At 57.7% G+C, this 206,611-nt stretch overlaps 15 protein-coding genes across 30 annotated transcripts; 7 read left to right on the forward strand and 8 right to left on the reverse strand.

The window, feature by feature from the left end:
* Positions 1–1,342: 1,342 nt before the first annotated feature.
* LOC123346359 (probable low-specificity L-threonine aldolase 2) lies at positions 1,343–9,023 on the forward strand. 5 transcript variants are annotated; one of them, XM_044983715.1, is made up of 9 exons: positions 1,343–1,506; positions 2,458–2,621; positions 3,334–3,417; positions 4,427–4,515; positions 5,483–5,668; positions 6,059–6,196; positions 6,380–6,572; positions 7,048–7,347; positions 7,770–9,023. In XM_044983715.1, exons 1-9 carry the CDS (start codon positions 1,346–1,348, stop codon positions 7,835–7,837), a joined length of 1,383 nt encoding a protein of 460 aa, XP_044839650.1. In that variant the 5' UTR covers positions 1,343–1,345; the 3' UTR covers positions 7,838–9,023. The 5 variants fall into 5 exon arrangements, with proteins under 5 accessions (XP_044839650.1, XP_044839651.1, XP_044839654.1 ...); XM_044983716.1 differs by having other exon boundaries at positions 1,343–1,487; positions 2,481–2,621; XM_044983719.1 differs by having other exon boundaries at positions 1,345–1,506; positions 2,481–2,621.
* On the reverse strand, positions 9,023–16,318 carry TMEM235 (transmembrane protein 235). The gene is made up of 4 exons (XM_044983720.1): positions 16,127–16,318; positions 13,632–13,712; positions 13,175–13,312; positions 9,023–9,835 (listed from the first exon to the last, which is right to left on the reverse strand). Exons 1-4 carry the CDS (start codon positions 16,305–16,307, stop codon positions 9,603–9,605), a joined length of 633 nt encoding a protein of 210 aa, XP_044839655.1. The 5' UTR covers positions 16,308–16,318; the 3' UTR covers positions 9,023–9,602.
* A 2,712-nt stretch (positions 16,319–19,030) lies between these two features.
* AFMID (arylformamidase) lies at positions 19,031–26,918 on the reverse strand. 3 transcript variants are annotated; one of them, XM_044981568.1, is made up of 11 exons: positions 26,823–26,918; positions 25,091–25,181; positions 23,791–23,895; positions 23,625–23,673; positions 23,296–23,381; positions 23,145–23,217; positions 22,657–22,754; positions 21,911–21,989; positions 21,277–21,412; positions 19,888–19,992; positions 19,031–19,519 (listed from the first exon to the last, which is right to left on the reverse strand). In XM_044981568.1, the coding sequence occupies exons 2-11, from the start codon at positions 25,137–25,139 to the stop codon at positions 19,490–19,492; spliced, it is 810 nt and encodes a 269-aa protein (XP_044837503.1). In that variant the 5' UTR covers positions 25,140–25,181; positions 26,823–26,918; the 3' UTR covers positions 19,031–19,489. The 3 variants fall into 3 exon arrangements, with proteins under 3 accessions (XP_044837503.1, XP_044837502.1, XP_044837501.1); XM_044981567.1 differs by lacking the exon at positions 26,823–26,918 and adding an exon at positions 25,906–26,335; XM_044981566.1 differs by lacking the exon at positions 26,823–26,918 and adding an exon at positions 25,707–25,796.
* Positions 26,919–27,001: 83 nt separating this feature from the next.
* TK1 (thymidine kinase 1) lies at positions 27,002–31,359 on the forward strand. 3 transcript variants are annotated; one of them, XM_044982986.1, is made up of 7 exons: positions 27,002–27,122; positions 27,203–27,234; positions 27,826–27,939; positions 28,350–28,443; positions 28,874–28,963; positions 29,045–29,164; positions 29,294–31,359. In XM_044982986.1, the coding sequence occupies exons 1-7, from the start codon at positions 27,057–27,059 to the stop codon at positions 29,477–29,479; spliced, it is 702 nt and encodes a 233-aa protein (XP_044838921.1). In that variant the 5' UTR covers positions 27,002–27,056; the 3' UTR covers positions 29,480–31,359. The 3 variants fall into 3 exon arrangements, with proteins under 3 accessions (XP_044838921.1, XP_044838920.1, XP_044838922.1); XM_044982985.1 differs by lacking the exon at positions 27,203–27,234 and having other exon boundaries at positions 27,057–27,202; XM_044982987.1 differs by lacking the exon at positions 27,203–27,234 and having other exon boundaries at positions 27,076–27,122; positions 29,294–31,358.
* A 617-nt stretch (positions 31,360–31,976) lies between these two features.
* On the reverse strand, positions 31,977–35,665 carry SYNGR2 (synaptogyrin 2). The gene is made up of 4 exons (XM_044982989.1): positions 35,511–35,665; positions 34,533–34,770; positions 33,734–33,873; positions 31,977–33,507 (listed from the first exon to the last, which is right to left on the reverse strand). The coding sequence occupies exons 1-4, from the start codon at positions 35,610–35,612 to the stop codon at positions 33,310–33,312; spliced, it is 678 nt and encodes a 225-aa protein (XP_044838924.1). The 5' UTR covers positions 35,613–35,665; the 3' UTR covers positions 31,977–33,309.
* Positions 35,666–41,467: 5,802 nt separating this feature from the next.
* On the forward strand, positions 41,468–65,580 carry TMC6 (transmembrane channel like 6). The gene is given in 24 exon segments (XM_044982950.1): positions 41,468–41,624; positions 42,331–42,501; positions 46,247–46,341; positions 48,613–48,790; positions 49,560–49,687; positions 50,912–51,028; positions 51,715–51,873; positions 52,215–52,346; positions 52,567–52,593; positions 52,596–52,630; positions 53,613–53,867; positions 54,810–54,994; positions 55,246–55,390; positions 56,339–56,494; positions 56,719–56,894; positions 57,287–57,371; positions 59,583–59,680; positions 59,865–59,960; positions 61,238–61,313; positions 61,670–61,803; positions 62,309–62,485; positions 63,191–63,269; positions 64,145–64,223; positions 64,999–65,580. Coding segments are annotated over 20 exon segments (2,388 nt in total). The 5' UTR covers positions 41,468–41,624; positions 42,331–42,501; positions 46,247–46,341; positions 48,613–48,734; the 3' UTR covers positions 64,217–64,223; positions 64,999–65,580.
* Positions 65,581–80,908: 15,328 nt separating this feature from the next.
* Positions 80,909–85,638, reverse strand: ARL16 (ADP ribosylation factor like GTPase 16). Of its 4 annotated transcripts, none has more exons than XM_044983487.1 (5): positions 85,492–85,638; positions 84,846–84,904; positions 83,970–84,083; positions 82,676–82,791; positions 80,909–81,676 (listed from the first exon to the last, which is right to left on the reverse strand). In XM_044983487.1, exons 1-5 carry the CDS (start codon positions 85,550–85,552, stop codon positions 81,505–81,507), a joined length of 522 nt encoding a protein of 173 aa, XP_044839422.1. In that variant the 5' UTR covers positions 85,553–85,638; the 3' UTR covers positions 80,909–81,504. The 4 variants fall into 4 exon arrangements, with proteins under 4 accessions (XP_044839422.1, XP_044839423.1, XP_044839425.1 ...); XM_044983488.1 differs by having other exon boundaries at positions 84,846–84,914; positions 85,508–85,583; XM_044983490.1 differs by having other exon boundaries at positions 84,846–84,915; positions 85,441–85,574.
* A 66-nt stretch (positions 85,639–85,704) lies between these two features.
* HGS (hepatocyte growth factor-regulated tyrosine kinase substrate) lies at positions 85,705–100,155 on the forward strand. 2 transcript variants are annotated; one of them, XM_044983483.1, is made up of 21 exons: positions 85,705–85,836; positions 88,837–88,921; positions 89,319–89,394; positions 90,056–90,148; positions 92,369–92,492; positions 93,374–93,426; positions 94,017–94,085; positions 94,320–94,444; positions 94,888–94,966; positions 95,092–95,190; positions 95,626–95,721; positions 96,114–96,152; positions 96,242–96,385; positions 96,588–96,801; positions 97,047–97,219; positions 97,457–97,597; positions 97,677–97,854; positions 97,933–98,066; positions 98,342–98,458; positions 98,796–98,891; positions 99,183–100,155. In XM_044983483.1, exons 1-21 carry the CDS (start codon positions 85,800–85,802, stop codon positions 99,294–99,296), a joined length of 2,286 nt encoding a protein of 761 aa, XP_044839418.1. In that variant the 5' UTR covers positions 85,705–85,799; the 3' UTR covers positions 99,297–100,155. The 2 variants fall into 2 exon arrangements, with proteins under 2 accessions (XP_044839418.1, XP_044839419.1); XM_044983484.1 differs by having other exon boundaries at positions 96,591–96,801.
* Positions 100,156–100,558: 403 nt separating this feature from the next.
* LOC123346217 (methyltransferase-like 26 B) lies at positions 100,559–104,489 on the reverse strand. The gene is given in 6 exon segments (XM_044983491.1): positions 100,559–100,621; positions 100,933–101,011; positions 101,453–101,520; positions 102,002–102,061; positions 102,329–102,488; positions 103,539–104,489. Coding segments are annotated over 6 exon segments (624 nt in total). The 5' UTR covers positions 103,733–104,489.
* MRPL12 (mitochondrial ribosomal protein L12) lies at positions 104,380–110,441 on the forward strand. Its single transcript, XM_044983486.1, has 5 exons — positions 104,380–104,607; positions 104,982–105,168; positions 105,682–105,762; positions 106,200–106,337; positions 110,085–110,441. The coding sequence occupies exons 1-5, from the start codon at positions 104,534–104,536 to the stop codon at positions 110,199–110,201; spliced, it is 597 nt and encodes a 198-aa protein (XP_044839421.1). The 5' UTR covers positions 104,380–104,533; the 3' UTR covers positions 110,202–110,441.
* Positions 110,442–112,534: 2,093 nt separating this feature from the next.
* On the forward strand, positions 112,535–120,902 carry SLC25A10 (solute carrier family 25 member 10). Its single transcript, XM_044983485.1, has 11 exons — positions 112,535–112,699; positions 114,848–114,967; positions 115,445–115,559; positions 115,643–115,691; positions 116,134–116,175; positions 116,559–116,602; positions 117,473–117,543; positions 117,702–117,794; positions 118,312–118,389; positions 118,636–118,692; positions 119,260–120,902. The coding sequence occupies exons 1-11, from the start codon at positions 112,610–112,612 to the stop codon at positions 119,359–119,361; spliced, it is 861 nt and encodes a 286-aa protein (XP_044839420.1). The 5' UTR covers positions 112,535–112,609; the 3' UTR covers positions 119,362–120,902.
* A 6,816-nt stretch (positions 120,903–127,718) lies between these two features.
* On the forward strand, positions 127,719–152,366 carry GCGR (glucagon receptor). Of its 2 annotated transcripts, none has more exons than XM_044983358.1 (14): positions 127,719–127,868; positions 142,233–142,398; positions 142,619–142,715; positions 143,428–143,535; positions 144,077–144,198; positions 144,422–144,528; positions 144,734–144,887; positions 144,976–145,135; positions 146,585–146,645; positions 148,050–148,119; positions 150,622–150,710; positions 150,986–151,124; positions 151,276–151,317; positions 151,510–152,366. In XM_044983358.1, exons 2-14 carry the CDS (start codon positions 142,345–142,347, stop codon positions 151,783–151,785), a joined length of 1,479 nt encoding a protein of 492 aa, XP_044839293.1. In that variant the 5' UTR covers positions 127,719–127,868; positions 142,233–142,344; the 3' UTR covers positions 151,786–152,366. The 2 variants fall into 2 exon arrangements, with proteins under 2 accessions (XP_044839293.1, XP_044839294.1); XM_044983359.1 differs by lacking the exon at positions 127,719–127,868 and adding an exon at positions 139,769–140,105.
* Positions 152,367–168,609: 16,243 nt separating this feature from the next.
* On the reverse strand, positions 168,610–180,069 carry MCRIP1 (MAPK regulated corepressor interacting protein 1). Of its 3 annotated transcripts, none has more exons than XM_044983372.1 (5): positions 179,939–180,069; positions 177,634–177,713; positions 177,209–177,327; positions 170,765–170,866; positions 168,610–170,338 (listed from the first exon to the last, which is right to left on the reverse strand). In XM_044983372.1, exons 2-5 carry the CDS (start codon positions 177,639–177,641, stop codon positions 170,274–170,276), a joined length of 294 nt encoding a protein of 97 aa, XP_044839307.1. In that variant the 5' UTR covers positions 177,642–177,713; positions 179,939–180,069; the 3' UTR covers positions 168,610–170,273. The 3 variants fall into 3 exon arrangements, with proteins under 3 accessions (XP_044839307.1, XP_044839308.1, XP_044839309.1); XM_044983373.1 differs by lacking the exon at positions 179,939–180,069 and adding an exon at positions 178,687–179,101; XM_044983374.1 differs by lacking the exon at positions 179,939–180,069 and adding an exon at positions 178,228–178,599.
* Positions 180,070–184,067: 3,998 nt separating this feature from the next.
* Positions 184,068–187,684, reverse strand: PPP1R27 (protein phosphatase 1 regulatory subunit 27). Its single transcript, XM_044983527.1, has 3 exons — positions 186,977–187,684; positions 185,624–185,774; positions 184,068–184,826 (listed from the first exon to the last, which is right to left on the reverse strand). Exons 1-3 carry the CDS (start codon positions 187,161–187,163, stop codon positions 184,703–184,705), a joined length of 462 nt encoding a protein of 153 aa, XP_044839462.1. The 5' UTR covers positions 187,164–187,684; the 3' UTR covers positions 184,068–184,702.
* A 2,381-nt stretch (positions 187,685–190,065) lies between these two features.
* On the reverse strand, positions 190,066–202,783 carry P4HB (prolyl 4-hydroxylase subunit beta). Its single transcript, XM_044983185.1, has 11 exons — positions 202,524–202,783; positions 202,173–202,379; positions 200,437–200,570; positions 199,409–199,546; positions 195,748–195,852; positions 195,349–195,474; positions 194,716–194,916; positions 193,849–193,969; positions 192,722–192,903; positions 192,165–192,251; positions 190,066–191,149 (listed from the first exon to the last, which is right to left on the reverse strand). The coding sequence occupies exons 1-11, from the start codon at positions 202,711–202,713 to the stop codon at positions 191,069–191,071; spliced, it is 1,572 nt and encodes a 523-aa protein (XP_044839120.1). The 5' UTR covers positions 202,714–202,783; the 3' UTR covers positions 190,066–191,068.
* Positions 202,784–206,611: the final 3,828 nt, after the last annotated feature.

The following is a 206,611-nucleotide window of genomic DNA, read 5'->3' on the forward strand; positions in this document are numbered from 1 at the left end:
AGCTTCCCAGAGACAGGGGTGGGTTCACTGGGGTCAGGACAGGATAACAGGGAGGGCACCTGGGAATGAGGGCCCTTACCCGATTTCTTTAGCCACGTGCATAGGGCAGCACTCCCTCCCCTCCCAGCCCTGAGCCAGGGCCCCCAGCACCAAACACACATGCTGAACGGGGGCTATACTGATGGTCTGCAGCCAAGGGGGCCAGAGGAGTCCCCCTCCCTGCTGGCCATGGATCAGGGTGATGGTACCAGGCACACGAGTCAGACCCTGCCTCTGTCCCTGCACAGGAACTGTCACACCTGGCCAGAGACGCCTGCAGAGCAATTGTCTTTGGGTGTCAGCAAATGGCATCAAGTAGTAAGTAACATCAGAACATGTCCCTTGGGGACAGTAACCCACACATAAGCCCCACCCCTTGCAGGGTTCATCCACCTCCTCCCACCCTTGCCACCGGCAACCCTCACGTGGACAAAGAATCCCAAGAAAATGAGCAGCCCATGCTGCACTTGGAACTGGGCTGCAGATTCCTGCATCCCCTCGCCCTCACCCATGCTTTGCCCTAGGAGGGCATTGGCTTGCCAAGGGATCAGAGTTAGCACAGCTCATATCCCTGCCCTTGATTAGCCAGGCATCCCCACTGCTCCAAGAAACCTGCAGCCAAAGAAACAAAGGCAGCCCAACACGTCAGGGGAATCGTCCTCCTGGCATCGGCTCAGCGACACACAGCCTCCAAGTGCGAGCTCTTTGGGGCAGAGACCGCTCTCCCTCTGCGTCTGCACCACCGCCCCGGGACACCATCGGCAGCGTGCAGGGAACCGTATGGCCCCGGCCTTCTCCAAGGCAGACTCGGGCGGCAGCATTCGGGGCCTGCAGTCAGAGCCGAGTCAAAATCTCACCTGGCCCCATCTGCATCCCCAGGCGCCTTTGAAAACCTGGCCCTTACCAGCCAGCGGGCACAGGCCTGGCGCAGCGACCCGGGTGGGACGGGCAGAGCTGCCAAGGGCCCTGCCGCTGCCCCAGATGGTCCAGGCCAGTTATTTCATGAGCCAATTTGCATATTTACATATAATTTGCACATAACCATGGACATTAGCTTGTTCCGTGCCTCGAGCCACGGTGCCACCCCCGAGCTACAAGCCGGGACACCTGGGCTGGGCCGAGCCAGCCCCACAGGCAGCCCCACAGAACAGAGCTGCTGGGAGCCCCGCCCCCGACCAGAAGACCCCGCCCACGGCCACGCCCCCTGTGGGCTGGGTTCCATGTCGCGGGACTGCGGTTCCCGGGATGCTTTGCGGTGCCGCAAGGCATGCTGGGCCCTGTAGTCCAGCTGGGTGCGGGGAGGGCGATGCTGCGGCTGCGGCTGCCCCGCGTGGGTCGGACCGCCGGGCGGGGCGGGGCCCTGGCAATGCAAGCCCCCCGCCGCCCCACTGCGCACCGGGGCCCCGCCCCGTGCCAGCCCCGAGGCGACCGGGCCTCCCTGCACCGGGGTAGGCCCCGGCCCGGCCGGTGGGTGCGTGGGGCGGGAGGGGCCCAGGCGGGGAGCAAGGCAGAGGGGTGCGGGGAGGGGGGAGAGGCGAGGAGGAGGGGCCCGGGGGAGCAGGGGGTGCAGGAGGAGGGGCCCGTGCGGGGTGTGGGAGAGAGACCGGGGAAGAGGGGTGCGGGGGGATGGGAGGAGAGGAGGGGCCGGTGGGGGGGGGCAGAGGGGTGCGGGGAGAGGCGAGGAGGAGGGGCCCGGGGGAGCAGGGGGTGCGGGAGGAGGGGCCCGTGCGGGGTGTGGGAGAGAGACCGGGGAAGAGGGGTGGGGGGGATGGGAGGAGAGGAGGGGCCGGTGAGGGGGGGCAGAGGGGTGCGGGGCGTGGGGGGAGAGACCAGGGAGAGGGGTGCGGGGGGGCAGAGGGGTGCGGGGAGGGGGAGAGACCGGGGAGAGGGGTGCGGGGGGGCAGAGGGGTGCGGGGGGTGAGAGACCAGGGAGAGGGGTGCGGGGGGGCAGAGGGGTGCGGGGAGGGGGAGAGACCGGGCAGAGGGGTGCGGGGGGCGAGAGACCGGGGAGAGGGGTGCGGGGGGGCAGAGGGGTGCGGGGAGGGGGAGAGACCGGGGAGAGGGGTGCGGGGGGGCAGAGGGGTGCGGGGAGGGGGAGAGACCAGGGAGAGGGGGGGGGGGGGAAGGTAGGAGAGGAGGGGCCGGTGAGGGGGGGCAGAGGGGTGCGGGGCGTGGGGGGAGAGACCAGGGGGCAGAGGGGTGCGGGGGGGAAGAGACCGGGGAGAGGGGTGCAGGGGGGCAGAGGGGTGCGGGGAGGGGGAGAGACCGAGGGGTGCAGGGGGCGAGAGACTGGGGAGAGGGGTGCGGGGGGGCAGAGGGGTGCGGGGAGGGGGAGAGACCGGGGAGAGGGGTGCGGGGAGTTGCTGGCCCAGCCAGGCCATCACAGACATTGCCTGTGCCTGTCCGTTCTTCTCCAAGCTGGTTGTGCTCTCCCGCCCCAGCCTCAAGCAGCTGGGGGGCCCAGCCCCACGTGGTGGATCTGCGCAGCGACACGGTGACCAGGCCCAGCGTGGCGATGAGACAGGCTATGGCCCAGGCCGAGGTGGGGGATGACGACTATGGGGAGGACCCAACGGTCAATGGTGAGGCCCGGGGGCAGCATTGTGGTGACTGTGCCCCTTGGCTGGGCTCTGATGGGCCCCTCTGCCCTGTGGCTGGGACACCCCCCCACTCAGAGCCAGAGAGTGGAGCAGACCCCCTCTCCCACAGACATGCCCAGCCCCGGGGTGGGGCAAGCCCTCCCCTCTGCAGGTAGCCATTGAGCGGGTCACAAGCAGGGCAAGAAAGAGGCAGCAGCTGTGGGGAGCCCAGAGCGGAACCGCACGGCGAGGAGGGGCCGGGGGAGGGCAAGGGGGCTGAGCATCAGCTTCCAGGAACAGATCCCCGTGGGGCTGTGAACTCGGGCTCCCTCTCCCCCACACATCAGCTGGCGGATGCTGCCTCTGCAGGGGCTTCCGGGTCACTTCGAAGTCTGGTTGTGACCAGAACAAGTGCCCAGCCCCTCCCTTCTCCTGCCAGGGCTGGGGCAGGGACCCACTGAACCCCGAGCAAATCACTTGCATGGGCAGCAGGGGTCAATCCCCTGGGTCTTGGCCAAGCGGGAGGGCTCCAGTGTAGCAGGAACCCCCTGCTCCGTGCCCACCCCCGAAAGGCACACGGATTCTGTGAGCTGCCCCACTTGCTGCAGTGAGGGGCACACTGCTGCCCATCCTGCTCTTGTTCCCATGCCACCCCAAGTGCTAATGAAACCCCCTCCTTCCCCCTTCCCCTGCACACCTGTGACTTTCCATGCAGAGCTCCAGCGCTTGGCCGCCCAGCTCCTGGGAATGGAGGAGGCTTTGTTTGTGCCAACGTCGACCATGGCAAACCTCATTGCTGGTGAGTGCCGCGAGGTGGGCAGACCAGCGCAGCGCAGGCTGGCTACGAGCCACCTGCAGGGCTCGGCAAGTGGCTATTGACTGCCACTGGGCTGGGAAGTGTGTGTGTGTCTGCCGAATTAGAGCTGAAGCCCCAGCCTCTCCCAGCAGGGGGTGCTGTGGGGAACAGGGAGCTCCAACTGTGCGGGGAGCCCCCAGCTACTCCTGCCCCAGCCTGCCCAGCAGGGGGTGCTGAGGGGAGCAGGGCAGGAGCACTGATGGGTGGGGTGGGGGGACCTCCCAGCTATTTCTGTCCCAGCGGGGGGCGCTGTGGGGAGCTGGCAGGAGCACTGATGGGTGGGGTGGGGGGGAGCTCCCAGGCTCCCAGCTATTTCTGTCCCAGCAGGGGGCGCTGTGGGGAGCTGGGCAGGAGCACTGATGGGTGGGGTGGGGGGGGGAGCTCCCAGATATGGGGTGCTGAGGGGAGCAGGGCAGGAGCACTGATTAGGGGGGAGCACCCAGCTATTTCTGTCACAGCAGGGGGTGCTGAGGGGAGCTGGCAGGAGCACTGGTGAGTGAGGTTGGGGGAGCTCCCAGATCCTCCAGCCCCAGCCTACCCCATCTGGGGGTGCTGAGGGGAGCAGGGCAGGAGCACTGATTAGGGGGGAGCACCCAGCTATTTCTGTCCCAGCCTGACCCAGCAGGGGGCGCTGTGAGGGGCAAGGCGCACCAGTTGTTCAGGGCAGCCTGGACTGTTTCCAGTGCCCCTGTGGCCGAGGGAGGGGGTAGCCAGTCCCTGGTGTGGCAGCTGCTCCCCAGAAGACAGGGAGGCATGTGGCCCGTCTTGGTGAGGGGGAATGCCAAAGCAGCCCCTGCTTGGCCCACAATCTGCTCTTTCTATGGGGCCAGAGCCCTGCTGCTTTGTGCCCCACACAGCTCTGCCACCCAGAACTGCTCCTGACGTGTTCCCCCCAGTCTGTCTGCCAAGGCCCCCTCCGGTCCCGCCTCACTGCCGCCCTCTCTTGTCCCAGTGATGTGCCACTGCCAGCGCCGGGGGGCTCAGCTGCTCGTCGGGAGGGAGGCCCATCTGCACGTCTTCGAACAGGGAGGGGTTGCGCAGGTATGTGGTGCACTCCGGCCTGGCTTGGGCACCCTCCCCCGGCTAAGGAAACCCCGGGGCACTACCCTGGCGCCCCAGGGCAGCTTTGGATCCAGTTCTGATCCTGTCCTGGCATGCAGGGGAGGGCCAAGGGATGTATGAGGAGCATCCCCGTCTCTGCGTGGCCCCGGAGGGGCGGGGGTGTCTCCATGCTCACCACCTGGGCAGGGCCGTGCACACACAGGGTCCGGATCTCAGAAACGAATCCCCATGAGGCTGCTGCCCTGGGGGCTGCATGTGCACGGATGGCCTGGTGTGGAGCCAGAGGCCTTGCCCCTGCCCCATCGCTCTAACATGGAGGGGGGCAGGTCTCTCTAGTGGAGGGAGTGTGGGACGGGGCCACAGGGGGGCAGCACTGGCCCAAGTTCTCGGGCCGGTCACAGCAGGCTTGTGAATCCTGGCCGGCTGCTGCCCCCTGTGGCCACTCGCAGCAGCAACCGTGGGGGAAAGAATTCCCTGCCAGGCTTTGCCCAAGGAACTCTGTGTTCCCCCGCCCCGGGGTGCTCAGCTGCCCCCTGCCCCACTCCCTCGGCCTCTGATGCTTCAGGCCTTTACCGAGGCTCGGGCTTTTCTTGGCTTGTTATTAAATGAGCTGTCACGGGGCTGGTTCTGTGCAAACCCAGGGCTCAGTTTCTCCCTGGGGTGACGCGCTCGATAGAGCTGGGCAGGAGGGCCCGGGCCACATTGCTGGTAGCAGCAGGGTCCAGGTGCTGCGCCCAGGAGTCCCGGGAACACCCTGGGCTGGGACAGATGGGGGGAGGTGTGTGGGGGGGTGACGGGTGGGGCAGGGACACCTTGGTGTTCTGTTGGGAAGTGAGCAATGGTCAAATGTTTCTTTCCCACGCCGGTGAACATGGCTCGCTGGGGCAGAGCATGGCTTTGGGTGCCCTCGGGCCTGCCCACACTCACCATGCTGTCCTGGGCACAGGTAGCTGGGGTCCATTCCCAGGTGCTACAGGATCTGCCAGATGGCACCTTGGACCTCGACGAGCTGGAGTCGACAGTCCGTGCGGGCTATGGCAGCCGGTACCACCCTCGCTCAGTGCTCATCTGCCTGGAGAACACCCACAGCTCTGCAGGGGGCCGGGTGCTCCCCCTTGCCTACCTCAGGGAGGTGCGTCTCGCAGGCCAGTGACACGAGTGTGCTGTTCTCAGCTGCCTGCCTCCTGGAGCTGATGTGAGAGGGTTCCTGGGGGGTGGCACCACCGCCCCAGGCCTCAGCCCCAAAGTGCCGTCTGGGGTCCTGGCCTAGCGGTTCAAGAGCCAACTCCTGGCCCATCTGCTAACCCTGAGCAGCTGGGCCAACTGCCCTCTGTGCCCCATATCGCAGGCGAACTCGGCCCCACGGGCAGGGCCCCATCTGAGACCGAGGGGCTGGGCTGGGTGATGAGGGCGGGGCGAGGCAGCAGGTTCCACAGACCCCCCAGCCTTGCCGTGGGCCCCTGAATCCAGCCTCTGGCGGCTCTCTGGGGCTCCCCAGCCTCACCATGTTCCTCCACTCCAGGTGCGCCTGCTTGCTGACCGCTACAAGCTGCGCATCCACATGGACGGGGCGCGGCTGATGAACGCGGCTGTGGCCCAAGGCGTCGCCCCGGCTCAGATCACCCAGCACTGTGACTCCATCTCCCTCTGCTTCTCCAAGGTGTGTCCGGAGATGGGGTGCAGGGAAGGTGACAGCACCAGGGGCCAGGTTCCCCTAGGGCCAGCTGGGAGGGGCATGAGGCAGCTCCTGGCAGAGCCCACTCTGGGCAGGCAGCAGATACCCAGGAGTGGGGGTGGGAGGCCCCTTGGGGGCCGTCTCTGACTCCCTCTCTTGGCAGTGCAGGGGCTGGGTGCCCCGGCTGGGGCGCTGGTTGCTGGGTGCAGAGAGTTCGTGGCAGAGGCCTGGCGCATACGGAAGCTGCTTGGTGGAGGGATGCGCCAGGCTGGAGTGCTGGCGGCAGCTGCCCGCGTAGGGCTGGAGCGCATGGAGGAGACACTGCAGAGAGACCACAGCAACGCCCACCGCTTCGCCCAAGGTGCCTGCAGGTGCCCTGCTCCAGAAGCGAGGCTGAGGTGTGGGAGGGGGTGTCAGTGCAGCAGGGCCAGGAGGCAATGGGCTGGACCCTGCCAGCAGGACCCCAGGACACATTGTCCCTGGCTCAGGGGAGCTGAGGTTGGCCCAGTTCAGTCAGGGATAACCCTGGTGTCCTGGCCCCATTCTCCTCTGTGCCCCTCGGTCGCGAGAGCTCAGACTGGGCGCACAGAGGCTGTGGCGTTTGCCTGCTCTGGGGGTGCGGGGGGGGAGGGTGATTCAGCTAGGGGCTCCCAGGAGGGTCAAAAGGGGAACCTGGTGCCTTCCCCACAGCTCCCCTGGCCCCATCTCCTGTGAGGAGAGGGGGGATGGGCCCCTCGCTGTTTTACCCCGGGGGCTGCAGATTCCCTCTGCGCTGCTGGGGGCGAGCCTGGCGCTGGTACAGACACAGCCTAACAGCATGTGTCCTTCACCCCTAGGCGTCTGGGAGCTTGGCTCGCCCATCTGCTCCGTCAACCCCTCGGCTGTGGAGACCAACATGGTGCTGGTGAGGGTGGCTGTGCCCTGGCTGTCCCCTGAGAAGCTGTGCGAGCACATGCAGGCGGTGAGCGAGGAGGAGGTGGCTGAGACGGGGCAGGCTGTCAGCGTGCGGCTGTTCCCATGGACCGCGCGCTCCCTGCGGGCCGTCTGGCACTGTGACGTCTCCGCACAGGACACCCAGCTGGCAGCCAACAAGCTGAAATTTGTGGCCGAGCAGTGCTGGCGGGAGCGAGGTGCTGCACCCTAGGGCCGGTGGAGTGTAGACAGGCGAGCAGCAGGAGGGGTGCGCCCAGGGCAGACAGGAGAGCGCTCCTGCCTCTGCTGCTGGCTTCCCTTTGGAGCCCAGGGCTACCAAACCAGGAGCGAACATACCAGCGCCAGCCGGGGCCCACCCTGCCCAGCCCTCTGCATGCCAGCACAGCAGGATGCCGCTGGCTGGCCCAGGCCATGCAGACATAAACCACACTGGCACCTGGCCGGCTCCAGCCACAGTGCAGCAGAGGCGGGCCCAGCCCTGCCTGGGGAAGCACAGGGGTTCCCACCCCCTCTCCAGGATGGAGCCAGCCGGGGCCATGGCAGTGGGAGTTACATGGGCGTGGCCCAATGACTGAGCCATGCCGGGCTGCACTGCCCCGAGCCTGCTGCTCGCCTGTCTACACTCCACCGGCCCGGCCAGACGCTGCTCACGGCTCCAAACACCCCTGTGGATGCAGTGCTGCTGCCAGCTGAATCAGGGCCTTGGCCCCTCTCCCCACAGTGCCTCTGGAGTTACCCCACAATCGAGTGTGACAACTTGCCAGGGTGCAGCGGGCCTGGGGGCAGGGCTGGGAGCAGCGGGACTCCTGCCCACAGGGATGTGCGCTATGGTCCATGCACACAGGGCACCGTGACCCAACTGCTCTAGGGTTCAAGGGACTGTGGGAGGATCTACACCCTGCAGCCTGTTGTGAGGATGCAGGGCTGGACGTGCTGGTGCAGCCTGCTGAGCTCCGTGCCATTGCTGGCCCAGCAGGTTTGCACCTATTGGTTGCTGGAGCTGGCAGCTTCCTTCAGGCACTGAATCCCATTGTGCCTCCTCGGCCCATGTGACCCCATGCCCCCAGATCGGCGCGGGCTGCCCATGGGCTCCGGGCGGTTAGTTATGACCCACAAAGCCCTAAGTGGCCTGCCTGAGGGATTGACCCTGCCCATGCTGTGCTAGGCGAGGGGGTGGCTGGCAGGGCATTCCCCAGGCGGGTACAGAGCCCTTGGCACTTGCTTTGGAGTAGCCCACCTTGGAGGCATGTGGGGGAGGCTGAAGGGGGCCGGGCTGGGGCAGCCCATGATGGAGTCTCTGCAGTTCCTGGTTGAAAGCTCCTGTTCCTGCTGCTGGGCTGCCTGGAGCCTTGCAGAGGCTGCTCTGCTTCCCTACGGCTAAATAAAGAACAAGCTCCTGGCCTGGCTCAGGGTATATTGGCACAGGGCCCCAGCTGTTCTGTGGGGAGATCCAGCCCCAGAGCGGTCCAGCCACTGGCCTGGGAGCTCTTGGTGACAAGCATCCAACCTGAGGCAGGGGCCACCGGAGCCCCAGGGCTTCAGGAGCAGCAGTGCAGCGTGGCTGCAGACATTCAGCTCCTCAGCAGGAGACAGCCCTGCTCCTGGCCTGGCTCCCAGCCTGCACTGCAGAGGAGGGGTCTGGGTGATGCTCAGCCCGGCTCCTTCCCAGGCAGGGAGAGCCAGCACGTGGGGACACGCAGGGAGGGCAGAGAAGGCAGGACTGCAGCAGCCCCTGGTGCAGAGGGATGGTTGCCAGGCTGTGCCAGGCGGCGGCCGGGCCTCCAGCTCTTTCGGCCCCCAGGGGTTGTGGTAGCCTGGGAGGGGTGGGAGGCGCCAGCAACAGACAGATGCTGGCTATGGAATCAGAGGAGCCTTTTATTGGGGCAGAGGCAGGCCAGACAGGAGGCCAGATGCGCTGGCGATGGGAGGGCAGCAGTAGCAGCAGGGGGCTGTGGCAGGCTGCAAGCGGCAAAGCCTCAGGCTGGGGCTGACTGCCCCTTGGCGCTGCTTCCTTCACCCCAGGCTTAGCACCGCTCTGATGCTATGGCTGCTCTGCTCCTCTCCAGCTCTGAGCATGGTGCAGCAGCATCTGCCCTTTGCTCTCCCCTGGTCCCCATCCTCCTCCCTGCAGCCGGCTGGCTCTGTGTGGGGAGGGGCAGGCCCTCTCGAACAGGCTGGCCTCCACCATTGGATTGAGGGGAGCTGGCCGCCAGGCCCAGCCCCAGGAACTCAGGGAATCCAAGCTGCAGCCAGCAGCACCAGGGGGTGGAGGGTCAGTCTGGACCTGATGCTGTGGGGCTTTAGCCTCTGCCCCCTACCCGCTTCCCTCCCAGCAGCAGGGGCTGCAATGCAGGGGGCCTGCAGCTGGGTGCGTGGGGCATGGGGTGGCAGAAAGGTCCGTCCCAAAGAGGCTGCAGGTGGTGGAGCGCTGGGGTGTCTCTGCCCATCTCCCTGTGGCTCAGATGGCCACAGAGCGTGTGGCTTGCTGCAGGCTTAGGAGCCGGGCAGCGAGGAGGAGGAGGGAGCCAGCCAGCACCTCCGAGCTGAAGGAGAGCCAGGCCAGTGCCATGGACCAGCCAAAGCTGACGTGGACGTGGTCAAAGTGCTGTTGGTTGTACATGCGGACGGTCTCAGCGAAGGCCGCCTCCGAGTAGCTGATGTAGATGCTGATCCCGGTCAAAGTCAGCAGGCCTGCGAGAGGCAGAGATGGCAGGGCTCGGTGCTGGCCTGGGGCACCGGCCAGGTCCACCACTGCAGCTGTTGGGCCAGTCTGGGGCCATGGCAGCCGCACAACGGGTGTAGCTGTGCCCAGGTGCTTGGTCCCGGGGGAACGGTCTTGGTGGCCTCACAGTGCAGCCCCCAACTCTTGCTGGTGGCCGCTCTGAGCATTTGCCCGAGCCCCAGGAAGGTGGGTTGGGAACTCACCACCTGCTGCGGAGTTCCAGGTTCCTTCGGCACCATGCACACCAGCCCCACGTCTGCCCAGAGCTCCCAGGGAGGCTGTGTGGTGCAGGGTACTGATCCCTGCTGGCAGTGCCAGCAAACACCAAGGCGGCGTATCCAGGAGCAACAGTGGGGGCTGCTACTTTGCCCCCATCTCTGCCCAGGAGACTCGTGGCTGCATTTGAGAAATGCTGGCTTAGCCGCCCACAGCATGCCCTGCAGCCCCCCTGGGATTGCAGCCTGCCGAGAGGCTGCAGCTACCCCACTCCAGCCCCTTTGCATGGGTCCCCGTGTGCCCAGAAGCACTGACAGGTCTCCCCCAATGCACTGGGAGGAACCCCAGAGCAGCTCAGCTTTCTGCAGCACAGTGAGCTCTGGGATACGTTCTGGGGACCCCATGGGCGGCATGGCACCAGCAACGCCGCAGCGCCTTGCGTGTGGCTTCGCAGACCAGCTGCTGCCAGCCAGGCTAAGCGAACCTGGGGCTTGGCTGAGGTGACTGCATGACAGAGCCTCTGTTCCTGTCTGCACTGGGGGGAGCCCTGCCCTGCTGCAGGGGGGAGCAGCCTCCCATAACAGACTGTGGTTCAGCTGCCCCAGCATTGGGGGCAGACACGTCCTGGTGAATGAGAGGCTTCATCGCCGTGCGTCGATGTGTGGAGCCAGCGCTGGGGGTGAGGGGCCAACAGACCACGCTGCAGAACTGCTGGCTGCTTGGCCTCCGTCCCCAGTGCCATGTGACTGGCTTGCCCACTGTGCAGTCACACCCGAGGGGTGGGGGTGCCTGGGACACCCACAAGGCCTGCCCTCTGAACACAAGCTCCAGAGAAGAGCCCGGGACCGGGGAAGAGCTGAGGTGGGATTCAAAGGGCACCGTGAGGGAATGCAGCTGACGCTCCCCATGGCACAGAATGGGGCCATGGAGCAAATCTCGAATAATGCTCAAAGTGGCACCTAAGTTGCTCCTCTCTGGCCACTTGGCAGCTGCTGCCTGGCAGCAAATCAGTCACAGCTGAGCTGGTGACAAATGGAAGTGATTCTCTGGCCATCCCCAGTCACCCCCGGCCCCAGCTGGGTTTCAGGGTCAGGCAGGAATTGCTATGTGCTTCATATCCATAGTGAGCGACAGGGAGCTCAGCAAACAGAAGTGGGAGGTGTCCAGCCTCCACGGGTTCCAGTAAGACCCTGCACTCTGCACCTACAGTAAAGAGTCACCCCCAGCTCTAGCATGGCCCAGAGGGGCAGCTCCCCCCCACACCTCGCCAGCACACAGCAGTCCTGGCTGCTCCAGGCACAGTACCACCAACGGAGAAGACAGAAGGGGCTGGGGAGGAGATTTCCCAGCAGAGGCACTGGCAGCTTTACAGAGCTTCCTGCACTGGGATCCTGATGGGGTCTGGTCCCTAGAGAGCACAGAGCAGCCAGGCCCAGGGAGAGCTGCCCCCACACAGGTCACGGGGCAGGGAGCAGCCACAGAGGGGGGCTCAGCACCCTGCCTCTGGTACCAAGCGTGCAATCTAGTGCTCAGCCGCGACCCCACTGCTCTCACGTGATGCCGCTCACTGCGCGGCCCTGGGTTGTAGACCTGGCACATTGCAGCCCTCACAGCAAAAAGCCTCTCGGTTATTTACTCGCCTTTGGCCGCAGAGGGGCCCGGACCAGTGCAGAATAAAATCCTGCCTCCCCTGCATCCAGCCGGCAACACTGAAACGCAGCCAGTGAGGAGCAGACCCAGCCAGCCTGGAGCGAGAGGGCTCTGGGCACTGGCAGGGGGGCTGGAGGAGAGCCCAGGGATAGGCAGGGAGGCACAGACATCCCAGGCCAGGGACAAAGAGAGCCACTACTGGTGAGGGAAGAGGCCAGCCCTGCCCCAAGGGGCTGAGACAGGCAGTGCCAGGCTCTCGGCCTGCATCCGGCTCCCTTGGTCTCTGTCCCCCCAGTGCCGGGGCACACAGCACCACAGGCCCACACTGGTCTGTCTCTGCATGTCCCCCCAAGGAGGCTGTTCCTTCCCCTCAGCAAGGAAAGGGGGGTCCCAGCCCCAAACCCCCACCTTCCCCTCAGCCAGCAGGTGCCCCCCTCGCCTGCCATGACTCAGATTCGAGGATGGGGCCGAGGGCCAATTCAAATCACAGTAAGAAAAAATGTGCTTAATGTAGAGGCTGGGCAGCTGCTCCCTGGGGGAGGCGGGGGCAGGACTGGGCAGCTGAGAACTCAGCCCCAACCACTGGCAGAGAACCAGGCAGCTGGCCCTGATCCCACGCCGACCCCACTGGTGTAGTTTAGCCCTGATAGGCATGAGTGCGGCCAGGAGGGGTCACAGCCCATAAACATTCAGACAGAGCCAATCCTGCTAGACCCACAAACCAGCCCCTCCCCCTCCAAGGGGCCGCATGCCTCTCTCCTGCTCAAGCTGAAAACCTGAACTCCCACCAGCAGGAGCCAGTCAGTGCTCAGGACTCTGGTTCTATTTGTACAGCACCTAGCGCAAAGGGGGCGCTGCTGATCCACAACGGGGTAAAGAGCAACATGCCACCACCTCTCGCAGAGCCCTCCTCCACCCAGGACTGCAGGGGTGCTGCCTGTTACCCAGGGGCTGGGAACAGAGCTCCCCGTGAGCTCAGGGTCACTTTGCGGCCATTTCCTTGGGGCAGTGTGGCTCCATGGTGACCTGTCTTGGGCAGGGGTCTGTAGCTCTCTGCTCAGGGAGCCCCCCACCCCCAGCACTGCAACTCTCTCCCCAGCCCCACATCGCTAGCAGCAGCAAGGAAAGAACCCAGGGCCGGAGGCGCACTATCAAATCGGCTTCAGCTGTGCCAGTGAAACCAGGACCTCTGCCAGCACGGGGCAGCAGGGCTTGGAGCTGGGCAGGACCCCAGGGGTGGAACCCCCTGAGCAGCGAGTGCGACAATGGGAGATGGCTGAAAACCCAGGGCAGCCTCAGCAGCTCAACAGCCCGTCCCCAATAGCTGTGGCTACCTCAGCCCCTGGGCCCCTGGCTGCTCTCTGCAGGGACCGAGCCCCCGAGAGAGAGCGTGGCCTGCACATTCCCCCCATTGCCCACACCCGCCGGCCGCAGCCACTCACCTCCCAGCAGGAAGTAGCAGCCTGTGAAGAGCAGCAGCTGGCAGCTTTGTGCCAAGGAGCTGAGGACGCCACAGATCCAGCCGAAGACGAGGAGGATGAGGCTGAGCGGCAGCATGACCACCAAGGCCCGGTGCATGCCTGCCAAGGACACAGTGAGATGGCCTCCGGCTGCAGGCTGCTGAGACGGGAGCAGCAGCAACACAGGTCCTGGCCCTGCTCTGTGCCCACCAGGAAGGATGAGCCTCAACTGTTCCAGACCTGGCACTGGGCACTGGCCCCCGGCACAGCCCAGTCCCTCTCCCCTCCCCCCAGCCAATGCAGGGACCCAGCACAGACACACCTGAGTGTGGGTGTCCTGAGCAGAGGCCCCCAGCAGCGCAGCACATTGGGCACCCCTCCCCTCCCCTCTGTGAGCAAGCCAGGGACAACGCCCCTCCTGGGCTACAAGGCGACTCACAGATAAGATGCTGCAGTGACTTGGGCACCTCTTGGGTTTCGCTCCCAAATGGGTCGATCAGTGGGACGCAGACGTTCCTGCCTGGAAAGGAGAGGAGAAAATAAACCAGCCCCCAGCCAGGACGTAAGGGGGGGTCCTCCGGCCTGTGTTATACAGGCGGCCAGATGAGACCATCCTAATGGTTTTATTTGCCTTGAATCTATGACTCTGGGAAGTGCGGGGCAGGGGCCTCTATGGAGGATTTACAGCCCCCGGGCAGGAATCCCAACATCCACGGGGATCTGCTGGGGGACAAGCCAGGGATGGGCGTTGGGGCTAAGGGGACAATTTCACTAGTGAGTAGAAAGCTCCCCATGCGGGTGGCATTGCTCAGCTCAGTGAGAGCTCTCAACAGGGAGCTCAGGGCTGGGGTACAGAGGTGGGAGCTGGGGCCTCCTGCATCTGTCTGGGATAGGGGGGGACCTGCAGCTGTTAGTTCTGTGTTGGCCAGCGGCCCTTCTCTCTGGATGAAATGCAGAGAGACCCATGCACCCACCCAACCCTCAGAAGCCTTTATGGAGCCTTCCTGCCCCTGTGACAGCAGGAAACCCCCTCTCCTGGCATTCTCTCCGGGTTCCCCATGGACACCTCTGCCCAGCAGGGCTGGGAACTCCCCAGGGCAGTGCTGTACATGCCAGTAATGCCTTCACCTCCTCCTCCTGCCCCAAAGCAGGGCTCACTCCCACGGCAGGTACTGAATTCCCTCCCTTCCTGTCTGCCCCATGCCTGGCCCCTGAGAGCAGCTGCAGGCCTGGGTTCTGGAGTTCTGGTCCCGAAGCCGCAGGCCCTCTCTGAGGCTGAGCCAGGGCTCTGTGCTCGGCCACAGGAGGCGCTAACAGGAAGATGGGGACCCCATGCAGCCAATCCCTGGGTGTCACACTCCCCTGGGCAGGCGGGCACAGCTCCCAGGCAAGGCATGGGAGTGTCTCGGATGGCTCCTGCAGGAGAGCTCAGTGCAAACCCAGCACCTGCAAGTGTGTCTGTGGAGAATTTAGGGTCAGGCTCCAGCCTCCCATGCACGCTGAAGTGGCACGTTGAGAAGCAGAAACTCCAGCCGCCAGGACCCCGCAGAGCAGCAATGACTGGGAGTGGAAAACGCAGCACCACATGGGCCAGTCGTTAATGAACCTCTCAGCCCCCCACCCCCACCCCCAGAGAAGCAGCTCCCAGGCACAGGGCCAATTCCCACAGGCCCTCGGCTCTGCAGGGAGGTCTGGCCTGTGGCCCAGTGGAATGAAAGGCAGCATGAAGGGGCCCTCTGACCTGCCTGGCTGGGGGCACAGTGCCCTGCAAACTGACAGGAGCCCTGGAGAACAGGGAAAGGATCCAGTTAGCAGCAGCCCCTGTGCCAGCGCCTGCTCCGAGGACAGCAATGAGACACCAAGTAATTGCAAGGCAAGATCTGCGAACCAGCAGCCCTGATCCAGAGTGCAGCCAAGTGCTGGCTCAGCTGGGCTGTTCTAACCAGCCACCCTCACCAGTGGGGGCTGCTCCTGCCAGCCCACCCCCCCAGTCCTGGCAAGCAGTGGGAGAGACATCTTCCCCTGGGCACAGCCCCCCCCCATCCCCTGCCAGGCTCCAGGCCCCCAGGACAGAGCCACCAAGACAGGGACATTACAACTGGAGAGGCCCCAGCTGCTGGTCACTTCCCTTCCTGGGGCCCAAAAGAGAACAGTCTCGCAGGACAGTGCTCAGCCCCTCACCTCTAGCCAAGTGCTTAGCTGCCGCCATCGCCACAGGGCAGCAGGACAGTGCTGCGGTGCTCCGGGTGCAGGACAGAGTGACGGGCCCAGGGTCCCCAGGGCGGTGGTGGGGGCAGAGAATCCAGGCTCCAGTCCCAGGCTGGCAGTGACTAGCCCAGATAATTATCAGCAATTAAACCAGGTGCTGCTGCCTCCTCGGCCGGGCTCAGGGCAGGAGCTGCTGGGCACGGGGAGACCGGCTGAGCGCTGCCCCTCTCCGCACCCCCAGCTCGCTCTCAGCCGCCCTCCCGCTCCGTGCTGCCCCCGGAACCAGGCGCCCCGGACCGGTTAGCTCCTCACCTCTCCCCGCAGGGCCCCGGACCCCAGGCGCGCATGGAAACCGGGGGGCGAGCCGCGTTCTGCGGCCCTGGGCAGGGGGCTTCCCGGACAGGGATGGCGGGAGCGCAGCAGGGAGCCCCCCGCGTGTCTGCTCAGCAGCTGCTCACATCCCCCGGGGGGGCGGGAAGAAGCCGAGGCCCCCGCCCAGCCGGCACCGAAGGGCCCGAGGCAGGTTCGCTCCCGGGGCCGGAACGCCGCGGGGTGCCGGGAGCGCAGGGGTTCAGGGTCACTGCTCCCAGGGAAGTGCACGGCAGCGCCGGCCCTCGGCTGCCTCGACGCCCGGAGGCGGCTGATGTAGCGCCGATGAAAGGGGGGGAACCCGGGCTGGCAGGACGGGGGTGCCCGACCCGACGGCGCGGTCCCGGCGCCCGTTACCTTCGCAGACCCGCCAGAGCCCGGAGTGGGAGCTGAGCGACTCCGGGTCCCGAGCCGGTTCCACCCGCACCAGGTACCAATAGTCCGACCCGATGGCCACGGCCAGGAGCCCGAAGCTGAGGATGCCGCTGAGCGCAGCGCCCAGGCACAGGGCGCCCGCGGGCACCGCGCCTCGCCCCATCCCCGCCCGACCTCCGCTGCTGCCGCCTGCGCCGCCCCTCGCCCGGCCGCACAGCCCGGGTGCTTTGGGGAGCAGGGGTCCGTGCGCCCCCTTCCGGCGTCCGGGAGCCCGGCACCGCGGCTCCCCCGGCAGGGGGCCTGTGCCCGGCCGCCCCGGGCGGGGGCTCGCACTGGGGCAGGGCCGGGCCGAGCGGGGGGCGCCTGGCCTGGGCAGCCTGAGCCGAGCACTTCGCACCCCCGAAGCCGATGCCCGCTCGGAGGCTGGGACCCCCGCGGGAAAGGGCCCCTCGCCTCGGCTCCCCGGGCTGCGGCCCCTTGGCCCCGGTTCACGGGACCCCGCGCAAGGCGCACGGGCTGTGGACACGGGAGCCCCCCGCCGTACGGCATAGAGCGCCCGGACTGCGGGCTCCCCTCCAGCGTGTGCCCATCGCTGCGCATCGGGCCTGGGCGCGGCGCCGCCGGCTGCTCTCCCCGGGCGGAAGCTGGGCGCGAGCAGGGGAGAGGCCGGGCCGGGCCGGGCCTGGGGGAGCCGCAGAAAATGGCCTTGGCGCCCCTCTCCCCGCGGGCCGGAGCTATGCCGCTGGGGGGGTGGAGCAGAGCCTGGCCAGCCGCTTCCCCTGCCAGGGCCTGGGGCTGGATCGGCTGCCAGCGCTCTGCTGCTTCGGGTTACAGCCAGTCAGACGGGCAGCCCCACTGCAGGGACAAAAGGGGCTGTGACCCTGGGGGAACCCGGGCTCCCTGCAGAGGAGGGTAGCGCTGGAATGGACCTCAGAGCCCAGGTCATCTAGTGCCTGCACTCCAGGCGGGACCAAATATTATCTAGGTCTGGCCCATGCTGGCTGGGGCAGAAACAAACCCAGCTGGGCCCCTCTGGAGCAGAGTCCCGAACCCTTCCCCAATCCCTCCAGCCAGACTCCTGGGGATGGGGGGTGCACAGAGGGGTTCCCAGGAGAGGGGTGCCAGAGGCAGGGTTGGCAACTCCAAGTGTTCAGAAATCAGGAGTCAACCCCTCACCCTCCAGATCACAAGCTTGGCTCATTTTCTCCATCTCCTGGCTCTCAGGATACTCATGGGTCACGTTTTAAAACTGTTCCCCATCCCCCCAGATCCCTCCCCCGGAATGGACACTTGCATTTCTTTCTAATGGAAGCTGAGATCCTCACCCAATCCCAGGACTCCAGGAGCTGGGGCTTAGGAAAAACATCAAACATCTTAAGAGTTGATGACAGTACAGGAGCCTCCTGGATACGATCCCCTGCAGCCCTATCTCATCTGCCCTGGGGGCACCCAGAGATGCTGCCCCAGTCTTCTCTGGGGACAGCTCCATGGGGTTGGGGATCCCTATTATCACCTGTTCCAGGGTGAGTGGTGTAAGAGGCTGGGGGTCCCCACAAGCGGGTAGGATCTCACACGGGGGTGGGCCCAGTCTCTCCTGCCCCATGACAAGAACAGGAGGGGAGGAGCTAAGGGGACAGACAAAGCAGCAGGCGGTGCTCTCAGGCCAGGTGCTGTCATGGCAGCAGGAGGGACAGGGCACTTCCTGGGGTGGCCGGGAGCGGCTGTGCACAGCAGCCTGGGGGATGTTGTCTCTGGTCTTTGGCAAGGCCACATTTGCTCCTCCCCTTTGGGGCTGTTCCAGGGGATAGAATACATTATAGAGAAACTAGCCATGGGCTGCTGGGGCAGGCTCTGTGGGGTGTTGGACCCACAGGGGTGGGCAGTCAAGGGCTCGGTGTGGAGGGTGTGTTGGTGCACAGGGGGCAGTAACCCAAGGAGGAGATGGGCTGACACATTCTGGCCTGGGCACTCCTAATTTCAGGGGGAGCGCTGGATGTAGCCAGTGCTGACATGGGCGGTAGTACAAGGCCCTGTGGGGACAGCAGCGTGGAGGGGGCAGGGTCCTAGCCACCAAACTCCCTGCTACTGCCACGGCCCCCTCTCATCAGGGACTCAAACAGTCCTCATGGTGAAACTGCCAGTGAGTGTCAGGAAAGTGGTGGCACGAGGCTCCCCGGCCAGCAGAAGCACTGCACCCAGCTGGAGCCTCACGCTGGCGGGGCGTAAACCAAACAAAAGAGCCCGATCCAGGGCCGCGGGGCACCAGTACCCCCCCGCTGACCAGAGCAGGCTCTAATATACTGTGAACTAGGGTCCTACATGCATCGAGGCTTCACTCGGCTCACCTGAGAAGAGGGGGCAAAGGTAACATTATTCACCTTTCCACCAGGAAGCAACAGGAGCTGGTTAGAGCAGCCCCATGGTTGCCTATACCAGGTGAAATAATCCCCTCTGGCCAGATCACCGGAGCATGGCACATGCCAACCACACCCCTCCCATAGCCTATGCGGGGAGGGGGAGGGGAGAAGCAGGTGACAGAGTCCGCTAGACCAACCTTGTACCGCTGAGGCCTTGCCATATGCTAAGGAAATCCCCAGTGGCCACTTTAGTGCAGCTTTAAGCCCCCTTTGCTGTGCTGCAGCAGCAGAGAGGAGGCTTGACCTGGTGCTCTGTGGGCAGTTTCCTAAGGGCCAGGCCTCCTGCAGAGTACGGCATAAGGGTTCTGCTACTCTGCCAGGATGGGAAATCTTTTAGCTCAGCTGATAGAGCTCTGTGGTTTTGGAGATGGAGCAGTTGATTTATACAGTAATAGTGTCTTGCCTGCACTCGTGGATTTATGACAAGGCCATTTCCCCAGGAGAGAGGTTTATAGGAAAGCAGCAGCTGTTATTTATGTTCGGATTTTATTTAATATTCACAAGAACCAGTTCCAGGGAAACTGTGAGGGGGCAAACCCACAGTGGAGCCAGACAGCCAGGGAGAGCCCCACTGGACTGTCTGGCCAGTACGCTGCAGCCAGGTGTCAGCCTGTGTGACAAGGGTGATGTGCCCAGCAACCCTGGCACAAAAACCTCTGGTACCACTGAGAATATTCTAATAGGCCCCGCTGGCCCTTCCCTGTTCCAGCCAGCATCAGGGATTGCACAGAACTGGAACTAGATAGACAGGGAGGGGCCGAAAAGGCAAATGTCTGTCCCAAGCAGCTGGGGCACGTCTGACGGGGCTGCACAAGGGAGATGCTAGTCTTGCCCCAGGAACAGGAAGGGTCACGTGGGGACCAGGCAGTGACTGACTGTCAGTGGCACTGTGGTTTGCAGCCTCCATTTTGCTCCCATCACTTTCAAATCAAGCTCTTGAAATCATGTTCAAAATCACCTGAAATGTTAAGGAATAAGACTCCTGTAAACAACAGGCGGCTGGGCCTTGCTCGCTGCAGCGCGGGGTCTGTGAGCAGGACAGAGGAATGAGTCGCTCAGCTTCCCCCCACACTGATCCATCCCTTGCTCTTTGCCGAGTGGTGACCACACTCTGGCCAGCTTCGCTAATGAGCAGAGCCCTGCCCCAGCACCAGGCCCCGACACAGCTGAGCCACAGACCAGTATCGGAATCGCCAGGCGGCACTAACTCTAGGAGGCAGCCTCCCCCTGGCCAAGCTGATCTTGGCTGGTGCTCTCCAACCCTGAGCCAAGCCCACAAGAGCTCTGGTGCCCTAGTGCCCACAGGGAGCCCACCCACCCCCTTACCTGAGTCAGGATATAGCCCCCCTGGGATAACTTCTCAATGACGTCAAAGTGATCCGTGTCAGCAATGTCCAGCAAAGAGACGCTCCAGCCAGCTGAGCGCAAGGCCTGGAGGGAAGAGACAGCAGCACCGAGGTCAAGAACAAGACCAGGCACTTCAGAGAGGAGGTGGCTGCTCCTCCATGCAGGAGCCAGGCAACAGGGTGAGGGAGATGGAAGCAGCAGCCCCGCCCCAAGAGCTCCCACCTGGAGCAAGTGCCACCTAGCAGGGAGTGGGGCATCCTCTCCCTGAGCAAACAGGCCCATCACAGAAACTAGCCCCACATCCCCCTGGGAAGATCTCCTCTGTGCTGGATCCCTCACTGCGGTGGGAGTCTCCTGTTATGCCTCCATCCCCCGTGAGCCCCACTAAGTTATCACTTGGATGGGAGGCTGAGTGGGGCCAGGCAGCACTAAGCAATGGGTCCCCCTGCTGCGTGAGAGTCATTCTGGGCCGTTCTCCCACGAGGCAAATGACAGCCCAGAGCATCCCACCACCCTTCGGGATCTGGTTCCTTGTTCTTTGCTGTCTGGTCCAGCTCTTGTAGTCTCCCATCCAAGCTCTGGCCCCACCAGAGCTTATAAACGGGAAGGAAAGCCAGGCCTGAAGTGGGGCAGCCTGCAAAGTGCACCTTTTTCAGGCAGTCACTGCCCACTGAAGGAAGGGGTGGAAAGCAAATGCCCCTGGGGCACAGACTAGCTCTCTGAGCTGAGCAAATCCTCTCCTGCTCTGGCTGCCCCTAGGCAGCTCTGCCTAGGCTACCTCCAGCCCTGGCTAGAGGCCTTCTCCCTGTATCTGGGAACCCCTGGCTTGAACCTGCCGCCAGTTAGGGGTTACCCCAAGGACTCCAGCTCAGGCAGAGCCAGTCCAACTACTTGTGTCCACGGTAGCTTGCTAAATCCATCCTGCCCTAGCCAGCCGGCGCATCTCCACCCCATCGCCCAGACCTTTAGGGCAAATCTAGGGGTGCAGAAAGTGACCAGCCAGGGCACAAAGCCCCAGCTGCTTACGGACAAGAGACCCCAGAGAGGTTTCCAGCTGGGTGCCATGTAGCAAGGGTGTGAAGAGAAACAAGGTGGGTGAGGTAAAATCGTTTATGGGACCACCTCCTGCTGGGGAGAGACAAGCATCTGAGCTGCACAGAGCTCTTCTTCAGGTCTGGTCTACTGCACCAACAGAAGCTGGTCCCATAAAAGAGATTCTCTCACTCCCTGTGTCTCTAATATCCTGGGACCCCTGCAAGCAAGGGTGGAAAGAGTCTAATGAGTTGGGCTGGGGTCCTGCCGCTGACTTCCCCTCACACACCCGCGGCCATGAAACAGTAAAGACGATGGGGCTGCTGGGAGCAGCACCTGGAAATACTCTTGGGATTGTCTGTGGAACTCTGGCGAGTCGTGTTGGGCCACAGCGATCAGCACCTCACAGGCCTTCCTGGCAGGCGTCGCTGCTGTCACGCACAGGACGGGGCTGTTCCTCCGGGCAACCTCCCTGGGTAGAGACAGTGTCACTGCAGAGCAGTCAGACCTGCAGGGGAGGAGCAGGGCTGGGGCAGCAAGCACAGCCTGTCACCCCGCTATGGGGGGGAGGAACTTTCCTCTGGGCACAGGGGAAGCCAGTCCTCATGTTCACACTGCACACCACATACCTGTACTGCCTGTGTGTGCCCGGGGAGGGGCTGAGTATGCACACCCAGGATGTGTAGGCAGGAGCAGGGTGTGCACAGCCTTTGCATACAAGGGGTGCGCACGTACCCAGGTTTGTGTCCACGGACTGCAGTGTACTGCCCAGGTGTTAGAAGGGGGCGGGTGCAGGCTGTATTGGCAGAGTGTGTGCGTGTGGGCTGGAGCAGGGGAATGCATGATATGGTGCATGCCCATGGGCAGGGGGTACAGGGACAAGGGGCCATGCAGGCAGGGGCAAGCTGCCTGTGTGTTTCTGATCGTGAGTTCCATGGCTGTCTCACTGGAGGGCGTGCAGGGCGCTCACCGGCTCACATGAAGCAGGTTGTTCACGGAGGTGTGCGTGATGGGTTCGAGGTCATAGACTCCACTCACCAGAAAAGCTCCTGGAAAATAAAAACACCCTAATCTGTGTGAGGGCCTCGCCTGGCTTGTGGGACCCTACGGCTCACAGCAGCCTGCCCCATTCCCCAGCGTAGGGGAAATTTCCTCTCCATCCTGTACCTCACCACAGTTTTCCCAGGTCACTGCTCAGGGCAGGGTGAGACACCTACCCCTGAAGGCCATAGCAGGGCCACGCCAGTAAGCATGCTCTGGAGGACACTGCATGCTCAGGCCTGGAGGGAGAGATGGCACCTGGGAGCTTGGAGAAAGAGACACAATGTGGTTCCCTGGTGCTCCCACTGTCTGTTTGTTGTATCCCCATGGGGTCTCCAGTCTCACAAATCAACAGAAAGATTCTTGGGGCAGAGATGATCGATTACATGTTCGTACAGTGCCTGGTACTATGGGGCCCTGGCTGCTCGTTGCTACCACACTACAGACGTGGGCAAAGGAAGCTGTCAGGCAGAGTCCATTGCATTATATGCTGCTTTGGAACACAGAAACACTCTGCTCTCCTCACATCTCAGCAGAACAGAGCCACGTGGCTGGAGTGGAAAGGGGTGTAATGCATCATGACTCAGTGAGCCAATCAAATGAGCAAACCCTGCTTTATGGGGCATGGAGCACAGGGGATGGGTGGTGAGGGTCCCTGGGGAAACCAGGCGCTACCTTTTATGTCTGGTGTCACTCCGTACTCCTCCCAGTCAGTTGAGAGCACCATGGCTGCCAGGTGAGCCCCTGCTGAGTGTCCACACAGGTAAACGCCGCTAGACAGGGCGAGGGTAGACAGAAGGAGCTGTGAGCGGGGAGGTAGGGGGACCGGTGTCTGCGCACCCTGCTGTGGGGCTCCCCTTTGGAACGGAGGAGTCTGCACAGCCTGACAGAGTCAGAGTATGAACGTGGCAGCTTTCCTAGCAGTGGGGTCAGAAGAGCCGGATTAGTTCTCATCTGCTCCAGTCCCCCACCCCACCGAGAGGAGGGTACAGTAGTGCATGTCTCCAGACTCCTACTCCTCAGGGTCCATCCACACGTACTCACTACCACAGTTCCCTAATGCTGCGTGAAATGCCTTCAGCATGATCTGCCTTGACGTGGCCTCCTCCTGCCAGGTTGGCAGGGACACGGAATGAGTGCCCAGGAGCTATTTGCTGCCCTACCTGGTCTTTGAATACTGCTGCACAATGAAGGCCACGCTGCGCCGGACCTGCGCCACCATCACATCCAAGTGGCCTAGGCAGAGAGCACAAAGTGAGAGGGGTCACAGGGCCGAGGAGAGGAGATGCTGGTCCCACTTCTGGAACCCCTTACCTTTCGGAGCCACATCATAGCCAACCACTGCCACCGCAATGCCCTGTGTCACCAGAGGGGGCGCTATAAAGCCCGACACCTCCTTACTGGGGAAGAGAAACACTGGTGAGTCACATGCTCAACAGCTTGGGATGTAGCGGAGCAGCTCCCGAGACAGGGCCAGCCACAGAGACACCCCAAGGGCAGCGATTATCTGCCCATTGGCCCTGCAGCACCCAGGACAGGCCTAGCTTCAACCCTTTTAACTTCTGAGGGGGAAGTGCTGGGGCTGAGCCCCTCACACAGGTTCCCCCGCCCACAACTAACTCCCTGAAAAGGACTTGCCTCACCTTAAAAACTGCCAGTATCCACCGTGGATGTACAGGACGAGTGGGAAGGCTGCAAGGAACAACAAAGGGTAAGCTGGCAGGCAAGGCATGTTCCCTCCACTTCCCCACTCCCTGTTCTCCCAGCTCCTCTTGCTTTCATCCCCCGCCCCCGCCTCTCCCCATTTACCTCCAGAGGGATCTGTGGGTAAGTAAATGTCCAGTTTCTCCCCATCACTGCCCCCATAAGGGACATGCAGCAGGGTCTGCATGGTGGCCTGGGCCCTCCTGGTGCCTGTGAGAGAAACGGAGGACAAACCACAAACCTTGGCTGCTCCATGGTGCAGCAGGCAAGCAGCCCCCTCACCCCTCCCTGGCTCCCAGACTCTCTGTCTCTCAGCTCTCCGGAACTGCATCCCCCTTTGCTAAGCCACCGCCCTGCCGTCCAAACCTCTTAAATCCCCACCTGCTTCTGTGGGGCCCACAAGGGAGTTGGTAATTTACAAACTGTCACGGAGTCCCCGGGCGATGCTCTGGAGCTGCTCCCCACAAAGCCAGTCAGGACTTTGGGGAGCCTCCTCTCCCTTGGAGCAGACTGTCTGCAGGGCAAGAAGCTCACATGGCTTCACCTTCCTGGGTCTCTCCTTGGAGCATTCAGCATGTGCCCCTCCGTGCGCTTCCCACAGCGAGTCCGCGCAGGCAGGGGTCCTGGGGGAGCCACAGGGTCCTGCACCCCACTTTGCAGTCAGACGAGACTCTCAGCCAGCCAGTAAAACAGAGGTTTATTCGATGACCGGAACACGGTCTAAAACAGAGCTTGTAGGTACAGCGAATGGGACCCTTCGGCCAGATCCATTCTGGGGGGCAGTGAGCCAGACCCTCACGTCTGCACTTCACTCCTGGTCCCCAGCCAGCTCCAGACTGACACCCCCTCCAGCCCCTCCTCCTCTGCTCAGCCCCTTTCCCTGCCCAGGAGGTCACTTGACCTCTTTGTTTCCCCCCACCCTTTGGCATCCCCTTGCAGGGGTGGAAGAGCCCCGGCCATTAGTTGCCAGGCGACAGAGGGTCGGCCAGGAACTGAGCCCCCCCCCCCCCCCAGCATACAGAGAAAACATTAAGAACATTCCCAGTTCGTCACAAAAACAAAGGCCCCAAATCACCCTGTTTGGGTGACTAGTGGGTCCCGCCAAGGGGGACTTTCTCTTCTCTGCCAGCTCTTTGGGGTTGGGGCTCTCTTTGGACTTGTGTCTCACAGAATCCAAGCACAAGCATCAGCAAACAAATAGAACAGAGCAGACAGAGCACAGGGACACGTCTGGGTCGGGAAGCTCCCCTAGTAACCTGCCAGCACCCCCCAGCTCTAAGCAGTGCTATACGCTACTCTGCAGCTGAGATGCTCTCTCTGCACAGCATGTGTCACATCTGCTCCATTTCTCCACCCTCTGCTCTGTGGGAAGCTTATCCCCTGGCAAAACCGGCTGGCCCTTTACCTTCAGTCACCTCCCTGACATGGGCCTCTATCACAGCCTCCTTCTCCATGCGGTGAGACCACCGGCTGGGGGCATACTGCTTCTCTAGCTCCTGCAGGGAACACAGCACAAATCTAGACACACAGAATGGGGCCAGCACAGCTAGATTTTTATCTTCTTGCCTGCAGATGAGTTCCTGGTCCTACAAAGCTGGTGTTTCTGGGACTGGAGAGAGGGACAGAGCAGGATCCACCCAGAGAAAAGGCAAACAGAATGTGTACCTGGCTCCCAGCATTAACAATCTCAGGCTGGAATAGCAGGGGACAGTGGGTCCGGATTGAGAGACATGGGAAGAGGGGAGAGAGGGGGGGGGAGCCCAGGGCTGGAATAACAGGGACCAGGGAGTTGCAGGGTGGGACTGAGGGGCACTGGCAAAGCTGGGAGGAGAGGGTCACACACCACCAGTGGTGTCAGTCCCAAAGATAATAACGGAACTGTTCCCAAATGAGGCTCCCTGGACTTTGATCCCCATGTCCTGAGAGTCCCAAAGACAAAGTCACTCCGAATTACCCCTCCTCCTGGCGGATACTCTAGTCTGCAGCCTCCCCCACCCCCACGTAGTGCCCCCTCCCCTCACCTCCTGTGTCATGTCTTGCCACCTCCCCATGCCCAGGCTCAGCCTGCGACCCGCACCGGGTGCTGTCTCTCTGCACGTGACCAGCGCAAACCAATGGGTGCCGGGGCTGGCCTGGTCCCCATTGGCTGCTCCGGAGGGCGGAGGGATTGTGGGAGCCCCCAAGCCGGTACCAAACTCAGGAAGGTGCTGCGGGACTCACCGAAACACGAGTTCTGCAGGCGGCGGCGGCGGCCCTGCCCCCTTCCTCCCCGGTCCCCAGCTCGGAGACAGCGGAGCAGGGGAATTCCCCGTGGGCAGCTTATTCCCCCATGTTCCCTGGACCCGGCCCTGCGCCTGCTCTCGGACACGGGGGACTGGCCCAGCCGTGACCCCTTTGGGCGGCTCCCCAGTGCAGACAGCTGGCGGGACCCCCTGCCCCAGAGCGGCCACGCGGCCAGATAACAAAGAGCTTGTTCCTTCTACCCGCCAACCCCTGCACCCCTCCCCTCCTGCGCCTGGCGGTGACTCGCTGCGGGGCACACACGGACTCTTCCCGGCTCCTTCCCGTCCACCCCCGGTCACAGGTACCGCGAGGCTCCGCTGGGAACGGAGCCTCTCGGACCTGGGATCCGGGGGGAACCCGGGGTGTATATGTCCGAGGCCGGGATCCTGGGGGGGCCGGGATCCTGGGGGGGACCGAGGCCGGGATCCTGGGGGGGCCGGGATCCTGGGGGGGACCGAGGCCGGGATCCTGGGGGGGCCGGGATCCTGGGGGGGACCGAGGCCGGGATCCTGGGGGGGCCGGGGGGGACCGAGGCCGGGATCCTGGGGGGGGGTCGAGGCCGGGAACCGGGAGGCGAGTCGAGGCCGGGATCCTGGAGGGGCCGGGGGGGGCCGAGGCCGGGATCCTGGGGGGGGGGTCGAGGCCGGGAACCGGGAGGCGAGTCGAGGCCGGGATCCTGGAGGGGCCGGGGGGGACCGAGGCCGGGATCCTGGGGGGGGGGGGGTCGAGGCCGGGATCCTGGGGGGGGGGGGTCGAGGCCGGGAACCGGGAGGCGAGTCGAGGCCGGGATCCTGGAGGGGCCGGGATCCTGGGGGGGGGCCGAGGCCGGGATCCTGGGGGGGGGCACCACCCACCGTCGGGGGACGCTGAGAACTACTCCGAGAGGGGGGGTGTTGGGGGGAACCAATCCCTTTCCCATCATGCACCGGGACAGGCCGCCTCTAGGTGCTTGGGTGAAATTTCCCGCCCTGGTTCTGATTGGTCGCCGAAGGGAGCGGGAGGGGCGTGGCCTCTCCTGATTGGTCGGTGCCGGCGGGGTTTAAGCGAGCGGAGCGCGCGCGCGGCTTCATTCATTCAGGACCGGCGGGATGAGCTGCCTGAACGTGCCCGGGGTGCAGCCCGGCTCGCCCGCCAAGGCGCGCGGCCAGATCCAGGTGGGCGCTCGGGCGCCGGGGCGGGGGCGCGCTGCGGGTGCCCCTGCCCGGGTCTCACCCCGTGTTTCCTGTCTCCGCAGGTGATTTTCGGGCCCATGTTCTCCGGGAAAAGGTACCGGGGCTGGGGGGGCTCTCGCCGGGGTTTGGGGGCTGGGGGTCCCCTCGCACCAGGGACCCGCGTGCGGCCGGAGCGGTCCCCGTCAGGTGGGGGGGGGTCTGCTGCTGGGCCTACAGCGCTTGGGCCCTGACTGCTGCCCCTGCCCCGCTCTCGGGGCGCAGCTACCGAGCCACCCCGCCGGTCCGGCCATGGGGCGGGCCCCGGGGCACCCTGCAGCCCGGCCAGACGGGCCTTTAAACCTCTGGCACTGAGCTGCCTACCCAGCCTCTGCTGGGGCTCAGCCGGGGGCTCCCCTCGGGCACAAGCTGCTGCTACTGGTTTGTGGGGTGTTGGTGAGTAGGAGCCCAGCCCCCTTACTGCTGGTGTGTTACCCCCCAGATAGGCTGACAGCATCATGGACCTAAGGGCTCCTCCCGGTGAGGCCACTGTTGTCTCCTTGGCTCCCAGTATGTGTTCGGTGGGCTAGACCTCGCGGTCTCCTGTGCTGCCACTAAGGGACTGTGGGAAGATCCTTGGGCTAATGTCCATTCCCCCCATGTACTAGCCCCTGTGCGTGATGTGGTTCATTGTGACACTCTTTTGTAGCACAGAACTCATGCGCCGGGTCCGCAGATTCCAGATTGCACAGTACAAATGCCTGGTGATAAAGTATGCCAAGGACACTCGTTACTGCACCAATGGGGTCTCCACGCATGACAGGTGAGCTGCTGCCATGGATATCCCCCCCATTAGCAGGGAGGATAATCATCTGACTGCTGCAGCTTGACTGTTTGCTTCTAATAAGGGAAACTATAGAGAACTTGGCTTACAAGCTTGAAGTTGTCTCCTTTGTTCTGTACAGGCCATTGGCCCTGCCTTCAATGGGGTGTTTAGGCATGACTCTGCAGCCCTGTGCCCCTCCACAGAATGCTGCTTTCAGCTTGCTGCTGTTTAGCTGTAGTATAGGACGTCTTTCCGTACAGCTAGCTGGTTGGCAACTGCACCGTCTGTAAGTGGCACAGCTTTTAGCCTGTCTCAAAACAGCTGTTACCTGTGCTTGAGCCCTTGTTTTTAATAGCACCCTCCTGTAGGGTTGACCAATCACTCTGTGTGCTGACCCTTCCTTGCAGGAATACCATGGAGGCTCTTTCAGCCTGTTATCTCAAAGATGTGCAGCAGGAGGCGCTTGGTTCAGCTGTGATTGGTATTGACGAAGGCCAGTTTGTAAGTTCTCAATGCTTGTCTGCTGCTGTCTCCTGTCCAATAACCAGCAATTTGCCTAGAAGGGGCCCCATGTCATGTAAGATGGGAAGTGCAGAGAAGAATCTTAGACCCGCTGTGTTAATCGGTAAAATGGTCTTGTGCAGAGTTCTTGTCCAGCCACATTTGTGTGGTCTAGTGCCATCATCCCTCCTTGTGGCCTTGGTACGGGTCCTGTGGGCAGCTAAACCTACCACGTTTAGTCTGAACTGTGAAGACTCCCCTTGCCCCCTTTGCTCAGGTAATGTTGCTGTAGCTTCCTAGCCAATGCCCTGTCCTGTCCTGCTGTTGTGGGGACATTTCTGAATTCAAGGTTATCTGCAGCATTTGAAGCTGCCCATGCTCCTTCCTCTGCACTCTCCTCACTGAAGCTGTCCTTTTTATGCCTGTCTAGTTCCCAGACATTGTGGAGTTCTGCGAGGCGATGGCCAATGCAGGGAAGACGGTAATCGTTGCTGCCCTCGATGGGACCTTCCAAAGGAAGGTAATTTCTCTTTCAGCAATGGGTAACTGGATCCTTCTGAGTTCTTATCTCTATACCAAATAGCCTGTCTCTTTGCTGCAGGCATTTGGGAGCATCCTGAACCTGGTCCCCTTGGCAGAGAGTGTAGTGAAGCTGAATGCTGTATGCATGGAGTGTTACCGGGAGGCTTCATACACTAAGAGGCTGGGCACTGAGAGGGAGGTAAGATTCTAGGGAACAAAGACCACTCTAACAGGGCCTCGAAGGCACCTGTGAGGTGACCTGCCCTGCCCATGGTGTGCTCATACAGGAGGAAGGAGCATTCTCTTCTAACCTACTCTCTCTTGCCAGGTTGAAGTCATTGGAGGGTCAGACAAGTATCATTCAGTCTGCCGTGTCTGCTACTTCAGGAAGCGACCTCAGCAGGCTGGGCCAGAAAACAAAGAGAACCTGCCTGTGGGGGCCAAACAGGTGGATGCCATAGCCTCCCAAAAGGTCCTGGCTTCGCGACAGATGCAGTGGAGCCCAGCAAACTGAGCAGGGGAGGCTAGAGACTACAACTTTGGGGCTTCTTTAAAGCTGGCTTTCCCCTCTGTTCAGCCTGGGGCTGTCTCATGGCCTCCCAATGCTACCTGCCAAACCTAACTGCTGCTTGTGTGTGCTGAGCTACAAAGAACCAGGCAAGCCTCCACATAGAAGGGACAAAAGAGGAGAACAATGACAAACAGGAGTCAGGCAAGCAACCAAGGGGAAAGTCCTCTGCCATGGGATGTGGGCAAGAAATGGGAGGCACTTACGGAAGCAGCCACACTGCAACAGACCCTTGTCCCTGAGTGTGGGACTTCCCAATACACCCATCTGTCCAGGCTTCTGAGTAACGAATTCCTCCCAACTCCTGGTTACCTCTCGAGCACTTTTGACCTCCCTCCCTGACACTGTTGCTGGGTTTTGCTTGTGTTCTTAAGGACCTTGCCTGTTCCTAACGAGCTCATGGGTCTGACTTGCTGCCTGGGGATGCCCTGTCCCTAGGTGACACTGGGGCAGGAGGACCTCATTGCTTTAGCCCTTTCATTATATTGCCTCTTACTCCATTCTAAGGTAAACGGCCTCAGTCCTCCCATCCCTATTAGTGTCTTCTGCTATCACGACACCCCAGCCATTATCTTCCCTCCCAAACATCAGTTTCCCCTCTAACAATGCTTATGTGCGGCTGCCTCCATCCCCTCTCTGGCAGGCAGCTGTAATTAGTTCTCCCTCCCCTGTTGCACTTCAGTGGCTGTCCAATTATACTTGCTAAGTGACTAAGTTGCTCTCAATCAGGGCTGTTCCATTCCAAGGGTTTTTACTGTTACCAGCAGTGGAGGTGGCCTTGATGTGTTTATTTTTAGGGTTAGGTGGGGGTTCTGTTTTTAGTTTCAGCTGTACTAACTCAAGGAGCTGAAGCCCTGCTCCTCCCTGCATCCCCCTAATGAGAGTGGAGAATAGTCACCCCTCCAGCCATGGTGTCCAAGCTCTTAACCCAGACTAACTGAAAACAGTGCTCTCCTGAGGTGAGGTGGAGCTGGGGCTGATGTTAAAGGGCAGCATCTGCTTCAGTGGAGCCTAGTTCTGCTAATACCACTGTGCACAGCTGCTTACTTGCCTAAGAAGAGTTTGTAGACGGGGCTCTAAAAGCCCTGTGTCCTGATGGAAAGGATGTGCTCTGTCTCTCTACTAGAGGGAGTAAAGATTAGTGCAGGGAGGGGCTTTGAGTAGCATTGCTGGTGAGTGCCCCACCCCTTATTGTGTAGTAAATCTGAAAGCTGCCTCTGCTGAGCACTATTTTTAATCTTCCAGAGGGATGTCTCTGTGCTGTCCCTAGAACCAGATGTTTAAATGAGGGTCTCTTGAAGGTAACAGGCAGATGATCTCCACTTTGACTTAAATTTCCTCCTGTGTCCTTAGCAAATCTTCTCTTCCCCTTTCTCTCTAAAGCTTGGGATCATTCCCTGCTGCTTCCTTGCTGCCATAACAGCTTGTGGGCCAAAGCCCTTTCCCTAAGGCAGATGTAGCATTTTGATAATTGCTAGGCCAGCCCTTCCCTTCCCTTCTCTGGAGAATGCGCTAGCTGCTCTAACCTCCTTTCCTCCAGCCCAGGCTTGCTGCTGTGTGACACAAGGCCCTCTGTTAACCACTGGCCCGGCCCCAAGAAGTTCTCTTCAGCCCATTTCCCTCACCCCTTACAGCAGCTGCATTTATCCTAACCCAAACAGGGCCTGGAAGCAGCAAGTTTGACCATCTTTATGAAGCTCACCTGCCAGGCGTAGTATGGCTGCTGCTAATTTTAAATACCTCCATTGCTGCTTTGGGGGGAGACTCTACAAGCTGTGACTGAAGAATTCCTGCTTGGTTCTAGAGCTGCTTACTAAAGGGGGGGGGGGGGGAAGAGAGTTTAATGTGCTTAAGGCTGCACCATTACCCTTGGAGGGGGGGCTCATCCCTTGGTGTGGGCAGCTGCCTAATGGTTCAGTGGGGTCTGTAAGTGCAGGGGTGAGTTTTAAATTAAATAATTTAATGACACTCCATGTAATGTGTATTAATGCCACATTCACACTGCTCTGGCTGAGGCCTCTTCTCAGGCTTCTGGGGGCAGCTGTACTCATGCTCTGTTGACAGGGTGTGTGCTAGAAGCTCTGTCAGGTGGCTTCTTTATGGGAACTGCCTGCTTGTGTAACCACTCTCAAATTCCCTAACCCCTGCGGGTGCAGGGGGGGGCACACTTGAGCTGTGCTAAAAATAGGCCTGTGCAATGATTATGCATTTCTTGGCTTTTCAGGACAGTGACTTGCTCTAGGCAGAGCATGTGGGGAGCTGCATTTCCTATCCCTCCCTGGGGGCAGGAAACCCACCCCCTTCTTAGGCTGAAACATCCTGGATGGGCAAAAGGTGAGGCAAGGCCTCTCCCCAGCAGCAGGAAAGCCCCCCTTGCATGTGTGCAAGTGTGCCCCCCCCCTCACACACTTAGCGCTCCCTGGCCCCAGAAAGTCAGCAGCCATCAGTGAAAGACTTTATTCCATCTTCCCACAGTGATAAATGGGCATTTAAAACATTCAGTTGTGGGCTAGCAGCTGAGGCTGCAACTCACCTACCCAGTGTGGCTATCAGAAACACCTTCCCAGAACAGGTGCACTTGGGAAGCAACAACCTGAGACTATTTACACACCCTGTCTTGCTTTGCTGGTGTGTACACAAGGAAGAACAGCTCCATCCCCCCAATCCCTGCACTGCTGCTTCAGTGGCAGGAGCAGGCTCAAGCCTGGCCCTCCCTTGGAGAGCTAGCTGCCAGATGGTTTTGAGCAGACACCACCAGGCTGTGCTCTGACCAGAGTAGCTTCTGCCAGACCAGCCTGGGGTGAGCAGAAAGGTGTTGTACTGGGTAAATAGAACAGGGCTGCTCAGCTTCCCCCTCCTTGCTCAGGCCCTACAGCAAAGTCATTCTAGGAAGCTGTTTCAGCAGCAGTTCAAGAGCTGACCAACCTCCTGATCTGGGCCATCTCATCATTGCAGATGGTACCCAAAGATCAGACCCTCCCCAACTCTTAACAGAATCCCCTTTAGCTTGCTGGGGGAGGGGTAAGGCACAGCCCCTAACTTAGCAGGGGAACTCTCAAGCTTCATATACAAGTCAGTTTACAAAAAGTTTAGTCCTGCACTTTGGCACCAAGCTCCCCCAGCAGCACAAATGGAAGGCAGCACAGGAACCCCTTCCATGCCCCATTACCCAGCACAGAAGCAGAACTGCAGGTGCAGTCACAAGCAACTGCTGGCCCAGGAACTGAACCCCACTGCCCTACTGAGCAAGGTGGCAGCTGGGGATTAAGATACCTGATACAAAAGTGAGGTGGCACTTCAGGGAATCTGAGCCAGCAGGGTTAGTAAAGGCACCAGGGGTAGAGTTACACTGATGTAGCCATGGGCAGGGTTCGGGGGTGTTTAAAACTCACCATGCTGTCTCAATCACAAGAGAGGAAATAGTCATTCCTTGCTGTTGTGAAGGAAAGAATCTAACTGCCCACACTCCATTGTCACAGCTGGGGAGGGGCCAGGGTGAACCCCCCCCAGTCAGCAAGTACTTGATGTTCAGGAAGGCAGAGTCAGCAAGCAGCTCTGGGGGCATGCAGCCTCCTCCCTGCATTTAGTCCCTGGGCTCTGCCAGGAACCAGGGAGCTGCCTCCCTCTCCCTTGGCATGCTAACTCCAAAACCCTGCTGCCCCTCGCACACTAAGCAGCCACCAATCCCCTACCCCCACCCCCAGTCAAGATACAGCCCCTACCCCACAGAAGAATTGCACGTGTGCAGTTATCCCTGCTGGCCACTGGCACAGGGCTCAGTACGCCGGCGGGGGCTGGTAGCCCTCCGAGGTCTCTCCAGTCTGGGCGAAGGGCGGCTGCTGGTAGTTGTCATGAGTGACGTTGGGGTAAATTGAGTAGGGGGTCGAAGGGTCAGGGGTGGGGTCAGTGTAGCTGTTAGTAAAGTCCTCCACTCCCATTCTGTACCTCTGGAGAGCAAAGGTGATCAGGAACCCCTAGAAAGAGAGACAGCAGCAGTCAGCAAAGCCAGTCCCCTCAGGAGGCCAACAGCGTCTCTTGCTCCTGGGCAGCTCCAGACACTAGGATGCAGTGGCAGCAGGAGGCCACAGTGATGCTGCCCATTCCAGGCTGATGTGGCTCAGGCCCCTGATTCTCTCAAAGCCCCCACCCCAAGAGAGATAAACCCTGAAGAGATCTGCTGGCTGGGAACACCCCACTCACCCAGGAGAAGATGGAGAAGAAACTGAAGGCAATGGCAGCTCGGGCTGAGTCCGCCCCCACATGCACCTCGCTCGGCAGCGTCATAGCCCACTGGTTGGTCAAGAAGCAAAAGCCAATGAACCACAGGAAAGTCCAGAGTGCTGTGGGAGGAGAGAGAGCGATCAGTGGGTCCCGCTGCCTTGCTGGGGTGTCATCCCATCCCCTGCCCCACACTGATGACTTCATGTCACCCAACTGCTGGCAGGGAGGGCTGGGCCAAACGAAGCCTGTTCAGCAGACATGTTGGCTAAGGGCCTCCACTCTCTTAGTGCCAGGGTCACTGACTGACTCCACTGTCCCCCAGCACTGCTGTGTGATGCCCCTGGGGGGCTTGGTGTAGAGCCCCATAACCCCAATGCTTTGGCAAGCTGGCAGAAAAGGATCCCACAGCTGGGTGCACGTCTGCGAGGCACTTTCTCCCAGCCAGGAGCAGTGCCCACATTCAGCAGTGCATGGTGGGCACAGTGCCAGGAGAGCAGAGCATCCCCTTCTGGTCAGGCACAGCATAGTCCACTGAAAAGAAATGATCTTCCAAGGAGCTGGACAAGGGCAGCCATTGTCTGATCATTAGAGAAGGCGCCAACGCTGGATGTGTTTCCAACTGCTCTGCTTTGCTCTAGGCATTAGTCTGGGGCAGTTCTCTGGCCTGTGTTATACCCGAGGTCAGTCTAGGGGATTGTAACGGTCCCTTCTTGGGGGGCGGGGGGGGCGCTTAGAATTAGCCAACCAGAGCCAGACCCACCCCCTTGGCCGCTGTTACCTGAAAAGCCCAAGTCTGCCATGACCAAGTATTTACGGTCAGTGGCATTGCTGATCTGGGGGAAGTAGATATCGATCGTGAAGAAGGCGAGACAGGCCAGGAAGCCGAGGACGCCGATGCCGATGCCGTAACGGCAGGCATCCTCATTCCGGTGGAAGACGCAGTGGAGCTGATCGGTGTCATGGGAGTTGGTGTACCCCTCACCGATGATGCAGGAGAACACGATGAGGGAGAACACCTGGGGAGGGAGCACTGGCATCAGCTTGAGCAGTGTTCAGGAACCACAGGGCAGACGGGTGGAGGGGGGACCCTGAACCACCAGCTTGCACCCGTCCAAAGCAGGAGGGAGTTCACTCAATGCAGATGGGGCCCCTATCCACCCACCCTCCTCTTGGGGGAGGGGATGCACAGGCAGCAGACAAGAGCAGTGCGCTGGAATGGGGCCGGGGCGGTTTACATGGGAGTGACGGGAGCAGGGGGCTGGGCTGGGCGATACCTGGGCCCTGCGCCCCACTGCAGCCAGCACAAATCGGGGCCAAGCCCAGGAGTGCGCAGGACCCGCCTCACCACGGGTGACCCGGGCACAGGGCTGGGGAGGGGCAGAGCACCCAGCAAACCCGCCTGGCGCGCTCACGTGCGTCCCGCCAGCCCGGTCAGCTGCTGCCTCATGACCGGCGCCTGCGGAGCCGCCGCGGGTCCCTCCGCCCAAGCCGGGCCCGGGCCAGCCGGGCACCGTGCGCCTCCTCCGCAGCCTGGGCCGCGCTCCAGGAGGCCCCGAGGGGCCTGGCCCCCCAGCGGGTGCCGGCCCCGGCCCCGGCCCCGGCCCCGGCGCGGCCGGACGCGCAGCACCAGGAAGCTCCGACGCCAGTGGGGTTTGCAGCCCCCAGGCCCGCGCCCGGCCTCGCCCCGCCAGGGCCCGGGGGACACGGGCGGGGCGGGACCGGCCCCTCCCCTGCGCCGACCCCCGGCCCCGCTCACCGCGCTCAGCAGCCGCACCAGGACCTGCGGCCGCTGCAGGAAGCGCAACAGGTCGAAGGTGCCTCCGGCCTTGGCCGCTCCGTAGGCGCCGCCGCTCTCCATGCTGCCCGCCCGGCCTGGCCCCGCCCGGCTTGAGCCTCCGCGTCCCCCGGCCCCGCCCCGAGGGAGGGGCCCGGCCCGGCTCCTCTCCGGGGCGGGGCGGGTCAGGTCCCCCGGGTCCGCCCGTGCCCTGCGGCCTGGCCGCTCAAACGCTCCCTGCAGGGAGCCCGCGGCGCTTCGTGCTGCCGGTGCAGGCAGCGCAGACAGGCCGGGGGCGGGCTGGAAACAGGGCTCTGGGCCCGGGGGGTTTCAGCCCCAGGCCGGCGCAGGAGCCGCGGTGGGGGCAGGATACTCTGTCAGGAGCGTCACTGTTTTTCTTTTTCCAGAGCAGGAGGGAGGGAGCTGCTGTTCCCGTGGCCAGCCCAGCCCTGTGCCTTCCCCGGAACCCTCCGCACACAGCCTCACCCGGCACACGGCTGACCAGGGCAAGACGGGGAAGAGTCAACACGGCTCTTGTAAAGAGAAATCGGCCTCCCCAGTCTGTCAGCAAAGGGGAACACGGATGATCCAGTGGATATGGGGTCCTTGGACTTCGGGAGCCTTTGACAGGGTCCCTCAGTGAAGGCGCTTAAGCAAAGTGAGCTGCCATGGGATAAGAGGGAAGGGCCTCTCAGGGCGCAGTAACTAGGTAAAAGCTAGGAAACAAAGAGTAGGAATAAATGGGCAATTTTCACAGAGGAGAGAGGTGAATAGTGGAATCTCCCAAGGATCCGCATTGGGACCAGTGTTGTTAATTTATTCATAAATAATCTAAAAAATGGGTAAACAGTGAGGTGGCAAAGTTTGGCGATGAGACAAAATTACACAAGCTAGTTAAGTCCAAAGCAGACTGTGAAGAGTTACCAAGGGATCTCACATAAGTGGGTGACTGGGTAACAACTTGGCAGACGAAATTCAATGTTGATAAATGTAAAGTAATGAGCATTGGAAAACATAATTCCAACTATGCATACAAAACGATGGGGACAATATTAGCTGTTACCACTCAAGAACGAACTTGGCGTCATCGTGGGTATTCTCTTGCAAACATCCACTCAATGTGCAGCGGCAGTAAAAAAAAGGGTAACAGAATGTTGGGACTCATTAGAAAAGGGACAGGTAATATATCTGAAAACATCATAATCCCACTATATAAATCCCTGGTACACTCACCTCTTGAATACTGCATATAGTTCTGATCACCCCATCTCAAAACAGATACACTGGAATTGGAAGAGGTGTGATGAGGGGTGTGGAACAGCTGCCATGTGAGGCAAGAGTAACTAAACTGTACAGTCCCAGTCTTGAAAAGACGACCAAGGGGGATACGATAGAGTCTGTACAGTCATGAGTGGTGAGGAGAAAGCGAGTAAGGGCCTGTTATTTATCCCTTCACATAACACAAGAACCAGGCGTCACCCAATTAATAGGCAGCAGGTTTTATGAAGTACTCCATACAAGGCAGTCAACCTGGAGAAACTGTTGCCAGAGGATGCTGTGAAGGCCAAAAGTGTAACTGGGTTCAAAAAATAATGAGTTAAATTCCTGGGGGCTAGGTCAGGGGTGGGCAAACTTTTTGGCATGAGGGCCACATCTGAGAATAGAAATTGTATAGCGGGCCATGAATGCTCCATCTAGGGGTGCAGGCTCTGGGGTGGGGCTGGGGATGAGGAGTTTGGGGTGTAGGAGGGTGCTCTGCACTGGGACCGAGGGGTTCAGAGGGCAGGATGGGGATCAGGGTTGGGGCAGGGATGTCCTTTCTGGACGACTGAAAGCACAGCAGCTTCCAGAGCTGAGGGACAACAGGAGCCTACATGTCCCCAGAGGGGTCCCCACCCACCAGCCCAAGAAGGGCTAGAACCTGATCTGCTGATCCCTGAGCGACTGCTGCATCCACGCCAGCGAGCAGCGAGCATGGGCTGTCACTGTCATGGGGCTGAGCACCACTGGATGTCCTGCCCACAGAGGCCATGGCTGACAGAGCCTAGCATGTGCCTTGACTGGCCCAGGCCTGCGATTTGAGGCCTAGAGGAAACACCTGGCTGTGCAACTAGATTGCCACTTGCTGCTGCTAACATACCCTGCTGCACACTCCCGACACGTGGCCTTGCTCCCGGCTCCGCTCCCAACGCCCTGCTTCTGTTCCATGAACCCTACTTCAGCGGGCTCCTGGGCTCCAAACTGGTGCGGCTCATCGACCTTGACTGCAACCCGATCCTACAGCAAGACCCTGCTGCGGATGCTATTCCTGCCCTTGACCCTCTAGACTTAACTTGGTCCATGTCACCTCCAACCCAGGCCCTGACCTCAACCCGATCCTGTAGCCCGGGTCCTCATGGCCCCAAACTGGGCCTGTACCTGAGCCTGAGGAGAAGTGGGAAGCAGAAGGCATCGGACATGGCGTATTGTAGGCCGAGCTGGGCTGAGGGGGGCAGGAGGGTTGACACAGCCTCTGCCACCACCTGCCAGGCAGCTGTGTAGTTGGCAAAGAGGCTGCAGGCCCTGGAGGAAGGGACCGTCAGTGGTGTCTGAGAATAGAGCTGCAGGGGTGGTGATGGGCAAGGGGTGGGCACTGCCTGCTCCCCACTGATGTCCCCCGAGCAGTGCCTTGCCCAGGAGCTGCCTGGGGCTGCCCCCGCTCACCTTGTGATGACGTAGCCCAAGGAAGCCGACACCATGATCAGGCCCAACAGCAGCATCCGCTGGAAGAGTCAGTGGAACTGGATGCATGAGAGAGTCTCGGGCGGAGTCTGCAATCTCTGTACAGAGTGTACTGGGGGGAGAGAGGGTCACAGGAGCCCTGCACTCCCTGACTACCCCCACGCCCCGGTGCTGGGCCATCCCCCGTCTCCCCCTTTCCCAGGCACTGGGCTCTGTCCCCCGGCTGTTGCTCACCTTTTTGACGTAGAAGGTGATGAAGATGAAGATTGTGTTGAGCAGAGGAAGGAGAGGGCTGTAGTAGATCCCTAAGGAGCCACAATATCCAGGACGTTCCGGGGCACGAGGACCTCATCCCTTCTCACCCAGCGAGCCAGCCAGCTGGAGCGTGCTCCGCAGTCAGCCTGCAGGGCACTTCACCCCTGCAGTCGGGATGCAGTTCACTGGGCACAGAGTCGGCACAGAGGCAGCTGTGGGACTTACACTCCTTCCCTCCATCTGGGCCTGCACAGAGACGCAGCCGTCTCCCCTCAGCAAGCAGCCCTGAGAAGCCAGCTTGGCTGCGGCAGGCCGGCTGCGGCTTAGGTCAAGGCACCTGGGCAGCCTGAGGCCTATGCTCCGTGCTGTGCGAGTGACTCTACCCTCATTTTTAGCTGGGAGCCATCTTCTCCCGGGATGCAGTGCGGCCGCTGGCATTGGGGAATTTGGACATCAGTGGCAGGGGACTCTAGAAGCAACGAGGTGAGGGACCCCCACATCCCAGCATCCTGAGAGGAGACTCTCAGGGCTGTCCCTGACCCCACTGGGACCCCTGAGCTGAGGATACCGCACAGAGCTGAAGCAAGGAGCTGAGACCCAGCGTTACACCTCAAGCCAGACCTGGCAGCACCTCCCAGTCCAGACAGCAGCTCTGGGGGAAGCAGAGAGGCAGTGAGATCCTGTGGCATCAACCCACCTGCATCCCAGCCCCCAGGCGATGCTGCCATTTCCCTGAAGACAGCGACTGGCAGCAGCCTGGTGCCCACAGTCAGTAGCAGGGCCAGGAACCGCAGGAAGGTGAAATAGGGCTGGATCCCGGTGCCAAATCTGCCTGGATGCTGGGGATGCGAGAGGAAGAGCAGCCAGTGCAGAGGGGCCCAGGGAGTGCAGGGAGACTGTGCCAAACCCACCTGCTTCGCCTCCCTAAAGAACAGCACTGCTTGTTCCTATGGGGCTCCCAACCACCCCCCCCCCAGCCTCTCACCAAAGAGCTCCCGGCGGCATAGAACAGAATACAGCCCTCCCAGCCGCACTGGGCCCAGCACCACCTCCCTGGCAGGGCTGGCCTTAGGGCGATTCCACCGATTCCTGGGAATCGGGCCCCGCAGCATCTGGAAGAGGGGCCCTGCACCCTCCACCGACGTGCCGCCAGAAACAGCGGCAACCAATTGAGTTGCCGCCGAATTGCCGCCACTATCTTCGGTGGCAGCTCAATCGCTGCCGCTGTCTTCAGTGGCATTTCGGCGACAGCTCTTTCGAATCGGGCACCGCTCGTCCTAAAGCTGGACCTGCCCCTGGGCACACCTGGCAGCTGCCCAGGGCTCCGCGGACGACCAAGGCAGAATTTCACCTCTGTGCTCGCAGCCCCCTTCCACAGGCCATGTGTCCTTGCAGTTGATCTACTCAGCAGCCACTGTGGTGTCACACACCATGCAGGAGATAAGGTCTGGGGCCTGGGGCAGCAACTTGACAAATCCAGATTTCTGCCTTGTCCAGGAAGGGATTTCTGCAGCCATCCCAGAGGAGACTTGCTCCCTACCACCCTGACTCCCAGCCCCTGACCTCTAGGATGCTAATGGCCACAGGCTCGGATGTACTTTGGTTCCCTTCCTGGAGCTGGAGCTGGCTGGGACTCAGGAGCAGCAGGGCAGATGGGAAGGCTCAGCAGAGATGGGGTCTGTCTTGGGTATGTGAGCCCTCCAAGAGCTGGGTGCGGTCTTGGGGTTACACTGCAGGATTAGCTCCCCTGCTCACCCCACAGTCTGAGACACACACGGCCCCAAGCACTCTCTGATCGCAAGGGAGATGGGGGTGGGGCCCCGTGGGGTACATGCTAGAACTGCCACCTGCACAGCCCCAGAGGCGTGGGCTGGGCGCTGGAGAAGGCCACCCTACCCTCAACCTCATCCAGAGACTTCCCGAGCTAGAAGGTCCCTGCCAGGTTCTGTGCTCCCTCCCAGAACCACTGCTGGGACTTGTGCTGGCCTCGCCTCCAGGACGCCAGCAGGGCAGGTCTCCCTCCTGGGATGCTCTCAGCTGCCTGCTGGAAGGAGATGGAATTCAGTTCCTGCAGCAAAACCTACTGGAGTTTCACGGGGGCTGATGGGAGATCTGCCCACGAGGCATTTCTAGCCACAGCCATCCCTGCTCTGTCACTACCACGGCCCTGTGCCCGCTGTGTCCCAGGCTGGTGAGGCCGTGGTCGGAGGTGGGGGGCTCTCATATCCTAGGGCTCCCCTTGCCCAGGGTTGGACAGGACGATGAGATGTGCAGCTTTAGCCCCATTTGACCAGCAGGAGGCTAAACCCCGCTGCCCAGCCCATGTGATGCTGTTGCAGTCAGGCCCTGAGTTCAGAAGGCGCTTCTCCTGTATAGAGCCCGGTCTGTCCTGGCCCCGTCAGGGCCCCAGCTTGGGCCTCCCCAAGGGCCCCTCCCACCCCCGAATCAGCCAGAATTAGCCGGGCTGTTGCCGCACCTGCCCCATGGGCTCCTCTCCTCAGTTGTTTTCGGACGTGGCTGAGGAGGAGCCGCAAGCTCAAGTCCCAGCCCGTCCAGACACGTCACTGCGGCCGCTAGGACGGTCGCCCGCTGCTCTCCTTCCGAAAGAGAAAGTGACTCACTGCTCGCTCTGCCCACGCCCTGGCACTGATCCCTCTCAGCCAGCTCTGGGGTTCCTCCAGGGACAAGGGAGGTGCCCGAACCACAAGCCCCAGCCCTGGCCCCTTGCCCGGGTCCTGCACTTACTTGTGCTGTGATAACAGCCCTCAGCTGGGCTGATGAGTTACTGATAGCGCCTCAGGGCCATGTGACAGGAACTGTGGCCCCCACGGTTTCCTTTGCTGCCTGCAAGGCAAGATACCAGGGTGATGCATTAAACCAAACTGCAGCCAAGGCCTTGTGGTGCTGAGGGCAGAGCCGTAGGGGCTTGTGCAGTCTGCTGAGGGGGAGGGACGAGTGGCATCAGCTGGAGGGGGCAGGAGGACTCTATCCCTGAGCTCCTGCGTGTGACATGCAGGATGCAGCCTGTCCCCACCAACTCGTGCATGTGGTCCTGGAAAACAGCTGGCTCCAGAGTCCCCAACGGATGAGACCTTCTGGGAATGCTCCCAGTGTGCTAACGTGAGTGACGAGCAGGAAACGGGTTCTCATGATGCCTGGGAAATGCTGTGCTCTGAGCAGGAAGCATGCACAGTGCACTGGGGCTGGGCTCTGAGCTCAGGCAGGCGCATGGGAGAACAGGCTCTTGCCCGTGGCTGCTGGGGGGAAGAGGTGCTGAGCTCGCCCATACCTGTGGCACACCATGGACAGGCACTGACCTGGCAGAATGGAGGGAAGGCAAAGGAGAGACGTGCTGGCCACACATCTCCCCGCCAGCAGTGGCCATGTGCAGCTGATCATGGATTCAGCACGGGGCGGGTGGGAAAGCTCCAGAGAGTGGGGGCCTGCCGGGGGAAGCAGCGCTCGCTCCCAGGGCCCATGCTGTGTCTTTGGGGAGAGGGATCCTGGGATGGGGCTCTCCCAGCTGAGCCGACTTTCAGTGAGTGTCCCTCCAGGGGAACCACACAAGGGGCACCAGAGGCCCCAAGGGGAGAGTCCTGCCCCCGGACAGCCAGGGCCCATGGCCAGCCTCCATTTTGAGCCTTCATCCTGACCCCCATTTTGATGGCTACACTGCAGCTTGCCTGCCCGAATCTGAGAAATCCCTGGGACCGCTGGGCTCTGGCCCCCGCTGAGGCTGGGCGAGGCAGGCCTGGAACACACCAGGGAACTGCCGAGTCCTTTGCTGCATGCGGAGCTAAGACTAAAATCATACTTTGTCCTCCAGGTGGACACCACAGGCAGAAGACTACAACTCCCAGCATCCTCTGCGTTCCAGGTAAGGGGAGGAATGTGGGCTGGCTCCTGTCCAGCCTGATGGTTCTCACTGAGCTTCGCCCCTTGCAGAGCAGCGGGCTCCCCACCCAGGGCTGCCCCCAAGGGACGCTGCAGCGGGCAGGTGAGTGAAGCTGAGAAGGGAGATTTGCAGCTGACATGGGCTCTGCAGAAACAGCTGGTCTGAGGCTAGGCTCCTTGAAATGCCTCCAGCCCGGGGCGGTAGCACCCACTGCCAGCGTGCCCCAGCTCCACCCCGAGCGCGCGGGGCTGGGTGCCACGAGCAGCCCGGTAGACAGGGCTCACTCAGCCCTGGGGTGACTTAGGAAGAAGCTATGGGGTGGGGCGGGAGGTGTGCATGGACTTTGGAACAGCAAAGAGAGCTGGGCAGAGCCCTGAGAGTGGAGTTGGGGCTGCCCTCCTCCCGCCCGTATCGGTGCACACAGACCCTGGCAGGCTCAGCTGCCCCCAGCCCAGAGTGTGTCTGCCCCACAGGCAGCAGGCGAGCACCAACCTTGTGAGAAGGGAGATATGGGCAGGGAAGGGAGCCAACGGGACACACCCAGGGACTCTTGTCAGTGAGAAGGAGACACTTGCAGGGAGAGCTCCAGGGTCCGGTTTCTCCAGCCAGCGCTGCCTGGGACCACCAGACCAGAGCAGAGAGACAAAGCCAGGAGGTTCCTGAGTTTCCCTGACCCTGCAGGCAGGGCTTTGGTGCAGTGTGCCTCTGTCCCTGCAGGCACTGCTCTTCGGGGAGGGGTCTGGTCTGGTCTGGCTGTGGGGCCAAAGGCAGGGAGGGCCCCACGGGAGCCACCCACGGGAGCCAGGTGCTCCAGAAATCACCCCCGGAGCAGGACTGAGCTCTCTGCGCAGAGTGCACAGAGCAGGGAGAGCCATGGTGAGTTTTGTGCCCAGCCTCCTGCACTGGCAGTGGTGGCTCATGGAGCAGGGAGCGCGGGTGGGTGCAGCCTGTGTCTACTGGGACCCTTGTGTCTTCTGCTTTCCGAGCAAGCCCCCGCGGGACCGGTCTGCCTGGGTGTCCAGCTCCCTGGTGCCCCACCACGCCTGTTCCAGGCAGGCACCAGGGCCAGTGGTTACCTGGGGGCCCAGCGCTTTCCTAAGAGGGAGTGTCTGTCTCTGATAGGGAAAATGGAGCCAAGCCACTGCCTGCTTGGACTTGCTGCAGGGATTAGTTTGAATGTGAAGGGCTGAGTGAAGTGAGACTCCTGCTCCTCCAGGATTGGAAGAAAGGGGCTGACTCCGCTCCAGTTGACTCCTTAGTGCCTGAAGACTCTCAGTGCCCAGTTTTGGGTGGGGGAGAGAGGGGGCTGAGGAGGCAGCAGCATGCAGAGGACCAGCCCTGCTCCCCTGAGGGCAGCTCTAAGGCCAATCCAGTGGGTCCTGCGGAGGGTGGAGCATGTGGCATTTCCCAAGGCCTGTGCTGCCCAGCCCCGGGCTCCGGCCTGCAAAAGTGTCCAGGGAGAACCTCCTTATGCAACACAGAACCGTGCTGAGCTGCTTCTTGCACAATTCTTGTGTGCTGGTTGAATCATCTCTGCGTAGGGCAGGGGAGGTGGCCTGGCACGTCGTGGGGATGACAGTTCTAAGTGTGCTGGGTGCAGGGGCGGATTAGGGCTTTGTGGGGCTCTGGGACAGAGAAAGTGAGGGCCCCTCCCCAACCCCTTCCGCCTGCAGTCCCCTTGCTCCTCCTGTGCTCCTGCTGGGGAAATAGGGTTGGGGCACGGGGGCTTGCCCCGCCCCCATGCCTCGCACTCCTGCAGGGCAGTGGGGTCAGGATGCGGGGGCTTACCCTGCTCTGCCCACCCGGCACTCCTTCCGGGGAGTGGGACAAGCCCACGTGCCTTGACCCCACTCCCCGGCAGGAACGCTGGGTGGAGTGGGGTACGGGGGGCCCATTTTGGGGGGGCCACCCAATTGGCCAGGGCCCCTGGGCATAGGTCCCATTGGCCCAGTGGCTAATCCACCATTGGCTGGGTGCTGGAATTATCAATATGGGAAACCACGAAACACAAACTGAACTATACATTCCTTTATTAAATCCAAGGACCTCTTGGTATTTATACAATTGCTCTGAACATGCCTGAAAAGCCAAACTCAGTAAGCAATTTCCTACATCCCCTACAGAACAAAACATTCCTGAGCATTTGAGCAAGACACCCACAAAGGGGCTAAACCCGGGGCACTCAGACTCAGGCTGGTCGGCTCCAGCGTGGCCAGGTCACCCACCACTGATGTCACTGCCAATTACTGAGTCAGCCAGAACCCACTGGAGACAGGTCACCCCAAGTTCCAGTCTCAGTCCAGACGAGATTTACACTCTCCTTTCTCCCTGAGCCCTTGCCTTGCCTCCCCTCCTTGGTGCCCATTTGCGGTGTTTTTCCATTGCGCCTGGGCTCACTCAGGCGTTAACACTGGGGAAGGGCCGTGTTGGCTCATTTTTAGACTGATTCTTTTTGTCATATTTTTAACCATCTGCAGTCACCCCTATTGCTCAGAGGCTTTGTTTTTAGAAACTTCTCCTTATCACCTTAGTGATTCGTGGAAGCCCCCTCCATTCCTGCTGGTTTTCAAGGCCTTTCCACCTGCCAGTCAGGGCCTTTCTTCACAACACTGAGATTCCCTTAACCAAGCTTAAGCTAAACCCAGTTCTTTGAGTTTCTATTATCCGGTGCTGGGGAGAGCTGCCAAAGACATGCCCAGCTCCACACTCCACCGATACTGAGAGTCACACAGCCCTGGGCGAGGGCCCACCCAGCATGACCTGGGGCTCCCTCCCATCCGCCGGGAGAACAATCCCACTTTTGACCCTTCTCCATTGTGCTACTCTGGGGCCCTGCAGACACGGGGGCCCCAAGTGTCCAGGGCAGCCCTGGTTCTCAGCAGAGAGGTGCATGGGTGATCAGAGGTGTTCACAGCCAGCCAGGGGGTCTGATTAGTGCAGGAGCTTGCCCAGGCCACGGCTCATTCTGCCAGTGCCATGCACAGACTTCCCAGCTCACTCAGGGTGCAAAATGCATCTTGGTATGTGACCTTCTGGGAGCTGGGCTGGGTGAGAGGGGATGCCCCTCCCCTGGCCTTGGGCTGCATGGGGCATTGTGTGGGGAGAGGACAAAGGGTTTGCATTTACATGCTGCCCAGGCAGGGACACAGGCTGTTTGTTCTGGTGCCCACTGAGGAATCAGAACTGGGAGGGGGGACGAGAGTGGCTCCTTTCTCCTGCCAGCTGTGGTTGGGGGAGTAGCCTCGACACACAGGGTAAGGCCCGGCTTTTCCCGCCTACGGCAGGCTTGTCACTGTGGTGTCTGAGCACTGACCCTAGATGCTGCAGGGCTCCTGGCCAGTGCCCAGCGTAGACCATCCGGTCTCTCGGCTGGCCGGCCGGAGGGTGGATCGCTGCCTGGGAGCTGCGCGCACTGCATGACATATGGTGCCCGGGGCTTTGCACAGAGCGAGTGGTCGGCTGGGAACAGCCAGAGCCCCTAGCTGGAAACCTGCAAGGATGCCTGGGTAGGACTCGAGGAGGGGGTCCCTGCCGGGGCAGAGGGAGCAAGGGGGTTAGTGTCTCTCTGGACAGGGCCGGCTTTAAGCTGATTCCCCCGAGTCCCCTGCTCCGGGTCTTCGGCGGCATTTCGGCGGCGGGGGGGTCCTTCGGTGCCACGGAAGACCTGGAGTGGACCCCCCGCCGCTGAAGTGCCGGATCACCGCCGGGTATTCGAATCGGGCCCTGCCGTTCACAAAGCCGGCCCTGTCTCTGGACACATCACAGCAGCGCCTAGGAAAGGAGGTTGAGGTTGCCGTAGTGCAGAGGATGTGGGAGAGATCTCTCCTCATGACTGTTTTCTGTGCAGTTTCTCTTCACAGGTCGGTGCATTTCCGCTTCCTTGGCTGTAAGCTGCAGTGAAAAGTCAGGGCCGTTGTGTGAAAAAGGAAGCAAGTGCTCCAGGTCAGTGGTGTTTTCAAACTTTTTTTCTAGGAACCCAGTTGAAGAAAATTGTTTATGCCCGTGGCCCAACGGAGCTGGGGATGAGGGGTTCAGGGTGTGGAAGGGGGCTCAGGGCTCGGGGCAGGGTGTGGGCTGCGGGTGGGGCTGGGAATGAGGGGTTGGGGTGTGGGAGGGGCTCGGGGCAGGGGGTTGGGCTGCGGGGTGGGGCTGGGGATGAGGGGTTGGGGTGTGGGAGGGGCTCGGGGCTGGGGAAGAAGGTTGGGGGCTGGGGCTGCGGGGTGGTGCTGGGAATGAGGGGTTCAGGGTGTGGAAGGAGGCTCTGGGCTGGGACAGGGAGTTGGGCTGCAGGAGCGGGTCAGGGCTCTGGGCTGGGGCTGCAGGCTCTCGGGTGGGGCTGGGTGAGAGAGGTTTGGGGTGCAGGAAGGGGTTCTGGGTTTGGGGGGCTCAGAGCTGGGGCACGGGTTTGGGGTGCTTCCCGCCTGTCCTGGCACTGCAGACCGCGCTGCGCCCTGGAAGCGGCCAGCAGCAGGCCTGGCTTCTAGGGAGAGGCGCGCAAGCAGCTCCGCATGGCTCTCACCCGAAGGCACCACCCCCTCAGCTGCTGAGCTGGTGCTCGGGGCGGGGGCAGCGTGCAGAGCCCCGTGGCCCCCCTGCCTAGAAGCCAGGCCCACTGCTGGCCGCTTCCGGGGGGAAGCGCGGTGTCGGAGCAGGTAGGCACTAGCCTGCCTTAGCCGGGCATGCAGCAGCGCCGATGGGTCTTTTAACGTCTCAGTCAGGCTGCAGACCAGAGCGACCCAGTGCCGAACTGTGAAAAACGCTGCCCTAGGTGAGCAGCTGTGCTGTGCCTGAGCTCAGGGCCTGGCCACTGAGCAGCCTTTGCTGGTGGACATGGGGCTGGGGTTAATTCCTGTGGCTAGTGACGCTGGAGCCCCTCGTGACTTTCATCCTCCCCATGGGGGACGCCGGCTTCGCCGCGGTGTAACCCTGGGACAGGCAGGGCCGGCTCCAGACCCCAGCGCGCCAGGCGTGCACTTGGGGTGGCATGCCGTGGGGGGCACTCTGCCGGTCGCCAGGAGGGTGACAGGCGGCTCCGGTAGACCTCCCGCAGGCGTGCCTGCGGATGCTCCACCGGAGCCGGCGGGACCAGCGGACCCTCCGCAGGCACGTCTGCAGGAGCTCCACTGGAGCCGCGGGACCGGCGACCGGCAGAGCGCCCCCCGCGGCGTGCTGCTGTGCTTGGGGCGGCGAAATTGCTAGAGCCGCCCCTGGGGTCAGGGGTAGGCACCGCCTCTGAAAGGTTGCTGACCCCTGTACTGGGATATAGCAACACTGATGGACAGGGCCAGGGAGTCTGAGCAGCCACTGCCTTGCTGAGCTGTGAGCCTGGGGCCACCCCACTGTGCACCTGGCTGCATTACTAATCCAAGCCCAGAGCAAAGCCGCCCTTGGCCCAGGCGCAGCTGTATCCTGTGCCCAGCACTTGGAGCTCCCCTGCAGCTCCCCGGGGTCAGACCCTGCCTCAGCAGTTCCACTTGCACCCAGGCGCTGCTGATGGCCCAGTCCCAGGGCCCTGCTGACTGCCTTACAGGCAGTGCCACTGGGGCCGTGGGGCTTCCCAAGTGAGTAGGACTCTCCGAGAGAAGCATCTTGTGGGCAGAGGGAGCCTCGACCCCACTGATCTCTCCGGAGCTGGACTGGCCTCATCCTGTTGAACCCGGCAATCCCTGGGCGTCCGGCTGGAACCCATTAGCCTGGAGCTCTGAGCCTGCGGGTTGGCTCACCCAGCAAGCGAGTCACAGAGCACGGCAGCTCCACTCACTGCTTGACCTAACTTTGTGGGTGCCCAGGTACCACAGTGATGAACCACATGAAAACACCTAGTCTCCCCCTGCCCTGGGAGTAGCCCCTAGGGCAGGATCTGCTGGCGCTGGGCCTGCAGCCCGAGCCTGCTGCTGCCTCTGCACTATCTGCACAGCAGGGCTGGTGCGTGACGGAATCGCAGCTTTTGTCCCCTCCTCTCTTCCTTCCTCTTCGCTGTGTTCTGTGCCGTGCTGCCCGGCTCAGCACAGCCCGCGTGTTTCCGTGGGATTCGCCTGGGAGGTGGCAGAGCCTAGCACACCCTTCTCCAGCAGCGGGACCCGAGTGCAGCCAGCCCCTGCTTCCTGGGCTGAATGGGACGGGGAATCGCCCCGCCAGAGCCCTTGGCTATACTCTGCCCAGGCGTCCCATCATGTCTCACGCTCTGGGGGGGGGGGGGGGGGGCTGTTTTAGAAATGACAAGTGGGCGATGAAGAGAAGAGGGCGCTGCTGAGAGAGCGTGTTCTTTGGAGAACTCCAGGCCCCGGTGCTGTCTGGATCTGGGCCCTGAGCCGCTGGAGGGCGGAGAACCTGAAATGACCCAGCCAGTCTCCTTCACCCTTTGTGTTCCAGAGAGCGGGGACGGTGCCAGGTCAGTTGCATGGCCATTTGCCCCCCTGCTGCCTGGGAGGGGAGCACTCCGTCTGTCCAGACCTGCACCTCCAACGTGCCCATCACCGAGGGGTCCGGGGTCCATTGATGTAACTCGGCCACAGCAGTAGTCTCTGCTGCCTGCCAGGGGCATGGTCCCTGGACGCCACTGGGGAACCTGGCCAGACAGAGCCGTTGCAGCGTGTCCTGCACACGGCAGCACTCGGGCTTCTCCCAGTCTGCGATGGGAGGGAGCCCCTCAGCCCGAGCCATCCACCCTGAGACGCTCCCGCCGGCCCAGCCAGGAGAGTGTCCTGGTGGAGCGAGGCTGCTGCAGCCACAGCCTCCGTTGTGGGGGCACTTGTGGGGGACGGGGCCTGTGCAGCTGAGAACTTGCCTCCCTGGGGATCCCGAGGGGAAACGGGAAGATTGCTGCAGCACGTCCCTGTGCAGACAGACTTGTCCTGGGTGGCAGTGAGTGTGACCCCCCTCGGGAGTCGCTCTGGGGCGGTGGCCCCATGGGCCCCATGACCCTGCACAGTAGCAGTTCCGCAGCCTTGGAACCCAGTCACATCCCAAGGCCAGGGCCCGTGGGTACTTCTGGGATGCAGCCAGGGGCTGCTGTGTCCCAGCGCCACCCCCACCGCGTTGACAAGAGGATGCTGCTAGAATCGGGCATATTACAAACCTGTGACCTGGCCACTTCCCATCCTGAGCCGGGGCCCAGGTTACAGTCATGGTGGGTGTCTTGGCGTCCGTGTTTCCCACAGCCCGGATCTGAGCCTGTGCGATGAGGGCGCTGTGCACAATTCCTTCCAGCAGCTCCTCCAGGAGCAGAGCATGGAGGAGCCGGAGCTGGAGGAGCTGGAGCTGCAGGAGCTGCCCCTCGGGGGCGGAGGTAAAGCAGTGACCTGCTGCATGCTGCACGGGTGTATCTGGGGGCGCTCGGCAGCCCAGGAAGCTGTGTGTGTTACAGAGGGGGACAGGTTATAGCTCAGATACGAAGCCTGGTTTGGTGAGACTCTTCCTGACATTTACTTGTACAATGTTCCATCTTCCAAGCGCTCGCCAAGTAGGGTGACCAGGTGTCTGGTTTTTGACTGGAACACCCAGTCGAAAAGGGACCCTGGCAGCTCCAGTCAGCTGACCGGGCCATTAAAAGTCTGGTCTGTGGTGCTGCCTACCTGCCTCCGCTCTGTGCTGCACCCTGGAAGCAGGTCTGGCTCCTAGGTGTGGGTGGGGGGGGGGGGCCCACGGGGCTCCGTGCACAGCCCCTGCCCTGAGCACTGGCTCTGCACTTCCATTGGCCGGGAACCATGGCCAATGGGAGCTGTGGGGGCGGTACCTGCGGGCAAGAGCAGTGTGCGGAGCCTCCTGGCCCCTCCCCCGTCTAGGAGCCGGACCTGCTGGCCGCTTCCAAGGCGCAACGCAGAGTTGGGACATGCAGGAAGCCCGCCTTTGCCCCCCAACCCTGTGCCGCTGATCGGGAGCCGCCAGAGGTAACCCCGCGCCACAACCCCTGCCCCAGCCCTGAGCCCCCTCCTGTACCCCAAACCCCTCATCCCCTGCCCCAGCCCTCACACCCCTAGTCAGAGCCCTCACCCTCTCCCACACCCCAACCCCCTGCCCCAGCCCAGTGAAAGTGAGTGAGACCTGGGGAGACTGAGCCACTGAGGGAGGGGGAATGTAGTGAGTGGGGGGCAGGGCTGTGGCAGGGGGCGGGGCCTTAGGGAAGGGGTGGGGCTAGAGTGTTCGTTTTTGTGTGATTAGAAAGTTGGCAGCCCTGTCGCCAAGCTGTCGGGAGGGGCCCAAGGAGCTCAGGCAGGGATGCTGACGAGGGGGGCTCAGAGCCTTGGGCCGGGTGCTGGCACAGACAGACCCTGTGGAGGCCAGCAGGGAGCACTCTGTTCCTGGGGTGCCTCTGGCCAATGCCACTGCAGGTGCCCCACAGGGGCCAGCAGCTCATCTCGGGGCCAGGCCTCTGCTCTGAACAGGTGCAGCCTGAGCGAGGGGTACGGGGAGCCCAGGCACAGAGCTGAGAGCTTGTCCCCGGGAGCCCGCAGGGAATTCCCTCTCTGATCCCGACAGGCAGAGCTCAGTGCATTTTCTCGCCTTCTCCCAGAGAACCTGGCAGCTGGCCACACCGAGGCCTGGGAGGAGCCAGAGCCGAGGAGAGAGCACCCGGATTTCTCTTCAGCCACACTGCTGATCCTTGCCAACATGCCCAGCCGCACCATCGGTGAGCGGGAGCCCCGGGAAGCCAGCCACGCGGCCCCAGCCCCGGCTCCGGTCCTGCTGCCCGCCCCCAGCCTGGCCTGATCCCTGTACAGAGAGTGGGCTGAGGGGACTAGAGCCAAGAGTCCTGGGCCTGCTCATTGCTGCATGGCCCAGGCACCGGCTGGTCGTACCTCCCGACCCAGCTGGAGCAGCCCCGGGGCAGATCAGTGGTTCTCCAAGGGCCAAACCTGCTCGCCCCAAGCTGTGCCTCACTACCAGTCCTCCCAACCACCTGCCCCAAACCGTGCCCCCGACCTTGCCCCACCAATACTACCGAGCCCTCACCCCAATATCGTCCCACCGTCACCTGCCTGTCCGCCCCAGGCTGCAGCCCCCCAACCTCCACCAACACTACCCTGCACCCTCCTGCGCCAAACTATGCCCCCCACCCCAGCCCTACCGCATCCCCACCAACCCCAACCCCCCAGCTGGGATCCGCATTTCATGAGGCAGATGGAAGCCAAGCTGTAGGGAGGGGGACCCGATGCCTCTGCCTTGGGCAGCCCGCGAGGAGACCTGTCACTGGGGAGCTGCTGGTTCCAGAGGCTGCCCTGAGCTCGACCAGCTGCTGATCGCCCGGCCCCGCTAGCTCCCTGCGCCGGAGAGCGCGCGTTGACTCGCACCCAGCGTGCTGGCTGTGTGTTCCAGGGTGCAGCCGAGGAGCCATAATCTCACAGTTCTACAACCGCACAGTCAAGCTTCGCCGCCGGAGCAGCCGGCCGCCGCTGCGCCAGGTGTCCCGCTCTGCACGGCCCAGCCTGCGGCAGTACGACCTGGAGCTGGACTCTGGGCACGCAGAGCAGAAAGGTGAGTCGCCATTGCTGGAACTGGCACCCGCTGGGAGTGCCATGCACTGCGCAGGCTGCAGGGCCAGGCATCCCAGTGCCCCCCCTTGGGACTGGGGGGGCAACGTGTCCAGCGCCCGCCCCTTGGGATGGGGGAGGGGCAATGTGTCCAGTGCCCCCCCACTCGGGATGGCAGCGACGCTGAGCTGGGGCGATGGCCTGGAGCGGAATTCCTGCCCCGTCTCATTCCCTGCTCCCCACCAGCCTTGGCTGAGAACGGGCTGGTCCATGGAGGCTCCCCATCTTCTGCCAAGGGCGTCCCGCTTTGCCCTGCGTCATCCTTGCTGCGCTTCTCCTCCACAGACACACAGAGCCTGCTGGTGAAGGAGCTGCAGAGCCTCTCGAGCAGCCAGAGGAGCCACATGCTGCAGGCGATGCCCGTGAGCCTGGCAGAGAAACGCAGCCTCAGGTCCGTCCCCCCAGGGGAAGCAGCAGGTGCCAGCTCTGCCCTGCACCTAAGTGGAGTCTCTCTGGGCTGAGGGACCTGGGTGGGGTGGAGGCTCAGCCTGGGGGTGACTAGAGCAGGCCAGTGTCCTACGGGTGGCGTGGGGGCTCCCGAGAGCAGAGCTGTCCCCTCCCGCATGGCATCGGAGCCCTGGTGTGACGGGACTGTGTGTTGCAGGCAGGAGTTGGGTGGACACAGAAGCACCCTGAGGAAACCCGGCAGGACCAGGAGGCCTTTGCCCTGCTGTGGCCAACTCAAAGACGCCTTCCTCACAGTAAGTCCTGCCCCCCCACTGCAGATGCCAGCACCGGCCACTGGGCCAGGAGGAGCTGATGAGATTTTTGTCTGGAGAAACCTGGTACCTCTCGCGGAGTCAAAGGTCCCGTGCTGCAGGACAGGAGCCCTGATCGCCTCTCCCCCCCACACTGCCCACACCCAGGCTGTGGCCCCTGGCTGAGCCCTGCAGCTCACCCCGGCCCTGCTGCAGACCTGTCTCTCGCTGGCTGATTTCCCCCCTAGCAGCTCAGATAAATTCAGAGCTGGGTGGAGCCCCCCAGGGATGGGGGGCCCTGGGCACTCTCCAGCGTCCATGGGAACAGGTGCCTTGCCTGGCCCGCTGTGTGTCCTGGGAAGCTGAAGGCTCGGGATTTCTGCTGGGAGGGGAGGGTCTAGCCCAGGGCTCCCTGGCCGGGGAGGTTCTGTTAGTGCCACTGGGGGTTCTCTCCTTGTGTCCTCACTGCCTGGAGCTGTCGCCGGCATTGGGCAGGACCTGCCCGGGCTGAGCGCTGGTGGTGAATGGTGGGGGGCCCCCGTTCTGGTAGGTGCACAGAGGCCCTTAGCTGGTGACAGCCCTTCCCCCGGTGACTCCAGCAGTGCAGCCCGAACAGCCCCAGATGCTCATGGGACACCTGCTCCCGGTCCTGAGACGTGATGCTTAAAGGACACAAACCATTCCAGTCACAGCTGCCATTGTGCTCAGCTCCCCGGGTACATCTCTGTGTGTCCCGTCTGCGCCTGTGGGCCTCTCAGCAAAGCCCTGGCTGGAGCAGCCGAGTGGAAGGAAGGCGGAGGGGCTGGGAGCAGCAGAAGGAGAGCACAGCAGGCTAGAGCCTAGGAGTTGAGCCCTGCGAGATGGTGGCAGCATGTGCACTGCAGTAATTCCCCCAGCTGAGAGGGGAGGTTGAAGGGGCTGCAGGGCTGGCTCAGACGGGTTGGCCCTGGCCCCCTTTTCTGATCTGGGTTCTGTTCTCCTCCAGGGGTTCCAGAGTCTCTGGGATGGGTTCCTCTCCCTCCTCCACTCCCTCCAGCCCTGGCATCATTCCCTGAAGCAGATCAGTGGCCGCTTCGGCTCCAGTGTCTTGTCCTACTTCCTCTTCCTCAAGACGCTTCTCGCGTTCAACGTCTTCTTGTTCCTGACCCTCTTGATCTTCGTGGTAGCTACGCAGGCTGCGTACCCCCCGGCCGCCAAGAACAGCCGGCTCTTCACGGGGCTCGAGCTCCTCACTGGGGCGGTGAGTACTGCGCTGGAGGGCGAGACCTCAGAGACCCACCTCCCTCTGTCTGCATCCCCCAGTGTCCCGGGGCAGCAGCCACATGCCCTGCCGCCACCCAGTGTTCAGGCACAGACAGGATCTGCACCCCCTCCTCAGCAGGAGCCGTGCTTCCAGCCCAGAGCGAGGTGCCTAAGCTTGATACGTTTATGGAGGGGCTTGTGATGGGATGTTAGATGGGGTGGGATCTGAGTTACTACAGAGAATTCTTTCCTGGGTGTCTGGCTGGTGAGTCTTGCCCACATGCTCAGGGTTTAGTTGATCACCATATTTGAGGTCGGGAAGGAATTTTCCTCCTGGGCAGGTTGGCAGAGGCCCTGGGGGTTTTTCACCTTCCTCTGCAGTGTGGGGCACGGATCACTTGCTGGAGGATTCTCTGCACCTTGAAATCCATGATTTGAGGACTTCAATGGCTCAGACACAGGTTTGTTATAGAAGTGGATGGGTGAGATTCTGTGGCCTGCATTGTGCAGGAGGTTAGACTAGATGATCATAATGGTCCCTTCTGACCTTAAAGTCTATGATTCTATGAATGGCCTGTGCTGGGCGCTTCAGAGAAAGGCGCCCCCGTCCCTGCAATAGGGCATGGGGCCTGCTGCACAGGATTTCTTTAGCCCGGATGGGGTCTGGATCCCAGAGACCGGCGGGGCAGGAGAGGGAGTGGCACTGCCGGTGCTGAACAGCACGTCACGGTTCCTGGAGCCCAGAGATCATAGAAACGTCAGGCTGGAAGGGACCTCGAGAGGCAGGACCAAGAAACCCGAGACCCACTTGGGTTTGTCCAGCCTGTTCCTAAAGCCGTCCAGCGACAGGGATCCACACCTCCTTTGGGAGCTCCTGCAGAGTCCCCCTGCTCTGCAGCTGCAGGAGGCAGCATGGCCCATTCCTGTCCTCTCCCTGCAGGGCTCCTTCACTCAGACTCTGATGTACTATGGCTACTACAGTAACTTCACCCTGAACGACCCCTGCACTCCTGTCAGCAGCAGCTGCCAGCCTGGCAGAGGCCATCTCCCATACAACATGCCTCTGGCCTACGTGTTCACCATTGGGGTCTCCTTCTTCATTACATGCATCCTGCTGGTGTACAGGTAAGGAGCCTCCCTGCTCGCTGGCTGTGCCTTGCATTATTCTCCCTGCTGCCCTCATCTGCACACCTTCCCCCCCCACCCCCGCCTGACCTCTGGGCACAGGGCCCACCCTGTCTGGGCTATTGGATGACCTCTGCCCCTTGACTTGCCCCTGCGCCACGCTCCCCACGGCACCCGCTGAGGGCTCAGAAATGCCCCCGTTCCTTCCCTTCTCTCTGCAATCTCCGTTCCCTGGCTGCTGCTCCTTCCAGCATGTCCCGATCCTTCGGCGAGAGTTACCGCGTGGGCAGCACGTCGGGGGACTTTGCCATCAAAGTGTTCTGTGCCTGGGACTACAAGGTGATCCAGAGACGCTCTGTCAGGCTGCAGAACGAAAACATCCGCACACAGCTGAAGGCGAGTGCTGCGCAGAGGAGTTCCACCCGGCTCCAGGCTCATTGAGACAGGGCCTGGGTTGGCCACAGGGTTCAGACAATGGCCTGAGACTTGGCAGATGTGGGTTCAGCTCCTGGCTCTGCCACATTCTCCCGGTGGGACCTTGGGCAAGTCCCTTAATCTATGTGCCTCAGTCCCCATCTGTTAAAACCGTGGGGCAACACTGCCTGTTCTGGCTTGTCTAGGGAGCTGGGAAGCCCTTGGAGTTAGGAACTCTTTCCTAGTGTACAAGTAGCACTTAGCCCCAGGGACCCCGGGGCTCAGTGGGACCTGGTGCACTGGGACCTGTGAGCACTACCCCAGTTATAACAATATCACTGATCATATTATAGATTCAGTTCTTCTGCTAGGGACCAAACTGGGCAGAGTTTACCCTCACAGCGCTGCTGGTGCCCTGCAGCCCAGACTCACAGCCGCCCCTGCCCACCTCCCCTAGCTCTGCCGGTGCCTCTCACTACTGCGCTGCACCCTTGGCCCTGCTGTTTTACTCCTGGGCTGCTCCTGAGCCGGGAATGACCAGGGGATTAAATCGAAGCCACAAAAGTCACTTTCACTTGTGACCTAAGGCAGGATTTGAGCCTGAATCCCCACAGCTGACAGACGGGTGTGTTACCCGTTCCCCAAGGATCGACCCCTGCCCTAGTGTTGGAATATCCCCTCTTCCGCCCCTTGGGACAACAGCTCCCTCGGTGCATCCAAAGGCCCTGGGTCCTTCCCCTCTGCAGAACCGTTTGGCTGCTTCCCGGGTCCATTCCACCACTCCCTCCTTCCCGGGCAGGCGTTCGCCGCTCCAGACCTGCAGCCCATTCCCAGCGAACGCTGTGCCCGCCTGTCAGCGCCAGAACCACTGGAGGCTGCCTGGCAACATCGGTACCAGTCAGGACAGTCTATAACGTTGGTGTTTTGCAGGAGCTGCTAGGAGAGCAGCAGTCTAAGTCCCGCCCAATGAGCCTGGGCAGGAAGCTGGGCAGGATGGTGGTTCTCAGTCTGGCCTGGGCAGTGTCCGTGGGCACCGTCCTAGGCTGTGTCGTCACAGTGTATTACTTCGCCGAACACATGCTCAAGGTGAGTGCTGGTCTCTCAGAAGGGGCTGTCATCTCTGCCTGGAGGGGCATCCCAGGCTAGCAGGGAGGGGGCTGATTCGCTGGGCTAGGCTCTAGAGACGTGGGCAGTAGCACCGTTCCCGAGAGGCTAGGGATGTTCTGGTGCAGTCGGAGTCCAGTGTCAGGTGATTCAGGAGCCTGTGTGTGGTCCACAGGCCAGTAATCCCCTTGGTTCCTGCTTTCCAGGTGCACCGGGACAGTCGAGACGAGGGGAGCAGCGAGGCCCAGCAGGAAGCCCTCCTGCTGGCTCTGCCTGTGGTGGTGTCTCTGATGAACCTGGTGATGCCGTACCTGTATAACCTGCTGGCAGCCTGGGAGAAGCAGGAGTCTCCAGCGCTGGAGGTGTACGTGGCCATCTGCAGGTAGGGCGGTGGGAGTGGGGCGTACTCCCCTCCCTCTGGGTTGCTGTGCTACAGCTAGAAATCCAGCACTGGGAGCCCGGGACTCCCTGAAGGACCTGGACTCGAGCACCCCTCTCAGTGAGCCATAGGCCTTCTGTCTTCCTCCTTCTCCTTAGCACCCATGGGTTCCGGGGCAGGCCTGGGCTGCCCCAGAGGGACAATGGAGATGAATGCAGCTGGTGCCTTCCACCGCCAGGCACTCTGCACTGGGATCTCGGAGCAGCTGAATGGAGCAGGCGAGCTCACATGCTTTTGCCCACTGGAGCTCTCTGTCTCTCCCTCCCTGCTCCTCTTGCTGGCATGGGATCGCTCGCTCTCTGATGTCCCTCTCTCCCTTTCTCTTTCGTCTTGAGGAATTTGATTCTGAAGATGATCGTCCTGGGCCTGCTGTGTTATCACTGGCTGAGTCGGAAGATGGTATACTCCACGGAGGACAATGTCAGTCTGAATTGGTTGCAACCTCTGCTTGTTGAGAGCTGGGCCCTTGCAGCTCTGGGCCTCGGCACCCAGCCCACGCTCATGGGCTGTGCAGAAATGAGGGTTAAATGGGTTTTGTGAATGCTGAGGGAACAAGAGCTACTCAGAGCTCCTGAATGGCCCGACTGCACACTTCAGAGAGAGGAGCGCTCATTTCAGCTCTCCCGTTGGCCCAGGATGTTGGGACAATCTCCCACCCCTGCTGTGCTGGGTTCGGATTATCAGAACAGATCCCAAGATCAATATGAGTCAACAATGTAACACTGTGCAAAAAAAGCAAACATCCTTCTGAGATGTATTAGCAGGAGTGCTGTGAGCAAGACATGAGAAGTAATTCTTCTGCTCTGCTCCGTGCTGATTAGGCCTCAACTGGAGTATTGTGTCCAGTTCTGGGTGCCACATTTCAGGAAAGATGTGGACAAGTTGGAGAAAGTGCAGAGAAGAACAACAAAAATGATTTAAAGGTCTAGAAAACATGAGCTATGAAGGGAAATTGAAAAACCTGGGTTTGTTTAGTCTGGAGAAGAGAAGACTGAGGGGGACATAACTATTTTCAAGTACGTAAAAGAATGAGGGAGAAAAATTGTCCTCTTTAACCTCTGAGGATAGGACAGGAAGCAAGGGGCTTAAATTGTAGCAACGGAGGTTTAGGTTGGACATTAAGAAAAACTTCCTGTCACTGTGGTTAAGCGCTGGAATAAATTGCCTAGGGAGGCTGTGGAATCTCCATCATTGGAGATTTTTAAGAGCAGGTTAGACCAACATCTCTCAGGGATGGTCTAGGTCAGTGGTTACCAACCGGTCAAACGTGATCAACTGGTCGATCCTGGGGACTCTCCCAGTCGATCATAATTTCCAGCGGTGGAGCAGGGCTGCCGCTAAGGCAGGCTCCCTGCCTGCCACGGCCCCATGCCGCTCCCGGAAGCGGCCAGCATGGCCCCGGGAGGGAGGGGGGCAGGGGTCTCCGTGCACTGCTCCTGCTTGCAAGCACACATACACCCAGCAGCTCCCATTGGCCAGGAACGGGGAACTGTGGCCAATGAGAGCTTTGGGGTCGGTGCCTGCAGAGAGGGGCAGCGTGCAGAGCCATCTGCCCCCCCGCTCCCACCAAAGGCCGCAGGGGCATGTTGGCCCCTTCCAGGAGCAGCGTGGGGCTGGGGCAGGCAGGGAGCCTGCCTTAGCTTCACTCGCTGCCAACTGAGGTAAGTGCTGCCCGGCGGGAGGCCGCACCCCACCCTCCAGCCCTGAGCCCCCTCCTAGAGCCAGCACCCCATACCCCCTCCTGCACCCCGATCCACTGCCCCAGCCCAGAGCTCCCTCCCAGAGCCAGCACCCCATACCCCCTCCTGCACCCCAAATTCCCTCCTGCACCCCGATCCACTGCCCCAGCCCAGAGCTCCCTCCCAGAGCCAGCACCCCATACCCCCTCCTGCACCCCAAATTCCCTCCTGCACCCCGATCCACTGCCCCAGCCCAGAGCTCCCTCCCAGAGCCAGCACCCTCTCCTGCACCCCAACACTCTACTCCAGATTCAGCATGGAGCCCCCTCCCACACTGCAAACCCCTCGGCCCTAGCCCAGAGCCCGCACCCACCCCCGAACCCCAAGCCCCTGCCCTTGCCCGGTGAAAGTGAGTGAGTGTGGGGGAGGGTGAGCAACAGAAAGAGGCGGGGGAGATGGAGTGAGCAGGGCGGGGCTTTGGGGAAGGGGCGGGGTAGATCCTGGGTTGCCCTTAAATGTAAAAAGTGATCTTGGGCGTAAAATGGTTGGAGACCCCTGGGCTAGATAATACTTAGTCCTGCCACGAGTGCCGGGGACTGGACGAGAGACCTCTCGAGGTCCCTGCCCGTCCTGCGATTCTGTGACCGTTGCAGCCTTTGCCGTGGGAGGGGATGGCACAAGTCCCGAGTTCCCCTTGCCCAGAGGCAGAGTGCTGTGGGCTGAATGCTCACTGGCTAGGTTTGGCTAGCGAGTGAGACTGTTGCCAGCCCACCGGCTGCCTTAGCAGGCACGGCACCAAGCAGGAGTGCCCCACTGTTGAGGGAGCTACAGGTCGAGCAGATCCCAGGGCAGGTGTTCGCAGACCTTGCTTGGAGGCCACGGGAGAGCTGGCGGGAGGAGGGAGCCATCTCTACCCCCTTCCCTGATGCCATCTGTGCCTGTGTTTTCCCAGTGCTGGGAGACGTCGGTGGGGCAGGAGCTGTACCGCTTTGTGGTGATGGATTTCGTGTTCACACTCCTGGACACTTTCCTTGGGGAGCTGCTCTGGAGGTAAGGGTCGTGCGGTGCCCATCTCTGGTGCTGGGGCCTCCCCGGCTCCGCCGGGCAGAGGCAGCTCTGGCTTGCTAGGACATTGGCACATCTTGCTTGCAAGGTGGATCTCTGCTAGAGTGAATGTTCAGGGGCTGAGCGTCCTGCGGCCTCAGCCCCTTGAGAGTCTCTCTCTGTCTTCCAGGCTCATCTTGGAGAAGAAGCTGATGAGGAAGCAGAGGCCTGAGTTTGACATTGCCCGGAACGTGCTGGAGCTGATCTATGGGCAGACCCTGACCTGGTGAGGCATCTCCCCCCACCCCCCATAACCCCATGGAGCTAGAGCCTCTTCCCAGAGTCAGGAGAGGCAGATCAGTTTACAAGCCGATTGGCTGCTGCCAAATGACACGGGTGCGTCTGGTTGCGTCAGGCAGGGGCTCAGACACAGAGCAGCATGCACCTTTTAACCCCCCTGCACACGCAGCCCCCCTGAGCGCGAGAACGCCCCACACGGGAAGGTGCCCGACTGCAGGGCGCTCACGCTGCAGGGCTGCGGGCAGGATAGGAGCGTGCATGGAAAGAGAGCGAGTGCATGAATGGCCACGCTCTGGGGGCCAGGTGTAAGTTCAGGATTACGATTCCCTCGCAACCCGCAGCAGCACTCGTGTCAATGGCAGAACAAGGCCTTATTTGTGATTCGGTCAGTGCTTGTCGCATCCAGCCCCACTCAGGCCATCCCAGTTTCTGCCCTTTGTTTCTCTTCTCTCCCATCCTCCTTTCTCTCCAAGTAGCCTCTGTTCCTCCTGCCTGCAGCGATTCCCCGTTCCCAGCCTCTGGCTGCACGCCCACCCCCTTCCTGCTCCAGCTGCTCCACCAGCCCTTGTGGGCACTGGGTGTCCGAGCCGACACTCCAGCCAGACTCATAGTGGCGTTCCCCCATCTGAGCCACGCAGGCACACGCACCGGTTGCACTCCTCTGACGTGTAGCCGATTTTCTCTGTAGACACAAGGGCTAGAAACTCACTGTGTGGAGAAGGAAACAGGAAAGGCCGCGCTGTCTGGGTGCGGCATGGGGGGTGCGCCAGTGGGCAGGCTGGACTGGGCCCCTGGGCTGCGCAGTCTGGGGGCGGGGCAGGGGGCGGGGCATCGGCAGGCAGGCAGAATCGGGCCCCTGGGCCGCGCAGTCTGGGTGTGTGTGTGGGGGCGTCATCAGGCAGGCTGAATCGGGCCCCGGGCCGCGCAGTCTGGGTGTGGTGGGGAGGCCCCGTTGGCGGGCAGGCCGGATCGGGCCCCTGGGCCATGCCATGTGGGTGTGGCGGGGGGGCCCCGTCGGCAGGCAGGCCAGATCAGACTGTGGCTTTGTGGGCTTCCGCTGCCATTGGACGAGAGCACATCTCCTGCCCCCCTGAGCTCCCGGAGGTCCCCCTGCAGCTGCCCATTGCCCACGTGGGAGGCCCCGCAGCTGGAGGAGAACAAGGCAATGACCATGCTGCCCCCTGGCTGGGGCCACTGGCTCCCGGGGGGCGGGGGAGAGCCAGGCTCTCACAACTTCCCTGTGTCTTTCCTTCTTCCTTTCAGGCTGGGGGTTCTCTTTTGCCCCCTCCTCCCAGCTGTCCAGATCCCCAAGCTGGTGCTCCTGTTCTACATCAAGAAGGTAACGGTGTCTGCACCCACTGGCCTTTGGCTCCCAGCTGCTGTTCTGCCTCAGCAAGTGCTGCAGCAGCACTCGCTCTCCAGAGCCGGGAGATCTAGAGGCTGGACTGGGGGAAGGGTCCCCGCCCTGTTCTATATTCAGCTCTGTCCAGAAAGGGGGGAGAGCTCCCTGGGAAGGGAGAGGAAGGGTCAGGCAGGCGTTCCTCACCTGCACCAGTTCTCGCTCCCTCCATTTCTATTAGCAGCGGTGGCCTGGGACGCCCCGAGCCCAGAGAGCATCTGTGCTGTGTGCCGGCTGGCGGGGGGGGGTTACACTCCGCTCAGAAGTTAGTAGCTGGTTTAACTCTGTATCTCCAGACCAGCCTGATGAAGAACTGCCAGTCTCCCAGCAAGCCGTGGCGCGCATCTCACATGAGCACAGTCTTCATCACCCTCCTGTGCTTCCCCTCCTTCCTGGGCGCCGCCATCTTCCTCTCCTACACCATCTGGGCGTGAGTAGATGGTTTGTGTAACGAGAACCGACCAAGCCTACAGAGAGACTGGAGCCAACAGCCCTGGGATCTGACTGCTCTTCCCTCCCGCCCCCAGCCTCCCCGTGCTTTGGTCCCAGTCAGCCTTTGAGTCCCGTCTGCTCTTCGGGGCTGGGCCTGTCTCGGAGCTTCAGCACTGTACCAGTAAAGGCAGCCAGGGGATATTCCTGCAGAGAGGATTCACCTGCCTCCAACTCAGCCCTGTGGTCGCTAAACACCTGTGCACTGCTGGGGGCGGGGCAGGGAGGCGGGGGTGCCTGGGATCAAATCTCTGCTCGAGGAAGTCTTTCCCGGTGCATGGCTGCCCATTCTAGGTGGCATGGAAATCAGGTCTGTGTTGTTTCTTGAGGTAGCATCTAGAATCCACCCTGAAGGCACAAAGCCCAGGTCAGGCGGTGGTTCCAGTAGCAAGTGAATTGCAGCTGGAAGTAGCCATTTGACTTTCACCTGCTCTTTGTCTGCCCAGAGTGAAACCATCCAAAGCGTGTGGCCCGTTCCGGATGCAGGAGACCATCTATGAGTCAGGGAAGACTTGGATTCAAGAGCTGGAGAAATCCAGCCCAAACATCACCTGGTTCACCTGGATCCACCAACACCTGGTGGAAAACACCTTCTTCCTGTTCTTTGTGTCTGGAGTCCTGCTGTGAGTATGACTGAATTCAGAATCCAAGCCTGAAAACTACAGGCAAATGCACCAGGCTGGACTCCCCGTAGCTGAGACTAGTCGCTCCGTCACTTCCCCAGGGAAGTTCTTGTATTTCGAGCTGCCTGGTCAGCCAGGACAGTTTCACTCAGGAGCATTCCTGCCTCGGCCCAGAGAGCAGCACTGGTCCTGCACTCGTTTGGCACGGCCCTTTGAACCTAGCTGTTATTTCTCCTTACCACAGGTGGCAGGCTGGCAGAAGGTGTGGGTGCTGCTGCTCCGGCAGCTAATGGAACGGCTCCCCTGAACTAAGCGGTGGAGCTTCCTTTTCTGCATTAAGGGGTCCTGATCTGAGTCTCAGGGGGGGCCAGACATGTCACCCCACTGAAGTAGTGAAGCACAGTCTGACATCACACCATGCGCACTGCATCGCCACTGGGGGAGCTGGAGGGCTGCTCAGGGAGTGTGTGTCCCACTCCTCACTCCCTGTGCACCTGAGGCAGTGAAACAAGTGGCTGAGCACAGAGAAACTCATTGGGAGGGGAGGTTGGGTGTGTGAGAAAGGAGGACTCTGTCTGGCTGCTGGGTCCAGCCTAGTTTCTGCCCCCACCCACCCCCGGGTTGGAGAGAATGGCAGGTGATCTAGCCAGTGCATATGGCATGCATCAGACTCTGAGTCCTGCAATTCATGTCCTTCCATTGCAGGGCTGTGATCTACCTCCACATCCAGGTGGTGAAAGGCCATCGGAGAATCATCTGCCTGCTGAAGGAACAGATTGCCCATGTGAGTTCATGGGGCCGCTGCATGCTGCTTGCTTCTTCCTGCCTTATGTGCGGGACCTGGGGACCCAGGGACTAGCACAGCTGAACTGGGCCGGCCTCTGTGCCAGTACCTTAAAGAAGGCCCTACCGTGGCACAGAGAAGTGCCTTTTACATGCAAAGGTTTAAGCCGAAGTTGTGAGGAGAGAGAATGTTGGGGAGGCCAAGACTATAACTGGATTCAAAAAAGAATTAGACAAGTTCATGGAGGGCAGGTCCATCAGTGGCTATTAGCCAGGATGGGCAGGGACGGTGTCCCGAGCCTCTGTTTGCCAGAAGCTGGGAATGGGCGACAGGGGATGGATCACTTGGTGATTCCCTGTTCTGTTCATTCCCTCTGAGGCACCTGGCACTGGCCACTGTTGGCAGACAGGATACTGGGCTGGATGGACCTTTGGTCTGACCCAGTCTGGCCGTTCTTATGACGAGAGAGGATTTGTGGTACTTATTGGTAATCTGCTGTGGAGCCATAAGGAAAACTGGGGACATAGATTTCACAGGAGCCAATGGCTCGGCATTGGTTCCTTGTACCCCATGCTTACACCTCAGGGACGTGATGGGAGGTGCATGGTGTAGTCTAGTGGACAGAGCACGGGTCTGGGATCCAGGAACTCCGGGTTCTGATGGGTGCCTAAAGTTAGACACCTACACACACATTTAGGCACCCAAATGAGTGGCCTGTTTTCAGGAGTGCTGAGCACCTGCAGCTCCCACTGGATTTTGGCCATAACATCTGAGCGTTAGTTTCTCCATCTCTCCTACTACAGCGGCTTGTTTTGCTGGGGGCCATGGTCCTGTTCTGACCCCCTTTGCTCACCGTGGTGTTTCTTCTGTTCTAGGAAGGGGAGGATAAGATATTTCTCATTCAGAAGCTTCAGCGCATTTATGGGAAGCAAGAAACGCGCCCCTGAGCGCCAGGTGAGGCTCAGGGCGTGGATGGGAGTGGGCTGGGGAAGGAGTCAGACTGAAGCTCCTGGAAGTTGGTGCTCCAAGGAGACAAAGGAATTGCTGGGGGAATTCATCCAATGCCTTGTTCTGTAAGTGACAGGGTGTCCTTTCCGCTGCCCCACCCAGCTCTGGGCTGTGTAGGTAGCAGCGAGAGCTGCAAAGCAAAGGGTGTCTGGGGGGTGGGGAGCAAACAGAAACAGCAGGGAATTGCCTGAGCTAGTCAGCATTTCCTGAGCATCTCCGGATACGCTCCACTGCAGAGGAGCAAAATCTCTACCACAGCTGCTGGGCCGCAACAGGGGCTTAGATGGGCATCACACGCCAGCCTCAGCTTCCTATGGCAGAGGCAAACAGGTACAGTGTTCCCGGCTGACTTCAAGCCAAGGCAGACCGGGCCCCACACACACCACAGGGAATGGCTGCTCACGCCTCGCTCACTGGGAAACCCTTTCCCCTGGGCCTCAGGTGACTGCGGGGCCATTCAATCCCCGGCCCTGCTGTTCCACGGCCAGGACACCAGAGGGCGCAAGTTTCCCCATCCAATCTCAGGGCAAGGTGGGTGCGCAGGAACCAGAGTCTGCAGAGAGGCTGGGTTGGGAGCTTTGGGAGCGAGGGACCATTTCCCTGTGTGTCTAGGCAGCACCCACGCCAGGAGCCAGGAGCCAGGACCCGAGGGGCCCTTGGCACTATAGGAGCATAGAGATTTGATGATGATAATGACTGAAGTGCTCCCTTTGTGCTGCAGGAGCCTCTTGGAAGAGCTGAATGTGTGACCAGGACTTTCTCTCTGGCCGCAGCCTCCCGGAGCCGGGAATAGATCCTGGCCTCTCCGAGCCCCTTCTGAATGGCCAGAGAAGATTTGCCGGACCTTAGAGGGCTGCACTGAGAGATGCAGACGAGTCACTGAGAAAGCCAGTCTCCTGCTGGTGCTGGCACCCAGGCCCTGCCCAACAGCGGCACTGGCATGTTATCCGAGGGCAAAAACCTCTGCTCCTACCATGTACTAGTGCTTGTAACTCTGTCTCTCCAGGGAAGGCTGCCGAGACCTTGCCTTCCACTGGGGCACAGGGTCCAGAAGCCACGAGGGCTGTCAGGCACTGCTGGAGCCGAGCACACCTGGTGCCAACAGGTTCTAAAAGTGAGGACCCAAACCAGCCTCTCATCTGACAGTGTGATGTTTAATGCTGCTGGGCCTTCCGCTGGTGTCTGCGGAGCCACCGAACCCCAACCTGACTATCCCAGCAGCTGGGTGGTTTTCAGGAAGCCCCTCCCCTGGGGACATGTTAGCTTTGTTACTATTAAAACCATGTTCCCTCTTTCGAGGCTCCCCGTTGAGTTAGGAGTGTGAACGTCACAGCCATTTATTTTGTTGTTTTCAAGTTCTTCAATAACTGGCCCAGCTGGTTGCTGGTGAGTGTTTTCTGCCACGTGGCTGTGAAAAGAGGGAGCTCGTATGGCAGCTCATTCTAACATTCACTGATACGCAGCCATGGAGGAGGAGTCCTCACCTCTGGATCTGTCCCAGAACCTTGTCTGAACTGACCAGGGCTTCTCCTTCCCCTGCAATCCTTTGCCCGGAAAGTCTGCCCCAAGGAGCTGGATGTTCCAAAATCTGCTTTCACAGTTACGAGCTGTGAGGCAGCAGCCCGTCCCACCACCTTGATGGTCACCCCTGGCACCGCTCGTGGGCATCTGGCAATTACTAACTACCTCCGGCCTTTGTTTCTCACTGGATGAGCACGGCTCCTTGGAGAGGCAGGCAAGGCAGAAAAGGATGGACTATAGCTGTGGAGTTTGCTAGGGCTGAGCAGTCAAGGAAGGTTTTGTTTCCTGGTGCCTGGCAAGAGCATGAGGGCCAGCTTCAGGGCAGACTGTTAGGAACCAGGGCTTAACCCCACATGGTCTGGGAGTTCTAGATTTAGATTTCTCCAGCCAAGTGTCAAGTGTGAACTCCTCAGGCACAAAAATAACCTTAACATGGAGTCACAGACAGTCCCCTTGGGCACTCCAATCGATCTTGTCACCTATCCTTAGTGATAGATGGTCCCTTACACCAAAAATCATCATAGTCAGGTTACTCCTGGTCCCAAAGGACCAGTCACTTATCCCAGATCAATTGCACTTTAGATCTTACACCAAAGACAACCCTTGTAGCCAATCCTATAATAAACTATCTACAGATTTATTAACTAGGAGAAGGAAATAGTTATTTACCAGGTTAAAGCAGGAAAACACACACACACGAGTTACAGTTCTTAGTTTAAAAAATTAATAGAAGCTTCTATAATAAGTTCTGTATGTTCCTTAAGGCTAACCCAGCCAAGCACTAGGGATCTTTTGCTTATGCTTAGTAATCCTTGCCCCTCAAAGTCCAAGCCAGATAAAGACACAGCTTCTCCTTGCTAGGGCTTGGAGTTACAAGTTCAGCGGTTGGGAGGAATTCAGTTGCACATCTCTTCATTGTGTGTGGTGGGGGAGCAATCAACAAAGTCTTTTGTCCTCTGATGTCCCACAATGGTTCATCTGGTGTTGATGGACCTTCTTTCCTTGGGGAGGAGAGAACACCTCCTGGGCGACTGGTATTTCATGTTTGTTAATGCTTCTCTCCTGCGTGGTGGTTTACAGTTACAGAGCAAACCCGTAATTATTCACTCAGAACGTGGGATAAGATGAGTGAGATTAATGCAGGCAGGAAGTTACAAGCGTTTAATAAGGTCTGAACACTAAGCACATTTATAACTCTGATACCTGCATTAACAATCCTAACACAGCGGGCAGCCAGCCTGGTTCCAGCCCTGCATTTGTCAGTGTTCGCTTGGGACCCAGGGACCTGGTCTGCCAGCATCACAAGGCCAATGCCCTCGCTGGCCTTTCGATGGTAGCTGGCCTGGCTGCATGATGTCCTCCTCCCCCAGCAACCACATTGCCTGGTGGGCCCTACGCACAGGCCACAGCCCACACAGACATCAAGCCTCACTCCTGGGCAGAGTGCCAGGCAAGGGGGTGAGTCAGGGTCATGCCCAGGCAGCTGGGAGGAGTTTTACCCCACCCATGGGACTTTCCTGGCTTTGGCTGTCACTGTTTACTGTACTTGCCCCTCCCCCGGCCTTGTGAAATGGCAGAGAGGCATGTGAGTAACCCCTGTGTGACTTGGCTCCTGCCCAGCTCTTTCCTCACAGTCAGGTGGTGTCTTGTGTTCTGGGAAGTTGTGTTGGGGCTTGTTGTGCACAGGGTATGGGCTGTGCCTGTCAACACAACTGCAAGCTTCCCTGTTTTGCAAACTTCACAAAAACAGCCGCCATTGCGCTGACTGCAACAGGGGCAAGGGACCGTTTGAATCAGCTAACGCAGAGTCCTGTTAGTGCATTAACTCACTGGTGTGGAGAACATGAAAAGGGATGTGGAATTTACCCCTTCACAAAACACACGAACCGGGGTCACCCAATGAAATTCATAGACAGCGCAGCAGGTTTAACACAAACAAAGGAAGCGCTGCTTCACAAAATACAGTCAACCTGGGGAACTCTGCCAGAGGATGCTGTGAAGGCCAAAACTATAACTGGGTTCAAAAAAAGTTACACAAGTTCCTGGAGATAGATCCATAAATTGCAATTAGCAAAGATGGTCAGGGACACAACCACATGCTGTGGGTATCCCATACGCTCTGTCAGAAGCTGGGACTGGACGACAGGGGATGGCTCACTTGATAATTGCCTTGTTCTGTTCATTCCCTCTGAAGCACCTGGTCCTGGCCACTGGTGGAAGTCAGAATGTTAGGCCAGATGGACATTGGTCTCACCTAGTATGGCCAGTCTTTCATTCTTAGCTTATGCCAAGGCTTTCCTGACTCAGGGTATGAGAGAGACAGACCCTGGCAGGACTCATCACTAGCTGGGAGAAGTTAAATGGATTCACCTTCTGTGCAACACCCCGAGTTCCCAGAATAGCTGTGGCCCAAATCGAGCAACCCAGTAAATGGCCAGCGCTGTGGGGTGGGTCAGGTTCCTTGCGAGATGCTGCCAGAAAGAACATGAATGCTGAGGGGGAGGAGGGATAGCTCAGTGGTTTGAGCATTGGCCTGCTAAACCCAGGGTTGTGATTTCAATCCTTGGGGGGGGGATCTGGGGCAAAATCAGTACTTGGTCCTGCTAGTGAAGGCAGGGGGGTGGACTCAATGACCCTTCAGGGTCCTTTCCAGTTCTAGGAGATAGGTATATCTCCTATTATTATTATTATGAAGCTAGTGCCTGCTCTGGCCAGGGACATGTGCTCCTGGCAAGTTTGTCTACACTACCAAGTTTTGTTGACAAAACTTATGTCGACACCCAAAAGTCAACAAAACAAAAGTTGCCAAAGGGCGTTCGCACTTGCTCCCTCTGTCGACAGGTCATGTCCACTCTGGGGACACCATCACGGACAGGGTGAGCAATGCACCGGGGTCGGGGGATGTATCCCACAGTGCAGTGTTGTGGGAAGGATGCGCTGATCGCTGCCCATTTGGGATGCTCTCCAAGCAGGGGCGGTTCCAGGCCCCAGCACACCAAGCACGTGCTTGGGGCGGCAAGCCGCGGGACCAGCGGACCCTCCGCAGGCAAACCGCTGGAGGCAGCCTGCCTGCCATGCTTGGGGCGGCAAAATCCCTAGAGCCGCCCCTGTCTCCGAGTTCTCCCACAGCCCCCTCAGCTGCCGGGAGCAGCATCATGAGCAGCTCTGTGAGCGATCCGTGCTGAGAAACGGCAAAGCAGCACCGCAGTCTGTCCCGCTCCCGCTGCAGCAGCAGCCTGCCAGCCGCTGTGTTCCCAGTGCCGGGCAGAACAGGAGCAGGCCAGTGATTTGCTCTTTGTTTGTTCCCAAAGGGAGCAGCACACAGATACTTCCCGGAGCTTTGAAAGGGGAGGGCGCCTGCCTGCAGGGCAGCAGAGATCAAAACACTGGGCAGAGGGATCAGGGCCAGAGTTGTGGGATACTGGCGGAAGCAGCAGTGTCTACACTGGCTCCTTGTTGACAATAAAGGGAGGGAGAAAGACAAAAGTCTCTTGTGGGGGTGGAAGTTTTTTGTTGCCAAAATGGGGTGTTTTTCATGACAAAAGTCCCAGTGCAGTGCACACTCAGTGCAGTGTGCAAATGGTGCAAATGGTGCAACGTGCACCCAGTGCAGCGTGTAAATGGTGCAGTGTGCAAATGGTGCAGCGTGCAAATGGTGCAGCCTGCACCCAGTGCAGTGTGCATAATGGTGCAGCGTGCACCCAGTGCAGTGTGTACGCTCTTGCTGTTTTGTCCCCAAAAGACCATTTCTGGCAACAAAACTTGCCAGTGTAGACAAGCCCTCATCCCGGGCTGGGTCACCCACCCCCATGCCCAGGCTCGGCCTCACTCTGTGGGGAGAGGGGCAGGTTCTGCCCTGGATACAGATGGGGGGAAGGGGGCAGACTCCCCTGGCAGGGGGGGAGGGTTGGCACAGAAGCTGCTCTGTGGTACTAAGTGGCAGCTCTGGGCTGTTGACTGCACGGAGGGCACTGGAATGTGAAGGAGGTTTCTCTCTGCTGTCACTGTTGCTTCACACAGCACCTGTATGAGCACAGTACCCGGATAAGTAGTGTTCTCCCTGTGTATTCTGTGTATTCGTCCCTCGTAGCGAGGCAGAAAGCCCTGCAGACTCTGTGCTTTACTCTGTTGTGTTCAAAACGCCTTGAGCTCTGTTCTTCTGGCCTGAGCCAATGCCCGTTGGAGCTGACAGGAGTCTTTGCTGGGGTGGGTGGATCAAAACAGGTTCTGGGTTCCAAAGACCCATTTGAACTCCCACTTTCAAATACATCCCTGAGCTCTCCCCCATTCATAGAGGTGTCTCAAAATGTCACTGGGGCAAGATGGGAAGGAACTATCTATCTGGTGACCTGACTCTCCATCCTGGGTTCTTGCCCTGCTTTGAGTTAAATTAATCATTTGAGCTTTAATGTTTCTGGATTTAGAATATTTATACAGATCCTTCTTTTGTTAAGGAAAGTGGAATCGGAGCACAACCTCGGTGAGTCTAGTGCTGCAGAGAAACTCATGAAATTACAGGGCAATTGTGAGTATCTTTTCCAACCTCCTAGCTGACTGTGTGCAGGGCTGTAGGAGCTGGGAGTTGGACTTGTCCCATGTCGGTGCTTTCAAAAAGTTTTACCCACTGCGCACTCAGAAGTGACTTGAAAACAGGATGTAGCTTCTCCAAGTAACTCAGGTGATTTTGAAAATGTTACCGTGTGCTAGTGCCAGCATGTTCCACTCATCCCAGGCAACGTCCCTTTTTGTTCTGGTTTTTGATTTTTTTCCCTTCCTAAGCAAAATATTTTTTCACTCTTTTCCATCAGGAAGGCTCTCCTAGTCCAATGGGCCTTTATTTTCCTCCCCAAACCAGTTACCTCTTTCAAATGTTGGCTGGCGTTATGCGACCACGCACACAGTTGTTTTCATGTGTATATGCAGAGCAAATTTTGCAATTACTTTCAAACGTTTCTAGATATACATTTATTTTCATATGCTTATAAATACAAATAACTCTGATCCACACATGGTTGGGGAGGTGACGGGGTGAATGTGCAGGGCCAGGAATCTGGGAGGGGGCCAGGGTTGACTCATTTAAATCACCAATTTTATTTGGCAGGCTGGAAACCTTGATTTAAATCACCAATTTTAACTGTGTGTTGCATTTGAACTTAACTTTTCTTTAGAAAAATAACTAATTCTTATTGGCTGGTAACCATTTAAAACGTTACTTTACAACTAAACGTAACCTTTCCACTCAGTTTTTCTTTTTGGTAGCCCAGAGGTTACGTCATATCCATACACATTTATTTAAGCAACTATATTGTTTAATGTACATTTTTTCAGATTCTTAATTTTTGTATTTTTTATTATGTTATAAAATGGTAACTGCATTTCATATTTACTAGTTGATGATAATGAAGTTTTTACTTATGGTCTCTTTCAATCTCTATTTGAATGAAACTTCAATTTTGCACAAAAACAGCATTTTAAAGTGTGTTTTATTAAACAAAATTATCATAAATGTGCTGGATACGCCAGAAGAAAGTTTATCAAAACATACTTTGCATTTAAAACTAACTGGTATATTAAACAAAGGAAATATCGTCTGTAACTAGTGAATTGAATGGATTGTTTCTGGTCCCCATGCCCTTCACGATTTTAGAACTAGCAGATCTCATCTCAAACCTAGTTTTTATTCATAGTCCAGAAGAGGAGAACAAGCCTTCCTGCTTTTTCAACTCCCAAATGGTTTCTTTACTATGAAAAAGCTAGTCACTGAAGTGAAGTAGATGGATAAACTGAAATGAAGAAAATATTCCCTCAGCACCTGCAGAAGCGGCTACTGCTGTTAAAAGCTGGTTTAGCCCTTTAGCAAACTCAGGTTCCAGGTGCTGTGCTGTGCTGCCCTGCATTGGAAGGGTGGCGTTCGTTAGGGGAGGCTGGAGGAGGAGGGGAGTGGGCAGGAGGAGTACCCGGAGAATGACACGGGTGAGAAGCAGGGTACTGTGGGAGAGCTATAAGGGCATTGAGGGAGGCTGGGAAAGACTATACCATCCGCTACCCTATATCCGCCCAGGTGTAAGAACACACAAACGCAGGCACATGGTTCCTGTGGACTTGCAAAAGTCTGCTGGACGAGAGCCCTGCGTTCGGTGAACTCCACACGTCACAGCAAGGTTCCCCTTCCCTGGGCCTTATCTTCCAGCCCGATTGTCACCTTGGTGCTCATTCAAAACACTAGTAAACTGCAACCAAAAGACGTGTTTAAAAAGGAATGGAGGTGGGAGGTGTTCCACTGGAGTCGAGCTCCCCCAAAACAAGATTACGTTTTCATTAGGAAGCCCAAATGGAAGGATGTCTGTGGCAGTAGGTCCATAATTATTCATTTCCAGAGTTCTCCCTCGTCCTTATTCCCTTGCCCCGCTTATCCCCCCCCCCCCCGACTTCGTGCTTTCTCCTCGCATTGTCGGAAATACTCACAAGCCAATATAACAAATTTGTAGCAGATTACAAATTCCATGTCGTGTTCAGGGGATCCAAATCATGAAGATACGGCTGAGTGGGGAGCGGTGGGGGGGATGGGCACTTCTGGGTGCTAATTTCTTACTCTCTTATAGCTCAACGCCTGGACCTGGTCTCGAGGTTTGTGAAAAAACACAAGGGCAAAATCATTACGTTTGGGAAGCAGCAACATTTTCAGCTGCGCATTTGTGACCTGGACGAGACCTTCTATGCAGGGCAGTCGGACATGCTGGAAGACTGGGAAGTGCTTTACCTGCCGAAGCCTGTGAAAATGGAGGTTCTTGGCATCGTGGATGACGTGCCATGTCTGGCCACTGGACAACAGCTGGTTATCTTTGTTGCAGACAACGGCAGCATTTATGCATACGAAGAGGAGTTGTTGCACAGAGTTGGCAAGACCTTAAAGGAGTTTTTAAGAGAAGGGCTACGGCTCTTCGGAGAGGACGTCTATCCATGTGCAAAGGACCTGGAGATTGAGGTAAGTCATCAGCATAGCTGTCTCTGGGAGATGCTGGCAGCTCCAGGTGCCTTTGAGGGAGAGATGTGGTCGGAGCACAGGAGTGGGAGCCAGAAATGTTTCACGCTAGCTTCTGCTCTGGCCTTGCATGAGTCACCCAACCTTTCTGCTTCAGGTGCTTACCTGTTGACAGGGGATAGCAGGCCCTGCTCACCTGCTTCCTGAGGGGTTGTGACCATTGCTTAGTTAATGTTTGTAACCATAAAGGGCTAAGAACACTTCTACAGGGGATGCTGGAGGACTGGGAGGGGATACCCCCAGCGCAGGAATCCCTAAGAGAAGAGATGTTGAAATCCTCTCCTTTCAGCTCGCTAACAGCCATTCTTGTTCTTCTTGCAGAGTGAAGAGAAGTGGGTGAAGGACCCAGAGATCAAGCAAATCAGGCAGAGCACCAGAGACTTCATCAAGAGTAAAGAAGAGGTGTTTGGGAAGCACCTGGATTTCCTTAGCAGTCTGTGATATTTCTAGCCTTGAAGACCATTCTTGGGGCGAGATGTGGAGCCCACCTGAGATACGGCCCAGCAGCAGAGAGGGGAGAGAACCTGAGGGAACCGTTTTTGCAGGGAGAATATCTTGGGTCTCCTGCTCATGGCAAATTTATGTCTTATTACAGCAAACAATGTTGCTGGTTTTCCTGGGCCTGCCATGGTTGGTCATCTGTGATTTGCAGGACTTAGCTTTTCCATCATCAGCCCTGAGCCTCCATTTCTTGTCTGTCTCTCCCTGCAGTCCCCTTGTTTCCGAGTCTTGAGTCATCATCGCCTTCGAAAACTTCCTTTTCCAGGCATCATTTCCATTCAAGATTTACTAGCATGCTACAGTGGAAAGTGGCCGAGCTCAGTTTGTGTGTGATGTTTGTGTATTGCGAACCAAGAAATGTGTGGCGTATTATATACTCATGGAATCTAGAGCCGTGCACATTATTGTGATGGGGCTAGGAATACCACCCTGTGCCAACAGACACCCTAACACGATCTGGACTTTTATTGACACCGTGGAGGACCTCTGTATTGCTATAAACCTTTTGTTCTGATTATTGTTTGAACCCCTGGGCCTGATTGACGGCCAGATCTACCCCTTTGCCTAAGCTGGGGGAGATCATCTCCCTACTCACTTTCTGTATGTGGGGATGGGGAAGAAGGGGTCTGTAAACTCCACACTCAGTACAGGTCACTTGAGCTGAATTCTCTCCACTTGCATTCTGAGATGCTGCTCCCTCTCGACAAGTGGTAAATATTCGGAACCAGCAGAGGCTGAAGGTTCCAAAGATGGTCCTAGAAGGTAGAGATAAAAATCCCCACTGCTCCAGGTGTTCCCCATGTTCTCTGTGATGCCCACATCGTAGACACGTAAATTATCATCATTCTTTGTATTTGTTTCCGATAGCACCCTTAAAGTGTGAGGTGCCTTCCAGCCATACGAGAAGGGACTTTTCCATCCTGAGCCCACAGTCGAAGGACTCACAGGCAAGTTATGGAACGTGGGACGACAAAAAAATAATTTTGTACAAATCAACAAAATCTGCAATAGGCAGCACAGCAGAAGTGGACTCTGAAGAGAAACTTATAAATGGAGGGGGGAGGGGCCTCAGCTTGCTTCTGACACAGGCACTAAGGGTGTGACATGCCCCAGTTCTGCTGGCAAATGGAACAAAAGTAGCTTGTTTAGCTAGTGAGACTCTTCTGCTGAGATCTGCTCTGTCGCTGTAACTCTCAATTTTGCTTTGAGAAGTGGAGTCGATGGCTGGGAACCAGAGTCCTGAGGAGGATCAGTCGCTGAAGAACCTGCAGGAAGATGCCTGGGGATGGACTTGAGCAAATGGTATGGTGCGTCTGTTTCTCTTACCCCTGCATGGGGTGGCTGAGTAGCTGGATTTCCCCAGCCCTAACGCCTGGCGGGACTTGCCACAGAAACTGCTAGAAGCATATTCTCGAGTCACAGAGAGAACTCTGAAAACTCTTCTCATCGCTCGGTCTGTGGTGGCCTGACTGTTTGCTAGGCCTTTATTACCCGCGGCCAGCAGTACAGGGCTGCCTCTTCCAGCAGCTGAGGGAGGACTTTGTAGGGTTGTTTCCCACTGAGCGTCTTTTCCTGCCTCAGGACTGTCAGGTTCCATCCCTATCTGGCGGGGGGTGGGGGTGGGGAATGGACAGGGTTTCATGATGTTTGCCTGGCTTAATACTTGGAGCTGCTTTTTTCACTGGATTTCCACGTTTTCCCATGACATGGGGACATTAAATCAATGCAAGTAATTGGGGTTGGATAAGCAGGCGACTGTCCTGTGTGTTTAGTACGAACAGGGCCGGCTTTAGGAAGTGCGGGGCCCAATTTGAACATTTTCGGCGGGGCCCCGGCAGGGATGATGACTAAAAAAAAAAACCATGTAAAAAAAAGCCTTTCATTTCTTAGCAACCTTGACTTGCAGAGAGCCCCTAGGGCCAGACAGGCTCTTTCTGTCTTCAGCTGGACAATAGCCTGCACCCTCTTGGATGCCTCTTTAGCTGCAGAGATCCGGCCTTGGTCACCTCTAGAATAGCCTGACCCCAAGCAGAAGTTCTCTTCTGACCTCTAGCAGCTCCTGGCTGCTTGCATGCTGAAGCAGAAGTGTTACTATACAGGAATGTGATTCCTAGCTAATGTAACAGGGTGTTCTCATTATCGATATTTTTTACTCCTACTAACCTCCTGGCCTCAGTGAGCTCCTGTGGCAGTAAGTTCCACAGGCTAATTATATGATGTGTAAAGGTTTCCTTTTGCCAGTTTGCTTTTTACTGCCTTTCATGCCATTGTCATCACCGTCTGCCATTGTTACCTAGTCGCCTGTCTGGGTTAGGTCCCTCGGAAACTCTTCAGTCTTCAATAACTGAAAGGTTCTGGCTCCTCTGAAAGTGCTGCCCCCTCATTGCTCACCCCCTTTTCTGGATCAATCAGTATAACAAACAGCACCAATACTACTCTTGAATGGAGGGCCCTGCTGATGGCGTGAAAGTTGATGTATTCCTACTGCTTTACAGAACTACTAACTGTGGTATGTAACTTGGCATTTAAATCAGCTTCTGTACCAGATGACTGGAGGATAACTAATGTGACACCAATTTTTAAAAAAGGCTCTAGAGGTGATCCCGGCATTACAGGCCATAAGGCTAACTCCAGTACCAGGCAAATTGAGGGCTTCTCTTGACTAACCTTGCTAATCAGCACCGCTGCCATCAGTGCAGCGGCACCGATTTAGCAAGTCTGGCGAAGATGCGCTAAGTCGATTGGAGAGCACGCTTCCTTTGACTGCTGTACTCCATCTCAAGGAGAGGCGGAAGTGACATCCACTTAAGCTACTAAAGCTATGTAACTTAACTAGTGTAATTTACATTGACTTTCAGTGGCAGTGTAGACCAGCCCTGAGACTACTGTAAAGAACAGAATGATCAGACATATAGATGGACACGATATGTTGGGGAAGAGTCAATTTTTTTTTTTTGTAAAGGGAAATCGTGCCTCACCAATCTACTAGAATTATTTGAGGGGGTCAACAAGCATGTGAACAAGGGGGATCCAGTGGATAGAGTGTACTTAGATTTTCAGAAAGCCTTTGACAAGGTTGCTCACCAAAGGCTCCTAAGCAAAGTAAGCTGTCATGGGATAAGAGGGAAGGTCCTTTTATGGATCAGTAACTGGTTAAAAGATAGGAAACAAAGAGTAGGAATAAATGGTCAGTTTTCAGGATGGAGAGAGGTAAATAGGGGTATTCCCTAAGGGTCTGTACTGGGACTAGTGCTGTTCAACATATTCATAAATGATCCAGAAAAAGGGGTAAACAGTGAGGTTGAAAAATTGCAGATGATACAAAACTAGTCAAGATAGTTAAATCCAAAGCTGATTGCAAAGAGTTACAAAGGGATCTCATAAAACTGAGCGACTGGGGAACAAAATGGCAGATGAAATGCAATGTTGATAAATGCAAAGTAATGCACATTGGAAAACACAATCCTAACTATACGTGCAAAATGATGGGGTCTAAATTAGCTGTTACCACTCAAGAAAGATCTTGGAGTCATTGTGGATAGTTCTCTGAAAACATCCACTCAACGTGCAGTGGCAGTCAAAAATGCTAACAGGATGTTAGGAATCATTAAAAAGGGGATAAAGAATAATTGCCCTGATATAAATCCATGGTACGTCCACATCTTGAATACTGCGTACAGATGCGGTCTCATCTCAAAAAAGCTATACTGGCATTAGAAAAGGTTCAGAGAAGGGCAACTAAAGTGACTAGGGGTTTGGAACGGGTCCCATATGAGGAGAGATTAAAGAAGCTAGGACTTTTCAGCTTGGAAAAGAGGAGACTAAGGGGGGATATGATAGAGGTCTATAAAATCATGAGTGATGTGGAGAAAGTGAATAAGGAAAAGTTATTTACTTGTTCCCATAATATGAGACCTAGGGGCCGCCAAATGAAATTAATGGGCAGTAGGTTTAAAACAAATAAAAGGAAGTTCTTAACACAGCGCACAGTCAACCCGTGGAATTCCTTGCCTGAGGAGGTTGTGAAGGCTATAACCTATAACGGGGTTTAAAAGAGAACTGGATAAATTCATGGAAGTTAAGTCCATTCATGGCTATTAGCCAGGATGGATAAGGAATGGTGTCCCTAGCCTCTGTTTGTCAGAGGGTGGAGATGGATGGCAGGAGAGAGATCACTTGATCATTACCTGTTAGGTTCACTCCCTCTGGGCAGGGGTGGCTCTAGCCATTTTGCCCCCCCAAGCACGGCAGCATGCCGCAGGGGGCGCTCTGCTGGTCGCCGGTCCCGCGGCTCCGGTGGACCTCCCACAGGCGTGCCTGCGGATGCTCCACCGAAGCCGCAGGACCAGCGGATCCTCCGCAGGCACGTCTGCGGGAGGTCCACTGGAGCCACGGGACCAGCGGACCCTCCGCAGACACATCTGCGGGAGGTCCACCGGAGCCGCCTGCCGCCCTCCCAGCGACCGGCAGAGCGCCCTCCGCGGCATGCCGCCCCAAGCACGTGCTTGGTGTGCTGGGGCCTGGAGCCGCCCCTGCCTCTGGGGCACCTGGCATTGGCGACTGTCGGCAGACAGGATACTGGGCTGGATGGACCTTTGGTCTGACCCAGTATGGCCGTTCTTATGGTGTCCCGAGCCTCTGTTTGCCAGAAGCTGGGAATGGGCGACAGGGGATGGATCACTTGGTGATTCCCTGTTCTGTTCATTCCCTCTGGGGCACCTGGCATTGGCCACTGTCATGATACAGACAGGACACTTATGTTCTTTGGCTACACAACAGAAACCTATCTGTGTCCCAAGACAGCACTTTCCCTCTCGCCCCTATGACTACATTGTGTCTTTAAATGGCTTCTATGAGGGACTTTGTCACAGACTTCTTGAAGAGTTCCCATCGTTACAGTGACCAGCAACTACTCTGTGCCTGACACAGGCGCAACATTCTGGTTTTCAAGAGGTGCAAGTTTGTCCTGCTACTCTGGGCATTTTCTTTTGAAGAATGATGTCGTCCCTTGGGGAGTGGAACATGGAGCAAATACCGGATGCAGAGTCTTAGTGACTAATGATGTATGTTCCCCAGGTGACGGAAGTGAAACGTTTCACTACCATCCAGGAGCTAACAAGCTTCCTGCAGAGCTTTAATGCGCAACTGTGGAATGAATCACCGGAGGGATCTCATGCGCTGAATGCCACTGAGTTCACCTTTTCAGCCTCAGTTATCACTTGCTGCTTCTACGATGATCCCCAGGGTGGCGCTGACCTCCAACGCTTCTATGGCGCTTCCCTCTCATGTAAGGGGCGCCATGAAAGATGCATCATGATCGAGTTGTCCTCTGTAAAAACATGGCACAAGGCCATGGCCTATGCAGTGCATCATGGGGCCACTGGCCCGGCCATCACCTTCCCTGAGGGGGTGTGGAGCCAGGCCTTTCAGTTCAATGTTAAAGAACAAAAGTATCAGGAGAAGTCACCCTGTAAGAAGTGTCAGCACATGTTTAGGAATGTGAACTTTTGGCCCCCGGCCCGTCCCATCGCCCCCACAAATGGGGACAAGTGGCAGTATGGGAACTGTGCTGAGGTGGAGTCCTTGAGCAAGCTCCTGCTGGGGACCAGAGTGGTGGAGGAGGGGGTTCGGTCAACAAGGACCCCCCCCCCCCTCTAAACTATGAAGCCATAGAGCGGGACTTCACAGGTACAATCGAGGCAAAAATTAAAGCAAATCTTATTCAGAAACTGCGGTCAAGATAGTTCAAGGCCAAGCCATTACAGTTTTTCGATCCCCAGTGACTGAGAGTGACAGTGATGGGGGAGTCAGGCTGGCATTCTGTGCAGCACCCTCCTGATTGGGGGCTGGTGCAGCGGTCACAGGCTGCTCTGGTTCTACTTCCCCCTCCAACACAGCCCACAGCAGCAAAGCCTGCCCAGAGTGCATGTGCTATGAGGACACCCCCCAGCCCTGCCCCTCCCATATACTTGCTTGCAAGTGGTGTACAGGGTCTGTGTGCTGGAGGGAGCACGCCCCCCAGCATCTAACTGGATAAGGACTGGGGTAGAGGGGGGCACAGCTCATGTGTCTCTGAAGCTGTTTGATTGGTAATTCAGCCTACGCCACCTCCTGACTCTTGAGGAGAAACAAAGGGGACTTGCTAAGGCTTTGATGCAGCCTCTGGGTCCAGGCTCTCCACTCAGACCCCAGTTCCTAGCCTATCGCACCAACACTGGAGGGTGCACTAAGTTTGGAGCCTGTCAGTGTTTGTGGGAGGCTCCATTTAGAACAAGTCCCTTCCTGCAATAGAGCTGCCATCTTGGGCCCCAGCTAGTCCATCCCCCAGGGACCAATACACGACTGCTTCTGATTGCACATTCCCTAGTGTTTCAGCCAGCCCTTCGCTTGGGGGGGCTGTTCCACAGCCTGACCCATCTCCCAACTTTTCCTTTTCTTAATATCATCTCCTTCCCCGCTGTTATTCTGCATGGGTCCCCTGGGAACAATTCCACTCCCTCCCAGCTGTTCACACCCTTCAGACATTTAGCTGGTGATGCTGCTTCCCACCTAATCTAACACTCACAGCTCTGACTTGGCCAGCGGCACTCTCTGGGGATACCATAGCTCACAGAGCCATGGGGGACACCTTTAGCGTTCAGAGACAGTCAGTGACAGACATCCAACTGTGAATTCCCCATTACCAGAAACTGTCATGAGCTGGAGTGAGACTTCTTCTCTTTGCAAACTGGCCCTCGGGATGGCTGTGGAGTGTCCAAGCCCCACCTCCCTGGACAAGGATCACCAAGTATACTACACCCTCACTATAACGCCCTTCACAATAGCAAACCTGGTCCCTGGATCCCACCTCCAGCCCTGCCCGGGGGGCAGAGAGCTCCGCCTGCCCTGGGGATACAGCCGGGCAGATTGCTCCTCCGGCCCCAGGGCCCCAGCTGTGGTTCCGGGACCAGAGGAGCTCTCAGCTCTGCTGTGGGGCTTGAGGTGTCAGCCCCTCCCAGCAGGGCTCTTTCCCTATAACAAGCCCCTAGCTCTAATGACCAAATGGCTTGGATTCCCAGGGGTTCATTAGAGCGAGGGCATACTGTATGCGCCCACCTAAGACCAGACTCTTCCTCCTCACTTGGTGGCAGATGCTTCCCCTTACACAGACATGGAGCTCTTGTGTGACTGGCACCGTGGGCCTACAGCCTGCTGTACTGGAAATGCAGGTGGTGGGCATGAAGGTGGCTTTACATTAGACTGTAAACGCTTCTGCTGTGGGACCTGTTCTTCCTAGCTGTTGGTACAGCACCCAGCACAGGGGGGCCCTTCGGTGCCAATGCAATGCAAACAGTACAAGTTTGGTCTATTGGATATGGGTTTGGAGTCCTGTGCAGATTGGCTGGTTTTGCTGTATGTAAATAAACTCACCTGGTTTTACCTAACCTACTTGAAGTTTTGGGGCAGGGACCAGTGCATCTGGGAAGCCCCTCACACACCTTCTGGAGCATTATAACAACTGTTTTGTATACCGCTAAGAAGCCTAAAGTGGCCTGCCCTCGGAAGACATGGCATTAAACCAGAGGGAGAAGGGAACTACACTCTGCTCTTTAATAAACTGATAGCAATGTTGAATCGCTAACAAACCCCTCCACAGAGCTCCTGCCTGCAGATGGGCTCCAGTGGGCAGGCCTATTACCTCCTAGCCTAGAAGCAGCATAGGGCCAGCAGTCAAAGCAGGAAAAGGTGGAGTGGGGCGCTCCATCAGCAAGGCTGCCAAGGACAGGGGAGTCACGGGACAAATGTACTCTAGTAAACATGAGGCTGTGGTCTCTGCACATCCCAGCCCCCCAGCAGTACGTTCCTCCTGCCCCAGGGGGCAAGCAGGCTGACTCGCAGTCTGGAATGAATGAGAGAAAGTCCTGAATTCACAGTTTACTTTGCAATTCAAGGTACCAAAAGTCTGGGGCAGCTCCATTGCTATCACCAACCTGGTGGGAGCACACACTGTCTTGCTGCTGCCCCCCTGCTCTCATTCCCAGGTGGAGGGCTGATGAGACTGCTGCTCAGCTACCTCTCCTGCTCCTGGATCCTAGTCTTGGTGACAGAGTAGGTGTGAGCTGCCTGGAGTCAGAGTCAGCTCCCATCAGCTGGCAGGAAACACCAAAGCTGGACACAGCAAATTCAACTGGGATCCTTGAGAGTGGAACGAAGCCATTGCAGCACGTCGGACAGCCCCGTGCCATCACGGGCGCTGGTCTCCACCACAGTGATGGGCTGGTTAGCACAGGAAATGATATCTTGCATCCGGAACAGCGATTTCATCTCCACCAGGGACATGTAGCAGGGCAGGTCACTGGAGCCACATTTGGGGATGGGAAGAAAGGGAGAGAGAGAGAGAGAGAGAGATTGTGCTAAACCATCAGTGACCCAATTTAGAGCAATTGGAATTTCTGTTGAGCCATCCCTGTGAGGGGCTGCACAGGGTGACTGGCCTTTTAGAGAGCATTAGGGCCAATTTACTCACAACTAAGGCTGGTCAGCCAGCCTTGGGGTTAATTGATTGCCCATGTGGTTGATTAGTCCTCAATTAGGGGTGCACCTGACTGTAATAAAATAGCCAGAACTCAGTAAGGAAGGGAACCCAGCAAGGTGATCGTGGGGGGGCTCCTGGACAAAGGAGACTCCAGGCAAGAAACAAGGGGAGCATTCCCAATAAAATCATGGGAAACTGGATGAGAGTCGAATCCCAGCTACGGGGAGTAGACCTGGTGAGATCTTTATGCTATGTTAGCCAAGGGACTGGTGAGAGTACTGCCCAGCTCTGGGGAGCACTGGGAAGGCCTTGAGGTAGTATTCTATGTTAAGGGCAGAAGGACTGGTGAGAACAGTACTCCAGATCTGGGGAGGAGAGCTGGGGGGAGAGGTGTTGTGAACAAGGAAGATACAATGACCATGTAAGAGGAATCTCCAACTCTGGAGCTAGGAGTGGGACCCAGGACCTGAGTGGAAGCTCTTTCCTTGTTTGGGATTTGTTCTGTTAATTAAAGGGATATTCTTCAATGCAAGAATGTTTGGACTTAATTACAAAGACAGGTTGCAGAAACTGAAGCAGCACCTCTAGTGCTGCAGCTGGTCACTTTAGGATGACAGAGGGCCCTCAGCAGAACCAGATGAAATGGATAATCTAAAACGGGTAGAGCATTCCCCCCAGCCTACCTGCCTCTCAGGGACTTATCTGGCTGCAGATGATGATATAGGCAAAAAGTGACTGCACCAGGAGTCCCAGATTTCCTCCCTTTGCCCTCCCCCATGGAAACTGATCACTTTCAGCCTGGAGGAATCCTTGCCTTACATCTTATTGAACAGGATCAGGACGGATGCTGAGACAAGCTGCTCTGCGGAGAGGAGTGACAGGAGCTGGACGCAGGATGAAGAGATCTGGGTGGGGTTAGCCGCATCAATCATGAACTGGGAAGAAGCAGAGTGAAAGATCCAGGTGGGAAATTAATTAAAATGTAAGGCGGTCGCTTGGGAGATGCGGGTTACCCCACAGACCAGCTCCAGAACGGGGAGTGGGAGGAGATTAAAACACAAGGGAAATGAAGTGAGAGGCCCTGGTGTAGAGTTCTAGGGCCTGGGGGCCCTTCCCTGGATTTGGAGCCTCACTCCACAGACCACTTGATGGTTATGTGTGCCCCCCCCACCATGCCTATAAACACACAGGGCCCCAGTTGCTCAGGATTAGCACAGATCGAGATGATGGAGTCACCCTGCTATAAAACGGGTGAGTGAGATTAGAATCAAGCCCACAAGGTGATCCAGAGGGATCTCACGAGCCCTGAGTGATAAGTTGCAGGGAGAAGCTGAGGCATGAAAAATGGAAGGCCAGTGAAGAGTCTGGCCCTGAGGTGAGGCATTCCCTCACTCCATGGCCATTTCCACTCATTCGAGGACTTTGGGCAGGGGGAGTAGGACCTGTGCTACTGTGGAAGGATTAGATTTTTTCAATGTGTCAGTAAATGTCAATTTCACTGTACACACAAATGGGTGAAAAATTATTTCCATTGATAAGTCAAATTTACAGATAGGCAAAGTAAGAAAAATGTTGCTTGAGAATGTGAGAGACTCAGAATTGTCTGACTCCCCCACCCCCATTTTCTCCAATTGTGAAAATTTAAATCAATAAAAATTTGAAAAAATGCTTAAAAATAAACAGTGATATCAGCTGAAATGATTTTAAAAAATCTATTTCTGCCAGGCCTAATTATGTCTAAACACCAGTGATTTCCCCTTAAGTGAGTATTACAATGCAAAGAACTTTACACAGTGACAGGAGACAGCGTGGTCTGAGCATAGCCAGGACTCCTGGGTTCTATTTCATTTTGCCATTGACTTGCTGTGGGGTCTTGGGAAAGTCACTTCCTCTCTCTCTGTGCCTCTGCCTGCCCAGCTATACAATGGGATGTATCTCCCTCTCCCAGAGGGAGCTGTTACCATTACTCAGACATGGTGGGTCAATCAGCCCTCCACATGCAGTGCAAGGCAGTTCCAATGTAGCCTAAGCCAATGGAATGTCGGGTTAGATGTTGGTGATGGGCCAGGAAAAGGTCACATTCAGAATCCAGACCCAGGGGATCTGCACTCACCAGGACAGAGCTGCAGTCTCCATAGTAACTAGGCCAGATAGGGCCCATGCAGCCCCCCAGCTCCCGAATAGTGATCTTCTTCTGGATCAGAAGGTCAGTTAGATTTGTGCCTACCTGCAAGGTTAGATGACAACACCAGCCAGAGTCAGTCTCTGTAGAGACATTTGTGTTCCTCACAACCAAGTCCATCTCGTGTTAGTACATCACTGAACTGCTGGTTAAAAAGGTGACCCTTTGGGGCCTGTCTTTGCTGTGAAAGAGCACTACGGCATGGGGGTAGGTGTGCTGCAAATGACACTGCCCTATTCATAAGGGAGAACCAGGAAGAGGATTGGATTGGATTACTAAGGCTGCAGTAAATCAAAGAAGAGGGGCAGCTATGGGAAGAAACTTCCCAGCAGAAGTTCAGTCAGCAGTCACCTGCAGGGGCCTCACCCACCATTCAGGGTTTAAGGGGGTGTCACATAGGGATGGGATTCCCGGGGACTGACCAAGTGGAGCAACATTGGCTGAACTGGTATCAGAAGGTTTCTGCTGATGTCTTCTGACGCATGCAGGTTCCTCCGAGACGGCCTTTTGTTCTGTGTAGCCGCTAGCCAGGCTGAGTCTCCCTGGCTCTGTTAACACCTTACTAACACAAATGCAACAGAATGCTGGCCCCACTGCCTCACATTGACCCACCCACCCAGAGAGCAGCAGCCTGGCCTCTCATAAGGTTGATCTACAACTAGCTGAGCGGTGCTGGACAGAAGCCCTGGAGTCTGGTCTCAACTGAGCACTCAGCCATGGCCGCATCGGGCCAGCAAATGGCTCCGAAGACCCTGACTCTGTGAAATGCAGACAGGCCCAGCGAGCCAGAGCGCCGCCCGGCCATACCGTGGGCAGTGTGGGGGGAGGCTCCCCAAGCTCTCGGGACCCATCCTTGGAGCACAGCTGTGCAGGAAGCTGTTAAGGAGCAGGGGAGGAAGGAAGATCATCACCAGACACTGCTTCGCCCAGGGGCCCGGGGCTGGAGCTCGGAGCGCTGCCCCCCTCCCGGCTTGAGGGGGTTTCCATGTATACGGGGTTACAGTCTGGTTCAATGGCTCTCAGCCCCCCAGCGCTCCAGCACCTCCCCAGGGACCCCACGGCGCTGGCCAGAGACTAGAGCCGGGCATCGCCGCCCCGTCCCGGGAACGGGCACCCCGGGAACACGCCGCCTCCGCACCCCCCGCCCAGCCCCCTCCGGGCACCCCCCGGGAACACGGCCCCCCCGGCACCCTCTGCCCAGCCCCCTCCCCCGCTCCGGGCACCCCCCGGCACCCCCCGCCCAGCCCCCTCCCCCGCTCCGGGCACCCCCCGGCACCCCCCGCCCAGCCCCCTCCCCCGCTCCGGGCACCCCCCGGCACCCTCTGCCCAGCCCCCTCCCCCGCTCCGGGCACCCCCCGGCACCCCCCGCCCAGCCCCCTCTCCCGCTCCGGGCACCCCCCACCCCCAGACTCCTGCGGCCGAGGCAGGGTCTCCCCGGGCGGGGCCAGGATATTCTGCAGCCGCTTCACCAGCAGGGTCTTGCCCACGCCCGAGGCCCCGAGCAGCAGGTACATGGGGCAGCGGGGCCCGGGCCCTTAGCGCAAGGCCATTGCCATGGAGATGCGCTGCCCCGCTTCCATTGGCGGATGCAGCAGGGGAGCTGAGCGCTCACTGGTTGGTTGTCCTGTCTCTCTGATCTCCCGGTATCCAACCACGACCCGTTCAGAGGAAGCCCCGCCCCTAGCGGAAGGCGGAAGCGGAAGTGCGGCCTGTGGCGATCTGAGGCCGAGCGGAGCCGGGTCGGCGGGTTTCGGGGGCACCATGGGCAGAGGCGGCGGCACCTTCGAGCGGCTCCTAGGTACCGGGGGTCCCGGGGTGCGCGCGAGTCGGCCCGTGACCCTCGACCCCGCAGGCTCTGGGGCGCGGGAGCCAGGGCGGCCCGGGGGGCTGGGTTCGGAGTCCGGCGGGGCCCGCCGTGGGGCGTCCCCGGGGGCAGCTGGCGAGGGAGTCGGGCCGGGCGCAGACCCGAGCCCCTGCGGGGCTTAGCTGGGGGTGAATTACAACAGCCCGGGCTGAGGAACCGCTGCCCCATCTCGGAGGCCTGGCCCTGGCCTCTCCCTGTGAGAGGGGCCCAGTACCTGCCCCGAGGGCCCAGCGCAAAACAAGCGCCCTAGCCTGAGCCTCACCAAGGCGGGTTAACGCTGTACCAGCTGCTTCTCCTCGCCCCATCGTCCTCCAGCTCTCGGGAGAGCCCAATGCACAGGGCTAAGAGCAAAGCAGACTGTGAAGAACTTCAAAAAGATCTCACAAAACTAAGTGATTGGGCAACACAGTGGCAAATTGAATGTGGATAAATGTAAAGTAATGCAGATTGGGAAAAATAACCCCAACTATACATACAACATGATGGGGGCTAAGTTAGCTACAACTAATCAGGGAAAAGATCTTGAAGTCATTGTGGATAGTTCTCTGAAGACGTCTGTGCAGTGGCAAGCAAAAAAGTAAACAGTATGTTAGGAATCATTAAAAAGGGGATAGAGAATAAGACAGAATATCTTATTGTCTATATATAAATCCATGTTATGCGCACATCTCGAATACTGTGTACAGATGTGGTCTCCTCATGGCATTAGAAAAGGTTCAGAAAAGGGCAACTAAAATGATTAGGGGTTTGGAATGGGTCCCACAGGAGAAGAAATTAAAGAGGCTAGGACTTTTCAGCTTGGAAAAGAGGAGACTAAGGGGGGATATGATAGAGGTCTATAAAATCATGAGTGATGTGGAGAAAGTGAATAAGGAAAAGTTATTTACTTGTTCCCATAATATAAGAACTAGGGGCCGCCAAATGAAATTAATGGGCAGCAGGTTTAAAACAAATAAAAGAAAGTTGTTCTTCACACAGCGCACAACTTGTGAAACTCCTTGCCTGAGGAGGTTGTGAAGGCTAGGACTATAACAGGGTTCAAAAGAGAACTGGATAAATTCATGGAAGTTAAGTCCATTAATGGCTATCAGCCAGGATGGGTAAGGAACAGTGTCCCTAGCCTCCGTTTGTCAGAGGGTGGTGATGGATGGCAGGAGAGAGATCACTTGATCATTACCTGCTAGGTTCACTCCCTCTGCGGCACCTGGCATTGGCCACTGTCGGTAGACAGGATACTGGGCTGGATGGACCTTTGGTCTGACCCAGTACGGCCGTTCTTATGGAATCACTAAGAACATAAGAACATAAGAAAGGCCGTACCAGGTCAGACCAAAGGTCCATCTAGCCCAGTATCTGTCTACCGACAGTGGCCAATGCCAGGTGCCCCTGAGGGAGTGAACCTAAAAGGCAACGATCAAGTGATCTCTCTCCTGCCATCCATCTCCATCCTCTGACGAACAGAGGCTAGGGACACCATTCTTACCCATCCTGGCTAATAGCCATTTATGGATTTAGCCACCATGAATTTATCCAGTCCCCTTTTAAACATTGTTATAGTCCTAGCCTTCACAACCTCCTCAGGTAAGGAGTTCCACAAGTTGACTGTGCGCTGCGTGAAGAAGAACTTCCTTTTATTTGTTTTAAACCTGCTGCCTATTAATTTCATTTGGTGACCCCTAGTTCTTGTATTATGGGAATAAGTAAATAACTTTTCCTTATCCACTTTCTCAACATCACTCATGATTTTATATACCTCTATCATGTCCCCCCTTAGTCTTCTCTTTTCCAAACTGAAGAGTCCTAGCCTCTTTAATCTTTCCTCATATGGGACCCTCACTTTTTCACTTGAAGCCCCATGACAGTGATTTAAAGATCAACATCAGTTATTTCACTGCTCTTCATAACAGGTGTCTCTAGCCAATGCATCAGTGTGGGCCGTGTTTGTGTATCTCACCATTCTGCCCCACAACCAAGCCTGACACCTGACTCCCACACTACCTGTGAGCAGGTATATGGTTATTCCCATACAGTGCTGGGAGGTGGCTCCTGATGCTCATGGCAGAATGGGACCTCTGGTTTCTGTCCCCTTTGTTCTCCCTTTTAGACCAGGTGCTTTTCCCTTACCTTGGAAAACCCACCTTGCTAAAGACCAAGTTCTGCAATGTGACTAATAGCCTGGTAGCAGAGTGGGAGGTTCAGAACTGTATCAGGGAGTGTGATACACTCAGGAAGCATAAAATATTGTTAACTAGAAAAACAGGTGTAGCTGTTGTGGGATGAACAGAGGCTTGGTGTGGTGTCTAAATCATTCCTTTGACAAACCTGAAAATAACAACTATGATTGAAAGATTGAGAGTGGGGGAGGGGCCCAAGTTTGTTAGTGGGTTATGGACATCAGCTTGGACAGCTGCAGTGACAGGATGGTAAGACTGCCACATAGAAACCTAGAATAGGTACAGAAATATAAATCCTGAGTTATACTAGCAGTACCTAGGAACCTCTTTCTGCAGCTTCATAGGCCTAGCTGGGGGGGTCATAACTTACTTACTGCAGACTGAAGTGTAACAAGTTTGGGAATTGAGTCCTTACATTTTCAGACGAGCAGGTCACTTTTGGTGAGGGAGCACCATAAAAACCCTGTACTTACCCACAGTGAGTGGATGTGTAAGAACAACTTTTGTTTTGCTGTATGGGTTTTGAAACCAGAGGCACCTTGAAACCTCAAGGGACTTAAGAGGAGCCAAGCAGTTCTGATTAGCAGCACAAAAATACCAGGGATTGCGAAGAATCTGCAGTTACTGAGCATCTCAGAGTCTGAATGACTGACGGGGAGTCACTTATCCGAGTGAGATCTCCTATGTGAATATAACTGAGAGGGTGAAACAGAGGCAGGCCAGTTCCAAACAAGCTAATGGATATTTCAATTCCTTGCAGATAAAGCTACCAGTCAGCTTCTGCTGGAGACAGACTGGGAATCCATCCTGCAGATCTGTGATATGATTCGTCAGGGAGACACTCAGTAAGTGCCATATCACTTCCGGATATGCTCTAAGCATTGACATCCTTTTCTGCCCTGCTCACTGCATGAAGGCTAAGAACATAGGCCTAGGCACCCTGGGTCAGCCCACTGGTCCACCCAGGCTGTTACTTTATGTAGGACAGGTGACAATGCAATTCAGTATCTTGAGATAATGTTTCTGACTGGGGAAGCTGCAGCTCATGTTCTACCTGGGAAACGGGCCTTGAACATCACTGTTCTTCCTCTTTTTCTGCTTGGCTTCTGGAGTTGTCCATGCCATAAATTGTGTTCTTTCCCATTGCAAGGATGGGGTTAGTGGACTATTAAGTGGCAGCTGGACTCTTCCTGCATGTTCTCATCTGCCTGAAAAATGTGTGTGCTCTCTCTCTTTTTCCAGAGCTAAATACGCAGTCGGTGCTATCAAGAAGAAAGTCAATGACAAGAACCCCCATGTGGCTCTCTATGCACTAGAGGTAACCTGAAGCCAACCCAGCAAAGTGAAGTCTCTCCAGGCCTCTAGTAACATGTAGCCCAGGTGGACGCTCGCTCTTCCACAGACCTTTCTCTGAGGAATGAAGTCTATGCAAACTCTCCCCACAGGAGTGCAGCTGACAGCTGTGCAGAGCTCACCCTCCTCTGATGCTGTAGCTTGGAGGGCTTCAGCCCATGGCCTGTGATCTGCTGACCCTGTTTCTTTATTTCCAGCTGCCATACTGAATTAAACCTCTAAAAAAAGACATGAAATCCTGTCATGCTGTTGCTGTACCAAGCAGGTGGTTGCTGTAATTGCAATTGGGACATTATGGGATCCTAAATGGCAGGGAGGCAAAGGCCACCAGTAAGTTCAGGGGGTGTTTCTTGTTATATCTCTGCATTAAAGTGTGACCCTACTATTACCAAAAAGTCAAGACCCCCAGTTCAAGATGCTGCTGGGCTTTTGGAAGTAGCAGATGTTTCTCTGACTGAAGTTGGCACAAAGTGTTCTGGGTTAGATGGTGCCCCCCTGGCTTGTGTGCAGGTTACAGGGCCCCGCAGACAGGCACAGTCCATGCTGCGACTCTGCTCTCATGCTGCTGGTCCTGGGTTCTGTAGAGGCTATGGGTATTAATCTAATCTAGTTCTTTTTCCTTGCAGGTCATGGAGTCTGTGGTCAAGAATTGTGGCCAGACAGTCCATGATGAGGTGGCCAATAAACAGACTATGGAGGAGCTGAAGGAACTATTCAAGGTAGAAGCACCTTGCTCACTTGTCTCCCTCTGGATAGGGTTGGGGAAGAAAGGTGAAGGCATTGAAACTGTAAATGCAGCATCTTTCTAGGTCATTGTTAACACAGAGGCCCTTGGGGATTTGGAAATGGGGCAGCAGGAGGACATGGGAGAAGCAGAGTGGGGAGCCCCTGTGTAGAAATCCATGTCAGAAGGAGCGAGCTGAACTGCTCAGGTGAACCACAGGGTCTGTTACTTGGAATTTCTCATGAAGCATCATGGGCAGCTCCAGGAACCAGCTGCTGGGGAGGGAGTGTCCTGAAAGCAAAGCTGTGGAAGGAATGATGGCTAATACTGCAGCACATACTACACTGCTCTTTGGGGGCCAATTGATGGCAAGTCCTCACCTTGGTATTGGGCTTGGTTTAGTCAGAGCCAGCGAAGGCGAGTGAAAATACCCATCTGTGGGGGTGGAGGGGCTGGTAGGAAGAGGTGCTGGAGGGGGATGTGGGCTCTCTTCCCATAACCCAAGATGAGATGGAAAGTTTAAAACGAATAAAGAAATCCCTTTACTCTGAGTGTGTAACTAATCTATGGGACGAGCTGCTGTAGGATGTCGATGTCGAGCCAATAGCTGAGCAAGATTCAGAACTAAGCTTAGGTGCTGGCATGAATGAGAACAACATGTTCAGTGACACCGGTGGGATGATGCTTACGTGGGCTCTTGATTCTCGCGTTCCGGGGCACAAGCCTGTCTCCACCCCAGCTAGAGAGGCGAAGACATTCTCCTGCCCCATCTCCAAGGCACACAGTGGGACAGGAGTACACAGCTGAGTTCAGTAAAGGGATTTTATTCCTTCCTCTGTAGCATCTACCACTGGCTGCTGGCCAAGGCAGGTGACTGGCCATGTCTAGCAGCTCCTGTATGAGCATTGCTAATTCTGTCAAGGAGTCTCTTCTACTGTCCTCTTCCTAGGCAGACTCTGGCCTAGTTCAGCTAGATCTGGTCTGACATAGTAACTGCTGCCTTGAGCCTGGCTTCTCTTGATTTACAGTGGCAGCCACTAAGTTAGGTGGTGGGGGCTGGTTTTCTGGCAGCCCTGGTATCCTAGAGTTCAGTGCGGCTTGAGCATACCGTCTGTGCTGGGGCGGGGCGCGTGTGCTTATACGCTTGGGGTTCCCCAGACCTGTGCAAATGAGGGGCTCTGAGTCGGTCCATTTGAGCCCTGGAGCCCTCAAGGGTGCTTTCTGTCTGGCCAGGCACTTATTGTGTACCCTGGGCTCAGTGGGTTGCTAATGCAAAGCATCTGTTATGTCACAGCAGCAAAGAATCCTGTGGCACCTTATAGACTAACAGATGTTTTTGCAGCATGAGCTTTCGTGGGTGAATACCCACTTCTTCGGATGCAAGACTTGCATCCGAAGAAGTGGGTATTCACCCACGAAAGCTCATGCTGCAAAAACATCTGTTAGTCTATAAGGTGCCACAGGATTCTTTGCTGCTTCTACAGAACCAGACTAACACGGCTACCCCTCTGATACTTGTTATGTCACAGTCACTGCCTCTCTAGTGACTGACACCATACTGAATGCAGGCTCATGGACTGCTCAGAGGGGCGTTCGGGTAGGTATTGAGCTTCCTGAATATATGATCAGATCAACAGTCTCTGATTCTTCTCAGGTTCTTATGTGAGCTGTGCTCAGAGCTCCCTAAATGCCCGAGGTGCATTCTTGCGCATTACTTTAGGGACTTTCGCTCTTCTGAATCCCTGACTGCTGCTGAAGTAACTTGGGTTGCCCCTTGGCTTTGGGGGTTCTGTCGTCACTCTCTTTGTAGTGCAGGCTCCTCTCAGGTCTGTCTGAGTTCGGAGTTGCAGATGTCTCTACAAACCTGTACTGAGCTCTCCCACAATTGAATGTGAAGCTTGAGAGTGCTTGGAATCTGCTTCTCTGCTTGCTGAGGGAATTTCCCTGAGCAGCCAGTCATGTGATTTGGTGATGATCAGCTGATGGCAGGGCCCCTCTTGGAGGCTGGTTCAGACTGAAACAGGCAGTGCGGGAGCTGCAGCGCCTCCTGCCTGCTGAAGGTCAGGAATTCCTCCTGTTGCCTGGGGTATGTTTGGAGTGTTCCTGACAGGGTGGGGTTGTGAACTGGAGTTAGTGTCTGTGAGCTGGGGGATGCTGGGACAAAGAGCCCCCACAACAGCCCGTGCTGGGCTCAGATGCTTTCCCCTCTGTGCAGAGACAAGTGGAAGTGAACGTTCGCAATAAGATCCTGTACCTGATCCAGGCCTGGGCTCACGCCTTCCGCAATGAGCCCAAGTACAAGGTGGTGCAGGACACCTACCAGATCTTGAAGGTGGAAGGTAAGGACTCCGTGGGGAAAAAGGGGCAGGTGAGTCTCCCATTGTGCTGACGGCCAAGCACAGAGGATGAGCCATGGGAGGGCAGGGAGCAGGCAGCAGTGCCAGCCAGGTGTGGGAGAAGGGCTCGTACAAACGGGTTTACACACAGTGGCCTCCCTGCTACCTGATGGACCCGTTGGGGTGACTTGAATCCAGTTCCTGTTGCAGAGCAGCCTCCACCAAATGGCTGCTTCGCTCTGGCCCTGCAGCCCACTAGGAATGATGTGGTTTGGCAGCAAGTCCCTGGAAGCCAGAGCTGGAATATCCTCCTGGGAATGAGCACGTCCTCCTGGGAATGGCTCCGTTCCTGGGCACTGTTCCTGGGGTGGGCAGCTGAGAACTTGGATGTGTGTCTGGATTTCCCCAAAGTGCTGGGTGCATTGGAAGGCAGTGCCTGTGATTTTGGGCATTAACTCCCCTGATTCTGCCTGGGATGAGTGGCTGCGAATCTGTGGGAGTCCCATCCTGGCAGGAAATGCTGCATTTCTCACCCTGATCTCAGGCTTCGAACATATGTTTTACCAAAGGGTCCCAGTTGCCTAATCTGAGTGTGTGGCCGGGGTTGTGCTCTGCATTCGGAGTAGACTTGCCAGACCTGGGAGCAGAGGAATGCCCTAGGATCTGTTCATCGATGTACGGACACTTACTCTCCCAGCTCCCCTGTGAGGCAGGTGACTGTGGCTCAGGTTAAGTGATTGCTTAGAACTCCTGCACAAATGGCAAAGCGGGGACTAGAACCTAGGAGCCCTGCCTCTGTCCCCAGCTCTGAGCACTAGGCCCCACTGCCTCCAGTCTGGTGGGACCCCACTTTACAGTGAGATGTTGTTCCACTCTTCCTGCAGGTCATGTGTTCCCAGAATTCAAGGAGAGCGATGCCATGTTTGCTGCAGAAAGGGTGAGCTCCCCAGGGCAGAGCAGTGGGGAGGAGCTCTGGCATTACGGAGGGGGCTGCTGCTGTCATTTTTGTCCGACCCTTTAACTGGTGGTTAAATAACATCAAATCCCAGAATCCCAAAGCACCTTGTGTGTGTTGTACAGCTGCCTGGATTCTATACACCTCACCGGGGTGCAGCCAGCCCTGGGGCGGGGGAGACAGTTCAGGAAAGGAAGTGCTGAATCCCCTCTCCCCTGGGCCTGCCTTGGCAGGGAGCCAACCCAGAGCACATAGAGATCAGTGATCCCACATGAGGGCAGCCTCCTAGTCCTGTGGCTTGCCCAGGGCTCCTGCCCAGCATGCTAGGGCGTCACTGGCTCAGCACAGGAGCATCTGACCGTGACTCACTTTTGCGCCAGTGGCCACGGAGCAGACTTGCAGGGGAGAGCGCCTCCTGCTGCGGGGGTCTCCCCCATCCAGGGAATGGCCTGGCTTGGGCTAGCCAGTGGGAGCTCCAGGGTGGCAGCCCGAGAAGCCCTCTGGAGCCAGCATCAGGGCTCTGGGTGCTAGGCCCTGGTCCTTTCCTTATGCAGGTTTCTGTGCTCTGGCAGGCTCCTGACTGGGTGGATGCTGAAGAGTGTCACCGATGTCGAGTGCAATTTGGGGTCGTGACCCGCAAGGTGGGTGCTGCTGCTTATTCCTCTTTAGTTCCCTTCCCTGCATGACACCGCTGGGGACTTGGTCTCCTCCTCCTTTGCCCCGCAGTGTGGGCTTGGCTGGGAAGCTGAGCTTTAGGGGAAGGTGGTCAGCAAGCACCCAGTGCAATGGCCGTGGAGGAGCACAGCCCTGGTATTGGGAGGGTGCCTCCTAGTACCAGCTGCCAAGGCTGACCTCATCCCTCTCTTTGTTTGCAGCATCATTGCCGGGCCTGTGGGCAGATCTTCTGTGGAAAGTGCTCCTCCAAGTACTCCACCATCCCCAAGTTTGGCATTGAGAAGGAGGTGCGGGTGTGTGAGCCCTGCTACGAGCACCTCAACAAGTCAGTATCTCCAGGGGGTTCTGCACACCGCACATGGGTTGGAGCGGCCAGGGTTGGTGGTTGGCATGGGGCCTGCCTTCTGGAGCAAGGAAGGGTCACCTCAGCCCCGTGTAGTGGAGCCTCTCTGAGTCGGGTTCCCCAGGGGCTGGGCAGCCTGGCAGGAGACGGGAGGGATTCAGGAGATGGCACTCAACGATGGGAGTGTACAGCTGACGCCAGGGACTGGCTCTGCTGCCTCCATTGCCCCCATCCACTGACTGGTAGCTGGGAGCTGTGCTCCTTGTTGGGGATGGGGTGGGGAGGGCGTGTTGTGCCCTGGGATGGGGGCTGGGGTGGAGTAGGGCCATGGCCCTCACTGGGGCTGGGACAGGATGGGGCCAGGCAGGGCTCAGAAATGCTGCCTGTAGGTCCGGGTTTCTACTGTCACCTCTATCTGATTGTAGGAAAGCTGAGGGCAAAACTGCTGCCACCACTGAGCTGCCACCCGAGTACCTGACCAGCCCCCTTTCTCAGCAGTCCCAGGTAAGTGGCTGGCTGGCTGTCCTGCCTGCCAGAGGTCTGAGCTTGGCTGCAGGCAGGGTTAGCCCCAGCAGTTCCCTCTCCTCCTGCTCACTGTCCCACTGAGCAGCCCCCCTCTCCATCTGCAGCTGCCCCCGAAGCGTGACGAGACGGCCCTCCAGGAGGAGGAGGAGCTCCAGCTGGCCATCGCCCTCTCGCAGTCAGAGGCCGAGGAGAAGGAGAGGATGGTTTGTACCCAGCTCTAGGGCTGCGTGAGGGCGCACTGCCTGGATGCTCTCCAAGCCTCTGGCAGGTTACTGCTGTGGGCTTTGCACCAGCACCAGCCGGTCCCCAGCCCTGGGCTGGTCGGAGCCCTTCCCTGGGGCATAGTGGGTCAAGGGGGGTGCTGTGCTGCAGGTCTAATCCCTCCCATGGGTCTGGGGTGAGGGTCTCTTTCACCAGGATAGTGAGGGCTGGTGCTGATCATGCCAGTGGGGCAGGGCCTGGCAGTTGTTAGCTGTGCAGACCCCATGCAGACACTAGCAGCTCCTGCCTCCCAATGGCTAGTGAATGTGCAGTGGCTGGGCCTGGCCCGTGCGAGGTGCCTCGCCCTCCAAGCCAGGCTTGTCTCGAGCTGTTGAGCTGGACAGTTCTCAGGGCTGATCTTGTACCTCCCTCTGCAGAGACAGAAAACAACCTACTCTGTGTACCCAAAGGCTGAGCCAACGCCTGTCACCTCGTCCGCACCCCCAGTCAGCACCCTCTATTCCTCCCCTGTGGTAAGTGCACAGCTGCCCTGTTGGGTCAGCACCCCCAGATCTCTCTGTCAGGTCACCGGGGTAAATCCTTGCTCAGAGGGAACCAAAGCCGTGAGAGCTTTGCACTGAAAACACTGCTGTGCTGGGGGCACCTAGGAGACCCTGCTCTAAACACTGGGTGCACTATTCCTCTGCTGCATGGACAGGAGGTGAATCACCGCCTGGCTGAAGGAAGAAAGAAGTGCCCGCTGTCCCTCCCAGTTCTGCACTCCTGCTGTTGCCTGGCACTGGGTGGCAGGATATGCACAGGTCTGGGCAGGGTATCTGTCATAGCAGTGAGTTGTGTAGTGGGCTGCGGACTCCTCGTGTGTCTCTAAGATCTGACGTCCCCCCTTCTCTCTTTTTCTCCCCAGAACTCCTCTGCTCCACTGGCTGAGGACATCGACCCCGAGGTAAGGACACAGGCCCTTCTGGCGCACAGCGTAGGCTGGTTCCCAGTCAGGCTTGGGCGCTGATCTTCTCCCTCTGCTTTTCCCGGCAGCTGGCTCGGTACCTGAACCGTAACTACTGGGAGAAGAAGCAGGAGGAGGTTCGCAAGAGCCCCACCCCGTCTGCTCCACTGTCCCTCTCAGAACCAGCTGCCCAGCCTGGGGAAGCTCATCCCATGCCGCTCGGTGTCGTGGAGGTAAAATAGGGGCCCGATCTCACACCCATCTCTCTGAGGTCTGGCGGGGTCAGTTTGAATCAGTGCTCCCTGGGAATTGCCTGGAACCGGCCTTGCCCCGGTCATGAAGCACAAGTCCGGCTCCGGTCTAGGTGTGGGTTGTGGATCCCCACTCCTGAGAGGGAGGGGCTCAGGGGCTGACTGTGCTGCCCTGTGTCTCCAGCAGCAGTACCAGAACGGGGAGTCCGAGGAGAACCACGAGCAGTTCCTGAAGGCTCTGCAGAATGCCGTCACCACCTTCGTCAACCGTATGAAGAGCAACCACATGCGGGGCCGCAGCATCACCAACGACTCAGCCGTGCTCTCCCTCTTCCAGTCCATCAACAACATGCATCCCCAGCTGCTGGAGTTGCTCAACCAGCTGGACGAGCGCAGGCGTAGGTGGCTTCTGCTCCATTCCCCGGGGTAGGACACGACTGCTCCCTGCCAATGGCTTGTGAGCAGCTCTCTGGGACTGTGTGGAGACTGCCGGGGGGAGTGTCTCTGTGGAGGAGCATACCCCATGAGGGCCGCCTGCTCTGTCTGGAGGCAGTTAGTGCTCAGGGCTGGGTGAGCTCAGCAGATAGCAGGCCTGGATGCTGCCTTGCCCTGCAGGAGCCTGATGCTACGTTTTTCTCCCCAGTGTACTATGAGGGCCTGCAGGACAAGCTGGCACAGATCCGGGATGCCCGCGGGGCCCTGAACGCTCTGCGGGATGAGCACCGCGAGAAGCTGCGCCGGGCGGCCGAGGAGGCAGAGCGCCAGCGCCAAATTCAGCTGGCACAGAAGTTGGAGATCATGAGACAGAAGAAGCAGGTGAGGCAGGGAAGTCTTTTCCAGGTGCCTCATGGAGGGCAGGTGTCGTGCCAGGGCCATTCCCAGGGCTTGCTGGTGGCCATGGCAGCTGTTCCAGTTTGTGCCCTGGGCTGGGTGGCTGTTGGGTGGCTGGAGGCAGCACTGTTCTGTGGAGCGGGTGGAGTCTCTGGGGTTGGCCTTGGTGTATGAGCTGCATGGCCAGGCTCCTGAGGTGTGTGGTGGTGCCGCTCCCTGCAGGAGTACCTGGAGATGCAGCGGCAGTTGGCCATCCAGCGGCTGCAGGAGCAGGAAAAGGAGAGGCAGATGCGCCTGGAGCAGCAAAAGCAGACCATCCAGATGAGAGCCCAGATGCCAGCTTTCTCTCTGCCCTATGCCCAGGTACAGCAGCCATGCCAGGGAGCCCTCCCATGAGCACTCTCCTCAGAACTCTCCCCTTCACGCTCTCTCCTTTTTGCAGCTCCAGGCCATGCCAGCAGCAGGAGGGGTGATCTACCAGCCATCCGGTCCCACCAGCTTCCCAGGCACCTTCAGCCCCGCAGGCTCTGTGGAGGGCTCTCCCATGCACAGTGTGTACATGAACCAGCCAGCTCCAGGCAGCACTGGCCCCTACGCACCGATGCCTGTTACAGGGGCAGGTGAGAGCCGGGGCCATGCAGAGGTAGGCAGGACTGGAATGCAGCAGCAGTCACCTCACTGTGCCCTCTCTGCTCCAGATCCCAACATGGTGAATGCCTACGTGTACCAGGCAGGAGCAGGAGGCGGGCAGGCAGCACCGCAAGGGCAGGTGGTTCCCACCACCAACCCAGCCTACTCCTCGTATCAGCCAACTCCGACGCAGGGCTACCAGGCAAGTGAGCAGGGCGCTGGGTCCCCCTCGCCCGCAGTGTGCCGTACTCGCCGTAAATCTGGAACACAGGACTCTGCAGTGGGTGGCACAGGCTGTCCCCTCCCAGGCTCTCGGGATCCCCTGCCGCACAGTGGGGGTGGGGATCGGTCCCAGATTGCCTGGGTCTCCCCTGGTGTCCCCTGTGGGATGGGTGCTCCCTGGACCCTGAGGGTGCTGGGGGAGAGCTGCGTGGCTGCCTGGGGTGCCCCACGCTCACCCTGTGCTCTTCCCTGTAGAACGCTGCATCCCAGTCACAGAGCATCCCTGCCATCTCGCAGGCCCCCCAGTCTGGCACCATGGGCTACATGGGGAGCCAGGCTGTCTCCATGGGGTACCAGCCCTACAACATGCAGGTGAGCACCCCCCAAGGGTGACTGGCTCGGTGCCCTCTTGCAGCCTGGCTTGGGGGTGGGGGTTGGTTCCATGGAGGCTGCTCACCAGCCAGGGAGTGAGCGTAAATGCGGCCTCGGCTGGCACTTGTGGGGGAAGGGCGATAGGGCTGGATTTTCTGTATCCCCTTGACCCATGTAGGAGACGTACCCTGGCCCTTCACTGCTGCTGTTCTGAGCCCCAGGTCCCTGGCAGCGTGGGCCCACTGGGCCTGGCTGGGAGCTTGGGGGTCTTTGCCCCCTCGGTAAGGGGCAGAGGTCTGGCGGCCACTCTGATTGCTCTCCCCTGCCCCCACTCTAGGGCCTCATGTCGACCCTTCCTGGGCAGGAGCCGGCTCTGAGCAGCCTGCCACCCCAGCAGACTTACCTCTCGGGACAGCAGCCCATGTATCAGCAGGTGAGTCTGCCAGCCCTGCATGAACCCGGCATCCCCTCGTCACCCTCACTTCAGCTCCCTCCCCAGGCAGTCGGTCGCAAACTCCCCTGATTACCCCCCCCGCCCCCCTTATCGCCAGGAGCCTTGGCTGTGGCCCTGCCTCCCCTGTGCAGGGCGCTGAGACCTCCAGATCCAGGTGTATTCACCTCGGGGCTTGGCCCTGTGCCACCACCAGCAGCCCTCTGGGTAAGGTGTGTGGGAGGGGGGTGCCAAGTGAAAACTGCCTCTTCACAAAGGGTTTGGCTGTTCCAGATGCCGCCCCCTGGAGGGCCCCCCCAGCAGCAGCAGCAGCCGCCTCAGCAGGCCCCGTCGCAGGTACAGCAGGCCCAGGGCAGTGGCGAGGCCCAGCTCATCTCCTTTGACTGATCTCGGCGAGGGGGCTGCCCAGTGTAACACTATTGTCTGCAGGAATCACTATGTACTTAACTAGCCATTTCTGTCTCTTCCCTGCCCCCTTCCCTGCGGAATGGCCCTACTCAAGGGGAGGGTGGGACCCTGGGGCCCCACCAGCTGGCATGCACCCTCCTGGCCTGGCAGGGGCCTCCCTGTGGCTTTTTCCCTGCGCTGTCCCCGCCTGGCTGAAACGGGCCATGGTTGCTGGAAGTGAAACCTGTCCCCGCCCCGACAGGGAGAACGAATGGGCGCTTGGCCCTTCATGAAGAGACTTCTGCAAGGCAGAGGCTGCAGCCTGGCTCCTGGGCTTCCCCCCAGAGCTCTGTGGGCAGGATGGTGACTGGGAGCCAGGCCTGAGAAGAGCTCCAGGAGAGTGAGCAATAATGCCACAGGCCAGGGCCTCCCTTCCCTGCTCTGCAGCAGGCGAGAGACTTAATCATGCCCCAAGTACTCGCTGCTGCCTTGACCCCAGAACAGAGGGGGGCAATGAGATCTGATGCAGAGCTGCCCCTGCGCACAAAGCTCGGCTTCTGCCACTATCCCTCTCTGCACAGTGTGCACCATGGCTGGCTCCTCCTCTGCCCCAGTAGGAGCCTCAGCCCCTCACCACAACTTGCACCCCCCACTCTGATCCCCTGCCCCTCCATGGGAGCCTGGCCCTGTGCTTGCATTCCATGCTCCTGGGAGCTCAGGCCCTTCCGCATGCCCTATGCCCATATCCTCCACCCCCTCCTTGGGAGCCTGGCCCTCCCTGCTTTTTGAACACTCATCTCTCATACGTAGTGGTGGAGTAGCCAGAATGGAAACAGTGACAATAAAATGTATTTAAAGAGCTGTTGCTCTGGGCCTGGTGCTGCTGTTCCTGCGAGAGCAGGGCCACTGCAGAGGGGTTTGGTGGAAGGCTGCTTGGCAGGCAGTGAAGCGGGGCTGTAACATGCTCCAGTGGTGATGCCTTCGGTGCCAAGCAGGGCCACTCCTCCTGCCCCCGTATGTGCGTAAGAGCAGACAGGGTCGGCCTGAAGGGAAGGAGGATCCCTGCCTGGGCCTCTCACTCTGCAGGGGCTTGGATGCACTGCTCACTACTCCTAGGCTGCTGGCCTCAGTGCAGGCCCCAGGGAGCAGCTACCCTCAGCCCATGGCAGAGACAGATTAATTTAAAAGCAATTTATTCTTGGGTGTCCCTATCCCATTGGCTTCAGGCAGCCATGCTCAAACATCCTGCAGCCCCGCTGGGCCTATGCCAGCTCCAGCTCCCTCCTCTGAAAAATCAGGCAGTTGGTGTATTCTGGCATTTCCAGCTGGCAATGAGGAAAACTGGCATTAAGGTGCAGAACAACCAGGCTTCTGAAGGGCTTTAGAGAAGCAAGCAAGGCCTCCAGGCGTGAGCTGCAGGGTTGGAGTAGAGCTGTGTGTGTGGAGGGGGGTTGAAGTGCAGCGGGCTGGGGCCAGCTGCAGTGCTGTGACTGGAGAAAGTTTGCCACTGCCTGCTCATGCTGCCTGTCCCCCATTTTCATAGGAAGTACAATTCAATTCAGCAGCTTCTAGGCTCCCTGCAGCTTCGCCCCAAGCCTTGAAACCTGCCTGTTTCCCATACCACACTGAACCTTACCATACGCTCGAGGCGCAGCGTGTTGGGGGTGGCCAGCTGCCGCAGCTCCTCCACATCCCGCAGCCCCCAGCCTGGATTCCTGCCAGTCAAAAAAACAAGAGAAGGCTGGAGAGGCACAGAGCAGCGTGCCGGTCTCTGGGGTGGATATGGCTGCCCTGGACTTTCCAAGGGGTGGGGCTGGCCGCATCTCCAGCTGCTGCCATGTGATGAGTTCCAGCCAGCCCTGGGATATAAATGGGTATGCTGCCTGGGGAAGAGCCTCCTGCAGAACACAGCCTGTGCCTGTAAGTAGGAGCCCATCCTGGGGAAGCTGCCACAGGTGGCTTGTGCTCTCCCAGGTCGGGGAGACAGTTGCACCTGGGAACAGGACGTGATGTGTCCAGGCTAGAGCCCATCGCCTGTGGGCTGGATGCAGATTTGACCCCTTCAAGGCTTTCACGGGGCAGGCCAGCCCCTAACTACCACAATGCAGAATTGCTGGAGCCCCTGGGAAGAATTCAGCTCCTGGGGCACACCTCACCTCTCCTGGAGCTTCTCCTCCAGCTCCACATTGCATTCAGGGCTGATGATCCCATTGATGGCAAAAGGCTGCAGGCACAAAGTGCAGTCAGAGTCGCTCCTTGCCCTTCCCTAGTCCTCCCTTCCATGCCCTGAGGAGGCGGGGGCAGCAGCTGATGGATGTTTAACCCCTAGGCTTTATTTGATTTCAGGCCTCTCCCATGGGGTCTGGACATGGCATTGCCAGATCCAGCAGGCAGGGCCACAGGAGGGGTAAGATGTAATACAGTGTGGGCTAGGACAATAGCAGTCGGTGCCTGCCACCTCGCTGGAGGAGCTGCGCGGAGCTCTGGGGACCTGCTCCCCATATGCTGCTCAGCAGATTGCACAGCCTGTCCTCAGGGAAGGGAAAACACAGGCTCCTGGAGACCGTGCAGGGGTCCCAAGACCTCTCTGGTGGTTCACAAAGGGGCCTTGGGCTTCAGATTCCTGGAAAGACATAATACCCTCCTGCTGCTGGGGGTGGCGTGCAGCAGAGGTTGCTGGTTGGGATTCTATTCTGCATACTTACCCCATAGATCAGGCACACTCCCTCAGGCTTCAGCAGCTGGCCCACACCCTGGAATAGTCCCTGAAATGCAAAGGCAGGATGTCATCCAGGTGGGCACTGGGGGGCTGAGCCCAGGCCAGGGCCTGCCCCATATCCCAGTAGGAGCAGGACAAGGTGCCAGCACTGCTCCTCCCGAGCAATAATCCCTTGGGGCGATGCGGGGTGCAGGCCTGAAAGGGCCACAGGCTCCTTCCGCCAGTGGGAGGAAGAATGTTGTTCCCACAAAGGGTTGCTTGCTGTGGCGCCCCCATGTTCCCTGCAGGGCTCAGTTTGTCCATACATGCACACCTCCAGGCCTTGGGCAAGGAAGTGCAGCAGATTGATGATGACGATGACATTGCAGCAGCCCTGGCTGAAGCCTGCCCACTGGTCCTAGGGCTGAGAAACATCAATGGCCAGTGGCGTCTTCACGTTCTGCACCTAGATGGCTCTGATGTAGGCAGAGATGCTGGAGGAAGAGAGACAGGTAAACCAGGAGAGGCTGCTGGTGTCTGTCTGGTGGTGCTGAACTGCACCCAGATAACTGCTGCTGCCTCCTGCTCCCACAATGGGAGATGCTGTAGGAGCTGCCCTGAGGTGCCAGGCTGGGATCCATTTAGCTACTGCCAGGGCCACAGTACTGCCAGCATCACCCTGCAGTGCAGGCAGTGGCTGTCTTGCTGATTCCAGGGCGGGGAAGAGGTGCATTCAGCTAGACCCTTCCCCCTCTATTAAAAGCCACAAGAGGGCAGGAAGTGAGGCCATCTCGCTGCTCTCACCCAGACCATGGGCAAACACCATCTCCCTCCCTGTTTTGCTGTAAGCACCGACGCCTGGACCAAGAAGTACCCAGCATGGCAGCTGCCTCCAAGGGAGTGCAAGAGGAGGGACAGGGCTGCAGAAGAATTGCAAGTGAGGTGGGCCATGCAGCCTAAGCCCACCAGCTCTACAGATGTCTCCTTGCCCTTGGAATTTGTCCTGTGCTGGGGCCACTATAAGTGTTACCCCAATGAAAACTGTTACAAGCCCATGGGGGTGGGAGTCACTGCTAGATGGCATGTTCCCCTCCCCGTCCCCGATGCAGGTGTTATATGTTCTGATTAGCCTAAGCCTGAACAGCCTAGAAGGACTTGGCAGGGTTTGCACAATTTCCAAAGGCGAAGTGAGCACAATCCCCTGCTGAACACCGACAGACCCTTGTCACTGACTGAAGTGGCAGTGTTTGAGAGCTGGGGCCTACCCCCCCTGTGGACTGGGGAAAGGAGCTGGCAATGCTGTGGGAACAGCAGGTCAGGGCCTTTGTGCTCCTCATTACAGACTCCCCACCATGTCTGGGATTGGAGCTGTAGGCAGCCCCACCACCATGGGAGTGAAATCCTCAACTCCCCAAATCCTTCCTCGTAGGAAGCAGTCAGCAGCCTGTCAGCAGCCAGGATGGGGACACGAGCAGCTTCCATGCTGTGGGGTGCTGCCCCTGCCTCTGCCCAGGGATCCTGGAAGGACCAGACACAAGACGTACCTCTCATGGGCAGATGGGCTGGCTTCTGAAGGCTGCCAGGTGACATTAGGCAGGGCTTGGGCAAAATGCACCACATGTTGCCCAGTCCCAGAGGCCAGCTCCAGCCCAAAGGCTTGGCTTGTATTATCCACGTAGTCAGCCAGTACCTCCAGGATCAGCTCCTTATTCCTCTCTGCCATGGGAGACACCAGCATCTTCTGCCACTGACCACAGGTCTTGAGGTTTCCACTAGAATGGTGCTGCCTGGATTTCTGCTCCTGCCTCTTGTCTGACGGGCCTGGCTCTGCTCACAGATGGCCCGGCTTAGATTTATTACGGCAAAGGAGATTACTGAGTGATGCTTGGCCTGGGAGAGCAGCTGCTTAGGTGGGGCGGACAATGGGGGAAAGGCCTGTGTGGTTTCTCCAGCCACGGGAGGCCAGCAGGGTGTCCAGGCCCCAGCCCTACAGCCACGGTTCAGGGCCTCAGCGTGTCTCTTTGGCCCCGGCCAGGCGGCTGGGAATGCTGCCCAAGGCAGCGTGTCCCCTGGGCGCAGCCCCGAGGGCAGGGCCCGCAACACCACGCCTGGCTGGGCCTCATTCCCCACAGAGCCCAGGGTCACACAGCAGGTCAGTGTCAGAGCAGGGCATGGAACCCAGGCGTCCTGGCCACGCCCTCGCACAGGCCCCGCCCCTGTCTGCGCCTCCGCGGCCACTGCCGATAAAGTTGCTCTTGTTGCGGAAGCGGTGCATGCTGGGTAGTGTGTAGTCGTTACTCGGAGGATTTAGCGCGCGCTGGAGGGTGACCTGCCTGAGCCATAGAGACGTGGGAGGCGGAGGCTAGACTGTCACCCTTTGCCAGTGACATGGCCTGGGCAGGGCTAGAGCGCCCCGGCGACCATAGAGACTGGGGGGCAGAGCGCCGCCGCCGCCGCGTCCTTTGCCTGCAGCCCGCCTCCGAGGCCGAGCGTCTCCTTCCTGCTGCCGGGACCCAGCGTGCTCGGTGCCGGCGCCGCCATGCTGCCCGCTGCCCGCCCCGTAGGGGGGCCCTGCCTGAGGGGGCTCCGGGCCGCCGCCCGCCTCCTGCTCCGGTACCGGGGCCGCCCCGCCCCCACGGGAGCCCCGAGCGGCCGGGTCCCTGCGCGCGCGGGCGGGCGGGCGGCCCTGGGGCAATCCCGGGCCGGCGGCGGGCGCCCCCTGCTGGCCGTGCAGCCCCGGCCCACGCGCGGAGCCTGCTCGGGGCCTGCGGGTCCCGCCGCCAAGCTCGCGAGGCGCGGGCTGCGAGCCCAGCGCGCCCGGTTCCCGGGGCGGGGGGTTGGTCTGCGCGGGGCTCCCCAGATCGGTATCTGCAGCGGCGGGGCTGTGCACGGGGCACCCCCGAGCCTGGCTAGAGCTGCCCTGCCCGGGCTGCGTCCTCCCCGCTGAGCCGGCAGAGCCTGACCGCGCCGCCCTTTCCATTGCACAGGCAGCAGCTGCCGGGAGTCTGTGCTGTGAGGATGCTGCGGACCAGCTGCTACCAAAGGACAGAAGCCCTGGCCAGCGCCCCCTTGGATAACGCCCCTAAGGAATATTCCCCCAAGATCCAGCAGCTGGTGCAGGACATTGCTAGCCTGACACTACTGGAGATCTCGGACCTCAATGAGTTGCTGAAGGTGGGCAGGGTGCCTGGCCAGACTCTAGCCTGTGCTCTGCCCCTCCGTATGAGGGGGGTCGCGACTGGTACCTGCTGGGGGGGGCACATCTCTCCCCCCCAAGTCTCCCCTCTTCCCCTCACCAGGTTCTCCATGGAGCTCCTAGCTGTTTGCCACCGCCTCTCCCTGTGGCTGCAGCTGGCCAGCTCAAGGAGCTGTGGCACAAGAAGGAGGCCCAGCTAGCAAACCCTGGCAGAAATTGGGGGGGCATGTGATTTTTCCTGCCCCCCCCCCAATATGTAACCTCTGGAAAGTGCCCCACTTTGTATAGTTGGGCAGGGTAATGGCCTGGGCTGTACTAAGTTGGGACATGGAAGGAGGGCTGGATACAGGAGCAGTTGATTGTCAGAGCACAGAATGGAGCTGTTCCTCTGTCCTTTGTCTATGGCTGAGGTGTTCTATGGTTGTCCCTCTTCTTGCTGGGAACACGGTATCTGTTCTGTGCTGTTGATTACACCTTGTTATCTTCTGTAGAAGACACTGAAGATCCAGGACATGGGGCTGATGCCGATGGGTGGAATGATGCCACCACCTGCAATGCAGTCAGCCACTCAGGTAACTCCCAGTTGCTCTGCTAGGGTCCTCCTCTGTGCCCCTGGACAAATGCCAGTGGAAGGGAAGCGCTGTCTAGGAAGATGGGCATTGGTTTAACCTTGTACTTTGGCAAATTTAGTTCTAGTGAGTCCAAAAATGCCCCACCTGTGATTCTGAAGGTTGGTTCTGAGCTAAACAGACCTACTCCAGGTTCTCCTAGGGATCTTTATACCTGTGGTGGTTCTAGACAAGGAACTGGAGTGTTGGTAGAAGTTTATATAGCTGCCTGTCAATCTCGGAGCATCTTTCTCTGTGCAAGTGCTGTGCCCCTCTGCAGGTTTGCAGTGAGGTGAGTTCCCCCGTTGGCCAGAAGGGGCTGTTTGTCAAGTCCTGTGTGTGGCAGGGCGGAAGGGTCCTGAATGCTTTTGTACTTGGCCTCACTAGGCTTCTGGTTCCAGGTAGCAGAAGAAGAAGAGGCCCCCAAGAAGCAGGAGAAAATTCATTTCACTGTCAAGTTGACTGAGGTGAAGGCTGTGGAAAAAGTAAAACTGATCAAGGAAGTGAAGAACTGCATGCAGGGGCTGAACCTTGTCCAGGTGAGGAGATGGCACTTACCTCTGCCTGTATGATCTTGGTCAGTGCTTGAGCAGCATCTCCCTGGGGCTGTGCTGAAAGCTCTGAGCCTCTGCCCAAACTATTTTCAAAAGTGCTTTTTAAAATGGAGACATTGGCTTTACTTCAGAATAGCAGCTTGGATTCCTTGGTGTCCTTGGGCTCCCTTTCCAGTGCACAGCGGTGTCCCAAGTGCATGGGGATTGAGCATTAGGCCTCCCAACAGGAAGGCTGTGTCTACACTACCATGGTAAGTCGACCTACGCAACCCCAGCTATGTACCTTAGGTCGAGTTACCGTGGGAGGTCAATGGGAGAAACTCTCCCGTCGACTTACCTTACTCTTCTTGGTGAGGGTAGAGTACTGGGGTCGACTGGAGAGTGATCTGCTGTTGATTTGATGGGTCTTCACTAGACCTGCTAAATTGACTGCCAATGGATCGATCTCAGAGCGTGGATCCAGGCTGTAGTGTAGATGTAGCCGAAGTGTCTGCACCCCCTTGTCTCCATTGCTTCCTTCAAAACAAGGGTCTCTTCTTCCCAGGACTTCTGTGTGGTTGGTTTCTAGAAGCAATAATGCACATTCTCACCAGATGGGGGCAGCAAAAACCTACCCCATACCATGAGAGAGGAAGACACGCCCCCCCCCCACCTTAGCAGCAGTAGAGTTTGTTTATCCTATTAAGTACAGGAAATCCCAATCAACAGCTTAATTTACAGGCACAGGTTAAACAAGCAATGCAAGGCATTTTTTACTGAACATGTGAAAAGTCAGGGCCTAAGAGTCCAAAGACAGAGTTGTCAGAACAGTTCATATTGGAGTTGGAGCTTATTTATCTTAAACTCTTCTGATGTTGCTTGTGTATACTGGAGGTGGAAATAGTTCCGCAGACCTGTTTAAATTGGGCAAACCAGCAGCATTTAACAAGCAAATGAAATATTTACATTTTAAAGACTGCATTTACTGATGTGCGATTAGATTGTCTTCCTTCAGCTCCCTCTTCAGCATTTCAGGGAGACTTGCGGAGAGCCACAGCAGAAAAGTGAACTTCTCCTCTGTCACCTTCTGTGAACTGTCTGCAGATCTTGGCAGAACCCTTCAATAGCAACTCATCTGAACTTTCTCCATGATTTACAGGGAACGGCATGCGTCCATCCATTTCATACAGGTGTCCATCCACATTGACAAACAGAATAAAATAGAAGTTCACTTCCTCCTCCTCTACTTGACACTGGCCTTCTGGTGCAACAGCACTATGGACTTCCTGAACAGCCTTGTTGTTTTCAAGGTGTTTTCAGTCACCAATGCCTGTGGATGCAGTAAATTGGCACCCCTACACATTGTACCCAAGTGCACTCTCCCCAGCAGGCAATGCCACAATTTATCCTAAGATCCCCTGCAGGGCTCTCTGGACTAGCTAGGGCTTCTCATTGCAGCTGGATTCAGTCCAGCAATGGCTTCTCTCTTGAAGGAGTTTTGTTAATTCAGAGTTACTCAGGGATGTATCCCTCTCATTCACCAGCCTCTGTAAGCTGAAATTCCAGTCCTGGCCTGCTTCCCTGCAGACACGTGGCTGTGGCAGGGCACTCTGTCCTCTCAGAGGAGACTGTTGTCTCATTCTGGGTTTCTCACACCTGTAGGAGCAGGGATGGTTTCTGTTCTACAGGCCATCTTTAGTAGCTGTGGTCTAGGCCCAATATGAGGCAAAGATGGTAAAAACTATCAGGACATAGAAAAGGTAGAAATATATAACAAATATTTCTGTTCCGACTGGGAAAGAAGCAGTAGGAGCAAAACACTAGAAAAAAGTGATTTTTAAAACAGCAGCTAGCCTACACGTGTGTGCATCTTATCTAAGGTCCTGCCATCCCATAGTGGTGATGTATCTGGCTGTGTCTACACTAGCACTTCTGTCGGTCAGGGTGGTTGGGGGGGAGGAGACAGCTGTCCCTGACTGACCTACTTTTCATCAACAAAAGTGCCAGTGTGGATAGCGCTATGTTGGCAGGAGACGCTCTCCCCAGCACAGCTACCGCCCTGGCCGGGGGTTGTTTGACTGTGCCAGCAGGAGAGCTTCTCCCACTGGCACAGAGCAGCTACATGGGAGACCTTCCAGCAGCGCAGCTGTGCCACTGTAAGGTCTGAGTGTAGGCCTAGCTTCTTCTGACCTCTCTCCTTTTCTCTTCCCCCCCCCACTAGTTCCTGTGTCCAGCTTCCCCTGCTCCCCTAAGGGGGTGCTCCTCTTAGTATCCCTGTGGGAGTTCTTTTGTCTTGTTGATGGACTTTGGCCCTTCTGGTCACGCCTGTTCTGTAGGCTCAGCAGGAGATCAAGCAAAATTCATTTGAACCAATTGTTTCTGTCCGTTAACCATTCTTAAGTGACCATCCTGGGCCATGTCCTCTTTCCTGCCTGTAGAAATACTTAAACCAAGCCACTCTGCTTCCTTCCCCAGAGCTAAAGAGGAGCTAGCTCTGTGTACCTCAAAACTTGTACTTTCCACCAACAGAAGTTGGTCCAATAAAAGATAGCGCCTTACCTACCTTGTCTCTCTAACCCAGTCTATTCATACGGAAAATACCACCCCAATAACCAGCTCAACATACAATATTAATCCATTATTAAAATTCAGCTTTATAGTCATCACATGCATTTTACACAGCCTAATCCAGGGTCATACAGCTGGGATTAAAGTGCACATTATGATTATAAAATGGGGGACCATGTCATGGAAAATGGTAACTTTGAAAAGAACTTAAGAATCATGGTAGAAAATCAGTTGGATGTGAGCTCCCAATTCATTGCTGTAGAGCTGGGGCATCTAAATGCACCCGCGTCCTAGCCAGCGGTGGAGCATCTGCTGAAATGCCGCCGAATTTCTGCGGCATTTCGGTGATGACGCTGCTTGCCGCTGACAAGCAGCGTCATCGAGAGGCGTCGCCGCCGAAATGCTGCAGAAATTTGGCGGCATTTTGGCAGATGCTCCACCGCCGCCACGGTCCTTCGGCTGGCACCCGCCAGACGAAAAGGTTGGGGACCACTGTTGTAGAGGATGAACTCTTGGATGTATAAAGTGGAAAATATCAATCAGGAGCAAGGAGGTGACATTCCCTCTGTAAACAGCTTTAATGATCCCATTACTGGGATACTGTGTCCATTTCTGGGTGTCCACACTTCAAAAAGATTGTTGGCAAATTGGAAAGGGTTTGGAAGAGAGATACAAGTATGATCTGAGGTCTGAAAAACTTGCCTTAGAGTGAAAGACAAGAGGCCTAGTGTATTTGGTTTCACCAAGACAAGGTGTAGCAATGACTCAATCGCAGTCAAGTACCTATAAGCGGCAGAGATGTCTGGTTGCAGACAGCTCTCCTGTCTAGTAGAAAAAGGCAGAACAACATCCAATGGCTGGAAAATGAAGGTAGGCAAATTCAGGCTAAAAACAAAGTGAATGTTTTTAGCAGGGAGGATAACTAACCATTGAAACAGCTTACCTAGGGACATGGGGGATTCTCTATTGCTTGAAATGCTTAAACCAAGACTGAAAGGCTTTCTGAAAGAGATGCTGTGGTTCAAACAGAAGTGATGGGCTTGATGTAGAGATTATTCAGGGTGGTTCTCTGGCCTGGGTTATATAGGACATAGAGGATGATAATGGTCCCCTATGGCTTTAAAATCTATTAATCTAGTTAGTGAAAACAGCTAGTTTCTAACTCTCTCTCTCTCTCTCTGGCAGGCAAAGAAACTGGTAGAGTCACTTCCACAGGAAATCAAGGCCAATGTATCCAAAGAGGAAGCAGAGAAGATTAAAGCAGCACTGGAGGCAGCAGGAGGGACTGTGGTACTGGAGTAGATGGCCCACTCATGGCTGAGGGACTAGTGTACCTCCTGCCCATGCGGGGCACCTGTCCACTGACTGTCGCAGGGTTCCTGTGCATTTCCAGGGGGCTGAGATCTGCCCTGCTTTTCTGCAGTGGGCTTTGCTCTGTTACGATGGCCCTGCACCAGTGGGGTGTGTTCAGTGGGGGGGCTGACATTTGTACCAGCACCGTAATGAACTCTGAATCTATTAAAAAGGTGTGTGGGAGGGAAAGTCTGTGAACCAGTGATGTGTAAAAGACCAGTCCTCCCCGAAACCACTCACCAGACTGTGCACGCCAGCCAGCAGAGCTGCCTGAGGGTGGAGTGCACCCATGCGCCAGCCCATGTGGCTTTGTGCCACCGAATAGGCCTGTCACTAGGCTGTGATCACTGATATTTTCACCCCATGTATCTACTCTTTTTCCTATCCCCCTCTTTCCAATGGTATCTTCCCAGGTGCCTTCTGTGGGTGGGTGGGTGGGGCGGGGGCTGTCCTGTGCTAATGCAGGAGTTTGACCTTTCACTGCAACTCAGACAATCTCAAACTAGGCTGTGGCTAATTATTTACAGGTGAATGGATGAGGAGCTGAGGGAAGGGGTATTTTTCTTGCAGGGTGACATTCGGGTTGGGGTGGATTCTCCTCCCTAATGGGAGTCTGAACAGCATGGAGGCTTGGACTCCGTTCTGCTCAGCTGACTGCTGCTGTGCAAGGTGGGCACCTGTCTATCGCAGGTGACTGATGTGCACTTGGAGGGGGGATTTGCCAGCCCAAACTAAGGCCATGTCTATACTTACAGCAGCAGAGCTGTGCCTCTGTAAGCTTGTAAGAGCGCTTGTGTAGCTATTTTATGCCGACAGGAGAGAGCTCTGATCTCAACATAATAAAACCAGCTTAGTGGGCGATGGGAGAGCGTCTCCTGCTGCCATAGCAGTGTGCACACCCATGCTTATGCCAGCAAAATTTATGCTTGGGGGGATGTTTTTTTCCACAGGCCTGAGCAACAAAAGTTTTGCTGACATAAGTGCTAGTGAACCAGAGCCTGTGGGAAAGTCCCCCTGAACCCAGGCCAGCATCTTGTTTCTATGACCCTCCGTCTCCAGTATCATTGGCTAATCCCGGCCACTGCTGGCCACCTTCAGTCACAGCCCCTCCCTTTGCCTTACCTTTCTGAGCTGTTAATAATCCATGGGGGAGGGGCTCTGCAAGCCCAGCCCATCACTGCCCCTGTTTACTGAGCTGCCACTCGGCCAGGCAGAGGGGCAGCCTGGCCAGAGGGCAGCTCTGCATTCAGGTTATGGGTAGGCCAAGATCTGAAAGGGGTGCTACAAGCTAGCCAAGGTGCTGGGGAGTGGGGTTTGGAGTTGTTTACTCTCCAGCAGTTAGCCAGCCCACAGAAGGCTGCACATGTTACAGAGAGGGAATGACCAGTGGTTTTCAAACTTTCTGTGCTAGTGACTCCTTTCACAGAGCAAGTCTCTGAGTGTGACCCCCCCATTATTAATTGAAAACAGGGTGGGGTAATTTAAGGGGGCCTTTGGGCTGTCAGCCCCACAGAGCTGACAGGTCATGACCCCCATGTAACCACTTTGCATCCCCTTGAGGGGTCATGACCCCCATTTGAGAACCCTCCGGATTAGAGCCTCTGACCCTGCCTGAGCCCACACCCTGGCCTGGCATATGCTTTCTCCTTGCTGCTGCCTGTCGTGTGTGTTGGGAGGTGACTAGTCTCCTGGCCTACTCTGCCCTAAAAGCCCAGGTACCGGGGCTCAGGCCATGTCTGCTTTGAAAGGTTACCAGCTGGAGCAAGCCTGGGCTCTTGGTCCAGCATCTGTATCCCTGAATCCTGCACCAGCCCTCTCGGGGTCCTGGCTGGATTAGCCACAAAGCCCCAAACCAGGCCCAGGAGCACCCTGCTCAGGCCATGTGCACACGCCTCTACCAGCTCATCCACACTCAGCTTTGTCTATGAAAGTGCCTGTGGTGCTGGTAGGGTGACCAGACAGCAAATGTGAAAAATCAGGAGGGGGGGTAATAGGTGCCTATAGAAGACAAAGTCCCAAATATTGTGTCCCTAATAATTTGGGACATCAGGTCACCCTAGGTGTGGGAACTCTGTCTTGCCCTGGGGTGCAAAGGGGGTGACCAGCCTGCACTGTGCCATTGCCCTGCGGCTGCCCTGGCCTGCCAAGGGGGGCGGGGGCGGGCCAGCCCCCACCAAGCTGGGTCCCCTGGCGGCGGGCTGGAGCCTGTGCTGGGCCCCTCTGCCGTCGCCCTTTTAAGCCTCCCTGCGCTGGCGTTGCCCATTTAAGGCCGGGGCGGGCAGGCGGGGCTCCGCTGCGCTGGGCCGGGCTGGGACGCGCTGCCCGGGGAAGCGGATCCCGCCGCGCGGACCTGCCCGATGGCGGAGAAGCGCGTGTCCCGCTGGTACTTCGGAGGCCTGGCCTCGTGCGGCGCCGCCTGCTGCACCCACCCGCTGGATCTGCTCAAGGTGCGGCCCCCGCCCCCCCCTCCGGGACCCCCCCCAGTGCCCCGCCCCTCCGCCCCCCCCTCCGGGACCCCCCCAGTGCCCCGCCCCTCCGCCCCCCCTCCGGGACCCCCCCAGTGCCCCGCCCCCCTGGACCCCCCGGACTCCCCTCCGGGACCCGTCCAGTGCCCCAACCCCCCGCCCCCCCCTCTGGGACCCCTCCAGTGCCCCGCCCCCCTGGACCCCCCTAGTCCCCCCCCGGGTCCCCATCCTCCTGCCCCCACCGGGTCCCCCCCCAGTGCCCCGCCCCCCCGCCGCCCCCCTCCGGGACCCCCCCAGTGCCCCGCCCCTCCGCCGCCCCCCTCCGGGACCCCCCCAGTGCCCCGCCCCTCCGCCGCCCCCCTCCGGGACCCGCCCTGTGCCCCGCCACTCCGCCCCCCCTCCGGGACCCCTCCAGTGCCCCGCCCCCCTGGACCCCCCGATCCCCCCTCCAGGACCCCCACAGTGCCCCAACCCCCCGCCCCCCCCTCCGGGACCCCTCCAGTGCCCCGCCCCCCTGGACCCCCCTAGAACCCCCCAGTGTCCCAATCCTCCTGCCCCCTCCTGGACCCCTAGTGCCCCAACCCTCCGCCCTCCCCGGGCCCCCTCCGGGCCCCCTCCAGTGCCCCAACCCCCCGCCCCCCCGGACTCCCCTCCGGGACCCGTCCAGTGCCCTGATTCCCTGCCCCCCCCTCCGGGACCCGTCCAGTGCCCCGACCCCCCTAGAACCCCCCCAGTGTCCCAATCCTCCTGCCCCCTCCGGGCCCCCCCCAGTGCCCCGACCCTCCGCCCCCTCCGGGCCCCCCCCAGTGCCCCGACCCTCCGTCCCCCCCTCCGGGACCCCCCCCAGTGCCCCGACCCTCCGTCCCCCCCTCCGGGACCCCCCTCGCGCCCCCCCCCCGTGCCCCAACCCTCCGCCCCCCAGGCTCCCGCTGCCCTGGCACACTGGCACCCAGCAGCGTTGGCTCTGACCACCCTAACCAGCTGTTTGGAGGCTCCATTGCTCTCTCTGCCCCCTCCCCGGAGCTGTTCCCTCAGCACTGCGGGGTCTGCAGGCTGGCTCTGCACAGGGACTGGGCTCGCAGGAATCCCGAGGGCACAGGCCTGCATTGGGAAGAGGGAGGTGTTTCCTTTGCCCCCATGCCACCTTCCCCACCACAGGCCCCATATTCCTGGGCCACTCTCGCTGCCTTCTGAAGCCTGGTCCCCAGCCAGGGGCCCGATGCTCTCAGTCTTATCTCCTGAGGACTTCAGCCCCGCGCCTGGCACAGCACGGCCGTGCTCAGCAGCACAGGCTGTAGGCGCTTGTATAGGCTGGGGCGCTATGGAGTGCGTGGGCGTTGGAGCAGAGGTGTAGGGGATCCCCTGGCTTACAGAGCCCCCATCTTGCAGGGGGCACTCTGCTACTAACCTGGAAGATGTAGTGACCCCGGGCTGGGGCTGGGGCTGGGGCCTGGTCAGGACTCCTGGGTCCGTCTCCTGGCTCTGCTTTTCCCCCAGGCTGGGCAAGCAGAGAGAGAAGGTATTTCTCCCTGGAACAGTAGGGAGGCCTCTGCTGCCAGGTGCTGTGGCCCTGGAAGATGGAGGCTCAGTGGAACTGTGCTGCAGCAGCTGGGAGTGAGATGAAAGGCCCCTGCTGCCCTTTGCTGTCTCTGGGGCTCCCCCCCCCGGCATGGCCCTCCCCCCTCACTGGCCATGGCCGGGCGGGGTCTCTTACATACGCCGCTGAGAAGAAACAGGCCCCGGGACATGGCGTGGGGGCATCCCATGCTGGGAGGGGCGTGCATTACGTATAGGTGCCCTCTAACTTGGTTTTGTCCCACCCCGGTCCCCCCCACCCCACGCCTGCCATGGTCCCTTTTCCAGGTGACAGGGTGTGGGGCTGATTCCCAAGCTCCGGTCGAATGGGGGAGCCCACGGGGCTGTGGTCACTTGCTGGGACTCTCCAGCACATGATTAAGCTAAGGATTAACCCCAAGAAGGGTTGGGACCATTGTCCCCGACGTGCGGGGAAAGGGTCCCAAGCGGCTGTCCCAGTCTTGGCTCCGCAGTGGATGGAGGGATCAGCCCTACCCTGCGCTCCGGGCTGGGGGTGTTGGGCCTGACCCCCTGCATGCTCTCGCCCTGACCCAGGTGCATCTGCAGACGCAGCAGGAGGTGAAGATGCGCATGACAGGCATGGCGCTGCGCGTCGTCCGCACTGATGGCTTTCTGGCGCTCTACAACGGGCTGAGTGCCTCGCTCTGCCGCCAGGTGAGTGCCCGGGGCAGCATCTGCCCCATTTCCGCCGTGAGGGGGCGCCCCCCATACTGGGCCCTGCATCTCCTGCTGCAGAGCACATACCCCAACCGGTTACCCAGGTTCTGTGCCTCCTGCCATGGGGGTCACCCCCGCTTCCCCCCCCCAGTCCCTCAGCTTCCTGCCGTGGGGGTTGCTCCCCTCCCATTACCCAGGCCCTGGGCCTCTCCCCATTACGCAGGCCCCACACATTCCCCCCAGGTCAGGTCCAGGTCCTGGCCTCGGTAGTGCTCCTTTCCGGGGAGCAGCTCCCCTTGGCTGAGCTGGGGAGCAGCAGCCCAGCCCCGGAGCCAGGGGCTCGGTGCCAGCTGTGGCTCTGTTTACGGGCCGGATGCCACATGCTGAGCAGCACCTTTGGGAGCTGTCTGGGGAGGGCAGGGAGTCCCCTGGGGTGCAGCAATTGGGCCCTGCTCTGACTCTCTGTCTCCTCAGATGACGTACTCCCTGACCCGCTTCGCCATCTATGAGACCGTGCGGGACCGCATGAGCCAAGGCACCCAGGGACCTCTGCCCTTCTACCAGAAGGTGCTGCTGGGTGCTATGGGAGGTGAGCAGGGGCAGGGGAGCCCAGGCCATGGGCTGTGGCCAGGCTTGGGGAGTCCCATGACCCTGAATCTTCTCTGGTTGCAGGTTTCACTGGTGGGTTTGTGGGGACCCCGGCAGACATGGTGAACGTCAGGTCAGTTCCATGTGTCTCGGACGCTCTGCTCGCTGGGGATGTGGCTGGAGTGCAGGGCAGAGGGAGATGTGGGCCATCCCGTCTCAGCTTGTCATGGACTCCATGGGCTATGGCCTGATCCAATGTGGCAGATCCTACGTCCTGCACCTGGAGGGGCCGGAATTGCCCATCCGTGCCTGGGGCTGCCCCAGACCAGGGGTTCCAGATCCCTGGGGTTGGCCCCTCTGATGTCACAGGAGCTGGCGGTGGAGAAGCCCTGCTAGGTCCCGCTGCGTGGCCCCATCTCCCCAGGAAGCACCAGTCATAGTCGCATGCTGGGTGAGCTCAGGCCTGCTCGGAACAAGGGGCCAGAGTCCCACCCCAAGGGCTGATCACAGGGGCAGGTCGCTCAGTCTGTCCTGGTCTGTGGCCCCTCACCTCCCCCACTGCTCTATCTCTGTAGGATGCAGAATGACATGAAGCAGCCGGTGCATTTGAGGCGGAAGTGAGTGACCGTGCAGTAAGTGGGGGGACCCCAGGGACTTGAGACCAGCTGGCTTGGGTCCCTCCCCCCCAGCATGTGGTGGGGGGAGGCAAGGATCCTTAATGGGATGCTAAGGGGCTGCTCACATGGTGACACTGGGGGAGGGGGGATCCACTCCCCCTGTGCCCTCCGTGTGCCATCTCTGTGGACGGGAGCTGCAGTGAGGAGGTATGGCCACAAGGGGGCAGCATTGCTCCAAGCGCCACAGTGGCTGGCTGGGGGGCGGGGTGGGGGTCACCCCAGCTCTGCTCCTCAAGCAGGAATTTCCAGCAGCCCTGGACGTATCGAGTGGGGCTGATTGGAAGGGCTCACGGCTTTACCTCTTTCCCTTCTTGTCCCTCCAGTTACTCCCACGCCCTGGATGGCATGTACCGAGTGCTTCGTGAGGGTAGGACTCTGCCACGGGCCTGGGGGCACAGGGCCTTGGCATCTCCTCTGGCCTCAGCGGGGGCACCCCTGGCTGGTGGTGTGAAGCCTCAGGGCAGGAATTGCTTCCGGGGGACACCAGGGCAGCTAAATGGCTCGGTTTGGTCAGAGGCCAAGTGGCAGCTGGGTTGGGGGGCTGGATCCAGCTGATTGAAGTCTGCAGGGACCAGGGGCAGCCTGGTTGGCAGCCCTGTCGTGGGTGTGGCTGGAGGCTGGGGTCGAAATGGCCAGGCAGAGCGGGTGCTGGAGATGAGCAGGGCCCAAGGGGCAGGCTGAGTTGGGAGGGCGTTAGGGGGTGGTCGGGATTGTTCATCCAGATGCTGCTTCTGAAGTGCAGCAGCCTTAGGAGCCCTCTGAGCAGTTTGGATTTGTCCCGTGGGATGACACAGCAAGGGCCAGGCCAGACGCTGCAGTGAGAGGCCCGAGCCCTCCAGTGGTGGGAATGAAACACTCCCCTCAGCCCCCAGCTGGGAAGGCAGAGCCTGAAAGGGGAGTTGTGTTTTCAAAGAAAGGAAGAAGAGGCAGAGAGACAAGCAGTGGAGAGGGAGAGAGCCAGAACAGGCTGAAAGGAATCAGTGCTAGGGTGAGTGACGTCTCCTCCCTTGGAGCCAGAGGCAGGGGCCCCTGGGGCGTTCCCCCGCTGGGTGGTGGAGGGTCCAGGGGCTGGAGTCACAGCCAGAGCCTGCCGCCCTGCACAAACCCAGGCTCTGGGTGGACGGGTGGCCTGGTGGGCAGCTTGACACGGGGCTAATGGGAAGGGCGGCTCCCGGCTGGTCTGGGGCTGAATTCACCCCCACACACACTGTGCACTGATTCCCCTCCCCCTCCCCAGAGGGCTTGAAGAAGCTGTTCTCAGGTGCTACAATGGCGTCGAGCCGAGGGGCCCTGGTCACCGTTGGACAGGTAGGAACCCTCCCCTGGGCACTGGGGGGCGGCTGGGACTGGCTCTGCCCCGGGCCTCACGGGCCACCTCTGGGCGGTGGGGGAGCCAGTCCCCTGGGATGTGGGGAGACACGGAGGCAGGGTGGGATGAGCTGCTAACTGCGCCCCCCTTCCTGCAGCTCTCCTGCTATGACCAGGCCAAGCAGCTGGTGCTCACGACCGGGTTTCTCTCCGACAACGTCTTCACTCACTTCCTGGCCAGCTTCATCGCTGTGAGTAGGAGCAGGGCGGGGGGAGGGCTGCCCGATGGTGCTAGCCATGGGAATTGCAGCCAGGCGCTAGGCGTGCACCCCACAGGGCTGCTGGCTTCCCACGCCTCAGGCTGCTGCTGCAGAGCTCTTGCCCCAGAGAAATGAGACAGTGGGATGAGGAGACTCCCCCAGGCCTCTTCTGTTCACAGCATGTAGGTTCTTGCCCTGTTCCCCTCTGCAGATTAGTGACCCGGAGCTGGGATCTGAACCTGGGACCTCCCACACTACGTGCATGACCTAGTATTCCTGGAGCTAAAGGAGCCGCTCCACTAGCTGGCAGCAGTAGTAGACTCTCAGCCGCATGTGGAGCAGCCACTAGAGACCAAGAGACTCCTACTCTGCTCGCTGGGTGGGTTACGTAGGCAGCTCTGTGTCCGTTCACCTGCCCTCTGCCCAGGGACTGGAAGGGAAAGGGCCAGTGGCACCACTAGTCCCAGGGACTCCCTGTCTGTGACCCACCTTTGTCCCTTCCCCCCAGGGTGGATGTGCCACGTTCCTCTGCCAGCCCATGGACGTGCTCAAGACCCGCCTGATGAATTCGCAGGGAGAGTACAGGGTGAGTAACCTTGCAGTGAGCCCAGGAAGGGTCACAATCTGTCCTGCCCCTCCCCACCCCCCTTCCCTGCCACAATCTCACCAGCTTCCCATGTACCTCCCCACTGCCCCATGGCTGGATCCCTGGCTCCTCACGCCCCAGATCTCAGCCCAGACACGCCTGTCTCCAGGGCAGCTGCGAGCCAGATCAGTCCGAGGCAGTTCCCGCAGTGGGTCTCCTGGCTTATTTCCCTCTCTTTCGTTTCAGGGCGTTGTCCACTGCGCGGTGGAGACCGCCAGGCTCGGACCTCTGGCCTTCTACAAGGTACCGGGCCGCGGCTGGGGGTCGGAGGGCATTGGGGGCCAGTAGGGGGTGGAAGGAGTGTGGGAGCAGGAGGGTGCTCGTGTGGGGGCTGGGGGGCAGAGTGTGGGGTGAAAGGAGCACAGGGGGCGGGCGATGCGGGGGCCTGCCCAGGCTCTCCCTGGGGCAGGGCTGCCTGGAGGGGCACCCCAGGACCTGCCTGCCGGGTGGGTGGGTGAGTGAGGGGCTGTGGGGGTGGAGCCCATGAAAAGGCCCATAGGGGCTGGGGCCCCGGCACTGGCTCCCGCTGGGCCTGGCCAGTGCTGACAGTGGCGCTGACTTGCCTGGGGACAGATTCATCCACCGTGCAAACCCCCCGCACCCCGGCTGTCTGCGCACCGCTCCTGCTGCCCCTCCCCTTGGCCGCTGGGACCCGGCTGCCGCTCCCCTGCCTGGCCACTCCTGCTCCCCGCAGCCGCCTCCTGCCCTTCTCTTCCACCCCCAGCTGCCCCACCCATGCCCCCCAGAGGGCCGAATTGCAGGACAGAGACTGACCCTCCCCTTTCTCCTTTCCTGCCCGTCCCCTTCCAGGGCTTCGTTCCTGCTGCCATCCGCCTGGTGCCTCACACCGTCCTCACCTTCCTCTTCCTGGAGCAGCTGCGCAAGTACTTCGGGATCAAAGTGCTGGCCTGAGGGGGGGAAGGGCCCTGCGCCTTCCAGACCCGGCTCCTCCCCGGGATGAGACCCAGCGAGACACCACTGAGGTCCTAGAAGGCCCCTCCCCATCCTCCCTGCCTACCACTAACCCAGCTGGGCCAAAGGGCCCCGCCCCTGGACTGGGCCATAGCAATAGGGGTGGGTCCTCTCCTCCCTGCACCTTACAGGCCCCCGGGGGGGGCATGCCCTGGGAGGCCAAGGCTCTTCGGAGCCGGTCCAGCCCCTGCTCTGTGACAGGCCCCCGTCCCAGGGCGCCCTTGTTTACAGCAGAACCTGGCAGGTTCTTCAGCAATGGGGGCTCAGGCGGGTCCGGCTCCCCCGGCCCTCAGGGCAGCCGGGTATTACTGGTGGCGGCTGGGGAGGGGATCGTGGGCTTCCCCAGAGGATCCCATGGGTGGAGAAAGGAGATCAGGCTCAGGGTGCTGGGGTGCTGAACCAGTTCTGTTTGGTCCCCGCCTCCATCCCTGTGTGATCTCTGCCCCTGTCGGGCTGATGGCATCCCCCTCCCCTCCTTCCTGCAGGTCCTTGGCTTGCTGTCCACGGGTGCCCCCTCTTCTAGCGCCGCCCCCGGTAACACTCTCCCCAGTAGTCTGGCTCCCTCAGTCCCTCTGCTGCCTCTCCCCACCTGCTGCCTCATGCTTTAAAGATCAGTTTGTTCAGCCAAAATCTCCCAGACACCCAAAGGTTGTTGGGCTCTTCAGGGATCTGTGCTTTGTACCAATGATGGAGAAAGGACCCTCCCCTGCTCAGCTGCCCCAGGCAGAGGGTGGAGCGCCGGCTAGGGGAGGGGAGAGGAAAGTCCTTCTCCCACACATGCAGCCCGGCTCCTGTCCTGCGCTGGACAGTGCCTGACCCGCTGTGTCTGCGGCTCTGCCTCAAACCCGCCCAGGGCACACGATGCCTCGGGCCACCATGGGGACTTGGCAGGAGTCACCTTGGAAAGTGTCTCCCGTAGATGAAAAGTAGCTGTGGGAACCAGTCCAAACAGCACATGCTGTCTGGCCTGCACCCGGTGGTCCGGACCGACAGACCGATGGGTGTGAGCTGTGCATGGCACACGGGGGTTGGAGCAGTTCAGGAGAGATCTGAGCTGTTGTCTACACGCAGCGCTAACCCCGTGGTGGTGCAGCAAAGTGGGACCCCGACATCCAGCACGTTCCGGCGGAGCTGCCTTCTCTGGCAGACCGGGCCTCCTGCTGGCAGCTTTGCTGGGCTGCCCAGTGCTGGCCCTGCTGGTTGAGGATCTGCTGTAGTGTCTGTCAAAGGCTCAGAGTGAGTTGTGGGGGCTGCTCCAAGCCAGCGATGGATCCTGCTTGTGAAGGGAGCGTTTGTATCTCACGCCTGCTCCTTGCTGCTGCTGCCCCCACGAGCCAGGACTTCTGAAATGCTGCTGCTGCTGCCCGCGGGTGGTCGGGCCAGGCAATGAGCCATGTGCCAGGTGTCATTCCCGTGCCTGGTGCCCCTGGGATCAAAGAACTGGAGCATTTGTAACCGTGATAATAAACCGATGGAACCGCTGCAGGTCTGTGACTGTTGCTTCTTTCATGGGGGATGGGGAGGGACGGGGGCATCAGCTCTGTCCCTCCCCAAACTCCCCGGAGCCTTGCACAGGGGCAAAAATCTTAGCTGTCAAACAGGCCCCAGAGCCACCTCATCCCCAGCACCTGGGGCCCTGTCCACCCACAGGGTGCGTGGGGAGGGGAGAACCACACGGGGGGGGTCTCAGCTGGGCGCTCCCCTTTCCCCCCAGTTCCTGTGCCTTGGCACAGCTCCCGCCCAGCGGCAATGTCTGGAACATAGAGCGCTGCCCCCCCCAGCCCCCGGGGACAGGAGGCCTCTGCATGTCCAGCCCATATCCCACTAGCTCACGGTTCCACCCTCTGGTTTGCGCTCAGGGTTCTTGCAGGTGCCCCAGCTCGTCCAATCAGCTAGGGGTGCTGCGGGGGGCAGGTGAAGCTGCTAGCAGTGTGGTGCTCTCACATCGCTGCCCCAAGGGGCCCCCGCCCGAGCTGTGAGAGAAACTGCTGGGCAGAGACTGTGCCATGGGCACCCGCCGGCTTCACACATTTCATGTCCCACGGGCACCAGGGCCTGGATGTGACACTAATTGGGCTCCAGCAGCTGGAACACAGCCAACCTGGGATGGAGAGGCAAGGAAAACTCGTCACCTTAACGAAGCCTAATGATGCCATCTGGCCTTGTGCTTTGTTCCTGTCTCTGCTCCCCAGGAGAGGACTCAGGCATGGCCCAGGTGAGGGGGAGGAGGGAGCCGCAGCAGCAACCTCTCACAATTGCTGCATGTTCAGGGGGTAGGGGAGGTTGGGGCATGTGGGGTGCAGGCTGTGCATTGGGACTGGCCTTTGCTCCCTTCTGCAGGCTCCTTGGCAGAAGCCTAAGCCTGAGCCAGAGCCCCCAGAGCCTCTCTCTTCCATGGGCTTCACCCCCAGACCAGCGGAGCCCTAGGCTGTGTGTCTGTGCCGTCTGGGTTTCCAAGGACCTGATTAATGTACAAGCAGCAGGACTCCTGGTTCTGCCACTTCTGAGCCTGACACGCCGGCTGTGGGGGGGCCGCAAGAGGAAGGCCAGGGCTTCTGCTGAGACGCCGGCTGTGATGCCATAGGCAAGGTGGGAGCAGGGCACTGCTGTGAGGCTGTTTGCAGCACAGGGGCCCTGCACTGGGCGGGCAGGAGGCCAGGCCATTGGGCACTGGTTCCATGCCGAGGGGGTGGACGTTCAGAGTCCCTGGGATTCTACTGAACCTGCGGTGGAGCCATGAGCGTCAAGCACAAGGTAAACGTGTTTGTGCCCAGCCGCTTGTGGGGACGGGAGGGGACCTGAGTGGAGCTGTCAGTTATGTGCCAGCCCCAGCCATGGGCTGGCCCGTCTATGATCCACGCCATCCCAGCACCCCAGCTCAGGCAGTGCCCACTGCAGCGCCACTCAGCAAGGCTGTGGTGATGGTTGTGGGTTGCTGCAGGCGGTGTTTACTTGAACGCGCTCTCTGCTGGCCCAGCACAGGATAAACATGGGCCTACTACCAGCCAGCAGAGACTGGGAACCAGAGGGTCAGTGCAGCTCCTTGCTGCATGGGGGCTGGGCCATGCATTGCACACACGGAAGTGATGCACTTGAGCACGTAGAAGATGGGTTAGAGGGGGTTGCGGTGCATAGAACAGCAAATGCAGGTCCAGACTCCCAGCAGGGGATGCTGTTGGGAGCAGGTCAGATGCGCAGGTTGTGGCGGTAGCTTCCATCTAGTCCAGCTCTAGCTGGGACGTGCGAGATGCCGGAGGCAGGAAAGTGAAATCAGAGCCAGCAGCCAGCATGGACAGTAACCCAGGCCAAAGCTGGCACAGGGACGTTGGCCAGTGCAGGGCCCTGTGTGCCCGGAGGACTCGTGCACCCCTGGGCAGCACAACATGCCAATGCCAGCCCTGCCCTGCCTCAGCTCCGGCCAAGCAGGGATCTGATCTCCCTCTCCGCAGACAAGGGGAGTGTGCAGCAGGGCTTGTCTGGGATATAATTCATGGCCAAAATTGCACGCGCTGTGTATCTGCAGCCATGCTGTGTGTACACGTGTGTATTCCCAAGGGCCAGCTGGGTCCCCCTGTACCTTTCCCAGAAGGCCCCAGCATGCTCTCCCCCACTCCCAGAGCAGCTGCTCTCCGGCCAGGGGCGTCCTGGTGGCTAGTTCTCTGGAGCCTGAATCATGGTGCAGCGCCCGGAGGGGGCAGCCTGGGCAGTGAGTGAGACAGTCCAGGTCAAGCTCTGATGGGACGATACCCTGTACCCTGCTGTACAAACGCCTCCCTCAGCCCCACAGCCAGTGCGCCCCCCCGCCCAGCACTGGGCAAGGGAGAGGAGAGGCATGTCCTCTGCCCCTAGGGGTGGGTGTTTGTGCCCCCAAGTCTTGTACCCTTCCTCTGTCTCCTCAGGGGGCTGAGCCGTCCCTATGGCCACTGGGGAGGTGACGTCCCTCCCAGCCAAGGCTGAGGCCTCTGCCCTCCCCTAGCAGGACACTAGTGCCGCATGCAGCTCTCCGCAGCTGTGCTTCGCCTGCACGTTGGGGTGCGGGAGGGAGGGTGCCCTCACTCTCTTGCAGCTGCGTGTGGCGATGATTGGCAGGACCCTGGTCTCAGCCACGCCAGCAGCGTGTGTGGACTCCAGTGCAGGACTCTACATTGACACAGGGGTTGCTGAGAGCTGCGTCTGGCCCCAGCTGTGTCACTCCCAGACCTCATTGTCCCATGATGGCTGGGGCTTGCTGCAAGCCTGTGACCAGAACAGCTCTGCGCTTTGCAATCACCCTGGAGGAAAGAGTCGTTCTCAATGCCGTCCCAGCCCCACACCCAGTCCCTCTCCCCACTCTGCCTGCTGCCAGCAGGCCCCTTATCTAGGAATTTATCAGCTGAGCTGACACCACAACAGACACATGTTCTATCCTGCGCGGCAGGGAAAGGGCAGCAGCTTCCCGCTGCTCAGCCAGAGATGCTTTGTAAAGAGGAATTAGCGTCTGCCGCTTGGCCAGGGGCACAGGCCTGGGCCCCACGTTTCCTCGCTGCCTGCCTGAGCCGAGGGATTCAGGGTTGTATTTCTGCTGCCAGTGTGAGCAGTGCTTCGTAGTGACAGAATCAGGGGCAATAAGCAGTTTAAAGGGTGACAGATTCCGAGTGCGCCAGCCATTAGCAGGGGGCCAGGCACCAGGAGAGGCTGTGGCAAGGGAATTGTTATTCTCTTTTTAAAAGCAAACTCTGCTAAAAAGTGACATCCTGTCCCCCTCAGGAGCCTGGGCTCCTGCGTTCTCTGCCCAGCGGCTCCTGGCACAGAGCTCATGGAGCTGTCACTGGGGCCTGGACCGTTTGCTTTTATTAGCTAGGCTTATTCTGGAGACCCGCCTGGGACGGGGATGGGCCTGAGGGTTTATTTAGACTTGGGCTACACTTAAAAGTTAGGTCAACACAGCTACATCGCTCAAGGGTGTGAAATGAGCCCGGCCCTGAGTGACGGAGCCAGGCCAGGCTAACCCCGGTGCAGACACGGGGTGTGAAACGAGCCCGGCCCTGAGTGACGGAGCCAGGCCAGGCTAACCCCGGTGCAGACACGGGGTGTGAAACGAGCCCGGCCCTGAGTGACGGAGCCAGGCCAGGCTAAACCCGGTGCAGACACCGCTGTCTGGACAAGGTAACTACCTTCGGGCGGGGAGCTGGGGTTCCTAGCCCAATGCTGCCATTGGTTCAGGCTCTGCAGTGAGTCTCTGTGGGGCCGCGCAGCCTTGGCACAGTTGGTGTTCAGTGAATGGAGGGTCCATCAGGGCCACTGGACACCAGTGGAGATCCCAGGTACTGGAACTAATCCCAGCCCTTTGCCTCCACAGACCTGCTCTTCGTTCCCTTACACCTTCTCCCACCCCAGCCTTGGCTCCTGCTTGGCTTAGACTTGACCTTTCGGCCCAGGCGTTCGCTGTCTGGATGGGCTGGCCGGGGCTGGGCTTGGGGGCCAGGCCTCTTGCTTGTACAAGCAGATTCCCCCAACTCGTTCCCCTACCACAGCCCCACTTCTAGGAGATCCCCTGCTTTCGGCAGAGGCTCTTCGGATCCTCCAATCCCTCTCCATCCTCAGCCCCCCCCCGCAGGAGGCTTCTCTTGCCCGGGAGGATGGTTTGGTCTGCCAAGGAAGATGGCCCGAGAACAGGCGGGGTTAGGACATAGCCACCCAGTGCGGCATAGCTGCTCAGTGGTGTATGTTCTGTACCAGAGGGAAGGCCAAGATGCTGCAGAGCTGTGGGAGGGGAGGGAGAGGCAGCCAGGCTCCCGGGTACTTGGCTGAGAACAGGAGGCTGGAGACAGACAGGGTCGGAGGCCAGGCCAGGCTAGGCGCGGGCAGACTGGAGAGGTCACAGTGGAGACACTTGTCCTGAGTCTCCGAGTGGCTGTTGCTGGTGGCTGTCTGCGGGTTCGTGTCTGACAGTTCTGCCGCCTCCCTCCAGTGTCTCCAAGAACTGTTGCATGCTGGGCAGGAGGCCAGCTGCAGCCCCCTGCCAGTTCTGTGTGGCGTGGGGGCCGGCGAGCTGGGGCGAGCACTGGTCAGTTATTGGCAGCATTTTCTCTCACGCTTGCTGCCCAGAGCAGGCTGCTCTGGATCTGTCTCCTGCAGATTTCACAGGAAAGTTTTCACAGGCTGTCCCGCCGTGTCCTCTACTGACCCTGGAGCTAGTGCTTAATGGATTTCCTCCACGTGAGCCTTCATGGCTCAGCACCTCAGTCCCCGAGAGGGCCAGGCACCTGGCATCATTACAGGCAAGCCACAGCCATGTCCCGCTTTCTCACACTGGCACATCCTGCAGGATGGGACTTCCCTTTGCAGGTGTCATTGGTGTGGCCCTACTAAATTCACGGACATGAAAAACACATCACGGGCCGTGAAATCTGGTCTCCCCATGTGAAATCGGTGAAGTCTGCTCTTTTGTGTGCTTTTACCCTATGCTATACTGATTTCACAGGGGAGACCCAAAAGGGAGTTGCAGGGGGGTCACAAGGTTATTTTAGGGGGGTCATGGTATTGCCACCCTTACTTCTGTGCTGCTTTCAGAGCTGGGCGGCTGGAGAGTGGCGGCTGCTGGCCGGGATCCCAGCTCTGAGGCCGCACCGCCGCCAGCAGCAGCGCAGAAGTGAGGGTAGCAGCACCGCAACCCCCCCTACAATAATCTTGCGACCCCCCCACACAACTCCTTTTTGGGTCAGGACCCCTACAACTACCACACTGTGAAATCGCCGATGAAAACAGCCGGAATCGTGACATTGACGATTTTTAAAATCCTGTGACCGCGGAATTGGCCAACATGGCCCATGAGTTTGGCAGGGCCCTAGTCACCGGTCACTATCTGTGCTGCCCCAGGCCTCTGGCACGTCCTGCACTGGCCTCCGTTTGCCTGCGTGTTAATGACACGTTACTGGCACTCCCGCCACAGCCGATTGATTGGGCAACAAAATGGCAAATGAAATGTAATGTGGATAAATGTAAAGTAATGCACGTTGGAAAAAATAACCCCAACTATACATACAACATGATGGGGGCTAATTTAGCTACAACGAGTCAGGAAAAAGATCTTGGCGTCATCGTGGATAGTTCTCTGAAGATGTCCACGCAGTGTGCAGAGGCGGTCAAAAAAGCAAACAGGATGTTAGGAATCATTAAAAAGGGGATAGAGAATAAGACTGAGAATATATTATTGCCCTTATATAAATCCATGGTACGCCCACATCTCGAATACTGTGTACAGATGTGGTCTCCTCACCTCAAAAAAGATATTCTAGCACTAGAAAAGGTTCAGAAAAGAGCAACTAAAATGATTAGGGGTTTAGAGAGGGTCCCATATGAGGAAAGATTAAAGAGGCTAGGACTCTTCAGCTTGGAAAAGAGAAGACTAAGGGGGACATGATAGAGGTATATAAAATCATGAGTGATGTTGAGAAAGTGGATAAGGAAAAGTTATTTACTTATTCCCATAATACAAGAACTAGGGGTCACCAAATGAAATTAATAGGCAGCAGGTTTAAAACAAATAAAAGGAAGTTCTTCTTCACGCAGCGCACAGTCAACTTGTGGAACTCCTTACCTGAGGAGGTTGTGAAGGCTAGGACTATAACAATGTTTAAAAGGGGACTGGATAAATTCATGGTGGCTAAGTCCATAAATGGCTATTAGCCAGAATGGGTAAGGAATGGTGTCCCTAGCCTCTGTTCGTCAGAGGATGGAGATGGATGGCAGGAGAGAGATCACTTGATCATTCCCTGTTAGGTTCACTCCCTCAGGGGCACCTGGCATTGGCCACTGTCGGTAGACAGATACTGGGCTAGATGGACCTTTGGTCTGACCCGGTACGGCCTTTCTTATGTTCTTATGTTCTTATGTGGCTGGGCTGACACTAGGACAGGGCCCCTGGCTATTCACCAGGGCAGCACTGAATTCTCCCATTCCCCAAAGATGGTCCCCACCCCCCAGCTCTAGGGCTGGCACACCTGGGGCTGGGAGTGAAGGGGACCAAGGGCGGGGCCAGGGGGTAGGTTAAACCCCCCCAGCCCTCTTCTCCAGGGTCTCAGGGCGCCTCCTTGGGCCTTTGGGGGGGACTGGGGTTGGCGCTCCCCCCCTGCCCTGGACGTGTGGGGTGGGGTGTGGCTGCGAGGAGACATGGGCCCCCCGGTGCTCTGCCTGGCCTGGGGCGCTTTGCTGCTCGGCCCGCCCGGGATCTCCCGCTGCCCCTGGGGGCCGCTCCTGCCTGGGAGGGGAGCAGAGGCTGCGAGAGGGAGAGCGGCTCCCTGGCCCGCCGGTCCCTCCCCCGCCAGCCGGTCCCTCCCCCTGAGCCGCAGCTCCTGCAAAAGTTTTCCGCGGAGCTGCAGAGCCAGCGAGGCGGATCGCAGCTGGGCTCCAGCCCGGGCACCCGGAGCCTCTGCTGGAAGATGCACCCTGGAGCCGCGCCCCACGAGGTACCGCCCGGGTCCGGCGGGCTGGATCTGCTCCGGGGAGAGGGGACAGGCCCTGGGCAGCGGGAGGGGACGGGACGGGTTGGGGGCAGAGCAGGCGGGAGACCCTGCGCTGCGCTCTCCCCAGGGCGCACGGGGGGGGGGGGGGTCGCTGCGCTCTCCCCAGGGGCGCACGGGGGGGGTCGCTGGGTTTTTCCCAGGGGCGCACGGGGGGGGGTCGCTGCGCTCTCCCCAGGGCGCACGGGGGTGTCGCTGCGCTCTCCCCAGGGGCGCACCGGGGGGGGGGGTCGCTGCGCTCTCCCCAGGGCGCACGGGGGGGTCGCTGCGCTCTCCTCAGGGGCGCACAGCGGGGGGCTTTTCCCAGGGGTGTTTTGCTCCGTGCCTGTTTCCCGTACTAGTCCCGGTCTGGGCTCCTGGGCGCGTCGCGCTCCCTGTCCCTGGGTGATTTGTTCCCAGGGTTAGGGGCAGGTGAAGAGGATGGGGCAGCCCAGGGTTCCGCCGCTATGACCGGGGCATCTTTTGGCTGTGGCCGGGGAGATGCCGGGACTCTCTGCCCGGGCTCTAGCGCCCGTCACCGCGGTATTCAGGCCGCGCTGCCCCAGTTTTCCTTTAAAAACTTGTCGCCGTCTCGGCGGGGAGGGGGGTGAGGCCGAGCCAAACAAGAGACGTCACCCCGAATTGCTCAGGGGCGACCCAGACCAGTAGCAGTCTGGGGGGAGCACAGGCCGCTGGGGGTGGGGGCACAGGGAGAGGTTAGTTCAGGGGTCGGCAACCTTTCCGAAGTGCTGTGCCGAGTCTTCATTTATTCACTCTGATTTAAAGGTTCCCGTGCCAGTCACACATTGTAACGTTTGTAGAAGGTCTCTTTCTCTAAGTCTATAATCCATAACTAAACTATTGTTGTATGTAAGGTAAAGAAGGTTTTTAAAATGTTTAAGAAGCGTCATTTAAAATTAAATTAAAATGCAGAGCCCCCCGGACCGGTGGCCAGGCCCTGGGCAGTGTGAGTGCCACTGAAAATCAGGCAGCACGCGTGCCATAGGTTGTCCACCCCTGGGTTAGTTAGTGGCCAAGGAGCAGCGCAGGAGTGGCAGGAAAGCCCCCAGCTCTGGCTGTCTGGGTCAGAGAGGCAGGATTCCTTTCCCCCCTTGGGACATGTATGTCCTAGGCTGGGCAACAGCACTAGCCCCTGAGACAGGTGCCATTCAGCTCAGGGATGTTAACTCTGAACCCTAATAACAGGGATTAAAAGATAACTTTGTTAACTGTTTCACTGCTGATCATTGTGACAAACGCCCAGATGCCCTGGTCTAGCACATCCATGGGTATGTAGTACCCCATCATGCCAGTCCTGGCTCAGGGCTGCACCATCCCCTTGGCCCAGGACCTTGCTGTGCTCCAGCAGCTGTATCTTCCCGCCCCTTAATGCTGAGTGGCTGCATTGCCATCACCTGCAGACAGCCCCCACCCGTGACCCCACATACTTGTGCCTCGTCCCCACCCGACACCCCCTGCCTCACTCTGGAATCATTTCCAAGCAGCAAGTCACCCAACAGCAGCAAAACTTGAGTCTAATTACTGCTAATGGCCGGCCGCTGGCCGGGCTCAGGAAACAGCTCAGGAGGGCCAGGGAGCCACTGGGAGAGAGGCAGCGTCTGAAATGTTTGTGCTCAGAGCTCTGGCTCCCCTCCCCTAGGCTTCTCCAGGGCACCAAGAGCAGCGACTCCACCAGCCTCTCGCTCTCCCTGTAACTCTTGGGCTAAGTGGCTCAGAGCAGTGGCCAGAACGTCCCTCCGTGGCAAGATGCGGGGGGGTCTGCAGTGCTGCAACACTTTGCTGGTGTTAATAATCAGGACAAAGGTGCCGGAGATCTAGCGCCTCCGGAAGAGGTGGGGCACGGCCTGGAGCAGAAAATGGCTCCTAGCAGAGCCCCACCTGACTCTGCTGCCCCTCTCCCCCCCGCCCCACACACATCCCAGCAAGATCTGGTGGGTCCCAGATCCATGGGGGCAGCCAGAATGGAACAACAAAAGATGGTTCCTCTGGCCCATGGCCTGTCCCTGTTAGTGGGGAGGGAGGGAGGGAGGGAGGAAGTGGCCCTCGTGAAACCAGACTGTGCAGCATGCCAGAGAAATGCTGCAGGTCACATGCAGCGTTGACCCCTGTGGTGGCTGGGAGGGACTCCAGCACCTTCCTGATGTCTGTGAGTTGAGAGGGAAAGTGTTTAACAATGCACCTCATGGGGCAAACTGGACGGGGGGGGGGGGGAGGGAGAGAGGTTTCCTCCTGATCCCAACTGGTTGGCAGCTTAGACTCTGGGCCATGTCGATCCAGAGCTGTTTATCCTGGCTGGTGTTACTGCAAATATTTAGTCATCCTACTGTCTAATCTGATTTGAAACTCACTGAGCTCTTTCGCTTACCGGTACCCTGCAGCAGTGAGTGCCTCGGGTTAATGATACATTGTGTAAAAAAAACAAAACCCATCCTGGGGTCTGATGCTGTGTCTTTAAAGGTTAAGGAGCATGGTCCAGTGCCTCTGCTGGTGCGGGCGGCTTTGTGGCAGGCAGGAGCTGGTCGCGTCCTTGCCCTGTGTCACAGGCCATGCAGGAGACAGCTAAAATGGCAGGCACTGGCAAGCTCTCCCTGGCCTTTGGCTCGGTGCTGCTTGTTTCCATCTGCATTTCTCCCAGCTGGAGAAAGGGAACCGTTTCCCTGCTTGGCGACCGCTCCCAGAGCCGGTTCTGTGCTCTTGGGGGCCCCACTGAATGGCACAACGGGTCGGGGGCAAATAAGGAGTTTTTCCTTGTTGAATGGAGCTGTTTTGATTTGTGTGGGGCATCATAAAAGGTTGGTTGTGTGGCAGGATGGCTCTCTGTGAAGCGCCACCTTGCTTTAGTATTATGGGATGGTGCAAATAGCAGCATCTCCCTCCAGAACCCTCTTCTCTTCCTCTCCTTTCCATGTGAACTAGCCCATGTCTCCAGTACCTCCCTCCCCCCAGGTTGTGTGGCTTTTCTCTGCACTCCCTGTTATCTGCCCTGTTGGAGATGCACCCACCAGAGCTGATCATGGTATCGCTGGTATCACAAGCTCCCCCTGGGCCGAGAGAAAGGCCACGGCACTGTCCATCCATCTTCTCTTGGTCTCCATTTCGACCCAGCTGCATGTTGATCAGCCGGCTTCCTGCAGTGACGTCAGATCTTTTCCCTTTGGTTTTACAGCTGTGACCTGAGCAGTGTCCGAGCAGCCGAAACTGTCCCTCACCATGGGCTTGACCATGGCTTTCCCCTGCTGGGCTCCCTCTGCCATCTTATTGCCCAGGTACCTGGTTCCACCAGGGCGGAGTCCCTCCTTTTCTTGACTGGCCACAATGATTGTGTGTCATTGGCATGTCCCCGGGCAGTGGCTGGTGCGCACGCTTCTCTCTGCAATCCTGGCAGCCCGGGCCCCAGGCGCCTCTGGGAAGGGGCTTTTCCAATGACTTTGCTTGTGATGCGCGATGTAACGGGAACAGTTCGTGCAGGGTCCCACCCATGTGAGGGGAATGACTAGTCAGGGCGTGCCCTGAGCTTGCCTAGGACGCTGGGGAAACGCTAGTGTAGATGGGCCAAGCCTGGGAGAACTTGGTGTCAATCCGACGCTCTCAAACAGGGCTGGAAATAGCCAGTGGTTACTCTACTTTTCACACCAGCGTGGGGGGAACCGTGCAGACTTTAGAACCTGGGTGAAAGCTCGTGGATTATTCCTACAGGTGAATCTGACCTGGTGGGGTCACCCTTGACCCTGGAGTGGAGGCCCAAGCCCTGTTCTTGTGGGCCCCATAGCAGCACCCCTGCGAGTGCCCTTTGTGACTCTGTTCTGAACTAGGCTGTGTCAACAGAGTGTTTTTAAAGCTTTTGTTTAACCAGGTCCTTTGAGTCCATGACCTTGTTGGCCAGGCAGCTGCATGTGCATCTGTGAAGCCCGTGCAGAGAGCTCACCTTTGCTCTCTCTGGTCCTGACACGTCACTTCCTGAGTGAGGGGCTTCTTCAGTGCAGAGCCCAAGCTCTGGGGGAGGAGGGGGACCCAGGCAGGGCTTTGGCTTACAGATCATTGCCCTCACGTAGTTTCCTTTCTGCCCTGCTGTTCGGTAGCCAGTGCTGGGGGTTGGGTGTCTGCTTGCGCCCAGCCTGGACCCTGTCCTGCCCTGTGCATGTGCTCTGCTGCTCTCACCCAGGTTCAGCGCAGCCCCCGCAATTCCTTCTGCTTCATCTGTGTGTATGCAGGAAAATGTGAGCGCCTGCAGTCTCCCCATGGCCGCGTTGGTGCTGCCCTCCCCACAATCTCCTCCCCGAAACTGGCACTGCCCTGCTGAATTCAGTATTCTGGGTTCCGTTGCCTCGAGAGAGAAAAGTAGACTGAGCAGGGAAGAGACAAAACGTGGATTAAAAATACATAACAAGAAACCTGTAACCTGCAAACTTCAGCCAGCAGCAGGAGGGTGAGAACACGGAGCCCTCGAGTCCTGTCCCCCAGACAGGTTGCACACTGAGCCTTGGGGGAGATCCGGCCCAGTCCAGCAGGGCTGTTGCTACATACCTGGTCCCACAAGCCACGTACCAGCCTCTCCCCTCCCGGCCGTTCCTGTGCCCCATTCTGCCCCGATGCTCTGTGCACTCAGACTCTCAGCTCCCCTGTCATGGCTGCGAAGGCCTGCACACTGGGCTCCATCTCACTATAAGGCCCAGCGTTCGGAGAACCAGGCGGTAACCGATGGCTGTGTGCAATAGCCAGCATCCACCCAGCTGTGTCTGCTTCTGACATCCACATGGGTGATGCAGGAAGGAACCATCGTATCTGGGGAAGCGTCTCCCCTCGCGATTCCTGCGCAGCAAGGGCTCCCGCGGGCCTGTGAGCAGCATCTGGCTCTGGTGGTCTCATTCCCTCGCTCTCTGGGCGGCCATGGGCATTTCTGCTGCACTGTGACTGACCAGCCGAGTCCTCAGCACAATGGGGTTCTCAGCTCGTTCTCCTGGTGATGCTCCAGGAAGTGTCTTCCAGCTCTGTGAGACCCAACGCGTTTGTTAGCTAAATGGACAAGATGGGATCTGAGGGTCTGGTAGCCCATCCTCACAGCAGGGAGCTGTTCCTAGGCCGTCCCACCAGGTACTGAGCTCTGGGGGCAGGTGGGACATGCCGACCACAGCTGTGCCGCTTGCCTGCTCTGAGCTCTGCCGTATCGCCCCTAGTTCCCTGCGTCGCATGGGTTTTCATTTCCTGACTCAGAAACTTGGTGAGCAAGACAGTCTGTCTCCAGTCCATCCCAGTGAATCGTTGCTGGGCCCTAGGGGTGCCAACCCTCCCGGATTGGCCTGGAGTCTCCAGGAAGTAAAGATTAATCTTTAATTAAAGATTATGTCATGTAGGCAGAGGGAGGAATTGTAGGCTGGAGCATGGGGACAAGCAGAGGGGTCAGATTCCTTCATCCCTTCTCCCTGGGGCTTTTCTTTCTTTGAGCAGCCTCAGCCCCAGGAGCCTGATTATGTCTGATGGGTTGTTAGTGCTCAAGCCCCTCCCCAGCCCTGCTGCTGCAAGGCAGTTCACACTGTCTGACTGGCTCACCCCCACTAGGAGCCTGACTTGCTGCCGGCCCAGTGTCACCCCTGCTTGCTGCACTTCCAGGAATCATGGCGGCAGATTCCCTTACTCTGGTTCAAAGCCCTTCAACCCAACTCAGCAGTGGAGGCCAAGGCGGCAGGAGAGCTCTGGCCGCTGGGCAGCCGTCCCTGGCAGAGCACGCTGCCTGGGCAGCGCCGGAGGTGCCCCTGGGCCAAGGTGTCTCAGCAGAATGGACACCCAGCCTCCCTCTGCAGCCTGGGCGCTGAGTGGAGCTGGTGCTGTTGCGATTGGCTGCCAGCTCTTAGCTTTGGGAAGTGGAATGAATGTCCCACCCCATGTCTCCATTGCTCCCCCAGGCTGTCGGACTGGCCCAGAGCCCCGCAAAGGCACGGCAGGCTCCCCAGCCAGTGTCCTTAGCCAGGGCAGACACACCTCCCAGCGAATGAGCGGGAGCTGGGCGGCAGATCCAAGCACTCCAATTCCCTCCCAAACAGGGCCGGCTCCAGACCCCAGCGCGCCAAGCGCGCGCTTGGGGCAGCATTTTGCCGGCAGGGCGGCAGCCGGCTCCGGCGGACCTTCCGCAGTCATGCCTGCGGGAGGTCCACCGGAGCCGCGGGACCAGCGGACCTCCCGCAGGCATGACTGCAGACGGATCGCTGGTCCCGCGGCTCGGGTGGACCTGCCGCAGGCATGACTGCGGATGCTCCACCAGAGCCGCAGACCAGCGAACCCTCCGCAGCTGCTGGAGGTCCACTGGAGCCGCGGGACCAGCGAACCCTCCACAGTCATGCGTGCGGGAGGTCCGCTGGTCCCGCGGCTCCGGTGCACCTCCCGCAGGCATGACTGCTTGGGGCGGCCAAATTGCTAGAGCCGCCCCTGCTCCCAAATGCCACCAACCTGATGGTATTGATGAGACAGTGGGCTAATCCCCACCCCCACCCCAATCCCTCCCAGGCCACTCATGGGGCGCTGCTCAGGTCCCCCCGCCCCCCGCCCGCTGCTGCCTGGATTGCTGACGTCTGTGCATCCAGGGCATTGTAACTGTTCGCCTGCCCTTTGCGGGTTGTTTGTCCTTTCCGATTGCGGGCCCCCCCGGGGCCTCTGAGCGCTACCAGAGCGAGAGCAAGTCCAGCAAAGTGCTCTGCAGAGCTTTCCCCAAGCTGGCTCTTTCTCTTCCCTCACGGCCGATGCCTCTTGGCTGGCTGTCGCTGTCCCTCAATGTATGGAGCCTGCGCTGGGTCCCTGGGCCTGTATCCCCCACAGCAGGGGCTGGGCTCAGCGGTGTGGGCCTGTTGCTGCCCAGAGACGCTGCCGGCTCCGGTGCCCCTTCAGTGCTTCATGTCGGACTGGGGGAGCCGTAGACAGAGGGAGGAATTGTAGGCTGGAGCATGGGGACAAGCAGAGGGGTCAGATTCCTTCATCCCTTCTCCCTGGGGCTTTTCTTTCTTTGAGCAGCCTCAGCCCCAGGAGCCTGATTATGTCTGATGGGTCGTTAGTGCTCAAGCCCCTCCCCAGCCCTGCTGCTGCAAGGCAGTTCACACTGTCTGACTGGCTCACCCCCACTAGGAGCCTGACTTGCTGCCGGCCCAGTGTCACCCCTGCTTGCTGCACTTCCAGGAGTCATGGCGGCAGATTCCCTTACTCTGGTTCAAAGCCCTTCAACCCAACTCAGCAGTGGAGGCCAAGGCGGCAGGAGAGCTCTGGCCACTGGGCAGCCGTCCCTGGCAGAGCACGCTGCCTGGGCAGCGCCGGAGGTGCCCCTGGGCCAAGGTGACTCAGCAGAATGGACACCCAGCCGCTGCCCCGGCCCCTCCTTGGCCCTTGCAGAGGCAAGGGGGTGTGAGGGATTGCACCACACCAGAGTAGGGGCTCCACCCACAGTGCTGCATGGCACAGGGCAGACGCCATTCCCAGCCCAGACCCTTAGCTAGCAGGGAGCCTGTGGGAGGCCCCTGACCCATCCAGCAGTGGCAGTGGAGGCCCCGTACCCAGCTTTACATGAGTCCGTTCCCCAAGGACTGACAGAGGATCCCCCACAGCCTCGGAGACGGAGGCTGGGAACACCTGGGCCTGCCCATCCTGTAGCTGCCCAGTGCTGGGTTTGCTGGGCTGGTGGCCCCAGTATCCCTCGTGTTGGAAGAGGGGGGTGAGGAGAGCTGGCTGGGGGGGCTCCTCCTTGCTGGAGCCCCATGTGCTGCTGGGGGGGCAGAGTGACGTGCCCGCTGGGGGGTGTGGAGGCAGAGGCAGCCAGGGTCTCGGCGGAGGCTGGTGCATCTGTGTACACAGCTTTCTACTTCTCCTCCCCGAGAGAGCGGCAGCCGCTCCATGTCCTGGCCATGCAGTCGGCGCATGGCCAGGCTCACTGGGGAGCATGGCTGCACGTCTGCAGCAGGGAGAGGCCGGAGGCTGCCAGTGCACAGGGCACAGGAGTGGGCAGCCCAGCCCCTCTCCATGCTGCAGTCCCAGCAACCCAGAGAGAGTGTGGCCCCCAGGCCACGGGAACTGGGGGCCATGCATGCCCCACCCCCACTGTGCTGCACCCAGGCTCTGAGCTTGAGCCCCCTCCCCAAAACCTCCCCACCACTGGCCAACCCGCCGGGGGTCTCCAGAGCATCATAGGCACCTCTTCCCCAGAGCCGGCGCTGCTGGGGCAGGGAGCTCCTCTGGGCCTCACTGCGAGTGAACCCGCCGGTGGGACCCAGCAGGGACTGACAGGCTGATGGAGTGGTTTGGGGCTGATGTGTCAGCTCCCTGGCAGAGTCCCTGTGGAAATCTCCTTCTCATACACTCAAAGGTCAGAAAGGACCATTATGATCATCTAGTCTGACGTCCTGCACAACGCAGGCCACAGAATCTCACTCACCCACTCCTATAACAAACCCCTAACCTACGTCTGAGCTATTGAAGTCCTCAAACCGTGGTTTAAAGGCTTCAAGGTGCAGAGAATCATCCAGCAAGTGACCCATGCCCCATGCTACAGAGGAAGGCGAAAAACCCCTCCTAGGGCTTCTGCCAATCTGCCCTGGAGGAAAATTCCTTCCCGACCCCAAATATGGCGATCAGCTAAACCTTGAGCATGTGGGCAAGACTCACCAGCCAGACACACAGGAAAGAATTATCTGTAGTAACTCAGATCCCGCCCCATCTAACATCCCATCACAAGCCATTGGGCATATTTACCGCTAGTAGTCAAAGACGAATTAATTGCCAAAATTAGGCTATCCCATCATACCATCCACTCCATAAATTTATCAAGCTCAGTCTTGAAGCCAGATATGTCTTTTGCCCCCACTACTCCCCTTGGAAGGCTGTTCCAGAACTTCACTCTTCTGATGGTTAGAACCCTTCATCTAATTTCAAGTCTAAACTTCCTGATGGCCAGTTTATATCCATTTCTTCTTGTGTCCACATTGGTACTGTGCTTGAATAATTCCTCTCCCTCCCTGGTATTTATCCCTCCGATCTATTTATAGAGAGCAATCATAGCCCCCCTCAACCTTCTTTTGGTTAGGTTAGGCTAAACAAGCCAAGCTCTTTGAGTCTCCTTTCATAAGACAGGTTTTCCATTCCTCGGATCATCCTAGTAGCCCTTCTCTGTACCTGTTCCACCTTCTCACAGACTCATGCAGCGCCAGAGCCCTCCTCAGCAAAGGGAGAGACAATGAGACTTGCCAAAGCAGGGGGTGTGCTCTGAGCCCTGGCAGGGGTGGGTGGCAGGGCCAGGACTGGCTGAGCACGGGGCTGGCTCCAGGAGACAGAGGAGTTTTCACTCTGCCCTCTGGGGGCTGGTTGGGAGTGAGTTGGATCCCTGGGCCCAGCCCTGCTCATGGCCAATGGAGAAACTTGTTATCTGCAGCCTCGTGCAGCCTTCTCCGGCCTGTGGCACAGCTGTGCTCTCCCGTTGGGCTCGCTGCTCCAATGGAAAGGAGGCCACGTGCTAAACCCAGGGGAACATGGAGGCTCCCCCATGACCCTGGTCTCAGTTCCGCTGGGACTCTGGGGAGCGAGGGCACCGCTCACCCCACCAGGCGTTAGAAGTTGTGTTCACACTGGGCTGCCCCATAGCTGCCTGGATGGGACTGAGAAGCTGAGGTGCCGTTCCAGCCAGCGAATGTGCTGAGGGGCAGCCCCAGGATTAGGGCACAGGCCGCAGGCTGAGCCATGCTGCATACAGAGCTACTTTCAGGACGGTTTGCGCTCGGCACAGCTCAGCCGGGGCTGCGCGGCTATTTCCCCTGGCGCTGAGGGTGTGCGCGGACAGGGAATCGCAGGCCCAGCTCATAGTGTGGCCATCGCCAGAGAGAGATGGGCCCGACGGAGGGGTGTGGGGTGCTGGGAGCCTGCTCTGCCTTTCTGCAGCCAGGAGGCTGAAAACCCTTTGCGCGAGTCCAAGGAGCCAGAATGAGGAGGGTCCCTGGGGATGGGGATGGGCAGCAACCGGTGCCTTGCGGAGGTGCCACAATGCAAGAGAACGGGCCCAAACAAGGGGGCTGGGAGCCGGTGGAAGGGAAGGGCAGCGCAGCGCAGCGCAGGCAGGGGGGCAGTGAAATCTGGTCAGCTTGGTTAGGAGTGGGCTCGGGGGCTGTGGCACAGCCTGACAGTGTGTGAGGGGGGCTCATGTCTGGGCAAGGTGCCTGCGCGGCTCCTGTGCCGCCCTTGTGGGTGACGGCAGCTCCTCAGGCAGGTGCCTCAGGGCAGGACCAGCCTCACAGGCCAGGACATGCCGCCCTAGCGGGAGACACCGCACGATGGCGGCTGGGCGACAGAGAATGGGGAACAGGAGGGGAAGTGGGGCAGGCGACCTTCTCCCTGTGGAGCTGCAGCCCACACAAGGAGCTTGAGCCTCACTGGTGGAGGGCCCATGGGGCAACAGCCAGGATAAATGGGGAGAACATCCTAGGGGTTGGCAGTGAGCTGGCCCATGTGTGGGGCAGCCTCCCCAGGGAAGGGCTGGGGGTCCACTACTTTGGACTTAAACCGGGGCAAGGCAGAGGCCTGGGGAACTCCCTGCAGAGTCTGGACTGGCCAGGGCAGGGAGGGCAGCAGACTGGATGCCCAGGGGTGGCTCCATCTCTAGTCCCTTGCAGCAGGTGAGCCAGAGGCCTGTGCTGTGGGAAACATGGACGGTTCCCCTGTCCTGGAGCCCTCTAAATATGGAGAGAGCCTGTGTGTCCAGCCCAGCCCCAGGCAGCGTCTGGTGCTCCCAGCCCTGATTCATGTACTTCTCAGGCTCCCAAACAGCAGCTGCTTCCGCCCCAGCTCCCAGGGTCTGGGGAGAGGACAGGCGATTTTCCCAGGGATAAAAATAGGTGAGTGGCAGAGGGGAGAGTCCTGGGAGAGTCCCTGTGCCTGGGTGGCACAGAGCTCCCTCCCCACGCGGGCGGGGAACGTCTGAGTGAGAAGGGAGGCTGGCGGGCAGAGGGCTCTGAGAACGGGGCTCTGCCCTTGGCTGGAGTAGCCAGGCCAGCCATCGTCACTGCAGGGAGGCGCCCCAGCTCGCAGACACTGGCAGGCAGCATGGCCTCAGGCGCCGGGGGGGGGGGAAGGGGGGGAGGACTGCAGGGTGCCCGTGTTTCTGTGATGGGCAGGAGGCAGAGCATGGCTAGTAACACAACTTACAGATGATCTCCCTGTCTGCCCCAGGGCTGCTCCAAAGCGTGTGGCCAGCGCTCTGAAGCCAAAGGAGGCAGAACCCACTCCCAGCCTGGAAGGAGCAGCCCAGCGCCAGCTACTGGGCACACAGCAGCCTCTGACGGGCAGCGAGCCCCTTGTCTGCTGTGGCCCAGGGCATCCACCAGGCCCCCACGCTTGGGGTTGTGTGAGGGGCTCTCCAGGGCATGAGTGGGCGGGCGAGTGCTGGCTGCAGAGAGCTCCTGCCCCGTTGCTGGGGACAGCCGGAATGCCCAGAGCCCTAGCGATGCCAGGCCGCGCCCTGCTGTGCTAAGGGCTGTTCGGGGCCTGGGCCGTGCTACGGGGGTGCAGCGAGAATGGCCCATTTGTCAGCAGAGCAGAAATCCCGCTCAGGAACCCTTTAACCAGCTTAGGGCAGGATAGAGGGAATTAACGCCTCATGAATTGGGCTTTGTGTCTGAGGCAGGGCTATTGTGGGCTTGGCAGGAGGCAGCCTGTGCCCTGCAGCACGTGGGAGCATGGCAAAGCTCTGGGTGTAGGAGCTGGGCCTGGGATGGTGCAGGGAGGAGTCACTGTCTGCCTGGTTCACCCTGAGCCAGGGGATCGCAGCTGTTAATCATTAACGGCTGCGGGGAGGTAGCAGCTCCCTGTTCCGCTGGCATCTGTAAACAAGGGGGAGCAGTGGTGCTGCGGGTGCTCCTTGCTCACTTCTTTGCCTAGAAGAGGACAGGGTGAGGGGGTGACTCCCCGCCAGAGAAAGTGGAGAGCTGCAGGCCGAGCTCCTGAAGCATGGACAGGCCCAGACTTGGTGCCTGGGCACCCGGATGAAGCTTCAAGCACAGAGGTCGCTGGCTGCGCAGCCGCCTGCTGGGCCAGCATGACCCCGCTGCCCAGTGCCTGGGCCATGCTCATCCGCCCTGGGATGGAGCTGGTCAGACTGCCGGCCGGGTTCTGCCGGGCTCAGCGCTAGACCCAGCGCTCTCCAGAGTTGGCACCGTTGAGCCAGAGGTAAATGCCAACTGGCTGCTGATAGAATTTGCGGCTGACATGCAGGTTGGTGGGCTGGTAAAGAGCCATGAGGCCAGGGCAGTTATACAGAGCGCTCTGGATCACTGCGTAGGCTGGGCCTAGTCAGACAAAATACACCCAAAGGCAAGGGCCGAGCTCTGGGAACGAGGCTTGACGTCCCTGCCTACGGACGGTGGGGCTGGACTCTGGAAAGCGTTCTGGGGTCGCTGTGAACTGCAATTGAGTCTGAGCTCCTGGGGTGCATAAAGAGGGGAGTAGGAGCAGGGAAGGGGTGCAGCCTCAGTAAAACCCATCTAAGATACTGCATCCAGACCTGGGGTCTGCTTTTTAAAAAGGCCATTGAAAGCTTGGAGGGGGTGCAGAAAAGAGCCCCAGAAATGCCCTGTCAGGGTTGGTCTAGGTTTGCTTGGTCCTGCCTCAGCGCAGGGGTCTGGACTTGATGGGCTCTTGAGGTCCCTTCCAGCCTGACATTTCTATGACTTAAGGTGCTTTAGCCAAACACAAGTTATCGGGCTCAGTACAGGGGGAGCTGGGGGAGATGTAATGGCCTGTGAAATACGGGAGGTCAGACTAGATGATCCAATTGTCCCTTCTGGCCTGAAACTCTGGATCCAGCAGCAGTTGGGAGCTAGGCAGGCACAGATGGTGCTGTGGGGTCACCTAGCCTGGGAGCATGGCGCAGAGCGCAGCCTGCAGGCGAGGGAGGCCCGGATCCTGGGCGAGGAAGGTTTGTGATCTGGGACTCCAGGAGTAGCCATGGTGATTTTGAGCCCCTAGGGCAAAGCGGGGGGGAGCTGTGCCCTTGCTGAGAGGGGAGTCATGTCGCCCATCAACATGGACATGCCAGGAGGGGGAAGCAGGCTCTGCATTAACAAGGAGATGTATTGCAGAGCCTCACCAGGACATCCTGCTCCCCCAGCCATCGTGAACAGGACAAGTGTTGGAGCTGATCCCTGAGGGAGGGAAGCCACTCAGGCCAGCCCTACATGCCCCGAGAAGTGACCAGGTGCACAGTGGGCCTGGCCAGTGGGTGGCTGGCTTTCCCAGCATCCCTCGCAGTGGGGCCAGCCAGGGCTGTGGGGAGTGTGTGCTCTGGGGTGGGGCTGGGGATGAGGGTTTGGGGTGTAGGAGGGCACTCCCGGCTGGGACTGAGGGGTTCGGAGGGTGGGAGGGGGATCAGGGCTGGGGCAGATGGTTGGGGCTCAGGGGGTGTGAGGGTTCTGGCTGGGGGTGCAGGCTCTGGGGTGGGCTTGGGGATGAGTGGTTTGGGCTTCAGGAGTAGGCTCTGGGCTGGGGCAGGGGGTTGGGGTGTGAGGGGGATCAGGGCTGGGGTAGGGAGTTGGGGCACGGGAGGAGGTCAGGGGTGCAGGCTACGGGCGGCACTTACCTCAGGCAGCTCCCAGAAACAGCGGCATGTCCCCGCTCTGGCTCCTATGCGGAAGTGCAGCCAGGCTGTCCCGTCCACAGGCACCGCCCCCACAGCTCCCATTGGGCATGGTTCCCAGCCAATGGGAGCTGTGCAGCCGGTGCTTGCAGTGGGGGCAGCATGCAGAGCTCCCTGGCTGTCCCTATGCCTAGGAGCTGGAGAGGGGACATACTGATGCTTCCGGGAGCCACAAGGAGTCACGGCAGGCAGGGAGCCTGCCTTAGCCCCGGTGTGCTGCCAACTGGACTTTTAACGACCTGGTCAGTGCTGACCAGAGCTGCCTGGGACACTTGGCAACCCTACCAATGGCTACTAGCTCTCCCCACGGGCTCCCATTACAGGGCCTGGTGTCTGCACCACTACAGCGACTGGCTCAGGTCCCTCGCACAGGCCTGACCCTGCCAGGGCTGAGCACCTTTGCTCCCGCGACCAGGGTGGGATTTCAGCGAGCTCAGTGAGGGTCTCAGCAGCAGCTGTGCCTCCTGCATCGGGTCCTGCCAGCACGTGGCTGGGCCCAGTGTGCAGCCCCCGGGGTCCTAGACTCAGCCAGTGGCCACCCACCGAGACAGCACTGCACTTCGCCCTACCTGCCCCACAGCATGCAGGCTGGGCCCCCGGCAGCACTGCCCCGTCCCCATCTGCAGAGCGCCCCAAGCACTCTCTGCCTTTGTCTCATGCAGGGTTTCCTGTGAGCCGGGCCAGGAGCAGGGGGCGCAGCCAGGCCTAGGCCGTTCTGTAGGCAGCAGGTTGCTTCAGGCCATTCCCGATGCAGTTTTGCAGCCCTACAGAGGGATGTCCCAGCCGCGCCTGCTCAGCCTCCTGCTGGCGCTGGTCTTCTACTGCCAGGTAAGGGCTAGGCCAGCCCGGCTTCTCCCGTGGGGCTGGGCCTGCCGTGCCCGGGGATGGCTCTGTCATGCCCAGCTCCTTGCTGGGCGGAGGTGGAGCGGCTCAGGCTGAGGAACGGCAAGGGAATCCCTGGTCTCTGGGGCCCTGCCCACTCTTCTCTGGCCCTGTGGGGGTGCTGCTGGCTGGTCGCTGACGGGGGCCCTCCGTGTACCCTGTCCAGGGACATTCAGCCCAGATCACGGATTTCCTCTTTGAGAGCTGGAAGGCCTACAGCGAGGAGTGTCACCAGAACATGAGCCTGCAGCCCCCACCCACAGGTGAGAGCCGCGTGCCCAGCCCCAGGTGAGTGTGAGCCCCGCATGCCTCCCCTCCCCCGCTAAGGGGCAGCCGATACAGCGGGGTGAGCCTGGGAGTGCAGAGACAGGGGACAGGGTGTGCTGGGGCCTGGGCAGGGGAGAGGATGGCAGAGGAGAATGGGACCCTGAGCTTCCTGCCCCTTCAAAGGGGCTGCAGTGGTGGTATCAGGCCCTGGCGTGGCACAGCCCTCAGGAGCTCACATGGCCTGGAGACAAGCAGCATGCGCGGGGGGGGGGGCGCATGGGGAGCAATGCCAGGGGCACACGGGGGGGTGGGGGGGCAGTTCCAGGGGCACACGGGAGTGTGAGGGGGGCAGTTCCAGGGGCACACAGGGGTCGAGGGGGCAGTTCCAAGGGTACACAGGAGGGTGAGGGGGGCAGTTCCAGGGGTACACGGGGGGTAAGAGGGCAGTTCTGGGGGCACACGGGGGACCGAGGGGGCAGTTCTGGGGGCACACAGGGGTCAAGGACGCAATTCCATGGGCGCACGGAGTGGCATTCAGGGTTAGTTTTGTAACTATAGAAAACTATTGATTCTACCTGCTCTCCCCCCAACTCCGCCAATGGCCTCTCAGCCAGGGGGGGGCCCATTATGGGTGGGGCTGGATGGAAGGGGGCTGGCAGAGGCGCTGTGACCCCTCATCCCTACTTAGGGCCTCTCTTCTCCCTGCAGAGCTGGTCTGTAACCGAACCTTTGACAAGTTCTCCTGCTGGCCCGACACGCTGCCCAACACCACAGTCAACGTCTCCTGCCCCTGGTTCCTGCCCTGGCACAGGAAAGGTAACTGCCTGGGGCTGGCCCCTGGCCCGGCCGCGCTGCCCTGTCCTGCTGGGTGCACACTGCACATGAGCAGCCGCTGCCATCTGCTCTCCCTGGGCTCCGGGGAGCTCCTGCGGCTTGCAGTGCCAGGAGCTGTGGGAGGGGGTGCTGAGGAGAGCCCTGTGCTGGCTGGGGAGGCAGGGGATGGACTGTGGGGTGGGGAGCCGGGATACTCACTGCCTGTCCCTCGGCTGCTCCAGCTGGCTAATGGGGCAGGGCAGGGTTCATTGGCTCTGGGCGCTGTCGGCCATTCAGGACCCTATCACTGGCAGCAAGGATGGACATGGCAGGGATGGGACCAAGAAGTGTGGGGCGTGGAGGACTAGCCAGCAGGGCCAGTGAGGAGTGCAGGGGCTCCAGCAGGTCTGAGGAGGGAGGGGCGTGCATGGGGGGCTGGCATGGGCAGACTGGGGGGACTGGCAGGGAGAGCACAGGGGCCCGGTGTGGAGAGCACGGAGGTGTCTAACCAGCCGGTTCGCCATGTCCCGTCTCCTCCCTGCAGTGAAGCACAGATACGTCTTCAAGAAGTGTGGGCCGGATGGGGAGTGGGTGAAGCGCCCCAATGGGAAGCCCTGGCGGGACAGCACAGAGTGTGAGATGGACGCAGAAGACCTCGAAGCCCAGGTCAGTGGGGGCTGGACTGGGGCCGGGCTGAGCCTTGCAGCCCCCATGGAGCGCCGTGAGCGAGTCTCAGCTTAGCCCCAAAGCAGCTGGGAGTTTGGGATGGCCCAGCACCTTTGCCTCCCACGGCATACGGGCCGTTCCCGTACCTGGGCTCTGTCGCTCCAGCCCACGGACAGATGTCCCTGCCCAGCCCTGCTCAGCAGCTCTCTCCCTCTCTTTCTAGGATAAATTTGCCAAAACCTACGGCAGCTTTAAGATCATGTACACGGTGGGATACTCAGTGTCCCTGGGCACCCTGCTCCTCGCCCTGGCCATCCTGCTGGGCTTCAGGTAGGGCTGGGGGGAGAACTGCGGTGGAGAGACAGGGAGGGAGGGGATGAGAGGCAACCAGAAGAGGGAGCCGGGGGTTGGGGGGGCTTGGGAGATGAGGCCACGGCTGGGGTAGCTGGGGCTGTAGGACCCAGGGTGGGCAGTGGTGGGCACAGGCTGGGCACGGTCCTTGCTGGACACTGACTGGGGCTCCTGCTTTCTGCAGCAAACTGCACTGCATGCGGAATTACATCCACATGAACCTCTTCGCCTCCTTCGTCCTGAAGGGGGTCTCGGTGCTGGTGATCGACGCCCTGCTCAAGACCCGCTACAACGAGAAGATTGACGACTACAACGTGGGCATCTGGCTCAGCGATGAGGTGAGCCCCCTGGCCCTTTGCCGTGCTAGGAGCTCTGTGGGGCCAGTGCCTTACTGAGCCCCCGCACTGACTCCCACCCCTCCCCCAGGCCGCTGCCGGCTGTCGAGCAGCCACCGTCTTCATGCAGTACGGCATCGTGGCCAACTACTGCTGGCTGCTGGTGGAGGGAATCTACCTCCACAACCTGCTGGTGCTCGCTGTCTTCTCCGAGCGGAGCTACTTCACCCTCTACCTGTGCATCGGCTGGGGTGAGCGCCTGGGCACAGGGGTCGGGCACCAGCTGCGGCACACAGCGCCTGGGCACGGGGGGGATGGGCACCAGCCACGGCACACAGCGCCTGGGCATGGGGGACGGGCACCAGCCACGGCACACAGCACCTGGGCACGGGGGGGATGGGCACCAGCCACGGCACACAGCGCCTGGGCACGGGGGGGATGGCCACCAGCCACGGCACACAGCACCTGGGCACGGGGGGATGGGCACCAGCCACGGCACACAGCGCCTGGGCACGGGGGGATGGGCACCAGCCACAGCACACAGCACCTGGGCACGGGGGGGGATGGGCACCAGCCACGGCACACAGCACCTGGGCACGGGGGGATGGGCACCAGCCACGGCACACAGCGCCTGGGCATGGGGGGATGGGCACCAGCTACGGCACAGCGCCTGGGCATGGGAGGATGGGCACTAGCCACGGCACACAGCACCTGGCCATGAGGGGATGGGCACCAGCCACGGCACAGCGCCTGGGCATGGGAGGATGGGCACTAGCCACGGCACACAGCACCTGGCCATGGGGGGATGGGCACCAGCCACGGCACAGCGCCTGGGCACGGGGGATGGGCACCAGCCACAGCACACAGGCTGGGCACGGGGAGTTAGGCACCAGCCACGGCACACAGGCTGGGCACGGGGGGACGGGCACCAGCCATGGCACACAGAGCCTGGGCACAGGGAATAGACACCAGCCACAGCACAGCGCCTGGGCACAGGGGATCGGGCACAAGCCACGGCACACAGGCTGGGCACGGGGGGACGGGCACCAGCCATGGCACACAGAGCCTGGGCACGGGGAACGGACACCAGCCACAGCACAGCGCCTGGGCACAGGGGATCGGGCACAAGCCACGGCACACAGGCTGGGCACGGGGGGACGGGCACCAGCCATGGCACACAGAGCCTGGGCACGGGGAACGGACACCAGCCACAGCACAGCGCCTGGGCACAGGGGTCGGGCACCAGCTGCGGCACACAGGCTGGGCACGGAGGGAAGGGCACCAGCCACTGCACACAGAGCCTGGGCACGGGGGACGAATACCAGCCACAGCACAGCGCCTGGGCACGGGGAATGGGCACCAGCCACGGCACAGTGCCTGGGCACGGGGGGGTCGGGCACCAACCACGGCACTCAGAGCCTGGGCACGGGGGATGGACACCAGCCACGGCACAGCACCTGGGCACGGGGGATGGACACCAGCCACGGCACAGCACCTGGGCACGGGGGGATGGGCATCAGCCACGGCACAGCGCCTGCCCAGAGGTGCAAAGACCATGCTAGGGTGAGGTTGGCATGTTGGGCGCAGTGACTGCTTTCCACTCCAGGACATGCACCTGGTGCCCCTGTCTCAGCCTATGGCCCCTGGAGGAGCTGCCCCACTATGTGTCTCACCTGCTTCTGTCTCTTCTTTGTCCCCAGGGGCCCCTGTCCTGTTCCTCATCCCCTGGGTGGTTGTGAAATTTTTATATGAAAACATTCAGTAAGTAGAGCCACGCGTGTGCAAAGTGTGGGAGTGTGAGCTATGTGAGTGAGGTGTGGGCATGCAAAGTGTATGGGTGTGCAAGGTGTGGGCACATGCAGTGCATATGTGAGGTGTGGGTGTGATGTGCCAGGTGTGGGCACACAGTGTGAAAGTACAAAATGTGGGCATGCACAGGCTGCATGTGTGAGGTGTGGACATGCAAAGTGTATATGCAAGATGTGGGGGCACATGAAGTGTGAGTGCAAGGTGTGGATGTGTGAGATGTGTCTGTCTGAGGTGTGGGCATGTACCAACTGCACTTGCGAGGTGTGGGCATGAGGCGGCTGTGTGTGGGAGACATGGGCGGGCTGTGCATGCAAGGTGTGGGCGTGGACAGGCCATGTGTGCAAGGTGTGGGTGTGCGCAGGCTGCATGTGCGAGGTGTTGGTGTGCACAGGCTGCACGTGTGAGGTGTGGGTGTGCGCAGGCTGTGCGTGCGAGGTGTGGGTGTGCGCAGGCTGCACGTGCAAGGTGTGAGTGTGCGCAGGCTGCACATGTGAGGTGTGGGTGTGTGCAGGCTGCGTGTGCGAGATGTGAGAGTGCGCACGCTGCATGTGTGAGGTGTGAGGGTGCACAGGCTGTGCATGCAAGGTGTGGGTGTGTGCAGGCTGCGCGTGCAAGGTGTGGGGTGTGGGTGTGTAAAGACTGTGTGTGTGAGGTGTGGGTGTGTGCAGGCTGCGTGTGTGAGGTGTGGGTGTGCGCAGGCTTCATGTGGAAGGTGTGGATGTGCACAGGCTGTTTGTGAGGTACGGGGGAGCAGTGGCAGGTGGCCGAGGTGCTGCTCAGCCCAGGAGCTGTGTAAGCGTCACTCCGTGGGTCACACAACTATCCTGAGAGGCCAAGCGGATGGCAGCACGGGCTGTGGCAGGGCTCCCGCCGGTCTCTGGCTAGAGACTGCGCTGAGCCTGAATGTGGGGGCAGATCAGCCCCCAGCCTTTCCTGCAGGATTCGAACACCTCCCTCTGAATCAGCTGCTGCCAGCCTCTGCTGGATACGGGCACAGGGTGGATGGGCCTGGGTCTGACCCGTCTGTCTAGTGCTGTGCACGGGGGTTCATTGGGGCACCTGCATCTGTAGTTGTCTGCTTGCCCGGCAGAGGCTGTGTACAGTCTGTGCGCTCATGGGGGTGGCGTCTGTGCCTGTGTGGGCAAGGGGCACGCGTCCGGGCAGGGCCAAGTCTGTGCCTGTGGGGGAGTCCTGGCCTGGTTCACACCTCCTTGGCCCTTGTGTTACCTGGAAATCCCTGCCAGGAACCTTGTACCACCTTGAGCTAGGGCTGGGCTGATCTTCCTGACGGGGCACATGGCACATTGATACAAAAGTGCCACCTACCCCATCACCCGCCTCACTCTCGCCTCCCAGGTGCTGGAGCACCAACAACAACATGGGCTTCTGGTGGATCCCCCGCTTCCCTGTGTTCCTGGCCATCCTGGTAAGTCCCAGCCCACCCCTCCCCTCTCCCCACCCTGGGCCTTTCCCCTCTCCGCACCACAGGCCCCCTCCCCTCTCCGCCCCGCAGGCCCCCTCCCCTCTCCGCACCACCGGCCCCCTCCCCTCTCCGCACCATGGGCCCCCTCCCCTCTCCCCACCCTGGGCCTTTCCCCTCTCCGCCCCGCAGGCCCCCTCCCCTCTCTGCACCACCGGCCCCCTCCCCTCTCTGCACCACCGGCCCCCTCCCCTCTCCGCACCATGGGCCCCCTCCCCTCTCCGCACCCCGGGCCTTTCCCCTCTCCGCACCGCAGGCCCCCTCCCCTCTCCGCACCGCAGGCCCCCTCCCCTCTCTGCACCACCTGCCCCCTCCCCTCTCCGCACCATGGGCCCCCTCCCCTCTCCGCACCCCGGGCCTTTCCCCTCTCCGCACCACCGGTCCCCTCCCCTCTCTGCACCACCGGCCCCCTCCCCTCTCCGCACCACCGGTCCCCTCCCCTCTCTGCACCACCGGCCCCCTCCCCGCTCCTCACCCCGGGCCTTTCCCCTCTCCGCCCTGCAGGCCCCCTCCCCTCTCCGCCCCGCAGGCCCCCTCCCCTCTCTGCACCACCGGTCCCCTCCCCTCTCCGCACCATGGGCCCCCTCCCCTCTCCGCACCACCGGTCCCCTCCCCTCTCCGCACCACCGGCCCCCTCCCCTCTCCGCACCACTGGTCCCCTCCCCTCTCCGCACCACCGGTCCCCTCCCCTCTCCGCACCATGGGCCCCCTCCCCTCTCCGCACCACCGGTCCCCTCCCCTCTCCGCACCACCGGTCCCCTCCCCTCTCCACACCGCAGGCCCCCTCCCCTCTCCGCACCACCGGTCCCCTCCCCTCTCCGCACCGCAGGCCCCCTCCCCTCTCTGCACCACCAGTCCCCTCCCCTCTCCTCACCCCGGGCCTTTCCCCTCTCTGCCCCGCAGGCCCTCTCCCCTCTCCGCACCATGGGCCCCCTCCCCTCTCCGCACCACCGGTCCCCTCCCCTCTCTGCACCACCGGTCCCCTCCCCTCTCTGCACCGCAGGCCCCCTCCCCTCTCCGCACCGCAGGCCCCCTCCCCTCTCCGCACCACCGGTCCCCTCCCCTCTCCGCCCTGCAGGCCCCCTCCCCTCTCTCCGCACCACCGGTCCCCTCCCCTCTCCGCACCACCGGCCCCCTCCCCTCTCCGCACCACCGGTCCCCTCCCCTCTCCGCACCGCAGGCCCCCTCCCCTCTCCGCACCACCGGTCCCCTCCCCTCTCCGCACCACCGGCCCCCTCCCCTCTCCGCACCGCAGGCCCCCTCCCCTCTCCGCACCACCGGCTCCCTCCCCTCTCCGCACCACCGGTCCCCTCCCCTCTCCGCACCACCGGTCCCCTCCCCTCTCCGCACCACCGGTCCCCTCCCCTCTCCGCACCGCAGGCCCCCTCCCCTCTCCGCACCATCGGTCCCCTCCCCTCTCCGCACCACCGGTACCCTCCCCTCTCCGCCCCGCAGGCCCCCTCCCCTCTCCGCACCACCGGTCCCCTCCCCTCTCTGCACCACCGGCCCCCTCCCCTCTCCGCACCACCGGTCCCCTCCCCTCTCCGCACCGCAGGCCCCCTCCCCTCTCCGCACCACCGGCCCCCTCCCCTCTCCGCACCATGGGCCCCCTCCCCTCTCCGCACCACCGGTCCCCTCCCCTCTCTGCACCGCAGGCCCCCTCCCCTCTCCTCACCCCGGGCCTTTCCCCTCTCCACCGCGCAGACCCCCTCCCCTCTCTGCACCACCGGTCCCCTCCCCTCTCTGCACCACCGGCCCCCTCCCCTCTCCGCACCATGGGCCCCCTCCCCTCTCTGCACCACCGGTCCCCTCCCCTCTCTGCACCACCGGCCCCCTCCTCTCTCCGCACCACCGGTCCCCTCCCCTCTCCACACCGCAGGCCCCCTCCTGTGAGATTCTCCCCTCCATCCAACCCAGGCACACCATCCTCCTGCCCGGCACACACCCATTCCCTCTCCTGCACGCCCCAGCTGCTCACAGATCACAACTTCATATTCAGCTTCTTTGGCCTCCTGCTCATGGAGCTGTTGGGCTGCAGTCAGGGTGCATTTTCCCACTTTGGTCCACAGCAACCGTGTCCAGATGAGTCATGTCTTTTCAATGAGAGCGAGTCTCCCTGAATCACATGACTCCAGGAGCTGGGGCTTTCAGAAAAACACCAAATATTGTGAGAGTTGGTGACACTGGGTTCCCCTGCATGGCTGCCCTACCCTGCCCAGACAGCGCCCCAACCGCAGACAGGGTCCCTTTTGTCCTGCACTGGCTGCCAGGGGCTGACTAGACTCCCCAGGGTGCATCTGGGACAGGGCTGGGCACGGTCACCTCTTCCCAGTGATACTTCATGAGGCTAGGGTCACCAGCCCCACAAGGACTCCCTTGCTGGAGTGGGGACGCTCCAGTCCCTGGCCCCCATCCCCATCTGCCGCTCACCCTATTTCTCCCTTTCAGATCAACTTCTTCATTTTCATCCGCATCATCCAGATCCTGGTCTCCAAGCTCCGTGCCCACCAGATGCGCTACACAGATTACAAATTCCGGTGCGTACCGGGGGCTGGCCAGCTCCCCTGGGCCTCACCCGGCCCTCGGCCCAGCTCTCCCGCTCACACCTTGGGGAGGCTACTGCCCCACAGGCTCCTGCTCTCTGTGCGTGTGCCCACTGCCCTGTTGTGCCAGAGGGCTCTGTGTGCCCATGGAACCCGGCGCTGGGCCTGTGGTGCCCGTCTAACCATGGGGCCCCACACCTGTAACATCTGAAGGGGGAGGCGAAATGGGTGGGGAATGGCTGGCTCTGATTGGTCAGGCTCCCTGGCAGGCTGGCGAAGTCCACGCTGACGCTGATCCCGCTGCTGGGCATCCACGAGGTGGTGTTTGCCTTCGTCACGGATGAGCACGCCCAGGGTACCCTGCGCTACGTCAAGCTCTTCTTCGACCTCTTCCTGAGCTCCTTCCAGGTGAGCTGGGCCTGGCACCTGAACGGGGCGCCCTCAAGCACCCTCTGGCCCAGCCTCTGTGCTCTGTGGCCTCCCCTCCCATGACCCTGCGGGGGGGGGGATCAAGTGGCCTGGGCCATGCCCTCTCATGCCCTCTCTTCTTGCTGCCTAGGGGATGCTGGTGGCCATTCTGTACTGCTTTGTCAACAAGGAGGTGAGTGCGAGCACCCATGACTGCGTCTGCCCGGGACCCCGCAGGCCCGGTGGGGAGGACTCTGCTGCCCTGTGCCATCTGGGCCCCAGCAGGGGCTCTGGGCTTGGCCTGGCCTGTCTTGCTCTGGGGGAAGCGGAAAGCTGGCTGTCGCAGGCCCTGGGCCATGCTCACCCCGTCTGGGGCTGTTTGCAGGTGCAGTCGGAGCTGCTGAAGAAGTGGCAGCGCTGGAAGCTGGGCAAGGACCTGGAGGAGGAGTACAAGCCCACGTACAGCCAGACCCCCAATGCCCGCAACGGGGGCAGCAGTACTTGTGAGAAGCACAGGCTGGTGGGCAGCTGCATCACTGGGCTGGGGCGGAGTCAGCCCACGGCGCACACCAGCACCCACTACCTCGAGAAGACGGGCTGCAGCACCAGCGAGAGGCACCAGTGCTACGAGTTCCCCGAAACAGCCGCCAGCAACTTCTGAGCCCACCCCCCGCCACACAGCCAGGGCGCCAGGCCCACGCCCGTCACGGGCAGGCTCTGCTGGGCAGGGAGAGGGAGCCCAGGGCTCAGGCAGCGGGCTTGCAAGAGGCAGTGCCTTTCAGCCCTTCCTGGGGCTGTCCGGGGAGCGGGGTGTACACCAGGGTGTCAGGGCCTGACGACAGGCATGCTGAGACTGGAGCGTGTCCTGCTGCCCCTCTCCATCCTTTGGCGGCACGTGCCAGGTGGGCACGTGATGGTGTCTGTGCACAAGGCCTGCACCCCAGCACAAGTCCACATGGAGGGCATAGCACCCTGTGCCAGCCTGGCAGGGTGTAGGGAGCCTGGGAACAGTGCCCGCTGGAGCATGGGGGCAGGGTGTCTGCCTGCTGGGCCGTGTGTACAGCTGCTTCCTGCGCTTGCTCCTGCTGCCCGAGGTTAATTTATCTCTGCAGTAGCTATGTAAATAGGCATGGGGTCCACGGGGCGGCGGGGCGGGCTCTGTCTGCGTCTGTCTGTGCGTGGCGCGGCACATCACTCCGGAGGACGTGGGCACCAATAAACCCTGGGGTGTGTCTCATGGCAGCGAGGGTCTGAAGTGTCCTGACTGGGAGCTGAAGGGGCCGGGGGGAGGGGCAAGGCCGGCACAGCTGGGCAGCACGAATGCTGGCCCAGGGAGGTGAATGTCAGGGAGGAGGGGGCACTTGCTCAAAGGAGGGGAGCTGCACAAACACAGGGGAGAGGGGGCGCATGCACAAAGGTGGGCCAGAGGGTCTCTGCTGGGCAAGAGGGTTTCCCTGAGCAGCAACTCCTGCCAAAGCCAGCGAGCTGGGCCAGACTGCAGAGCCTGCCCCATCCTAGGCCTGGCATGTCAGGCTGCCAAGCTGGGGTCAGCGCCGCTCCCTTCTGTGGCACCCAGGCCCAGCTGCAGGCTAGTCTCACTCCCACACATCCTCCTCCTCCTCCCTGCACTTGCCTAGCAGCCCCATCCAGCCTGACCTGAGCCTCCCCTCCTGCCCCTGGCACAGGGCAGAGAAAGTAAATGCCACCCCTGCTCCGGGAGCCCTTTCCAGCCCCTGGGAGGGCTGCGTCTCCCCACACTGGCACATGCTGGCTGGCTTGCCTGGCCACACGCAGTTACGCTGGGTGCTGTGTGCACCGTGTGGGGCTTTCCCTGTGCACTGGGCCAGGGAGCTGAGCACAGGGGCCAGCAGTGTGGCTGGGCAGACATCAGGCTGTGAGAGCATAAAGCACAGGGGAGGGGTAGTGCAGCAGCTGCAGCTCTACTGTCCCCAGAGCAAAGCATGAGCTAGAGCATCTGCCCAGGGCTTCCGCCAGGAAATCTGCAGCTGCAAGAGTTAGACACCCCAAGGCTGCAGGGGGCTCTGGCTGGCACTGGCCAGATGGCGGCCCAAGAGGTGACCCTCCTGCAGGCTTGGCCCCGCCCAGTTGGCTTTGGCCAGGGCAAAAACACCAGCCGCTGGCACTTGGCTTGGCCTCATGCAGGCCAGCAGCAGTGTCGCGGGCGTGCTGCCCCACAGGTGTAGGCCCCTGCATACAGCCACAGGCGTTCACACGCATGCTGGGTGCCTCTCAGCACCCCACAGCCCCCCCAAACACTCATAAGGTGCTTTTGCACCCCATGTGAGCACTAAGCCATCGAAAGTGGCGGCTTTGGGAAAGGAACAAGCTCCTTGTGTGGGGGATTAGCCCAGCGTGCGTGCCTGCCTGCCTGCCTGCCTGCGTACAAGCTCTGCCCCACGTGCACAGCCTGGCAGCACTCCCATGCACACACCTGCCTGGGCAGGTGACAGTGTCAGGACTCCTGGGTTCTGGTCCCAGCTCGCTCTGCTGCCTGCAAGGAAAGTCATAGCACATCTGGCAGCAAGGTGGCCACAGGGTTACAGGCCAGGCTTGGAGGCGGTGGAGCTCAGGGGGCAGATTGGGGCCCACAGTGAGGTGGTCTGCACAGGGTTACTGCTTACAGACCAGACCTGGAGGGGCTCTGGGCGCTCAGGCTGTGCTCACCCTGACAGCTGTGGCTTGGGGAAATCTTGATGCATTTAAGGAGCATTTCCTGCTGCAAAGTGGCCCTAATTTCCTCTGCAGGGAAGGAGCCAAAACTGCATCTGAGCTTATTGATTTAAACTACCGTAATGACCATAGATCTCCGATCAGCACTGCCTGCCCCATTAGCGTGACACTAGCAAGCTAGGGAAGGTGCTCTTGGCACGCCAGCTGTCCCAGCCCAGCACTGCTGTGTGCCCTCCCTGGCCCTGGTGCCACAGCAGCCTTGGGCTGCTGCAGAGCCAGCCGCCCAGTGCACAGCTAACCCTGCCCCTGCAGCTGGCAAGCCCGACAGCTCTGGCTGAGCACTTGGGAAACAGCCGCCCCGAGTGACCATAAACAGTCCCACACTATAAACATTGCTCAGTGCAGAGGGCGCCCAGCCAGACTAGCTGTTTACATCTCCACCAAATCACGCTCCTCGGGGCTCGCACTCCATGTCCCGGCCCCGCTGTCCCCAGGAACTGCTGCCCCACGGTCAACAGCAGCTGCCCCAGCACCTTGGCGCCAGCCTCAGCCATGCCTTTCAGTGAGACCCATCACATCACCAGCCTTGAGCCTTGCCCCAGCCCCGCCCCCTCCCAGCATCCCTCCCCTCTCCCTCCCCCTGTGTCCTGCATGACACCCTGCCCCTGTGCTGCGGGTCTCTCACGTCATGCTCTGCCTCTCATGGGGATTGGGTTGACCTTGCTTCAGCCCAAGCAGGACTTCTGGGAACCTGCACATTCCCCAGCACCCAGGGTCCCTGCTCTAGTCCCCCCCGGCCCCAGGCAGCACCGTGCTTGCCACTCAGGCAGCCTGGGCCATGACTGTTTGCCAGTGCCAGCTCCAGCTCCAGGCCCAGCCTGTGCTGATCATTTGTGACTCCAGCAGCAGCCCTAGGCCCAGGCGATTGGGAGGGGATGGGGGGAGGGGAGGAATTGGAAGAAGCTGGGTGTGTGTGTGTGTGTGGGGGGGGGGGTAATGTATTTGCTCCCAGGGTGCCCATGAACTCAATGTTTTAAAGGTAAATTAATCATGTCTGTCACCCAGGGAGATTAGGGCAGAAGCTCCAGGGTGCAGGCACCATCTCCCAGCACTGAAATGCAGGCAGAGCCCAGCCAGGGTGTGGCCAGCATTTAACAGCTGCGGGGACCCGGGCGAGGGGAGGGCAGGGCACCCCCTCCACGCTTGCTCTGTCCCCCTCCCAGGCGGCTGGGGCTGGGTGAGGACGGCTGTGGGGGGAGGTCTCCTCCATCCGTGCTAGTCTACTGCTGGCCACCGTCGCACCTCCCCCCCATGTGTGTACCTGAGCTGCCCCCCCCCGCCCCCGAGACACTGCCCGCCCGTGCGGTCTGTCCCCAGTTGCTGGGACCATAGGGCACAGCAGCACTACTCGCCCCCTCCAAGGCAGTCAGTGATGCAGCCTGGGCACGCTACAGGGGCAGGGGCAGGGAGGTAATCACCAGCATGGAGTTTGGGGTTAGCAGCCCACCTCACCCTTAGGTAGCATGCACAGCTCTCATTCCTGCCTGGCTCAGCACTGTCTCACCTGCAGCCCCCTGCCTCTCACCCCGGGGCGGGGGGTCTCCCCTCCAGCACTGAGCCAGCCCAGACCTGATTAGCGTGTCAGCTCTGCAAAGCCCTGGGCCCAAGCTTTCCCCAGCCCAGATGTGCTGCGCTCGGCTCATTTGGATAATGGCTGTGCTGAGCACACAGTAATTTTCCACTGTTTACTTGCCCACTCCCAGGCTGCCCCAGCCAACCCAGGCTACCGCACCCACAGAGCAGTGCTTAGTCCGACCTGCAGCAGCCTGGTTCAAGGTTGGGCTGCTCCAGGGCTGAGCAGCTACTGACTTGGCCTCGGCCTCCCTTGTAAGCCAGGAGCCCTCAGGAGGCGAAAGGAGCCCAGCCCCCCCCCCGTCTACTCTCTGTGGGTCAGGGGGCATCATGGGGCAGTTAGATGCTCTGTGGTATGGGGTAGTCAATTAGTCTTTGTCTAGGTCCCAATTTCTCGGTCAAGGTCCAGATGCCCGAGAAAATATTTAAAAAACAAACAAAAAACAATGCTAATAAGTAAATACAAAGAAGTGTCTGGTGGTCCAGCTTTGGCCCGCGGGCCGCTATTGACTACCCGGACTCTGGCATTGCCCACACCAGCAGCAGGCCACTGCCACTCTGCACAACTTAAAACGCCAGGCAGTGGGTGTCATATCACAGCAGCTCCCCAGAGAACGACTCTCAGCCCCGCCTGCAACCCTGGGGGCCCCAATGGGTGCCTACGAGAGCACGAGCCGGCCCATGGCCAGCCAGACAGTGACGCTGCCTCACCATTTCCCTGCCTGGTGCCAGGACGGCAGTGTGGCAGCTCACGGCTCCCGCCGCCACATCCCACCCAGAACCCAGGCAGCCAGCGAGGGACAGAGCCAGAGCCCTGGCTTGACACCGCTCTCTGACCATGCTACGTGTGGGGACAGCAGGGGGCTGGAGCTGCCCACCATGGCCATCTGCTGACATCACTGGGGGCCTCTTGACGCGCTAACAAGGCTAATTGAAGCAAATTGCTGGCGCAGGAGGCAGTTTCTGAGAAGGTAAATACAGTCCCTGTGAGGCACCAGGCCCAGCGAGCGTGTGGCTCCCTGTGTTGCCATGGAGACGCATACACTGCCCTCACCTGGCGCATTGTGCCTGGAGCCCCAGCCCCACTCACTGGGCCAGGGCAAGGCTGGGTGGCAAGGAGGGGCCTGATGAGGTGGCCTCTGGCCTCACAGGCTCAGGTGCAGTGATAAAAAGGAGGAAGGGGGGGGGCGGGGAGAGCACTGTCCCACCCCCTTTCCCTGTGGCTCCAGGCAGGGGAGGAAGGGGCAGAGCCTGCAGCCATTGCCTGGCGGGACCAGGCAAGACGGACCAGAGGGCTGCCCTGCCCTGGCAGAGCATAGGAAGGCAAAGCTGGTGGCAGGACCCTGGCCCAGCTGAGCGGCAGAGAGGTGCTGCAATCCCAGCAGGCAGGCAGTGCCGGACTGGGGACTGGGCATCGCTGTAATGCCACAACATGTGCCACCTCTTGGCGTTACAAAGAGCTGCATCGTCCCCTGCCTCCTGCTCCCCAGGCCTTGGCAAGCCAGGACCAAACGGTGGGCCCTGCACTCGGGGGGGGGGGCGGCGGGAATGATTCACACACTATAGGGGGAAGTTGTCCCCAGTAAGGAGGAGACCTGACTGGAACAGAGCCAGCCCTCCCCACAGCCAGCTCCTCTGCATAGCTGCTCAATCAGCCAGAGGCACAGGAATGCAGTGAAGCTCATAGCCCCCGCCGGAGCCCTCGCAGACGGGTGCCAGGGCCTCGGGGCCGGCTCCATGGACGTGAGCAGCCACTGCGTTGGGAGCAATGTCTCAGCTGCTCTGGAGCACTGAGCGGAGCTGGCAGCATCAGTCACAGCCCAAAAAGCACGGCACCCTGGGCGTCCCGGCTCATCGGGGGGGCTCTGCTACTTACACAGCAGCTTAGTGACAGGTTCAAAGAGCAGCCGTGAGCCTTATGTAACAGCGCTAGTGCAGCCTGTCTTGGTGCAGCTCGCCAGCGTATGCCAAGCAGGCACATTGCTCAGCCCCCAGGGCTCTGCTGCAGCCGACCACCTTGCCAGCTGGGGCAGGGGCAGATTTAGACTGGGGCTCCGACAGCAAAGTGTCGGGCCCTTTCCACATTCCCAACTGCCCTGATGACACTGGTGCGAGGGTGGGGCACAGCATTCCTATGCTAGCTGCTCTCAGGAAAGGGGGCTGCCCCAGGCACATAGAGGGGGCTTCCTCTGTGTAAGCTTGGGTGAGTCCCTTCCCCACTCTGTGCCTCAGGTTCTCCACTTGTACAGTGACAGGACAGAGCCGTTCCCCATGTGCAAGTGCTTTGAGCTCCCCTGCTGGGAGGTGCTGCCTGCACCAGGAGCCGGGGGGCTGTGAGGTCAGCCAGGCTGCAGCTGAGCATTTGGGGGCTGTTTCCAAAGCACAGGGTGCCCAGCCTGGATCCTGAGGGTCGGAGCACTGATCACTGAGGGGCAGCACCACGCTCAACAGCATCCACGTGCCCTCCTTTACGCAGACTAGGGTGTCCCATGCTGTGGGAGAGGGGAGTCAGTGAGCTGTCATGTTGTGGGGGGCAGGCAGTGTTGGGGGTGCTGCACAGCTGCTTGTGGTAGCTGCCAGGCTCTGCCTGGCCCATGCCCTCAAATCTGCACAGGCCACTCAGAACAAAGGCGCAGAGATTAACCCTCCTCCGCCCATGGGTTCCCATGGCAACAGCCATCACATGGGGTCACTTAACACCAGGCTGCAAAGCCCCACAGCCCAGCCTGAGGCTTTGCCAGCTCCACGGAAAGGGTCCCTGTGCTGGCTAGAGCCAGGGTGGGGCTGAGGCCCCTGTTGGCACCCGCAGGGGGTGGGTGGGGGAGTGGGCAGCTCCAGCACCTGAACCCAGCACAATGTGTCCCAGCTCAGCCAGCTCTCAGCAACCGCCAGGGCCCCGTGGGGTCCCCAGCCTCCAACACAGATCAGGCTCCTGTGGGCAGGGGTGGGATGCCAGGACCAAAGTGCCAGGGCTGGGTCTATCCATACAGACATGTGATACGGATCGGAGGACTGGGAGGCTCAGGCTGCTCTAGCGATGGCGTGACCAGCCTGACACCTGAAAGGCCTGTTAGCAACTGGTTCACCACTGACTGAGAAATGGCAACAGCGCAGCCACAGCACGGCGGAGCGAGCGTGGCCTGGCAGGCGGGCACAGGCCTGGAGCCTGGCCCCCTGGCTTCTCGGCCTGGCTCAGCATTGGCTGCCTGAGTGTGAGTCCTGACCGCTGCTGCCCCATCTAAAATGGAACATGTGCCCCTGCCCCACTTCAAGGCATGGGGTGCAGGGGGAGATGGGCTCTGCCTCATTGCAGCCACAGCTGGCACCTCAGTGCTCAGAAACAGAACAAACAATCCCCCTCCTTCGCCAGAGGCTGACGGGAGACAGCCCACTAGGTCACGGGGGGGTGGAGGGACTTCGTGATGGGGAGCCATGTCACAGAGCCAGGCCTCCCTCTGGTGTGTGTGCCGGGAGGCCGTGCTCCCATCTGTTCTGAAGGAGCTTCGCCCCCATACGCCGTGCTTGAGACCACAGGGTTAGTCTAGCTCCTAGGCTGGGCTGCTGGCTGCAGTGTCCCCTGCTGAAACAGAGACGCTGAACCCTATGGGGCAGATTCTCATACCAGGGGTCGGGAGGTGGGGTCGGGGGGAGGGAACGGCTTTCCTTGTCCCATGGACAGGCCTGGCTGCAGAGCGGATTAGCTGGTGTTCCCAGGGAGGCTGGTCCACTGGATGGCAGTGCCAGCCAGGGGCTGGTGCAGTGAATGGCTGAGCATGGCGCTGCCTGGCCCGCCATGGAGATCGTAAAGGGATGCCCCCAGGAGCCCATACCTGGCCAGAGCAGAGTACAAGAGGCCATGCTGCCAGCCCCTCACCGAGCACCAGCAGGCTCGATGGACCAGGGCCAACTCATGCTCAGCACAGGCAGGGCTCTGGCTCCCCACACGGAGCTGAATGACGCTAACCAGGCCCAGCACCTCTGGGGGTGTGAGAAAGGGAAAAGACATCCCCTGCCTGCTGCCCTCGGCCCGCCCCCCAGCTGTGTGTTGTCTATGGAGGTGCACACCCGTCAGCAGGGTACGCATCCCCCATGCCAACACCAACTGGGCTGGGCAGAACACAGGCTATAGCAACCACCTCTAATTCCTGTGTTCTTCCGCTCCTAACACAGCCCCACGTGCACATGGCCACTCCACACATACGAGCTCTGCCCTTGCGAGCTCCTGTGGGCAAGGGCCATGTCTCTGTGGGTGTCCATGCTGCGCCCAGCATAGCAGGCCCTGGGCACCACCGCACCAGCCATGCTGAATAACAGCTCCTCAGGCCAGGGCCAGCTCATGTGCAGCACACACGGGGCACACACCAGGGCAGGGCCTGACACTTATAGCTGTATCAACAGTGCCACCTTCTGGCCAGGATTGGGAACCGCCCCCTCCCAGCATTTGGAGTACAAGAAGGGCTCTGGTGGATGGGCAACAGGTATGCCAGCCAGGTACCTGAGGCCCTCTCTGGAGCCCCAGCCCTGACCACCAGGCCACGCTGCCGCTCAGAAATCCAGCTCAAGACAAGTGCTGGTGGCAATGCAGCCACAAGCTCACCCCAGACATCACAATGAGCCATGTGCCCACCCCAGGGCAATGAGGTTACCAGGGACCTCCCCATAGGCCAGAGCCAGGTCACCACCACCTACTGGGTGAGAGAGGCAGCCTTCCCTCTGGGCTCCATCAACTGTTCTTGGGATGAACAGAAGCTGCACTCCCCTCCCCACCCCCACGCCTGATTCCCTGTTGTCACATGGATCTAGTCCAACCACTCACTGGGCCAGGAATGGCTTGCCAGATGCTCTCACCCTCCCGGAGCACACTCACTGGTGCAGCCTTTCCTAAAGATGCTTGGGAAATGGCTGTGAAGAGCCCCAGGGTTTCTACAGGAACGAGGTGTGGCCAGCACAGTGCCATTAGGAAATGTGCTTGTGACACTGCTAAGGGGACGTTCAGCAAAGCCCCAGCTCTCAGGGGTGTGAAGGAGAAAATGTTGCTATAACTGTTGCCTCTTCTTTTCCTGTTAGACTAGGTGAGGTGACTCACTGACTTCCATGGGGCTGGGGCTGTGGGTTTGCAGAGGTGTGAGGGAGAAGGCGGCAGAGGAGGAAGTTGCAGCATGTAGCCCTGTGGCATGGGCACAGGACAGTGTATGGCTGGATTTAGGCAAAGCCATGAAGCACGATGGTCACAAACCAGCGGGAGTGCGGCTCTTTGGAAAGAGGCTGGAGAGGGAATGTGCTGACGCACCAAGGGGCTCTCGTGTTGAGGGGGAGGCTCTGTTTGGGGACGAGATTTAACTGGGAGGCCAGTGGTGCGAAGTGAACAGCAAAGGCATGGTTTTACCTCCATTGCTCAGCCAGAGCCTTGCACTCCCAGCCCATGCTGTATATTGGACCCCTCCATTGAGGCCAAAGCCTCTGTGCTGAGCCTTGTTGAATGCAAACAGCACAAAGTGCCACATGCTGCTGAGCCCCACACAGCCCTGGAGCTGCCATCGCCCACGGAGACACAGCTAGAATCTCCAGGGGCCAAATGGCAATGTTAGGTGAGCCAAGCACGTCCCCTGCCACTGACTGAGCTGTGTCAGATCCAGCCTGGTGCCACAGGCACTGCCAGTCACATGCTTTCTCCACTCTGAGCTCCTCTGCAAAACCCAGGAAGGACACCGGGAGCCAGTGTCTGTGTGCACACCGTACATGCAGACAAGCAGCGATTCCAGTGCCCAAACCAGGCAGCTCGCATCCGTAGAGAAAGGGACCAGGACAGAAGAGGTTAACATCCAATGAGCAAACTGCTGTAATAATGCTGCTGGGCTCAGCAAGCCCCCAAAAAGGCTTCAGCCAAGCTTGAGCCCAGCAGCCAGGGAGCCTCAGAGGGCACCGACAGAGGGGACAGCTCCGAATTTCACATCAAGGTGCTGAGGGTGCAACGTACCTAACAGCATGTCCCAGCAAGTCCTGTGCCTGGTTAGCATGGGGAACTGTACAGAAGGGCCCATCCATCCTCACCAGGAAGGAGAGTGTCCGCAACTCAGCTGGTAAGCAGCCCTGTGAGGGTTGGCTGCACCCCAAGAATGGAGCAGGCCAGCATTCCACAAAGCCAGCCCAGCTCTGGCCACAGGAAAGTGGAATTGCTCCCACGGCCACTCTTGGATGTGCCGCAGCTTGGTTCCTTGGGATGCTCTGGGGTGGCAGCCACTGGCATTGGGGCAGAGGAGACCTTTGCCCTGAGAGCGCTGCAATGAAAGCACAGTCACGGCACCAAAGTACCTCCAATCACTGCTACCCAGCATAAGAACACTACTTCCCCTCACCCCCCAAGCAGGGCCGGCTTTAGGAAGTGCGGGGCTCAATTCGAACAGTTTCAATGGGGCCCCGGCAGGGATGACAGAAAAAAACCACGTAAAAAAACACGTGGGGCTTGTACTCACTGGGCGGCACTCTGAGTCTTCAGCAGCACTGAAGGACCCGCCGCCAAAATGCCACCAAAGACCCGGAGCGCCGCCGGGTGAGTAAAAATTAAAAAGGCACCTCTAGCCAAGGAAGGGATTCTTGGCCACTTGCCCCCCACTCTGGGCGGCCCTGCCCCCAAAGGCACGGGGCCCGATTCGGGGGAATTGACCTAAAGCCGGCCCTGCCCCCAAAGCCAAAGCAAAGCAGGTCTCCTCTTCCTGGCTGCTTCCGGGGGTGGCTCTGCAGGGGCAGCTCCATGAGCCGAGCCGGGGCAGCGACAGGTAAAGGCCGGATGCCAGGCAGAGATCCTCTCCTCTCCCCTCCCCTCCCCGGTGGCAGACGGTACAGTACAAAATGACTGATAGCTGTCCTCATCATCATCCTGTGAGTGCTCCTGGCTGGCCTCGGCGAGGTCGGCCGGGGGCGCCTGGGCAAAAATGGGAATGACTCCTGGTCATTCCCTTCTTTAAGCTTTGTGTCCTGGAGATTCAGTCCTGGCAGATGGTGCAATAGGGCCAGGCAGAGCAGTTCTAGCAGGACCCAGTCTCAGTGTGACGCACCCGCACTTAGCACACCTAGAGACACACCCCTTGTGCTGCCTACTGGCAGGGCAGGGAAAGAAGGAAATGGCCTTGTCTTTCCTGAAGTCAAGAGCTCCAACACTGACTGAGCACAGACAGGGCAGAGTTACTCTGCAGCCTGGCCAGCCCTGGGTTGGCAGTGTCTCGCTGTGACCAGCACTAACCACAAGGGGCTATTTAGCACTATGACACCTGCTGACCCAAGCTGTGAACATTCTCCCATCTGGGGCAGCTGTGTCAGGCCAGCTCATGGGGAGACTCACTATTCCAGGGACCTGTGTCCTGTCCAGTCCTCGTGGGGATTTCAGGCTGAAGAACATGTGAGAGCTCAGAGATGAAAATTCCCAGGGTAACCAACCAGACTGTGCACAGCCACCAGGATGACCTTAAAACACAATGTCAATTTGAGGGGACGGGCCCCAGGGGCCTCTGACGTAATAATTGGGTCTATTGAGCTCAACTCGAAAAAGTGTTAGACAGTTCCTAAGACGGGATGGGCAAACTATGGTCCGGGGGCCACATCCAGCCCTCCAGACGTTTTAATCCAGCCCTCGAGCTCCTGCCAGGAAGCAGGGTCTGGGGCTTGTCCCACTCTGGCACTCCAGCTGGGGAACAGGGTCAGGGTCTTGCCCCACTCCGCATGGCTCCCAGAAGCAGCGGCATATCCCCCCCGCTCTGGCTCCTACACATAGGGGCAGCCAGGGGGCTCTGCACACTGCCCCTGCCCAAAGCACTGCTCTTGCAGCTCCCATTGGCTGGGAACTGCAGCCAATGGGAGCTGCAGGGGTGGCGCCTGCGGGCAATGCAGTGCACAGAGCCTCCTGGCCGCACCTCTGCGAAGGAGCTGGAGGGAGGACATCCCACTATTTCTGGGAACTGCTTGAGGTAAGCGCTGCCCAGAGCCTGCCCCACTGACCCTCTCCTGTGCCCCAGCCCTCATCCTCCTCCCACCCTCTGAACCCCTCGGTCCCAGCCCGGAGCACCCTCCTGTACTCCCAACCCCTCATCCCCATCCCCATCCCAGAACCCACATCCCCCAGCCAGAGCCCTCCTGCACCCCAACCCCCAATTTTGTGAGCATTCGTGGCCTGCCATACAATTTCCATACCCAGATGTGGCCCTCAGGCCAAAAAGTTTGCCCACTCCTCTCCTAAGATGTCACAATAACCAAGAACACCCAGTGCTGATGGGAAAAGATGACAAAGCAAGACAGACAGACAGATCTAGTCCAAACCAAAGGCCTCCTCCTGCTATAACTCAAGGCCTGTGTTAAGCTCATGCCCGATGAACAAGAGAAGGGTGAGAGCAGAAATTGGTGTGTCGGCCTAATTGTGGGCAAAATAATGAGGGGCTGAGCTGTTCCAGCCACCCCTCCCCTCTGGGGCCCTCAGGGGGAGCCTATGGGAGGAGGAGGAGGCTGCCATGACACTGGCTGACTGAAAGGAGGGCATGCGAGAGAAGGGGAAGAGGAGCGAGCTTCACCATCATGGCTGCCACCCCCTCAGTCTCCTGGGACCTTCTTCATCCTAACCCTGAGAGATGCCTGACTAGCTTGGGCCAAGAGTGGGACCCGCTGACATCACCACCTGCATGGGCTCTGGCTAAATCCCAACCACCACCTGGGATTGGAGACTTTGTTCCCCCCTCCCCCCGCTGCATCCTTTTCCTTCTCCCACTTTATTTCTCCCCTCCTAGCCCTCTCCTTTTGCCCTCTGTTTAATAAGAAGCTGGCTTAGCCAGCCAAGATGGCACATTTTACAACACTGCTGCGAGCCTGTGATCAGAAAGGCAGCTAAATGCACAGCCCTGAACAGCCCGATGCTGGTGCAAGTTTGCCAGGCCTCAGAGTGGCTGATAAGAGCATGTGCCATGCCTGTGTTTTTCCAGCAGTGAGGTTACAAGTGAGTGTCACACCAGAGACAGATACTGCATTTTCCATCTTTGCTGCCCGTCTCTTTCCTCTTGTGTGTGTGTGGCTTTGGGTTTCTAGGAAATGGGATCAGACATTAACAGACGTTAACAGCAGCAACGCCAGCTCCAGCCCATCTCAACTAACTGCTCTTTTCCCTCAAACAGACACTTTTGATCTGGGGGAGCACTCCCCTCCATATGTAAATACTCTCCAGCTAAAGGCAAAGGGCACAAAAGATGTTGTTAAAGTGAAAGCCTGACTTAATATTTTACATTTCAAATACTTTAACTCAGTGGTCCCCAACCTTTTTCGTCTGGCGGGCGCCAGATGATGAGCCACCGCGGACTGTAGCCAGCGGATGAGCATCTGCTGAAATGCTGCTGAGAAGTGGCAACATCAATAGGCGTTGCTGTCGAAATGCTGCGGACAAACAGCGGCATCACTGCCGAAATGCCACCGAAAATCAGCGGCATTTCGGCGGCGACGCCTCTGGATGACTCTGCTTGTCGGTGGCATTTCGGCGGCTGCTCGTCTGCTGGCCAGTACGCGGGCGCACATAGATGCCCCGGCGGGCGCCATGGCACCCACGGGCACCATGTTGGGGACCACTGCTATAACTGTTTTTCCTCCCCCACCCCTGTATCTTTCATAAGAGGCTTTTGAATGGTGTTTGCACCATGGTACTACGCAGGCTGAAGTCTCTGTACACTAAACCCCAAAGACATCTTAGAAACATTGGGCTGGACGGCACTTTGCGAGGTTCTCAAGTCCAGCCCCCTGCACTGAGGCAAGACCAAGCAAACCTAGACCGTCCCTGACAGGGACTTGTCTAACCTGTTCTTAAAAACCTCCAATTACAGGGATTCCACAACCCCCCCTTGGGAGCCTGTCCCAAGCCTTAGCTATCCTGAGACTTAGAAAGTGTTTCCTGGTAGCTAACCTGAATCTCTCTTGCTGCATCTTGTCTACCTTCAGTGGACATGGAGAACAACTGATCAGTCCTCTTTATATCAGTTCTTCATGTATTCGAAGGCTATCATCAGGTTCCCCCTCAGTCATCTTTTCTCAAGACTAAACAGGCCCAGTTTTTAAACCTTCCCTCAAAGTCAGGTTTTCGAAACCTTTGATAATTGTGGTTGCTGCCCTCTGGTCTCTCTCCAATTTGTCCACATCTTTCCCAAAGTGTGGCGCTCAGAATTGGCCACAGCACTCCAGATGAGGCTTCCCCAGTGCCCGGTACAGTGACCGCCCAGGGCTTACCTGGGACAATCCTGTTAATACAGCCCAGAATAGTAGTCTTTTATGCAATAGCATCACATTGTTAGCTCATATTAAATTTGTGATCCACTACAACCCCCAGATCCTTTTCAACAGTCTTACCACCTAGCCAGTTATTCCCCATTGTGTAGTTGCGCCTTTGATTTTCCTTCCTGAATGTAATACTTTGTTCTTGTCTATATTTAATTTCATCTTGTTAAGTTCAGACCAATTCACTAATTTGTCAAGGTCATTTTGAATTCTAATCCTGTCCTCCAACATGTTTGCATGCATCTGCTCCCAGCTTGGTGTCATCTGCAGATTTTATAAGCACATTCTCTGCTCCATTATCCAAGTCATAAATGAAAATATTGACTAATGCCAGACCGAGGACTGCCCCATGCGGACCCCACTAGATATGCCCTCCCTGACAGCAAACCACAGATAAAGAGTACGGTCTTTCAACCAGTAGTGCACCCACGTTGTAATAATTTCATTTAGACCACATTTATCTAGTTTGCTTATGAGAATGTCATGTGGGACTGTGTCTAAAGCCTTACTAAAATCAAGATCTATCACATCTGGTGCTTCCCCACTATGCCCTAGGCATGTAACCTGGTCAAAGAACAAAATTAGGTTGAGTTTTGCATGATTTGTTCTTGATAGAACCATGCTGGCTATTCCTTATAACTCTGTTATCCTGTAGGTGCTTACAAATTGATGTTTCAGCTTGGAAAAGAGACACCTAAAGGGGGAGGGGGATATGAGAGAGGTCTATAAAATCATGATGGGTGTGGAGAAAGTAAATAAGGAAGCGTTATTTAAGCCTTCTCATAACACAAGAACTAAGGGACACCAAAAGAAATTAATAGTCAACGGGTTTAAAACAAACAAAAGGAAGTATTTCTTCACACAACGCACAGGAAACCTCTGGAACTCCTTGCCAGAGGATGTTGTGAAGGCCAAGAATATAAAAGGGTTAAAAAAATAACAGGATCAGTCCATCCATGGCTATTAGCCGGGATGGGCAGGGATGGTGTCCCTAGCCTCTGTTTGCCAGAAGCTGGGAACGGGCAACAGGGAATGGATCACTTGATGATTACCTGTTCTGTTCATTCCCTCTGGGGCATCTGGCATTGGCCACTGTTGGAAGACAGGACACTGGTCTAGATGGATCTTTGGTCTGATTCAGTGTGGTCATTCTTATGTAAGAGGGAGGAATTGGTGGTCAAGCTGAAGGTGGAAGGCAATTTGGGGAAAGAGATAATAAAAAATCATTAAAAAGCGACAGAGCATTCTGTGGCACCTTAGACTAACAGAAGACTTACTAACAGAAGACTTATTTCTGTTAGTCTATAATGTGCCACAGGACTCTCTGTCGCTTTTTACAGATCCAGACTAACACAGCTACCCCTCTGTGAAAGTGAAATGAATTATATTAAAGAAATAGAATGAATTAAAGAATGCTGTATGTGCCTTTAAGTAGAAATGAAAAGAATGCTGCGATCCAGGTGTCAGGAAAGCAGACATTAAGGTAGAACAATTGCTCCACTTAAAGGCGATTGGTGAAGTATTAGCCTTAGATCGATAAGAGTTAGTAAGGAAGCAGGATTTGCATGCTGTGCCCCAGGTAAATTTTACAATTTTGTTCTCTTTGTCCCTTTGTTTAGTTCGCGCCCTTGTATCTGTATAAATAAGACTGTTTGGTCTTGCATGGAGCTCACATTATCTGGGTGTTATTAGCAGAGCACTGTGCTAATAAAACAGAGTGGTCTGACAAACTGTGAGTCCTGAGTCTAACTTTGACACCTCTGATAATAAAATTTTGTTATCACCTATCCCCTTTGAACCTAGTTTAAATCCCTCCTCACTAGGTTAGCGAGCTGGTGAATGAAGATGCTCTTCCTCTTCTTGGTCAGGTGGCCCCCAACTCTTCCCAGCAGGCCTTCTTCCTGGAACAGCATCCTAGAGTGGAGGAAGCCAAAGCCCTCCCACAGACACCATCTCTGTGACCATGCATTCATCTTCAGGACATGTGTCCCCCTGCCTGGGCCCGTCTTCAACCAGGAGGATGGAAGAGAACACAACCTTGTTTGACACTGTTTAATTTTGAACATCTTCAGGGTCATGTTAAGAGCTTTGACTCTGGGCCCATTGATTCCATCTAAATTAATACACCTCCCAACTCAGAGGTGCTTTACGCAGTTGGTGCATAGCCGCAGCCTGGAGTGTGGGAAAGAGGGGCTGCATTTGCTACACACTGCGTGATTGGGGGAGCTGCAGCTGCGGTTTCAGGCTGATAGCAACATTAAAGCTGTCCACAGCCTCCATTTGCATCAGCTTTCACCGTTGCTGGGCTGGCTAAGCTGCAAAAAGACCCTGCACTGGCTGAGGCTGCACCCACTTCCACCCCAGAGACCTGGGCCCTGACTCTCCTTTCAGAACTGCAGCCTCAAACAGGTAATGGAGAGACTTTAAACATCAAAAGTGGGAAAATTAGGAAGTAATTGGAAAAGCATCTGAGTGAGCAAGAGCTGTGGGTGTGCATGGCTAAGCCTCTGCCTGAGCTGTGTACAGCTACAACTGACTGGGGCCCGGAAACATCTTGAGGGTTGAGAGCAAAGGGATGTGGAATCTGCAGAGGGACAAGGGATTGTGCATGCCTGGCTGCACTCCTTGCTCCTTAGCTGGGCCTCCATGGGGGAGTTCAGCCACCAGTACTGCAAGGCCCATCCCGCCATTCCCCTGGGGCAGGGTGTCCTCTCGCCATTCCCCAGCTCTGCATGCACTGGACAGCAGACCAGTGGCTGAAGAAGAAGTGGGAGCATGGGTGGTAAATCAGCCCCATATCCAGCACAGCCAGCCATGGAGCAGCCTGGGAGCAATGGACAGATGTGCACAGAGACAAGCTCAAAAGGACTAACCAGCTTTTATTTACAACACTCCTCAAGTGACAGACAGAGCGCAAGAACAACGTAGGTCATTGACTTAACAACAAAGGGAAGGTAACAGTGACCACAAATCCTGCCTGCACCGCTCTTAGCCCTGCAGTGCCTGGCTGCCAGTGCCTGCCACCATCTGTGCTGGGCAGAGCACTTGGCAGCTCCCCTCCCTGTGAGCTCCCAGGCAGGGGGCTGCTCCTGCAGCACTGCAGGGACAGGATGCTGGTCTCTGGGACCACAGTGCTCCTGCAGTGCTGGTGACAGCCGCTTGACTGGTGGGGTTGTGCTTCACAGGGCAATAGTGATGGCAGAACCACTCAGAGTGGGGCCATGCTGAGACCTCCCAGCCTTGTCAGGTACTAGGGTCCCAAGAGGGCCACCTTCTGAAGTGCTTTCCGAGCCCGGGGGTGGGGAGACGGCATTCAGCCTGGCACTGCAGCAGCAGCTTGCTGTAAACTGCCCTAGCTAAGGGATGTCTTTAGGAAGTGAGCTGGGCTCCACTAGGGGCTGTGTAACTATCTCCCCCCTCCAGGCCCACCCCACAGAACAGGCCTGGCCAGGAAGGGGGTTACTGCACAGGGGGGCCCAGACAGCTGGAGGGAAGGGGGCAGGAGGGCTGGGGAATCCCTCTAGTACTAACGTTGGGAGATGTCGGCCAGGCAAGGATGCAGATAGAAACAACTTCCCATAGTCAAGCCTCCCACAGCAAGTGCTGCCCCACCCCATCCTTCCTGCCTGGACGGAGCTGCCAGGGCACCTGGCAGGGAGCAGAGAATAGTCCACGACTCCAGCTGTAAATGCACCTTGGTCTCTGGGGCTCAGGACCAAGGGTGCACCCCTCCTAGCTCCAGCAGGGCAAGGCCTGGCAGGAAACAGCTCTGCCCCCTGAGCCATGGGACCTGCCCCAGCCCTGTTATGGAGAAGAGAGCCAGTCAGCTCTTTAATATGGACAATATCTTGGAGTCCCACAATCCCAGAAGCTGTTAGCAACCAAGTGCTAGGGGCTCAGCTGCAAACTAACCCCACCTACTTGACAAGCAAGGGGAGGGGGAAGGGTCACCTGCCCAGCAGCACGGCTGTGAGGAAGGCCGGCAAGCCCGCTGGCACTGAGTCGCCATGGGCATGGGGCACAAAGCAGGGACCAATAATGCATGCTCCTCCTCCAGCCTCTGAACGTGCCCCACCTTTTCCTTGCAGCCTGTCCACAGCTGCTCCTCGATACCTGGGGGAAGGGGTGAACTAGGCTTGGCCTCCACTGGCCCAAACGCAGCCACTCAGCTCTGTCCTCCCTAGCAACAGAGCCCCAGGGACCACACCAACCAGTCGGCAGCCAATAGAGCAGCCCATGGCTGACTGAGGACAGAGCTGGGAGGAAGAGTAAGCTGACTTCGTGGGCCCAACACACGGTAGAGAAAGGCGGCCCGAGGCGAGGCTACAGGGAAGGGGCAGGAATCCAGTACAACACGCTCTAGGCATCCGCAATGGAGTTCAAACTTGGGCAGCTTCAGAGCCAGCCCCAAAGCCGCCCAGCTCTTCCACGGGCAGAACACAGATCAGAGGAGGAAATCAACACAAAATCGTCAAATTAAATTTGCTTGAGGACCTCAGGACACCAGCCAATCAGCAGGCAGAACCTGGCTTAGGATTTCTTAGCATCCTGTGTGTTTCTCCTCTTCAGATCACTCAAGTCAACAGGTTTAAATGCTGTGAGGAGGAAGAGAGGAGAACTCAGTATGGGGTCTGAGCTCAGCACTGCCAGCATCACCCTACCCGCCCCCAAGACTCAATTCAGGGGCTGCGCTCAGCACTGCATCACCCCTCCACGTTGCCAGCACCCACCACGCCCAACACACACTCTGCAGGAGTCCAGGCTCAAAAGCCACAGGTCTCCTCTACCCCTCATCATTAAATGCTATTTGTCCCACTGGCTTGAAGGCTCCCAACCTGGTCGCCCCCATTCACCCTCCTGTAGTTGGATGGAGTGGTTAGAGCTGTACATTCAGTTAGGACAGGTCACTGGTGTCCTGAGGGGGTTCCTCCCCTCTCAGCAGCCAGTGCTCTGCTCCACTTACTTGAACACTATGGCACTTGGTCCCCTGGATGGGCCAAAGACCCCACAGGCAAACTCACCCTTTAGGCTGGGGTTTGGTATCTTCTCCACATACTCTTCCACCAGGCCCCTCTCATTGCCCGACATCTGGTTGCGAAGGTCTCGCTCCACACACTGCCAGGCTGGGGAAGGAGCACAGCGAGAGAGGGAGGGGAGGGTGCTGTGCCTGCTACAGGACATGCCTAGGTCTCCCTCCAGCTGCTCCCACGCTCTCATCCCAGCCCTCAAGAACCCCGTTCCCTGCACACACCAGGGAACTTCACAGTTTCATAGAGTTTAAGGCCAGAAGAGACCATTAGATCATCTAGTCTGAGCTCCTGTATGTCACAGGGCATTAAACTGAATCCAAACAATGGCACTGGTCCATTACTCAATGGAAATGGCAGAATTATCAATAAAGATGCAGAAACCAAAGAATAATATTTCTGTTGCATAGTTGGGAAAAAGCCACATGATGCAGTCATAGATGATGATGATGATCATGAAGAAACACTTTCTGTTCCAACTGTAATTCAAATGTATGTTAAACAAAAGCTACTTAAGTTGGACATTTTTAAATCAGCAGGTCCAGACAACTTGCATCCAAGAGTTTGAAAAGAGCTGTCTGAGGAACTTGCTGGACCGTTAATGTTGATTTTTAATAAATCATGGAAAACGGGGGAAAATCCACTAGAAATGACCTCACTCATCGGTATCACCCATTAACAACTACTTTGAGATCTGTCAGTGAGACAGTTTTTAATCCATTGAACGTGTATGTCCTGTTAGTTCTATATAATGCAAGTTTTTAATCAAAATTGTATGTGGTACAATTGCCTTGGAGAAATCTAAGTTTACTATATCAACACAGCTGCCTTTATCAACCAAACCTCTAATCCTGTCAAAAGACAGCAAGTTTGTTTGACAAGATTTGCCTTCGCATTAATTATATTTTTAGCCTCTAATTCTTTGTTGACTGAGTCCTGAACTAACCATTCCATTATTTTACCCAGGATCAATGTCAGGCTCCCAGTCTAAATCTTGCTGGGTCATCCCCTTTCTCCTTTTTAAATACTGGAATTACATTTGCAGTCCTCCTGTCCTTTGGAATTTCCCAGTTTTCCAAGATTTGTTAAACATTAATATTAGTGGTTCAGCAAGATCCTCAGCAGTTCCTTTAAGACCTTTGGGTGTAAGTTATCTGGGCGTGCTGATATGAAAACGTTTAATTTTAGCAGATGCTGCCTCACACTCTCCTATCTTGTTACAGATAGTAAACTTTCTATTCCATCCACATCGTACAAGTTGGACACATAAGAACAGTCATATTGGGTCAGACCAATGGTCCAGCTAGCCCAGCATCCTGTCTTCCAGTAGTGGCTGGTGCCAGATGCTTCAGAGGGAATGAACAGAACAGGGAAATTTATCGAGTGATCCATCCCTGTCATCCAGTCCCAGCTTCTGGCAGTCAGAGGTTTAAGGACACCCAGAGCATGGGGTTGCATCCCTGACCATCTTGGCTAATAGCCATTGATGGATCTATCCTCCATTAACTTATCTAATTCTTTTTTGAACCCAGTTATACTTTTGGCCTTCACAACATCCCCTGGCAATGAGTTCCCCAGGTTGACTGCAGTATAGAAATCATAGAATCGTAGAACTAGAAGAGACCTCGAGAGGTCATCTAGTCCAGTCCCCTGCACTCAAGGCACTATGCACAATGTGAAGAAGTACTTCCTTATGTTTGTTTTAAACCTGCTGCCTATTAATTTAATTGGGTGACCCCTGGTTCCTGTGTTATGTGGATGGGTAAATCACACTTCCTTAATCACTTTCTCCTCACTATTCATGATTTTAGAGATCTCTATCATATCCCCCTTTAGTCATCACTTTTCTAAGATGAACTGCAGCCTTTTTAATCTTTCCTCATATGGAAGCTCTTCCATATCCCTAATCATTTTTGTTGACCTTTTCTTTTTCCAATTCTAATATATTATTTTGAGCTGGGAACAATCAGAACCCCACACAGTGTTCGGGTGGGTGGGTGCCAAGGATTTATATAGTCGCATTATGATATTTTTGGTTGTATTAGCTATCCCTTTGCTAATGGTTCCCAACACTGTTAGCTTTTTTTACTGTTGCTGCACATTGAGCAGATGTTTTTAGAACTATCCACGATGACAGCTAATTCAGACTCCATAATTTTGAATGTGTAGTTGGGATGATGTTTTCCAATGTGCATTACTTTGCATTTATCAACACTGAAGTTCATCTGCCATTTTGTTGCCCAGTCACCCAGTTTTGTGAGATCTGTTTGTAACTCTTCGCAGTCAGTTTTGGATTTAACTAGCTTGAGTAATTTTGTATTGTCTGTAAACTTTGCCACCTCAATGTTCACCCCTTTTTCCAGACCATTTATGAATACGTTGAACAGCACTGGTCCCAGTGCAGACCCCTAGGAGCACTGCTATTTACCTCTCTCCGTTCTGAAAACTGACCATTTATTCCTACTCTTTGTTTCCTATCTTTTAACCAGTTACTGATCCATGAGAGAACCTTCCCTCTGATTCTATAACTGCTTAGTTTGCTTAAGAGCCTTTGATGAGGGATTTTCTCACAGGCTTTCTGAAAGTCCAAGTATATCCACTGGGTCACCCTTGTCCACATGTTTGCTGACACCCTCAAAGACTTCTAATAGACTGGTGAAGCATGATGTCCCTTTACAAAAGCTGCATCAATTCTTTCACAACAAATTGTGTTCATCTATGTGTTTGATAATTCTGTTCTTTATTATAGTTTCAACCAATTTGCCTGGTACTGAAATTAATTGCCAGGATTGCCTCTGGAGCCTTTTTTTTAAAAATGGCATTATATTAGCTATCTTCCAGTCATCTGGTACAGAAGCAGATTTAAATTATAGGTTATATACCACAGTTAGTAGTTCTGAAATTTCACATTTGAGTTCCTTCAGAACTCTTGGGTGATGCCATCTGGTCCTGGTGATTTATTACTGTTTAGTTTATCAATTTTTTCCAAAACTGCCTCTAATGACACGTCAACCTGGGACAGTTCCTCAGATCTGCCACCTAAAAAGAACAGTTCAGGTATGGCAATCTCCCTCACATCCTCTGTAGTGAAAAAAGATGCAAAGAATTAATTTAGCTTTTCCGTTATGGCCTTTTCTTCCTCATATAGTCCTTTAGCACCTCAATCATCCAGTGGCCCCAATGATTGTTTGGCAGGCTTCTTGCTTCTGATGTATTTTAAAAAAATGTTGTTTTTGCTAATTGCTCTTCAAATTTTTTGTGCCCAATTATACTTTGACACTTGATCTGCCAGAGTTTATCTCCCTTTCTATATTCCTCACTAGGAGAGGACTGCCAATTTGTAAAAGGATGCCTTTTTGTCTCTAACCACCTCTTATACTCTGTTGTTTAGCCATGGTGCATTTTTTTGGTCCTCTTACTGGTTTATTTTTTTTAATTTGTGGGTATACATTTTGTTTAAGTCTCTACTATGGTGTTTTTAACTACTGTCCCTATAATTTGCAGGCATTTGTGACTGTTCCTTTTAACTTCCATTTAACTACCTTACTCATTTTTGTGGAGTTCCCCTTTAAGTTAAATGTGGTGGATTTTCCCTCTTACAAGGATGTTAAATTTAATTACATTATGGTCACCATTACCAAGCAGTTCAGCTATATTCACCTATTGGATCAGATCCGGTGCACCATTTAGGACTAAATCAATAATTGCTTCTCCCTTTGGGGTTCCAGGACTAGTTGCTCCAAGAATCAGTCATTAATGGTGTCTAGAAATTTTATCTCTGCATCCCATCCTGAGGTGACATATATCCAGTCAATATGGGTATAGCTGAATTCCCCATTCTTATTGGGTTTTGTGTTCTTGTAGCCTCTCTAATCTCCCATAACATTTCACAATCATGGTCACCATCCTGGCCAGGTGGTTGGTAGTATATTCCTACTGCTATAATCTTATTATTCAAGCATGGAATTTCTACCCACAGAGATTCTATAGTATAGTTTGATTGATTTTAAGATTTTTACTATATTTGACTATACTATACATCCTCCTGTTTCATTCCAAATACTGTACATAAATATTTATTTAACATTTCTGCATCTCTGTTTACAATTTTATCATCCGTCATGGGGTACTTCTTGTCAGGAGCGACGCCAGGGTTTCTGGCGCCCTAGGCAGAATTCGGGGGGCGGCATTTTGTGCGCTCCCCACGGGGCGTGCGGGAGCTTCCAGTTCCACTCCCATCGCGCTGCCGAAGAAGGACCCTCCCCCGAAATGCCGCAGGCAACAGCGGCAGTCACTGAGCTGCTCAATTGGCTGCCGCTGTTTTCCGCGGCACGTCGGCAGAAGGTCCTTCTTCGGCGGTGCGACGGGAGCGGAACCGGAAGCTACCGTGCGCCCCGTGGGGAGTGCACAAAATGCCGCCCCCCGAATCCCAGCGCCCTAGGCGACCACCTAGGGTCACCTAATGGAAGCGCCGGCCCTGCTTCTTGTTCTGAATATGTTTTAAAAATGCCTTATCTTTAACTCTATTGCCCATTGATATTTCACTGATTCCTTTGGCTTCTCTTACCAATCACCCACATTTTTTAACCTTTAACTTATATAAATTGCCATTTACTTCCATTCTTTATATATAAATTTTGTTTTATTGCTTCTTCCCCAACTCCTTCTAACCCATCTGGCTTCTTGGCCAGCATAACTTTCATGTCTGTGGAATCATGGCTGTTTGGGCATCCAAAGGGATATCCTTGAACAAGTCCCAGTTTCCACTGACACTTCATACTTTAAATTTAATGTTCCCAGACAGTTATGGCAACAATTGCTTTTAGCTTTGGAAAATGAACCCTTTAAAAATTTTAAATATACATTAGTGTTTGGTACCATGTTCTGTTTGCACAACATAAACGTAAAGAGATCATGATCACGGGTACTCTAGGCTACTGGTAATTTTTACGTCACCAAGTAACAATTATTTGTCCATCAGAATGAGGTCCAACCCCACCTTCCAGTCCCCATTTCCTTATCACCCTGCTCCCAAGTCTAATGTGTCTCCCTCCAACTTCACAGTGGGATCACATACATGAAAGTGCCTTCACTGTGGGTTTGGTAAAGAGGAAAGACTGCACTAGGAGGATGGGGAGGGCAGATACCTGCAAGAGCACAGGAGAACTGGCTCATGTCTGGCCTGGGTGCTGAGTACCTCATGCACAGTCACCCAGGCTCCTGCTTAAAATGGCACGTATGCACTTGCAGGCTGGCACCTCCCCCCAGCCGGACTGCACCCCACTCCAGAGGCCACTCGCCAGCAGCTCCCTATGGGTGGCAGCTCACAGACAGACAGAGAGCACAGTTACATTCAAAGGGTTTCTTTGCAAACCTCAGGGATCGAAGCTTCATTTTACTTTTTAATTGAAGGACTAAATTCTCCAGAAATGGCCAGGGCCAAAGGCACGCCAGAGACAAACACCACGCACCTGAAAATCCTATTTTGCCAGGCCTTGCCTCCCCTCCATAGCACCACGTGACCCCAGGGGACTCAGCAACACAAAGACTGTCTGTTTCCTGTGCACTCACAGCACTCTGAGCAGCAATGGCTTCATTCAGTCGGAGGGCGTTGCTCTTGGGCAATGGGATGTTGTTGGAAAGACCTTCCCAGACACTGGCAGGGGATGAGAAGCCCTTAGAAGAGTCTCCTAAGGGTTGTTCCAGCCTCAGCCAGGCTATGGAAGGGGCTTCCACACACACTGGGTCCTCTTAACTTGGTCAGTTCAAAATCAGTTTGATTCCTCTATCCTTGTCTCAGCACAGCAGGCTCAGGAGACATGAGACAGCACAACAGCTGCTGAGACAGAGACTGTCCCACAAGGGAGTTTTACCTGGGCCTGGTTTGATTTGCTTCATGTGCGCAGTAAGGCCTCACTCTTCTGGCTGAGACTGAGATGTCTGTTTAGAACCTGTGAATGAGCAAAGCCACATCTGCCACACAGCAGAGGCCACCACCCAGTGCCTGCTCTGGGCTCATTCCAGTGTCGTATTTCTGCCATAGCAATTGGTGGGTAACAGAGTCCCACAGCAACGTAGACTTGCATTGCAAGGCATATTAAGTAGTCGCATCCCTCTTCTCATCATCACCCCATAGGGAATGGAAACTAATGGGCCCTAGGCTATCAACGCGGAAAGAAGAGCTCAGGAGCACATGATGGGATGAGCAAAGCTCCATACGTCCTCAGCTCGGGGAGGGAGCAGCAGCCACACTGTTCTCTGACTCCTCCTTGCCCACTGCTCTGATGAGGCACCGTGGCAGGAAGCCTCTTGTGTAATTCCAAGGCTGAAAGGCAAGTGGCACCAGAGAGGAAGGGAGCCTGGGGAGAAAACATGGCCTGGGGGAGTTGCAGATCCCAGATCACTCCAGCCCTGCCCAGGAGATGCCCACTCACCCACCTTCATAAATGAAGCGCACATTCTCCTCGTGAGCAGGGGTGAAAATCTCACTGCTGTTGCTTGGGGAGCGAGGGCTGCTGTTCCTCTTGCCATTGTAAACGACCCTGGAGACAGGGGAGCTGAAACCAAAGAACAAGTCCTGATGAGAGCCCATGGGCAGATGGGGAGAAGTGAAAAACTCTGGAATGAACCTCAGAGAGGGAATGCAGGAAATCCTGCAGCAAAGGGCCTGGCGCAAGCAGTCATGCAAGCTGGCACCTCCCCGACCCTTAAACCAGCAGCATGGCCCAAGCTCAGGAAAAGTAAAGCCATTACTGTTCATGCCCTGCCTAACCCCATGGTGTTCCCCCCAAAAGGACTCCATGCCCCCACCCCCTGCCTTGCCCTCATCCACAGGCTCTCTACTTTGTTTGAAAGTGTCTCACCTGGTCATGGCTGCCTCCACACTCAGACCTCTCTAATCCTGCCCTTGCCAGCGCAGACCTTGGCAGATAGGAGATGGATGCTGAAACAAAGTGAAACGGAGCTAAGTGTCTCCAGAATACCAGCACCTTCTCTATGCAGCCACCCCTAGCTGAGGCTTCATGTGCTCCCATACTGCAGCTAAGAGCATAGCATCAAAGCCTAGAGAGGTCACAGAGAGACCCAGGGAGTCAGCTTCTTAGCTTAGGTCTGGGGGGCTGCATTCTGACCCCAGCTGCTGCAGCGCTCCTCAAGAAATAAATGAGAAGGATTTCAGATGCGGGTCTTACCACTTTAACCCCATTGTTGGCAATGCCAGGGGGGCTCGATGCCATCAGTGATCAGGGCAATGCCAGTACAGATGCAGTTGTACAACTTCCCTAATGTGGGCACAGTTATACTGGTATAAAAGTGCTTATAACCAGGATAGCTATTCCCACACAGCAAAGGGAACAAGCCATAGCCGGACAAGGCATCTCTGTCCCAACGTAACTGCATCCACACTACAGATTATACTGGTATAACTATATTGGTAAAACACTCAGCCCTTGACTGACAGTTCTCCTGGCACAGATGCTGTGCATGCAGCAGGCCTTCAGGTGCAAAACAGCAGCAAATTTGGTGTCACCCTGAAAGAGAGGGGAGACACATCCAGGGTGATGCTGAAGTCTGCCAAGGAGAATGAACAAAGGACAGGTTAGTCTGAAGAGCTGGATCAACTTCCTGGCTCCAAGACCCGCCAGACTGCTGGGGGGGATGGCCATTGCTTGGGACATTTCAAACCATACTGGCCAATGCACTGGGAAATGCGGGGAATGGGCAGAACAAACCCTCTGGCTGCAGTGGGACTGTGGGAAGGGTGGGGACTCCTGCAGAGCTGCGCACAGATGTGCCCGTGAACCAGGTTTGGCTGGCATTACTCCTAGCATGCACATCCCCAACCTGGGCTCTCCTAAGGGTATTTCTGAAGAAGGCAGAGGGGCTGAGAGCAGTAACACCTCCAGGGGTGGGAGTACCAGTGCTGCTGTTGTCCTGCATCCTTCTCAGCTGTAGCCAAGGAGCTGTAGGCGGGTGGGGGTAGGGGGGCCAGAGGAGGTGCCTGCTATTTTAGGATTAAAGGGGACTCCCTCGTGCTGGATGTAGGCAGATATGCAGGGATGTGTCAGACCCATCGCCACGGCAACACCCAGGGCATGGGCCTTGCAGAGACACAGCAGCCTGTGGCAGGGAGAGTGGCTCTAGGAAGGGGCTCTCCTAATCCCATGAGGGCCCTGCATTTGTGCCCCCCACCTTCCCCAGGATCTAGGCAAGAGTGCTCAGCACAGGCCAATTGCGGGAAGGCTGTCACTGCCAGGGGCTCAGGGTGGCTGGCATGGGGGGAGGGCTATCATAGGGGGGCTCTCAGTGCTAGGAGCCCGGGGGGGCTGGCACAGAGGGGCTATTGGGGGGGGTTGGCAGGGGCGGTGCGTGGGGAGACTATTATAGTGGACTGTTGCTGCCAGGGCCCCAGGGGCCCAGCATGGGGAGAAGTCAGTGCATGGCTCGGGGGGGGGTGTCAGTGCATGGCTCGGGGAGGGTGTCGGGGGGGCAGTGCTGGGGGGGTGGGGGTTCAGTGCATGGCCCAGGGGTATTACGGGGGGTGTCAGTGCATGGCCCGGGGGTGTCAGGGGGGGCAGTGCCAGGGGGGTGGGGGTTCAGTGCATGGCCAGGGGGGGCGGGGGGTGTCAGTGCATGGCCCGGGGGGGGCAGGGTCGGGGGGTGTCAGTGCATGGCCCGGGGGTGTCGGGGGGGGGCAGTGCCGGGGGTGTCAGGGGGTGTCAGTGCATGGCCCGGGGGTGTCAGTGCATGGCCCAGGGGAGGCGGGGGGTGTCAGTGCATGGCCCGGGGGGGGCAGGGGTGAGGGGTGTCAGTGCATGGCCCAGGGGTGTTGGGGGTGTCAGTGCATGGCCCGGGGGGGGGCAGGGTCGGGGGGTGTCAGTGCATGGTCGGGGGGTGTCGGGGGAGGGGGTGTCAGTGCATGGCCCGGGGGGGGGCAGGGGCGGGGGTGTCAGTGGATGGCCCGTGGGTGTCGGGGGCGGGGGTGTCAGTGCATGGCCCGGGGGGGGGGCGGGGGGGCGGGGCTGTCGCTGCTGCTCCCCTGGCCCCGGCCGGCGTTTGGGGGCCGGGGGTCACTCCGTGGCGCCAGGCCTCGGCGGGCCGTTCCCATGGAGACGCGGCGCTTGGGCCGCCCCTGGTCGTGGGGTCCCGGCCTCGCGCGGCTCCGCTCACCTGGGCCCGGGCCGCTCCCGGCTCCTCTCGCCGCTGCCAGGCCGGGACGGAAGTGAGCGCATAGGCCGGGCCCGCGCAGGCGCCGCGCGGCGGGGCGTGATGGATGCAGTGCAGCCCGTGGGGCCCAGAGCCCCCCCGAGACCCCCAGCGCCCAGAGCCCCCCGACAGCCCCCCAGCGCCGGGCCCAGAGACCCCCCGACAGCCCCCCAGCGCTGCCCCCCCGGGGACCAGAGCCCCCCGACAGCCCCCCAGCGCCGGACCCAGACCCCCCCACAGCCCCCCCGGGGCCCAGAGCCCCCTGAGAGCCCCCCAGCGCCGACCCCTTCCCCTGGCCCAGAGCCCCCCCAAAAGCCCCCTTTGGGGCCCAGTGCCCCACCGAGAGTCCCCCAGCGCAGACCCCTTCCCCGGGCCCAGAGCCCCCCCGAAAGCCCCTCTGATAGCCCCCTAGCAACGACCTTCCCCCTGGGGCCCAGAGGCCCCCCCCAGAGAGCCTCCCAGCGCTGACCCCTTCCCCAGGCCCAGAGCCCCCCTGCACCAGGCCCAGAGCTCCCCTGACAGCCCCCCAGCGACGACCCCCCCCCGGGCCCAGAGCCCACCCCCAACAGCTCCCCAATGCTGGGCCCAGAGCCCCCGACAGCCCCCCAGCGACAACCCCCCCGGGCCCAGAGCCCCCCCCAATGGTTCGTCTAGCCCAGTGTCCTGCCTCCGACAGGGGCCAATGCCAGGTGCCCCAGGGGGAATGAACAGAACAGGACATCTATCTAGTGATCCCTCCTGTCACCCATTTCCCAGCATCTGGGACTTGGAGGTTTAGGGACACCCAGAGTGTGGGGATGCATCCCTGACCGTCTTGGCTAATAGCCGTTGATGGACCTGTCCTCCATGAACTTATCTAGTTCCTTTTTGAACCCGGTTATACTTTGGCCTTCAGAACATGCCCTGGCAATGAATTCCATGGGTTGACTGTGCGTTGTGTGAAGGAGTGCTTCCGTTTGTTCATTTTAAAGCTGCCTGTTAATTTAATGGGGTGACCCCTGGTTCTTGTCTTATGGGAAAGGGTTAAATAAGACTTCCCTATTCACTTTCTCCCCGCCATTCATGAGTGTACAGACCTCTACCACATACCCTCCGAGTTTTTTCTTTTCTAAAATGAACAGTCCCCGTATGGAAGCTCTTCCATACCCTGATACTTTTTGTTGCCCTTTTCTGTACCTTTTCCAATTCTAATAGATCTATTTTGAGATGGGGAGACCAGACCTGCACACAGTATTCAAAACAGAGGCACACCATGGATTTATATAGTGGCAGCATGATATTTTCTGGTTTATTATCTAACCCTTTCCTAATGTTAGCTTTTTTGATTGCAGCTGCACATTGAGTGGCTGTTTTCAGAGGACCATCATTTTGTATGTATATTTAGGATGATGTTTTCCAGTGTGTATTACTTTGCATTTATCAGCATTGAATTTCATCTGCCATATTTGTTGTCCAGTCACACAATTTAGTGAGATCCCTTTGTAACTCTTTCCAGTCAGCTTTGGATTTTACTAGCTTAAGTGATTTTGTATCACCTGCAAACTTTGCTACCTCAGTCTTTACTCCTTTCTCCAGATCATTTATGAATATGTTGAACAGCACTGGTCCCAGCTCTCCCTTGTGAAATCTGGTCATTTATTCTTACCCTTTGTTTCCTATTTTTTAAGCAATTCTGATTCACGCGAGGACCTTACCTCTTATCCCATGGCTGCTTACTTTGCTGAAGAGCCTTTTGTGAGGGAACCTCGCCAAAGGTTTTCTGAAAGCCCAAATACAGGATACTGCCTGGATCACCCTTGTCCATATGTTTATTGACCCCTCAGAGAATTCTAATACATTGGTGAAGCATGATTTCCCTGTACATAAACCATGTTGCTTTTCCCCAGCATATCCTGTTCATCTGTGAATCTGATAATTCTGTTACTTCCAACCAGTTAGCCTGATACTGAAGTTAGGTTTACCAGCCTGTAATTGCCAGGATTGCCTCTGGAGCCTTTTATTAATATTTTTTTTAATCGGCATTACATTAGCTACCCTCTAGTCATCTAGTATAGAGGTTGATTTAAGTAGTAGGTTACATACCACAGTTAGTTCTGCAAGTTCGTATCTGCGTTTCTTTCGAACGCTTAGGTGAATGCCATCTGGTTCTGGTGACTTTTATCTATCGGTTTGTTCCAAAACCTCCACTATTGACTCCTCAATCTGGGACAGTTCCTCAGATTTGTCACTATAAAGAATGGCTACGGTATGGGAATCTCCCTCACATCATCTGCAGGAAGACTGATGCCAAAAATTAATTTAGCTTCTCTGCAATGGCCTTGTCTGCCTGGAGTGCTGCTTTAGTGCCTCCTCCACCAGTGCCCCACTGATTGGCGGCTTCCTGCGTCTGATGTGCTTGAACAGTTGGTGCTGTTAGTTTTTGTGTCTTTTGCTAGTTGCTCTTCAGCTTCTTTCTGGGCTGCCCATTTATACTTTTACACTTGATTTGCCACAGTTCATGCTCCTTCCTATTTGCCTCACTAGGATTTGATGTCCAATGTTTAAAGGATGCTTCTTTTTGCCTCTAACTTCCTCTTTTACTCTGTTGTTTAGCTATGGTGGCATTTTGTTGGGCCTCTTACTTTTTTTCTTTTATTTGGGGGATACATTTTGTTTGAGCCTCTATTATGGTGTTTTGAAAAGGTCTCCCTTCAATACGCAGGCGTTTCACCCTTGTGGCTGGTCACTATTACCGAGCAGTTCAGCTATATTCACCTCTTGGAGCAGAGCCTGCCCTCCACTTAGGACTAAATCAAGAATGATCTCTCCCCTTGTGGGTTCTAGCACATGCTGCTCCGAAATCTGCCATTTTTGGTGTCTAGAAATGTTCTCTCTGGATCCTTTCCTGAGGTGGCACATACCAAGTCAATACGAGGCTAGTTGTAATCCCCCATTATTATTGTTTTCTTCCTTTGTAGTTTCCCTAATCAACCTGAGCATTTCACAATCACCGTCGCCATCCTGGCCAGGTGGTCAGTAGTATATTGCTACTGCTAGACTCGCACTCTTCACGCATGGATTTAGTTTCAGACTAGCGGGTTTGGGGTGTTATTTATTGAGGGTTAGAGGATGTTTGTGAGAGGCATCCTCCCCCATGTTTCTTTTATGGGTGGCTTTTTATGGCAGGTTATAGACCCTCAGTCTCCTGCCCTTCAGCCAAACGCTCCTCACCTGGGCAGCTCACTCTGTCTAGTGCTCTCTCGCTGTCAAGGCTCTGCTTGGTGCAGGACCTGGCAGGGATGCTGCTCTAAACTCCCCCGCTTTGCTGCTCACCTGGGAGCTGGCTTTTTTAACCCCCTGTTCAACCTGATTTAGCCCTGCCCCCTTGTCAAAGGCCCCTCCCTCACATGCCCCCACCTGCTAACCAGGCTCTGTTCACCAGCTGCTGAGGTCCATGCCAAGCCACTCTCTCCTCATTCAGCCCCCAGCTCTGTCCCTCCCTGATGCCCACAGGGGAGGATAATACTGGAGCCACCCAGCAGTGCCGCTGCCAGAGCGGGGCTGCCCTGCGTGCCCTTTGCTGAGGAGTGGGGGTTCCCAGGACTTGCCGTTTGGTCTGCAAGTGCATTGCCCACTTTGGGCAGCTCTGCTTCATTTGTACTGGTGCATAGGGCCCAATGCAAGGGGACATGCCCAAGTGCTGCTGTGTTATACCCACTCCCTCTCACCAGAGCATCTGTCTTCAGCAAGCCTGGCTAGGTGGACAGCGAGTGCCCATGATGGGGAACAGCCTAGGCATGACTGGGGCTTGTTTCCAAGCTCTGCCGTCACATGTCGGCCATTCTATTTTTCCTTGACAGCTGCAGTGAGTTTGTTGATTCTTGGATCTTTCTTTTCATTGAGCATGTGGCTCCTGTGTCATGGTTGCTTCTGCTAATAGGATCCTGAAGCAGGTTGGGAGAGGTGATTTTGGGACAACTGTGCTGCAGGGCAGGAAGAGTTACCCTCTACACCTGAGAAACAAATCAATGGTGGCAGCACCAGACTCTCCAGAAATCAGTTTTATTGAAAAAGTAAAAAGTATTTTCAAAGTAACAAAAAGAACCTGGCCACCAGGTCAACCTATTGGACATTATAGTAAAAAGCAAATCTATAGTCGGCTCAATCCAAAATAGGACTTTTAACACTGTGACATTACGACAAGATATCTAATCTGTACAGCACTGCATGCTACCATGAGAGCTGGGCTACCATTCTCTCTCTCTCTGCCCCTGGACGGACAAGGGTTATTCTGGGGAGCTGCAGCTCCAAGAAACAGCTTTAATGCTTCCAGTTAGACAGTGCCACTGTCAGCACCAGCTGGGGCCTATCAGCATGTGCTTCCACACAGCAGAGCCAGTGCCAACTCAGACCCCCGCTGCTTCACTGTCCACACACCAGTGCCAGCCAGAACCAGCGCGTTCCAGCCACTGCTCTTTTGGCCAATCCAGTTGTAGCTGAAGATGGACACTGGCTCTGCGGTGGGGGTGAGAGCAGTGGAGAAGGGTCAGTTTCTCCTCGTGGTGCCCCGGCGATCCGGGGGCTCTGGGGAGCTGAGGTAGTTCGCAGCTCTGCAGTGCAGTTATTGGGTGAACTCTCTGCTTCCCCTAAACTGCCCTGATCAGCACCCCCAGGACTGACAACTGCACTGCCCCACCTCTGCTGCTGGAGAGTCCGAGTGACAGGAGCCCTACGCCAAGGAGAGACACCTCAGTCCATCCTGGCAGCTTTAAAGAGCTCCACAAGGTCCCTGGAGTCAGCGTCAATGAGGTCAGATGGTTTCTCCCCTTCGTCATTGGTGGCATCAAGCCTGGCTCCTAAAGAGATGAGGTACCTGCAGGAGACAGAGGGAGGGGCTGCACTGGCAGGCAGGTGTGCTGGAACAATGTAAAGGGGAGGTGGGGGGGCAGCTGACCCAAACTGCAAACCCTGTGGTGTAATGGAATCCACTTCCAGCCAGGGGACACAGCAGCACCCCTAGTTCCAGCACCCACGCTGGCGGTGGGCAAGGCAGCCTAGCAGGGGAGAGCAGACGTGCTTCCAACACTACTTCCTGGAGACAGCCCCAGTCCCTGCAGGATTAAGGGGGTTCTGGGCCTCAGCAGGAAATACTAGGCCTTAGCAACTACCAGGTACACATAGGGTTGCCAACCCTTCAGGATTGGCCTGGAGTCTCCTGGAATTGGCATCTATCACCCAGTGACTGTTGAAAGTAATCCAGGAGATTTTGATATAATGTCATTTTCTTAAAATATCCTATCATGTTTGGGGAAAAAAATCTCTCAGAATAGCTTCAGTCACAGTTAGCAACCCTAGATATACAGGGTGTGGGCAGGCTGCTCCACAGCCCCAAGCCAGCACACCCTTCCCCTCCTCCCGGAGCCCCAAGCCAGCACACCCCGCTCCCCCACTCCTCCCAGAGCCCCAAGCCAGCACACCCTGCTCCCCCCCTCCTCCCGGAGCCCCAAGCCAGCACACCCTGCTCCCCCCCTCCTCCCAGAGCCCCAAGCCAGCACACCCTGCTCCCCCCCTCCTCCCAGAGCCCCAAGCCAGCACACCCCGCTCCCCCAGAGCCCAGTCTGGGCGGGTAACTGTCAGCAGGGCTAAGCCAAGCACATGGTGACTGCTGACCTGGCTATGTGGGTGTAGCCATTGCTGCAGGCCATGTGCAGGGGGGTCCAGCCATTCTCGTCCTTCTGGTGAATGTCCGCGCCGTATTGCACCAGCAGTTTGACACAGTCGAGGTTCCCGGCCAGCACGGCTTCATGGAGGGCTGCCAAGCCTAGAGAGGGGACCCGTCAGCTGCAGGGCCAGACCTGCCTGGCCATGGGGAGGCAGAGGGACCGGCCCTCACTGGGCCAGGGAGCTGCTCCAGGGGTTCTGGGACGTGACACGAGGCAGGGGCTTTGGGGGGCAGGGAGGGGAAAGGGCCCCAGCTTGGAAACACCTAGCTCCCCTCCTCTGCACCCCAGAAAGGAGCTGGCGCCAGGTCATTTTTCCCCCTTACTGGGGTAAATGGCTCCTTGAGTGGCTCAGGCTCTGTAGCCCCTTCCCTCCCCTGCTGAGCCAGGGCTGGTCAGTGACATGCCAACCCACCCCCGAGCTCGCCCACCAATAGCCTGCATGTCTCCTCCAGGCCTCAGCCTTGAGTCACGAGTCCCCCACCTCTGGGTGTGGCTGGGTGGGAGCCTGGCACCCAAGCCAGGGATATTTTAGAGGGGGGTCTCCAGGGCCTTTTCTGACAGAGGCTGAGGCAGAGCCACAAGGGGCAACCATGTAATAACGACACAGGCCGTCACACCGCCCCCGCCCGCACCAACGCATTCATCGGACCAGCTCCAGGCCTACACGCAGGCAGCAGAGTCATACGTACGGGGAAAGTCACTCAGTGAGTCAGCAGCAGGGCTGGTAACTGAACCCAGGAGTCCTGGCTTGCCCCCCCCCCCAAACCACTAGGCCCCATTCCCTTCCCAGAGCTGGGAACCCAAGAGTCCAGGCTCCTAGTCCAGTGCTCTAGCCACCAGTTCATGCTACTTCAGGCCTCTCCCTTGCCGTTCCCCTCTCTGATTGGCCATTTGCATGTTGTAGTCACTGTACATGGTGCTGGATACATCAAGGGGCAAGGTCCTGGGCTTTAACCCCTCTGCACTGAAGGGCTGGCTCTGTCCATGTCTGCTAGGGGGATGCAGTCCCACATTACTGGGTGCCCATCAGCATCCGGTGCTGGGCTAGCTCCTCTCAGAGGGATTGAAACACTTGCTCCCATCCCCCAACTAGCATTGATGGGACCCAAGACCCCCCTCCGCCACCACTAGCGGGGCATGAAGTGACTTAATTACAAGGGGGTGAAACTCTAACACCCTGCTCTGCATGGGGTAAGGTTGTGCCTGCACATCCCCTGCAGAGGGTAGGCCCACCCACCCGGGAACCCCCCGCTGCTGACCACCCATTAGCTCTGCCAGCGCCACAGGAGGTGTTACTCACCAGAGGGATACAGGGTGCTCAAGGTGACCTTCCTGGCTCGGATAAACCTGCCCACCTGCTCCAGGTCCCCCTGCCTGATGTTGTCCTGGAAGACGATGTCATTGGGGAAGCGCACTGTCCGTGCTGGCTTGAGGCGCTGGGAGCAGCCGCGGTACCGGGACAGCGAGGCCGGGTCATAGTATTTCATACTGGTGGGCACCTTGTGAAGCCGGCGAGAAGGCACAAGGGCAGAGACACAGTGAGGCTGCGACAGCCTGGGTGAGCAGGTGCAGGAGGCAGCACTGACCCCCCAACTCAGTGTCAGAGCACTGCGCACTCTTCTCCCCTGTTCTGGTCACTTCCTCCTTAGGCCAAAGAGCACCGGAGCCGCTAGTCCTGCAGGGGCCTCTCCTGGCAGCCGCAAACAGCCACCCTCTAGAACAGCGAGACAGCTATGAGTGTTCCCAGCCCCCACCGAGCTCAGTGCCAGACTCCCTTCTTGGGGCTGACGGGCTCCACCGGCAGCTCCCATTATATAGCCTCCTGCTGGCTATTTTGGGGACATTCAGCTCATGCTGTTTGCCATGAGGTGCTGTAATAGAGATGCCCTGCCCTCCAGCCTCCCACTTTGGGCACAAGTTAGAGTCTCATCTTACAGCCGACTTGTTGATGTGCCCATCTAAAGGGTCAAGCCATCTGCTGCCTATGTGGGTGCAGCCCCTGGTACCTGGCCCCGCTGCAGGCTCCCTGTGGCATGGAAACCAGGCCCACCAAGAGTCCATTAGGAACAGGCCTGGGAAGCCAGGGACTGATGCATGCAGCAACCTGCAGAGGCATGAAACAGTGATTTGTCAAAGCCACAGACGCCAAGTTAATGCCAAGGTCATTCACGCTCCGGTGACCGTGGTAGATCCCCACACAGGCGAGGCTGGTGCTGCAGTTCATAGGGCAGGAGGGCTGGTCCTGGAAAAACAAGCTCCAGCAGCACCTCTTGGAGTGCAGCTCACCCCAGCCCCCCTGGAACTGCTGGCACAGGGCTGCTCCTGTGGCCCTTAGCAGGGCCAAGCAGAATAGCACCCAGAGCAGAGACTCAGGGAACACCTGCTGCATTCTCTGCTCCCCCAGCACCTGTCTGAACTGGGCATCTGCTGGGTGAGGATCCTCACAGATCAGTTATGATTAAGGCTACCGTTTAGCCAGAGGTATTTTTAGTAAGTCATGGACAGGTCATGGGCAATAAACAAAACTTTACTGTCCCTGACCTGTCCATGACTCATACCTGTGACTAAATCGGGGTGGGGGCATGTGCTCAGGGGCCCAGCAGCACCACCAACTGTTCTGGCCAGCCACCTGGGGATCACTGCTTGGGGCCACAGACTGTGGCTGCTTCTCCCACCCTAAGATTGCTGCCGGGGGCCACCCAAGCAGTGGCTGGTGTGGCTGTCCCTGAGGCCAGCTGCTGGGGTAGCCCTGGGATTAGCCACACTGGCTGCTGCAGAACTCAGAGGCGGGGTGGGCAAACTTTTTGGCCTGAGGGACACATCTGGGTATGGAAATTGTATGGTGGGCCATGAATGCTCACAAAATTGGGGGTTTGGGTGTGGGAGGACTCCAGCTGGGGGTGGGGGCTGCAGATGAGGGGTTGGGAGTGCAGGAGGGTGCTCTGGGCTGGGACCGAGGGGTTCAGAGGGTGGGAGGAGGATGAGGGCTGGGGCACAGGAGAGGGTCAGGCTCTGGGCAGCACTTACCTCAAGCAGTTCCCAGAAACAGCAGCATGTCCCACCTCCGGCTCTTTCAGAGGTGCAGCCCAGAGGCTCTGCATACTGCCTTGTCTGCAGGTGCCACCCCTACAGCTCCCATTGGCTGTAGTTCCCAGCCAATGGGAGCTGCAAGGGCAGTGCTTGGGGCAGGGGCAGCAGCAGCATGCGGAGCCCCCTGGCTGCCCTTATGTGTAGGAGCCAGAGGGGGGTATATGCTGCTGCTTCTGGGAGTCATGTGGAGTGGGGCAAGACCCTACCCCTGCTCCCAGGCTGGAGCACTAAAGTAGGACAAGCCCCAGACCCTGCTTCCTGGTAGGAGCTTAAGGGCCAGATTAAAAAACATTTCAAAGGCTGGATGTGGCCCCCGAGCCATAGTTTGCCCACCCCTGCGCTGAGGTCATGGAAGAATCACAGAATCCACAACAGACACGGAGCCCTAATTATGCTGACTAGAGCAGCAGGGGTTCCAGCAACATCTGTTCTCCCAGTTCTCCCCCCCTTTACAAGGGTGATTGGTTCAGCTAGAACTATGCCAAAACTTTCATCATGTTAATCTCAATGCCCAGGGTCATCCATGCCCCAGATTGGCTGGAGAGCCCTGCCAGAGGGCAAGAGCCAACAAAAACTTAATGTTCCTTTGGGAGCTGCCAGCAGAGGTTCAGCACAGTCAGCCATGCAGCAATTCCTGTAAACTCAAGACAACAGCTGGGCAGGCAGCAAATTGTCATCACTGCTAGTGCTCAGCTGAGCATCACACACTATTTACTTCCCTTCTCCCCCAGACCCACCCCCATTTGTTTGTTAGACTCTAGGCTCTTTAGGGCAGACACTCAGGCTTAGGAGTGATCCCCTCAGATCACAGATTTGGGGAGGGGGCTGGAGAGAGACAGCTCACACTGCTGGATCAGTTCTCCAGGCTCATGCCTGTGCTCAGAGGGCAACCATTAAGAGCTCAGTCTTGTTTGTGTCGGACAAACCCAGGTGTAAAGGGCTCAGTCCATGTACCCAGCTGCAAAATGGATTTTCTGGAGGTGGTAACCAGCCCAAAAGCCTTTGCAAAGTAACCATCTTAAAAGACTCTTCCCCCTCTCTCCCCCTGCCAGAATGTTCAGAGCAGCTGCTTCTAAAGGGAAAAGGTATCAGTGACCAGCTTTCCTCTGGGCACAGATGCTGCCTGGTAAACAGAGGGGTTGCAGAGCTGTAATAAGACTCCTATGGTTCCCTTTGCAGTTCCTGGCTCCTTCCCCCACATTCAGACCTCCCAGAGTCTTGCAGAAATCCAGCTGGGGGGTCAGGAAACAGGCAAATTAAAATGAGCTCTAGGTGACATTTAGAGTCAAAGACACAGGATAGTATTAAAATCTCAACTTTATTTGGCCAACAAGTTCAGCTCCAACATTGTGGTGGAATGCATAGAACAAGCCTGATTTCGCTCAGACTTTCACAGCACTCCCATTCCCAAGCCCCCATCCCTACAACCCAGTAATCAGAAGTGTCCTGTTTGCTGCATTCTATCAGGCCCCCATGCACCTTGTCTGCCCAGGAAACCCATTCACAAAAAAATGCACAGAAAATGATTGAGGAACAGAGCCTTGTTTGATCAGGGAGATGTGGCAATGCCACTAGGTCCTGTCTACATGGGTGAGCCAGCAGTTGGGGCTTCCCTCCCCAGAGCCCGCCACAGCCAATGCTGGCAGAATGTTCCACCCTTCCTGATCTTTGGAACAGTCATCTCCATTCATCTTTCAAAGCAAAAGGCAAATGAGCCCTTCAGCCACACAATGATCTGTTAAAGGGGAAACATCTGCCCACTCCCCCGCCCCAGGACCCCTGAAGTCAGGTTAGTGGTTTTTCCTCCCCCCACACACTGAAAGATGGCAATTCCAAGGAAGAACAGCTGAGACAATGGTTAGGGCACTGCCAGGTGGAGAGTAGTTATGGCCTTTAGATTTAGAAGAGAAAACTAAGCTTTCCTAGGAGGCATTACTGGTGAGGCTCTGAAATGTCAGGCAAGGAGACTTCCTGCCATTTCACAGCCCACTTCTACCCAAAAGAACAGAACACTTGGAACAAATCCATGTACAAAAAAGTACATCACAATAAAAAAAATAAGAGGCCCAGGTGCCTGGGCAGCTACCTAGCGACAGATCCCTTTTCAGAACTGAAAAATAAGAGGAGACAGTCAAGTGCACAGACAAGTTAGGATGAAGTGTTACTTTAAACCAATCCCTGCATTTCCAGCCAACACTCCTTCTAGTTTAAATCTGAATGGGTTTCTGGACTCGCTAGGCCCTGTGACAGGGCAGCCAGTGTAGTGTCTGCTCTTTGGGATATGCAGATTTGAGTCTCTTCTTTACAGTTCATCTTTGTGGATCTTCTGGTCCTCTTCACCTTCCTCAAGATCAATCTCATCAGCCTCCAAGTCTTCCAGATCCTGCGTTTAAATACAACATTTGTCAACAGCTACTGGTTCTGATCTGGCACAATGCAGACAGGACCCTGGAGCCCCAGCAGATTTAGGCATAGCAATGAGGCAGCTGAAGCACCATCTCCTACCCCACTCACTCCAGTCCAATCCATGCTCTGCTCCACCTGGCATGTTAATGGCAACACTCATTACTCTGGCCATTCAGGGAACTCACAAACCCATTTGAGATCAGTGTTAATAATCTCAATCATATAAAAGCCAGTAGTTAGAGAACAATGGAGAGGGGGGCTGAAAGGCAGAAGGAAGCGGTGAATCCTGACACTGCATATACAGTACAGACTGCTCATGTTATAGGGATTGGATAGGAGAATATGAATGCAGTGACCACAGCTAATTACAAGAGACTAGCATCTCTCCCTTCACAACATGAGCCCATGAAAGTGAACAAAGAAACTGAATTTAGAAATAGTGCACAGGCTGGCAGGAAGGGGAGCAGCTTTGCTCCAGAAGCAGAAAGGGCACTGCCACCTGGTGATGGGCTGTCCTGCCAGCATGGTGGGCCTAACAGCAAAGGCAGCAATTTCACATGGGTCTAGAACCACGGACATAGCTGGCCAAGACAGAGAGGGATTTCTATGGGGAGGAAAAGATTTTGAACCAAGCACAGGCCTTGAGCATTCAAGCAGCCTCACAGTGGTGACCAGAGGTGGGAAAGGCAGGGCCTACATGGATTTAACAGAGGAGTGATCCCTCAGTTCACATTCCCGTGTTTATGCCTCACAGCCTGACAGTCCCAGCCAGCAGCAGCCCATCAGACTGCAATGGCCAGCCAGACTTCCAGCTTCTCAGAGATCAGCGTTCAGTGTTGCCATGCCCACAAAGCATCTAGCCTGCTGGGAAGAACTAGAAGTGGCTCTAGAAGCCAGGACCTATTGTAGGGGTTAAATCCTAATGCTGCTACTGACTCCACACTCTTTGCAAGCACTGCAAACCAAGGCTCCCCGATGAATGGGCTACTCACCTCTTCATCCCCAGCACCATCCTGGCCTCCACTTTCCAGGAACTTCTGGAAGCCTTCTAGCGTCCTCTCCCCATTGTAGTCTATGACCTGCAGGGGAAAAGCCAGAGAGATGCTGGTTAACCCAAACAGAGTCAAGCCCTTGGTGGGAACAATGCTCTTTCTGAACAACAGTTTTCAAAAATGCCAAGCAAGAGGAAATGTAAAATTCACCTTCACCCACACGAAATGAAGGAGCAGTTCAGCCACTAGACCGCTGAGATTGCTGCGAGAAGACAGCCCGCAGATGAGCACATTGTCCTCTGCTGCACTTCACCCAGCCCCATCTAGCACTGCCCCCATATCCTCCCAGGCTGTCTCCCTCACCCTCCTGCAACTCAGCCCATCCCCCAAAGGCAATTTGGAAGGTGCCAAACCAACCTTCTCAATCTAAAAGCCCATCTCTCAAATGGGTGCTAGAGCCCCAGGCACACAAGAGAGCAGAAAGGCTCTAAGCTTCTAGCTCTCCCTTGCTAGAGATGATCCACACACAAGTCCCTGGAATTCAGCAGTCTGCGTACGTTTTTGCCAGGGCCTGCAGGGAAGAACTTGAGTGTGGGAAAACTGTGGACTTTCACTGCCTCCACTTCGTTAGCTGTTGAGTCCATCTTGGCAATGACAATGTTCTCATGGTCCTTGTAAGTCTCTCCCAGTTTGTCCCAGATAGGAGCCAATTGTTTGCAGTGACCACACCAGGGAGCATCTGTAAATTAAAAGGCAACATGAAGCTTGAAGGCCACCCAACAGAAAGGGCTGGGCCCTCTACTCTGATGCTTGCTAGCCTAGTCCAACCCCTGCAGTAAAGGAGAATCTCCCCTTCACACGTTCCTCTTCCAGGTCATCCAGCTCCTGGGGGAAGGTGTCATCAAAAAGGAATCATTCAAAAATGGAGAATAAGACTGAGAATATCCTATTGCCCTTATATAAATCCATGGTACGCCTATATCTTGAATACTGCATACAGATGTGGTCTTCTCATCTCAAAAAAAAGATACTGGCATTAGGTTCAGAGAAGGGCAACTAAAATGATTAAGGGTTTGGAACAGGTCCCATATGAGGAGAGATTAAAGAGGCTGGGAATTTTCAGCTTGGAAAAGAGGAGACTAAGGGGGGATTTGATAGAGGTATATAAAATCATGAGTGATGTGGAGAAAGTGAATAAGGAAAAGTTATTTACTTGTTCCTATAAGAACTAGGGGCCACCAAATGAAAATATGGGCAGCAGGTTTAAAACAAATAAAAGGAAGATGTTCTTCACACAGCGCACAACCAACCTGTGGAACTCCTTGCCTGAGGAGGTTGTGAAGGCTAGGACTATAACAGAGTTTAAAAGAGAATTGGATAAATTCATGGAGGTTAAGTCCATTAATGGCTATTAGCCATGATGGGTAAGGAAGGGTGTCCCTAGCCTCTGTCAGAGGGTGGTGATCGATGGCAGGTGAGAGATCACTCAATCATTATCTGTTAGGTTCACTCCCTCTGGGGCACCTGGCATTGGTTACTGTCAGTAGACAGGATACTGGGCTGGATGGACCTTTGGTCTGACCCAGTATGGCCATTCTTACATTAAGGTGGTTCCTCCCCATATACTATTCCTAACTGGGCTGCTTTCCTGCCATTTGTTATTCAGCATGCGCAAAGTACTCACAAAACTCCACAAACACATTCTTGGTCTCATCAAAAGCAATGTCTTCGAAGTTCTTTCCAACCAGAACTCTGACAGGCTGTTTGTCCCAGTCATCAGGCAAATCCTGGCTCATTAGGTGGGGCTGGAATTGAAGAACAGGGACTGAGAACCAGCATGCATATAGCAATGTGGAATGTGCAGGCAAAATCATGCTCCCAGGAAAACCCCACTTCTTGCAAAATGTGGAACAGATCAGCCATGGGCTATAAGAGGTCAGCTGAGTCAGTCACTTCCTCCTCCTCTCATGGAGAATCCCCCATCCTCTAACCTGGGCATTTCTGAACTGCTGGTGCCCCTGCATGGGAAAGGCTGCAGCTGAGTACTTCAGAGAGGAAGTTTGTTCACTTTAAGTGTCAATTACTGAGGAAGTCATTCCCAATGTGACATTGGAACAGAGCTCCATTTGAAATTGCCATTGTGCTAGGCTATGCATAGCTACCTCCATCTTCAGATTAAGGCTGAGAATTCCCACCATGAGCAAGAGGCTACAAAATTCTCAGCTGGCTGAGAAAACAGGAGTAGCAGCTGGATATGCACCACAAGGGCATGTGAAGTGCAGAGACAGGAACCCCCTGCTTTACTGTGGGTGCCTTCAGATGCTGATAAAGTAGTTATTTCTGTGCTGGCACCATGCCCACTGGTTCTGCCCTTTGGATGTCTCAGCATGCGGCTCACTAGATACTATGCCATTAAACATGCTACAAAGCTAATTTGAAAGGACTCACCCCACATGACCGGTATAAGGTTTCACACAAGCTCTTAGAGCAGGGATCACTCCCACATCTCTGCTTATGTCAGGGTCCAAAGAACTGCACTCGTCCCTGTTACCTTGACTTTGCCCTCCAGGAACTGGTCGCAGAACTCCTTGATCTTCTCTGCTGTCAGTTCATCTGAGTCAGGTTTGTATTTAGTCATTTCCTCCTCCAAAGTGATGAGGCGCACAGCTGGGCACTCCTCCTTCTTTAGGCCAAAGAACTCCAGGATCCTCTGGTTGTCGCTATGGTCACTGTCTATGAAGATGAACAGGATCTTTGGAGGAAAGTCAAATGTAGATATTAAAGACATGAATGAAATCCTACAGTAGCGACTCTGCTATAAAGTCACTAAGCCAGCTAGACAGCTGGCTTCCCTACCCTCTTGAGCCCATGGCAGAACATGGGCCACTTTATTCTAGTACAAATACTGGGGCTGCAGTGACTGAAGCAATGTGCATGAAGACAAACACCTTAGTGTGCCACAAGTTACATTACAGGGCTGGCTTACACCAGTCAGAAGGAAAAATCAGGAGTCAAGCTGCCACTCTAATCTACACCCTCCTCAATGAGGTCTATACAAAGCAGCAAGTGACTAAGGCACCTGGCTATTGGGAGATCCATATACAGAAACAAAGAGACTGAGGGAGCTGTAAGAAATCAATGCCCTGCACAGGCTAGGAGTGACTGCCCTTCTCCAGCTCCTCACCTTTCCTTTGAAGTTTCCAGCTGCTGTCTTGAAGTTGTCTAGTTTCCCTTGATAGTCAGCAACACTCTTTGGCAGGAACAGCAGGATGTGAGTCTTGATCTCTCCTCCAAAGATCTTAGGAGCAGTCTAGGAGAAATACAACTCCACATTAGGAGGACAAAAACCCAGTGCCAGAGCCCATGGGCTTTTCTGCACTGATGGTGCCAAGGGAGTCACCAAGAATACAAGTGCCACTCTGAGGTGCAAACTTATCCCTGGCTCCCTCTTGCATCTCCTGCTTCATCTAGGCACAGTAGATTCCAGGCCAGGAGGAAAGAGCAGCATAGCTTCCTATCCCATAGTCCCAGGGGCTCAGAACATGTGTGACCAAAGAGCTGATTATGTCCTGGAAGGCCTTACCTGTTCAGTGAACTCGATGACCAGAGGCAGCTGGTTAGACTTGATGAAGTTCAGCAAGTTCTCTTTTGTAAGATCACCTTCAAAGTTGTTGCGACCTTCATCAAACTGGGGAGACAAAGGGGTTATTTTCTTAAGGGTTAAAGTTAATGCTTACGTGCACAGAGACACTTACTGCCTTGGCATGCAGAGAGATGAGCAAGTACAGCACATTCCAAGTAACAAACTTCATACAGAACCAAGGCCTGGGAGGGGCCAGCCCAACTGCATGGTTCTGCCACCTACTGGTGAGGAAGCAGATTTCCAGCTAACACTGCAAGCAAGAAACAAAATACTCAGATTTAATCCATGATGTAATCTAAACCAAAGCACTCATTCTGCTGAGAAGGGAGACCTAAAGTTCCCCGGACAGTAAGCAGAGCAGCAATGGAGAGGACACTGAACCTGGCTCTTGGTGCAATTCTGCAAGAATACAAAAGGATTCGGAAGACATGCCTTGGAGGGGGCCTTCTAATTTAACAGCTGCTCCGCAGCATTCTAGACAATATTAGACAAACCAGTGAGAAGCTACAGCAAACCCCAGAGTCACAGTGACTGGGCAAGAGCAGCACTCTGCACAACAGAAGTCAGCACGCAGGTCTGAGTTGAAGCACATACATTAGCCAACAAACAGCTGTTAGAAATGAGCTGGTGTCAGGCAGCAAAGCCCACTACGCAGCTGCTAATAAACAGCAGTTTACTCAACCCACTGAGGATGTGTCACCCTCTATTGTTAGTGACACAAGAACACAGATTGGAGGAGAAGATGCAGCACAGGTGCCAAGTCCCATTTTCTACTAGACCACCACCTATTATTGTCCTTGATTCTCAGAACTTTCCCAGGCAGCCCAAAAGAGGGGAACAGCAGAGGAGCATCAAGGTTAAAACACAGGCTGTGCGAGCAGAACACAAGAACGGCCATACTAGGTCAGACCAAAGGTCCATGTAGCCCAGCATTTGGTCTTCTGACAGTGGCACCCCAGAGGGAACGAACAGGTGATCATCAAGTGATCCATCCTGTCGCCCACTCCCAGCTTCTGGCAAACAGAGGCTAGGGACACTACCCCTGCCCAGGCTGGCTAATAGTCATTGATGGACTTATCTGCCATGAATTTATCTAGTTCCTTTTTGAACCCCATTATATTCTTGGGGTTCACAAGATCCTCTGGCAAAGAGTTCCACAGGTTGACTGTGCACTGTGTGAAGAAATGTTTTATTTTGTTTTTTTAAATCTGCTGCCTATTAATTTCATTTGATAACCTCTAGTTTTGTGTTATGAGGAGTAACTGTTTCCTTATTTACTTTCTCCACACCAGACACAATTTTATAGGCCTCAATCATGTTCCCCCTTAGTTCTCTTCCACAAGCTGAAAAGTCCCTATCTTATTAATCTCTCCTCCTATGGAAGCTGTTCCATACCCCTAGTCATTTTTGTTGCCCTTTTCTGAACCTTTTCCAATTCCTATATATAAAAATGTGGGGTGCAGCAGCAAGATGGTGGAATAAAGTAACCCAAATGGCAGTACTGAACAGAGACTCTTCAGCTGAGAAGCTGAAGAAGAGAATGCTGGTGTTTAAGATTAAAAGCAAGCTGGATGACTTCTCTATGGGTAACTAGTCCAGCTCCTTAATATCCTCAAAAGGCTTGTTTAAAATGCAACATTCACACCCAGACAAGCCACACCAAGGAGAGTGAAGGGTGACCAGCTGGTAAGCCCCTTTCCCAAACTAGACCAGAACTGCCTTTGGAAGGCATTTTCCCCACTGACACTAATGGCAGGAGCCACCAAAATTGGATCCCTTTCAGGAGCTCCAGTCAAATTAAGATCTTAGGCCCTCTGACTTTACTGAATAATTAAACTGATCAAGGCAAGTCTCATGACCTGGTCTCCGTAGCACCCATATGAGCCTGCAAAGCCTTTGAGATCTGCCAGAGGAACAGCAGTGTGAGGAAACAAAGCTCTTGGGAATCAATGTAAGACAGCCACTGAAAATTCTGCTCCTTTAAGTAATGTTACATTTAGTTGTCCTGACTCCAGCAGGGACTATTGTGCTCACAAAGAGAGCAAAGGAAAGTCAGGGAGGAGCAGGTCACTCAAGACATGCTGATTAAGAGTTGCACAAGGAACAAATGCCTTTCTGTTCCACCAGCCTCTAAAGCTGGAACACTTCCTACACAGACAACTCTGGAGTTTATAAACCAGGGTCAATAGTGACAGTGGTGAAAAGAAGAAGTCCTTCACTCAGAGGGACCTGCTCACTTGAGTGCAAGTCTTCGCTCCTGACACCCTTGTCAGATAAGCTGTAAAATCCTCTTCAAAGATATTTCAACCAGCTAGCAGCAGTGGAAATAAACAGTGTGAAGATTCCATATAAACAGCCAGCCATCACAGACACCCTCTGGCATGCAGCGAAAGCAGCATTCCCTAAGGGCAAGGTACAACTGGAATAGCCTCAGACAACCAGAGGGGGATCCTACAAGCTTTAAAAGAAACAGCCGCTGGAACAGCTATTTGCTTTCCGCAGACAGGTGCTGCATCTTCAACAATTCTAACGTGAACCCCTAGACTCACAAGTCTGGTTTAAGTATAACAGCTTTAGGAGCTACAGTTCAACTATTCCAACAACTTTGGAGCCTTTTAATTTACAGAAAGAATAGTGGATGAGAGTACAGCCTGGTTAAACGGAATTAACCCAAAGCAGCTTTCTGCCCTGCCTCTCACTGCATGTCATGATGCACTAGCATCACCAGCTCTTCTCCCAGGGAGCTTCAGCTTCCCATCTCCCCAACCCTACTCCTCAGCTCTGTTCCCCATGTAGGCTGAAGGGTAACAAGATATTTTAATTGACTGGAGGCATCAGCCACATCACACCTTCCAATTCTGCAGCTCTTGCCAAAACCATGACTCTTTAGTGCACCCTGCCTCTGCCACAAGAACTTGCAAACCCTCCTCCTAATCAACCCTGCTGTAACACATCAGACAGCTGAGCCCACTAGGAGGACAAGGATGAGCATATTAAACGATGTTTCAGCTAAAACAAGAGCAAGCCGAGAATGGCATGGCAGTAGGATCCTGGATGCTGTTGTACAACAGCTCTTAGAGGCAGAAGGAGGCAACAGTAATGAACTCCATAAATACTTCAGTTCACAGCGAACATTAACTTCACAGCAGCCAGAAACCTGAAACAAGGAAAAGGCAGAAACTAAAGGTAACTCAGGGCTCACGTCCAGGGAGTTCCAGGAATATACGCAAAATACCACTAAAAGACACCCTGTCCAGATGATTGACAATGCTTCCCCCTGCTGAACAAGGGAGCTACAATTTCAAATCTGAAATCTAGGCAGTTTATAATTAGTTTCAAGTTCTACACCCATACTGAGTCCTCCGGAGAGTCTGGAGTTTTACAACATTTTCTAAATTTTTAAAAAAGGTTTTCCTCCCAACTGCCGTGGAAGATCCATGAACAGGGATATTAACTATACAGGGGAAAGAGTGAAAGTTACTCTACCAAGAGTACTGTTAAATGCTCCAAGTTCAGACACTCCTTAAATGGTCACCTGGAACATTAATAGGTAGAGAAATTCAGATTAAGCATGGCATGTGTTCTTTGAACCACTCCTTACCTTCTTAAAAAGGACAACACCATCTTTGCTGAGCTGGTATTTGGAGAAGACATCACTGCTGGAAGAGATCCCAAAAGGAATGTCATCAATGGACTCAGCTGCCAGAAAGAATTGCTTGGCAGCCTCTGACTCCACATCCTGGGAGAGAAGAAAAAAAGGTGTTTTACACTGCACGTCAGTTTGAGGCATCCAGAGACTATGCAGCAAAGCAGGACAGGGAATGTTGGGCAACATCTGTGCTTGATTTCATAAGCTCCCAGAGTTGCAGCAGGCAGAAAATCTGCAGCAGACATGCAGTGTGCCTGTAGTGGGGTTATCACCCCACTCCTGCCTGGAAGGGCTTGAAATCAGCCCTGGGAGAGGGCTGAGACAGAGAGGGCTGCTACTAGGAAAGGAGCAAGCCTTGGCTGATTGGGGAAACAGCCTCAGCTGGGGGCCACGCCCCAATCAGCGCCCAGCTGGCTCTATAAAGGCTTGAGCCAGGAGTAAAGGCACACAGTCTCCTCTAGCTGTGGAGGGAGATGAGCCTGGCTGCTGGGGAGCTACAGAAGGTACCAGGAGTGGAGCAGGGCTGAGGAAAGGCCAAGGGATCTGGGGAGCTCCAGCCTGGAAACCCCCCAGGCTGTGGCCTAGCATAAGGCCAATGAGTACTGGGGTTGTCGGGGACAGCCCAAGGCTAGACAGAGGCAGCAGGCCCAAACTCCCCTTGCCAGTGATGAGTGGCATACACTGCTGTCTGCCCCAGGGAACAGGGGTTAGTTGGTGACTGGCAGTAGCCTTACACTGAGGCAAGTTGGGAAATAGGGGGTGGGGAGACCTGGAGACTGAGGGGTTACTGCCAGAGGGGCAGCACCCCAGAGAAAGGGGCACTGGGAGGGACACGGGCCAGTAGTAAGGCAAATCACTGGCTTGCAGAGGGCACTCTGGAAGCTGGACGAGCTAATTCCAGACAGAGACCAGCAGGAGGCGCTGCAGGGGTGAATCTGCACACTTACAGTACACTTCTGAGATCTAAACCCAAACACTACCTTGAAGAGCCCAATCACAGTGACGTCACTGGAATCCACTAGTGCCTCAGCTGCAGCAACATCTGCCAGGGTAGTGGCAGCTGGACCAGTGCGTTTCTTCAGCCAGTTTACAATATCATCAGCTTCTCTGCCAGCTATATCAGAAAGATGAGCAAGTTCAGTGTTCATCCTTACTTTTGCAGACCAAGGCATGAGCATGCATCCTGACTCTAGGGACATTACAGAGCACCTAATCTGGGGTGTGAGGAAGTGGTCTATTCACCGCCCAGCCCCAATAGTCTCTACTTTTCTTTTCACCTTCCATCAGAGCAGATTCCTGGAGTGAGCAAAGCCCTGCACCTCCCTAGAGGTACTATGAAGTCCAAGGCATTCTGCATAGCACTAAAACCCACGCGTACCACCCTGAACCAAGGTACAAGGATTCCTTTCACACACTGTTTCAGTCACCAGGCTGGCCCAAGCACATTTAGACTTTGACCAGTGTTATCAGCACTGCAGACCTCCTGGAGGATTCTGGGATTTTCATACAGAAAAAAAATATCAGTATTTCTCATCCTTTGTTTTAGCACCCTGAGGGGTTTTTGCCCTAAAGAGAATCTAAATGTTTTAGAACTTACTACAGCCTTTATTTTAATCAGGTTGATCAAACATTCCCTCACCAAGATGGACTTTTACATTTAGCATTCACAGCAACTGCTCCAACTAGTTTGATTCCAGCCTTGTGCATCACTACATAATAAGTACAAACGGAGCTTTAATCATACTGCTTTCCTATCACTAAACACTAGGAGTGCATAGATGAAGGAACCACATTACATATGATCATATACCCTGGCTTGGATGCACTGCTCAAGTACAGATTCAGCATTTTCTGCTTGTCAGGGATGAGAAATGCACATCCTTAAGTGACAAAACCTGCACTGGGACTTCTACTCTCTAGCACTGGAGAATTTACGGCTTCTTTATCTTTTATTTTAAAAAAGTAGGGAACTTGCTATAGGGCGTCTCCAAACATATTCCTCTAATATTTCCCCCCAGAATGACACCAAAGAACTCCTCTGTATATGGAAAAAGCAGCAAAGAATCCTGTGGCACCTTATAGACTAACAGACGTTTTGCAGCATGAGCTTTCGTGGGTGAATACCCACTTCTTCAGATGCAAGACTGTATTTGTATATGGAAGAAATAATGAATGACTAGACAATGAAGCCTACAATTCTGTTTTCAGATAACCCCTCATGTCAGCCCTGCTTTGTTACCAGATGCTGATGCTGCCTACGTATTCCACCAGCAATAATACACCCTGCCCCCAATACACAAGTTTTGTAACCTTCTCTTTTGGAAGAGATCTACTACTCCTCATCTACATATTCTGGACACACTTAATACAGGCTAGTTACAGTCTCACTCCTCCTGACCATGGAGACGCATACCACAACTAGCACGCAAGACAAGAAACATCAGCTCAATCCATTCTGACAATCCACATCTCTTTACTGCCGAACCTGTGCATAAAACAGACTAAGAACAGATCTAAGTTATGTCCAACGAGACTATGGGATGCTCAGCCCAACCTGCCCACTGGGTGTCAGAGACCCAGGGGACTTTGGGGTTTCAGTTTCGATTCAGAGTATTTACAACAAAATGAAGTCCAACCTAACGCATCTCAGGACCGCTCAGCGACGCCTCAACGCGCCAGGCCCCGGCAGTACCGCCCCGGCAGGGCCTGAGCTCACCTGTGTACTCTCGGGGGGCAGATTTGTCTCCATTTTTGAAGAATTTAATAGTGGGGTAGCCCCGAACCCCGAACTGCTGGGCCAGCTCCGACTCCTCTGTGGCGTCCACCTTGGCCAGCCGGATCTCGGAGCCATCAGCCTTCAGCGTGGCCGCAGCCTTGGCGTACTCGGGGGCCAGCGCTTTGCAGTGGCCGCACCACGGGGCATCTGCAAGACAAGGGAGGGGTCAGGCTGCTGCGGGAGGCGCCATGTCCAGGGGCGCCCGCGGCCGCGGGGGGGGGGGGGGAGCAGCCCCCCCGGAGCCGGGCGTGACGCGCAGCCGCCGCCCCCCCCCCGGAGCCCCTCACTCACAGAACTCCACCAGCAGGTGCTTGTGGGCCGCCAGCGCGCGCTCGAAGGAGGCCGCGCGCAGCACCAACACCCCGTCCTCCTCCTCCGCCTCCGCCGCCGCGTCCGCCTCCGCCTCCGCGCGGCCCGGCCGGGCCAGGCCCAGCAGCGCCAGGCCCAGCAGCGGCGGCAGCAGCGCGCTCAGCAGCTTCATGGCGGTGGCAGAGACAGGCCGGGAACAGGCGGCAGCAGCTACGAGTCGGAACCGCGGCGGGAGAAAAGGCCCTTACCCCCGCCTCCCTCTTATAAACCCGCCCCGTGCCCGCCGCTGCCGCTCCTTATTGGCTGAGCCCGTCGCCCTCGCCTGCCTCTCCCATTGGCTTGGCCGAGCGCCCGGGACTCTCTTCGTTTTCTATTTGCTGATCCGGTAGCCACGCCCCTTTCCGACCATCTCTGAATGGCTACTGCCTCACTTTTTCTTAGCATCCTGTAATTGGTCGCTTCGCCCGCTCTGTCACCTGTGATTGGTCAACGCTACCGCCTCAGGCCCTCAGCGGCCGGATCTGATTGGTGGCCAGACCATACCCGCCCCCACCGTTCTCCTCTTGAACGTGGCACTTGGGCAGCCCCTCCCCGCCTAGGGCGGTTGTGCGCATGCGCTATGAGGGCAGGGGAACTCGTTCGTGTTGGATTCTGACTGGGCCGCGTTTGCAAGTGCCGCCTTCTGACCCGGAAGGACGGGGAATCTCTTCCGGGGCAGGGCGAGGGCGAGGGGCTCGCCGATAGTTGTTCCTGCGCAGGGCGCAGCGCGGGCTGGTGAGGGAGGCGGCCGAGGCCTCGCCGCTGTCCGGCCTTAGGGCGGGAGGCTGGGCCCGGCTCCTGTAGCCAGAGGTGCCGGGGGGTCCCTAGTCCGGGCCCCGCTCCGGGGACGAGCAGCGCGAGCTCGATTTGCAGCGGGAAGCGCCTCGCCCGCGGCGGCTGCAGGTTTCCGAGCCTGACAACTGGCCGCGTGTCCCCCCCGGTTTCCCGGCGCTGCCGCAGCCCGCTCCGGGGCCTCACGGCCCAGCCTGGGCGCTGGTCACTTCGTTCCCAGCAAGGCTGCCCCGCGCGAGTCATTCCCCTCCCTCGCCCGCCCGCCCGCGGACTTGGAGCTTCTTCAGAGCCGCCAGCCCGAGCGTCAAGCAGAAATACCAGTAATTCCCGCCCCCGGCTTCTGCAGCCTCAGCGTTGATGCTGAAAATGCCCCATAGTGTCGTGGCCAGAATCCCGACAGGAATAAAAAAGCAACTCGGCTATCCCTGAGTGTTCACCCAGCCCCATAGATAGATACAATGGGGCCTGCTCCCCTATTCCCAGTGATGAGCTGCTAAAAAAACAACAACCAGTTCTCTCCTCCTCTCCCCAAGAGGGGGTCGTGCCTCCCCCCAGGACTCCTGCCCCATTCAATCCCCCACATTCCTTGATGGCCCCCTCGGACCCCTGCCCCATCCACCTCTCTTCCCTGTCCCCTGACTGCCCCTGGGACCCCTGACTGCCCCCTACCACCCCATCCAACCCCAGCTCCTTCCTAACTGCCCCCCCCTGGAACCCTCGCCCCCATTCAATCCCCGTTCCCTGCCCTCTGACTGCCCCAACCCCTATCCACTCCCCCCAAACTCCCCTGCCCTCTTCCAACTCCCTGCCCCTTTACAGTGCTGGAGGCCGGGCCGGGCCCGGGGTGCTTAGCTGGGGCTAGGCTGAAGCCGCTGGGCCAGGGTGCTCAGCCGGGGCCAGAGCCACTTGGCCTTAAAATTTAATTTAGTGCTGCACACATTCCAGATGAGAACATAGCACTGATTTACATAATGGCCCTTTTACAGCCTTCCTACTTCAGAGATACATCAAGAATTTTTTGTGGTTAGTTTTGATACTTTCAGCTGTTTGCTCTTGGAATTCCATTGTCACCCTCCAAATTTTCCTCTCATACATCCCCTGCTGTAGTTTTCCTCCTGTTTTTGGCTTCACTGGGGTCAGATTTCCAAATGTGTAAGGATCTCTGGCTCAAGTAACCTTTTGAACCTTGCCCTTCACCAGGCTGCCCGGCTTCTTGCCTTCCTGCTTCCCTTTTTGTTCAGCAGCATGCTGCTCTCTCAGATTGTTTTCTTAAGTAGCATCTAGACCACTTCTAAGAAGTGAATTTCTCCATATGACACCGTTGAGTGCAATAACAGAAATTCAGTTGAACTATGGGGCAGAACAGGAAGGGTTTTCTGTAGCAATACAGGCTGCCTTGATGGAACGGTGTTCATGCAACATTGGTGAGGTGTGAATATGAGTCCCATAAGGGTGAGGAGGGAAGGAGTTTGCATGCACAGCAATGCTGCTCCTCACCCCCACACTGCCTTGCACTGTGTCATGTTTACTGCTAACTGAGATGCCTAGATGTCATGCAGTGAAATGGTGAGTTATCCCCTGTAGTGCTGCAAAGTGGGGTTGGACTGCACCCTGGGCTGATGGATTGAATTCCAACTCCTAATGGCTTGGCAATGCTGAGGGAATGGCATGAGCAGGAGCTTTATCTCAGAACTGCAGTGGACCTCTGCAGGCCACAACAAGTTCTTCTGTGACAGCCCCAGGCCTTTTAAAGGCACCCTGTCACTTTTAAATTGACTAATTTTTAAAAATTCCAGTTTCTGAGAGCCACAGAACCCCTCCTCCCTTACTCATGTAGCTGGGAATCATTTGTCTTTGCTCCCTGCTGGTAGGGTTGATGTCTCTAGGATTGAGTCCAGTGGTCATGGCTGAGCTGACTCTCCCTGAGGTGCTGTGAGACGCACAAAGGAAACAAACAGAGCAAAGGGATTCTTTTTTGCCCAGCATCTCTCAGGTCAAGTGCCCCAAGGAGTTGCTAGTAACCAGCCTAGGCTCAAATATCAGGGGGTAGCTGTGTTAGTCTGTATCCACAAAAACAAGGAGTCTGGTGGCACCTTAAAGACTAACATTTATTTGGGCATAAGATTTTGTGGGTAAAAATCCCACTTCTTCAGATTCAATTCTTCAGCCTAGGCTCAGCACTTTCATACAATGAGGTTACCATGTAGACTAGACGCTGGTCTAAGTGGTGCATTAATAGAATGAACATTCAAGGAGGAAGGACAAGAACAAACAGGTCTGTTCTATCCCCAGGAGGAAGGCAGAATGAGGTGAGAGAAGCCTGGAGGAGGAGAGGGGGCAACATAGCCTGGTTTGGGCACAAAGCTCAGTATTTCTCCAGGTCTCAGCTACACTTTCCTTCTGAATACTTATTTAGGGTGTTATGCCTGTGGCATTCACAAACCTGGCCTGTCTAGCTGTGCAAACAGGTTTCTCTTAATATGCAGGGTGTGTCTGTGGGAGAGGAGGCGTGGGTTAGACTTGGTACCACTGGGACACGTCACAGACGCTCACCAAATGCCACCTCATTCTAAACCAGCTGAAAAGTTTAGGTCAAAGTCCTGCCCAACTTTTGAGGGGGCAGTGAGCCAACACTTGCAGACAGCCAGACCTGGTGCCACCCTTCCAAGAGGAGACAGGGCCTTCCTATGGGAGCAAGGGGACCCAGGCCCACCTACTAGCTTTGGCATTTTGAAATGTAGGTTTTTCATTGTTTTCTTTTAAACTAGCAGTGGCACCCAGGATTCTCATGTAGGCCAAGGGGTGCATGTTAGCCAACCTTAAGTGCACAGGGCTTGTCAGGTTTAAGGACACGTGAGGAGGGGTGTAGAGGGCAGACTCATTTGGAAGCTGAGGGGGAAGAATTGTGACAGGCATTAAGGCCCCAGTGGAACAGAATGGTCAGGCTATCCCAGCCCCCAACTCCACAGAAACAGCCACTCCTCAGCCCATTGACAGGGGCCCCTCCCCCAGTTGGCAGGAAGTAAATCAGCAGGGAGAGGAAAGCACCAAGATGTGGATGGGAACAAAACATTTTGATAGTGATGAAAGCATCCTGTCAGAAGAACACGCAGTATAGCATCTGTTGGTTGAGCGCTTTGCAGCTCTCCATTTTCCCCACAAGCTCCTCTGTGTCTTCACAGCCCCCTCTATTTCAGGGACTTCCTGCAACTTCACCCTGCTGCCAGGGGCACCATGTG

Source organism: Mauremys mutica, chromosome 12 (assembly GCF_020497125.1).
Source record: "Mauremys mutica isolate MM-2020 ecotype Southern chromosome 12, ASM2049712v1, whole genome shotgun sequence".
Lineage (NCBI taxonomy): Eukaryota > Metazoa > Chordata > Testudines > Geoemydidae > Mauremys > Mauremys mutica.

Coding starts and splice junctions, on each gene's coding strand:
- LOC123346359 (XM_044983715.1), top strand. CDS start 1,346: ATGCTGCGGCTGCGGCTGCCCCGCGTGGGTCGGACCGCCGGGCGGGGC. Junction 6,197..6,379: donor TCTCCCTCTGCTTCTCCAAG/GTGTGTCCGGAG, acceptor TTGGCAGTGCAG/GGGCTGGGTGCCCCGGCTGG. Junction 7,348..7,769: donor CTGGCGGGAGCGAGGTGCTG/CACCCTAGGGCC, acceptor CTGTCTACACTC/CACCGGCCCGGCCAGACGCT.
- TMEM235 (XM_044983720.1), bottom strand. CDS start 16,307: ATGGGGCGAGGCGCGGTGCCCGCGGGCGCCCTGTGCCTGGGCGCTGCG. Junction 13,713..16,126: donor GCTCTGGCGGGTCTGCGAAG/GTAACGGGCGCC, acceptor TCTCCTTTCCAG/GCAGGAACGTCTGCGTCCCA. Junction 13,313..13,631: donor GTCACTGCAGCATCTTATCT/GTGAGTCGCCTT, acceptor TGTCCTTGGCAG/GCATGCACCGGGCCTTGGTG.
- AFMID (XM_044981566.1), bottom strand. CDS start 25,736: ATGGGGAGGTGGCAAGACATGACACAGGAG. Junction 23,896..25,090: donor TGTCAGGGAGGTGACTGAAG/GTAAAGGGCCAG, acceptor TTTCTCTCACAG/GCACCAGGAGGGCCCAGGCC. Junction 22,755..23,144: donor CAGCAGTATTCAAAGACCAG/GTAGGGCAGCAA, acceptor CGCCCTGTCTAG/CGGCGTTTACCTGTGTGGAC.
- TK1 (XM_044982985.1), top strand. CDS start 27,057: ATGAGCTGCCTGAACGTGCCCGGGGTGCAGCCCGGCTCGCCCGCCAAG. Junction 27,940..28,349: donor GGGGTCTCCACGCATGACAG/GTGAGCTGCTGC, acceptor CCTTCCTTGCAG/GAATACCATGGAGGCTCTTT. Junction 28,444..28,873: donor GTATTGACGAAGGCCAGTTT/GTAAGTTCTCAA, acceptor ATGCCTGTCTAG/TTCCCAGACATTGTGGAGTT.
- SYNGR2 (XM_044982989.1), bottom strand. CDS start 35,612: ATGGAGAGCGGCGGCGCCTACGGAGCGGCCAAGGCCGGAGGCACCTTC. Junction 34,771..35,510: donor TGGTGCGGCTGCTGAGCGCG/GTGAGCGGGGCC, acceptor CTCCCTCCCCAG/GTGTTCTCCCTCATCGTGTT. Junction 33,508..33,733: donor TCTTCTCCATCTTCTCCTGG/GTGAGTGGGGTG, acceptor CTCTCTTTCTAG/GGGTTCCTGATCACCTTTGC.
- ARL16 (XM_044983487.1), bottom strand. CDS start 85,552: ATGTACCTGCTGCTCGGGGCCTCGGGCGTGGGCAAGACCCTGCTGGTG. Junction 84,905..85,491: donor GCTGGTGAAGCGGCTGCAGA/ATATCCTGGCCC, acceptor AGCTTCCTGCAC/AGCTGTGCTCCAAGGATGGG. Junction 82,792..83,969: donor GAGACTGCAGCTCTGTCCTG/GTGAGTGCAGAT, acceptor GCTTCTTCCCAG/TTCATGATTGATGCGGCTAA.
- HGS (XM_044983483.1), top strand. CDS start 85,800: ATGGGCAGAGGCGGCGGCACCTTCGAGCGGCTCCTAG. Junction 97,855..97,932: donor GATGCCTGTTACAGGGGCAG/GTGAGAGCCGGG, acceptor TCTCTGCTCCAG/ATCCCAACATGGTGAATGCC. Junction 98,067..98,341: donor CTCCGACGCAGGGCTACCAG/GCAAGTGAGCAG, acceptor TCTTCCCTGTAG/AACGCTGCATCCCAGTCACA.
- MRPL12 (XM_044983486.1), top strand. CDS start 104,534: ATGCTGCCCGCTGCCCGCCCCGTAGGGGGGCCCTGCCTGAGGGGGCTC. Junction 105,169..105,681: donor ACCTCAATGAGTTGCTGAAG/GTGGGCAGGGTG, acceptor TATCTTCTGTAG/AAGACACTGAAGATCCAGGA. Junction 105,763..106,199: donor CAATGCAGTCAGCCACTCAG/GTAACTCCCAGT, acceptor TTCTGGTTCCAG/GTAGCAGAAGAAGAAGAGGC.
- SLC25A10 (XM_044983485.1), top strand. CDS start 112,610: ATGGCGGAGAAGCGCGTGTCCCGCTGGTACTTCGGAGGCCTGGCCTCG. Junction 112,700..114,847: donor ACCCGCTGGATCTGCTCAAG/GTGCGGCCCCCG, acceptor GCCCTGACCCAG/GTGCATCTGCAGACGCAGCA. Junction 118,693..119,259: donor GACCTCTGGCCTTCTACAAG/GTACCGGGCCGC, acceptor GTCCCCTTCCAG/GGCTTCGTTCCTGCTGCCAT.
- GCGR (XM_044983358.1), top strand. CDS start 142,345: ATGTCCCAGCCGCGCCTGCTCAGCCTCCTGCTGGCGCTGGTCTTCTAC. Junction 142,399..142,618: donor CGCTGGTCTTCTACTGCCAG/GTAAGGGCTAGG, acceptor TACCCTGTCCAG/GGACATTCAGCCCAGATCAC. Junction 145,136..146,584: donor CTACCTGTGCATCGGCTGGG/GTGAGCGCCTGG, acceptor CTTTGTCCCCAG/GGGCCCCTGTCCTGTTCCTC.
- MCRIP1 (XM_044983372.1), bottom strand. Junction 170,867..177,208: donor TGTGCGCTTCATTTATGAAG/GTGGGTGAGTGG, acceptor CTCCTTCCCCAG/CCTGGCAGTGTGTGGAGCGA. Junction 170,339..170,764: donor ACCAAACCCCAGCCTAAAGG/GTGAGTTTGCCT, acceptor TCCTCCTCACAG/CATTTAAACCTGTTGACTTG.
- PPP1R27 (XM_044983527.1), bottom strand. CDS start 187,163: ATGAAATACTATGACCCGGCCTCGCTGTCCCGGTACCGCGGCTGCTCC. Junction 185,775..186,976: donor GAGCACCCTGTATCCCTCTG/GTGAGTAACACC, acceptor TCCCCTCTCTAG/GCTTGGCAGCCCTCCATGAA. Junction 184,827..185,623: donor GGCTACACCCACATAGCCAG/GTCAGCAGTCAC, acceptor TGTCTCCTGCAG/GTACCTCATCTCTTTAGGAG.
- P4HB (XM_044983185.1), bottom strand. CDS start 202,713: ATGAAGCTGCTGAGCGCGCTGCTGCCGCCGCTGCTGGGCCTGGCGCTG. Junction 202,380..202,523: donor GCACCTGCTGGTGGAGTTCT/GTGAGTGAGGGG, acceptor CTTGTCTTGCAG/ATGCCCCGTGGTGCGGCCAC. Junction 192,252..192,721: donor CTGCAGGCCCTGGCAAAAAC/GTACGCAGACTG, acceptor TTTCCCCTGCAG/GTCATAGACTACAATGGGGA.